General features: G+C 42.3%; 2 protein-coding genes and 2 long non-coding RNA genes across 5 annotated transcripts in view; 2 read left to right on the top strand and 2 right to left on the bottom strand.

Moving 5' to 3' along the window:
• Positions 1-9,708, bottom strand: part of LOC116589982 — a 10,248-nt gene extending 540 nt beyond the window's left edge. Inside the window, exons 1-2 of the long non-coding RNA XR_004285460.1 lie at positions 9,600-9,708; positions 1,951-2,025 (exon numbers count right to left, since the gene is read on the bottom strand). This is a non-coding gene — a long non-coding RNA (uncharacterized LOC116589982). The remainder of the gene's footprint in view (positions 1-1,950; positions 2,026-9,599) is intronic.
• A 112,495-nt stretch (positions 9,709-122,203) lies between these two features.
• RASGRP1 (RAS guanyl releasing protein 1) lies at positions 122,204-204,457 on the top strand. Of its 2 annotated transcripts, XM_032343240.1 has the most exons (17): positions 122,204-122,238; positions 126,726-126,910; positions 170,105-170,210; positions 175,690-175,752; positions 176,738-176,869; positions 179,025-179,178; positions 182,472-182,645; positions 183,735-183,851; positions 186,172-186,447; positions 187,970-188,050; positions 189,371-189,475; positions 190,231-190,340; positions 190,992-191,136; positions 191,868-191,904; positions 192,817-192,969; positions 194,372-194,757; positions 202,557-204,457. In XM_032343240.1, exons 1-17 carry the CDS (start codon positions 122,204-122,206, stop codon positions 202,689-202,691), a joined length of 2,394 nt encoding a protein of 797 aa, XP_032199131.1. In that variant the 3' UTR covers positions 202,692-204,457. The 2 variants fall into 2 exon arrangements, with proteins under 2 accessions (XP_032199131.1, XP_032199132.1); XM_032343241.1 differs by lacking the exon at positions 189,371-189,475 and having other exon boundaries at positions 202,557-202,691.
• On the top strand, positions 142,079-162,179 carry LOC116590880. Its single transcript, XR_004285780.1, has 3 exons — positions 142,079-142,797; positions 159,642-159,644; positions 162,145-162,179. It is a non-coding gene; the product is annotated as an uncharacterized LOC116590880 (long non-coding RNA).
• Positions 204,458-205,652: 1,195 nt separating the features above from the next.
• Positions 205,653-244,469, bottom strand: FAM98B (family with sequence similarity 98 member B). Its single transcript, XM_032343242.1, has 8 exons — positions 244,340-244,469; positions 237,275-237,420; positions 236,035-236,169; positions 228,602-228,780; positions 224,914-224,994; positions 224,229-224,345; positions 210,984-211,151; positions 205,653-208,717 (listed from the first exon to the last, which is right to left on the bottom strand). The coding sequence occupies exons 1-8, from the start codon at positions 244,408-244,410 to the stop codon at positions 208,307-208,309; spliced, it is 1,308 nt and encodes a 435-aa protein (XP_032199133.1). The 5' UTR covers positions 244,411-244,469; the 3' UTR covers positions 205,653-208,306.
• Positions 244,470-288,358: the final 43,889 nt, after the last annotated feature.

The following is a 288,358-nucleotide window of genomic DNA, read 5'->3' as shown; positions in this document are numbered from 1 at the left end:
AAAGGTAAACAATTTTTTACTACAAATGCTTGCTTATAGTTAACAGATTTTCTTTTAGGTAGACCATTTTTGAGTGAAGAAATAACCCGGTCTGTACATAATCCATGGCTACGTTCTTCCCATAACCTTTCCATATGAATTGTGAGTCCGTATCATTGTAATGTTGATGAAAGTCTGAATTCAGGAAGAGGTCCTGGAAGATGACCAAGGGGGGTGCACAAAGGCCTGTCAGAAATTTACAGAGTCTCCAAAGGCGAGACCCCTTCTGGCCCAAACACTGTGTGGATGCCTGGAGCATTAACTGTGGTGCTGGGCTGGAAGGCAAGGCCAGGAGCTGGAGGATACCTCTGATGTAATTGCGGCAAATTTCTCATGGCAAATCTGGAATGAATGAGTGAAGGCCTGCGCTAAGAGGGTGAGAGAAAGGAGGCACGTTTCCTTCAAAGTCCATGAAGCCCCTTCCCAAGAAAGGTCCACCTCTGTCCCCTTGTTGAAATTACTCTATGCCACGCTTCCCGCTTCACCCATTCTCCTGTCCCGATCAGAGCCCACGTGTCACAGTATTAGAGTTGACTGGATGATGTATGTCCCAGCTCCCAGTCCAACAGTCTGATGCCTCAGAGGACAGGTCTGCTCTCTCACCTTTGTGCGCCCAGACACATGTTGAACAGGACTTTGGAAAGCTCATCAATGTTGGTTGAATGTTGCAAAGAGGTCGATGACTCATTTAGTTAAGGGGCAAGAATGCGTTGGCCTGGCAGTGTTGATGAGAACAGGCACTTTGTTTTAAAAGACAGGAATCACAGTTCCTAATGATCAGATCCAAGGGAGATAACAGGTGGCTGTTAGGCCAATTTAATGTTAAAACCTGTTTAACTATTAGGGCCTGCTTAGCCAGAGCCACTCCATATTGCCTAGGTAGTCATATTGTTGTTTACATCCACAGACTTCATTCCGGGAATAAACGCCCCAGTAGTTCCTGGTATGGCTCCAGGTATTGATTCTGGGAGTAAACGCCTTAACAAGAGAAGCCACGTACCTTGGGTCTGCGGTTATGCCCTATAAAACCAGCCTGTGAGATCGGGAAGGGTCGCTCTCTTTGGAGGCGGCCCTGGCCTTTCAGTCTGACTTCTGATGCTTGGCATAGAATAAGGCTTTGCATAACTTTCACTTTGTCTCAGACTCGTTCCTTTGATAACGGACCCCAACAGTGGCCTTAGCAGAAGCTGTCGCCCGTGATAGTATCCTCAAGAACTTTCGGGCTAGGGCGCCTGGGTGGCTCAGTGGGTTAAGCCTCTGCCTTCGGCTCAGATCATGATCCCAGGTTCCTGGGATCGAGCCCCGCATCGGGCTCTCTGCTCTGTGGGGAGCCTGCTTCCTCCTCTCTCTCTCTCTCTGCCTGCCTCTCTGCCTACGTGTGATCTCTGTCTGTCAAATAAATAAATAAAATCTTTAAAAAAAAAAAATCTTTCGGGCTGTGCGTCATTAGCCATGACAGTGAGGAGCATGAACCCAGGACAGTCTCCTCAGAAACACTGTCTCATCTGGGCACGAGGCAGAGCAGGGATTATGAGTCTTGGGGAAACCTCTAGCTTCCCCACCATCCATCTGAAATCTCACAGCTCAACATACTGACAATGAAAGGAAGGTGTGTACATAGGTCAGGAAGGTCCCGGGGGCGGCCCTGGAAGAGACGTTAAATTAGAGAGTGGAAATCATGGGCTTTGAAAGCCAACGTGTTGTGACAGTCACAGGAGCTCTGTGGGTTCTGTTGAATCTTCTGCTAAAACCGTCTATGATTCTGCATTTCCTCATGCTGGTGGGGAAGATGGTAGGAGAGGGACGTCTTCTACTCCTGGGAAACCCACAGGGGCAAAACAGATCATGAGTTGTTATGACCAGAAATCCTATAGTTGTCTTCTTGTCAGTGAAAACATCGGAGTAACCTACCTGTGTACCACGAGGCAGTTTCACCGAATACCGTTTTCGTTTATTTTACTGTTTCTGTACAAAATCTCTGCCAAGCTAGAAGATAGAAGACATTTACTTTTGTAATGTAACATAATGTTGTGTAATCAACCGACAAACACGTACCCTGAGCACCTACTGTTTTTCCCCTATATGCTGGGAACCACAGCTTTGGAGACGGTCAGCTGATTCCTATCCCGGAGGGCCTTCATTTGTAACTAACGAGACACAGGTTTATGAAACTCTGAGTGAGTAAACACCACCGCACAGGTTTCAAGTGTGAGCTTATCAGAACAGGACAACATACAATAAAACAAACCTCTAAAGTCCTTACTCGTCAAAGATCATTTTAAGTCCCTACTGCAGAACGCTCTCATTTATTATAAATCCATCATATAGGTACATGCCACCCCCCCACATCAGGTAAAGTTGATGTATATATAATTGTAGATTTATACCAGATCTAAAACATGGAGAGGTAGCTCAGTTTATAAAATAAATATGCATTTTAAAGGATTTATTATGGCTCCTTTGAAATTGTGAGCGCAGAAGAAAAGAAAAAGGAAAAGAGAAACTGGGAGCTCCTGGGAGCGTTTGCAAGCAGGTTTTGCTAATTAAGAGCCCGGTCTCCAGAGCAAGACAGCTGGGTTGGATTGTGAGCTTGGCTGGTTTCTTGCCGTGTGGCTTTAAGCAAGGGATGCCACATCTCTGTACTTGAGTGTCTTCATTTGTAAAAAGGAAATAATAGAAGTGTGTCCCCCTGGGGGAGTTTCAAAGATTAAATTAGTTCATGTAAGTGAAAGCTCTTGGCACCGTGTCTCACACGCAACTGCCGCAGAAAGTGGGGCACAGGGCTCTCAGGACCAGGTGCATGGGAAGCATCTGGACCAGGTATCAAAGTTGGCACTAGGTAGACATTTATTTTCTCCAGAATCAGAGCATAGATGTTTATATCTCTTCTTTAAAAGCAAATTGAAATTATTTGAGGGATGCAAGAGGAAATCCCAAGCACTATTACTTAAATACTTTCCCCCTTTTATCTGTCTTTTTTAAAAAATATATTTTATTTACTTTTTCGAGATAGAGCAAGAGCAAGAGAGAGAGAGAGAGAGAGAGCACAAGTAGGGGGATCAGTAGGCATAGAGAAAAGCAGGCTCTCCACTGAACAGGAAGCCTGAAGCGGGGCTCGATCCCAGGACTCGGGGAGGATGACCTAGGCAGAAGGCAGATGCTCAACCTACTGAGCCACCCAGGTGCCCTACCCCTTTTATCTTGACCTTAAAGCAGAGCTACTTCCTCTTTGACATCAAATTGATGACAGGATCATGCCCCCCACTTCAGAGTCTATCCTAACCAGCTAGAAAGGGAGAGAAATTTCCAGGGAAACCATAGAAACCACATTTCTAATTAGATGCTTAACTTCTTTCCATCAAGAATGACAGACAATCTTCCTATCAGAAAGACAGATAGGTGGCTGGTAGATAATAAATTGTTCCTTAAAGTATTGATGTTGGATGATAAGTATATATAATTTCTATACATGGAGAAGCCATATTTTTTATCTTCCACATGTTAGCAGTAAACATTTGTTTGGAGAAAAAAAAAATGACCATAATAATCAATTCTTTTCACTGAATTGAGGCCAACTTTAAAACTAAATGTAAAGATAAATCTAGCAAAAACTCATGACAAATGAAGTACTGGTTTAGGGGAGCCTGGGTGGCTCAGTGGATTAAGCCTCTGCCTTCGGCTCAGGTCATGATCCCAGGGTCCTGGGAATCAAGCCCCAAATCAGGCTCTCTGCTCAGCAGGGACCCTGCTTCCCCCTTTCTCTATCTTCCTGCTTGTCTGCCTACTTGTGATCTCTGTTAAATAAATAAATAAAATCTTAAAAAAAAAAAAAGAAAGAAAGAAAGAAATACTTGTTTAAAGAATATTCGTATGCTTTGATTTTGTCCAGGCCTAGTGTAGTTCAAAATTCCTGGTCCAATTAAGACTAAGTGATTTCTCAGAACAGTGAATAGAGTTTAAAATATAATAATTTCATAGATTTTCTGGATATTGGTTCAACCCAATTTATTCTGGATTTTTATTTCAGTTCCTGATATAACTCTGTGTGTGTGTGTGTGTGTGTGTGTGTGTGTGTCTTACCCCAGCCAAGTTGTCCTTGAAAAATGGGTAGGGGTGAAGTGTTCCATCTTTATAAAATTTTGTATTTGGGTGTAATAAAAATATAGAGAAACCATGCAACACACAATGCAATGAATTTCTACAAAGGGAACACAGCTGTGTTATTAGCACCCAGATCAAGAAACAGAACTTGCCCACAACTAAGAAACCCATTTCCTGCCTCCTTCAGGTCATTATGCACTTTCCAAGAGTAACCTCTACTCTTGGAAACTATGTTTTCATAGTTTGACTACATAGTTTAGCATATTCATTGGTTATTGCTATATAACAAGCAACCACACAACTTCAGTGGCATACAAAATCAAGACTTCATGACAACTTGAATTGTAGAGGCAATTCTGTTCGTCGTGGCTGGGCTCTCCCCCATGTGTCAGGGTGGGGGACAGCTCTCCTCCAGGCAGCTAGCCAAGGCACAGCCATGGTGCTGGCAGAGGATAAAAGTATGGACAGCAGGGGCGCCTGGGTGGCTCAGTGGGTTAAGCCTCTGCCTTCTACTCAAGTCATGATCCCAGGGTCCTGGGATTGAGCTTCGTATCAGGCTATCTGATACGGGAGCCTGCTTCCTCCTCTCTCTCTGCCTGCCTCTCTGCCTACTTGTGGTCTCTGTCAGATAAATAAATAAAATCTTAAAAAAAAAAAATGGATAGCAATATGCAAACTTCCTATTTATCTCAGATAGGATCTGATGGACCCAGGATGAATATGGGGCTAATACAGTCAGCTGTGCAAGTGCAGGGTCAGCTCCTGTCTTTACTGAAAACTGATCATTTGTTAGTTATGATTTTTTTTTGCATTAAGTTTGATTTTTTAAAAATTACATTAAAGTCTTATTTTCCTCAACTACCGAGGTTTTTGGCAACCCCTTAAATTTTGTGCCAGGATAAATGCCTTACTTGTGTCATGTAGGGGGCTTGTAATGCAGTGAATTACCATTGGTTTGCGCCATTTTTGTATTAATGTGGGTGGTACAATATGTATTCTTTTGAATCTGGCTTCTTTCTGTAACATGCTTATGACGTGCATCCATACTGTCGTATGTAATTGTGTCTCATTCATTCTCATTGCTATATAGACTTCTATTGCACAAAGACCCCACAGTGTTGATGGGCATTTGAATGGTGACAGTTTAGAGCTATTATGAATCGTTTTGCTTTGAACAGGGTAATATTAATTTCTGTTAAGTACATATGTATTTTGGTTGGACACATACAGGAGAGTGGAATTGCTGGGTCAGAGGGTGTGTGATATATTAAACTTTAAGTAGATACTAACAGTTTTCCCGCAATTAATTCTTTCAGCTTTATTTTTTTAAAGAATTTATTTATTTATTTATTTATTTGAGAGAAAGAAAGAAAGAGGAAGAGTGAGGAGGAGAGGTAAAAACAGGCTCCACACAAGAAGGGAGCCTGCTGTGGGGCTTGATCCCAGGATTCTGGGATCATGAGCTAAGCCAAAAGCATGCGTTTAACTGACTGAACCTCCCAGGCACACCCTCCTTTAGCTTTATTAAAAGTCTTATCTGCTGGGGCGCCTGGGTGGCTCAGTGGGTTAAGCCTCTGCCTTCGGCTCAGGTCCTGATTCCAGGATCCTGGGATCAAGCCCTGTATGGGGCTCTCTGCTCAGCAGGGAGTCTGCTTCCCCCTCTCTCTCTCTCTGCCTGCCTCTCTGCCTACTTGCAACCTCTGTCTGTCAATTAAGTAAATAAGATCTTTTAAAAAAAAAAAATCTTGTCTGCCCACTTGTGATCTGTCTGTCAAATTAAAAAAACCTATAAATTAATTAATTTAAAAATAATTTTTTAATTTGAAAAATAATAAATAAATAAAAGATTTAAAATAAAAATATAAATAAATAAATAGGTCTTGATATCTGGTGGTAGAAGTCTTCTACCTTTTTTTTCTTGTTTTTCAAGATTGTCTTGGCTGTCCTTGGCCCTTTGTATTTCTAAATGAATCTTAGAAGTATCTTGTTTGTTTCTACAAAAGAAAAATAAACCTGGTAGTATTTTTATTGGATGCCCTTGGCATCTCCAGACTTACCTGGAAGGAAACTGTCATCTTTACAACATGCCCCCTGTATCTTCTTAAATTTCTCTCAATGTCTCATACCTTTTTGTATCTACTTTGAATAAAATAGGTAGTCAGTAAGTACCTAAAATAGGTGGTCACTAAATGCATTGTGGGCACAAGGCTTCAGACTGAATTATATTTGTCAGACACACTTCTAGTTTGCTGACACCTGACCTTGTCCTTGCTAACTTCTATCCCTAATGCCTGACCAAATCTAATCTTCCTTGATGACATCTACCCCCTTGATGAGGGGTATTTTATTGCTGTATAACATTAGCACATCCTCCTGTGGTCCCTACCGCATTCTCTAGCGAAGTTAAATCACCACAGTGTATTGTGATGAACTGCTCCATTAAACTTTTGAATGCTAACCACAGTCCACCCATATGTGTTGGATAATGAAACCAGCCGTTCCATTTTTTGTTCATTTGTTTGGTTTCAGTGGTTTGTCGGTTGGTTTGCTTGTTTTGTCTGTGTAGGACTTCATTTGGATTTAAGAGTTGTCAAAGGAAAAATGTAGTGTCCTACTTTGGCACTCTGGTATGCACCAATCTGATTTTTGCTTCACTATTCATCCTAAATTGAAAATACCCTTACACACTCAGTCTCCTCCCAATAAGGTTTTGATGCACATACATGGTTTGATCTGATTTATTTCACAGCTTCTAAGTTAGATGAAAAGAAAACCATCACTGAATTATTTTCAGGTACCATTAACAAAAGAGCTCCTAAAGGGGCGACCGGGTGGCTCAGAGGGTTAAGCTTCTGCCTTCAGCTCAGGTCATGTTCCCAGGGTCCTGGGATCAAGCCTCGAATTGGGCTCTCTGCTCAGCAAGGAGCCTGCTTCTCCCTCTCTCTGCCTGCTTCTCTACCTACTTGTGATCTCTGTCAAACAAATAAATAAAAAATATTTAAAGAGAGAGAGAGAGGTGAGCACACGCTCTCCTGAAAAGGCGGTCACACCTCCAATGACCACTAGGTGGCAGATTCACTCTCAGGACGATCAGCTTGACAATGGCAGGTGCTGTCATTTAAGAAGTCTGGGGAAGGCAGGATGAACCCTGGGGTGAAGCTAAGTAGGCCTCTCAGAGGCAAAATGAAGGTCCCAAATCAGCCCTGAAGAAAATGGAGTTATGGAAAGGAATGTTAGCAGATACTATTTTACTGAAATTTAGCAAAAATCTTAATTAACCATATCCAACAAATCAGTAAAAAAGGTATGTAGGACCAGAGACAGATGGTGTTGGAGGACAACAGATTCTCCTGTTGGCCCCCGACAACTGAAGCCCGGCCCCTTGGGGCAGGGCTGGGGGACAAAAGATGAGGCGGTGTTGCTGGCAGAATAGAGCCCCTGGTGACATTCTTGAATTCTTCTGGGAGGAAAGAGGTTTCCAGGCTTTGGACAACACTGGATGGGGCCTGCCCAAATGTTTTTGGTTGAAACTGCCCTCGACCACAGGGTTGTAGGAGTACTGGGCCAAAGTTTTGCTCTGCCTTTGAGAGGTGGGGTCAGAGCACATATGTTAATCACCTTTTTCATACAAGGAACTTTATGGATTTCATTTCACTTCATCCTCATAACTTTATGATTAGATAGCCTTATCTCCATTTTATAGATAAGATACCTGAGGTTCAAGGTAAGTATGTTCTCTAAAACCCACAAAGTAAGAGGTTGGGGGTTGAAACCCAGTACTCTGACTTTTGCCATACCTCGGGCTGATTCCCGAGGAATCTCTCCCCTGGGAATAAGGAGAGCATCTCCCTCCTTGACTTGCTGTGGGGAGAGAGAGATCATGCTCATGGGGAGCCTTGGTACAGTGTCCGGGACACAGTCTGCACTTGTTATACCGTGCTTCTGAGGCTCAGGGTCCCTCCCCACCAAATGTCCTCCTTTGTTGAACCCTGAGAAAAGACAGCAGCCTGGGGACGGGCCTCCCTGTTTTGTCCTAGCTGATCTCTCCTAAGAGTGACAACTCCACCAGCCAGAGGAGAATTTCTCCGGGGTCCTTGCGGCAGGGATTGCGCCAGGGAGCAGGGGCGGAAAGCATCGACTATCTTCTATCAGAACTCGATCTTCTGATGCCACAAATTCCTTCTGACCTAGAATAAGGCCTCTGAGGCCCGCAGGAAGCAAGTGCTGGGGTAAATGGAACCTGTGTGACCAAGAAGGTCACTGACACCTTGGATGGGCCCAAGGAGACCGAAGCCAAGAGCCCAGCTGTCCTGCTGATGACTTGGTTCTTAAAACACGACATCCACTCTTAAGCCTGTGGTGGGGTCTTAATTGTTGCACACAGAGAATCTGGGGAATCAAAGGAATTCTTCTTTATTCTCTCTTTGCTACCAACCCTCCAAAGACTGCTCAGAACAAGGGCACTCGAGTCTAGGCCACACTGGAGCTTCAGAGAGCGCTGTACCTGCTGCGAGTTAATCACCACTAGGGATTACAGTCTCAGGGAACAGGACTGGCTTCTTTGCGTGTCCCCCCACCCCCGCCCCTTCTCGGTGTGAGCTGTCAAAGAGACTAAGGAGAAGAAGCAGAGAGAAGTTTAGAAGGAGAGCTCATAAGAAGGGGCAGGTAGCTTCTGCACCGCCATCGCCATCACCGCCACCGATACCAACCCTCAGGCCTTTCCCACGTGGAGTGTTGGGGAGGAAGGAAATAGGCAAGTACTGCCGGAGATCCAAGGAGAGGGGACAGTGTCTGCTGTCACTCAGATGGCATTCCCTGAGTAGCAGCCTTCATAGATGCCTCTGCCACTGGGTCCTGGAGAGAAAGAAGGTGGGGAGTGAGCAAGGCACAGTCACGTGGGAGGGGCTGGAAACCACTTCCAGGCTTCCCCAACATCATGTGTTGTCATGGAGGAGGTCCACACATTTCCTTGGACCCAGTGTGGTCTGAAGACATTAGCTGGAATGTGACACAACTTGCCAGCCCCAGAAGGATGCTTGCCAGCCCCTCGGAGGAGAGAAGAGGGGTATGAGGGGTGGAGGCGGACTGCCTGCCTGGGGTGAGGGGCCTCCCCGAGCAGCAGAGATGATGGGAAGCAGTAGAGGGTCCTATGTGCTTCATGAAGAGGGCAGCCTTTAGCGACATCTGGCCAAGGGACCACCTGGGTGGGGATGCCAGTAGCAGATAGCAGCAAAGAAGTAAACCCACATGTACCAGGAAGCATAGAGCACCAGAAGGAAGGATGCCCTCCCTGCCCCTAGGACATGGCCAAGTAGGAAAAAGGACTTTACCACCAGCAGCCACCACAGAAATGAGGTGTGTTGGAGGCAAGAAAATTACATTCAGTTATAAAATACATTCTGCTTTGTAGCCATGTGTATTAGTATTCTGTGGTTCCCATAACAAATTACCATACTTACCCCAAATATGTTATGTTGCTGTGCCCGAGTTTTCGCGTCTGAGAGACCACCAAAGAGCCAAGCACCGAAGCAATCACATGAGGGTTTATTCGACAAGCTTAAGCTTGGGCCCAAGTATACCCAATGCAGTGGAGTAGGGATTTGGACCCCAAGCTTAGTTAAGGCAGGGGTATTTATGGGTTCCTGTTAATAGGGATTCCTGGAACCAAAGCAGGGTGGGTGTCTCTGGAACTAAAGCAGGGTGGGGCTTCTGGGAACCAAAACAGGGTGGGGGTTACAAAAGCAGGGTGGGGGAAAGTTCGGCCCTTGGGCATGGGGGTCTGAGATGGCTGCCAGAGCTAAGATGGCTGTAATTATGCTAAGGCTAAACCTGAGGTGGGATGACCTTGATTTTCTCGGCCTCCACAATGTCTCCGTCTTCATGCTGTAGGGTCAGGAGTCTCCCTGGACTAACATCAAGGCATCAGCAGGGCTCTGTTCCTTTGTGGAAACTCTCAGGGGGAAGCCATTTCTTTGCTCACTCAGCTATCAGCAGTTCTGTGAGGTTGTAGGACTGAGGTCCCCATTTCCTTGCTCAATGTGGACTGGACATGACCTTAGCTCTTAAGGGCTCTCTCTGGTCTTGGTTTGTAGCCCCTCACATCTCAGAACCATCAGCAAGGCATGAAATCCTCCTCATACTCCTAGCTCTCTGACTCTTCTTCCATAGTCATATTCATTTCTCCAACTGCCCCCTGGGGAAGGTGGTCTGCTTTTAAGGACATGCGATTAGAATGGACCTACCCAGATAACCCAGGATAACCTCTTCATTTCAAGGTCATAATGTTAATCCTACGCCCCAAATCCCTTTTGCCATGTGAAGTCACATATTCATAGGTTCTGGGAATTCGTACATGAACATCCTGGAGGGGTGGGCATTATTCTGTTGACCACACCATTATCTAGTCCACAAGTATTTATCTAGTGCCTTAAGGGGCCAGGGAGAGCGCCAGGTGCTGACTTAAGTGATAGGCGCTAATTCTAGGGAAGTTAGGCCACGGTAGAAGCCTAACTTGAGGCTTCACACTTGGGGCTGCACACGGAAACTTGTGTCTTCAGGCTCCTTCGTAGTTCTCCAAGGGGCGCCAATTGATAGAAAATGCAGTGTGGATTGTCCCCAAGCCCCACACACCCTACTAACCCCTTGACTGCTCTACCCTCATCCCTGAGTTATGCAGACTACAACCTGGTCTAGAAGTTGCTGGAGATCTCTGGAGAGGGTCCATCTAGTTCTGCTGGATCCAAGGTTCATCCTCAGCGGAGAGACAACAAAAGCAACATTGCAGAGAGGACTGGAGACAGATGCTTCGCCCCCTTTTACCCTGTTTTCTGACCTGGCTTCAGGCCCCTCCCCCTGCCCAAGGAGACCAGAGATGGAAACGCTCAGTGTCCTCTCGAGCCCCTTGTAACGTCACATTATAAAAGAGAGATGGTCAGAAAAAATGTTGATTTTTCTCACTCAACTAAAGACCTTTCTGGCTAAAGCTCCCTGACCTATATTTTGCAGCTCCCGAGCTCATGGAAGCCACCAGTCTGCTGGGTTTTTCTCAACCACAATCACAGTGAGTCAGCACAGAGTCCGCCCTCAGCCTGGAGGCTGCAGACCCAGCAGAGCCCCAGGGGGAGCCACCTCCCGATGGGCCTGTCCCCACTGTTCCTTCCAGTCCTGAGCCTCCCTGAGCTGACGGGCACCCGCCATACCTGATCAGCAACCCCTCTGGTTGGGTGTGTGCTTCCAAAGCCAGGGCACGGAGGGTGAAGGTGACAGATCACACAGAAATCATCAGCCCAGTCTGACAAGCACAGGCTAGCGTTTGGCCAGGAGCATCTCAGGCTCTGTGCTGGAGGCCAGACTTGAGATGGGAGGAAGTGGGGAGAGCATTTGACTGTCCTCGGCTCTAGAATCCGACTTCTGGTGGCAGGAACAGCTACCAAGAAGGAGGTGCTCAATATCCCCTCGTTTAAATGGCTCTTGGCCACTCACACTAAACAACCCCAAATGCCAGTGGGAGTTGTCACTTTCTTTTTCTACCGCCTAAAATGTGCTGTCAGGGGCACCTTGGAGGGTGAGGGGAGTATACCATCATGAACATAGCATCCTTTGGTCTAGCCTTCCTGTACCCCCTCTTTAGGACTAAGTCATTGTCAGCCACCCCGAGTGACACAAAACAAGTTGATAGCAAGGAGGAAACCTGTCAGAAACTATAAGCTCCATACAAGATCCCCTTAATATTTGGTCATAATAAAATAATCAAATCTGCAGTAAAAAGCAATCACCAGAAACACAAGTGTTTCTTGAAAGGTCTTGTACCAGATCCCACAAGCGGCTGTATTTCTGCTTATGGCAACAGTTTCTGCCACAGCAGTACGGAGGAGCTGCCTGAAGGGGGCGCTTGTGGGCGATGCTACCAGACCATCTCATCCGGCACTTTCAGCGTCTAGAAAGAAAAAAGTCAAGGCTGGTCTGTCTTTTCTTCCTGATAAAGTTAATTGCCTTAAGTTAACACACGGCATAAGACTTTGTGGCACAAAATCTTTATAACAAGATTATAAAAGGTATAATTTTGAGGCTTTGTCACACGCTGTGATGATCACACCGTAATAGGTATAAACGCTCTGAAGCACTCGCGCTAGGTGACAAGGGTGCCTGAGGGAAGAACAATGCCTGCATTCGCCTTCAGGCTCCGGAGAGAAGAGCTTTTTGGTCTGCAATTACTAATCTGCTATTCTCTACTTCAGAACACATCGACTTGACGCCTGCTATTTTCTCGGGCTCCAAACTTCTCCCCTGACAGAATCACATGCACATTCACATGAGTAAAAGATGCTTTTTACACTTTGATGGGTGTTGAAGCCACTGCCTGAAGGACTCAGATCCTCACATTGGGGTGACTTTTCCTAGCACTGGGGTTGTGAGCTTCGAAGTTCAAAACACAGGGTCATCTAGATGGTACCATACTGTAAGGCCACGGAGTGTGCGTTTTCTGCCCTATTTCCCAAGCCTGAATCGTCATGTGTATCCCAGTCATGTTCTCCCCACGGAAGCCCTGGGAAAGTGTGTCCTTGCTTCCATGAAGAGTACACTGCTTCTAGAACAGGAAATGCTAACTAACACTTTCTCTTGTATGACTTTGGCAGTAACGGACCTCCCACCTCCCTTGTTGGTTCCGCATCACCACCATCCCACACCCTAGTACTTTCCCACCTTGGGCTAAGACCAGCGTGGTGTCATGGCACGTTGCCCTACTTTTAGAAGGTCCCAAACTCTTGGGGCACCTGGGTGGCTCAGTTGGTTAAGCAGCTGCCTTCGGCTCGGGTCATGATCCCGGCGTCATGGGATCGAGTCCCACATCGGGCTCCTTGCTCCGCAGGGAGCCCGCTCGCGCTCTCTCTGACAAATAAATAAATAAAATCTTTAAAAAAAAAAAAAAAAGAAGGTCCCAAACTCTTAACTAGGGTTGCTCTGGTTCTTCGCTTCCTCCCTTGAAGATCAGGTCGGATCCTACCGAGGAGAGCTTTTTGGGGGAAGAAATTGAGTTGAAGAACTCTTTCTGATTCCTTATATCTTTAGGGATGCTGGACTGGGCTGAACTATGAGGGATAGAAAGGTAAGCAAGATGGAGACCAATAGAAATGGACCGCCGGTTGGCATTGCTCCAGCCTCACCCCTCCATAACTCCTAAAGCCGCAACTTCCTGTAAGAAGGAAGACCTTCCCCTCTGTCTTCTCCCCATCTTCCCAGCCTGTTGGCCTGGCCCAACTTTCTCTCTCCTGCCCCCTCGGTTTCTTTCATCCTCCCAGGTCAATCATCTTCCCAGGGTTGTCTCTCGAGGGAAGTGGTGGAAAATGAGAGAACTAGAAAGGCAGACTTGGGGAATGGTGGTGAACGGCCAGGGGCCGAGAACCCAGGTGGCCTTGGCTGAGGAATGCCTTTCCCCCCTCAGGCCTCAGTGCGTTCCCCTACTCCACATGCATGCTTTGAATAGAGAGGTGCCAACACGACGCCTAATATCTCTTCTTTATGACCAATACTTGTCACCCGGACTAACTGTAGGTCTTTGGAAAAGGCATCTTTCCAAAGTCTCATCCATAAGCAATTTCATAGCCATAGGGAAGGCTAGCACGACCTCTCACCTGTGCTAGAGCTTATGACATTTAAAATGTTCAATTGTCCTTATATTTGAAGGCCTCTGGTTTCTCCACAAATCTAGCCAAACCCAGGAGGTAAGCAAGTGCCCCAAATCTGCGCCTGCGGGTGCGCAAGAATCACTGGCTAGGGTTCCTGAGATCCTCACTCAAGGAAGTCTCAACGTATTCGTTCTTCCCAAATGTCCTTGCGTTGACCTGATGTTTATCAGACCCATTCACTCTGACCACATTGCTGGATTCCCTCCCAGCAAATGACCTTTAACAGCCCTCCACTCTGGGTGCTGTGCTTTTATATATCACCTCGGGTCACCACTACACGTCAGCACTGTCCTCCTTCCCGACTGACCACTGAGGAGCCCTGAGGTGCAAAGAAGGTTCGCAACGTCTCAAAAGTAAGTGACATGGTAAGTTAACCGTAGTGGACCAGGGGAGCATGACAAAAGAACAGTTAAACCAAAATAGAAGTCATAACTCCTGTTCAAGGAGCTCCGTGTGTTTAGTCCTGTGCCAGATGCCACAGAAACTTTCTCCCCTTGGGCCTCACCTCAGCTAGTCTGGAGATTACCTCAGAAACATGGGCAGCTTCTACCATCAAGGAGAGTGAATGTGTTTTTTAAAAGGCCTTGTCTTTTGACCATCTCCTCTGTCGTCTCTTGTTCAGACCAGCGAAGTTTCGATGCACTTTGAACAGACCCAGCACCCCCACTCCTTTCTCTCAGGCCCCTCATCCGGGTCATAACGGTAGTCATGTCTGGGATAACAACTGTGCTCCCTCACATTCACCTCAGAATCTCTAGGTGTACCCCCTGGGAATTGTTATTACCCACAGCTGGGAGATGAGTAAACCATTGCTCAGATGAGCTGAGTAATTTGTAGAGAGGCATTTGGCTTACAAAGGGAGGATTTGGGGCCTCAGGGAGAGAAGGGGCGTAAGGCCAATGTCCAGCTCCAGAGCAAACAAGGGAAGTGAGGGCATCAGAGGCAGAGGGAACCGTCTGGACAGGAGTGTGAGGAAGTGTCTCTGGTCGTGACTTGCAGAGAGGTGGGTGTGGTGGGCACATAGGGCAGGGAGAGGGGTGAAGAAATATGGCCTTGCAGTTAGCTGGTGAAGAAACTTGTATGTCATGCTGAAATGTGACTCTCTCCTGTGAGCCACAGATTTTTAAGCAGGTTTTAATGTGATCAGATCTACTTAGTATTAAGGCCATTGACAGGGGTGCCTGGATGGCTCAGTCGATTAAGTGTCTGCCTTCAGCTCAGGTCATGTTCTCAGGGTCCTGGGATCGAGCCCCATGTTGGGCTCCCTGGTCAACGGGGAATCTGCTTCTACCTCTCTCTCTCTCCCAAATAAATAAAATTTAAAAAAAGAGGGGCACCTGGGTGGCTCAGTGGGTTAAAGCCTCTGCCTTCAGCTTGGGTCATGATCCCAGGATCCTGGGATCGAGCCCCACATCGGGCTCTCTGCTCAGCGGGGAGTCGGCTTCCTCCTCTGTCTCTGCCTGCCTCTCTGCCTACTTGTGATCTCTGTCTGTCAAATGAATGAATAAAATCTTAAAAAAAAAAAAAGTTTGACCAGAATATTTCCAGATAATTTACTACTTTTGATTTATTCCATTAATGAACAGAACCCATGAGACAGGACAGCAGCACTATCCCCCTCCCCCCTCCCCCCACCATTGTACCAATAGAGAAACCAAGGCAGAGACACACTTACAATCCTGGACTGTCACTGACAGAGCAAAAGCTTATGCCCTCATCTTCCAATTCCTGGTCCTAAACCCTGTCCCTTACTGTGACCCTATGCTGACTCCAAGATCACTGCCATCCCCGGGCACACTTACCCTGTGCTAAAAAACACAACCACCCCCGAGCCGTATCCACCACCCTGCGGCCTTGTTCTGCGCCTGCTTCTGCAGCCTGGGCTCTGGGCACGCTCTCCCATTGTTCCGCAGAGAGGTTTCTACCACCCTCCATCTTTTCGTGTGCGTTGGTGCAAACATTCATTCACATAGCATGAAAGCGAGCTCTGAGCCCAGCGGACCTTTCTCACCTGAATTACCTTTTGCACTATCCCTGCCCAGGTCAGAGCAAACATGAACTGACCTTCAAAACACTGACTTTGAGCAAGTTTAAAGCATTTCGATGAAGAAGATACTAAACTCTGATTTGGTGTCTGAGTGATACCCTGTAACCCTGCAATGCTGGGTTTATCCTTTGAAGAATTCTAAGAACCTTCTTACAGGAAAGGGCGGCTCTGGGGCCTCTGGTAGATCTCTCTGGGTGCCTTCAAGCTCTGAGTTTTGAAGTGTGAATAAGGCCAAGAAAAGTGGTTGGTGGGGGAGGGGAAAGAGTGGGAGGACTGGCAATGAAGAGACAGAAGAACCAGCCTTAAAAAACCTAGGTTGGCCAAATACATCACTTCTGGGAACAGTGGGGTCCCTCCTTCACACGTGGCTATGTCTCTAGTTCCAGGCACTGCAGAATAAATAGGTTTTGATGATGTTGATTGTGGCTCTTTATCACTAACTAGGCAAGGAAGAATGGAGGGGTGCAGGAAAGGTGGCATCAAGGGACAAAATGAGTCACTAGGAACTCTAATGATGCCAAGCTCTAGGAGCTAGGATTCAGGGTGCAGGAAGGACAGAGTGAACACTGTATGGACCCGTCATGAAGGCCAGGACTCCGGGGACAGCAGGCCTAGAGTGGAGTCCTGGTCCCAGTCCTCCTAGTTACATGACTTCAGGCAAGTAGTAGAACATTTCTGAGCCCACTACTGCCCTCTGAAATAGGGGTCACAGCAACATCATAGCAACACAGAGTGCCTGTGAGAATTGAGGAATAAACCATCGTTTAGCACTCTTCCTACAGCCTGGCCCTACCAACTGCCCCAGAAATGTGAGTTTTTATTGATTAAAAATTCCAGGTTGTCCTCCTCAGTTCCAAAAAGGCTGCTGCCTCAGTGAGCTTTCTCTCATCGTTTTTCTTGATTGCTTCCAGAAATGGTATTGGCAAGGAATACGTATTTGTAATTCTCTATTCGTCAGCTTATTGCCCTTTGTTGCATTAGTTCTTCCCAAAGCAAAGCAAACTTCTCAGCCTGTTGTGGAGAGGGCTGAGGTTCCCTCTCCTGCTTTCTTTGTTGCTTAACTACGTTTTGTTTCATTTCTTGTATTCTGGGAAATGGTGTTTGCCTTAGGTTCCTCCTCCCCGGAGCCAGTAACAGGGCACCGCGTGGGGCCAGTAACAGGGCAGCGCATTTCCATCTCACTGAGTGCCTCCCTGGGCATCCCGGGGAGATAATGGATTCTGGAGAGCAAGGGGCCACTTACATGGAAGAGCCCAGAGTCTCTGGGTGCAAGATGACAGCGCAGAAATCTCGCTAATGCACTCCTTCCATTACTGTTCTCCAATTTGCCCTGCCTCCAACTCTTACCTCCAATTAAGCTTTGCTCTTTAAAACCCTCTGTCCGCCCCTGGGGTTATTAGCTTTCATCTGACACAGCAGAGCTGGCCCTGGCACTTCTCAGAAATCTCCAAGTTTGGAGCCAGATCATTGTTTGGAAACCTCCTGAACCTGTTCTTTACCTTGAATGTTTTCAGCTTTGACAGCAACCACTTCAACGTGGATTCTGAAAGATTGATGGACTGGCAGTGGGGGTGAGGGGGTGGGGGTATGGGAAGGGGAAGGTCGCTAATGTCATCTGTTTTCTGTCCCCGATGCTGAGGGTGGGCAGGCCAGAGTTCAGGTAGACCAATAAATCAGTTACGGGGAGATTTTTAAATTCTGTTTGGTATAAAATTGAAAGTCCTTTTGTCTCCTGACAACTATGAAAACCCAGGCTACCTCAGAAGCTCTGACACAAGTCACACTGGGAAAGGGGGAAGACTTGGGGGGTGGGGGAAGGCAGAAATGAGAGGACAATTACCCTATGACATGCAGACATTCTCACTCTAGGGTGTTTGTCTACTGAAATCTTGAAGCATCTCTCATTTTCAAACATTCTGTTCTACCTCCCCACAAACCCACTCGCACACCCCCCAAAACAATGGAAGTTTGAGAGCTTAGACACTACAGAATTTGAGACAGTGCTCTGCAATACATGGACATGACCACCAGATGGCATCAAAGGTCACAGTTCTGTTGGTGTACTTTATGCCTGAAGCCTTACTAAGGCATTAAGAATCCAGTAGTGGACCAAAAAAGAGAGTCCCAAGCCTTCAAAAGGTCCACGTCTAGCAAGATGACAGACACTAACCAAAATATTATAAATAATTAAATTACAATACTGGGAGGCAGTGTTCAGACTCGGGCTGGGAGCAGGCAGAGACAACAAAGCTTACCCCACAGTCTGTGGGCTTCTCCACATGCTCCAGCCACCTAACCATTAGGTGGGGCCCTGTGACTAGTGCGGGGCAATGGACTGTGAGGGGGAATCCCATGTGACACTTCAGAGCCAAAGCAGAGAAAAGTGAGTATGATTTCTCCACGCTTCTCTTTCCTTTGGCTGTAACAGCTAGTGACGTGACTGACCCCCATTAGCCCATATCCCTGAGTGACTGTGTGGAGCACAGCCATCACTAATCCTCATGCTCCATGACCTCCACGGCTCATGGAGGCTAGGTAGCAGACATCTTTATTGAATTAAGCCACAGGGATTTGGGCCTTAATTTGTTTCTGTGGCATAACCTCGTAAGTATGCTAGTCTAAGGCTTAACTTTCTAGCTACAGAGTTAGGCTAGGAATGAGTCTTTTAGCTCGGAGTGAGTGGGCCTTTGCACAAGAAGCAAGGACCTGGGAGAATGGAGAACACAAAAGCAAGCTCCATGGTCCCCGCCAGGCCTCCTAAGACCAATGGGAGGACAGGGAGTCTCCATAACCAAAGAAGCTAGCTAAGGTAACCATTTCCAGCAGGATACTGAGCACATGGTAACATACGAAGATGGTATGATTGTTCCAGCAGGTCTGGGTTTGGGCCAGGGGTAGGCAGAGTGCTAGGCGGCTCGTCTGGGCAGAGGTAGCTCATAGACTTGTCTCAGGCTAGCCACAGAGGCAGCCACAAAATCTCTAGCTGCAGCACACATGCATAGTCGAAGAGAATAGTCAGGTGTTTTCTGGCTGGGCTGGCCAGGCCCCAGTCACCCACAAGGCAGCTTCCTTTTGGGTTATATATATTTTTGGAACTTCTATTTTGATATGACTTCACACTAACACACAAAAATGAAAGAACGGTAGAAAGAACACCGACTTACCCTTTACCTAGATTCACTTAAAATAGGGTTTCGGGAAAGCAGTTATCTCTTTCATATCAAACATAGATTTCATGCTTAGCTCAAACTTCAATATTTAATTGAAGCTTCATAAGCCAGTTTTATATTTAATACTTGTAAAATATACAGGATATAGCCTTCATATACAAAGAGTTGTTTCAAATCCATAAGGAAAAAGTAACCCCTCCTAGAAAAACAGGCAAAGGCCCTAAGTAGCCAGTTGGTCCAAAGAAGTAGAATTGACAAATGAAGCTATGAAAAAAGTTAACATTTCTAGTTATTAAATAAATACAAAGCCAAAGCCTTATTTCCACTTGGCAGACTGGCAAAGCTTCACAAGAATGATCAGATCTGTGCTGGGGGAAACGGGAGTTCTCATACAATAGTGTGCTCTGAAAAGTTGGACCAGCATTCTGATGGGTCTTTCTGGCAACAAAATATTAAAAGATTTTGAAATGCACTTGCCCTTTTACATAGCACTTCTATTGTAGAAATTTATCTGAGGAAACTAGGCAAATAAATATCCTAGATTTCCCCCAGGTAGAAGGGCATTCATCACAACATTATTTATCAGAGAAAATAGCAAAAAGTGGAGACTTAGGTTAAATAAATTGTGGTGTTTCATACAAAGCACTAACACCGTCTACCTAGCACTTCCTAAATGCCAAGCTCTTATCTTAACACTCTACACATGGTAGCTCTTCTAATCTTCCCAAAAGACAGGTACTCCAATGCCATCAGCATCAGACTGAAGGACTCAGAGCCTCCCCAACTCATCCCACCCCTGCAAGCCGGTGCATACAGAGCTAACACGGCTGCCAGACAGTGTGGTTCCAGAGTCTTCCTTCTTGGACGAACCCCATCCAGCCTCTCCTTCAAGGAAGCCTTTCTCTGCAGCCACTAAAATGACAAAATTGATTTATAGTCACTGTCAGAGAAAACTGTCCATAAAATATCAATGAGAAACGTAGATTATAAAACATATAGAATGTGGAGACCCAGGCCTGCACCGTAAGGGGAGCCCAAACTTCAGGGAAGGTGAAAACCCCAATCAAGGGTGGATGTTGTGCCAGAGTCTGAAATTCGACTGGGGAAATTGAATCCTGACTCCTGAGATTAATTGTCTGGGTGGATTTCCTCCAAGCTCTCTAATTTCCAGATTCCTTTAAACCCTCAGAGCCTAAAGAAATGCTCCACCTCTCCCATGAAGAACTAGGACCTCTCCCTTGTTTAGAGACGATGCAGAGGCCTCTCCCTCTCCTCCTGATCCTGGGGTGGAGTTGCAGCTTACAGTAGCAGCAAATATCCTGCGCTAGACCTCCTAGCAGGTACCTGCGCGGGACTGGATCCTGAGGGTACTTGATCAAGGAGAGGACATAGCACTGAACAGAGGGACGTTTACTGAAGTACAGATTTTAACACCCTGGCAAGACCCCCCAGAAATGGGACATAATTGCTACCAGGCTGTTTCCTAGAAGGATGGACAAAGCAATGGCTCCTTATAAGGGACCACGACAGGTCAGAATTACATAGCAGATGCTGGAAGAAAGGATTGAAAGATTCAGACAGGTGGGTGTGCTGAGTAGATACTCTTCTCTGGGCTACCATCCCCACCCAGGGATTACATTCCACAGGAAAGCCATAAGTACACGAGCGGAGGGCAGGCCAGCATCCCTGAGAAGTACAGTGATGGCGCCCCTTTTTGACCAATCTTCAAATGGCAGGAATATGAGAAAAACTGTTGATGTTAGTTGTCATCTCAGAAAAATACAAACTAAGGGACGCCTGGGTGGCTCAGTCAGTTAAGCATCTACCTTCAGTTCAGGTCATGATCCCAGGGTCCTGGGATCAAGTCCCACATTGGGCTCCCTGTTCAACAGGGAGCCTGCTTCTCTCTCTCTGCCTGCCACTCCCCCTGCTTGTGCGTGCTCGCTCTCTCTCTTTCTGGCAAATAATAAATAAATTCTTTAAAAAGAAAAATACAAATTAAGATCACGGTGAGAAACCATTTCTGACCCACTAACATAGCTATTACAAAAAAGACTGATATTACCAAATGTTGGCCATAATGTGGACCATTTGATTTGGGGATCAAAAGTCAGTCTCATAATCCTCAGACAGTAGACCATGTGTAGTCAGAGCACATGATTGGGGCTAACACTGCCCACCCCCAGACCCAAAGTATGCAAAGTGTTCAGGTCGTGGGTACTTTCTTCCATGGCTTCCTTTTTCCATTTATTTAAAAAGTCTTTACTCTAATCATGAAGATATGTAACCTCTGAACACTTCATTTTTCTGAAAATATTTTGGTATATGACCTTCTGGACTTCTTTTCATGCTATACAAACCAATCAGTAACCTATTTTTTTAGACTTAATTTTTTTTTAAGATTTTATTTTTTTATTTGAGAGGGAGCACAAAGGAGATGGAGAAGCAGGTTCTCCACGGAGTAGGCTCGATCCCAGGACCCTGAGATCAGGACCTGAGCCGAAGGCAGATGCTTAACCCACTGAGCCACCCAGGCGCCCCTAGACTTTATTTTGGATTTACAGAAAACTTGAGAAAATATCACCGAAGCGTTCCCATATACCTCTCATTCAGTGTCTCCTATTATTAACCTCTAACACTAGCATGGCGCATTTGTTATAATTAATGAAGCAGTATTTGTACATTATTATTAACTGAAGTTCATGTTTTATTCAGGTCTTCTTAGTTTTTCCCTAATGGCTTTGCTCGGTTCCAGAATCCCATCCAGCGTACCACCCCACATTCAGTTGTCATGTCTTGACTGTGGCCGTCTCTTAGACTTCCCTTGGTTTTGATGACCTTGGCAGTTTTGAGGAGTACTGGGCAGATATATCCTAGGTGCTTCTCTGTAGAAATTTGTCTGACACTTTCTTCATGGTAAGACTGGAGTTTTGGGGCTTCCTTGGCTTCTTTGTATCCAATTTTGGATAACTTTGGAAACATTCCCAATGACTCACTGAAGAGAGCATTCTTTCTGCTGCTTTGGTGGGTTAAGCTAATGTGCAAATTCTGAGCATTGGAAATTGTAGAAGGAAAAGTCTCAGAATATCTGTTTTTTTAAAAAGACCTACTCTTTGCCCTGTAGTATCTATTAAAAAAAAAAAACTAGGCAATTTCCATTAGCTTTTATTTAATTCCCATTTGTGTGAAGGTACTGTTTGCCCCATGGTAAGAGCACATGTCTTATTTCAGCTCCATAGAGATATTGTGTGAATCACTTATAATCCTTACATTTTAAGAAAATACCAATGAGCAATTAGTTTTCATGAAGATAATTGGCATAAAAATATTACCTGTGCTTGGGGTTGTTGGTTTTTTTTTTTTTTTTTTCTCTTTCAATAGACAAGAGGAGGATCACATGGTGGAGGAGGCAAATTTACGCACATTTGATGGACTCACAATAGAAAAGCCAACAACTGCTCTTGACACACATTCGTGGCACTTTCCTTACCTTCTCAATACCTCAAGCTGCACAAGTGACAAGCGAATTCAAGGGGAAAGAAAGGTGGTTTTCCCATATGAGAAATATGTGTTTTCTTTATCTTGAAGTACAACTTACTGTAAAGCACACAGATCCGTGATGAGTTTAATGAGTTTTGACAACTGTACACCCACGAACCACTAACGCAAACAAAACAAGGAACCTTGCCAACACCCCGGAGAGTTCCTTTGTGCCCCTTTTCGGTGAAGTCACCCTTTCCCCTCTGGCCAGAGGAACCACTTTCTGATGTTCACCGCGGATCTCTTTGGCTTATTCTTGGACTCCACGTCCAAGGAATCCTACAGTCTGTAATCATTTGTGTCATCTTTCACTGAACGTCATCCTCTGGGGTCAATGAGCTGGAACAGCAGTTCCGTGCTGGGCTCAGGCAAGATCACAGCCCCTCGGCCTCTATGCTAGGGCAAGCCCGTCTGTAATACTTATTTGTCCAGGACAAGGGACGCTGACAGCCCAGGGTGTTTCCAGAAGAAGGGTCTGGAAGTCAGTGCGGAACAGCTGAGAGAACCCAGACCTAGACATTTAGACCCAAGAAAGAACAGAAAAGAGAATGAGGGGCAAGAAAGCGGCCACACAATATTAGAGGGCTGTCATCTGAAAGAGGAAATAGATTTTCTGCCTGTGGTTCCAGAATTAGAACCTGTGGGTGGAAATTACTGGGAGGCACTCTTCAGCTCTGTATAAAGAGGAACAACATTCAACAAGAGGTCATTGGGGTACCCCGAAGTGTCCTTTCCTTGAGTTTCTCATCACGGAGACTGTTCAAAAGGAAACTACTAGCCATATATCATGGACGCTATTAAGGAAATCCCCCATGAGGTGGGAGAGGACATCTTCCTATGACTTGTGGTGTTTTTATTCAGACAGAGCTGGGATCTCCCTACACTGTATTCTAGTTGGTCTGTGTGGTTTGGTATAGCGTGTATGGTACATTGACAACAAGTTCATGTGGGTTTCACTCTGAGTATTTCAGAATAAGCTGCAGCCATGAAAACTAAGCCCAAATATTCAGGACCCAGGGTGGATTTTTTGTTTTTATTCCCAAAGCATTCTCCACAAGAAAGAGTCCTTCCCCACCTTGGCCCCCAAAGATCCTGCTGGCTAGCTCCAAGCAGTAGGAGGTCTTCACCCCTCACAAACAGGAACATATCATCCACAAGGGCCAAGGTCACCAAAGGGTTTGCCTGAGCCTCCTTCAAGGTCCCCCTTGAAACTAAAAATAAAAACCAGAGCTCTGCAACTCTTTTGTGAGCTATGAGTTAGATAAATAGAGAGAGGAAGTAATGAGAAGAGAGGCATCATTTATAAGAAAAGGTGGCTGTCCTTCAGGTAGCCAAACGTCTCCTGAATCTGTCTACATCTGCACACCCCGTCCTCCTCCATCTTCCAGCGTGAAGTTACAGGAGGTCTCACCACCTGCCTTGGAGACCTGGATGCAGTCTCTATCCCAGGCAACTGTCCTCAGAAGAAAAAAATAAGCAGAGGAAATAACTGGGTCATTATCCAGCAGACCCAGAGCTGACCTCTTATCCCTGTCTACAGTCTCTTTCAATGAGCACCTTCTCTGTCCCCGTATCTTGTTCTTTGGGTGCTCCCTCTCCCACCTACTTTGAAGCTCCAGTCCATCAGTATCTCTACAATGCCTGGAACTGCCTCCCGCTTTTCCAAAGCCGTGGTCTCAGAGGAGCCAGCCAGTGAATCTCACCCCTTCCCTTCCTGACCCTACCTCCTGCAGTTTGTCAATGGCCAGGTGTGTCCCTGTGACCTCATTTTCTATATTGCCTTGGAAGCATGCCAAAATCTCTTTCAGAGATCCGTGATACTGACTCAACAAAAACCTCATTTACTTTTCAGTCTGGACAGTTGACAAATGTGATCTTTAGGAGCAATATTCCCTGAGACAACCCACTTCCAGTGCCTCATTCCAAGGAGGCTGGGTCAAAGGTGGCTCTCTCAGCCAAGACAGATTAGATTCTTGTACTGGCTCCTTCCTCCCACGACATTTGCAGGAGACTCTGCCCCAGCCACACCCCTCAGGGGAGCTAAGAGGCAGGAAAGGGCTAAATGAGGGTTCAGATGGTCATGCAAAATAGCTAAAGCAATCTGGGCTTTCCCAGGGCTTTTCAGATGGTCTCTGAGAGCAGAATCAGAGACCATCTGAGCACCCAGGGCAAGGGGCTTCTCCAGGGCCTCCCTGTTAATGAGAGCTAGAGCCAGAGCCCACATTTCCCAATGGGTGCATAACGTACCTTTGGCAAGGAGCCAAACAGGATCCGGAAATGGAACTGTATCGGCAGGAAGCGGGTATAAGACAAAAAGGGCTGGAATTGACTTGGTCTGTGACTACATGCGTCTGGCATTCTTTCCAAGTTTAACATCACCCCAAATACAACAAAAATTGTCTCAAATATTGGAAACCTGAAGCTTTGTGCCACATTGAAATCTACTCTTTAAAGTGAATGTTTATTTTACGTTATTTTGCTAGTTTGCCTGGGATAGAATCAAACAAAGTTAGAGGAGATTTTTCAAAGCACTTTGTGGCTCTTAACTGCTCTTGGAAACATCTGGGGCTTGTTTTTCACCTTTGAAGAAGATCTTACCTTGTAATTTTACATCTTCAGGCATCAAATACATTGACATGTTAGCTGGAGATAACAAGCATGAGAAAAACCATCCTGATTGAACGATACGTAGATGGAAACTTCTCCTCCCTGAGAATCTTTTCCATTAATTTTGAAATGCATTTGTAGAGCAGAAAGGCCCTGCCAGCATTGAGAGGAGCGTAGGCAAGAGAAGGGGAAACAACCACCACGTTTTATTGGTAAGGGAGACAGAGAGCTCTACAGTCATCCTTTGGGTGGGGTGAGTGGGCCCAGAACCTGGACTGGCCTAGCATATCCCACTGGGTCTTCAGCTGAGCTGTGACCCAGGCAGGAAGCACGAAGGAGGTGAGACCATCAGCTAATGACCCAACCAGCCATCTGTTAAAGCCAAATAGGTGCGCCCACTCTCCCATATCCCCTTCCCCAATAAGCATGCCGTACACCTCATGTCTCCAAGCTGTAGCCTGTTCTTTTATGATTTTCCCTTTCAAGCTGCCTTGGTGCTCTTTGTCACCTGATTTCACTTCTAAAAAACATGCTGTGGGAGATGAAGTGCCCAAAAGAAAATCTGCCCCAGCTCTGTGCCACCATCTCTCCCCTCTCCAGGTGGTTCTAGCTGCAAAAGCTCACATTTTGAGCTTACAGGTATGTTGGTATTCTGCCTTGAAGAGCTGCTTTGCTCCACATTCCCTCTATCCTTAGTGCTCCAGAAATGTCCACTCTCCCCTCAGAGGGATGCACCATGCCACCGCTCTCCAGCATAGGGCTATTTACTCTGTCTGCTGGCATCCTGCAAACATTATCACTTTGAAATCCCAGCCCTGAGAAGCATGGCCCCTTATCTAGACTTTAGGGAGAGAAAACCAGGACTTAGATTTCTCAATACAGAAACAGAATTCTAACTAAGTGTGTCTCCTAACATTGCCCATCCTACAATAATTTCTCCCTAAACTCGATCCACAATTTAAAAAAAAAAAAAAAAAAAAGCATTTTCTATCTTAAAAAATAAATATGCCATGGATTTATTTTTCAAGCAATGCAGTGACATTCTTGGCTGCCTATCCAAAAATCTCGACACCTTCCTAATAAAACCCCAACTTCACTTTCCATTCCGTGTTAGCTCACGTCTCTTAGGGAAGCACCACCCCCCCTCCTCAGGTCAGCGATGGGACAGACTGGAAGGAATAACCCAGTTCCTCTCGTTAGTGATTGGTTCACAAGTGGGCATGTGACCCAACTCTGGCTAATAAGACACGAGAAGAGCTGTGACGGGGATCTTCTGAAAACTGTCTTTCTCTTAAGAAAGAACCACAGATAGTGACTGTCTCACCCACTGAATGTGAACAAGGAACCAAGCAGCCACAGTTACTATGGGCAGCCTTCCTGCCGTAAGAAGAGGAGTTAGAACAAAGCCAGTACTGCAAATGTCACAGAAGAGGAACAAGAGTCATGACCTCAGTAAGGTACTGGATCAACCAACCCAAACGAGCTCCCATCTCAGGACTTCCTACTAAGAAGCAAACACGTTTTCATGCTACCTTAACAGATTGAAGTTTTTGGTTCTTCACAGCCGAAAGCAACTTTAACTGAAGCTGAGGTCTGTCACATCTCCTACACCACATGACTGCACACACCATTCGCATCTTGAATGATGGTCAAGAGACCCCACGTAGTCTTCAGTCAACAAACAGAAGTTGGGTTTGGAAGGTGGCAGGTTTCGTGAGGTGCATTAAAGAGGCTCCACTTTCTTTGTCATTGGGAGGTCATTGAGAGACTGAGTCAGTTCCCCCTTCTCTTGAGTCTGGGCTGTCCATGGGGACTTTTGAGCAACAAAACGCAGTGGAGTCATACTGGGTGACTTTCATCCTGGACCTTAAGAGATTTGCAGCTCCCAACATGCCACATGGGATACTGTCTCTCAGAGCCCAGCACACCCCCATCCCCCGCCACTGCCATGCTATGAAGAAGCCCGAGCCCGCCATAATGAGAGTGAGAGAGAGAGAGAGAGACCCCCTCTGGAGCAGCACTGAGGTGCCAGACATGAGGGAAAGCCTTTTCAAATACAGCCAAGTGAATCCCCTCAGACACCATATAGATCTAAAGAAACCCCCAGCTGAACCCTACCAAATTCATGACTCACAAATAAAGGGTTGTTGTTTTAAGCTGCTGAGTTGTGTGGTGGTTTGCTATACAGCCATAGATGACTGAAACGGGAGGAAAATAGAGAAGCTCTTTTTTCACAAACTTCAGTAATGGAAACAAAAGACTTTCTTCCAAACCCCTGTTTATCTAGAAACTTCATTAGTCGGGACACCTTTCCTCAAGTGCCTCAACCAATCCTGGTTCTCAGAATGCGTGACTTTATAGGAAGCTGTGTTTGCGCAGCATATGAATGTCTGTGAGGAAGGATGGTGCCATTCTACCCCCTCCTTCTCCCTCCTTCTCTACCATAAGCAGATCTTGGGTTCTTATCAAAGTTTTCAAAACACTGAAGAAAACATACAGGGGAATGTTCCACAACCAAGGGGAGCCCACGTTCTTGGCCTCACCAAGATGGCCTCTCCATCTTCACATGTACACATTACGTCCCCTGAGTGTGAGTTCTGATTGATTTCTAGTCACTGTGCTTGGCTTGGCAGGACAGCAATTGTTTGAGCGTCTGTCCCATAAAAAGTCAGAATTTGAATTAGCCACCCGTTTCTTTTTAAGCTGAGCTGACGTTTTGAGCTAAATTTATTTTAACTAGGGATTTATGACAGGACGGAATAGTTCTAATTAAATAAGTATTAGCCTCAAACAGTGTGAATAATGACCCATTGGAAGTTTCCCAGTCCCCTAATAGCTAATTAACAGCTCATAACTGGGTTCCCTTTGTGTCCCAAGGCAAGTGTGAAAAGGAGGCCTTGACTGATTAATGAGATGGGCTCAAACCAGATTAAAAATGAAAATTGGCTTTAAGGACTCCAGACCTGCAAATCCACTCCATGTGAAAAGATGGGATTATTTTTAAGGCATTCTGGGCAATCACTGTGGGAAAAGAAAGTACAGAGCCAAAGGCATTGATCTCTTAACACCCTCCCTGTGACCCCTTTCACAGCAGCCCGGAGGAAAGACAGCCTGCTCTGAGGAAAATGGCCTCATCCTTGTGAGGGCTATAGTGCTCTTCCTCTGTCGTGTTTGTATTTCAAATAAATATTAAGACAGACAGCAAATTAGAAGCCAATAAATACCAATTTCCGTCTCTGTGATTCTGTATTGTAATGTGTTAGAAACTCTTCCTCAGCCATAGCTGGGGACCGGCTCTTCATCATTAAGAGAGATTGTGCTTGGCTTTCCTGAGGCAATAGTAAGGCTGTACCATGTTGCCTCCCACACAACGCTTTCTCTGACACTTAGCAGAAAATGTTCTTGAATAGGCAATTGTGGACTCTGGAAAAATACTGCGGGTGTTTTTGGAAGCCCCTCTTGGATGGAGAGAACCACTTGGGGCCCTTCCCATAGTTGTGGTCACACCGGCTGAGCCCTAGACAGGCCCCTGCTTTGACTACCGCCCCCTAGAAACTTTAAAATTGTACATCGAGCCCACATCTATTCACCCCATAAAATTCCATTCAGGGCTTGGTAACTGCCTTCAGGTAAAGCGGGGAGGGCAAGCAAGGGTCTCCTGTATTACCATGAAGGGTCAACTTCTCTGTGAGCAGCTTGCCCCTGCTCACCGCCCCCCCCCCATTTAAACTGCGGATATGATCGAAGGGTGCACCAGAGCAAGGCCTCATTTGTAAGCGTGCTGAGCTGGGGTCACCACGGAGCAGCGGTGGGCCTTTGTCCCACAGCTAACCTGCAAAGAGGAGGTCACAAGAATAAGGCGGAGAAGAAACACCTTTCAGAGTTTATAAGTAAAGTTTATGATCCACCACATTCAGGAAATGGAATGCTTTCCACTAACCACAGATATCGCCACTGTTCAAAGACTTGGGATTATATAGAATTTAATTTAATCTGGATTTGATGATTTTAAAAAGGCATTGGAGGCTCTGTAGTACTTTCAATTCTTCAGAACAAACCTTATCAAAAGGTAAGAGCTAATTAATAGAGAGATTAAAAGCCTTTGTATGTCTATGCTACATCCCAGGAGATCCCTAATCTTCCAGGGTGTCCAGTACCCTCCCCCCGGCTCCACCCATCTTACCATGGCAAGGAGAGAACCACAGCAGGATTAGACAGTCGTTTGCCCTCTCCTCTGACCATATCCCCTCCAATCTGTGCCCCTCACTTTCATCTACCCAGAATGAAAAATGGATCAGGAATCAAGAACCATCCGGGGGCGCCTGGGTGGCTCAGGGAGTTAAAGCCTCTGCCGTCGGCTCAGGTCATGATCTCAGGGTCCTGGAATCGAACCTGGCATCAGACTCTCTGCTCTGCAGGGAGCCTGCTTCCTCCCCTCTCTCTCTGCCTGCCTCTCTGCCTACTTGTGATCTCTAACAAATAAATAAATAAAATCTTTTTTAAAAAAATTATTTAAAAAAAAGAGAGCCATCTGAACTTGTAATGGATGGACAGCACAAAAAAACAAGTCCACATCCAAAAAGCAATGTGTGGAAAATACCTGACCTTTATTTAATCTCTGCAAAGCTTAATGCCAGCCTATTTGGTTGACTGCCGAGGAAGGTGTTAACTCTCAAGAGATGGTAGAGACACTGGAAATCGGTTAATTAACACTCCCTCAAGGTGAACAGAAGTGCTCTCCTAGGCTGGAAAGAATCTCATTTTCTTCCCAAACTGTGACTTAGGACTGACACTTGAAATTGTCAACAGTGATTTGGGGGATGGGAATGTGTCTCTTTAGTTATTTTAATCAAGCAGCATGTACTGAGCACACTTTGGTGCAAAGCTCTGTCTGCGTGGACTTCTGTGGACAGACAAGAAATGACGACCGTGTCTGACCTCCGTTAGTTGATAGGGATAGGTAGTAAGTTAGGACCAGCATGCATCATAAAGGATATATTCAAGTCCGTACATAACAAGTAATATTAGTGTTGTGCATGCGCGGACTAAGAACGATTAAAGAATGGCCACCACTTACATTTGAGTTAAGGTCGAGGATGAGAACATTTTAAACAGTGTGTTGGAGGAAGTGGTGGGTGAGGATTAACAGCAGAGTGAGCCAGTAGACCCCATGGAGGGACTGGCCAGACAATTTTTTTTTTTTTAAGATTTTATTTATTTATTTATTTGACAGAGAGAGATCACAAGTAGGCAGAGAGGCAGGCAGAGAGAGAGGAGGAAGCAGGCTCCCTGCCGAGCAGAGAGCCCGATGCGGGACTCGATCCCAGGACCCTGAGATCATGACCTGAGCCGAAGGCAGCGGCTTAACCCACCGAGCCACCCAGGCGCCCTGGCCAGACAATTTGATAGAGTGGGGACATTTAAGAAGTCCATGGTTTTATAGAACATGAAATAAGAGGAAAAGTCACAGGGTTTAAGTCCCAAAAGTAAAAAAGAGAAGAACATAAAAATCAATAGCATTAGTAACCAAAATCGGAAAAGGCATAGGGAGTGAGGAGACAGTAGGAACCATCTGATCCTTACCCTTCATAGAGAGAAGAAACAAATACTGTCCAAAGTGAAGAAATCAGGAAATAAAACCACTAGCATATGATTTAGTTATCGAGGTAAGTACCAGGACAGCTAAAATTATCAATCATTATAAGAAGGGGACTAAATGAAGAAAGGAATCAAATAAAAATTGGTGGTTGTCGTTTTGGATTTGGCCGTACCAGCTCATGCCTCACTGCGTGTGGGTATTGTCTTGATGATGTATAACAGGCAGTGGTAGGCCCTGAGGTTCCAAGTACCTTTCATGTTTTTACCATCCCTATGATGACCTTCTCAGTACGCTAGGTACAGCTGGCAGGGGAAAAACAAAAACAACAAACTAACTCCTTCAAAAATCCATACTTAGTAAGAAAGAGAGAAGCTTCAGGTGTTCTTTGTTCTTTTTATATTATTCCTGCTAAACAAGTCCCAATATAGAGTGTCTCAAGATTGACCGTATATTTTGAAGCATTTACTCTCATTTACTCTTATTTCCCTTTGAAGGGGTCTTGCTTATGGCCCAATAGTAAAATCGAACACTCTTATCTAGAGCAAAGTCAGCAGCATTTCGGGGGGACTTGGAAATATGACCATTATAAAATCCTTTATCCCATGAAAACGCAAATCCAAAGTGAACCAGAACGTTCCATTTTCTGGATGTCTATAAAGAGTTGATCTGATGTTTGGTTTCTAGTCTTTTCCTTAGCTCCCTCCCATATTACATTCCCAGAATACAGAACAGAATAGAATTAAATAAACAGAATCAGAGCAGAACAGAATAAATAGAATCCTAGTATTTAGGAGTTAATCTCAAGGGTCATCTGGACTAGTTTCATCATTTTAAAAGTGAGAAAATTGAACAAACTAGTAAACCTTAACCTCTTTCAGGGGTTTTTGATACCTACGATTCTTTTCCACAGGCCCCTTTCCCCTCTACCCCAGTGAAATCCTAGGAGAAAAAGTTGCTAAGAACAGTCATAATTGCCTTCGCAAGAAAGAGGTGAGTCACGTACCAAAATTTCTCTCCCACCCATCACTTCTTGTGCACTTCATCTTAAAGCGTCACTTTTATTCTGTGAAGGAAAAACAGCCTTTGAGGGTCGGATATTCTTACTTCAGTCAGTGTGGAAAGGGGGAGGTGAAAAAGGAGCTCTCTGAAGATAATCACAATGAGAACAAAAGCTTTTCCAAATTATGCAATGCATTATAATTATGCCATAAAATTGCTCTTCAGCTGGAGGTGTCAATGGAGAGCGTTGCAATTTTAATAGTTTTGTTCTTGATGGGAATTCATGAACATTTGAAACGTTCGCATGTGTGCATACATATTCAGGCAAACCATGGGGCTATAAGCATTTGTCCAGAGCTCTGGCATCCATCTCAACGCCCACCCCCCACTAAAAATAGAAGAGAAAAAGCAAAAACCAAACCAAAACAAAAAACCAAACCAAAACCGAAACCAAAAAAAAAAAAAAAAAAAAACCCAAAACTAGATGTACGGGCCGACGTTGCTGTTATGGTGGGTTCCTTGAGGGGCGAGAAATATAGCTCTAAATTCAACACAGATCTCCAGGGCTTCCTAAAGCTATCTGATTTCAATTCATTTGCCCTAAGCTGTCTGTCCGCCCCCAGATAAAACCCACTGAGGAATAAACAGGTGAGTGGGTTCTGTAAGTGAATAGAAAAGAATGCTAGAAGCAAAGGGATCTATGAAGGAGAAAATGCAAAATATTGATGTTAGCTAAGTAGCTCTCTGAGCACAGCTCCATACTGGACACTTTGGGAAGTACAAGAAAGCAAAGATTTTTCTTATCCGTAGAATGGAGGAGATCGGTGATTTTAGCTACTGGCTCTTGCCATGCCCATTATAAGAGAGTCATGATTTATGAAGACACTACTTTGAAAGGTTGTTCTGAGTTTTAAATTTCTAAGATCTCCTCTTTTCTTCCTCCTTGCCTTAAGGTTTGACCGAATCAACGATTTGTTGTTGTTAATGTTTTCATTCTCATATATCAATGGTATCCAATCTGGCCTCACATTAGAGTTTCCTAGGGAAATCTTAAAAAAAAAAAAAAAAAAGTCTCCCTCCACCCAACTAATACCAATTATATCAGAATCTCTAAATCTGGGCATCGGTATTTAGAAAAGCTCCTTCAGGAGCACCTGGGTAGTTCAGTCATTAAGCATCTGCCTTTGACTCAGCTCATGATCCCAGGGTCTTGGGATCAAGCCCCACATCGGGCTCCCAGCTCAGTGGGAAGCCTGCTTCTCCCTCTGCTGTGTTCCCTCTCTTGCTGTCTCTCTCACTGTCAAATAAATAAAATCTTAAAAAAAAAAAGAAAGAAAGAAAAGAAAAGCTCCGTTAGTGTTTCTGATGTGCAGCCATGAGTGAGAACCCCTCCTAATATAGAGTGTAACAAGATTCTGTAGAAACTTCAGTTAAAATCAGTTTTGCCTATTGATTTAGTCAAATTGATTTAGTCAAAAGTTTGCCTATTGATTTAGTCAAAAGTTCTGTAAACAAGCCTTGTATGGGACATGAAATTAATGGTGCCTATTCCAAGACCTGTAGATGTCAGTGGATGAATCTAAGGTTCATAGAAAATTCCAGAATTTTCGGACTTCAAGTCTGGAGCCATTTTCTGTTATGGATAATGCACTCTGATTTGTCTCTAGCAAGCACTACCTTTCTACCCTATTATGTGGTTTTCTAAGACAGTCTCTTGTCAAAATCTTTCCCCAGCTGACTAAAAACTCTTTCCTTTCAGAATGGCCCTGGAACTCTTTGAAAAATAGACATGTTCTAGGCAGATATATCTGGTAATAGCTATAATGGATCTCTACCCACTGGCTCCATTTTAGAACAATTCAAATCAGCAATGCTTTGCTTCCAAAAGAGGGACAGAGCTCATGTAGTATGAGTTGCTGCCTTCAGTAGCATTTCTCTCTCCATTTTGACCCTGTAAACTGAGTCTACACTGAGTGTGGGGATGTAAGACTCTGAGATCAGGTAGGGACAGAGGACAAGGACAGTGCTAAAGACCAGGGGCAGCAACATGGAATGGTGGCCCTTGGATAGCATTCTGTGTGAGTGGCCATGGAAATCTGGGCTTTACGTAGTTATATTAGAATCATTCTTTGGAGTATCATATTTTTACATATATATTGCTAAACACATATGAGTATGTGTGTGTTACATACAATTATATATGTACATATATAGTATATATGTATACACATATATAATTTCTTGGAAAAATACATCAGGGTTCTTGGGTACACTCAACAGAAGCTAGTGCTAACTTAGAATAATAAATTTTTGGAAAGATATTGTGTATGTCAGAGAACTGACAGAAAGGATGAGATCCAGGCTCAGATAATACAAGGAAGGCATGCTGTCTATGGTCCTTTGCTGATGCTATCATTTCCAGACACTTGCTGTCACTGCTGGCCCCATTGCCATGGGACACTCACCATGATGTTTGCTGCTGAGCTTTGGGTTCTCCAGCGTGTCAGTATCCCCAGCTGTGCCATCAGGAGTGGGTGCCTTTGCTGAAGGCGCATCAGAGTTGGTAGCATTAATAGAAACACAAACAAAAGATTGTAAGTTCTTTGGACAAAAGGAACATACTACGTCCATCTCTTCCTTAAAACACTGCCTTGCATAAAACGGTGCTCTATAAATACTTGTGAATATTAAAAATGACAAGAAATTAACTAGCCTGACATGGCATGATATGAGATGACGTGGATGACATAGCATAAAATATACAGGCAACACATGATGAGAAGCAGACTGTTACTACTGAGTAGTCTCTGCGGGAGCATGTTAGTCTTACCTCTACAACTTAGGAGTTTCAGACGATGGATAATCGTTTACTCCATCTATGCCTTAATTTCTCCATGATAAAAGAAGCTGCCCCTTCTTGATAAAATGACCCTTGTTTCAGTACTAGGCAAGTTTTTTGAAAATACACGTGCCATACTTTACAATTCTGTGGATATGAATGATTTCCTACTAAAAAGTACAAATCAAAGATCCTCAAGCAGCCCTACCACCCACTTCATAGGCTCAACCCAGAGGGACATCGCCTGTCTTAGGAGAGTGTACATGCTAATAGCTTCCTGACTCAGTGATGCAATGGGGAATTCTTGGGGAAGGTGCTTAGCTAGGTTGATGTGGGCACCATGAAAGGAGAAGGGTGAATGACAACTGGGGCAATTTACAAGAAGCTTTATTTCCCAAGGTCTCTGGATACAGTTAACTCCTTTATACACGCTACAGGCCACACCTGGACTATAACATTCAACCTGATAACTTGACTTCTGCAGAAATCTAGCATTGAGGAGAAAATAATCTAGTATTATATTTAAAGGGCTACAAAAGTCATGAACTGGGACTCCATGTAGACAGGGAATATTTCTTATTTATCTCGGTATTTTTAAAGAAATGCTGCCAAACTAACCATCGAATAAAGAATCATGTACATACATAGTATGATATAGAGCCATTTCCTTAGCTCAAGCTGCCAGTATGCTGTGTAAGTGAGCACATGGGAATGGTGAAAGGAGGGTCTAATGGGTAAAGAATAAATGAGAAAACAAAGATCAAGGGAGCTCCCCTCTCCACTCTGACCCGTATCGTCCTCAATGCAGTCTAAAATGCCACTCTCTGCCACCACGGATATTCCTGTGCATTAAATCATTTCTAAGCACTGATTTAAAAAGAAACAATTTCCTCTTCATCCCACTTCTTCCCAGGAAGAAACTTAAGTACTGCCTATTGCCCAGGGTTATAAGAGCAGAAGAATGGAAAATATTTGCAGAAGATAAAAAAATGTGTTATGACGTCCTGCATTTGTATCATACCTTATACTTTTTTAAAATAGACTTGATTTTTGAGAACAGTTTTGGTGCACCACAAAATTGAAAAAGTACAGAGATACCCCACAAATCCCTCCCCCACACATGCACAGTCTCCCCATTTTTGGCATTCCCCACCCGACTGATACAGGTGTTACAATGGATGATTCTCACCCAAAGACTACGGTTTCCATTAGGGTTCAGTTTTGGTATATTACCTTTTATGGTTTTGGACCAATGTATACTTTTATACAAATGTGTATCTTACACTTTGTCAAAGTATGTTTACTATACCATTTCTGAACAATCCTCCAAACAAGCTAATGAAGTGAGTAGGAATTTTGTCTATGTTGAAATACAAGTGAAGTGACTTATCTGCCATGATGAGTAGAAAGAGGCAAGAGAAGACCCCATGTCACCATGGTGAGGGGTCTTTTAGCTGCTGTCAGTCACTGTCTATGGTGTTTATTGCACATAGTGATAAGGTTAGGTGAGTCTGCCCTCAGTCACAACACCAGATATGAAAGCACTCAGTTAGGCACCAATGCTGAGACTCAGGCCAAGAAGAGCTACTTATAAATAGATTACATAGAAAATGTGATTTCTGACTCACTATTTTCGGGAGGGAAGTTAAACAAAATGTAATTTCCCAGGTTGTTTTGTGGTTTTTTGGGTTTTGTTTTGTTTTGTTTTGTTTTGTTTTTCATAAACTGCCTCAGGTAAGATAATTCTGTACTCCAGAAAGAGCGAGAAGTAGTGGGGGAGAAGGGGAGATTGACAGAGTATAAGAATAGAGCATTCTAATTAAAAGCTATAAAGTGAAGATCTTGTAAGGCTTTTAAGGGGGAGTACCTTCCTTGAAAAAAGATATAAATTGAAGAATTCAGAGAGAAACAATAGACCTTGGTGTAGGGACTTGACTTGATTCTTGTGGTTTGTTCACATATATCACAGTAGAAATGCTAGCCTCTTGAATAATCTTAGAACCCTAGTTTCCCCTTGACTCAATCTTCATGAAAAAGGTGACACAGATAAAGAAGGAAAGAATTAGTGCAGGGTCACCAGTCCATCAGCAGAGATGGACAACATGGTCATCACAAACTCCAAGGAGTTACTAACAATTTGAGAAGTTAAAGAGAGGCAGGACACAGGAACAGAGGAATTCAAGCCAATGAGAAGTCAGGTGCTTTGGAATGTAGAGAGGGCCACGGTTCCCCAATAGGGGATGCATATACTGCAAGAGAGGGATGATCCTAGGATCTTCGCCTAGACCCTATGCCAGACAGTCATGGTAATGAGGGAAGAATGGAATTCTCACAAGGAGGAAGAGTTGACAGTGGCTGCTCTGCTTTCCAATAATTGTGACCAATGGACTTCTGTGTCCCTGCTTGAATGGATTTATCAACTGGTGAGTAAAGACTGGAAAATAGAATTCCCACCAAGTGAACAAATGCCATGAAATTTTCTTTTTGTTAATTTCCATGGGTTGAAAATAACTTTAGCACAAATTAACTATAAGAAGATGGCAGGGCTGACACTTGCATCTCTTCTGGTACAAGCTCTTCATCAGCTTCAATAGGAGATAAACTTAAGGATGATTTTTCAGATCTGGCCGGGTGTCAACAAATTTTTGAAATTATAAAAAAAGAAGTATTTGAAGTGTCAATTTACATCCAGTATCGTTAATTATGAGCCCTACCCCTAAAGGAATATTTCCCCTGGAGATATAAGTTGATGAGAACATGAAGACCTAACAATGAGCATAATATTTTAAAATATTGTTTATTTCATTTTTAGCTCATCTTTTAAAATTTCTCCCATTTCTGTTAAATGTTTTAGAGCAGTTGCATGTATATAGTTTAAAGAAAAAGTAAGTGGACCTTATCAGAAGATACATTCAGAAACACTCTATTGGTAGAGATGTGCAATCAGAAAAGCAAAGATCACTGGATTAATAGTGAAGTGGTGGAGGGACACTTGGGTGGCTCGGTCGGTTAAGCTGCTCACTGCCTTCACCTCAGGTCATGATCCCAGAGTTCTGGCATCGAGTCCCACAGTGGGCTCCTCGTCCAGCGAGGAGCCTGCTTCTCTCTCTGCCTCTGCCTGCCACTCTGCCTGCTTATGCTTGCTCTGACAAATAAATAAATAAAATCTTTAAAAAAAAAATAGTGAAGTGGTGGAAACTCAGGAGATAAATCATCTGGAGCCAAAGTCAGGGAGAGTTTCACAGAAATCAGATTTGAAGAATGGGGCCGCATATAGAAGTTAAGTCCAGAAAAGGGAAAAAAAGTGTCAACCGGGGCATAAAGAAAAGAACGTGAGGTAGAAGGTATGACGGATCAGGGGCTGATACTGCAGGGGAATGAAAGCACAATAGTTTGGTTTGGAACATACCTGCCTCCTATTAACAGGAAGTCAGAATAACTAGACTTTGAATTCCAGCCTCGCCCTACAATTCTCCCTCAACTCTGTCCTTCCATACCCTCCTATAAAGACAGCCCCACAGGGGCATCTGGGTGGCTCTCAGTTGGTTAGGTGGGGGGCTCTTGATTTTGGCTCAGGTCATGATCTCAGTGTGGTGAGATCCAGCCTTACTTGGGGCTCTAGCTCAGCACGGAGTCTGCCTAAGACTCTCTCTGCCCCTCTCCCTGTGCTCTCTCTGTCTAAAATAAATAAATAAATCTTAAAAAAAAAAAAAATAGCCCCAGAGATCTGTCTTGATCTCTAGGCTAGCTTTGCTGGGTGCCTGTTGGTTATCTCCTCAAATCTCTGGCTCCCCAAATTTCAGAAGTTCGAAAACCTTCATCAGCCTGAAAGAACCTCTGCACCAAACTTGATCTTCAAAAATCCTACCTCCTTACGTTTCAGTCAAGTAAAGAGATCAGTTGAACTGGTATCTATTTATGGTTCTAAAAGCTATATTTTACATCTTTTTTTAAAGAACTAAAAACAATTATTTATTCAACAAGTATTTAGTACTATGTGTCAGGCACTAATAAAGGCACCTAGGATACATCAGTGGAAAAGAACAGTGGCAAGAACATCTAAATTTAAGAAGATAAATAAACCTATAGGTAAAATGAAATGTCAAGTCCACTGATTAACTGATCTTTGAGAAATATTTATGACATATTTAGCAGCAACATTTTTTACTTTATAGGGACAATATGCTGGGGGTTTTGGTGTCAGACAGATGTGGGTTCAAATCCGAGCTCTATCACTAATAAGCTTATCCTTTTCAGACAAGTCACCTTAAGTCTGTTTTCTCAGCGGCAAAGTGGGCAAAAAACCCACAAAATCGGTTAAGCATCTGACTCTTGATTTCAGCTCAGGTCACAATCTCAAGGTTGCGAAATGGACCGCTCTGCCCATCATGGGCTCCAGCCCCGAGAGGGAGTCTGCTTAACCCCCACTCCCTCTTCCCCTGCCCTGCTCATGCTCTTTCTCTCTCTCAAATAAATAAATCTTTTTTAAAAATACAAAATTGAGCTATTGTAGGTTTCTATGAAATAAAATCTGTAAGGGCTTTATACATAGGTGGTGCTCAATAAATGCTAGTTTCTTTCTCTTTAATAAACACTCTCTTACTGATTTCACTAAGAAATGGTATGTACATGTGGATGCTGTAAAAATAAACCAAATTAAAAGGACAATTTGAGATGGGAGTGTTGAGGGAAGAAGGCCTACCCAACCACTGCTATCTCCTCTATGGAAGCTTTTCCACCTCCCAGTCAGAATTCATTTTCCTGGACTCACAGTATTGTTTTTAGACCACAGGGATTTGTCCTGTGGTGATCTCTGTGTCTCTACCTCTACACTTCTGGAAGACAGTGTCTTATGCTTCCTGTTCCCTTTAGCACCCAGTAGGGTGCCAACCACAAATGTAGGCCTGGTTGAATTCAGGTTGCAACTGAACACATCAGTGAAATATCCTGTTCACTCTACCCTAGTAAGACATTCTGTATCACTAGAAGAGAGAATTATGGGATGGACTCTGTATTAGTCAGCGTGGGTTGTCATAACAAAACACTAGAGACTTAAATATGGCTGTTCCTCTGTGTGTACAGAGAGTTCTTCCTCTTAGGACTACAGTAGTCCTACAGGATTAGGGCCCCACCCTTATAACCCCATTTGACCTTAATTATCTCTTTAAAGGCCCCATCTCCAGTTATAGCTACATTGGGGGTTAGGGCTTTGACATATGAATGGGGGGTGGAGGTGGTGGTAGAGAGAGACCATAAAATTAGGTCCAAAACTGGTCCCAAGCTTTATTTTTTTTGTCCACAAAGAGAAATGTTAATTAAATAGGAGAATTTTTTTGTCCTTGAACTCATGAAGCCCACATCTATCTCCATCTACTGAGACGTGAAGACAGAGCTAGAAATGAAGAAAAAGGAAGGAAATAATGAGGACCCGCCAATTATGCCAATATGTAAATTATGTCACCAAGATTAAAAAAAAAATCATTAATCAGGGAATTAGGAGTTCAGCACTAAATGCCAACCAGGCCAGTGACTTACAATGTACCAATCTCATGCAATGCATCTAACTCTTTTACCTGATTTTCTAATCTGTAAAATGAGGTTAAGACATCCTGCTGCACCATCAAAAGAAATGAAATCTTGCCATTTGCAACGACGTGGATGGAACAAGAGGGTATTATGCTGAGTGAAATAAGTCTATCAGAGAAAGACAATTATCATATGATCTCTCTCATATGAGGATTTGAGGGGCTTGGCTTGGGGGGTAGGGAAGTTAAAAATGAAACGAGATGGGATCAGGAGGAAGACAAACCATAAGAGACTCTTAATCTCACAAAACAAACTGAGGGTTGCTGGGGGGTGAGGGGTAAGGAGAGGGTGGTTGGGTTATGGACACTGGGGAGAGTATGTGATATGGTGAGTGCTGTGAAGTGTGTAAGCCTGACGATTCACAGACATGTACCTCTGGGGCAAATAATACATTATATGTTAATAAAAATAATTTTTTAAAAAAGACTTCCTGCTGCAAAGATGATGATTCTGTGATTCAAAAATAAACAAAGCAATATTTTCCATTTTAAATGACCTCCTTTCCCCTAATTAATGTCAGCACACTACCTTTGAAAATATATCTGAGCTTGGTTATTTTTTTATTGTTTAGTGCTTGGGAAGAATTTGCTCTCCAAACACAGGCAATGCCTTTGTGTTTACTTTTGCTTCTTGACCATATCTCGTATCTGAGCAGAAACTGTTGCTCTTGTCCCAGAGCAATTAAGAAGCTGAATCTCTGATTTCTTATCAGAGGTAAGAAAAAGAAAAAAAAAAAAAAACTGCTCCCTTGTCTCCTATTTGAACCTCCGCTGCCTGAAAATGTGTCTTTCTGGACCTTCCCCTCCACAGAGCTCAACATCGAGCTCCTATCCCTGGATATAATCTGAGTTTACTTCACAACAACAAGCCAAGGTCAAAAAAGATAGTCACAAGTCCTGTTCATCAAGTTGTCCACCTCTCTGCTTGACTTTTGGGTACATTGCAGAATTGCATTTCCTGGTGATTTTGGGATTGGGTGTAACCATGACACTGGTTCTAGCCAATGAGGGGAAGCAACTCACGTCAATTCTGGGTCCATCATTTAGTTGTGAGCCTGTTCAGAGCACTTTTCTCCTCAACTGTGGTGACCACCAGTGTTCCAGACAGCAATCGCTCTGCCAGATTAGATCAGGAGCCAGCCTGCAGAGCGTCTCCACATCCCTCCAAATCCCCCTTTCACCAGCCCAGGTTGGATGCATACCCAGCTTTTGCTGGGTAAAGCCACCAGCATTTAGTCTATCCTGACTAGTAAAGACAACTATGTTTCTGATCCTTTCCTACATTCTTAGAGTCACCTCAAGGACAGTCTCCACCTTGGACACCACAGTTCTACCTATGGTTGTTCAACCATACACAACTAAATTTCACAAGAGAAAATAAACTCTGAAGTTCAGGAAAAACATAGATTTTCATCTAATTCCATTTTCTGGATCCAAATTTAAAGTGCTACAAATTTAAAGTGCTTCTGTTCCATAATTTGAGGGCCCTTTTTCTAGACTTGCACTGTCCAACATGGTAGCCACTAGTCACGTGGGCTGTTGAGTACTTGAAATGTATGAGGAGCCAAATTTTCTATTTGAACTAATTTTAATTAACTCAACATTAAAATTAGTGTAAAATATCTCAAGCATTACTTATATTGGTTATGTGTTCATGGTAATATTTTGGATATATTGAGCTAAGTAAAAATACATTCATAAAATTAATTTTACCTACTTCTTCCTTCTTTAAATGTGGCCCCTAGATGATTTAAACTTGTATACGTAGCTCACATTGTATTTCTGTTGAATGGAGCTGTCTGGAACCTTATCTTTAGGGTTGCAGTTTCTTTATTCAAATCCTGATCTATCTTCCAGTCCCATGTAGACTATGCTGTCAACTCCCTTTAGTGTCTAGAGGAGCAAGTTTTTTCCTTAGAAAACCCTCCTTGGCTAGGGATTGAAAGGAGTATTTCCCCTGCTTCATCAAATCCTGAAGAGCTCCTCTCTAGGAATTCTACTGCGTGGTTCTCCTCTCTGAGGCTCAGAGGCCCTCTCAGTCCTGCAGATGGGCCCTTCCCCAGCTCTTCCTCCTTGGAAGGAAGGTTTCCTGTTTCCCTGTGTGTCCTTTTCTCAGAAGTACTGCCCAGATTATCCTGCTTAGACATTATTCCTATTTGCATGCTGACTCTATCACTCAGAGACATCAGGAGACATCGCCATAATCTTCTCCTGAAACAAGGAAATTACAGGCCCTTGTGTTTATTTGCGTTTTAACGATGGGCTTCTTGTGTTACGTGGGTGGGAAGAGTGCTTGTCAGTGTACCATCGGGTTTTAGAAAAGAGGGGCTTTTATTCCCACCTTCTTATGAAGAGATTTGACTTGATCTACTGTTTTCCTTAGATGGGTCTCAGAAAATAGAAATCTCTTGGATGCATTTCCCTCTGTCAGAATAGCTAGAGAGTAAGAAACTCCTCCTGGACAACCTTGACACTCAGTGACATCATTTTAACATCTGTCTACAGATTTCTCCTGAAGATTTCATGGTCTCTTGATCTTCACAGTGAGAATTTCAAGGATCCTGGATGGTTTAAAGTCAGGTCACTAGAGCACACTTCCAGAATCTGTCAGAACCTAGGGAGGAGCTAGCTTGTGAAGGCGTGAACCCCGCCCCTCTGTTGTGACCCTCAGATACTTATCTGGCCTTTGGTGCTTGGCCCCCTTTCAGAGCAGCCCCTCTGAATTTCAATTCGCTGACCCAGTCCCACATTCTTCAAAGATAGGTAGAAAGTTACTCCCACCATGGCCTATCACCTACCAAAGGCCCACTGGAGGTGGTTATCATTTCTGAAGCCTGCAAAGATCAAAGAGTTCTTCTAAGGTTGCTCGGACAGCCACAGAAAAACTGCACCCCCCTCCCCGACCTCACTTCCTGACCCCAAAACCCAGAGTCTAATCACCAAGCCAATAGTTTTAAGGTTGGGGTTTTGACAGCACAGAACGCCAGGCTGCAAGAAAGTGGCTCCCAGACAAGGGCAGAGGAGAATGCACAGGAGGGTTACTTACTTACTTGAAATCTGCTGGCCCTTCTCATCTGCATGCTGCTTTGCTTATATTTTCAGTCTGAGTACCTTCTCACTCCAGCCCTTGAAGTTACTTCGTTTCAGGGATTAAAGCCAGGGAGTTATCGATTTTATGAATTAATCAGCAGGACAAGTCTGAGTATACCCTGCACGGCTTCTTTTCCAGACGGAGGGTCCCAGAACACAGAGGCCAACACAGGGCAGAGTTTCAGATCCTATGCTTTGGGCCACCAAAATGTTGAATGTGAATAAGTGAATACTGAAATGGATGAATGTTTTTATGTTGAGAGTATCACCAAGCTTCTGACCTAAGCTCCTTGATGGAACTTCATACTATATAAACCTCAAGACCTGGAGGCTACAGCGAGCCAGCCGGCCGTAGCTGGATGGGTTCCATGGCCTGGGCCCTGGTCCTGGCATCTGCGCCAGTTTCACTCGGATCAAGGGTCCTTTGCCTTTCTGCACGGGAGTGTAGGAATACAGGTCACTTAATAGGGAGGGTTTATGCATGCTTTAAATGTGTTTAGGGCTGTAGACTGCTGTGTTTCGGGCTGTAGACTGCTGTGTTTCTGCGTACGCGTGTAGGTATCCATTCGTACGATTTTAGAGGCAGAAGATCCTCTCCCACACCATCTCCCATTCATGAATCTCAGATGCCTGCCATGCCCCACAGAGTCATTTGTCTTAAGGTTAAGAGTATTCCCGGAAGGAATGGCACATAAAAGCTCATTAATTATCTATAGCGTCGATGCCTCTGCAGTGTCTTTCTATACCGTAATGCGAATGCATTTTTATCACACCCTTTCTGAGAGCTACTTTGAGAGAAGAGAAGACATGTTCAAGGGACTTGGAGAAGTACTTCAGACGGAGACAGCTGGTGCTGCAAGTTCCCCTGGCAGTTCTCCGTGCTGGGCCCACTCTGGCAGCGGGGTGGGGGGGTGTGGGGGTGGGGGATGGAGAACTGGAGAGGCCAGGAGACAGAGGAGTAAGCGAACTGGGCAGGTGGGCAGGACCCCCAGTTCTGCTTTCTCTTTCTTGCCCTTCGCTTCAGCGTGCTTATAGCCAGAGCGTTGAGGCCAGACGGGGGAAGGTTATCTTTGTCACCTGGAAGGGAAGGAGGTGTGGTTTTAACTTCAGCTTCCTTTGCTTTCTGAGCAAAGTTCTCACAAGTGTTCACTTGCTCTGCCCCTTGGAGTTCAGTAGTTACTACCTGAGCCCATATATATTGCAGCAGAGAGAGGAAAAAACTATCCCTTTGAAGAGAAGGTGGGTGAAAGAGAAAGCCACATTAAACAACGAGCCGGTGTTAAATTTGGGCTTTGCTCCTATTTGTAAGAGGTTTAAAAATACCCTGGGCCATTTTCTGCTTTTGCACTTTTTTTTTAACCTAGCTACTTGCCCCATTTCCAAGCAGCCCCATGTAAAAGCACTTCCTTTGACTCTCTTACACCTGCCAGGAGCTTTGCTATCATTCTCTGAAGGTTCAGGGGCTCTAGAAACTCCTGTTGGAAGCTTGAAGACTCTGGCCCCAGCTAGTGAAGAAGGTCTAAATTCAAACATAACAAACAACAATAAAAAAGAACTCACCATCCTGCCCCACCCACTCGACACACACCCCAGGCAAACCAAACTAAACCCACACTCGAGGGGTGTGTCCCTTAAGGTGCTTATTCAAAAATAAGTTGATTTAATTGTTATTGTGTGAGAGTCGCTGTGTGCACTCCTGCGATGGTGGGGTGGGGGTGGGGGGTTGCAACTGTCACAAGAGTGCCTTGATTTGTTTCTGACAGCTGAGCAAGTTACTGGAGCCACGGAGCCCCTTGTGGGAAATAAAACCCTTCCGGCGTCCTAAGGGAATGAGTTCTTAAATACTGCACTCAAAACGAAAAAACAAATGGGAACAGATATCAGTAAAGAGTGGGTTAAATATAATATGGCATAACCATTAGTGGAAAACAGAACAGTTACAAGAAAAAAAAAAAAAAACCAGAATGAGGAAGCTCTCTGGGCACTGATATGGAACAATTACCAAGAGATGTTATTAAGTGATAAAAAGTAAGGTACAGAATAATGTGGATAGTCTGCTGCTATGATTTAGGGGGAAAAAAAAAAAGTCTCCTCTCGTTTTTCCACACATGGACTATCTAGGATCCACAAAGGAACTTACTCTATCCTGTCTCCCAGAACTCCAGAATGTCCATGCCCCAGATCCCCTCAGAGACTCATCCTCTGAGTGCTTACACTCTGCCAGGCCTTGTCTTGAGCAACTACAATCCAGAAATACTCAACATAACAAATCACACAGAAACACTCAGCAACAACAGCATGAACTCATTGTCCCTCTTATTTTATCTATAACTCCATCCACTGCCAGTCTTCCCCTGCCCCTCCAACATACTCATACTTAGGACTATTCTGAAGGAAATCACAGACATCATACCACTTTATCCACAAAGACTTCAGTATAAACTTCCAAAAACCTTAGGGACTAAGGTTTAAAATTAACCATAATGTCAGTGTTTTACCTCCAAAAATGAACAGTTCTTTAAAATCACCAAATATCCAGACCATGTTCCCTTTCATAAGATGACCAGGAAAATTTGAAGACTAGATTTGTACATAATTTTTATTGCTGTTCATTTTGATTCATCCAAATTAGGTTCTAAACAGAGTGCAGTAGCGTCCGTTTGATAGTGACCTTAGGGCTATTTTCATCTATATATGGTCTTTTAAAAAAAATGTATTTGTTGAATACACTGGTTTATTTGACCTTGGAGTCTCACCTTCTGGATTTGGCTGACTGTATTCTCACTGTTTTGTTTCAGTTTTGCCTATTCAACTTCCTATGTAAATTGATTATTGATCTAGAAGCTGAGTTCGATTCAGATTTAATCTTTTTACGAGAATACTTCACTTCTGTGCATCCACTGGCTGTCTCTGTCTTAGTGCTATTAGGAGCTATTGACGGTTGATACCTAGATCTATTACTTCAATTAGGAGTTGTAAAATAGTGCTATCCCGATTCTGTCGTTCTTCCTTATCAGCTGTAATACTCCTGTAAAGAAAAAAATTCTTCTCATTAACTACTTGCTTACCCTGAGAGGAGTTGTCACGTGAAAGGAAAGATAAATGCTTGACTTTCTCCTTCTACTGTGAATTATTCAGGGCACTGCATTGGTCCTTTGGCATCCCCCAAAGATGACCGATTAGCTTTAGTTGGCTCCTGAGAAAGTTTGACACAAGCCTAATAGTCTTTGATAACTTCCCTGCGACCTAATGTGACAAGATAGCTAGGTTCCTCTTGCCCGTTTTCTGCCTTTAGATCTGGAACATCCACTTCTCCAAAGAGCCCTGGTTCTTTTCACTGGAAAATGTCCTTTAGATGCCATAGTCTGGACACAGGGGTGTTTACTGCTATTGGGTTGAGAGAACCAGGCAAAAAGTATTTTTTTAATGTATCATAAATTCATACTCTTATTGTGAATTCAATTTTAGGATTACAAGTCTTTGCTTCTGTGATTGTGTATCCTTTCTTCTCTTACGTGGCAAATCTCAGTTTCTAATCTCTCTAACATAATCATTTATTTGTTTTATACTATAATATATGTAACCATTTCGGGAAACTGCCATTTCATGACAGACCATGCCATCATTAAGTTGTTTGTTTGTTGTTTTGGGGTTTTTTTGCAGTTGTTTTTATCCTCACACTAGGGCTATAATATAGTCACATAACAAGTTTAAATAACTTGTTTTTTATTTCAAGGAATTGCTTCTTTAATTTTGATTTAATTTTTTACCACTAGATAAGACATTTACATTGTACCAATGTTATATCTATGAAACAAAGTACATTCAGAAAAGTCTAACTTTGTCCCTATCCTCTTCAGCCTTCTCCTTCTTATTCCTTTAAGTAATTATTTTATGGTTCTTTAATTATGAGCAAGTATATGCACATATACTCGTATCACACTTTCTTAGATAAATGTTAGAATACTATTATACCTTGCCATCTAATTTTTTTTTTTTTACTAAATATCTTACTGAGCTGATAACTCTTAGCAGTATTTAGAGATTACCTTCCTGTTTATAACTGCATAGTATTCCACTGGAAGAGCTTTCCATTGTTTATTCAATATTTTCTAATCTTTTACTATTATAAAAAATTCTATAGTGTATAGTTATATATTAAAGGCTTTTTTTTTTTACTTTTCCAACATATTATTGGATAAATTCCCACAGGTTGGATTACTGAATCAAAGGGCAAATGCATATGTAATTTTACTGAATAAGTCCAATTCCCATCCATGGGATCTATACTATCTTGCATTCCCCTAGCAATGTATTAGATTGCCTCTTTCACCACAGCCTCACCAACAAAATATATTGTCAATCTTTTACATTTCTGTCAATCTGTTAGGTAAGAATATTGTATCCCAGTGAGGTTTTGTATGTATTTCTGTTATTAAAAGCAAGGCCTTAAACATTTTCATATGCTCAAAAACCATCTTCCTTTCTTTTTCTGCAAACTGTCTGAGATTTGGAGCACCATTCTTATTTTCCCAGGAACTTGCAGCCCTTCTTCCTGGAAGAGAAAAGCAGTGTGAAGATTACTAGTTAACATATACAAGCACTCTCCTTTTCACAGAAGGAAAATACATGTTCACACCTGCTAACACAGATACCTGGTCTTTGACCAGCACAAATCAATAAAGATCCCTGTACCTTTGCAAGTGGCTTCTCATGCAAAGTTTATCTAGGCACTTTCTAAGTTTCTTGTGGGAGTTTTATTTCTCTTTTGCACTCTGTGAATTCTTAGAACATTATCACATTCTCAGTAAACATTAGTGGCTGCTTATTTATTAATTTTACTTGTTCGGCTATCAAGAATCCAGTTTCAGCTGCCATGCTGCTCTTGCAAGCAGCAACAATGAGAGAAGCCAAGAAAATTATTCAAAATAAACATTTCCCATGCTTTACCCCCTTATCCCTCCCATCCCCCACTGCTGATAATAAATGTGTCTTTTTCTGCCTCAGAAAAATCTGTAGAATCTGGAAAGGGCAGTGAAAAGCTAAATGAATAATTATAAAACAAATTATACAGCCTGCCAAGAGTACAGGAGACCTAGGACAGAATATCAAATGCTGACTCTTTTTTAATAGGATGCTTGTTTAATTTGGGATATTACATATTCTACTTAGGGAAATGTGTTCCCTAAGCACTTTTCATCTTTGGCTATAAATGATATTCTTTTTCTTCCTGATGACTGTTTCTAACTTAGTAATTAATTTTTATTCCAGCAGACACTTATTCTCACATACAATTGAAGTAACTATTTAAAAAGAAACCCAAAATATAGATGTCTTCCTTAGATCCAGTTAATATTTAATAAGTGCCTACCAGATGCCTGGTACTTTCACAAACACTCTGATTAAATTTTCTCCTGGAGTAGTTGAGTTTTTTGTTTTTTTTTTTCAGTAAACATTTATTAAGCACCTACAGGTGCCAGTACCATGCCAAATGCTGGGGATATGTATCAGTTGGGATGGAGTTGCTCATATTATGATATCACACAAGCCCACATCATAGTGGTTTAAAAAAGAGAAAGTTTATTTTATATTCATAATAAATGTGCCCCATAGGTTGTCTAGGGATCTATCTGTTCACCATCTTCATCATCCTCACTCTGGGACTAGGTTGACAGAGCAGTCAGTACAAGTCTATTGCCAGTCAGCTAAGAGAAGCCAGAGTATTCTAGAAGGTTTCCCATTTACAATTCACTTTTCTGGCCCAGGACTTACACAAATCACTTTCACACATCAGTCATTGGCCAGAACCAGTCACATGACTCCAGAAGGAGCATAAGTACGATCCTACCATGAAGCAGAGAACTAGAGACAGTCAGTGACCAGCATTAAAGACGTTACAAGACAGACAACTAAAATGACATGGTTCTTGCTTTTGTTGGAGCAACCAATCCAGTTGGATAGACAGACATAAACAGAAATTTTCAAACACTGTGTGCTGAGTGCCAAGACTGAAGTCTGCAAAAGAGGCTATGGGGTCCAGGAGTAGGGTGCTGAGTTCAAGATGGGAGGTGTGGAGGGTAGCAGAGGCCTCTAGTGAAGGTAACACCCAAGTGAGTAGTGCACAGTAGCCAGCATCTAGCAAGTGAAGAGAGCAGGGAATGGGTTAGCGCTCTAGGTAGGTGGAATCAAGGCAGAGGAGAGAAACAGCTCAGTGTATGGGAAACAGGAAGCAGGGCATTAGTGCAACATTGCTGAGTGTATTGTGCTAGAACAGAAAGGGCAGAGGAGAAGACTAGCTATAGGCAGGAACCATGTCCTGCCATTGTAGGGAGCCTGAGCCTTAACCTGAAAGAAGGAGGCATAGAAATATTTTAAGCAGGAAAGTGCTGTGGTCACTGTGTCATCCTTTGGGACATACAGTCCAACGTTATCCCTGAAGTTCTTTGGAAATAAAAGAACAAGATGATACTTGGAGCAAAATTATGAAACCAACCCAAATTTGATTAAAGCTAAGAAATGGAAAGTTACCATAAGGAGACAGAATGTCTCAAGTCTTTGCAGACTAGAACCTCTATCAATCAATCTAAAGATACTTGGAAGTGGAAGGAATGGGGAAGTATTGTTTAGTCTTGAATACCTTAAAAATGACATTCACAAAGTCAAATGTAGACTCTGCCCATCCAGCTCTCTCCAGAGGAGAGACAAACTTTGCAAACGGACTTAGAGAATTTCCAATCACATTGCCAAGGTCAACCTAATTATGAGACGGCTGCCTCTGGTGTTATCAGAGCCTGATGCTGTTAAACAAAATCATTGTTTAAACAATTCTACTTAGTCCGATCCGGTATGCATTGAACAAACTTCCCTTAGGACTTTTATTCCAACATTATATAAGCCTGAGAAGGTGTCCAACACCAGGAATATTGAGGTCGCTGAATGCTTTTTTCACTGTGAATTGATTTACTATCAAATCAAAATTTTGAGTCTGAAAGATCTAGCTTCATTGTAGAATCACCAAGATAATGTCATTCTATAAAATACTATGAAAAAAAAGGCCTGTTACCACTTCTTCCTTGGTCAATAGCCTGACTTTGAGTTACCCGTGGACATAAATCTAATTCATCTGTAAATTTATTTTTTGTTCAATTTTTAAAATATGAAACATTTCAAATATACAAAAGTACAAAAATCATGTAACAGCTATCCACACACCTATGATCAGATTTAAACATCTTGATACTTTGCTATATTTGCTATTTTTTAGAAATAACAGAACCATTGTTCTGTTTTCAAATGACATAAACCTAGTATGTGATCCTTTTATAACTAGATTTTTTCCTTAACATTAGCTTCACGAGATGTACCCATTATCAATATATGAAAAAATAGTGCATTCCTTTTTTTTTTCCCAGATTTTATTCATTTGTTTGAGAAAGAGAGAGAGAACATGAGTGGTGAGAGGGGCAGAGGGATAGCCAGACTCTCCACTGAACACAGAGCCCAACATAGGGCTCAATCCCAGGACCCTGAGATCATGACCTGAGCTGAAGCCATTTGTGTAACCTACTGAGCCACCCAGGGACCCCACTGCATTCATTTTTTTTTTCCAGAATTTTCATTCGTTTATTTTTAAAATTCCAATATAATTAATGTACAGTGGTATCTTCGTTTCAGATGCACAATATAGTGAACAGAAACTGTTTTGAAACTAATTTGAAAAGATCTATTTACCCCTATTTTTATTGCAGCATTATTTACTTTAATCAAAATACGGAAACAACCCAAGTGTTCAACAACAGAGGAATGGATAAAGATGAGGTGTATATATACACAATACAATATTACTCAGTCATAAGAAAAGAATGAAATCTTGCCAATGTATATGGATCTAGAGGGTATAATGCTAAGTGAAATACTCAGAGAAAGATAAATACCATATAATTTCACTCATATCTGGAATTTAAGAATCAAAACAAATGAACAAAGACAAAAAGAGACAAAAAACACTCTTAAATATAAAGAACAAACTGGTGATTGCCAGAGAGGAGGTGGGTGGGGGATGGGTGAAATAGGTGAAGGGGAATAAGTGTACACTTACTGTGATGAGCACTTGGTGCATTCATTTTTAATTGTTTTATAGTGTTTCTCAACCCCAACTCACATTAGAATCTCTTAGGGAGCTTTAAAACGACTGATCCCCGAGATCCACCCCTAATCAATGCACTCCAAATAATCAACTTTTGTAAATGCTACAATTGCCCTTAAAATCAACATATATTTTCTAATTGATGGATATAGGGTTTTATAAAAGTCCATCAGATCTACTATACTAACTGTATTAGTCAGAATTCCTATGTCCTAACTTGTTTTTTATCTTCTTGAGTTATCAAATTCTAAGCAATATATGTGATAAAATTTCCTACTGTGTGATTGCTGATTTATCAGTTACTCTTTGGAGGTCATCAATTTAAGGTTTATATACTTTGACACTGTGTTGTAATACCTTTCTCAAAAATTGTTCTTTTTTAGAAATTGCTTTCAATAACCATCATTTATAATAATGTGTGTGTGTTGAGGGGGGTGTTTTTAAAGTCTGCTTTATTTGATATTAGGCTTTCTTGGTATTAGTGTTTTCATGGTGTCACTTTCACTGGTATTTTATTTTCAACTTTTTGTGACACTGTAGTTATGTACTTTGAAGCCATCATATATCTAGGTTATAGAATCGTGGGGTTTGTTTTTCTTGTAGTTGTTGTTGTTTTCTTCAAAGATTTTATTTATTTATTTGACAGACAGAGATCACAAGTAGGCAGAGAGGCCGGCAGAGAGAGAGGGGACGCAGACTCCCTGCTGAGCAGAGAGCCCGATGTCGAGCTGGATCCCAGGACTCTGGGATCATGACCTGAGCTGAAGGCAGAGGCTTAACCCACTGAGTCACCCAGGCGCCCCTGAATCGTGGGGGGTTTTACATATAATCTGAGCCTCTGTATTTGAACTTATGAATTTAGCCCATTTACATTATCACGATTCCTGATCTATTTGGCTGGGTCTATTTCTATAATTTTATATTATGCTTCCTGATGACCCATATCATTGCTACTTTTGCTTTTCCTAAATTCTTCTGGACTTATATATTTTCTACTTCCTCTTTGCTTTCTACTGTGTTTGAAGTTTTTTTAATTTCTATATTTTGAGAATTACTCTTAAAATTTTACATACATGATTAATCAACAAAATCTAAATTTAACCAATATTTCTAACTTCCCCAAACATGATAGAAGACACTAGAACTTTTAAGTCAGTAAACTCTCCTACATATCATCATTACCATCTACTTTAATTCCACCTTGAAATTACATCCCTACTGTAGTCATCATTTTTTTTGGTGCTGTTATTATTTATATCACTGCTTGACAATTTATCACTAAGTTTTACATCAGTTATTATGCATTTTGAATTCCTGGACCATGTGGGGAATATAAATTTGGATATCATGCCTATGCAAGGCATATGTCTGTAGTTTCATTTTCTCAGGTCAGAGTTTTTTTTTTTTTCACCAAGAACCATATAGAAACAGAAAAGTTTCCTTTTAGAGTAGATTTTTTTTTTTTCCTTTTTGTCCTTTCACTGAGATTACAGTCTCAGCCTCTGAATGTCTTGGCTTTTTCAGATAGATCAAGTTCACTCTCTGTACCATGTAAACTCTAGCTCATTTCACATGCACTAGTCCTACAAGCCCAAGGCCCTGGTTGCAGGAACCCATAATCTGCACCTCAAAGGCAGCCAATGTCCATTTCTAAGCTTACTGATCTGGTTTTCAATTCTCTCTTTATTTTTGGAATCTAGGGATTCCCCCCTCCCTTTTTTTTCTTATAGGCTCAGATATAAATTTCAAAGAATTTTTATTTTTTAATTTTTATTTCTTTAAAGATTTATTTATTTATTTATTTATTTGACACAGAGAGAGAGATCACAAGTAGGCAGAGGCAGGCAGAGAGAGGGGGAAGCAGGCTCCCTGCTGAGCAGAGAGCCCGATGCGGGACTCGATCCCAGGACCCTGAGATCATGACCTGAGCCGAAGGCAGCGGCTTAACCCACTGAGCCACCCAGGCGCCCCTCAAAGAATTTTTAAACATTTTATTTAGCTTTCCTCAGAATTTATAGTAGGAGAGTTTCGGGTTCTCTTGGTCTGCTCTTTTTCCAGAAGCCACAGATTTTCTACGTAGTTGTGCGTGTGTGTATTTATGTATACAGCCACATATTTGTACATGTTTTCTATGCATTTACATCTTATGTATTTTCTACATCCTCTATACACTTACATATGTATATATACATGCATGTATATATGTGTATATGTAAAACACATATGTAAATAACATATAGTATACGACATACCAATACAACTGCGACAATGACACATAAACTTCCACAATTGCAGAAGGTCAGATTTCTGTAAAAACTCCTTATTATGATATAATGATCTAGAATTGCTCATAGTGGTTTCCGCTTCTCTGATTGAACCTTGACTAATATCAAATTTGTTTTTGGGAGTGGTTTGGTTGGTTGTTTCTAAATGCTCTGGAAGACTTAGAGAAAGAAAATGATGAAATCAGGGCAAATTCCCAGCTCAAGATCTGCATAAGGGGCCCAAAATATGTGACTTCCCTAATAGAATCCTTTATCTCCTACAGCCCTAGGGCCAAGATTCCAAAAGCCACTCTTGCAGGTGGCTGAATTGTGATGCAAATTGACTTCCCTGTCACACAGATTCCCATATTAGAGTATTATTGGGCAGAGTGGGACCTTGAGTATCAGGATGGGGTTTTATGGGTATATTCCAATGAAGATGGGCAACTTGAACCCTTGAACTCTACTAAGCCTCCTTTGTCAGGAAAAGCAGCCCATCATTCCCTGTCTATGGAGGTTAGGGTCCTTTTGCGTGAAGAACCCCAGAGATATTTTGCCTTGCAGGGAGTTGCTGATCTTCCTTCAAACCAAATCCTACCACCTCTTACTGCTCTTATAATTAGACTCAAGTCCCAAAAGATCCAAGAGAGCAAGGTACAAAGCGTGAGTCATGAGGAGGTAGAACAAGTAAAAAAGAATTGAATGTTTTTGTCAGATTACATCAACAGAAATCTAGCAACCAACTCCTAGACTTGAGCCAGCTCACAGACCCAGAATCCCTTGAATAAAGAGGGGTCCCCTTGACCCCTTGAATAAGAACCCTGCCACATGCACAATTTATATTGTAAATCTTCCTATCTTTCCCCAAAGGTATCTATGGCCATTTATCAGTGCAACTATACACTGGAGAAGGAACACTAATCATACTTTTTAGGGATTAGTGGACATTCCCTAATTTCCTGGAGATCCAGAGCACCACTGTGTCCACTAGTCAGAATAAGATTTTATGGGAGACTGAGTAATGAACAAACAGTTTGACTCAAGTCTGTCTCACAGTAGTCACACTGGTTACCCTAACCTTTGAGAAAATCAACATTATATGTCCTTGAAATTTTTGTGGTTGGTTGTTACACAACCTTAGTGTGACATCAGGTAACTGATACAGTTGATTTAAGGAAATATAGGGTGGTTAAGTTCAAAGGGCCTGAGTTTTTAGATGTGATAAAGTGGCATTAGCCCTATTTACAAATAAAGAGACTGAGGGATAAGGGAAGGCAATTTACTTGTGTAAGGTCACAAAGGATAATATTAGAAAGTGTCCCATTATTATTCTCTGGTGTGATGACATGTAAAAATAAGGTGTCATTATATTGCAGAGAGGTTATCATACCCCATTTAACTAACAGACGTTTGCAAAGTAGGTGGTAGGATTTTAAAAATTCCTTTACATTTTGCAATAGGCTAACTACCATTTGGCCATCATGTTAATGGTTGCCCAACCCTATCTCAACTTCTTTGCTTAGTAACTCACAGAATGAGTTACAACTATAATACTACTAATTTTTTTTTAAGTTTGTTTATTTATTTGACAGACAGATCACAACTAGGCAGAGAGGCAGGCGGAGAGAGAGAGGGAAGCAGTCTCCCCACTGAGCAGAGAGCCCAGTGCGTACGTAGCTTGGTCCCAGGACCCTGGGATCATGACCCAAGCCGAAGGCAGAGGCTCAACCCACTGAGCCACCCAGGTGCCCCTGTAATACTACTAATTCACTTTATATGAAAACATCCTCCAAACTGAGTCACCTTTTTTGTTTAAGACAAAGTAGTAGGTCCAAGTGTAGCTGTCTGCTTTGGCAGGGTAAGAGGCCAGCTACAAGGTACGGTTTTCAAGAGCACAGGAAATCAATTTGTCCTAACTGAATTCCCCAATTGGATTCCCTAAGTACGTACTTGCTACTATGAATCACCCCTTGGGTTCTTATATTAAAAGGAGCTAGTAAAATTCAAATATTCCTTGAGAAGTGTAACATAAAATGTAGGTATGAAAGATTTTTCTGCTGCTCAGGTAGGTTGGGGGGAAGGGAACATATGTGGAGGAGAAAGGTCAGGTCCGGTGAGGTTGGTACAGGAGAAGCCCAAGCTGACGGGCAAGCACTATGCTTGGAGGCAGGCAGAACTCCAAGAAGCTCCTTAGGCTGGAGCAGGGAAATCAGAAGCAGTTTAATCTACTACTTCATTTGAAAGAGGCAGGTGCTTGCTTCTGGGAGTCGGAGTGGGATATGATCAATTTCAAGAAGCAGGAACAAAAGTGGCAAAATTTAAGAATAATTAATAGATTGGAAATTAGGAGACCTAACTTGTGTCAGGCTCCACCTTGATCCCAACCAAATAGCTGTATGACCTGGGGGAGTCACTTCACCTCTTTGCCCTCAATCCTCTTCCCCAAAGTGAGAGTCCTCAGGGAACCTTTCCTGTTTTCACATACCATAAAAAGTCCTCTGATAGAGCCCCTGGAGCTAGACAAAAACACAACAGAATTTTTTTTTTTTTTTTTTTTTTTTTTCCCGAGTAGACTCCACACCCCATGTGGGGCTTGAACTCACAACCCGGAGATCAAGAGTCACGCCAACCGAACCAGCCAGGCACCTGTGTTTTTTTGGTTTGTTGTTTTTTTTCTTTTTTAATCCACACAAGTCCTAAAGTCTAACTGCAGTTTGTGAGGACAAGTTTTGTGTTTAGTTCTCAGAACAACCACATTTTGGCACTGACAGACCCTGATTCCTTATCTTTGAGGCCAATGTGCCCGGGACTTATGGGGTCATTGCCATCACTGGTATCTGTGGCCCTTGTTGACTTAACGGCACTGTTTCCAAAAAAGATAACTGTGAAGCCATCTTCACTGTGATATTCAAGGTAACAGGTGGTTGTGGTTTCAGAATGGGTCTTTGTACTCAACCTCACACTTAACTCAAACTTCTCTTCAAGTCATATCAGTCTCCTGGATGCTAGAAGCTCTGAATCTTACTACCAGCTATAAAAGCTGCCACTGCAGATCATACCAAAAACACTGTTCTTGATGTCTTTAATCCCCAGCTTCAGAGTTCATTTAACAAAGAAGCCCACAGCAATCCATACTCCCCTCCCTTGGAGGAAAGGGCTATTCTGTTACACCCTCTAGCTGCTTGTCCAGTTATCAAAGGTCTTTGTAAATTCTTTGCAAATGCTGATTAATTCTCTCAACAGACCAAGAGGGAAATTTCTACAGTGAAATTTGACAAAACTGAGACATGGAGAGCGTGAACTGCCCTTCACAACATCACAAGTTGACCAAAGTGATATGATCCTGTCTCTCCTGGCTCTAAGTCTCCCACACTTGGAAATCCCTGATCCATTTACAGTTTTCTCAAATTCCATCTTCACTGTTAAGAATACGGACTTTGTAATTCTGCCAGACAGATGTGGACTACACCAATCTCATTCTATGACTACTTCACATTAATAAGTATCTATTGGGCTTTGTTGAGCGTACTCCCACGTGCAAAAAACACACCTCTGTTCCAACATGTAGGCATGATAATCACCCTTTGGCAATAACATGACTCCTCCCAGCTAATACGTTAAAGTAGAGACAAGGCCAGATGGATCCAAATTTTGCTGGCCCAACTTGTGACTTCAGAGTGAGGAGGAAAGTCTTCCAAACCTGTCCTACTTGTAATACTCATTTTAATTCATACCTCATGGTAGAAACTGAAAAGATTTCTCAAGAAGCCTTTGCTTTATTTCAACCACGTTTTCTATAGGCAACGTCTGAACATCATCTGAGAGTTCTTTTAGCAAAGAAACCCACAGCTAATCCATATTCCCCTAACTTTGGAGAAAACAGCTGGAGTGGGGTCAAAGAAAGAAAGAGAAATTATTCACGTCTATGCAAAGGGAATGTTTTCTTGAAAGCAGTGTGGGACACCCACTTTAGGCTAGTTGTACCCTGGTAGGCATTTGGACAATGGATTTGCCCAACATCGTGTGGAGTAACTCGAACTTTTCCCAAAGATCCAAGAGGAGGGAAGAACAAGAGCTGCCTGGAAATTTAATCAAATTAATCCAACTCTTCCTATCAGTGGGCTTCCTGGCTTAAGGCAGGTATAAGTCTGCAGTGGGAGACTTTCTCTCTTTATACATTCCCTTGGTAAACAGAGAAGTTGTTTCAGGAGATAAGCTCAAGTTTAAAGTGATCTTCTCCTTTCACTGTCCCTACCGGTGCCCTAATGCAGCCCTTACCACCTCTCATACGGGCTCTTACAAAGTTTCCTGCCTCGACTTTGGTCTGTAGTCTTGCCTTCCTTAACCCGTGCTCAGCACAGTCACCGAAGTGTTCTTCCAAAACTGAATTGTTCTGGAGGACCCACAGAATACAATCTGAACTCCGTAACTCGGTTCTCGAGGCTCTTCTCAAGGTAGCCATGACCTGAATTTCCGACCTCATCCATCATTCCCAATCTTCATGTGCCTTTTCTGCTGACATGTCTAAGGAGACAGCACCAATCATTTATTGCCACATTAATTCTGTGTCACAATCTCCCTAAACTTCGTGGCTTGAAACAGTAATTTGTTCTCAGGCTCCCAGGTTTGCAAATTGGTGGGAGTGGCTCTGTTAATGTGTGCCCTTTATGGGGCCCAGGCTCAAAGGGCATCAGCTACCAGAGCAGTAGCTGCCAGCTCCTCTTTATGGAGGAATATGGAAGCTCCCAGAAAGTTGGGCAGAAACATATGCTACATCTTAAGGCCTAGATGGTTAAGAACAGACATACTGTCATATTTGTCCACATTTCCTTAGCCAGAGCAAGTTACACGACCCAGTTTAATGTCAGTGGAGTAGGGAAATATATTCTACCTCTAGCGGGAGAAACTGCATTATTATATAGCAAAGGGCACTGATGCAAAAAAATGGGGGGGGCAAAGAATAAGGAATGAATATCTATTGCTGCATAATACATTTTCTTAAAACAGAAAATATTTATTATCTGGAAGCTTCTGTGGATCAGGAATCCAAAAGCAGCTTAGCTGGGTGGTTCTGGCTCGTTGTCTCTTAGGAGGTTCCAATCAAGCTGTCAGCCAGAGCTGCGGTTATCTGAGGCTCGATGGCTGACAGAGGCGCTCTCAAGCTCACCCCATGCTTGTGGGCAGACCTGATCTCCTCCATGTGAACTCCCAAGGCTGCCTGAGTGTCCCTGCTGAGTAAGCGACCCAAGAAGGAGAGAGCCCAAGACGGAGCCACTGAATGTGATCACCTCCATTCAGAAGTGATCTTTCATATTCTATCGATCCCCCAGACCAACCCTGGCAGAGTGTGAGAGGGGGGCTACATGAAGGCTTGGAAACCAGAAGGCAGGGATCACTGGGGGCCATCCAGAAGGTTGCCTGTCCCAGTTCTGACTTAAAAGATCTTATTTAGTTGTCCCTATAAGCTGCCATCCTCTTGCTACACCTCTCTTCTACAGGGTCTAAATTATTGTAGCAAGTCCGGGTAAAAAGCAGTTGCACAAAATTCTTTGTCAAATCCTGTTGGTTTTTACCAAAAATGGAAGCCATAAATAGCAATGTTTTTCATCTTTTGGCCTTTTTTTTTTTTTTTAACATATCTGTCCTCCTGTCCATGAGCTTATTTCACACTGGTACATCGTACCCATCACCACTCTTCTCCCTCCCCCCACCCCCAGCAAGCAGCTGAGCTCTGCAACAGCACTGTCTGTAAACCTTTCCTGTCTCCTGCACACCTGCGCCATCACCCTCCTACATCCTCACAGCACTTGGTACATCGTCTCTCGATTAAAAGTCCTTAGCCAAAATAAATAAATAAATAAAAATAAATAAATAAAATAAAAGCCCTTAGCTCACGGCGGAGTATTTGTATTCCTCTCATTCCTCTCCGTCTCCTTCATTAGACTGTGAGAGTGCCAAGGCCCGGTATTTGGTGTGACAGCAACTCAGGAAAAGTTTGGAGAAAGCTTGAGAGGGAGGGGAGGAGAAACGGAGAGAACTCAGGGCCAAATCCCCACAGGCTTTGCAGCCACGGGTTTCCTACCATCTGCTGGTTGATCTCCTCCTAGGTGCCAGACAGTGTTGGATGCTTTTATAGTCAGCCCTCATTATGACCTTGCAATAATCTAGCACGTCTAAGAGTTATTTGGGGAAGGATTTGGTATTCAAGCTCAGAAAAGTTAAATAATTTTCCACGGTGGTAAAACCAAGATTTTATTCTTGACTCTTGCATTCCAAACCCATGCTCTTCACACACTCCCCATGTCTCCCCCGACCTGCACCCCCCAACCCTCCCCGCCCATCCCCGCAGCCTCTGAGGGAAGAGCCCCATGATTTTGCTGTATTGAACCGTGAGTTCACTCCCTACTAGAACTAGTTCTCTCACTTAGTGATCTAGCTATGATAGTCCCTGGTAAACCATTCGTTAGGCTTTTCCTTGACTGATTGATTTTCCTCTCTTCCCTGGTGCCTTGATTGTGTTCCAAACCCTGGTAAAACCTTGAAGTTTCCTTTTCCCGTATGAGAGTGAGCTATATCTCGGGGAGAAGGCACATTACAGAGCAGCCTAGAGAAACCCCCGCAGGGCAGCAGAGCCCAGGCAACAGAGCCAGACAACAGAGCCCAGCTCCCCCACAAAGAATGGCATCTGGCTGCTCCCAGTGTCTCCCTGTAGATATCCATCATGGGGGGAGAGAGGAGGTAGGCAGAGAGCCCTATGGGCTTCGACATTTAAAGGTCACACCTCCCAGGATGTCATGAGGAAGAAAAATAATGGTATACATAAAAGCATTAAGAATTCTTTGAGAGAAAACAGCTATATAAACTCAAGGTTAGCATTAGCATGTCTTTGAAAATCACAGTTTGTGTTAACTTCTTCTTTTACCAGTTACACTGGTAACACATACAAAAATAAATATGCACATAAATATAACATTGTATTTTTTAAATTATAAATTAAATCATGTCACAGATATGCGAGTGAGGGTATGTTGCAGTCTTTTCTTCCTTCCTTTTTTTTTTTTTTCTCCTTTTTCTGGACTTCTCTTCCCCACATCCTCCCCATGAGGTGCTAAATCTAGTAGGAATCCTTCTGTGTCTTTTTCTCCATGGTGACATGCACACTAGTACATCTACTGAGAATGGGTCATGACTTATTGGACAATAATGGAAATTCTATTACACAAACTTTCTAACATCATGTATTTCTCAGTCAACAGTGTGTCACAAAAATCCCCCCAAGTCAAATTCTTTTTTTGAAAATGTTTAATTTTTTTTGAAGTTTTTATTTATTTGTTTGAAAAAGAGCAAGAGCATAAGAGATCACAGAGAGAGAGGGAGAAGCAGACTCCCCAAACAGGAAGCCTGATAGGACGGGACTCAATCCCAGGACCCTGATATGATGACCTGAGCCGAAGGCAGCCCAGCCGCTTACCCAACTGATCCACCCAGGAGTCCCTAAATTTTTCTTTTTAAAGTTGAGCAATATGTGATGGTGTGATGGGCCCATACTTTTTGTATTCTTTCCTTCTGAACTGGCCCTTACTTGTCTCCCAATTATTCTAGCCGTACAAACAAGGCTGCAGGAAGAGCTACAAGTAGAGCTTCATATTCCGTGTTTACTTCTGTGGAAAATATACCCAGAAAGGGGATTGCTGGCTCAGAGGAAATAGATATTTTGGCTCTGAGAGACTGTTCCCAGTCCGGTGAGATTAAAGAGATGGCTTTTTGTTACTGGTGCATTTCCCTGACTGAGAGTGAGCACCTCTTCCCACGTTTGTCACCATTTTTATTTTTCTGTAGTAAATTGCTTTTCCATTTCCTTTGCCATTTTGTAGTTGTTATTGTTGCTGTTGGATGATTTGTGTCTTATGGATTTATTTAGAAGAGCTCTTCAAATATTACAGAGAAAATCTTGCTCTGTCTTCTGCATTGGAGCTGTTATTCCATATTTATCATTTGTTTCTGGACATCACTCATGGTCTCTGAATTCACTGGTATTTTTGTATACATATGTATACATTTATATATTCTTTCATAGCATCTGCTTTTAGTTAAGAAAGTATCCTGTAGGCTCAATTATTCATGGGGTTTCTTAGGTTTTATTGCATTTTTTGTGGTGGGGTTTTTTTTTTTGGCATGTGCATCTTTAATCCATTTGAAATTTATTTGATTTTTGAACATGGTATAAGATCGAGTCTAATTTTATCTCTATCCAGATGAAGAAACAGTTGCACCAGCACCATTTACGTAAAAATTCATCATTTCCCCACTGTGTCACTTTTGAAGCATATTAATTCCTCACGTATATTTCAATTGTTTTCTGGTTTCCTTATTTGGTTAGGCTTGTCTCTTTCTCTATGCCTAAGACAACATCATATTTATACAATTACAAATTGTTCTGATATCTTGGAGTACAAATCCAACTCTAGAAAATCCTCCTTTTTAGTCTCATTTTTAAGCTATTTTTGGACATTCACTTTGCAATGTGATATTTAAGATTATTTTATCTGATTCCAAGGGAAAATCCATTGAGATTCTCATCAAAGCTTGATTTGATTTTTATATTAGGCTTAGGAAATTAGTATTTATAATTCTACATCTTCCTCTCCAAGAATAAAGTATGCCTTTGTAAATCTCTTATAATTGTTACTGCTACTGAGAATGGATTGTTTTCTGCATGTTTATTTTAGGTGCTTATGGTAATATGGGGAAAATCTCATGATTTGTATGTGCTTATCTTATACATAGCCACCTACACAATCCTTTTATTCCTCCTAGTATTTTTTTTTCCAGACACTAATTTTCCAAGAATACAACTGCAGATCCAGCAAGAGGGGTTATTTTCTCTTATTTTCCGAAGTTTATACAAACTATTTCATTTTTTAAAACACCATTGCGCTCACTAGAATCCCTAAGCCAATATTAAGTAATGATATTGATGATAAGCAATCCCATCTGGCTCCTGGTTTTTCCCGGAACAGTTTTAGCAAGGTTGGATCATTTTGGAGAATGACTTTGTCCCTCTCCAGGAGCTCACTCCCTAAATACTCTTCACTGGCTGAGAGCTGCCCAGGGATCTCCAGGAGACAGCCTGTTACTGCTTTCCTGTAGGTCCATCTAGAAGGGAGAGTTGGAAGAAGAGGTGAGCAGGGGGAGCACCAGGAGTGCTGGAAATCCTTCTCCCTCCACGGAGGAGGGGGTGCTTCATGGAGCATCACACTTGGAGCAAAAGTGGGCACAGAGGCCAGAACGCACAAAGCCATGTGTGCACTCGCAAGAAATTCTTCACCTGCCCCCAACCCAGGCGTTCCACTGCTCCCATTTATAAGATCATCGCTTACTGTCTATCAAACTCTCCTCCACTTGTCCCCAGCACAAACTTCTTGTTCCACACACCTGGGCATGGAAACCAACCCCCCCCCACCCCCACCAACCCCAACTCACTGCAGACTCCCTCGTCCCACCTCTGCTTCCCAGTGAGACCTACTGAGTGGGCTTCACGGGTCTCACTGCAGACACTTTACTACAAGCACGCATGCAAGCGTTATCTGTCTGCCCAGGCCGATCATCAACCATGGTAAAAGAACTGAATTCCTAGGACAGGGTTTCTCAACCTTGGCCCTATTGGTATTCCTTGTTATGTGGTGCTGTCCTGTGTGCTGTACAATGTTGAGCAGCATCCCCAGCCTCTTTAAATGGCAGTAACATCCCCATTTCCAGTAGTGACAATCAAAAATATCTCTAAACATTGCCACACACTCCCTTGTTGGGGGGAGGGTATGCAAAATCATCCCAGTTGAGAATCGCTGCCCCTAAGCTCCATGGCCTGAAGCACACCACCTAGAGTTGCCAGGGTAAGAAATAGCTCATTTGCAAATCATTGCCTATAAACTGAAGCATCTGCCCTTGTCACTTTCAATGTGAAACTTATCTGAAACTACGCTTCTTTCTTCTATTCAAAGAGCCTTAATACATATGGCTTGCCTCTCTTGACTGGCAGTCATCCAGGCCTCTGGTTGAAGGATAATGGCTCAGAGAACCTGAAAGTTAATTTTGTGCATGTCACAGTAGGGTCAGTTCCCATCAATGTTATCTATTTTTGGTTGCAAGAGTAGGATCACTTTTATTTAGCTTGCTGGTATATCACTCAGCATGAAGATACATGTCCTTCAGTTCCTATTGGCGATGCAATCAAATATGTGCAGCCTTCAGAATGGCAATTTTCAAAAGGAAATTAGCTTTCCCCAGAGCAGCTGGTGAGATCCCAGTAAAAAACCTCCAAACAAACTCTCCACTCTAGAAAGAAGTAGGAGCTATTTCTATGCAAAAACTGATTGTTAAGTGGGTAGGTCAAAAGAAAAAGCAAGGTGAGAAAAGTCAGCAAGGAAACTCCCCTTCACCCAGCATCTTGAAGTGAGGAACGGTAGGGCCATTCACCAAAATGGAAAGTCTGCGTCACTATTACTAACACAGAGATGATGTTTTGGGGCATTTTCAGCTTGTTGAAAATGTCAACTCATTTCTTTAGACAACAACCACAGACTCCATTTAAAACATACAAACTTGAAGACTTAGCCTTAAGACTCAGGAAACAAAGGGATTTCAACCAGGATCTTGGAAACATCAATCAGATGACAAGTATCCTAGCAACAGGGCTGCTGGTAACATGCTGTCTGCCAAGTGTGAGGTTCCCCACTCAGGCTCTTTGAGATAAGTCTCCATGTGCGCGTGAATGTAAAGTCCCTCAGCATTCTGAAAGGGGGTCGTGGCATGGCCGCTCTACTTTATGCTAAGGAAGATCAGGAAACTCTGACTTGTGCTTGGAGGAAGTCCAACTGGAGACTGGAGATAGGGTGGCAAGCAGCTCCGAAGGCAAGGAGATAGGGCCCTGAGCGCAGCCGTCCTGTGTGGGCTCTGCAAAGGCAGAGGTCAGTTCTTGAGGAAGTTGAGCTATGTGGTAGCTGCCCAGGGATGACAATCTCCTTCCCAATCAGCCTTCCAGAGCTGTGTATCCTGGCTTCGGCCATTCACGGCTCCTAACTCCGCTGGAATTTAGGACAAAGCTCAAGGCAAACAGCTGCCCTGGTTGATGGGGAAAGTGTGACTCTCGGTTCTCAGAGGATTGGGACAGAGCTTGCTCTCTTTTACCATACCACTGATCTGAGCGCCCAAGTCCTAGGATATATAGATGTTGTTAATCTTGACTGGGAACCAGCGAAATTTGTCTGGAAAGAGTAAGGAAGGAAATCTGTTTGGCTTTTCAGGCCATTGGGTCTCAGCTACTACTACACCAGAAGCCTCCACAGACAATATGTAAAAGAATGGGTGTGGCTGTTTCCAAATAAAACTTCACTGACAAAAATAGGGGTGGACCAGATTTGGCCCTCAGGCCCTCCTTTGCAAATTCCTGATCTTGAGGGAAAACATCAAAGTAACTAATTCTCCATCAGGAAAGGCCACACCTGCAGATCTCTCTCGTCTGTTAATACCTCTTCCGGACCCCTACGTCCCCTTCCTCCAACAATTATTTCCATTGCTGACAATAGTGTCTTCTCAGGATAGGTAATTAACCCACCACTCTCCACCTTAAAAACCTCTCATGGTATCTCAGGGCTTAGAGGGGAAAAAAATCAAAGTTCTTCAGTACAGCCTTCAAATCCCTCCACAACCCATGGTGCCTTTGCAAATGCATTCTGAGCTCCTTTGGTGGTGGCCAAGGTACCACTTCCCAAATATGCTGGGCAGCCACCATCTCCAGACTCCATCTAGACAGGTTCTCTGCCTTGGGCAACCATGCCCGCAGTCTCCACCAGTCAGGGACACCTTTGCTTTCTGCCCCCTCTGTGTGAATTGTGCTTGCATGGGCTCCCCATAGCATGAACAGTATCCCTCTCTTAAAACAGCATGCCTTAAATTAAAGTGATTTCCACTTGCTGGCCCCATTCAAGAAATCATGGGCTTCCTGATCATGCCTTGTCTATCTTGATATATACCACCGTATGTTCAAGTCCATCATGTGATCATTCACCCATTAACAGATATGTTTTGCATACCCACTGTGTGTTTTGTGATATTCTCAGTGCTGGGGAGACAGCCATCAACTAAACAGTGTTCCTGCCCGCAGGCTTAAATGGCAGTAGGGTAAGACAGATAGGAAGCAATCAAGCATGGAAGAAACCAACATGCAAGATGGTTTCAGATGGAAATAATCACCACTGAAGAAACCACACAGGGTAACTGCTTAGGAAGACTGAGAGTTTGGGTATGTACAAAACTTCTTTTGCTGCAGGGAACAGGAAGGCTCCCTGGAGGGCATGCTATTTGGACTGATACCCAGTTCAGGTATCAAAGGTAAATTGAATATGAATGATGAGAAACAACCATTTATGGCCCCACACAGAGGAAGCTCTGCACAGAGAAAGTATCTTTCAGTGTCCCTTAAATAAATGATCAATGAAAATAGACCTACAAGTAAATAAATTATAATACAGTTGTTAAAAAATTAGGTTGGCACATCTACATGCATATATGGGAAAAGATACCTAAGCATACTGTTAAGTAAACGTAAGAGCAACTTGCAGAAGTATGTAAAAGCTTTTAAAAATTGAAAATGAAGGCACCTCGGTGGCTCAGTTGGTTGTGTCTGCCTTCAGCTCAGGTCGTGAGCTGACTCTGGGGTCCTGAAATCAAGTCCCGCATAGGACTCCCTGCTCAAAGGGGAGTCTGCTTCTCTCCCTCTCCCTTGTCTGCATGCACACACTCTTTCTCTCTCTAATAAATCTTAAAAAAAAAAAGAAATTCAAAAAAATCTTATATATACACGTTAAATTTACAGAATTTCTAGAAGTATACACAAGTGAAAGTTAAGAGCAATAACTTCTAGGGATGACAATGAAAGGTTGTAATACATGTGTTTTCTATTTTATACCTGTATGCACAGTTGGAAATTTTTATAAGCATATATCCCTTCTATAATTGTATACACACAAAAAAATCAATTTATCATAGAAAAAAAATTTTCCTTCATGAAGCCTTCTTCAGTGTTTTCAGTCTTTAACTTATAGGTGAACTTTTTCCTGACATACTGGGAATAATTCTTCTCATTCTCTTTACCATTAATGATGTTTTTTTGCCCTCCCTTCCCATTCCCAACAGCGAGCATCCCTGCCCCTTCAATACCTTTCACACCCACACACAGCCACTCACTCTCACAGTGCATCAAGGGCCTCTTTTTTGAATATACCATTGTGTCTGGAAGCATTGATTGAGGTTCATTATTTTAAACAGGTGAGGGTTTCCAGATAAAGCACAGGACCCCCCCCAGTTAAGGTAATTTAAGATAAACAATGAATGATTTTTTAAAGGTATGTCCCAAATATTGCATACTAGAAAGGTACACTGAACAATTATTCTTTGTTTGTCTGAAATTCAAACTTGAGAGAGTATCCTGTATTTTTTATTTGCTAACTCCAGCAGCCATAAAACAGGCACATGCCCTAAACAAAAGATGATCAAACATTGAATGAAGGATATTAGATGTTGTCCATAAACACTCTCCACTGAGCCCGAATAACAGTGGTGCATTTTTTCTAAATCTTGACTCTCTCTGAACCTAGTTCCCATGGCTCCCTTTTCATTGCTTTCTCAAAAAAAACAAAACATAACAAAAAAAAAACCAAATCAATCACTCAATCTACACAGGCTAGGGCTTTATTGTGTACTATGATGTTTATTCTAATGACCTTCCTTGAGCCTGGTTTACGTCCATGCAGATTTAGAGAGTCCTCGTCCTTGTACAGATCCACATCCTTATGACAGCTCGTCCAACGCTACGTAGCCAGGACTTGGCTTTCCTTTGGGCCATGGAGCTAAGCCCTGATGGCACCCAAGAAACTTTTTTACATATTTCTGCCCTAGATAAATGAATGCAGCATCGGAAGCAATGGGACCCAGTCTATAATACGTTCTAGAGTTCCCCCAGGTGATTCTAAGGTGCAACCAGCCTGGTGAGCAATTGTCTTAGACTTAGACATCTGTCCCCCACCCTCAAGCTTTTAGTTCCAGAAGACAGTGCCTCCCAAATGTCTGGTGTACACAGAGAAGCTTGGGATGCTGTTAAAATACAGCCTCTGATTCCATAAATCTGGGATGAGGCCTGAGAGTCTGCATTTAATTATGAATGAAAGGGAGAAATCACAACTAACACCAAGGAAGTAGAAACAATCACCAGAAGTTATTATCAACAGTTATATGCCAATAAGCTTAGCAACCTAGATGAAATGGATGCATTCCTGGAAAACTATAAACTCCCAAAATTGAACCAGGAAGAAATCGACAACCTGAATAGACCGATATCTAGTAACAAGATTGAAGCAGTGATCAAAAACCTCTCAAAAAAACAAGAGCCCAGGACCTGATGGATTCCCTGGGGAATTCTACCAAACTTTCAAAGAAATAACACCTATTCTCCTGAAGCTGTTTCAAAAAACTGAAGGAGAAGGAAAACTTCCAGACTCTTTCTATGAAGCCAGAATTACCCTGATCCCCAAACCAGGCAAAGACCCTACCAAAAAGGAGAATTTCAGACCAATATCACTGATGAATATGGATGCTAAGATTCTCAATAAGATCCTAGCAAACAGGATCCAACAGCACATTAAAAAGATTATCCACCATGACCAGGTGGGATTCATCCCTGGGCTACAAGGATGGTTCAACATTCACAAATCAATCAATGTGATACAACAAATTAATATGAGAAGAGAGAAGAACCACAAGGTCCTCTCAATTGATGCAGAAAAAGCATTTGACAAAATCCAGCATCCGTTCCTGATTAAAACGCTTCAAAGTTTAGGGATAGAGGGAACATTCCTGAACCTCATCAAATCTATCTATAAAGACCCACAGCAAATATCATCCTCAATGGGAAAAAGCTTGCAGCCTTCCTGTTGAGATCAGGAACAAGACAAGGATGCCCACTTTCACCACTCTTGTTCAACATAGTATTAGAAGTCCTAGCAACAGCAATCAGACAACAAAGAGAAATAAAAGGTATCCAAATTGGCAATGAAGAAGTGAAACTCTCTCTATTCACAGATGACATGATTCTTTATATGGAAAACCCAAAAGACTCCACCCCTAAACTACTAGAACTCATACAGCAATTCAGCAACGTGGCAGGATACAAAGTCAATGTGCAGAAATCAGTGGCTTTCTCATACACTAACAATGAAAATACAGAAAGGGAAATTAGAGAATCGATTCCATTTACTATAGCACCAAGAACCATAAGATACCTGGGAATAAACCCAACCAAAGAGGTGAAGGATCTGTACTTGAGGAACTACAGAACACTCATGAAAGAAATTGAAGAAGACACAAAAAGATGGAAGACCATTCCATGCTCTTGGATCAGAAGAATAAACATTGTTAAAATGTCTATACTGCCTAGAGCAATCTATACTTTTAATGCCATTCCGATCAAAATTTTACCGGTATTCTTCAAAGAGCTGGAGCAAATAATCCAAAAATTTGTATGGAATCAGAAGAGACCCCAAATCACTAAGGAAATGTTGAAAAACAAAAATAAAACTGGGGGCATCACGTTACCTGATTTCAAGCTTTACTACAAAGCTGTGATCACCAAGACAGCATGGTACTGGCATAAAAACAGACACATAGACCAGTGGAACAGAGTAGAGAGCCCAGATATGGACTCTCAACTCTATGGTCAATTAATCTTTGACAAAACAGGAAAAAATATACAGTGGGAAAAAGACAGTCTCTTCAGTAAATGATGCTGGGAAAACTGGGCAGCTATATGTAGAATGAAACTCGACCATTCTCTTACACCGTACACAAAGATAAACTCGAAATGGATAAAAGACCTGAACGTGAGACAGGAATCCATCAGAATCCTAGAGGAGAACATAGGCAGTAATCTCTTCGATATCAGCCACAGCAACTTCTTTCAAGATATGTCTCCAAAGGCAAAGGAAACAAAAGCAAAAATAAACTTTTGGGACTTCATCAAAATCAAAAGCTTCTGCACAGCAAAGAAACAGTCAAAAAAACAAAGAGGCAACCCACGGAGTGGGAGAAGATATTTGCAAATAACAGTACAGACAAAGGTTGATATCCAGGATCTATAATGATCTCCTCAAACTCAACACACACAAAACAGGCAATCATATCAAAAAATGGGCAGAAGATGGGCGCCTGGGTGGCTCAGTGGGTTAAGCCGCTGCCTTCGGCTCGGGTCATGATCTCAGGGTCCTGGGATCGAGTCCCGCATCGGGCTCTCTGCTCAGCGGGGAGCCTGCTTTCCTCTCTCACTCTCTGCCTGCCTCTCTGCCTACTTGTGATCTCTCTCTGTCAAATAAATAAATAAAATCTTTAAAAAATATGGGCAGAAGATATGAACAGACACTTCTCCAATCAAGACATACAAATGGCTATCAGACACATGAAAAAATGTTCATCATCACTAGTCCTCAGGGAGATTCAAATTAAAACTACATTGAGATATCACCTTACACCAGTTAGAAAGGCCAAAATTAACAAGACAGGAAACAACATGTGTTGGAGGGGATGTGGAGAAAGGGGAACCCTCTTCCACTGTTGGTGGGAATGCAAGTTGGTGCACCCTCTTTGGAGAGCAGTGTGGAGATTCCTTAAGAAATTAAAAATAGAACTTCCCTATAACCCTGCAATTGCACTCCTGGGTATTTACCCCAAAGATACAGATGTCATGAAAAGAAGGGCCATCTGTACCCCAGTGTTTATAGCAGCAATGGCCACGGTCGCCAAACTATGGAAAGAACCAAGATGTCCTTCAACAGACGAATGGATAAGGAAAATGTGGTTCATATACACTATGGAGTATTATGCCTCATCAGAAAGGATGAATACCCCACTTTTGTAGCAACATGGACGGGACTGGAAGAGATTATGCTGAGTGAAATAAGTCAAGCAGAGAGAGTCAATTATCCTATGGTTTCACTTATTTGTGGAGCATAACAAATAGCATGGAAGACAAGGGGTGTTAGAGAGGAGAAGGGAGTTGGGGTAAATTGGAAGGGGAGGTGAATCATGAGAGACTGTGGACTCTGAAAAACAATCTGAGGGGTTTGAAGTGGTGGGGGGGTGGGAGGTTGGGGTACCAGGTGGTGGGTATTACAGAGGGCACGGATTGCATGGAGCACTGGGTGTGGTGAAAAAATAATGAATACTGTTATGCTGAAAATAAATTAATTAATTTTTAAAAAAAGATTTTATTTATTTCACAGAGACAGAGAGGGAACACAAGCAGGAGGAGTGGGAGAAAGAGAAGCAGGCTTCCTTCCCACTGAGCAGGGAGCCCAATGCAGGGCTCGATCCCAGGACCCTGGGACCATGACCTGAGCCGAAGGCAGACGCTTAAGGACTGAGCCACCCGGAAGGCCCAAGAGTCTGCATTTAGAACAAGCTATCAGGTGCTCTGCTACTGGTCCTTGGAGCACACTCTGAGGAGCAAGGCCCTTAAAAAAAAATGCAGGACAAAAACACCTTGAAACCAAAGGCATGGCCACTTTATCCTTTATAATTAGTATCAGAAGCAGAATAAATATTGTAATGAGAATGGAAATAAAAACGTTCTCTGTAGGGGCGTCTTGGTGGCTCAGTCAGTTAACCATCTGCCTCCCAGGGAGTCTGCTTCTACCTCTGGTCTTCACCCCTTCTCCTGTTCTCTCTCTCTCTCTCTCTCTCTCTCTCGCTCTCTCTCAAATAAATAAATAAAATCTTAAAAAGAAAAGAAAAGAAAACTTTCTTTGGATCCACAACGGTCCTAAGACGGGTACCATATGTGCGCTGCAGTTTCAAGTCGCAACTTCTCTGGATCCTATCTGTGGGAAGCTAATGAGAGAAGAACACTGGTTCGAGTTCCAGCACAGATTTCTCTCAGACGCAAACAGTCAGAAACTTCAGGCTAAAGCTTCCTGTCTCGGGGTCATGAAACCCCATAAGATCGGTCAGACTTAGCTGTGGAATGACTTCCCTCCCAAATACTTTCAGATAGGAGCGACAGCACCCTCCTTGCTGTGTGGAGCGGACAGGCGTGAGACGCAGGTGCTCCCCAGGCCAGTTATGTCCCCTCCCTTCTCCTGAGACCCCTCAGGTACTGCCATCAAAAGGGAATACAGATGCGCCCACAGATGAGATTACAGCTCCGATGTTTTGTTAGCCCAGTGCCTGGATCATCTGTCACGTTACATCTTCGCTAGCTATCGGCATGGGTCCCCCTCTATTTAGGAGTTAGATGGAAATGGGAGCTTTAACGTCCCTTGCATGGAGAAGCTGAACTGTCGCGTTCGGCCGAAGTCCTGCTGCCCTCAGCCCTCTGCTCTGGCTTTCAGTTGTAGCCCGAGTGAAGGACATCTGTGGGTGCCCACAAGAAACACGATAACAACGCCATCAGATCGGCACACACGAAGAAACCATATGACGCTTGAAAGCAAACAAAATCCAGCAGATTTTTCTCCCACGGCATGGAAAAGGAAGCTGGTCTTGTGACCAGGGCTCCTTCCTTTTAAGGCCACGGAAGAGAGAAGTGGGGACAGCTTGCATTACTCTGTGCGCCCTTTATAGGAGCAGAGCCTCACAGTGTGATGCTATTAGTGGGGTCTGCAAATGGCAGGGGAGAGGAGCCAGTGAAAAGAAAAGTGCCACAGCTTTTTAATATGGATGAGAAGCTGCCTGCTCTCTCCTAAGCTCCTGGGGAACAAGAGTGGCAAGGAATTCAGCCACATTTACAGGTAGCCTCTGGAATAAAGGGCAGACGGTAGAGGTGACGTTGTATAGAGCCACGTTGCAGTGGGAAGCCTACCAGTGTTGAGTCTGGCTTCTGGGAGACAATCCCTGATTTGTTTCGACAAAGAGACAACAAAAATGTAAAAATAGCAGATAACCCTTAAAGTGCCAGTGTCAGCCTCAAAGAACAGCTCCCAGAGATGAGGAGTGGGTGGACTTCCAGAGACACAGATTTGGATTCTAACTTTAGCCTGGACTTTCTGAAGTTGCTCAGCAGTACCAGGGGGGGAAAGATTTGGTGTGAAGGTGGCTAAGAATAGCAGCTCAAATCAGGCAGTGGAATTAGAGGAGTCTCGATCGGCCGCACGCCCCCCCCCTCTGCTTTCTCTCCCCTTCTCCCCAGCTCAGTGGGACAGGACCCTCCCTAACGCTGGAGAGCTGGAGTTCCAGGACAGAGCTGATACCCAGACCGGTGACAACAAAAGCTGACATTTGAGTGATTAGGACTGCAGGCCTTACGCTAAGCATTCCACATAGATTGATGCATTTAAAACTCACCCAAATACTAAGAGTATCACCACCTTGCACCCGGGGGTTGTTACTTCGAGATATCCAAACAGTCTTCCAAGGTCACAGAGCTGGTTAAGCGACAGAGCTGGAAAAAGAAAATGGAGTTCTGGGAAACAGGAAGAAAAATGGGAAGAAGCGGAAGATCAAAGACCTGGAGAAGCAAGAGGCAGACGCTCAAGTACAGAGCGGGCTGGGCGATGAGGAGATGCTTGTCCTCTGGCTCTGTGAGAAACGAAGAAGGGATTCTTACACTTCAGCAAGAATCAGGGTGTTAGGTTAGATCCAAACATCTGGGTTAGGAAAATCTGTGACGTAGGATTTATTATTGAGGGACAGCGAGAAGTCTGCTAAGTCAATTAAAAAACACACATGCACGGTGGTTTTGTGGTTCTCCAGGAACGATCCACAGAACATCAGATCTTGAAGACGTTAATAGGTATCACAAAACAGATCCAGGAACCACTGCGCTAATCAGAGCCAAACAAGTTTCCTGAAGGAACTCTAGGAGCTTTCTGTCAGCAAATCTATGTTGTGAATCTCTAGTGGTAGAATCTAGCAGGGAGTGTCTCCCAAATGTACTTGACCAGAACCTTTTCGGCAAACTAGTCTTTCCTCAAATACACATGGGTTTTCTACGACGATTTCATTTGGAACTATCTGGAGCCTGGGGACTAGCCTGCCCTTCTGAGAGCACTCCGTGTGCTGTGTCATCAGTATACACATGACTTAGGAGCTGCTGAGAAATACAGAATCTCGACCCCATTCTTTTTTTTTTTTTCCAAAGATTTTATTTATTTATTTGACAGAGAGAGATCACAAGTAGACAGAGAGGCAGGCAGAGAGAGAGGAGGAAGCAGGCTCCCTGCTGAGCAGAGAGCCCGATGCGGGACTTGATCCCAGGACCCTGAGATCATGACCCGAGCCGAAGGCAGCGGCTTAACCCACTGAGCCACCCAGGTGCCCCTTGACCCCATTCTTGACCTACAGAATCAGAAACTGCCTTTTAACAGTATGCCCTGATGATTTTTTTTTTTTTTTTGGCAGATTAAAGCTTGAGAATCTCAAAGTGTCTTCAGGCCTCGGGATTTGGTTGTATAAAATTTCATAGCAACAACAGCATGACATCAGCTGCCTGTGGCACAACAAACCAGCCCCAAATGTGCTGTCTTGAAATACTAATGCTTTATTTCTCGATGCTGTAGGTTGACTTGGCTCAGTCGGTAGGTTCTTCTGCTTCAGGGGACATGGGCTAGGGTCAGTCCCTAGGCTGAATTAATGGGCTGGACTGGAAGATTCAAGGTTTCACTCATATATTCCATGCCCCAGTGCTCCTCCCTGGGTTTCTCTACATGGATAGCATGGGCTTCCTCAAAGCACAGTGTTCTCAGGGTTTGGGACTTCTTCCATGGCAGCTGGCTTCCAGAAAGGAGGAAACAGACGTTCCCAATTCTAATAAGGATTGGGCTCAGAGGATCTAGAACATCACTCTGCTGCTTTCTATTTGTTAGTCAAAACAAATCACAAGCATGGTTAAATTCAAGGGAAGAGGAAATGGTTTGCACCTCTTGAGGGTTCAAGTGGCATGCCTACACAGGGAGGAAAGACATTGGTGGTGGCTGTCTTTGGAGACTATCATACTGCCCCTCTTGGGTAATATCAGATGCCATACATGAGCTGTCCCTAAACTCCAAGATCTTGAAAAGTGCTCTGGTGTAGGTCCTAGGTTAGCTCTTTCTCTGTAGTAACCAGGCACTTGGACTCATTTTACAAAAGGAAAGCTATGTCCCATCCATGAAGCATGTCAGTGCTGTGGGGATGGGGTAGTGGGCAGGTTGTCATCATTCACCAACCTACCCAAACTATTCTGGACCTACTATGTGCCAGGAACCTACATCTGGGAAACAGTCAATAAACTAGTAAACTGTTAAATAAGCATAGTAATTCTACAAAGTGATAAGGACTATGAAAAGAATAAAATAGGGTTATATAATTGTGAGGGTTTCCTAAGTTAATTTAAGAGGTTAAACAAGGTCATGGAGGAGATGTCAGTGAACTAAGATCCAAAGGATGAGATGAAGGAGCCATTCAAAAAGCTGAGGTCAGAGTGACTAAGGATGCAAGTGCAAAGGCCCTGAGGCAGGGGCACGCTCTACATGCTCAAGGGACAGAAAGAAAGCCATTGTGCCTGGACTGCAGTCAATAAGGGGGAGGTAGCCTGAGATGAGGTTGGGGGGCTGTGTGGGAGCCAGGACTTCATAGGGCTTTACAGGGCTGTGTAGACCAAAGAAGGAATCCAAGGACTGGACCAGGGCAAGAATAACAAGAAAATGGAAAACCACAGGACAGTTTAATACAGAAGGTGACACAATTTGATTTGCAATTTTATGTGAAGACTGGAGTACTGAAGGACCATGTGGAATATTCTTGGCCTCTCTATCCTGCTGCCAGGAAAAGGCAGTCAAATATCCTCACAGCCCCTGTGTCCACTCAAAGAAATACATCTTAATTTAGGCCTTCACAGAGTAGAATATTGCCCTGCATGTCTTTTTTCCTTTTATTGGGTTAAAGTAATGAGGATTAGGATAAAATTTTCCTACATATCCTTTTGCACCTAGAAATGTGGTTACTGTGGCATACTTCATTTCCTTCCTTAATCTTCCAGGGTCTTGACCTAAACCCAAATTGGTCAGAATGAGCAGAAGGCGAGAGTCATACCACAGTGAATTTGGGTAGCAGTTGATGACACCAGCTGACTAATATATTTATCTTTACTCATGTTTTGCATATTTCAGCAAGAGCATCTCCTCTAGTCTTCTGGGATTAAACAGAAAGAAGCTGCTAGACGATTCCTTTCTTCCAGTTTGAATCCAGAATGTCCACAGATGCCTTAGCTGATAACCCACCCCAATCCCATAGCTACTCCTGGGTTGTGACAGCACTAAGGGACAAAGTTTGCATTTACTGTTTCTAAGATCATACTTTTAAATCCTTTACAGTTGCAGCTTCTGATTTTGCACACCACAAGCATGACCTTACATGTTTAATTTTCTGAGATCACCCCAATTTTTATATACTATTCTCTGCAATAAAGGTGATTCATTTAATATATAACAAAACTGTGTGTGTGTGTGTGTGTGTCTGGATTTTCATGTAAGTCTCAAAATAGGAAACAACTGCTTGTCAAGCCCTCTCTCTAAATCTTGTTTCTAAAATGCCATCATCATCAGTAACCTCTGCCCCTGAGAATGTTGCAAGAAGTGTAACTTTGTACCTCACTGGCCCCTTCAAAAGAAAGCACTGGATGCATACTTGCTACCCGCCAGTCCAGTAAGAACTTAGTAAATAACCTTTGGTCACCATGAGCTAATTTCTTTCAACTCTGTTGGGTAAAAGTTATAACACATAGCCTAGGTAAACTACATGACAAGGAGACAGGCTAGGAGAACAGAAGATCTAGCAACATGTAATTCACTCCCACCTTCATTGGTTTCCCCAAAACCTCTTTTAAAGTTTACAGCTAAGGAGAACAGCATTTTGGGGTCTCAACCCTAATGACCACTTTTCTACAAATTGCTAAGAGACAAGGGACTCTGTTTCCCTAGTAGTTCATCAATAAAGGCAAAGAGTGACTTTCTCTTTCTTATTTCTCTGAGAGCTGGGAATAACAATCATGCTTTTTTGGGTGTGCATTATGTTCTAGAAGCTATTACTTACAAACTAAGGCAATGGAGTTGATGGTCAGCTGGGCTGAGAAGCAGAAGGAAGAGAGAAAAAGAGAAGGGAGGGAGAAGGATGGTTAAATAAGGAAGGAAGGGGGCACCTGGGTGCCTCAGTAGATTAAACCTCTGCCTTCGGCTCAGGTCATGATCCCAGGGTCCTGGGCTCTCGCTCAGTAGGGAGACTACTTCCCCCTTCCTGCCCCACCCCCCTACCTGCCTCTCTGCCTACTTGTGATCTCTCTCTCTCTCCCTCTGTCAAATAAATAAATAAATAAGCTTGAATAAATAAATAAATTAGTTAATAAGGAAAGAAGGAAGATGGAAGGAAGGAAGGAAGGAAGGAAGGAAGGAAGGAAGGAAGGAAGATAAGGAAACAGTGATGAGAGAAGATTAGAAGTGCTGAGATTAGAAGCACAAACTCATTTCTCCAAGCCTCTCTTAAATCATCAACAGACTAAGGCCAGGTGGCAGAGGTGGGATCAGAACGGGGCTCTTTGGATTCTCAAAGCTTTTCTTCCTCCAGCTTGACCTTATTACATTGTGATTTTGCAGCTCTGGAGAAACTGCCTCCAGGTTTAAGTGTGACACAGCACCTTGTGCTGGGTGGAACTCTAAATATTTAATGGCACAAACCTAGGTAGTGATGATAAGCTCCTACTATCAGTATTAGCATGAAGGTTACTGCAGGTTCCTAAGTAGTTTGCAAAAAGGGAAAGTCGATGACAAGGGCGGGGAGCCTTGTAAAGAGCTGTGGTTTGGTTCTCGTTTAGGATTCCTCTCACTTTCTGTGCTCTCATTCCATGGGCTTTTCTCCCTGCTGGCTGCTGTGTGGGGTGCAGGTGGTTGTCAGGAAGAGAGAGAAACATCTAAAAACAAATGGAAGCATGATCTTCAAGCAGTCAGGATTAACAAGACAGGCACGAACCTAACTAGCGGCAGCTCTTCGCTGAGGAGCTGGAATCCAAAACATGAGGGTCTCCGGAAAACACCTGACATTGAGCATTCTATGAATTTTTGGAAAATACATAAATAACATATCCCCATGCTCCATCTCTTGCAACACAATCCTGGGCACAGAGGAGAGGCTTGAACACACAAAAGGAGAAGCCAAAAGAAAGGGGGGTGGTGGTGAAAAAATAATAATGTGTTGGTTCCTCTCTTGCCTGCATGTTCATTTCAAATTACGTATCAGTTCTTGGATATTTCAACTACAATTTAATTGCTTTAAATTTAATTTGCTTTAAAAGCTAGGAATGTCCCTCCTGAAACTGTAATTGAAATGTCCAAGAACTGATACATAAGCACTCAGTGGGCAGCGGAAGGTACAGATCAGTCTGTAATGTGCAGAGCACCTGCAAAGTAACACACAGGTAGCACATTATGCCAAAGACAACAGAAGCAGGAGCTGCTCCACATCTCCCAAGGCAGAGAGATCTGAGGACCCTGGTGAGCATTAATGGACGTCCTGGACTCGGTGGAGAAGACGGGGAGCTAATAAGAGGATCCTTAATTCCAGGTGGAGTTGGGAGCAAAGCAAGCTCTGGCCTCCCTGCCTCGAGACTGTGGTCCCGACCCGGACCTGAGCAGGTGAAGCCCTTGGCGGTCTCTAACACCTTGACTCACCCGTGTGAAGGAGACGGGAGGCTTAGAAGGAGAAAAGGTGGGGAGTGACAATTTGTTTTTATATTGAGAAGCAAACATTCAGACCCAATTTGCAGTACATGGGATATCCAAAAACTCATTTCTGACCCCTTTAAAACCAGTGGGTTTTATCCAAGGGAGAACTTTATGAGGCAGGGATACAAATGTACCCCTTAGCACTTCCACCTCTAAGACCCTCTGTTCTCACTGTCTTCATGTCATCTCTTCTGAGATAGTAAGTTCCTTGAAGGCAGGACTCCGGTCTATTTCATCTCTGTATGTGTCAGTGCGGAGCACAGTGCTCTGAGAGAAGGCTCTGAGCACAGTGCTCAGAGAGAAGGCACTGATTGTCGGGCGGCTTCACATGGAGGAAGGCTGTTCCCATAGACTTTCCCCATTCGCTCCCTATTTTACTCCACAGCCAGATTAACCTTTGTGATATATGATTCTGAGTATGTCTATCTGTACTCAAAACTGTCCATGGTTCCCTAGAGCACACACTTTATCAAGTCCATGGTCATTGGCGGATGGGCACGTCCAGTCTACCACGCCAGCCATGTCTCACCTCTCTCCCTTTAAATGCTCTCTGCTTTCCACCCTCTGTCTGCACTGTTTCCTGATTCCCAAACACTCTCGATGCGCTTGAGTTCTGTCCCTTTACTCATGCCTTCCTTCTGCAGGGGAGATCTGGACACGTGGCTTTAAATCTCACCTCTATTAGTTCATTAGCTATGTGACCTATGGCACTTGGGGTTTTTTTTTGCTTTTTGTTTTTGCCTGGTGCGTCTCATTTACTTCTTTTTCTTTTTATGAGATTTTATTTATTTATTTGACAGAGAACACAAGCAGGCAGAGGAGCAGAGGGAGAGGGAGAAGCAGACTCCCCGCTGAGCAGAGAGCCAGATGCAGGGTTCCATCCCAGGACCCCGAGATCATGACCTGAGCTGAAAGCAGCCTCTTAACCAACTGAGCCAGTCTCATTTCCTCATCTTTAAAATTAGAAATCATAATATTAACCTCGCAGAGTTGTCGCAGAGAGAAATAAAAAATTAGGTCACATCCGTGAAAGCATCAGCTGTTGTCGGTGCCTGATAGATGTTTATCTCTCCTCTCTGGGTTCCTTCAAGTCTGAGCCCATGCCCGTAGTTAGAAGAGCCTCTCTCTGCACCGAACCTGAGTAAGTAGTTCTGGGAGATGTTCAGGCAGCAGTGAGGGGAGAATCTGTCTTCAGTTAGCCACAAGGGAGAAGGTGGCCAGTGGATGACACAGCCACATGTCCTCACATGCACAAACCAGGAGCTAGAAAACCCCAGCAGATTATCTGGCCAATCTCCTATTTCAGAGATAAGGAAACCAAAGTATAATGAGGAACCAGGGTTGGACTCCTCCCTTCTGCTCCTTGCTTTTCAACTGCTGGGGGAAAACAGCCAAAATTTACTGAACCGACCAGATGCCCAAGAATGCCTCAGGCCAAAAGCTAGAACTGGACTCATGGGCTGAAGAGCCTCCTCAGAAGTTTCTAGTTCATTGCCTTGTTCCAGACAGGCCCGCACCTACTACTCACTCGGCACTTACTGGGCTCCTACAAAATGTTAGTTCCACACCTCCAAGGAGAATAATAAAATATCTGAGATGGACATCATCCCGCCCCGACTCACACCCCAGCAAGGGAGGAGTCCCGTGTTCAGTAATTGCCACGCACTGTGGCAACTGTGTCCACCCTGCCACCGGCACACCAAAGGTACTGAGAGAAGCTCCCAGACAGAGCAGAAAAATCTTCACAAAAAAGAGAGATGAGTTGGGCCTTGAAGAAGATGCAGGTGAATGGTACAAGTGTTGGGATGGGCATTCTCACGCAGTCACTGATTTCACGGTGCCAAAAACTATAGTAGCATGTGTGGCAGGGGCAGCCACACACCTGTGTCTGCCGGGACAATCCAGCTCCATGAAAGACAGCCAAGGGCTGTCCCAGGCTGTGCCAGGCTCAGGGACATTCTTGAGCTAAATGCCAGTTACTGATATCATTCCTGATTTGTTTGTTTTACACAGATTACTTGCCAGGGTCCCTCATCACCTCCTTTATTACTGAAACTGAAGTGGGCCTTGATCAAATAAACTAGAACCTCAGATTTGGGAGTTTTTACCGAGGGAAAAAAAAAAAAAAAGAAAGCCAAAAGCAAATGAGAAGTCTCTTAAGTAAGAAGTAAGTGGGTAACTTCTCAAAAGAAAAAGGATCGGTGCACAATGAACTGGTTGGGTCCTCCAGGAAGCAGACTCCGAGACCAAGTTAGGGATCTGAGAGATTTGCCAGAGATAAGCCCCGTGAAAGGGAAAGAGGAGAAGAAGCAGGAGTGGGTAGGGAAAGGCCTCCGACTATGACAGAGGCCTGACCCCTATGAACGGTAAAGGGCAGAAAGGAGGGTGGGGTAAGAAGTCCAGGTGCCAGGACTGGTGGGAGAGATGAAACCCTGGGCTCCTGGGCCTCGGTGAGCTCGGTCTTGGCTAGGATGGCCTGGGCAGTGCTCGATCAGTCCCAAAGCTGGGCCGGATCCCCAGGGACCCTGCTGCTGACAGCGGGCCTCACCGCCAGCTCTTGCGGCAAGAAAGATCTCGGCAACAACACATCCCCAGGGCTGCCGCACACATGCGTCATCCTGGAAAAAAAGAAGTTAGAGGGGAATTGACTCTGCTGGTAGTTTGGAACTTGTTCTGATCTTAACATTAATCATAGGTTGTTTTTGTTGGTTAATTACCAGTGTCTGGCAGGGAACACTCAATCCCTAGCATTTGTGACTGACCTGGGTTGAGGGTAAAGCTTTGGTCCTGGAGTTCGTCCTTAGCTCCCTAGGAACCACATTCTTCACTTGAGCAAGCCACTCAGCTGTCCGATCACTAAAGGGAAGGAAGGGCAAGGCAACGCTGTCAGCCAGAGAGAGAAAACGAGGAATGAGCTACTAGACCTTAAGCACCAGGAGTACAGGATCCCATTAGTCTTTTCCCCCGTGATTGGCTCCTGCTGCTGGTATCTGGCACGGGGATGCCCTTACTCAATATAGGATGAAGGAAGGAATGACTGCTGAATGTCACCCACCACTCCCAGAGAAGACAGTTCTCTCTCGCATTTATCCTTCCCTGTGTTGAGCTTCTCAAACATACTCATTTTGTTTTCTGTTTCGTTTTTTTTACCTACCACACTACATCCATTGGGGTTAAGCGGTAGAGGACAGAATCCTTTCTAACTCATTTAGGCAGGAAGGGCTTTACTCCGGGTATTAAGCGGCTCCTAGACTCGTTGATCAGGCGGGAGAAACAGTAGGTCGAGCTCTGAGGATGCACTCCTGAGGCACGCTACAAACCCGACCCAGCCCAGCCTGGGCACTGCTTCTCTCTTCTACAACTGGGAAGCTACCTCTGCCAGCACTACACTGAGGCTGCAACAATAAGGAAGCTGCCGGATTCCGGAATCTTCCAGGGACACCAGCTCTGGATCAGCCACACCTGCCGGGATACCAGTGAACGTCCCACACTGCCTCTCACCACCCATGAAAGTCACAAAAGATGCTGGAAAGGCCACATGCCTCCATGTGCTTGTTGGTCCTCAGAAGCAGCAAAGGGTATGTGAGCGCCACTGGTGGGTCAAACTTGAATCACCTCAGGAAGCCAGGCTTCCAGGGACTTGAGAGAATGTCATGGTTTTGTTTGTTTAGTTCCAGCCTCTGCGGGAGAAAGGCAAACACTCTCCAAGTGGAGCTGAATGAATGGATGGGCCATTCCACCATAGCCCCCCATGAGGAAACCGCAAAGAAGGGCTCATTCTCTATCTTCTATCAGTTACATCCTGGGCGCCTGGGGGCCAATCCGAAGGTAGGGTTGCATCCTCACGTGTGGAAACATTGAAAACAACTCGCCTCATTTTGTAAGGGGACAGAAGAGCAGGAATCATTGTTAGCTGTTGTCCACAAAGGGACATCATCTATGGGCTTTGGCTCCCTGGACCCTCTACCCCATTCAGAATGTCATGTGGACCCTGATGTCACCCTGTAAGGCCAAATAGTTAACAATCCTAAATACTTCATAGCAACCCCAAACCACAACTTCTAGGTTTGACTTTCAGTGCTCGTATAACTTCTGTCTCTCCACATAGGGAGTTCTGGTATCATTGCCATAACCTTATTGTCATTACTCCGTAAGAACACCTGCTGCATGTCAAGTGCTGTTTATATGTGTAATAGGCGTGTTGAATAAGTATGACTCGTGATGTACTCAGAACTGTTTTTGTCTCCCAATGTCCCATTTTTTCAGTGGGTTAACCTCTTGAGTAGAAACCCTGGCAGGTGTTTGGGCTTTTTGGTTCACTTCTAGGTAATAGCATAGTACTGGAGTCACTTTAAGTCACAAGGACATTCCCATTTTGGTCCCAGTGATGTCTAAACCCGTGTAATGATCCAGAGGCTGAACTCAACTTAGTATTGAATCCTCTCTCCAAGGGCCAGCCTCAGGCTAGACACCTACAGTGGGGAAGGAGGCTTGACACTTCCGCTCTCCTCTTCTACCACAATCTTGTCCACTCCCTCACTGTCAGACCTAAAGGAGGAAGGGAGAGGGGAGAGAGGAGGGGATAGGACCATACTTACTTGACAATGGCTCTGTGCTCCCTGAGCCCGGCACATGGCTCAGGCTGGTGTCCCTGGGTAGGAGAACTCTTTCTCTTAAGAAGTGCTTTTCTAGTTCTTCTTGGGTCTCATCTGTCCTGTGGGCCCTTTTGACCTGGGCAATGCACTTCCATTCTTGGTGGCCTCTTCCAACTTCCTCATCCCCTGAGCATTGTGCAATGTGCCTCTGGCTCTTTACTGTAGGGTTTTTCCTGTCTCTTGAGATAGGACAGCAGTTCTTGCTGGATGCAACCCAAGCTGGCTCCACCTCATGTCTTTCCCAAGTAGCTTTTGTCTAGTCCACAGGAAATGCCTTCCTGCCCTGCACTGATCTTGATCTGACCAAGGGGCTGACAGACAGGAAGCATGTCCTCAGAGTTACTTCTGCAGAGGGTATGGAGGTGGTGGGCTTTGTTTTACATGGTCGTTGGCAGGTAATAACTCTTGTGTTGGTGCCTCAAACAAAACAGAGGCAGGAGTGGTCCCACTGTAACATTCTGTAATGCCTGCTGGCCAAACCCCTTCACAGAGGGTCCCTGACCCTCCCTTTAGACAGCGAGTTCCTCAGCAATAGGAATTGTGCATGTGTCATTCTCCCCCATTACTCTCCATCCCCTCCACATCCTTCAAGATCCAGCTCATTCTTTACTCCTTTGGTGAAGCATGAATTCTTTCTAACTGGCTAATGTTTCTCAGTCTTTCACATTTCTCAAGCTTTCACACGTCCCCTCTGTGTTTGCCTCCTCCGCGAAGTCCTGATCCACAGCATGCCCCCTCCAGCACAATTAACTCCCTCCTTAGAGCTCCCTTAGGACCCTTACACCAACCAATTATCATATTTTGTGTTGCTTTCTCCCCCAACTCTTTGCCTTAGATAGTAGCCTAGGAACTCTGCAGGACAGCACCCATGTCTTGACCTCTAAGTCAAATCATACCATATCCTACTTAGCTCATACCTCCAGCACGATCCTCAATGCAATCAATTTATGCATCCAACATGGGCTTATTGAGCCAACACTGAGGACACCATGGTGAACAAGACAGGTGAATCTTTGCCTTCATGGCACTTGAAGGAAACCAGGATCAATGGCGGCACCCCATAGAATCTCCCTCACTGAGGTCCTGGTCTGTGCTGGGCCGCTTGCAGGTGCAGCCCAGAAAATAGGCACAGTGAGATTCTCAACTACTGAACATGGAAGCCCAGCACACTTCTAAACAGCAGCCATAAATGCTGCTGGAGAGGTCTGACCTATTTCCCTGATGCGGATTCAACCCATTCAATGACACAATTTATTCAAAACAAGGCCTGTGAGTGACCTGAAAGTCTAATATTGGGGACTTTTTTTTACACTTCGTGAGAGAGCTTATGCTCCCCAGAGGGGTGTGGCCCTCCCCATGAGTCACCTGAGCGCACACCCCACCCAGGCTTCCCCAGCAAATGACACCAGTCTGTGCATGCAGAAAGGGAGGAAAAAATACACTCCCATAGCAAATGTCCTTGCCCTCACTTCTCATAAGAACGTATGGCTTATTGAGGTCCTAGGTTATGGGACTCCTGTTTTGTTGTATTTCTTTATGTGAGGTGGGGGAAGTACAATAACAATATGGCAGATCATGGGAGTAAAGAATATCTGAATCTGAATCTATAGAGCTAGGAAATTCTGTGCAGCAAACTCATTGACAGCAACAGTCTTCTCCTAGAGGGTGCCCTAAGGACAATAGGGCTTGGAAAGGACCTTCCATCCAAAACATATTTCTACCCTCACTCTTCACCACAAAGCAAGAAATTCCCACCATGAAACTCTGCCTGAGTTAAGATGTTTCTAGAAGCTCCATGTTTCGATAGCCATGAAGGGGAGTGGACATCAGAAACTCCAACGAGAGTAATTAACAATAGTTTCCCCGAGCCCTAAATATTTTGATTCATGGAGCTGTCAGAGCCCAAAACACTATAGGATTTTCTGTCACTTTTTCTATATTTTTATAGAATTTACTCTGCATAGGTTCTATTTGTCAAATGCCTGTGTTTTATCTCAAAGGATACAGGACTGGGGAGACCTAACAAGGGAAAAGTTGACAGACTATGTCCAAAGTTGGGGTAGACACAGAGAAGAGCAGTCCCAGGGAGGCAATGCCATTGGAGACCAGGCTGTGGAAGAAGGGAATCCCTCAGAAAGACAAATTCCACATCAGATCCATGCCCAGGCTGTTTGTTCCCGGGAGGAAGGGAGGCGTAGTCCTGGATTCAACACAGAGTTACGTATAGCAAAGGCACATGGCAACTTTTTCTTTTAAAATCTTTCGAGTTTCTTAGAAGTCTTCCTGGCTAGGACTCCTCTGTCCTGTATAAATTCTTGTAAAAGACAGTGTCGGTACCACAAAACCAAGTTGTGAGGGGCGCCTGGGTGGCTCAGTGGGTTAAGCCACTGCCTTCGGCTCAGGTCATGATCTCAGGGTCCTGGGATCGAGTCCCGCATCGGGCTCTCTGCTCAGCAGGGGGCCTGCTTCCCTCTCTCTCTCTCTGCCTGCTTCTCCATCTACCTGTGATTTCTCTCTGTCAAATAAATAAATAAATAAAATCTTTAAAAAAAAAAAAAAAAAACCAAGTTGTGAGTCAGCTGAGCTGCCAACTTCCTGGAGGCCATCACGGAGCATGAGGCTGGCTCAGATTGGACAGAACTGGCTATTCCAGGCATCTCAACTCAACTAACAGATCCAGAACTTCCTTGCAAAGATGAGGTGTCTCTTCAGCAACAACCATTGGTCTTCTCCTTGCATTTGGAGCTGGGTTTTGCTTTATAGCAGTGACAGTGGAGTCCAAGAATAGAAATGAGACATCTTCAGAGCTAACTAGAGGTTACCTAGCTTTGCTACCAGGAGCGGCAGGAGCACTGCTCTACCTACTTTAGAAGAGACTGCTTAAAAAAAAAAAAAAATTAAAAAATAGGCCAAGACGATGCTGAATCTGCAAATGTCCATGCAAATTTTTAGCCTGACACTCTGTCCTTGTGGCTCTCCCTGTTGGACATGCGACTCCTGTTTCATAGGTCTCCCTATCTCACCCTCCATCCTCTACCTGCCCCCCCCCCACAGGTCACAGTAAGCCCAAATTCCCTGCATTTGCTCCTCCTGTCCCCCTAGTCTGGAATGTTTCCCCTTTTTGTCTCTCTCTCTCTCCCTCACAGCCTCTGTGATCCAGTCTGATTTTCAACACTCTATCCAAGTATTGTTGAGAACCCCAGACTCCAGAAATTCTAACTATACTTGTGACCTCTAGGGGCAATTCCAAAGGGACAAAACAAAAACAAACAAAAAAACAAAAACAAAAACAAAAAGAAGTTTCTAAGGAGATTTTTAAATATTTACTATTGCCCTCCTCAGGCTGTCTGAATTTGAAATTTGGGAAGCTAGGCTAGAAAAATCTGTCTTTTGGTTTTGGTTTTGGTTTAGTTTGTTGTTTTTTTTTTAATGTTCATACAGGCCCTCATTTAAGAACCATTGGTCTGTAAAGAAACATGTCATACTTGACACATACTATTATATAATCTTTCAACTGTTTAGAGTTTGCTATTTTGTTTTTTCTACCAACCCATTAGCTCTTCTGGCCAGAGACAGGGCTATACACACACACACACACACACACACCCCAGTGTGGTATTAAGTGAAAAGAAAATAAATCATTCTTGCTGAACTGCCACCCTTGATGAAGAAAGAAAGAAATGGAATGGTGGGAGAGTAAATTATTTATATTGTCTTCCTTTTGCTATGATTCTATGAAGAACAAATCCTGCATGTGCCCTAGACCATTCTCTCAAGAACTAGTCTTAAAAGGGATGGGTTGTGGCCAATATCCAGGGCAGTGACACCACTGAATGCTGGTGAGGATGGAAATTAGCAGGAATTTTCATTCATTGCTGGTGGGAATACAAAATGGTGCAGCCACTTTGGAAGACACTTTGGCAGTTTCTTACAAAACCAAACATGCTCTTACCATACAATCCAATAATGACATGTCTTGGTATCTACTTGAGTGAGTTGAAAATTTATGTCCATACAAAAATCTGATCATGGATTTTTATATCAGCTCTATTCATAATCACCCAAACTTAAAAGCAACCAAAGTACCTTTCAGTAGGTGAATGGATAAATCAGCTGTGGTACATCCAGACAATGGAGTATTATGTCAGGCTAAAAAATGAGCTATGAAGCTGTGAAAAGACAGAGGACACTTAAATGCATATTACTAAGTGAAAGAAGCCAATCCAAAAAGGCTACCTACCATATGAGTATAACTTATGACATTCTGGAAAAGACAAAACCACAGAGACCATAAAAAGATCAGTGGTTGCCAGGGCTGGTGGAGAGGGAGGGATGAATGTATGGAGCAGAGGATATTTAGGGCAGTGAAATCACTCTATATGATATGATAATGGTGGATAAATGTCACTCTTAATTTGTCCAAACCGACAGAATATACATCACCAAGACTGAACCCTAATGTAAGCTATGGACTTTGGGTGGTAGGTCAATATATCTTTGTCAAGCTTTAACAAATGTGGTAACAAATGTACCATTTTGGGGGGATGTTGATAATAGAGAAGGCTCTGCATGTGTGCGGGGAGGGAATACATGAGAAATCCTTGTGCCTTCTGCTCAATTTTGCTGTGAACCTAAAACTGCTCTAAAAAATAAAGTCTATTTTTAAAAAGCGGGGGAGAGGGTAAGTTATCTCTGTACCATATGACAGCCCATGCATTCCCATCAAGTCTCACTCTAGTAAAAGGAGGGTTATGATAAGGATACAATGCTGGAATCTTATAGGAATGGAAATTAAGGAAAGTCAGACCTCAGGAGAACAGAAAAGCCACCAGAAATATTAATAATAATGCTAATAGCTACCATGTAGTGAGTGCTTATCCTGTGCCAGGCATTGTGCTAAGCAGTTCACCTGATAGCAATATTCCTACTTTACAGATAGGGAAATATTCCTACTTTACAGTAGGAAATATACAGTAGGAAATATTCCTACTTTACAGTAGGAAAAGACAATATTCCTACTTTACAGATAGAGTCCTAGACAAGTTAGGTAATTGGCCCACTTTCATAATTAACAGAGTCTAGATTCAAACCCCTGTCCATCGGACCCCAGAGTTGAAGTGTTTGTTTTTGTTGTTTTTTTTTTCTCCATTTCTTAGTATCCTATGGCTCTTTCTTTTCTCTGCCTTTCTCAGTTCAAGAGTTCCCTCTACTTCCTCATCTACTTACATATGACCCAAAATGGCTGCTGCCTCTTCTCCAAAGCTTTTAAAGAGACTCTTATCTCTAAGACTCCCCATTCATTTGAAAAAGTGTGACTGGCCAATGAATTGGTGGGCTTTGAGACAGGTATCCTTCAAGGATCCAATTAGCTATGGCTAGTCCAATCAGCTAAGGCTGATTGGCTCTTGGATGGATACCTGTTGGCTCACACCAGAGCTTCAGGTTGTCCAGGCAATTTGCCTGATGTGTCCACCATATTAGGACATCTCTTACTATCCTGGAAACCAGAACCCTGTAAATCTGGTCCTCACATGTAGAATCAAGTTAACAATGGTACACCCCCATGGTGTTATGAGATTTAAAGAAAATAATCTATGCCAGCTGCAGAGAACACTGCATAACACACAGTAGATGCTATGAATGGCATTATTATTCAAGCCCTACTACAGGTACTTCTGTGCTGGTCTTCCAGCATGCTACGCCCTTGACTTGCAAAGTAGTTTGTTTGCCGGACCCACCCCTTTCAAGAACATTTGTGTCAACAGTTGCCAAACTTAAATGTCCCTGGAAACAAATCCTTTTCTAGTGCGAGTTTGATAACACCCTTAAACAACGGTTTTTAAAAAAACAACAAAAAAAAAGAAACCAAAAATTCAACTGAGTACATTTGAAGATCTATGCTTTATTAAATGGTTGACTCCAGCAGCATACATACCTTCTAGGGGTTAGAAAGGCCCTCTGAGGAGTTGTACAAAGTGAAATGTTTATATAAGCGGAAGAAGATGGGGCAAGGAAGTTATTAGCAAAAGAAAAAGAAGAAAGATTGCTTCAGGCCAGTTCCTCTTGTGCGGAAAGGTAATGGCAGGGGTCTTCTTATACAGATTACCAAACTAGCACAGATCAGGAAATTTCAAATTGACGGTGTAAAGATCACATTGCTGGGAGACGTCTTGGTTTGCTGTAGTGGGGCAAATAACTCCATTCTGGACCCATTGTTTCTTCTTCCACACAACAAAGTTAGGTGATTCGCAGTCTGAAGATGTCCAGGGCTATTACTCTAAAATAATCTAAGTCAATGCTAGCCTTTTTCTTTGGAAAGGTAGTTAAAAAACCAGGTCCGTTTTGTTTTGTTTTGTTTTGTTTTAAAGTAGGCTCCATGCCCAGCCTGGAGCCCAACACAGGGCCCAAACTCATGACTTGGAGATCAAGAGGAGAGCTGCTATCAGGAGTACATGCTTGACCAACTGAGCTACCCAGGCGCCCCACAAAATGAGGTCTTATAGGAAGAAAACTCAGCTCACAGAAGTGATAGGCAGAAATGCCCTGCAAAATCTGCCCCCAGAAAGTCACGTTTCCCTCCACTGGTCCATTTAACAAGGAAACAATTCACTAATGACTGTGAGTAACAGGGGAAGAGGGCGATCAGACTGAGCTTGTCCAGACAACCAAAGTGATGTATGCACTTGCCCAACATCCCTAACAATGCCACCCCAGCAGTCTTGGGATTTTAAGTATTTCCCGATGATTGCTATGAATCTTAGCAGAGTTCTTCTACAATCAACTCAAGCAGTGCTTTACACAAAATAGGAGTTCAGACTCTCGTTCACTTGGTAAAGAGTAAATAAGGAACAAAGAGAAGTGGAGCTGCCATGAAGTCTCATCCAAATAAAGAAGATAAGGGATTTCCCAGCCCAGATAGCAGAATAACTACCAAGTTACATTGATGTTATTGCAGATTCCTCCTTTGATATTCCCAACTATTGCTTTGCAAGCAAAGGCCACAATTACTCTGTTTTAGGGATGATAGAATTGAGGCCCAGCAACTCACTACTACTTGCCACTGTTAGTAAAAAAAATATAAGACAGAACCCCAGTCCCTGACTTGTGTCAGATTCTCTGCCCCATGGTGGCTCTATAGTGTGCCCTGGTGAAAATAGTGGAAGGAAACTTCCAGATGGTGAAGTCTACTAACTGATTGAAAAATAGTCAGTCTCTCTCTCTCTCTTTTTTTTTTTAATTTGACAGAAAGAGAGAGATCACAAGTAGGCAGAGAGGCAGGCAGAGAGAGGAAGGGAAGCAGGCTCCCCACTGAGCAGAGAGCCCAATGTGGGGCTCGATCCAGGACCCTGAGATCATGACCTGAGCTGAAGGCAGAGGCTTAAACCACTGAGCCACCCAGGTGCCCCTAGTCAGTGTCTCTTAAAGTGTGCTCCTTAAATCACTAACGTGCCATGACACTTCAAGATTAAGCTTTGGGAATTACTGCTCACCAGATAATCTCCCTTGATGTATATGCCACCTCTGAGACTCCAAGCAAGCATCCTACCCCAAAGAAACATGTACAACATATTAACCCTGTATTCCTCAAACTCCTTTGACCATAAAATTCTGTGTGTGTGTGTTAATATCTCACGGAAAAATATTCTTTGGAAGATATTTTAGGTTATGTTAAAAACAATTATTGGGGGGGGGGTCGCCTGAGTGGCTCAGTGGGTTAAAGCCTCTGCCTTCTGCTCAAGTCATGAACTCAGAGTCCTGGGATCAAGTCCCGCATTGGACTCTTTGCTCAGCAGGGAGCCTGTTTCCTTCTCTCTCTCTCTCTCTGCCTGCCTCTGTACCTACTTGTGATCTCTGTCTCTGTCAAATAAATAAATAAAATCTTTAAAAAAAATTATTCAGGGATATAAGTAAATTAACTAAAAATTATGCCTCATTTCATTTCACCTAATTCCTAGTTTCTTAGGCCCTAAGTAATTTCTAGAAGTAACACTAATTGCAAGGAACATTTCTGGACATGTTAGGAAGTATGTAAGGAGAATGAAACTTTCAAAAATTGAAGTAAGCTTTAGGAGGGAAATTAATATAAAAATAGAGTTTCCAGCTCCAACCTCCTGGTGGTCTACAGAAAGTCCAGGGGTTTCTTCATTTTTCTTTGAAAGACCCTAGAGGACCCGCACCCAAGGACGCACTCACAGACCACTGGATGCAATAAGCAAGAGGATTTTATTCAGGCATGCTCGGACTCCCAGGGACACTTGACCACGAAATCCGCGAGGGATGGGTCAGTGTCTGAGAGCCCCGATCTGTTTCGGGAGTGACTTAATATAGAATTTTACAGTCCATTACATCAGAGCCCTCACTTTTCTAGCCAGTAATTTAAAAGCATTACAGCAAGGCCTACACACAGGTAGCCAATCCTTTAAAACCAACCATACATTCTGGCCAGTCACCGTTCAGGTAGTGTACAGTAGAGGGTACGTGTTGACTTGCACGTTTCTAACCTTTATCTGTATACGTGCTGAACCGCACGTCTCCAGCTAGCGTACTTGCTGAACCGTATGTCTCCGGCCTTGGTACGGGAGACAACTCTTATCAATTTTACTTAGTAGTAGGGGAAATTCTTAACAGGGGAAGGGTATAACTTTATTTGATTACACAGCAAGCGAGGGTTTAAGCAATTTTTCATTTCTTAGCAAAGCATTAGAAGCATTATTATACAGAAGCCAGAAACAGCTGGGTTAAACACAGATTTTTGCTATTCGTTATCCTGTTATGCTGCTTGCTGACTCCCTTATCTATGGTCAGCTGGCCACAGTTTCTTAGTTAGCATAAGCTGGTTATAAAAAGAATGTTAAAACATATAGGCTATACTATAGTTCTGACCTGGGGTCCTTCATCTTCTCTACCTGCAAAGTTTTCATGTATCTACAGCTATGTCAGTGGTGTGGGGAGTAAGATATTTCCCCTTCTCTTTCTCATCTTGTGGCTTTCTCCACAAAGAGAACTTTCTCTAATTTGGAGGGAGAAAACTTTGGCTTCTCGGAGACTAGCCTCGTATACGTAAAGTAGAAAGGTCACCCTGTGGTTGACGCGAACAATGACTGGCAGCATTAAGGAAAAGGGGACTGAAACTTACGTGCCTTTCAAAAACCTTTCTCAAGAGTCAATTAACCAACCAACTGAAATCCACTGCACAAACAGAGCGAGACCTTTCATTATCAAACTACTTTCCATGACCTTCTCATCAGTGCCTGCATGTTTTCTTCTTCATAATTAATGCTCCGAGACCAGATTTGTCTTTCCAGCCATTGATTTAACACAGCTTCACTGTGGACACTTTGTAAGCTAACCATGTACAGGATGTCTTTTAATAAGCCAAGAAAGAAATAACCCTCCAAACCAACGATAGATCAATCACACTATTGTTTCAGGCAAGGGCCGATGAAAGGAATAAAGTCCAAATTTAGCTGACGCAAGGCTTTCTCATGTCTAAGGTTTCTTCTTCATCATCAGGACAGTTCTCTCAGGAGACAGTCTTGAGGCTTAGGACCACATGCCCCAGAGGTCAGGCCCTCCTCCAGCCTGCAGGCTGTGGGCATCACTTCCTCAGTGGCCTCAGGCCTCTCTCCACAAACAGTGGGTTTCTCAAGAGTGGTGATGGGTTAGCACCTTCCTGAGTGCTCTCTGGGAGACAGGTGGGGGCCCACAGCTACCACCTCCATCTGCCCCACCTCCACTATCTCCCAACACCCCGAAGGAGAGCTTTCCCAGTGAGACTGTGTGCTTCCTCATAGCTCCCCTCTGGGAGCTTGGGCCCTGGAGCAGAGACCATCCTGCTTCATCATTTGGTCAGAACGGGATGGCCAACGCGGAGCACTTCAGAGTCCTGCTTCTGGGAAGGCCAGGGTGCTTCTCTCTCTTTGCTTTCCCTTTTGCTCTGAGCAGGAGCAAGTTAACTCTCTAGGCGTTACAGAGCGAAGCATTCTTCCTGGAGGATTTTAACCACGCAGGGCAGAAGAAAGCACGCCTACTCATGATTCCCCTTCTTAGCAGCTTGTGAGGTCTTTTGTGCTATTTATATCACTCTACCTAGGTGAGAAGTGGTGCTTTTCTTAAAGGTGAGGAACGACACCTTTAAATAATAAAATCAAACACGTGTGAAATGCACATAAGTACTTGATAAATGTTCCTGCTTACACTGTATAAATAAAATCCATATTAATAAACTCACAGAACAACGCTATGAGATAGTTACTGTTATATCCATTTTACAGATTGGAAAACCGAGGAAGGGGAAGGGAAAGTTAAATCCCCTGTCCAGCCAGTACAGTGAGTGGGAAAGCTGGTGTTTACTTTTTCCTTCCCAGACTCTCTGTCCTGGTGTTCTCACTGCAAGGCGTTAGTCCCTCTAGAAAAGGTTCTCTCTCCCTCTCCTTCTTTCTCTCTCTCTCTCTCTCTCTCTCTCTCCTCACACACACACACACACACACACACACACACGTACACACACTGTTAAAGAAAATAGGCTTATTCAAGACTATTGCAGTAGGAGTATTGCCATGGGGCAGGATCCGCAACTCCAGATACAACAAGGACATGTGGAAATTGAGAGCCAAAGAGCAGAGTGAGGGGTCAGTGGGTGAAACGTTACTAAGAGGAGACATCAAGGCTAGGGGGATTCTTGCTAAACTGGCTCATAGGCCCAAGACAGGACAAGGACTGACTGGGAGGCCTAGCTGAGAGGAACCTGACTAAAGTTTGGTTAAGGAGACAGTCTTTATCAATATACGTACACACACACACACACACACACACACCACACAAATACTAGGTTTGCCCTCTGGCAGTTCCTCTAGTGTTCTTCCTCTTCTAAAACTTGGAGTCACATTAGTAATCAGAAAACTTGAGTTCTAAATGTTGCCTCCCTTGCTTTCCATCTTTACCCATGAACCCTCAGGATAAGTAAGGATACACGGAGCAAGCATTCCCCTCTTCACAGGACTCCCAGAGAACGTACTTCCTGGGTGGTGGAGAAAGGCAAGAGAGAAGTCATCTGGGATGCCCGCCATCAGCACGAGGTCTGACCAGGCCCAGTCAGGCAGAGTTCTCGGCGGGGGGCGGCAGGAAGCAAGAAGGTAAAGCAAGTCTGTTGCCCTGCACAGCTTTTTAGGAGAACCTAATGCTCATTTGAGCTGATTTTCAGCTACAGAACAATGTTGCCAGAGGGGATAGTAGTGCTGTGAAGTATTTCCTGTCATGATCTCAGACAAAGGCCATCTAGCCCCCTGCAGACTGAAGCATACAGTCCGGTCAAGGAAAAAAAAAAAAATGAGGAAAAAACTTGGAAATGGCCCAGATGATTTTATCTGCATTCAATGGAATGCTACATATTGTCTGGAGGACCCTTCCAGGGTGGTCAGGTTCATTGGAGGTCTCTGCCTTTCTTGGTCTTCAATGATTGTACAATTTTACCTTTTTAACTTGTGGAGAACTGAGATTTGATGAAAATGATTTCTGTCCATGAAAAGCAAACGAATTTGGCCCCATGAAATTACGATTGATTTCCACCCTGTGGTGCAGGCTGTTTTTGCATCTATGAGCAAGTGAAAATCAGCATTTCTGGTTGTCCATGTAAATGACCGTCTTGAGCTTTGCCTTTGACGTAATTTTAACATCTTCTTAGCCTCTCAATATCTGTGAGTTAAATAAAACCTTTGACGTGTGTTCATTCTATATTTGTGTGGGAGTGTCATGCTTGTACTTTTAAAACAATTTCCCCCTGGGGCACCTGGGTGGCTTAGTTGAATAAGCATCTGACTTCGGCTCAGGTCATGATCCCAGAGCCTGGGATCAAGCCCCACATGGGCCTCCCTGCTCAGAGGAGAGCCTGCTTCTCCTTCCCCTTCTGCCTGCCACTCAGCCTACTTGTGCTCTCTATCTCTTTGTCAAATAAATAAACAAAATCTTTAAAAAATAAAATCACTCTTTAATAGGAGAGAGTCCACAATGTGATAGCCAACCATAAAATCCTTTCTCACTCCTCTGTTCTCAGCCGTGACCCTAAAATTAGACTAGATGTCAGATCACATTGCTTCTCCAGAGGACTCAGCTTTAAAAGTAAGTAAATGAAGATTTCAAAGGTTCCTTGCATGGGGACTAGGACCTCAGCAGCCATGTTTAATTCGTGGGTGAAGATGGCCTGGCCCCCAGGCTGGCAGGAAAGTACCAATGAGAAGCATCTGGCCAAAGAAAGGATGGGAGGGGTGTGTCTGCAAGAATGCCTCATGTACGCTAGCCCTACACCAGAGGAGCTTGGACAAAATCATCTTAAAGAGGGGGATGGCCAAAGCAGGGGTGCAGAGAGCAGGAGAGAGTTCTAACTCACATAACTGAAGTGATTTGAGAATTGGCGATTCGTTAGCTGATCGAGTCTCACTTGTCTATTTTTGCTTTTGTGGCTTGTTCTTTTGGTATCACATCCACAGAATCAGTGCCAGGAGCAGCGGGATATTATTCAGCCTCAGGAGGAAATCCAGCCATATGCAACAACTCTGATGAGCCTGGAGGACTCTGGGCAAAGCAGAGGAAGCCAGTGTTTAGAAGGATAAATGCTGCATGACTCCACTTAAATGAGGTATTTAAAATAGTCAGACTCACAGAAACTGAGAGTAAAACGCTGGTTGCCAGGACAGGGGGGAGGGAGGGGAAATGGGGTTGCCGTTCAATGGGTATAAAGTTTCAGTGACACAGATGAAGAAGTTTCAGAGATGGTTTTTGTACAACATTGTCTATAAATAACAATATCATATGGTAGATTTTAAAAATTTTGTTTTGTTGAGAGGGTAGATCTTGTTGGGGAGCCAGAATGTCCTGTCCCCTTCAAGGTCCTTCTAGCTGGACTAAGACTCAAAGTAACATGAGATAGATTCATAGGAGAAAATCAAATGTAATACCGTGTGTATGGGAAATCCACATGGACATGGAAATTCCCAAGACAGTCAGGTAAAATAAGATATATATGTCATCCTGAACTAAGGAGAGGCGGGGAGGGGTCTGCAGTTCACAAGGCAATGAGAAGAGCAGATGTTGGGTAATTAGGTGTCGTCTGACCATACAGATGGGTCACTCAGGTAAAATTTATCTGTGGTAACAATCATGATTCTGGAAAAGACCTCCAATTTATATGTTTCCATATTGTTAAGGAAGGGCCAACATTTCTCTGGAGCTGCAGGGTCTTGATTGCCTTCAGCCCAGAATAATCTACATGCCACAGCGGCCATTCTGGGGGTAGCCTGCCCTCAGCCCTTACAATGTCATGTTACCCCAACAAAGAAAGGAGAAAGGAAAGAAGTAACGCAGAAAGGAAGGAGAGAAGGAGAGAGAGAGGAAGGAAGGGAAAAAAAAACAGATAAGAAACTTGAAAAAGAAAAGAATTGGAGGGTCTTTAAAATTTCAACTTTTCTCTGCAATGGCTATAATGATATAATAATCAGGGTACGCACCAACATCCATTCTATGCCCTCAAGTTTTGAGCTCCTTTAATTCTACTTTTACCTGAGGAAAAAGGCTCAGAGGTAGTGAAGTGAACTGTGAGTAATCCACCACCATTGCCCAATCCCATGACAAAAGCAGACCAGAACCACCACCACCACCACCACCACCACCACCACCACCACAAGGAGCCTGGTGTCATTAAACAATGAGCAGAAAGGAAGCCGAAGAATCAGCTGTTTCCAATCACGGTCCAAAGACTTATCTGCATCAGAATGGTCTGGAAAGCGTATTAGAAATGCAGAATCCCATTCTTCATTCCTATTCTCCAATGCAGAATCCCATTCTCCAATCCCAAATCTCCATTCCTAAATATGCTGAACCCGTTGATGATTTGTATGTACTTGAAAGTTTATTTTTTTTTAATTTTTAAAAGATTTTTTTTTAAAGACTTTATTTATTTATTTGACAGAGATCACAAGTAGACAGAGGCAGGCAGAGACCGAGAAAGGAGGAAGCAGGCTCCCTGCTAAGCAGGGAGCCCGATGCGAGGCTCAATCCCAGGACTCTGGGATCATGACCTGAGCTGAAGGCAGAGGGTTCAACCCCTCTGAGCCACCCAGGAGCCCCGAAAATTTTTAAAAGATTTTATTTATTTATTTGACACAGAAAGAAAAAGCGCAAGAAGGGGGAGCAACAGGCAGAGGGAGAGGGAGAAGCAGGCTCTCTGCAAAGCAGGGAGCCAGATGCAGGACTCGATCCCAGGGCTCTGGGATCATGACCTGAGCTGAAGGCAGATGCTTAACAACTGAACCACCCAGGCATCCCTGTACTGAAACTTTAATTCAGACAGCAAACATCAAAAAGAGGGGAATGTGTTGCTGACCCTCTGAATACCTTAAAAACCAGCCAGAGCAGAGCCAGAACTGGGCTCCAGCTAACACTCCATACAACCATGCCCTGCTGCCTCTCGGGCACAGTGAAGGTGGAGAAATGAAACTAGATTGATAAAAGTGTTTTGCTGTTCACCATCTGTTTACCATTTTCAAACCATCTGTTCCTTCCTATGAATTATTTTGGCTATTAAGGACTAGGGAGTGGTGATTAGAGCTGCATTCCTGACCTAGAATACCAAGATTTATTCTTTTTTATTTAAATTCAATTAGTACATCATTAGTTTTTGGTGTAATGTTCAATGACTCATTAGTTGCCTATAACACCCAGTGCTCATCACAACACGTGCCTTCGTTCGTAATATCCATCACCAGATTACCCTATCCCCCCACCTCAGTTTGTTTCCTGGGGTCAAGAGTCTTTCATGGTTTGTCTCCCTCTCTGATTACTTCCCATTCAGTTTTCCCCCACTTCCCTTCCCCCCCTTCCCTCTGGGCTATTTCTTATATTCCACATGTGAGTGAAACTATATGATAACTGTCTTTCTCTGATTGACTTATTTCACTTAGCACAAAACCCTCCAGTTCCATCCATGTCCATGGGTGGTAGGTTAGAATACCAAGATTGAAACTTTGATTTCACCAGTGGGGCGCTGGGTCATGGAGTCGGTTAAGCATCTGACTGTTGGTTTCAGTTCAGGTCCTGATCTCCAGGTTGTGAGATCAAGCCCCGCGGTGAGCTCCACACAGAGCATGGAGTCTGCTTGAGATTCTCTCTGCCTATGCCTATACCTCCCACCTGTGTGGGCACTCCCTCTCTCTAATAAATAAATAAATCTTAAAAAAAAAAATTCTGACTTTGCCACTTCTGAGCTTTGAAACCCTGGGTAAGTCATTTAACCTCCCTATGCCTCGGTTTTCTCATGCATAATTATAGTATTTCTCCTATTGTTATTGTAAGAAGGATACTAATTAATACAAGTTGTGGCAGTTGAAGTAACACAGGTTATGTGAATTCAAATAAGAATGCAGGCAAAGAGCTTCAAGAAAGCCTGGTATGCAATAAGTGCTCAGTGCTCACTGAATAATCACCCCTTTTATGATTATTTGTTTCTCTCCTACAATTAAGATAGAAGGAGTGTTGAACAATTAATTTGGCTATCATGGGTTGATACGGAGAGGCAACAATCCAGCTATATTCTGAGCCCACTGACTTAAACTCCTTCGTTTGGAGTCGAGGTCACTGACCTTGAAGTCTGCCCAGGTACAGGTTCAGTGAGGACTGGGCTTGGCTGGCACAGACTGAATGAGGTAAGGACATAAAGGGGACCCAATCATGCCTCTGTGACTTTGAGCTATGTCCTTGTTGGTGACTTTTCCCTTGGTTGGCATCCAGTAGGATTAAAGACATGCTTTAATATCCCACCCCCTGACAAAAGTCAGAGAGCATCTATTAAGACAGAGCAGGGCACCTCGGGTAAGAACAGTTTGAGACATCCACCTCCCAAGGGGACTGGATCTTGTTCTTACATACCTCACCCCAAAAGCTCTCCTTCCGGAACCTGGGAAAGAGGACTTTCTCAGGGCGGAGACAAATGTTGAGATCAATTCTGCACAACTGCTGCAGAAAAGAAAATGAGCCTCTTCTTGGGCACTTACAGCATGAATCTTGTCCTTTAAAAAAAAAAAAAAAGGTGCTATCAGGAAGTGGCAATTACCAAACCCAATTACCAAACCCAAGTTTGTCGTGGAAATAAAGAGCGAGCATGACTATGATAGAGCTGAGTGTGTTGCAGTATGCCCTAGAAATGAGAATCACTTCAGATCGGTGTTCCTCTTGCTTTCAGGAGAACCCAGGAGACTCAGCACACACCCGGGGTTGGAAAGCCACGAAAACTGCAGGAGCATGGTGTGTCACCGTGTTCAGTGTCGCAGAACCCCTTGATGACCCAGAGGCAACACAGACTGCATCGTCTGTCTCGACGTGCACGAGTCTCCCGATGTGCGGCCTGCTCAGTAAACAGTGGGCTTTGTCCCATGACACCCCGGGCACTAGAGGCCACAGGGCACGTGTGAGCGCCACTCTGCGCGGTCACCTGCTGTCTGCCTGGCTGGGAGCAAATACTGCAAATCTCACTGGAGTTCCATTTCCTCATCCGGAGGACAGAGAGCCAAATACTTGTGTATATTAGTTAGGATGCTTTCTTTGGGCATCAGTTCCCCCAAGAAGCATGACCTGAGCACTTTGATAACGAGGGAAGCCCCATCTCATGTCACGCAAGTGCGTAGCTATGGCAGGAGCCGGGGCCTGCCTCAGCTTTGCTCGGCTCTGGCCTCTTCCCTCTGTTCTGGCTTCCGTTCCAGCTCTAGAAATTCCAGGCAAACGTCCAGACACCACAAGGTCCACAGCAAGGAAGAGGGATGTCTCTTTCTAAGTACCTTTCTTTCGTCAGCGAGGACAGCCGGAGCTTCACTGGCACCTCACCGGCTGGAACAGGGTCACATGACCACCTGCAAACCAGGCACAGGTGATGGGTGCCACGACCGGTTCCTTCAGCACTCACCCCTGGCCGGAGGGCTAAACCACCTTTTCCAAGGGCACAGTGGTAGAAAGACAAACCTAAACAACAGCCAGACTTCCCAGACAAGGAGAAAGCGGGAGCCGGCTCGGGCTGTTGGTAACCGACCGTGTTTGCCATGACACCCTATTAAATTCTTACCATGAATAGATGAGATTGTGGATGAAAATGGCCACTCAGTGCCTGGAAAGTGAGAAGAATGAAATAGCAGCTGATATTTTTGAGGACTACAAATGTGCCAGCACTTTACGTGAATTCCCTGTCGGGTGAGGTAGGCACCACTAGTATGCCCATTTTACAGATGAGGAGACTGGAGCGCAGCTGAGTTAACTGACTTGACCCAACAGATTCTGCATTTAGACTCAGGCAGTCTGACTTCACAGTCCTGCTCTCATGCCTACATTCTCTAAGATCTCCTGCACTGGAATGGTAGTCAAACTCATCACCCCATCTCTTTCCTAAGCTCAAGAACTATGTAAATTTTGAATTCAATGAGATTCACACACATGAAAAACTTACAGTACAGCAGCTAATGACAATCTCGGTGGTATAATAGAGGAAAGAAGTAACCAACCAACGTGCTGAGCACAGGGAATACAGTAGAGGGTGATGCCATCAGTCGGGAAAGCAACAGGGTCTGGGCCTTGTGGCAGTGGAGGAGGGACGCAGTGGAGAGCATGCCAGACTGGGGTAGCAGCTTGTAGTTCTCAGCAGTAAAAAGCTACACTTGGGGCAGCTGGGTGGCTCAGTATGTTAAGCATCGGCCTTTGGCTCAGGTCATGGGGTCCTGGGATCAAGCCCTGCATCGGGCTCCCTGCTCAGCGGGGAGCCTCCTTCTCCCTTTCACTCTCCCTCCCTCCTCTCTCTCAAATACATAAATAAAATCTTTAGAAAAAAACAAACAAACAAACCCTACTGTTATATGACTTGGACCAAGGGAAATGGCTTTGGGATCCACTTGAAGGAGTGGGGAAGCAGAGTGAGACTCCAGCTACCGTTGACTTCAGGAGAAACTTTGAAGGCTGTTTTATTCACGAAACCCTGGGCTCGTGAATCACATTCCAGAGGACTTCCTGAACCTTACAGCTTTTGTGCAAGGGAAACCAAATCCCATCAGTAAACCCAAGAGTTTTCCCAATGTTCTCGTAACTCATGTCAGTGTAGAGTGTTGTAAACTTCCAAGACAAGTTTGACATGGGTGGACAAGACCTGGAATGTCCCCTACCCCCATACCCCATCATGGTACGATCTCCGATAGATGTGAGCTGGATGAAAACAGGTGTGCAAGTTCAAACTCAAGGTAAATATGCACATATCCTCATCTCCCCAGGGATTATATCCCATGCCTGCCATTTGGGGGCCTGTGTGTTCTGAATGACTGGAGATTTGGACCCAGGCCTCACATTCTTATGAAGAGTACCTTGGGTTTCCCCCTCAGAGAGGGCTCTACAGTGTCAAACACTAGATGCTCTTTCCCAGAGGAATCTGACTTGAGGCAGAGGATTTTTCTTTATGTTACACCTTTCCCTATAGTACCAAGTTTCATACCAAGAAAGCATCTCCAAGGACATGTTCATGGCAGGGTTTCAGGGTTTCCGTTCTCAAGGTGATGTGTTTGAATCAAATCTCTATGTCTAGATCCTGTTTGGAGTTTTGTCTATTATCAGGTCTTGTTTATCATCTTTTACTTTATTTGTTCTTTTTTTAATAAGATTTTATTTATTTATTTGACAGAGCGAGAGATCACAAGTAGTCAGAGAAGCAGGCAGGGGTTGGGGGGAAGCAGGCTCCCTGCTGAGCAGAGAGCCTGATGTGGGGGCTCGATGCCAGAACCCTGAGACCATGACCTGAGCCCAGGCAGAGACTTAACCCACTGAGCCACCCAGGTGCCCACTTTATTTGTTCTTAAAATTACTTCCCAAATTCCTCTGCAATCTGATATTTAGGCAACAGGTACCTCTCTAGGTTAGCAAAAATAGATCCAAGTTGGAGAAGGTTGGTCTTTGATGTCAGAGTTGAAGTTCAGATTTGCAGCGTTATCGCTCACCACTGGGTACCTCTGGGGCCAGGACCGAAGTTGTGAAGAAAAGACCCCACCCTGATCCCTGCAAGATGGCACAGTGTTCCCTCCAGGCAGGGTGAACCAAGTTAAGGGAGACATGGATGATTGTTTGGCACATAGTTGGTGTTTTGAATGTTAGTTTCTTCCTCCCTTTCTCTGCTTTTCCCTTTAGGGGGAGGGAGGGATGTTCAAATGTAGTAAAAACAGAAGAGGGCTCAGGTAGTTTGCAGGATGCTGGATTGTGCTACTGAGTTGCCATGTGCCTTGGGACAAAACCTTTACCTTCTCCAGTTCCATGTCTCTCATCTGCAAAAATAGGAGGTTGGGTTTGATAATCCTGAGGTCACCCTTATATCTCAAATTATATTTCTATTCTATACGATCTACATTCCCCGAGTTCTGAGTCACAGGAATTTCCCCAATTTGTCTGTCACATCCAGGCTCCCCAGTCATCTCCCTCCAGCAGGTGTGGCCTGCGGGACCCCTCCGGCTTCTGGCCTGTTGTGCATTGGCTGCCATCTAAGATGAACGAGTACCTACGGACCATCTCTTAGTGGAGGGAGGGGTCTGGCGGGGACCCAGCGACAGTGATCTCAGCATGGTCTAGACTCCTGGCAGTTCAATCAAAGCACTTGATAGCAGAGATGTCAGTGGAAAGGAATGTGAGGTCACCTTGCCCTGTGGTTTGCAGACTGTGTGTCTCAGATACCTGAAGTTTCGGTGGGGAGGCAGGAACAGATGGGCCCAACTTCACTCTGCCACAGTGCCTGTGTGCTCACCTCTGATTGATTTACTTCCCAGTTGCTGCAGAAGTTTCTGCTGGCAGAGTCTATCAGCTGGAAAGAAAAGAAAAGAGCTTGAAAGCCACCAATTTCATCTCATCCTTTCCCTTTGCAGGTAAGAAAACTGTACTTCATACTTCAAAAGCCTCAGAATGATTCCTGTACAACCAGCAAGTCTACTTTCAGGTAAGTTATCCCGTGGAAGTAACTGTGGGTTTGTGAAAGCTTCAAGAATGTTCATCCTACTATGGTTTAAAATGGAAAGTAGTTGTTAAACAAATATTGGTACATCTCCAAACACGGAATATGGGCAAGTCCCATATATCATAGAAGGAAATTACTTACATGGAAAAGGTATTCATGATATATTGCTAACTGGAACACACACATGCACACATGTTCAGCCTCTGACATCTCCATTTGTGTCATAAGAGAACTTTCTGGAAGCCTCTAAATAGGGCATCAGTGTGCCTGTGATCATCTAGTTGACCTGTGGGATGCACCTGTCCCTTCTCTCATCTACCAGCTCTCTCTCATGCATGATCTCTACCGCTGGCAGCAAAAGCATGAGCATGTCCATACCACACTGTCCTATCCAGCTGCCCCCATTCTACCATCCCCAGTGCATAGGACATCTGTTGGATCCTCGATAAAAAAGGTATCTCTGAGCCACATTTTCTCCGGATCCCAAAGCAGGCCTGCATGTGCCCAGAGGCACAGAGACTTTTTCAAATCCATATCTCATTGTGGTTGCCTCTCAGCAGGTCTCAAGCCTAGTACCTAAGCCAGACCTAGAGTAGACCTCCAGAACCTTCCATTCTCCCCCTTCTCCCTTTTCTTTTCTCTCTTACCACCAAATAAATTAAAATCTCACCATTCCAGGGCGTTTGGGTGGCTCAATGGGTTGAGCCTCTGCCTTCGGCTCGGGTCATGATCTCAGGGTCCCGGGATCGAGCCCCGCATTGGGCTCTCTGCTCATCAGGGAGTCTGCTTCCCCCTCTCTCTCTGCCTGCCTCTCTGCCTACTTGTGATCTCTGTCAAATAAATAAATAAAATCTTTTTAAAAAAATCTCACTATTCCTCCTATTATAACAATAACCATTTGCATGTACATAAGCGCAGACAAACAACAGAATGTGGGTTTTTTTGTATATTTATTTATTTGTCAGAGACAGAGAAGGCAGAGGGAGAAGCAGGCACCCTGCTGAGCAAGGACCCCGATGTGAGACTCGATCCCAGGACCCTGGGATCATGACCTGAGCTGAAGCCAGACGCTTAACAAACTGAGCCACCCAGGTATCCCCATCAGAATGTGTTTTGAGGATGGGAAGGTGATAGACTAGATAGAATGGTGGATCCCCCAAATTGTCCATGACCTAATCCCTGGAATCTGCTACCTAATTCTGTCAGTCTGCTACCTTATATGGCAAAGGAGATTTTGCAGGTGGACATGAGAGATCTCGAGAAGGGGAGATTATCTTGGTAGGTGCAGTGTGGTCGCAAGGGTCCTCATAAAATGAGGCAAGAGGGACAAAGTCAGAAAAAGGTGATGTGGCAGTGGAAGTAAGATCAAGGTGCTGAGCTGTGAAGGTGAAAGAAATGACCACAAGCCAAGGAGCACCAGCAGCTTCCAGAAGCTGGGAAGGATTTGCCCCTGGATCCTCCAGAAGGAACATGTCAACATGTGATTTTAGCCCATAAGACTCAATTCAGACCATGACCTGCTCATGGTGAGGTTGTAAATTTGGGTCAATTTACGTCACTAAATTTGGAGTGACTGTTACAGCAGCAATAGGAAATGAATAGCAGACCTTCAAGAAAATGGCTGTCATGCCAGGAACAGCCAAACTATCCTATTGTCTATGGTCAGGGCAGAGTAAGAAATTTTTCTTCTTATCTATATTTCATATATTTGCTAAAATGATCATACTTAATTTTTGTAATAAAAAAATGAAAAGTTGTTGTCTTCAAAACAGACGTCTGAGGACTCATTGCCTGACTGTCCTGGCAGGGAGCTGGCCCCAGGGTCAGGCGTCAGCCCTGTGGGGAGGGGAAAGGAAAACTTAAAGGATGATCCCCCATACAGTCTGGACCATCTCTAACACCTCTGGATCTACCCAGGCAACAATGTCCAGGAACTCTTGAGAGATGGCTGAAACAGCACTCCAGGGCACCTAGCTTCCCCCAAAATGAACTGAGAGGATGAATTTAGAAGTGAGCAAGCACAGGAAGGAGAAGGAAAAAGACGGAGAAAAAAAAAATCCACTAGGGAAAAAAAGAAACATTAAAATATGACATGAAAATAAATTCTCAGACACTTTACGAATCTATGTGAAGGAGATAGAGCAGAAGTCAACCCACCAGCCAGACCGAGCAAATGCATGATGTGGAGGGAGGTTTGCAGGACCTTCTTTCAGCAGATTCTTTGGTGTTCCTCTCATCAGGGCATCCATCCAGGCCTCCCAAGAAACAGCCCTTCCTGCAGGTTTTTCCTAGTCTTTTCTTTCTCACCAAAATATATCTGTTATATTCTAAAGACAACTGTCAAACATTTAAGTCAATGTCATAGAGCAGAAAGGAACAAGGTATATTCTAGAACTGGTTCTGTCCAATAGAAATGCACTGCTAACCACATAAGTCATTTTTAATCTGCTGGTGGTCACATTTGAGAAATCAATAGCTGAAACCAATTTTTATAACATATTTTATTTAACTCAGTATAGCCAAAATATTATTGCAACATGTTATCAACATTAAAATCATACTAATGAGATATTTTATGTTCTGTATTTTATACTAAGACTTCAGAACTTGATGTATGTTTTGGACTTAAAGTATGGGTCTCAGGGGCATCTAGCTGGCTCAGTTGGTACAGCAACTCTTGATCTGAGGGTTGTGAGTTCAGGCCCCACATTGGGTGTAGAGATGACTTGAAAAAACTTTTTTTAGATAAAATACTCCTCAATTTGGACTAGCCACATTTTAACTGCTTACTACCTATATCTGGCTAATACCTACTGTACTCTAAATACAGTTCTCAATTAAAAGAAATTAATGTGACATGACCAAAGTCAGTAAGTGATTCTAATCTGGATCCTAGTTCTAGAGAAAAGAGCTATAAAAGACATTCTTAGAGGAACTGAGAACGTTTGAATAAGAACTGGACAACTGGGGAAAAAAGAGACTATAGACGAGTTATTAGTTATTATTATAGAATTATTGTTGTTATAAATGAAAATTATGGGTATGTAGGAGAAACTTCTTATACTTATGGGATTTAAGCTGATGTATTTAGGGGTAAAGTATCATGATATCTACAAATTATTTTTAGTTTTTATTTGTTTATTTTTAAAGATTTTATTTATTTATTTCAAAGAGAGAGCAGAGAAAGAAAGCACAATTTGGCGGGGGGGGGGGGATGCACAGCCAGAGGCAGAGGAAGAAGCAGACTTCCCACTGAGCAGGCAGCCTGATGTGGGTCTCCATTCCAGGACCCTGCGATCATGACCTGAGCCCAAGGGAGATGCTTAACTGACTGAGCCACCCAGGCGCCACTACAAATTATTTTTTAAAAGAAAGCAAGGCAAATAGGGCAAACTGTTAATAGATGTTAAGACTAGATGGAAGGTAGATGGATGTTCCACACACTCTTCTTTCAACATCTATGTCTGAAATTCATAATAGAAACTTGGAAAAAACACATCCACACTCATCTGCTCTAGACCGTATTCTAAATAGAGACTGTTTATCTGTTGAAGGCCGTTAGTCCACTGAACTAATTGTGCTAAAATATTTTTAAAGGTAGAATATTTCATAAAGGAAGCAACCTGGTTAGTAGTGAAAAACACTAAAGATAAAGACCAAAGATCAAGATGCCGGTTTTAGATTTACCATTTACTCTCTAACTTGAGTAGCCATATTTTGGAAGACTTCAATTCAGACATGTAGCCATATGTCTTTAGCTCTTTTGATAGGAATTCCAGGCCTTGGAGCCAATGAGAGAGGAAGCTACTTTTTTTTGGAGGAAGCCCAATGATATCACTTTGTTATGTGTTAGCTTGGCTCAAAATGCTGGCATCCTGGAAAGAGAAAAGTTCTCTGAAACCTCTGTCCCCAGCCACATGCTCCAGAGCTATGGCAACAGAGCCCCTGCCTTGCCCAGGTGGCTCACCTTTGCTCCACCAGCAGGAGATGGGTGGGCAGCCTGGCTTAACTGAGAGCTGGAAGGGGCTATGAAACTATGAAATGCCAAATAACATCTGGAAGTAGAACTATCCAAATAATGTGGGAAGGGGTCATCGCTATGGACAAAGAACCCTAGACAGTCACAAAAATAATCTGTTTTGGCATAATGTCCTTTGTGCTCAGAGCACTATAGTGGATATAAGATAAAGACAGGAATGTGGTGTCCACATCTGTCATTTTAAATCAATCTTAGAACTGTGATCACCAAGACAGCATGGTATTGGCACAAAAACAGACACAGAGACCAATGAAACAGAATAGAGACTCAACTCTATGGTCAACTAATATTTGACAAATCAGGAAAAAATATCCAATAGAAAAAGAACAGTATCTTCAATAAGTGGTGTTGGGAAAATTGGACAGCTCATACAGAAGAATGAAACTGGACCATTCCTTTATACCACACACAAAGATAAACTCAGAATGGGTGAAAGACCTCAAGTGAGAAAGGAATCCATCAAAATCCTAGAGGAGAACATAGGCACTAACCTCTTCGACACCGGCCACAGTAGCTTCTTTCAAGACACGCCTCCAAAGGCAAGTGAAACAAAAGCAAAAATGAACTTTTGGGACTTCATCAAGATGAAAAGCTTTTGCACAGCAAAGAATACAGTCAACAAAACTGTTGAGGCAAGCCACAAAGTGGGAGAAGATATTTGCAAGTAACTTATAAATTAAGGGCTGATATCCAAAATCTATAAAGAACTTCTCAAACTCAACACCCAAGAAGCAAATAACCCCATCAAAAAATGGGCAGAAGACATGAATAGACACTTCTTCAAAGAAGACATACAAGTCACTAACAGACACGTGAGAAAATGCTCAACATCACTAGCCCTCGGGGAAATACAAATCAAAACCACAATGAGATACCACCTTATACCAGTCAGAATGGCAAAAATTAACAAAATATGAACCAACAAATGTTGGTGAGATTGTGGAGAAAGGGGAAACCCTCTTACACTGTTGGTGGGAATGAAAGCTGGTACAGCTACTCTGGAAAACAGTATGGAGTTTCCTCAAGATGTTAAGAATAGAGCTACCCTTCAGCCCAGCAATTGCACTACCCCCAAAGTAAATACCCCCAAAGATACAGATGTAGTGAAAAGAAGGGTCATACATACCCCATGTGCATAGTGGCAATGGCCACAATCTCCAAACTGTGTAAAGAGCCAAGATGCCCTTCAACAGAAGAATGGATAAAGAAGATGTGGTCCATATACACAATGGAATATTCCTCAGCCATCAGAAAGGATGAATACTCACCATTTGCATCAACATGGATGGAACTGGAGGGGATTATGCTAAGTGAGGTAAGTCAGGCAGAAAAAGACAATTATCAGATGGTTTCACTCATATGTGGAACATTAGCAATAGCACGGAGGACCATAGGGTCAGGGAGGGAAATCTGAAAGGGGAGAAATCAGAGAGGAAGAGGAACCATGAGAGACTATGGACTGCAGGAAACAAAGAAGACAAGAGAGGGAGGTTTCAGAAGAGAAGGAGGTGGGGGGGGGGGATAAGAGGGTGATGGGTGTTAAGGAGGGCACATGCCGTGATGATCACTGGGTGTTGTACATGATTAATGAGTCATTGAACACTACATTAAAAACTAATGAAGCACTATACAGTGGCTAACTGAACATAATAAAAAAAAATAAATTTTTAAAAAATCAGCCTCAGAGGAATGAGGCAATTTGCCAGCATCAAAGAAAGGAGGAAAAATAAGAAAGATTCTACTAACTAGGAAAAAAGCTCCTGAAGGAGTTTTGCATGTCTTTGTTCTCCCTAAAAACTGGTCGAATTGGATTTTCTTCCTCATTGCTAGAGTCAGGAATATAATACAGGCCTCTTACTCTAAGCCACAAACCTCAAAACTCATTATTATCCCCAAACATAAACCCTATGCAAATGTAGAAATAACTATCTATCTCAGAAGTTCTTTTCTTGTGGGTTCCCATTTTATTCTGTCAAAGATCTTAATACTTCTGATGAAGTTATATGGACCTCCAACTTCCCTCTCTGTTTTTTGATGCTGCAAAGTCTCTCTTTTACTTAACTAATTCCAAGATGATTTCTTTCCTCTTTTCTGTAGGTAACCTCAAATGCCCTTACTCTCTTCCCTGGGTCTGCTCCCTTACGATCCTTCAGCACTAAACGTCTGTTATCACAGCACACACATCTGCATGGGTGCACATACACACACACACATACATCCCTGAACAGACTCATGCATTTGAAGACCACACTCAAAAACCAGAGCTTGAGACTGCCCTCAGAAATCATGATTCAGTCAGTCCCTCCAAACCTTACAACATTATGACACCTAGTTAAACTTCTCAAGTTTGGACCAAATGATGTAAAGAAGACCAATGCCGTGTATATATATTTTTAAGTCTCATCTATAGAACATCTTTAAGGATATGGAGTTTGTATTATTTTTATTTTTTAACTTCACAGGACATAATAATTGAAAATTCTTTTAGAATGTTGCTCAGTCTACTTTGTTCAATTTCTCTGTAATTAGTAGCCACAACCTTTAAAAAAGTATTTGGATCTTCAAAGAGTTTTCTTCTTAGCAGTGAGCCCTTTGTTCTTACAATCATATACTTAGGCTTAATAAACAGTTTCTTCATATAAATTTTTTTTTTAAATAGTATAAGCTTCATCTCCTACCCTGGAATGACTAATCTCAAAAAAGATTGAGTCTGGACTAATGGTGTTTAACTATACCACGTCACTAACTGAAGAGCATGGAGTTCAGTCAAGATTACGTGAGATGGAAGTTATCACAGGTGCTGTTAACTACAGCATTGCTGGGAAGACCAAGATTTCAGGAGTGACCTGTCTAGTGTACAAAGCAAAGAAACGAAGAACTGAACTAGCAACCTAACGCTGTTGACTTAAACGCTGTGGGAAACTCTATAAAACTCAATATCAAATCAAATCAAATCAAAATCAAAATCAATATCAATAAACTCTTTGGGAACTAGTTTAACAGTGTCTTGGCTGGTGCAGCTTTAGAGGAGAGGGAAGAGAAGTAAACGTCTGCGGCCATCTAGCCCCTCCGGAAATTCCTCAGATTTCTGATCAATGTTCTTAGGGAATTTTTTTTCCCGCAGCAAAACAAGCTATGAAATTCCACAGACTTTTGACATTTATGTCCATGATAGGAATGTGTGCTTTCAGTTTATACATACAAGTCCCCATGAGAAAACAAAAATGACACATTCAAGGTCAATACTAAAATTGCTCTTAGCCATTGAGCTGAGTGCTTGCTTCCATAAACTGTGAGAGCAGGTGCAGCGCATAGCAAGGACTACAGCAGGGATGGTTCCCAGGAATATACACAATCTTGATATGCTGTTTTACTTTTTATTACATGGATTTCTGTCTTTTTACATGAAACAAAAACGCAGCAGAGGAGGAGCATATAAAAACAAAATTGTGTGATGGAGATCAATTATGAAGGCTAATCAAACTTTTCAAATAGTACCTGCTAGAAACCAGAAATGAGATCAATGAAGGCAAAGACCAATGCTTTACCATGTGACTTGATCTTTTGAAGAAAGACTCAATATTGTTTTGGGTTCAGGAGGCCAAGTTAGACTTTGAGGGCAGGGTGCAATTCTCAAGTTTTTAATGAGTCACCCTGCAGCCCAAGGCAAGTCACTTATCTCTGTGCCTTGGGAAGGACTCTTTTGAGTAATAAAGACACAAAAGGGAAAGTCGTCTGTGGACCAAGAGGCACCACCCATCTACTGAAATCCCAGGAAAAATTCAGGAGGGTTTGGGCTTCCCCACCCTTCAGCCCTGAAAGTCTAGAACTGTTCTGTGTTAGACAGTCTCCAGTCATGAAGACTGAGTCTAGCATGTTTTCAGAGAACTCCCATAACCCTAAATCTCCCCCAACAGACCAGTGCATCTTTAAATGTCCATAGGGTCTTTGGAGGTCTAAAAGTGCTGGGCCCAGCCATGCCAAGAACAGGATTCACCTCCTAAGGTCAGTGTTACAGTTGGTAAGACCCTCGTGAGTCCTCCAGATCAGCACTGGCTCTGGATCAGAGTTAGACCTCCCTAAGAAACAACTAGACTTCAATAGCTTTCAAAAGGAGTAAAAATAATAAATAAATAAATAAATAAATAAATAAATAAAAATAAAGGGAAGAAGAAACCTGGTAAACTGGCAACAATTTCCCTGAGTTCTGTTCTCTTTTGGAATGATTCTGTTTGGTTTGATACGTGCTTGTAAGTATAGCCATGGCCTCATGAAACACTGGATGAGAATAAATGCAGAAAATACAGGAAAGGGTTATCTATTTCCTCCTCTTCCAGATCAAATTTATGCAAGGCAATGAGCACTTGCCCTCTGTAAGTGACGGCTGACCTGCCAATCCAAGTCCGCTTGGCTTCCAGGGAGCACAGTTCCATGAACTTTCTCCCTACAAAATGAGCAGCCTGGTTCAGTGAGGGATGAAACCCTGAATACCAGGGACCCAAAGATTGTTTCAGACCATCTCTTGAAAGCCTAATTGTCTTTAGCTTTTGCCCTATTCATGTCATGCAACAAAGACTTACCAGTGAGGTAAAGCTGCACCTGCCTTGACCCTGTGAGTCAGAAGTCACCCTCGACTCTCAGAAGCCTTTTGGAGGTTTGGGGTATAGGACCTTAGTAAAGATTTAGCATAAAATATAAGAAGACTATTGTCCATCTCAGGCAGTTCAACCCCCTGTCTCTAAGTGACAAGGGCAACAACCTAAGTCTGAGTAGAGGGAAAACCTTTCCCCAGAGGTTGAAGTAGCATGGGATATAGTTGAGTTATTTTTCAGGAACCTGGACACAACATGATTCTTTATAGCAAAAGCTAGAAAGTAGGTGGGCCATCCTATTGGTTGCACCTCCGTCCTTCCTTCCACTATGTTGGCTCATATAATCATCATTAGGGATCCAGGGTAAACTGAAAATGCAGAGAAAAAAGTAAAAAGCATTCTACATGATCCTAGGATCTGGGCCTTCCTTACGTCTAGCCCCTGTTGTAGGTTCTGTGCTATAGGCATCCTGAGCAGCTGATCACCTGTGTCTTCCTTCGTGTTCTCCAGTGTTTGCAAGAACAGGATTTGGTATCTACTCTCGGGGCTGGCAGAGATGCCAGACATTGCATTAAGTAGAACATAAAATGAAAAGTAGTCCTCAAAGGTCCTAAAAGAGTGAAAGGAAAAGCAAGGCACTAATAGAATAATAGCAAGAAAAGGCAGTTTGTATGTCACCTCTGAGTCTTCTAGAGAAGTCGAGGATGTGGAAGAAAAGCCACACCGCTGAGACAGGACATTTCTGGCATGCGATTTGCTCTGAGTTGAGAGCAAGGCAAGTGAGGGACTCTTCTTCTTCAGGACTGGGTCTGTATCAGAAGCTGTGAGTGGGCTGGGTATGGCAATCAAGTAGGAAAACGCTGAGAACACTGGGTTTCTGGGACGTTCCAGGAAAGGATGGTCTGGACTGGGCACTTGAGGAACTGGACAAAATAATCCAAAACCCAGAAAAGTCAAAATCAGTCTTCACTCCTAATTTACCAGGCTAGGACAAATATCTGTATTTATATTTCACACTGGTTGAGAGTAGGTTTTAATGTTGGAATGCAATTCCATTAACAGCTCAGTTGGGAGAACTTAAAAAAGAAAGTGTGATGACAGCTAAAACTCTTTTCACATAAATAAACAAATCAAATCTCTGGGGTTGTAGCAAGAAAGCCCTAAGGAATAATGCTTGAATCACTTGATCTAATAATCTCTCATTTCTTAAAGAGAAGATCAAAGGCCCCCCCCCCAAAAAAAAAGAATCATGGAGAACGGACTGTAGTGGGAACCATGTATTGGCTCAATCTGGGAACCATTCACATGTATAGACACACACACTCTAGAGCTATGATACCTGTCACCACACTGTCACCTGTCACAGTGAGAACTGATATATAAAGGTAACCACCATATTTGTAGCACATTGAAAATCTTAGACTTTCCTTTTTCAAATAACTTACATTGAAACCTTGGGGTAGGGCCCAAAGAAGGCTTAAATCAGTGGCTTTCTGTCCCCACACCAATGGCCAAATCTTTTTAGGGACAGTTCTAGCCTGAGCTGGGTCAGGGAGTGGCTGTAACAGACCAAAATTTTGATCCCTGTGATGCTCGAGTTTATAACTTGTGGTTGGTAAGACAGATGAAAGATAGCATCAACATCCCAACACTGGGATCCTCAACAATATGGTTAGCATGGTTGCCTACCCAGAATTTCATAATGAGTAATTGCCAACAAACTCAACTGTTTTGGGGTGCAAAATCTAATTGCGAGTGGACAATGTAGCACATAAACTCCAGAATCATATTGACTTGAAACCCAGACTCAACTTCCACTAGCAATGCATCCCTGGGTGCATCACACTACCTTTCTGAGCCTTAAATCCCCATTTATAAAATGGGGACAACAAAGGTAAATCACAAAGATTTTTTTTGTGAGGTTGAAATAAAATAATGTTTATTTATTTCTTGGCACAATGAGTGACGTGTGGGAAGTACTCACTATTTTGGCTCATATAATCATCATTAGGGATTCAGGGTAAACTGAAAATGCAGAGAAAAAAGTAAAAAGCATTCTACATGATCCTAGGATCTAGATCAGTGTAGCTTGACATGGAAGTTGGCCCTTTTCTGTCTGCTTGTTGTTTTGTCACCTACCAATTGTGCCCAAGGGTAGAGCCTACTTTCTGCAGTACCTTGGGGGCTGGCAGGCCCTTTCTGGCTGGGCCTCAGGTACATTAGCCCCAAGTTCAAGTCTCACACGGAAGCAATAGGTACTTAAAGGTATAGGACAAGCATTGCTTAATCCCTAAGGCAGCTGGTCAGTAAGTACTACTGTTTTGGTCCCTCTAGGCTGGACCCTCTGACCTTGAATGACCCTTCAGAGCCCCTAGTTTAACCTCTCCTCTCCAGGCGAGCCTTGGCTTTCCATCCCATCTCTCATCTTACTGTTCTCCAGGTAATCTTTCCTGTGCCTCCCTCTTACATGTCCAAAAGGGACAGAGGGAGCTCCTCCTAAAGCTCACTTTGTCCCTTATTTTATGCCAACATTTTTCAACACCTAGAAGCCACTGACTTGCCGGGCCCCAAGAAAAAACACCCTGTCTTTCATGAAGACAGCCTAACTCCCAGGGCCGGCGAATCCAGGAGGTACAATGCCTAGAGCCCACTGTTTAGGCCCATGAAATTGTTTTAATTTAATTTCTTTCAAAATTAGAAGAGAAAAAAATTGATGAGTGAATACATAATAATAAATTCATCCTGGACGATATTCATCTTTATGATAACATAATCATAAAATATATTTTTAAAGATTTTATTTATTCATCTGAGAGAGAGAGACAGAGAGAGCACAAGCAGGGGGAGAGGCAGAGGGAGAAGGAGAGAGCAGACTTCCCGCTGAGTGGGGAGCCCAGTGTGGGCTGGGATTATGACCTGAGCTGAAGGCAGACGCTTAACTGACTGAGCCACCAGGAGTCCCCATAAAATACATTTTTATGGAGGAAGGGGCCCACAAATATCAAAATATGGCCCCTACTATGGGGAAGCCCTGAGGCAAACTCAACTACCATCCATCCCCACCTCTTCCTCAACCCATTACCTCCCTCTGGCTGGAACAGGCCAAAGTCACAACAACTCGGATTTTTAGGAGACTAGACAACTGCCAACATTGATTATATACAACTTGTCTCTTTCCATCATAAGTCTAACCCAGATTCTTCACCCTATCGCCTCCCACCCAAATACAAACTTATGACATCAAAGCAGTAACACTCCAGCAGGATCACACCTGCCTGGGCCAAATTAAGGTCCAGCATGTGGTAACCTTTCTCAAGGAGCAAAGTCTCACTTCTGGAACACTTGAAAGATCACACCTAAGTGGGCACTGACTGGATTTATCACAACATATGGCAGTGCTTTTCACTGATTAACTTAAAAACAACTCAGCTGAACAGCCAGTTTACTTGCTTGGTTGGCAGTGAGGCTCTATCCATACTTATGAAGCCACAACACAGACTTCTCAGGCTACAGGCTTTGTTCAAAGGATCCCCAGTTTGATGCAAGGTGCGGGGGGAAAAAAGGCAATATAAAACAAAAAAGACAGTTTTCTTTTACAGTAAATTTTGGCGATCATTCGGACGCATGCTGAGAAATTACTTTGACAAAAAGGTTTGAGTCAGTTGCCAATTAGGCATGGAGGCCGATCAATGTCAATCAATATTTGCAGCAAATTGAAGCTTTGGCCTTTGTTTTTTAGTCAATGCATTTCTAATTGGCATGATGTTCTCTTGGGTGTCACTCTGTTATTCGTGAAACACAACACAGTTACCCACAAGGTCAAAGAAACACCCTTCTTAGGGGGGCCCGTAGAATCTCACTTCCTACTTCCAAAACCAGAGGAATACAGAAGCCTGTTACAGGATTACAAACGATCAGACTGAACGAAAAGACACTCCCCACATGGTGGGGTAGTTGGAGACTGACCTTTGGCACAGAGCAGTGGGATTGGGTGTTCGAACCCCACCTACTGCTTGTAAATTGGGCGTGAAATAAGTTACTTTAGTATTTCCTAAACAGGAGGGAAGAATGGTCCCTTTTTAAAGGGAAAAAATTTTTCTTTTAGATTCTTAACTATGTGTCTGTAGACTATCCCAGTTTGAAAAGCACTCACCCCATTAGTTTACAATGATTTTCTCCACTGCTCATATGCAAATACATCTATTAATATTCAGGAGTTTTAGTCTCTATACCATACTTATTACAGTACCTTTTTGAGTGCATATTAAACAGTTTTTGTACCCAGAAAACCACATCCTTTGACGGGTCCAAACCATTTGAATCTTTCTATGAACGGTTTTTTTCCCCCAGCTTTTACCCATGTGTTTGTACATGTTAAATTATTGAGTAGCATTAATGTGGGTATGGTGCTGGGTGCACAATTGGAGTTTTTAAAGATATTGGTTGCATTACAAAACTAGCTTTAGCATTTAAGTTATTGCCCTTGGGTTTGCAATGCCAGCCACTTGAAAAGGAGCCCAGTGTTGGATTTTAATTAACTGGGTCCTTTTTCAACAGTTCATTTCAAGCACCCAAAGGCAGACTTGAGGAGTGGTGTTAATTGAATCACATCCAAAGTGGAGGGGATTTAAAGAGCTCATGGGGAACTCTTCAAGGTGTGAACCCTCTCAGATTCTGCCAAGGCAATACGATTAAGTCAGACTTGAAAACCTTATTTATGCATTGGCAGGGGTGGGGGGGGGAAGCAGAGTCAGTCCTTGAGTGTCGCAGTTCAGCAAAGCGCATGTTCCTTCTCCTTGCTTCCCCACCTTCCTTTTCTCTGAAAGACTTTCCCCTCCTCAGTCTCCACCCCTGCCCTCCCCACCGGGCCTCTTCTCTCCCCTCCCCCACCCTCTCTTCTCTTCCCCCCATTCTCCCCTTTGCTCTCTGTTCTGCTCACTGTTCATCTTACCTTTTGCATATTAACCCAGACCTCACTTCCTCTGAGAAGCTGGCTCCCCATCAGTCAAGAGCTATGGTACTGTCCCTTCGGTGTGATCTCTTAGTCCTTAACTAGTTTCTCAAAACTTTGAATGCCCACAACTTGGCACAGAATCATCACTCCAAACAGTATGTCCTCAGCGGTTACTGCATGCTAGCCGTAGACCGTGCCATATCATTCTTAGCAAGGTCCCATGAGGTAGGCTTTGCTTGCGTCCATTTTTACAGACATGAAAACTGAGGCTTAGAAAAGATACCTTGCTCGCGGTCACATTATCAGGAAGCATGAGGGCTGAAATCCAATATCAGTTGAACTCCAAATCTCCTGCTTTTAACTACTGTGCCATTCTGCCTCCCAAATAGTTGTGAAAAGCATATTGTTTGACTTTCTCTCTCTCTCTTTCTCTCTTTCTTTTTTTTTTTTTTAAGATTTTATTTATCTATTTGACAGAGATCACAAGTAGGCAGAAAGGCAGGCAGAGAGAGAGGAGGAAGCAGGCCCCCTGCTCTGATGTGAGACTCTATCCCAGGACCCTGGGATCATGACCTGAGCCGAAGGCAGAGTCTTAACCCACTGAGCCACCCAGGCACCCGTCTGTCTTTCTTTCTTTCTTTCTCTCTCTCTCTCTCTCTCTCTCTTCCTTCCTTCCTTTTTTTCTTTCTTTCTTTCTTAATGAATTTGAGCAAAATAGATTCACTGGTAACTCACCTTTACTGGCCCCAGACTCTGGTTTTTCAAAGCCATGCGGGTCAGAATCAGAAAGTAAGCTCTCTGCCAGAACGATTCAAAATAGGATCTATTTATTGAGTAGATGCTTGCACATGATACAAAAATAAAAGTTATGAAAGGAGAAACAATGAACTTGAAGATGCCAGCCCCCCCATGCGCAGAGCCAACCAGTTCCCTTTTCCAGAGGTATTCATCAAGATCTATTGTTATCATGACAGGTAGACTTGGGAGCTATAGTTCATAAACTATGATCCCAACCCTGTCCTGGATCAATCTCGTGGGTCCTGACCAGAATTCATTTCTTAATGTCATTCAAAAAATATATATTTGAAAGGATTGTGTTTCACAGAACTTGTGTTTCAGTCTCACGTGTAGTGTTAATGTACACCTGAGTCACAGAGTGTAAAACATGTAATTTCGTACTTCTCATCATGAGGTAATATTCAAATCGGTTGGAAAGCCACTGGCCTGGGGGACCTAGGAGTTGGAAACTATGAAGGCCACTTCCACAGAGAACCTTCCATCCTTCCCTTTCATGAGTCACTTTGAAACTCAGCAACCTGAGTGACCCCATTAAAGCAGAAGTTCCATCCTGTTCCTCCTCTGTTCAAAACCCCCTTCAAGGGGTGCCCATCTGAGGAGAGTAAAAGCCAGTGGGGATTTGTTTGTTTGTTGTGTTAGAAGCCAAAAAAAAAAAAAAAATCCAAAATAAAAAATATCGGTTGTGTGATATAAATAAATCTGACTGTGGGGGAAGGGCTTCACAGAGCCAGGGAGCATCCTTCAAAGCAGCAGAAATTAAGAATGGATATTTGCAATTAAGGTCTGTATCTGGGATGAGACATCTTAAAATATAATTCTAGGACATTCATAAAGTATCCCTTGGAGAATTCTGGGGGTGCCTCGAGGGGACGGAATACTGTCCAGAACAGCTGGCCCATAACCAGAGAGGCTCCCGGGAGGCACGCTGCTGCATGCATGAGAGGACACACAAGGAGAAAGAAACCAGCAGGATTTCCACCATAAGCCCTCAGCTTACAGGCACGGAGCAAAATGGCACTGCTTCTTATGTGGACAAGCCCTCTAGCCTTGGTCCAAGGTGAGCAGCAGCAGGAAGTTACCATGTTCAGTGTGCTGTTGCTCGGGACAGCCAACATAGCCGCAAAATAATGAGGCCAGTTCTCTGTGTCTCAGAAACAGGAGCAGCACTCAGCAGGAGAGCAAAGGATGGTTCCACGTTGGCTCCTTCCTTTCCCTCTCCATCTCTCGTCACTCTCCTCCGGAACTCTGTGCCCCTAAATGTAGCAGCTGCCTCCCCACAGGTCCATGTGGGGGCTTCAACTGGGACACTTCATGGGGTCTTCATCACGGGGGGCTAACCTGACTCTGAAGTGGTAGGTAGCTCCTGGAAATCGAGAGTGTAAAACCGTGGTGTCTTTGTTCATTTGTTGACTTGATTCCTGTCTGCCTGATAGATATGTAAGCTTCTGTGAACTAGGATCTTGTCTATCTTGTTCTCTACCCGATGCTCAGTGCCAAGGACAGCATCTGACACTAAGTAGGCAACCAGTGAATATATATCTGAAATGGAAGAATAGATGTTAAGCATCAGAGTAGAAGCAATGGCCTCCGATAGGTTCTCCAAGCACAAGCAGGCAGTTGGGTTTGCACCCCTCTGCACTGGGGAGGTAGCCCTGTATGTGTTCTCTGGGGTGACTTGTCAGTTTGACAGGCTTTGGGTAAAACTGTGCCTTTGTGTGTTTACCAGGTGAAAGGAAGGAAGTGCAGAAGCAAAAGCACCGAGTCGTGCGAGGGCACTGGGCACAGCTATAGCAAGAGTGCTGCGATGCAACCTAAGAGGTCAGGTGCCTGGGAGGGCACAGCCAGAGGCTAGGCTGCACAGATGAGGTCCTGTTTTGAAGGGGCACAATGTTGACAAGTTCACACTTTATTCTGTAGGCAACGGGGTTCCTTGGCAGTTTGGAAGCAGAGAAATGACACGATCAGGTAATTCTGAAAGTGAAATGAAAGCAGGATCAGAGAAGAGGATGTCCTGTAATTAGGGAAGCCAATTATAAGTCTATGACACATGTCCAGATTCAGAGATAATGGGGGCCAAGACCACCATGTGGCCGGAGAGATGGCAAGGAAGCCTTTTGGGACAATCAAAGGAGGTGACCAGTTGGAAACGTGGGTGTGGATATTAGATATTGAAGTCGAATATTCAGACGGAGAGTCATATGGGTCCTGGAAGTCATGGAAGAAAATAAAAACACCTAATCTGAGTAATGTATAATTTAGAAAATCTGATGAAAGCGGGTGTTTTATGTTCCAGAAGCTTCACAGATACCCACCAAAATGCCAAGTAAAAGGTCCATGGACATCAGTTAAGATGTCCTGATTGAAAAGAGGAAGAATGACAGAGTCCCAAGGAGTGAGCTCACCCAAGAAGCAGGCAGAGGAAGACAATGGTCCCCAAACCTTCTCAACTACTACAGAGACACTGACTACTGCCCATCAGAGAGGTAGGAGAAGCAGAAGAGAGAACAAGAGAAAAGGAGAACTTTGTTCTTGAGGTCAGAGGTGCCTCAGACAACACCAGGAAGACTAACCACATGGCAGAAGATGAAGAAAGAGATAGAGCCGACTTCTGATTTTTTTAGGTGTTTGGAAAAGACAAATCGCTTAAGTAGGAATAGTTAGAAAGCCTCATCAAAGAGCTCAGGGTGGGCCCAGACACAGAGTTAGATGCATGCAGAATGCAGGGCTCTCAGGAACCCAGAGAGAAAGATGCTTTCCAGGCAGAAGTTGGCCTCTTTCTTTAGAAAAACTCAACAAAACTCAATTACTGAATGAATAACGAACAATTTCTATACTTACATACAGAATGGACTCAGATGTACAGGTGTCTGCAACTGCTTACCTGTGTGTTCAGTATTGTGCATATATACCAAATAGCCTAGTTATCTGTATATGTAGAGATGAACACATTCTTTCATATAATTTTGCATTTACATAAGGGTATGTTCATCCATTTCACATATATACATATGCATGTACAGTATAGTCTAGAAGTGCTATAATTTAATGTCTATTAAATATGCATGGGCCCCTTCTATATATATGGCTGTGTCTAGAACTTGGTTCAATTACCCAAAGTTCATGAGAATTCTCTGGAGAAATTTCTTAGTGGTCTTACTATTAAGAAGAGTTGATGTTCTCTTGAACAATTTTTTTTTTGATCTTGCATGTGACAGAAAATGAATTTTATACAAAGCTCCCTTTTGAACATGACTGCTAGAAATCTGGGAGACAAATTTTGGTCCCACTTGTAACCAAGTGCATTGGACTCTAGGTGCGTTTTTTAAAAAATGACTCACTTCTGGCTCCATTTTATAAGATTTATTTTTCACTTTATTTCACACACTTTTTTGGTAAGTTGTGTACCTTTGTAAGTTACCTTTGCAAGTTTCTTTTTCTAGAAGGTGGCATATAAACATGAAGACGTATAAGAATGAAGTCACAGAGGGAGACTTTAAGGTCCAGAACATTATGGCTGGGAAGACACCTATTATTGTGGCCAGAATTAAGGCATGTGACAGTGATAAGGGGTGTGTTATTAAGTGTTATTAGGACAGCCCAGCAGCGATTACAGGGAGTCAGACAGATCTCAGCCCAGGTCACATTTCTCTCTGCTGTTTACTGGTTGTGTGACAGGAGGCATGTTATTCTCTAAACCGTCCTTTTCCCATCTCGAAAATAGTGACCTCTCCGGATTTGGGGGGATGGGTTCAGTGAGGCAACTTATAGAAGGTCCTTCAGCACAATGCACTCCGTCAGTCAGCTACTGCTATCATCGCTGTGTTTGGGCCAAGCAGAGCTAGGGCACCATTCCTGGCCCTGCCTGCTGTCAGAAAGTTCTTCCCACCGCTCCCCGCATCTCCCACACCCACAGACGCCAGGCAGCTGTCTCCCGCCAGATACGGATCACACCTCCGGCGCGCACCTCCACACCCGCCGCCTCCCGCAGGGTGCAGGGCGCCAATCTCCAGCTAAAGTCCTGCAAATTGCTACTACGAAGGCGCGGAAGGCGCGGGCCGGGGCAGAGCCACACCTGGGAGTTGGCTCCTTACCCCGCCCCTGGCGGTGCTCGGATAGATACAGGGGGCCCTGCGAAGGGGCCAGGGGTCCCGGCGAAGCGGGACTGAAGTGCGGGGGCGGGGGGGGATCCTCCTCCCCAGAGCCGCTCCGCGAAGCCCTAGCCTTCGGACTCACGCCTCCTCCGCGGCGTCCCCCGGAGCCTCCCCAATCGTTCTCCCCTTCGGACTTCAGCCTGGGGCCGGGAGCGGCGGGCGGCGCGGTGGGGCGCTCGCGAGTGATGGGGGCGGGTTTCGGAGAGCAGCCGAAGAGCGCCACACGGCTCCTCCGCCGATAGCATCAGCGCGCGTGTCAGGTGGTTGGTGCGGGCGAGAGTGCGCGCGCGCGGGAGGGCGAGAGGGCGCGCTCCCAGAAACTTTGTGCCTGCGGGTGCGCCTCGGGCGGGCTCTCCGGCTCCGAGCGCGGCAGGTGGGCGGCCGGGGCGGAGGGGCCCCGCGGGCGGCGGCGACGGCGGTGGCGGCGATGCGCCGCGCCCCGCCGAGCCCGTCCCGGCGCGCTAGGTGAGGTGGCCGCGGGAGCGCCGGCCGTGGCCATGGGCACCCTGGGCAAGGCGAGAGAGGCCCCGAGGTGAGTAGGGGTCCGGGCCGTCGGCGGCGCCAGCTTCCTTTTTGGGGGCGGGCGGCCCCCTGAGCCCTCTCGGGGAGGGGGTGGGAAGTGGGAGGACAACGAGGGCGCCTCCTTCTACGGGAAGTTGCTGACCCGAGGTGCGAGCGGCGGCAGGCCGGTGGCTCGGCTCAAGTTCAGGCGGGGCGGCGCGCGGGGCAAATGGGGCAGGGAGCTGGGTGGTGCGCGCCGCGAGCTCCGGAGTTGCACCGGAGTTGCACCCTCCCCCGCCCCCCGCCTCCCCCGGCTCCTCGGTGTCCGGCACCTGGGTCTCTCGTTTGCGGACTTTACGCAAAATCCGCACCTGCTACGGGCGCGGGGCTCGGGTCTCGGGCAGCGCCACCTGGCGGCCTCTTCCGGCTCCCAGCGAACCCCAGGCAGGGCCCGGAAAGGCCGGCGGCAGCCCTCCCAAACACACAGCTTTCTGGGTGGAAACTGTACCCCCTTTCTTCCCAACTGCAATTCAAGAGAGATGTCTTATGAGGATCTTGAAGATGAAGGAAGGGTGATAGTGCTAGTCTCTTGGCAGGAGAAAACGGCCTGGAGGGGCCAGGCAACTTGGAGCGTGTCCCCCTAGAGCAGGGAGGGCCTGACCGCAGCTTAGGAGTGGTGCTCTGCCCAGCACCCTCCACGTGGACTCCGGTGTGACAGCGCTGTGCCCAGCCCACACAGACAGGCCCAGGAGCGGCAGGAAGGGTTAACCTTCTGGACTTTATGCAGCCAAAGGCTCTTGGCCCTCTCTGCACTCCCGCTACAGGGAGGGGGAGCAGGGGGGTAGGGGCCTTGTTGCCCCAAGGGTACAGCAGGGCACCTTCAGCTAGTTTGGGGGGGGGTGGGCCTTGGTAAATTACATTGCGTCTGTACTGTAGGGGCTGAGGGAGAGGACAGGACTGGAAAGAGTCCTCACCAGAAGCCAATTAAAGCCACCTTCTACTGCAGAAAAAGTTGGGGAAATCTGTGTTCTCTTCCTCCATTTCATCCCTTCCTCATCTTGGCTAGATTTCATAAAAAGTTCAGCCCGAAAGTGTGTGTGCCCTCCAGGGAGGCACCTGTGCCTGGAGAGGATTTGACCTGAACCATTTAGGAGTTTTGACAGCCTCTTGTGGCAAACCCCACTGGGCCTTGGCCACTCCTGGTCCCAGAAAACACAAGTTTATCTGTTTCTCTCTCAGCTTTTTTTTTTTTTTTTTTTTTTTTTTTAATTTACATGGGAACATTTGGCTCCAGTCCTTTAAAAATACGCTTTGGAGATTTAGACTATTCTTTCTGTGGATTGTTTGATACCCTTAGATATGCCTGTAATGGAACATTTTATGCATCCTTACCTACAGCCATTTCATCAGAAGAGAACGGGGTTTGCAGGTTTGACAGGAAGCAGCTGGTCAGGAGACTGCCAGCAAAAAGAGCAGACTTTCCTAGTTTATGGCGCAGATAACACCATTTTCCCAGACCTCTCTGGTTTCAGTTGGTTTTTAGTAGCCTCTCTTCTCTGTCGTGTCTCGGGCCCAGAGCCTCTGAGTCTGCCTGGCCTCAATACTCCTAGACTAGGTCTCTCACTTTCCCTTCCCCCCACCCTGAATACTCCCTTCACACTCCTTCTTTCTGCTTGAATCTCCCCTGGTCCCTCTTATGTTCCTGTAAATGCATCCACCTCTGAGAATTACCTTGGGAACCAAAGTGGTTTCCCCTCCTGCTGACATTAGGAGACGTGACTAGAATTAGAGCCAGGGGCAGTTTTCAGAGTCCTTGGTGGTGGTCGATACCACCAACCGAGAGACAAAATGGAATTTCCCCTGGATGCAACAGTTGAGAGACTGGAGTTAACACCTGGGAGCCCCAGAGGCAAAAGCCGGATGTGGAGACCCAGCCTCCAGTAGCAGTTGCCTCCTCTTGGGGGGCTGAGGAGAAGTAATGGGGGTGGCCTAAGAGAAAAGGACTCCTCTTGAGAAGGACTCTATGTCATCTTTCCCCGTTTTGCCTTGGGTGGAGGTCTTTATGGTAAACAGGCAGCAGTGAAGGCAGAACCTGACCATTTCCTTTGGGCACTCAGCTCCAGGTTTAGAGAGTTGTCAGTACTTTCAGGAAGGGAAGGGAACCTGACTGCGGAGCAAGGCCTGGGGGCACAGGAGGCCTGGCTTCTACCAGCTTCTGCACCAGCAGCCAGTGGCACTGGCTTTTGGAACCTGGACCTCCCCATATAGAAATGACTATGAAGAGTCTGCCTAGCTCTGGTGTCTGAGGACTGTTCCAGAGGCCTGCAGGAAGAATAAGACCTGAGATCCAGCCTTTAGGGTAGCAGCATTGCTTTTGGAGGATTTTTTTTGTCTTGAATTTTCCAGCCCTTCTGTGACCGTCTACTTGCAGATTCTTGTGTAGCGAAGGGCACATGCTTCCAAGCACAGTACATATTTATTAAATAAAACCAGAGAGGCCCCAGGTACAGAGCCCAGATGTAGCACGGGTTGAGTTGTACAACCTTGACTATGTCCTTTAGCGGCTTTGAGAATCAGTTTCAACTTCATGAAATGGAGATAAGATCTTTCTGGGGTATCAGCTTTGAAAACCATTTAAATCCCCAGTGCAGTGCTTGCCATATCATAGGTACTCAATTGATTATGTTCATTATTTTCTCTTGTTTTCAGATACTGATCTGATCCTGGGGTTATCACAGGGCCTAGATAAAAATCAGTAATGGTCAGACATCAGATCCAGTAGCACCAACTTGATCTTTCAGCAATCATTTCCTTGGGTTAGTATATTCTCAGAAGCCAGTAGCTGAAGCAATTTCCGTGGCCTCACCCCAGGTCAAAAGCAGAGTCCTGTGGGCACTGCTAGTCAGCATCCTGGAGCTAGTTTGAAACAGAGCTCAAAGGGCATGGTTTTTTCTTCCACTAGTATAGCTGTGGACTGAGAGTGGCCCAGAGTTTAGTACACGACCTCTTAGCTGGATTCCCGAAATCCACATGTGCCCCAGCATTTTATTTTGATCTGAGCATTTCGGCTCCTTCTGGATGATATTCAGTCTTCTTGGAGCTGCTCCCTGCACCACTCCACCTGGAACTGGTTCTCTCCTCTAAGAACATCACACTTCTCAGGCTTGACACCCACAGGACACTTAAGATTTATAGGGTTGTCTTTTCATGGACTAGGTTTGATTCTCCAACTAGATTTTTGAATTAAGGAACTCCTCGTTCACCTTTATACGACAACAGCAACAACTAACATAATGAGTAAGTTTTCCAGTTTACAGAGACCCCTCCCGGAGACTCTTCCACTGTGGTCCCCTGCCCCTCTGGCCTATCACAGTGTCTCACTTATAGAATAAGCACTTATTAGTTGATGCCATTACATGTTTATCAAAATATAGAGTGAGTAGCTGAAGTTATGGATCTGAGGTACATATTTTTTCGTCTCCTCTTTGTTAGTAAACTATGAAATAACCAAAACCACGGAATTAATTATATGTTTGAAAAAGTTACTAGCAACAACACCCATCACTATTGAAAAGATTATAGATATGTATCTGCGAGTGTGTCTAAATGGGAAGGAAAGTAAAATGCTTAGTTAACTTTCATATACCCTTTTTCAAACAACTTGACTTGTTCTCATGAGGTCATGACAAAAGATAAAGCTAAGTGAGAGTGGGTGAGGGTACCCTGTTGGACTCCTAAGCCATTTCCAGATCCAGACTTCTCCTTTTACATTCAGTTCTGGAGGAAAGCTCCCTTTAGCTCTGTGGGTTTTTTTGGTTTTCGGGTTTTTTTGTTTTTTGTTTTTTTTTAATCAGTAAGGACTTAATAGAATATTTAGTGGTAAGAAATGACTCAATGATTGCCTGTATTATCAGAAATGAAAAACAGAACAAATCCAAGATTTGTAAGAAAGGCAGGATTAGCTTTAAATCTAACCACCACCACCATAATCCTCTGCAGGCGGGTCCTTAGTCTTTGACTTCTCCCCCAAAGGCCAGAGGTATTTCTGGGGGCCCCTGGCCTTTCTGCAGCATCTCTGGTATTTCTAAAGTTGAATTAAGTTAGCCGAAGACGAGACCGAATTAAGAAATTCTTCAGAACCAAGTCAGCGGGACTCCCCGCTAAAATCAATTATGGCTAGGCGCAAAGGATTGTCAAGACGGTCTCGCCTCAGCATCTCCCCTTTGGGAGCTGCAGCCAGCAGGCCAAAGCAGTTGCAGCCCACGACGAAGGGCCCCGGTTGCAGCCCTGAAATCTCACCTCCTTACTCACTGGGGAGTTATCTCTTTAACAGCCAACCAGTCCCGTTGGGTGCTTTTGCCAAGTGGGAGGGGTATGTCTTCTATCAGCCCAGCTCTCAGGATTAATTGTCTTATCTCGACTCCTTTCCTGTCCTATCTGCCTTCAGTTCTTGGAGCTGCCGGGTAGTCTGTCCCCCGGCTACTTGGCTCGCTCTCACTGCCTCCTCTTTTTCCCCAGGAAACCTTCTCATGGCTGCAGAGCTGCCACAAAAGCCAGACTAGAGGCGAAGCCAGCCGGCAGCCCCGTCCCCTCCCACCGCATCCCGGCCCAGATCACCCAGTTCCGAATGATGGTGTCTCTGGGACATTTAGCCAAAGGAGCCAGCCTGGACGAGCTCATCGACAGCTGCATTCAGTCATTCGGTGAGTTGGCTAACTGCCCACATGCATAAAAATCTCTGTATTACTTTGTCCTTCCCTAAAAAGTTGCTTTGTAGAAGAGCAACCTAGATTGTATTTGGGCTTTAAAAATATCTTCTGAGCCTTTGAAATGGTGGAGACCGTGCACTGTGCTGCTGGCACGTGACTGTGTGGGTGTAATAGGTCGTGATGAGAGGTGTGATTTCAAGTGAGAAAAGTTACTGAGGAGAGTTTACATTTCCATTTCTCTTAGGATGGAGGTTTTTCTCGTGATGAGAAATCTCATAAAATGCTACTGTGCCTCCGGTGCTGGGACATTTTTCTGCCCTGGTGTTCTTAGGGCACGCAAAGCCTCGGCCGTGAGCAAACACTGTCAGCAAAGAGGAATTTGAAAGCCTTTAGGTCATGGGGACAGTCAAGTTTCATAATTCCCCTTACAATCGGAGGGTGATTTTGATGGGTTAGGGAAGGACAGGGTGAAGCCAGAATGGTGTGACTGGAAGATTCTGGTCAGTAAGTGTTGTGATTGAAGGTCAAGGATCTGGGGAAGAAGCAGACAGACACACGTTCACTGTGAATGGTCTAGAACACTGCACGCCGTCATTACCATCCTCAGCATGAAGGGTGCACCACTTCGTGTAGCTCACGAGCAATTATCTGCAAAGATGCCCATTTAAAAAAAAAATTTTATAAGCACTGTCTCTTTTGGGATTGTTATTTGTGAAATAGTGATGGGAAAGTACTAAGTATGGGCTCTGCTCCAAAAAAGGTATGCTTACCATTGATGGGAAATTCATAGATTTCCAGATCACTGTCCCCTCTCCGTGCCCCCTTTGTATCTGTCTCTCCCACCCTGAAGGGGACGTGGACATGTGGCTCAGCTCCCAAGTGCCTTCCCAGCCCAGGCCCTCATGGAGCCTCCTGGGGATGCAGGGGAGGTGTGACCAGATCCCAGGCAGCAAGACATGGAGAGTGCATGTGGGTTAGAATTCAGAGCTAGGGACATGTTGGCTGCTTGGTCAGACCTTATTTATAGAATTAGGGAAGATACAACATTTTAGGGATACTCTTTCAGTATACTCTACTACAACATTGAGTAGTTTTGATGATTTCAACCTTGATTTAAAGCACTGCTTCTCAAATGTTCCTGCAGAATCACATGGAGGTGTTATTTTTTTAATAAATTGCTGGGGCCTACCCCCAAAGTTTCTGCTCTGGTGGGTCTGGGGTGGCACCCAAGAATTTGCACTTCTAACAAGTTCCCTGGTGATGCTGGTATAGCTGATCCAAGAACCCACTGAGAAGCACTGCTTTATTGTTGTAGAGTTTTCTTTTTTTTAAACTTGGAAAAGAGGGAACATTTTTATTATAACTGGTTTAGTCTTAAATTTTAATTAACTTCCTATTTATGCTCTAATCTTTCAGTAAGGAATGACTTTGGGAGCAGGGTGAGTGGTTTTCTCTCTCTCTCTCTCTCTCTCTCTTTTTTTTTTTTAAGATTTTATTTATTTATTTGAGAGAGAGACAGTGAGAGAGCATGAGCAAGGAGAAGGTCAGAGAGAGAAGCAGACTCCCCATGGAGCTGGGAGCCCAATGCGGGACTCGATCCCGGGACTCCAGGAACATGACCTGAGCCGAAGGCAGTTGTCCAACCAACTGAGCCACCCAAGCATCCCTGGTTTTCTCTTTTTAAATAGCTTTAGAAAATACACAGGCAAGGCAGGGAGCCAGCAGTCAGGAGACTGGTGGGCACATGGCTGTGAGCAGTGTTGTTCCTCGTGTACTTTACTTTCAGCTCCTCAGTGGAATGAACTGCAAAGCTCCTTACAGGGTCTTGGGAGTCATAGGTCTATCTGTTGTAGGGCACTGTGAACTGTTTCAGGAATAAGGATTTTTCTTCTTTCTCCATTTCATTGTTGAGAAAATAGGGACCAGGGATGGAGAAATAGTATTTATCATGCTAACTTTCTTCCTCGTGTGCCAATTTGGCAACTGCTGGCTGAGTTCAAGTCTCTTTTCCTAACCTTCCAATAATCATGACATCAGCCTGAGAAATCCAGGACCAATTCTGAAGTCCTTCCCAGAAAGAATCAAGCCTAATCCACCCCTCACCCCACAACAAATCCTACAAGGGTGAAAGATACATTGTTTTCTGGAATATGTTAAACTGAGAAAAAAGTATCTTAACATCCAAAAGCTTTAAAAATCCCATTGAGTCCAGTAGTCTTTCATCCACACTCAGGAAGCATTGATTAAGCCGCCGCTCCCCACCCCTTGCGTCTGACACAGGCTGGGCAGTGCATGAGGGGAATTACAGGGACCAGACAGACCCCTGTCCCTTTATTAGAGCTTCGAAGACCTGGGGGATGCACTGTTCAGGAAAAAATAGATACATGAGGCAAGACAACGATCAGCTAAGGAATGCAGGAAGATGAATTCTTCATACACAGAGAGTTTGAGGAAATTCACCTCATGGGTGAGGGCACAGTGTGGAGAACAGCCACTGTTCTCACAGCTCCCTGGCCATGGGACTGCATCAGGAAAGTCTGATCTCAAGGCTTTGCAGAGTACGTACTACAGGGTTTTGTGCGGCAGAAATTTATATGAAATAGGTGAAAAAGAAAAGCCACAGCTTGTCTGGAGGGACTTGGAGACACAGCGTGATTTTTGAGGGCTGTGTTGTCCCGGCCCTCTGTAGTGGGGGAGGGGAGCGGATCGTGAACTACAGAGGGGAGCCGAGCTGGGGATGGATGGCTAGCAGCCCTTGACAAAGAACAATCCAGGGCAAAAAGCCTGCTTGTGCTTCTGCAGGTCTCCTCAGAGGTGATCTGAAAATAGTGCAGGGCCGGCTTCGTGTTTCTCTTGAACCTTATCTTACTGGTTATTTTCTCAGGTTTGTACCGAAAAGTTTTGCTGTAGCATAAAGCAAATCTAGCCTAGCTTTTTGTTAATGAGTTTAGATGCCTTCTCATTTTAAAACCAGTGAAAAGAGAGGGAAATAGTACAGAAATGAGGCAAAACTTTTGTTTTTTGGTAATCTCGCACTTAAGACTCTGGCTTTGGCTACTCCCACCAACTTGGGGGGAAAAAAAGCCTGTTTTGAACTTAAAGAGTAATTACTTAATTTACTTTGCCCTGCTTTCTCAACCTCATCTTCATGCAGGTGCTTTGAGGAGGATTAGATTAGCTAGGTCTGTGCTGTCCAGTATGGTAGCCACTGGCCAGATGAGGCTATTCACATATATACTTCAGTTAATTACATCTAAATCACATGTAAAATGTAGTTCCTCTCAACATTTCCCAGTAAGCCTCACTAGCCATAGTTCAAGTGCTCAATAGCCAGGAGTGGTAACTACTGCTGGACGGAGTAAATCGAAACTATTTCCATCATGGCAGAAGGTTTGCTGGACAGTGTTACATGAGGTAGATGGTTGACTTGGAGGGGAAGAGCAACAGAGAGACCTCCTGGAAACTGTGGGATCTACATTTTCCTAGCATCTCTAAATAATAGTCTGAGAACTGTCTAAGGCGTCATGGACATTTGGATCTAGCATCTTTACTGACGCCTCTCTAGTACTCTTAACCATTAATTACCACCCACACTGTTCTCAGAGGAGGGACTTGCTATAGTGCTTTAAAGGATGGCTGGCCGGCACATCCAGACTAAGGGTATTCTTGAAGGTCTCCAGCGAGCCTCCCATTGTCACAGACAAGGTCACAGACCTGTGATGAGAAACTCAGAGCCTTGAGTCATAGTTCACTGCTACAGCCATGAGACAAGCCACTCCCACCTTTGGTAGTAATCAGAGGTCATGCTTTACCTTCTTGGCATATTATTGCTCGTTAATCTACTCTTCAGCTGAGCATAATGAGGCAAATCATCACAACCTGGTACATTTATGTCAAACATATGTGACTCACACCATCTGTTTCAGGGGTAGAAAAGACCTATGAGATCATCTGGTTTTTAATGTTTTCACTTTTTAAGAGGACTGCCAGCATTTGGGGCCAAACGGAAGGCTTCCCATGTCCAAATTCACAGAACTCTTCCCTTGCTGCCTTCTGAATGCAAGACAGATTTCAACTGCATCAGAAAGAAAACTGCAAACATGTCCCAGAAAGGGACCCCCAGCAAGGAGCCCTCCTGCTCCCAGGTGGGGTGTGGGAGGATGTTCAGCCTCTTTGTCGTACCTGTCAGTGTGAAGGGAAATGCAGCTTAGCTAATATCTTATATTTATAGAGTGTGGTTTAATTTTTCTTGGAGTTCCATATGTATTGGTTTTCTTTTAAACTCAAAACCACTCTGAAATTGACAGGTCAGGTGGTATTGTCTCCATTGGACAAATGAGAAAATAAATTGAGTCTCTGAGGATTGTGGCAATTTGCCTCATGCCCCCAGGTCCAGAGAGAAAACATGCTGCCTGTGTGCTTTTTCCTCCGTCCCCACCAGCCACTTGCGACCTGAGCTGGGGTGCGCTCAGACCCTTTTCCTAGGGAGGCCTCCCTTCGTACAGGGGACACAGAATAGGCCTGAACCCTGTACCCACATTCTGCAGGTCTGGAGTCCTCCGGGTGAGAAATTAAACTCCATTCAATATGAGAAATACTCATTAGACTCCCTGTGTATATGTCCCCCTGAAACTCTATCTTGAACAAAGTGTTAATTAAAATCACCATACGCATTGCACTAGTGCTATACAAAGACCTCCTAAGCTAATAGGGATATTTTCTGCCATGGAACACTTAAGTGTTGAAAGCATTTTGTAGATCTCAACTTAGTAAGGGCAAAAACTGTTAAAAATCAGAGCCAAAGAACGCAGACACACGTGTGTTGGGACCACACACAGTTCCCTCTGTGGCAGAGGGAAGGCGAGGTATTCCTCACCACTCTGCAACTTACAGTCTGCGTGCCAAAGTGAGCTGCCCAGAGGCAGCAAGGACACATGACCAGAAGCCCAGGGCCATGACCTTGAGGGGTACTCCACCCAAGAACGGGCAGCTCCAAGAAACAAAGCCAAGTGCTAAAAAGGGGCTCATTAGGGAGATTCAAATTAAAACCACATTGAGATACCACCTTACACCAGTTAGAAAGGCCAAAATTAGCAAGACAGGAAACAACGTGTGTTGGAGAGGATGTGGAGAAAGGGGAACCCTCTTCCACTGTTGGTGGGAATGCAAGTTGGTGCAGCCACTTTGGAGAACAGTGTGGAGATTCCTCAAGAAATTAAAAATAGAGCTTCCCTATGACCTTGCAATTGCACTACTGGGTATTTACTCCAAAGATACAGATGTAGTGAAAAGAAGGGCCATCTGTACCCCAATGTTTATAGCAGCAGTGGCCACGGTTGCCAAACTGTGGAAAGAACCAAGATGCCCTTCAACGGACGAATGGATAAGGAAGATGTGGTCCATATACACTGTGGAGTATTATGCCTCCATCAGAAAGGATGAATACCCAACTTTTGTAGCAACATGGATGGGACTGGAAGAGATTATGCTGAGTGAAATAAGTCAAGCAGAGAGAGTCAATTATCCTATGGTTTCACTTATTTGTGGAGCATAACAAATAACATGGAGAAGGGAGTTGAGGGAAATTGGAAGGGGAGGTGAACCATGAGAGACTGTGGACACTGAAAAACCACCTGAGGGTTTTGAAGGGACGGGGGGGGTGGGAGGTTGGGGGAACCAGGTGGTGGGTATTGGGGAGGGCATATATTGCATGAGCACTGGGTGTGGTGCAAAAACAATGAATACTGCTATGCTGAAAAGAAATTAAAAAAAAAAAAGTGTGGGGGCTCAAAGCCCTGTCTGTTATGGATGACAGGTCCTTTGTGAGGAAGACCAGAGCTAACCCAGTAGCCTCCTCAGTGGGACCCTCAGTTGCTGGGGTGTCACTTTTGAGAATGGTCCTTGGGACACCCTGTTGTAAGGCGTCGAGGCCTCAGAGAAGCTGCCAGTCATGACTGTTGTTAACCCTTTGAAGCGCATTAGCGTTCTGTGACCAAGATGCTATTGATTCCCAGGAGTGCCTCTGCTGCATCTTCGATGGGCTGGCAGCACCCAGTGCCCCAGCCTGACGTGTCTGCCCTCTCTCAGGTGTGAGGTACAGTAATTGCAAGGCTCGAGAAAGGAGGAGGTGGGAGGTCCCCTTCACTCTCATCTGTGCTCTCCTCTGTGGTGGTGTCCGTGGCAGCCCTCCCTCTGTGATAGAAAAATGTCAGTGCATAAGGTTCACAGTGTCTCAGGAATCCTGAGCACATTAAATCGGTGAGTCCATCCAGAGAGATAAGGGTTACTGCTGAGAGACTGACAGACAGTAGCTGAACACTTAACTGTGGGCTGTGTGGGGTGCTGGGCCTTTATCTGAGCTGGGCCTGTGAATCTTCACAGCGACCCTATGAGGTGGGTATTATTTTGCTTTATTAATTACTAGAGTGTTGAAGCTTGGGGTTGTTACATAGCCTGTGGAAAGTGGCCCACCTCATTAGTGGGAGAGCTGCCAGCATCTGAACTCTGGTTGGCTTATCTCTGAGGCTCTTGTTCTTTCTACTCTACTAGAGGTTCTCCAACTTGAACTTGAGCAGTAATTGTTTGGGGGAGGGAGGGTTTCATTCAAATTCTTGAAGGTCACCTCCAGAGATTTTTCATTCACTGCACAGTCACTGTGGTTTGGTGTTTTTTTTTTTGTTGTTTGTTTGTTTTTTTAAGATTTTATTTATTTATTTGATAGAGAGATCACAAGTAGGCAGAGAGGCAGGCAGAGAGCCGGATGTGGGTCTGGATCCCTGGACCCTGAGATCATGACCCCAGCTGAAGGCAGAGGCTTAACCCACTGAGCCACCCAGGCGCCCCAGTCACTAAGTGTATTTGAGGAAGGTGACCTATGAATTGATTTGGAGAAATCTTGTTTTCTAGCACATTTGTTGGCCCTTCCCAGGTGTGCAGACTCCCTTCAAAACTTCCGCCCGTTAGTCGTTTGACCGTGGAAATTAACAACATGGGTGTCTGTTACAACTACACTTTCATTCTTTGCACTCCAAGGCAATATTCCTTGCCTTCATTTCCTCCTGTCAGCCACACTCAGACCAGTTAACTGGGGTGCTTTAGGGCCTTGCTCCTTATTGTGTGTGTGTTCCCCAGAGGTCGGAGGCCTGGAAGTAGTGGCAATGCTGGGAAGCAGGAGAGGTGCTTCATCTAAGTACTTCCCAGAAGTGCCACTTTTCTGAGGCATCTGGGTGGCTTGGTCGGGTAAGCATCTGCTTTCAGCTCAGCTCATGATCCCAGGATTCTGGGATTAAGTCCCTCATTGGGCTCCCTGCTCAGTGGGGAGCGTGCTTCTCCCTCTACCTGCAGCTGCTCCTGCTTATACTCTCTCTCTTTCTGACAAATAAATAAATAAATAATATTTCTTAAAAAGTGCCACTTTTCCAACAGATTTTTTTTAAGGCCACATGTTGACATGAAGATTATTAAGTCCATGGTAGTAACACAGTAGGAAATGGTGTGAAAGCAAACACACTGTCCTCAGCAGTTGGCTGAAACAGTCCCAATGGCAGAGGCCTCTGGAGGGCCCACCCCCAGGCCCTCTTCTGCCTGGAGCAGTTCCAGCTGCTGGACTGTGAGCCTTGGTCTGCAGGTAGTTTGGGCTACCTCCCAGTTAGGGAAAGACCACAAGCGGGCGCAGGGCCAGCCAGCCTCACAGGCACCACAGTCAATTCTGCACTGGAGCAGTCCCGAAAGTCTTAACCTGCAAAAGCAATGCTGTATTTTCTGAAGTTTTTAAGCCAGTTGTTAGACACAACCTCCATTAAAAATTAAAGCGTGTCAGCTTACAATTATATTAAAAATGAAGGCAAGAAGTCCCTAGACTCACCATTTCCTAATGTACGACCACATTTTACTCTTCTCTGTGCTCTTGAGGTTTTGCCTGTTGTATCCGCACAGTGTGGATGCCATGGGGGGGGGGGGGCTCTGTTCACACCATGGAAATAGACAAATGCTACTCCTGATGAACACACCCCCCCCCAACCAAGAGGCATTGTTAACCCTTTCCCAGCCCACCACCTCCTCCCAGCTGCAGAGGATTCTTAGCAAAGTGTCTGTGGGAAGGAGAGCTGAAAACTGGAAAGGTTACTTTGTATCACCTAAGTAGGAGAAGTAATTATTTGTCATCTTTTGTCTTCTTTCCTGTAAGTATCCTATAAAACAACTTCACAAAGGAACAATTTACCTTAGAGATAAGGAAATGAAACATCAGTGAAGTTGCAGATTTATCTTAAAGCCACAGTGGAACTTAAAAACTCAGGGGGTCTCATTCTGGAGTTGAAGCTATCTGAGTTTTTTTGTTTTGTTTTGTTTTGTTTTTAACTTTACATCCTCTAAAAATTCTCCGTCATTAAACTATCCCTTATTTTTGGCCAACCCAGTCTCAGTTTTTTGACCTCTGTTCTAAATGCGTTATATGCTGTCTCTCTTTCTGATTGCATCTATGCAATCATTTGCCTCCATTTCCCGCTATGTGGTAACAGGTACTACTGAGATATATGTGTATATCTCTATCCAAGCTTCTGTTGAGTATGTTTTCATAAGTTTGTTTGCTAACTGTATTTCCAACTGTGTGGACTGTTCATATCCTTTACCTATTTATCACTCGCTATTTAATATTCTCTTTATTAGAGGTTTGCGAAAGCTTTTTATATGATAAAGCTCTTAACTCTTTGAATGCCATTTGCTATGGACATTTCCCGCACCTCCAACCCATTTCCATTTTTTATGTCAGTTTTAGGATTTTAATGTTTAGAAATTTCACATTTTTTTGTTGTTCCTCATTTTTTTAATCTTTTCCTTTCCGTATTACAAAGTTTTAGTGAATGTTGCATTGTCATTTAATCAAAGTTTTGAACAAAATAAATCCATTGTATGATAATAGTTCCATATACTAGTCTTGCAGGTGATCAGTGAAAGTTTGTCGGTAGGTTTTTGCTGAGGGGAAAAAAAGAGAAGCCTCCAGTTTTGTTTCTGAGACTGTCATTGGCTTAAAACTAGGGAGCTTGGACAGTCACTTTGTAATTCAGAGCCTCAGTTTCCCCTTACTATGGTGGTGTTGAAGTGATTTCTGGTATTGACAGTGTCTGGGGGAGGTTGTCATGTGTTCTTGATCATGATATTGACTGTAAATTTGAAGAAAGTCCTTTACCTATTTATGTATTTAAAGAACGTACTTTTGATCTCTTTGAAGTACCCTCACCGTGGAGATGTACATAACCAGCCAAATCTAAATCCATTTCTTCTAAGTTATTAATATAGAGTGAGTCTGTTCTTATTTTTTTTACTGCAATAAAAGTACACAGCATCCAATTTGCCACTTACATAGACTTTTACAATATTATTTAGTAATAGTTAACTCCTGAGTATTTACTGTGAACAACATGGTGTTTGTATTAATACACCTTAGACATATATTGTCACTTAATCTGCACCGTTTGATCAGTTCTTAGGTTTACAAAGCTCTAACTGTAACTCAGCCCTCATGTTTACTTTTTAAATTTTAATAACTTTAAAACTTATTTAAGCTCACTGTAGAAAATTTAGAAAACACAGTGTAGCAAAAAGAAGAAAATTGTAGTCATCCATTCTACCACCAAGAGCAAGATAAGCCTTACTAACATTGTTTGGTGTATCTCTCTGGATTCTCTTCTACACATGTTTTTCACATGTGCGATAATCATGGTAACTTTTCCGTGGTAAAGTCACTGTAACTAACTCTTTGTTTTCTACCATTCACATTTTAAACGGTTACAATCTTATAGTCAGTATTAGTATTTGTAGAGCTGTGCTCGCACACAGAGTTGCTGTTCAAACCTAAAATGGATTTTTAAGGAATGATTTCAGCACAGTCCCTTCAAATGTGGGATATAAAAGTGAGGGTTGTCTGGCAACTAAAATGGGTCTAATGAGGAATGAATGGCATTACAAGAAGAGTAGCTACTCATTTCTTTTTACTGCTGAGTGCTAATTATGATAACCATGGCTGACCATAGTTGTAATAAAACAAGGGAACAGGGGCACCTAGGTGGCTCAGTGGGTTAAGCCTCTGCCTTCGGCTCAGGTCATGGTCTCAGAGTCCTGGGATCGAGCCCTGCTGAGCAGAGAGCCTGCTTCCCCCACCTCTCTCTGCCTGCATGTGATCTCTCTCGCTCTCTGTCAAATAAATAAGTAAAATCTTAAAAAAAAAAAAAAAACACCAAAACAAGGAAACAAAAATACTTCCATTAACTCAAAATTCAATATGTGTTTGTTTTATTTTAATGTGTAGAGAAAGTCAGGTGGCTTTTCTTGAAAAGAAGCTTTACTTTCAGAAACAATGAGAAAATCTGTATTTATTAATAAACTTTCTGAAGGAATCTTAAGACATAGAAACTGGGAAAGATACATAGAAGAAACAAAGATGCTACAATTTGGTTCATCTCTGTTCTGCAGAGGGAAAGAGGTGGTGGGTGGTGGTGTGGCAGGCCATGTTGAGTACTTTGGTTTTTTCCAGAGAACAGTCAAAGGCCTTGGGGAGATTGCAGAGGTATTTCCAAAATCTTCAAGCTGCTGGGACGGAGCTTGGATTGAGGACACCAGTGATTCACTGAAGTGGACAAAAGAAGTGGAAACCAGAGGCACTGTTCTTGGCAGGGGAGGGAGAAGCAGAGATGACTGGTTTTACAGTGAAGGAGAGCATGGACTAACCAAAGTAGGCAGGTGCTCCGAGATGAAGTCATCGGGGAATTTCTGGGGTAGAGGAGCAACGATAGTCAGGTCTGGCTTTCCTTCACTGTTCTCTCTGAACCCCTTCCGGGACTTGTTTTTGTCATCTTGTGAACAACCCCATTTTAAGAGGGCACCAAGGGCATTGAAGAGGCCAAGAAATGTTCTAGTTTTAGCATTTATGGTTCCATTGTGTTAGAATGGGGTACAGCCTACAGAGCATCCTTAAAAACCGAGGAGCAGTTAATCATTCTGGAGGCTTTGGTGTAGTTATTCAATGCCAGAGGATTTTTTCAGTTCATCAGCATCATGGGCTCCAGATTTACTCCATCCAGAACTGCTCTGGTGGTTTCACCATTTACTTCTACTCCCAGGTAGTTGAGGTCACACAGTTTCTAATGTGTTGCTTCCCAGAACACGGCTGGAGTACCCATGCTGCCAGCTGCCTGGCTCTTCCGTTTTTGCCAAGGAGAAGCAGGGCGCTTGGTCTCAGAGAGTGACCCTGGGGTTCAACTGTCTGGTTCTGCTTTAAGCCCCAAAGAAAGAGCTCCCCACACTTACTATGCCTGTGGTTCCCCAATCCTCTCTGTCCCCAGTGGCTTTGAGTGCTGTTACCTGCCCAGCAACCACCAATGTCTACTTGAGATGGACTTAGCCTTAGTTAACTAAGAAAGTGTGCCCTCAAAATCCCAGGAAAGGTGGAGGAGGACCCTCTCGACTAAAGAGACTTACGGGACACTTCAGTCATAGTGAATATTTTCAAATAAATAAAGAAATATTCACTATTTTTAAAAGAAAAAATAGTGAATATTTTTTCTAAAAACTGTGTGTATGTATACATACACACATAAACTCCTATTACATTAGTATTAATTATTTGTATTTGGGAATTGGTATGCTGACTGGGTATTCCATGATATTAAGGAATTAATATTCATTTTGTTTTAGGCATTTTAATGTATATTTTTCTTAAGAATCCTTATTTTTAAAAGTATATACTGAAGTACTTACTGATGACATTCTATGTTTGGGATTTGTTTTAAAATAATACGAGACAGAGAAGTGAGTGTGGTACACAGGGACCAAAATTGGCAATGTGCTGATCATTGCTGAAGCTGGGTTAAGTCCATAAATGCTCTCTACGTTGCTTTGCCCACTGGGGTATTTACAGGTTTTCATAAGATATTGGGACGCCCGGCTGGGTTAGTCCAAAGAGCATGCAACTCTTGATCTCAGGGTTGTGAGTTTGAGCCCCGTGCTGGGTGCAGAGATTACTTAAAAATAAAATCTTTTTTAAAAATCAAAAATAGTAATTTTCCATAAGATCTTAAAAAGTGCTGGGACGCCTGGGTGGCTCAGTTTGTTGAGCAGCTGCCTTCGGCTCAGGTCATGATCCCGGCGTCCTGGGATCGAGTCCCGCATCGGGCTCCTTGCTCAGCAGGGAGCCTGCTTCTCCCTCTGCCTCTGCCTGCCATTCTGTCTGCCTGTGCTCGCTCTCTTTCCCTCTCTCTGACAAATAAATAAAATCTTTAAAAAAAAAAAAGTGTCCTCAAAGCTAAGAAAAATAGATTATTAAGAACTACAGAAAATTCAAAGGAATGTTTTTTTCTAACTTTCTTGGATGATGAAATAGAATATTATGCATATGTTAAAGAGTGAGGCAAAGAGTAAAGAATAAGAATGGGAGGGATGCCTGGGTGGCTCAGTCATTAGGCATTTGCCTTTGGCTCAGGTCCTGGGGTCATGATCCCAGCATCCTGGGATGGAGCCCTGCATCTGACTCCCTACTCTGCGGGAAGCCCATTTCTCCCTCTCCCACCCTACTCCCCCTGCTTGTGTTCCCTCTCTGGCTATCTCTTCCTCTCTGTCAGATAAATAAAATCTTAAAAAAAAAAAAAAGAATGGGCTACTTTGGTTCCATACCAAAGAAATAATTTATTCATGTCCTACACTTGATTTTCCACATCACATTCAGCCCATTCCCTATTCAACATAGAGATGTTGAATATCTGGTATCCAGAAAGACAAACAAAACTGAAATCTTTAATCTTCAATCTCACCATCAGAGGTGGGAGTTGGAGTTAAGTAAGTGAGAGAATGTAATACTCTCTTCCCCACCCCACCTCACTTCACACACACCCAGGTTTGATCTGGAAAATGCCATGCTTGTGGCATAGCCTGATTTCAGGGGGCAGTGAGCAGATTACAGAGGGGGCCATGGGAGACCACATAGCGCTTCCGTGGTCTTTGGAATCTACTCCTGACTCAACCATTTACCAAATAATTTGGCAAGTTATTTTACTATAATTTTTTTCATCTATAAAATGGATGATAATGGGGAAAAATTGTGAAGGTTTTAGTTTGGTTGGAAAATAAATATGGTTGCCTTATAGAATGCATTTACATAAAATATTATCAAAGTGCCATTACATAGTAGATACTCAAAAATAGTAGTAATCATTATTACTGTAGATTTGAATGTTAGTGTATCATTCCCTCAGAGTAATGCAAACTGCCTAGGGATCCAAAACCACATTATACAGATATAAGTTGGAGATACCTGGCTGGAATGACTGCGTCATTTAATTTAAGCTATTTAACATATATTGAGTAAATAAGACCCCAAAAAGTAATTCTCTTATCTTTCAAAATACTAGGTCAATGACAGAAATCCAGCATGAGCTATCTCATGGAATTTATTAGAAGGAATACAGACATGTCCTGTAACTAGAGTGCGGGATGGGTGTAGGATGCCTGGGCAGGCCTTGGGAACATCTGAAATCAGAGACTAGGCCAGCATCAGGTGACACTGGCACTTCTCTCTGTCTCTCTGCCTTCGTTCCTCCCCTCTTCTCTCTCAGACTTGCTTCTCTCTGCTTCTCAGTTCATCATTCTCTTTCACTGAAGATTTGTTTTCCTTCATGGGCAGGAAATACAGTACTAACGGCTGCAAATCTTGGATCTCTTATCAATAATGATTTTGTGTCCCCACCCCCCCACCAAGTTCAGTGAAAATAATTGCCAGGGAAGAACTTAGTGGTTGAAATTGAGGCGGGTGGCTACTGTTTGAACCAATGAACTGTGGTCACAAGGATGGAGTAATTTAAGAATGGAGCGTTCCTGACTAAAATCACATGAGTGAAGTTGGGGAAGTAATGTTTCCCAAAGGAAGCCTGCTATTCTGGGCACACACAACAGTATCTGCCTGTTGCACCCAAAAAATCTGATCGAACACTAGACTAGAGAGTGTTATTAAATCCAGGCTTACTCCCTGAGTCTCGGGATAGGAATGGAATGCTAGGAGAGGACAGAGGAGATAGACAGTTAAGACATGATACAGAAATGTAGAAGTAGAGCCTGTGAGGATAAAAGGTGGCAGCAGCTAAAAAGAGGACAGACAGATAAGGGGCTGTGTCTCTTTTCTTTGTCTTCATAGTGCTAAGCACGTTTGTCCCAGTACTGTTAAGCATAGAAGAGTCAGAATGAGTTATTTACTTCCAAGACGACAGCAAAAGAGTACATTGGATTTATATTTCAGCAAAGAACTGCAGCTTCCCATTTCTAAAGGTATTAAACATCAAAATAAGAACTTCTAGTTTGGGCCATAATGAAATATTGGGTATTGGAATTCTCTTTTTTCTATAAAAACTGGATAAGAGATGTGAAGCAAGTACTTTGGGGTATTAGAGAACATTATTAGGTATTAGAGACGTGTGGTGGTGAATAAAATCAAAAGATAAGAGGTAAACTCAAAATTCATCTTGGCTCTCTGCCTGGGGGCACTTTACAAATTGTGGTACAGGGAACCAGAGCCCAGAGAGGAGCGTCTCGCCTGATGCAGGGAACAGACTTTATGGTTCTGGGGTGGTTGGCACTGGAGGAGTTGCGCCCTGGCGAGGAAATATCTCCTTTAGTCTTTGGCTCAATACTAAACTGTATATGAATATGATGGAAATCCGTGATACGGAAATCTGTGAGTCAGAGGAAGTTTCATGGTTGGGAAATATTACAGTTCCAACCAACCAAAACGGAAAGATAGAGCACCCTGGACAATCAGTTGAAACAAAAAAAAATTTTTTTTTTTTTGGCAGAGAGAGATCACAAGTAGGCAGAGAGGCAGGCAGAGGGGGAGGGGGAAGCAGGTTCCCTGCTCATCAAGCAGAGAGCATGATGCTGGGCTCCATCCCAGGACCCTGGGATCATGACCTGAGCTGAAGGCAGACGCTTAACCCACTGAGCCACCCAGGCGCTCTGAAACATAAAAAATATTTTAACAGGGGTGCCTGAGTGGCTCAGTTGGCTAAGACTCTGCCTTCGGCTCAGGTCATAATCCCAGGGTTGTGGCATTGAGTCCCTTGTCGGGCTCCCTGCTCAGCAGGGAATCTGCTTCTCCCTCTCCCCCTCCCTGCCCCTTGTTCTTGCTCCCTCTCTTTCAAATAAATAAATGAAAACTTTAAAAATAAAAAATAAGGGCAACGTAGGCATTGAGGTACTCTAGCCCTGGAGTAAGAGCTAACAAAGCCTAAATCTAAGCCTTGACAGGGTCGATTTAAGACTCCCATCATTAAATGTCTCTGTAAAGAAACATGATCCAAATCCTCAGTATTGTATCCACCGTGCCCAGCGTGTAATATAAAATTACCAGACCTTTAAATAAGCCAGAAAATGTGACCCATAATCAGAAGAAAAAGTTTAATAGAAATGAACTCTAAGTTGATGCAAATGTTGGAACTAGTATTTAAGGAATTACAGACGCTATTAGAAATATGTTGAAGGATTTAAAATAATGTGAACAGATGGGTAACCTTAACAGAGAAATAGAAACAATTAGAAGAACCAAATGGAAATTCTAGATGTGAAAAGAAATGCCAAAAGGAAAAATCCACTCAATGAGCTTAATACTGTATTGGACACCGAAAAAACAAAGATCTGAATTTGAAGGCAAGTCACTATCTCAGAGAGAAAAGAGTGAAAGTTAAAAAAAACAAAAACTAGAGTTTCAGGTGACACAACTAGAGCTGATAGGGGGATGAAAGGACCTGGGACCGCGAAAACAACCCGAAAAAGAAGAATAAAGATGGAAATTTTACAGTGCCTTATTTCAAGATTAACTTTAAAGCTATAAAAATCAAGACTGTGTTAAGGACAGACAAACATAGCCATGGAACAGGAGAGTGAATTAAGGGCACCTGGGTGGCTCAGTCGGTTAAGTGTCTGCCTTCAGCTCAAGTCATGGTCCCAAGATCCTGGGGACGAGTCTTGCATCGGGCTCCTTGCTCAGCAGGGAGCCTGCTTCTCCCTCTGCCTGCCACTCCTGCTGCTTGTGCTCTCTCTTGCTCTCTGACAAATAAATAAAATCTTATAAAAAGAGTGAATTCAGAAATCCACATATATGGGCAACTAACTGATCATCAGCAAAAGCACCAAAGCACGTCCATAGAAAAGGCATGTCCCTTCAACAAATGGGAACAACAAACTGATATCCATGAAAAAAAAACAAAAAACTGATACCTACATTTGGTACCATACATGAAAAATAATTTGACATGAGCTTGGGACTTGAATATAAAGTTAAAACAATAAGGCTTCTAAAAGGAAATTAAAAGAATACTTTTGTAAACTTGGGGTAGGTATTTTTTTAGACAAAATGCAAAGGACTTACTCTAAATGATGTATGTAGTAAGTTGGACTTCATAAAAATAAAAGACTTAGGCTCATTGAAGGAAACCATGAAAGAAAGAAATGAACAAACCTCAAAATTGGAGAGAAATGCTTGGCAATACTTGTCTTACAAGAACTTTTATTATATAAAAGTATATCATTTTATATACTTTTATGTATTAAGTATATATTTATAAATATATATTTCATACATATATTTTGGATTTTTATGTCATAAAATATAAAATATATTATATTATAATATATGATTATATAGCATATATTTATATTTATTAAATATATATATTTATATATACTTTTGTATATTTGGTATATAATTTTATATACCAAATAGAAAAGAACCATTGCAACCAAATAAGAAAGACGACTATAATGACATGGAAGAACTAGTTGAACTCCCACCTCACAAAGGAAGACCTTTGCAAATAAACATGTAAAACATCCTCAGCATCACTAGAAAATATGAATTATAACCCCGAGTTACCACGCTACACCCACTGGAAAGACTAACGACACCTGGAGACCACCAAGAGCAACTGGTGAGGTGGTGGAGCATCTGAAAGGGTCATAAAATGACAGAATCACCTTGAAAAACTGTTTAGCAGTTTTTTATAAAGTTAAAGGTGCATCTACCCTATGGCCCCTCAAGTCCACTCCTTGGTATTGATGCAAGAGGAAGGAAAACTGATATCCCCAATCTGACCTATACAACAATGTCCGCAGCAGCTTTAGACCTAAAAATCCCACACTTGGAAGCAACCCAGATTATTGTTCAACATCAAAAAGAATAAGAAAAATATGTTACTTATTCAACAAAAAACCTACCCATCAATAAAAAGGAATGGAGCACTGATAGAGTTGACACGGGCTAACCTCTAAAACATTTTGCTTCATTAGCACAAATAATAAAAAATACATACTGTAGGATTCCAATCATATGAAGTTCTGAAACAGGCAAAACTAATCTGGGATTTGAAAAAATGAGGGTGGTGCCTTCATGGTGGCTGGGGTCAGAGGAGCTGACTGGGAAGATTAGGGAATTTGCTGGGTCATAGAAATATGCTAGATCTTGAGAGAAGTCTGGGATACATGGGTGTATCTGTTACATTTGTATCTGTCAGAAGACATTGAACTATACAGTGAGATACATGCCTTTCACTGTACTTCAGTTAAAGTAGAAAAAGTGCCTGGGGGAAAAAAATAAAACAACCCAGCAACACCCAAACAGGCTATAAGAAAACTGTAGTATTTCCTTCTATAGGAACTTTGAGGGGAGAGGTCCTTTTAACAATCCATGAGCCTATAGTAGAACTTGTTAGGAGGCAGACCGAGACCTTTCAAGACCGCAGTAGATGACCAGTGAAAATGACTGACTTTGGGTTCACCTTTGGTTTAATCCTCTGTGGTCGTGTGTGATCTGATATCTGAGGGCCCAGATCTGAGGATGAAATGTCTAGTAAATCAAAAACCAGAGGTCCTTTGCAAGGACTCACTGGGCAGGGGTAGGGAGATAAATAAGACCCTGTGGGAGAGGACATCTCTGTTTAATCTGCCAACTGGCTGCTAACGAAATGCCCTTCAGAAAACCTAGGAACTAAAGAGTTCAGGGAACTCAAGAAATCTGGCATTTCAAGCCAGATTTCTTGAAAGTGGATTCAGAAGACCACACCAGTCTACAGGAGGGGTTCCCTGAACTATACCAGGAAACTCCACACATTTTGTTTTAATCATTCTTTTGAGTTTGTTCCAATTATTTTGCCAGAGTTGCTGAAATACTATAACTAGTGTTCAGTCCCCCTGTGAGTCCTCTCAGGCAGAAGTGTTGTTAGTGGTAAGAAGCCCAAGAGTTGGGTGGTGAGAAAGAGAAGTATTTTATTATCCTGGATAAAATTCCCCAGTTTAAACAAAGGAGACCAGCGTCATCCCTGGGGTTGAGATTTTGGTGTCCTTTCATTAATGCCTGGAAGGTGATAGACCCCCAGTGAACACTTCCTAGGATACCAGGAGCAGAGGGGAAGAAGACTGCCCACCCACCACCATAGACACCACTGAAGAGAAGGTCCCGTGAAGGCCCCAGGGGAACGGACATCTTTGTTTTGGAGAGTATGAAGGGCCCTCCTCTCTGGCTTCAGGGATAAAATGTCACCTCAGCATATGCCTGTGCAGGCCCTATCCAGAGGTGAGCTTTGCTAGTTACAGTGGGAAACTCTGCGCCCAGATTTGTTACCTTTGATGGTGGGCCTCCGGCTCACCCCAGATTGATATCTAGTGTGCTACTGATTGTGCTTTATAAATTAGAACTAACTCAGCCCCACTGGAAATGGGTAATGTTGGTACCAAGTCACCTCTTTAAGTACTTCCCTTGTGTCTAGCCCTGAAGACAACTGAAGGGCCACTGATTTCTGAAACCGCAGGTGTCCTCATGGGGTCCCTCAGTAGCTTGTAGACCTACCCCAGGGCAGGGAATGAGCTAAATGGTTTCAATTCGCCTTCTCAAACCTGATTGGTCATCAGATCTCTGAAGAGATGGGGGGGAATGTGGTGGGGAGAGAGAGAGACCGTGAGCGCAAGCAGGGAGGGGCGAGAGAATCCTAAGTGGGCTTCACGCTCAGCACAGAGCCCAGTGTGGGGCTCGATCTTACCACCATGAGATGACCTGAGCCAAAATCAAGAGTCAGACGCTTACCAACTGAGCCACTCAGGCACCCCAAAGAGATTTTTAAAAGTATAAATTCTGTGCCCCGTCCATGGATATCTTGATGTTGGCAGACCTTAGATGAGGAGCCTATTTGGGGGGAGGTTATCCGTTTTATTCTGTTTATGTTTAAGCTACCCAGGAGGTTTCAAAAAGTTCATCAGGTTTCATATATTCATTTGCTCTGGATAAGCCTAAAGGTCTTCATTCTAATAGAGAAAACCACTGATTTCCCCACCTCCTGCCTGAAACTCTCCATTAACATTAAGGCCTCCTCACTAAAAAAAGGGATTTGCCCACCAAAGCCCCCAATTTTACCCTAAATTGCAAACTTTTCTTCATTATGTTATCTCCCTTAAGGATGACTGTTATTATGCAAATATGAGTTGAAGAATATTGAAGTCTCCAACACCTTTTAACGTAGGTACATCTTTCCTATGGTTTCCATAAGTCACTCAGTGTGCAGAGACATGGAAAGGAAAGGGAGAAAACACACCAAGTGGGGAAAGCATCGAAGTGTTTACCTCCTTCGTGCTCAGCCCTAGACCTGTCTGGACTGGCGAAAGGGTGTCATGTTCCGTAAGTCACGAGCGTGGCTTGGGCAGCTGTGCCAGGTGGTCCTTAAGAGGGAGCAAAGATGAAGTGATGATGTCTACCTTCCTGTGATAAAACTCAGCCAAGCAGGTGAAGCGAAAGCCAACTGAGAGCCCCCTCCTTGCCAACTTCTTATACATTGGGGGGAAGGGGTCTGAATTTTTTTGGCAGTGACTGTTCTGGGGACCGCCAAAGTCTTTTCTCTCTTGTAATCATGGTTGGCTTCCACCTGGTTCCTTAGCTTCTAAGCAGGCAGGGAAGCACGTGGACAGGGAAGGAGGAAGGAGGTTGGGAGTCACAGTGCTGATGCCAGCAAAGTGAGCTAGGAGGAATAGTGACTACACATAACCGTGCTGCTCCAGTAGCAAAATCAGCTGAGCTCAGCAAAAAACAGGGTTTCATGCTACGCCGACGTTACTTGCTGTAACAGCAAGGGCACGTGTGTACATGCGTGTGCGCGCAAACACACACACACACACACACACACACACACACACACACACACTTTCTAGGCTTCCCTGGGTGGCTGTGTCTCCTCCTCGGGGGCTCTGCGGTTAGAGGAGACTATGCAAGTGGAGATGAAAATAAGTTCAAGGTACTTTAGAAATGATCTACCTTGGAAAGAGCCCTTAAGGCCAAGGTTGTGAGGTACAATAGCCTGGCAATTGGGACAGAATGTGAGTTGAGAGGACACTGTTTTTCTCCTTCTGCAGACCATCTCCCTGGCAGAATTTCAAGGTAAAGGTCAGGGTAAGGGCAGCTCCCCAACTCAGTGTGTGCAACCCTGAGGGACATTTCCACATTTCTCTCCCTGCCTCACCAGAGCTTTCTGTTTCAACCAAACTGGACTTCACATCTTTTCCCAGATCTATTCGGACCTCTCTCGTCTCCGGCAAAATGTTTCTTCCACAACCCAGAATATGCTCACCTCCATCTTCATCTGTCAAAATCTCAGCCCTCTTGGAGGCCCAATCTCAAGGCCCATCTCAGAGGCCAGAAGTTCATGAAGATGAAGAGGTTGTTTCTAGTCAAACCTGGCTTTCCCTCTCCACACTGTCTTACTGTTTTGTTCACACCAACCCCCCTGGCTCTTACTGTATTCTGTACCGTATTATAGCTGGTCGTTTCTGGATACTTTCTGGGACAGGATCCTGGTTATCTCTGCAAGCCCACCCCCCCAACCCCCCCCCAATACCTAGCACAGCACTCTTGAAACAGAGAACCCCCAACTGACGATGAGAACATCCAAGTCTGAAACTCCACCTCTGCTCTTCGGTGCTGGTGTTATCCATGGGCCGGTTGTCTATCCGGGAGTGATACCCAAAATATTTACCCGCTGTGGCACAGGCCCTCATCAGCATGAAGCAGATGCCAGTTGGGCAGACTCAACATCCGCCCTCTTGTGCCATTCTCTTCTTTAAGGTGGATACAGCCCCTCCCCACCTCCCAAGGGGATGGTGATGGTCAAGTGAGATTATGCACCTGAAAGTATGTTGTAAAGTGAGAAGTGTTACGCAAATGTAAGTCAGGGTTGTTGAGTGGGATTTCTGGGCTGTATGTGTGGGGTTGGTTACTCTGCCCTTAGCATTTCCATCTGCTTTGCTCAGAGCAGGATCCCAGGAGCTGACTGGGGAGTTGTTGGTCAGTTGAATAGGACACAGAAATTAGAGAAATCTTGGAATCAACCTTTTGGAGCCTACAGAAACTCAGGATATCAACTCTTTGAAGCATCTCCCTTTAACTTTCAGCTCTGAATATTTAAATTTTCAGTAAATAAGTTTTGGAAGACCTAATCAAAATCAAAAGAAAATGCTTTTTGAACATTAATTTAAAGCTTTTCTCACTGAAGCTTTTGTTATAATTAGTTTTTATTGGAGTGTAGTTGACATACAATATTACATTAGTTTTAGGTGTACTACGTAGTGATTTGACATCTATATACATTACAAAATGATCACAGGTCCAGTTACTGTCTGTCATCATAAAAGTGATTACAGTATGATTAACTATATTCTCTATGCTGTACTTTGCATCCCTGTGATTTATTTTATAACTAGAAGATTATACCTCTTAACCCTTTTTACTTGTTTCACTCATCCCTCTCACCACCCCCATCTGCAGCCTCGAGTTTGTTCTCAGTATTTATGAGTCTATTTCTGGGTTTTTTTTGCTTGTTCCTTTGTTTTGGGGGTTTTTTGTTTTCATTTCTACGTATAAGTGAAGTCATAACATACTTGTTTTTCTCTGGCTTATTCCACTTAGCATATACACCCTCTAGTTCTATCCATATTGTGGCAAATGGCAAGATACATTCTTTTTTTTCTTAAATATTTTATTTATTTATTTGACAGAGACAGAGATCACAAGTAGGCAGAGAGGCAAGCAGAGAGAGGGGGACGCAGGCTCCCTGCCAAGCAGAGAGCCTGATGCAGGGCTCCATCCCAGGGCCTTGGGATCATGACCTGAGCTGAAGGCAGAGGCTTAACCCACTGAGCCACCCAGGCGCCCCAAGATGCATTCCTTTTTCTGGCTGAGAAATATTCCACTGTGTATGTACACCACATCTTCTTTATCTATTCATCTATCGATAAGTGGACAAGTAGGTTGCTTCCATACATTGCCTACTGTAAATAATGCTGCAGTGAAGACACGGTTGAATATATCTTTTTTTTTTTAAGATTTTATTTATTTATTTGACAGAGAGAAATCACAAGTAGACAGAGAGGCAGGCAGAGAGAGAGAGAGAGGGAAGCAGGCTCCCTGCTGAGCAGAGAGCCCGATGCGGGACTCGATCCCAGGACCCTGAGATCATAACCTGAGCCGAAGGCAGTGGCTTAATCCACTGAGCCACCCAGGTGCCCTGAATATATCTTTTTGAAGTACTGTTTTTTTTTCTTCAGATAAATACCAGAAGTGGAATTGCTAGATCTTATGGTATTTCTATTTTTAATTTTTCAAGGAACCTCCATACTGTTTTGTACAGTGGCTGCACCAGTTTGAGTTCCCACCAATAGGGCATGAGTGTTCCCTTTGCTCTACAGACTCCATGAGGAGTTGCATGCTAAGCCAACTGAGCCACCCAGGTGCCCCTTCTTATCTTTCTGACAATGTCCATTCTGACAGGGGTGAGTCATGATTTTGATTAACGTTTCCCTGACGAAGAGTGATGTTGAGCATATTGTCACGTGTTCGTAGCCCATCTGTATGTCTTCTTTGGAAAAATATCTATTCATGTCCTCTGCCCCTGTTTTAATCAGAATTTTTGGGAGGTGTTAAATTGTATGAGCATTTTATATATTTTGGATATTAACACCTTGTCAGGTATATCATTTTCAAATATTTTCTTCTATTCATTAGGTTGCCTTTTTGTTTTGAGGATGGTTTCCTTTGCTGTGCAAAAGTTTTTTGGTCTAATATAGTCCCAAATATTTATTTTTGCTTTTGTTGCCCTTGCCCTTTTTGGATAGTTGCTTTTTGGATAGTTGCTTAAACTGATGTCCAAGAGTTTACTGCCTCTGTTTTCTTTTGGGAGTTGTAGGGTGTTAGATCTTACATTTAGGTCTTCAATCCATTTTGAGTTGATTTTGATGTATGGTGTCAGAAAGTGGTCCAGGTTCATTCTCATGCATATAGCTGTCCAGTTTTCCCAGCACCATTTATTGAAGAGTGTTTCTTTTCTCCAGTGTAAGTTCTTGCCTCCTTTGTCATAAATTAATTTACCATATAAGTGTGGTTTATTTCTGGGTTCTCTATTCTGTTCCTTTGCTCTAGGTGTCTGTTTCTGTGCCACTGTCATAATGTTTTGATAACAATAGCTTTGTAGTGTATCTTGAAATCTGGGGTTGTGATACCTCCAACTTTGTTCTTCTTTCTCAAGATTTCTTGACTGTTTGGGATCTTCTGTGGTTCCATACAAAATTTAGAATGATTTGTTCTAGTTCTTTGAAATATGTCATTGGGTGTGCCTGGGTGGCTCAGTGGGTTGGGCCGCTGCCTTCGGCTCGGGTTATGATCCCAGGGTCCTGGGATTGAGTCCCGCATCGGGCTCTCTGCTCAGCAGGGAGCCTGCTTCCCCCTCTCTCTCTGCCTGCCTCTCTACCTACTTGTGATCTCTCTCTGTCAAATAAACAAATTAAAAAAAATATATGTCATTGGTGTTTTTATAGGGATTGCATTGAATCCGTGGATTCCTTTGCGTGGTGTGGACATTTGAATGATACTGTTTCTTCCAATCCTTGAACATGGTGTATCTTTCCATTTATTTGTGTCATCCTCACTTTCTTTCATCATTGTCTTACAGTTTTCAGACTGCAGCTCTTCCATCTCCTCCATTAAATTTATTCCTGATATTTCTTTTTTGATGCAGTCGTAAAGGAGATTGTTTTCTTAATTTCTTTCTGATAGTTTGTTATTAGTATATAGAAACATAATAGATTCCTGAATATTATACTGTAACCTGAATCTTTACTGAATCCATGTATTAATTGTAATAGTTGTTAATTAATTCATGTCATTAATTGTAACAGCTTTTTAGTTCAGAGTTTAGGGTTTTCTATATATGGTATCATGTCATCTGCATATAGTGACAGTTTTATTTCTCTTTACCAATTTGGATGCCTTTTCTTTGTCTTGTCTGATTACTGCAGCAAGGACTTCTAGTACTATGTGGAATAAAAGTTGTGAGGGGGCGCATCCTTCTCTTATTTCTGGTCTTAGAGAAAGTCTTTCAGCTTTTCACTTTTTTTTTTTTTTAAAGATTTTATTTATTTAATTGACTGAGAGAGAGACCACAAGCAGGCAGAGAGGCAGGCAGAGAGAGAGGGGAGGAAGCAGGCTGATGCGGGGCTCGATCCCATGACCCTGAGATCATCTGAGCCGAAGGCAGAGGCTCTACTCCACTGAGCCACACAGGCGCCCCTTCACTGTTGTTTTGATGTTTGCTGTGGGTTTGTCATATATGGCCTTTATTACGTTGCAGTATGTTCCCTCTATACCCATGTTGTTCAGAGTTTTTAATCACAAATAGATATTAAATTTTGTGAAATGTTTTTTCTGCATATATTGAGATAAGGTTTTTATCATTTATTTTGCTAATATGATACTGCACATTGATTTGTAGATATTGAACCATCCTTGAAAACTGGAGTAGATCACACTTGATTGTGGTATAGGGTCTTTTTAATGTATTGTTAAATTTAGTTAATATTTTGTTGAGTATTTCTGCGTATATCTTTATCAGAGGTATTGGCCTATGATGTTCTTTTTTGTATTGTCTTTGTTTAGGTTTGGCATCAGGGTGATGCTGGTCTCATAGGATGAGTTTGCAAGTATTCCTTCTTCCTTCAGTTTTTTAGAGTAATTTGAGAAGGATAGGTATTAGCTCTTCTTTGAATGTTTGGTAGAATCCCCTGTGAAGTCATCTAGTCCTGACTCTTTTTTTGTTGGGCGTTTTTTGATACTGGCTTCATTTCATTACTAGTAAGCACTCGATTCAGGTTTTTTATTTCTTCCTGATGCAGTCTTGGAAGAGTATATGTTTCTGGGAATTTATACCTTCTAGGTTGTCCAATTATTTGGCATATAATCATTGATAGTATTGTTTTATGATCTTTCAGATTTCTGTGGTGTCAATTATAACTTCTCACTTTTTAAATTTGAGCCCTCGCTCCTTCCTACCCCTGCCGCCGCTGCTGCTTTTCCTCCTCCTCCTCCTCCTTCTCTCTCTCTCTCTTTCAATCTAGCTAAAGGTTTTTCAGTTTTACCTTTATGATGAACCAGCTCTTAATTTCATTAATCTTTTATATTGTTTTGTTTACATTCTCTGTTTCATTTATTTCTGCTCTGATTTTTTGTTATTTCCTTTTCTGCTAACTTTGGTCCTTGTTCTTCTTCTTCTCTTGCCTTTAAGTGTAAGGTTAGATTGTTTGAGACTTTTCTTGTTTCTTGAGATAGGCCTGTATCATGATAAACTTCCCTCTTAGAACTGCTGTTTCTCTGTCTCATGGATTTTGGAACATCGTGTTTTCATTTTTATTTGTCTCAAGGTGGTTTTTTGTCTTTTTTTTTTTTTTTTTTTACTGATGCCTTGGTTGTTTTGTAGCATGTTGTTTAGTCCCCTGTGTTAATTTTTTCCTGTTTTCTTCTTCATTTTTTCTTGATTTCTAGTTTCATGCTGTTGTGGTTGGGAAAGATTCATGGTATGATTTCAGTCTTCTTATATTTATTGAAACTTGTTTTGTGGCCTAATGTGATCTTCCTGGAGCATGTTCTATGTGCAGGTGAAAAAGAATGTGTGTTCTGCTGTCTTTGGATGAGATGTTCTGTGTCTGTCTATTAAGTCCATGTGGTCAAATGTGTCATCTAAGGCCTCTGTTTCTTTACTGGTTTTTCTGTCTGGATGATCTATCCATTGATGTAAATGGGGTGTCAGTTTCTCCCTTTACATCTGTTAATATATGCATTATACACCTATGTGCTCCCATGTTGGGCGCATAGGTACTTATAGTTGTTGTGTCCTGTTGTTGGATTGATCCCTTTATCTTTATGGAATGCCCTTTCTTTGTCTCTTGCTATAGCCTTTGCTTTAAAGTCTCTTTTGTCTTATCTAATTATCGCTACACCAGCTTTCTTTTTGTTCCCATTTTTGTGGAATATCTTTTTCCATCCCCTCATTTTCAGTTTCTCTGTGTCTTTAGATCTGCAGTGAGTCTCTTGTGGGCAGCATGTAGATGAGTCTTATTTTTCTAATCCATTTAGTTACCCTGTATCTTTTGGTTGAAACATTTAGACCAAGTGCATTTCAAGTAACTGTTGATATATATGTACTTGTATCTTGTTAATTTTTTTTCTGGTTGTTTTTGTAGTTCATCTCCATTCCTTTCTTCTTGGTCTCTTCCCTTATAGTTTGATGACTTTCTTTAATGTTATTTTTAGATTCCTTATTATCTTTCTTTCTTTTTTATTTTTGGTATATCTATTTTGGGTTTTTGGTTTGTGGTTACCCTGAAGTTCGTATATAACAAACACCCTATGTGCATAGCACATAGTTCAAACACATTCTAAAAGCACTATATTTTTATCTCTCCTTCCCCAAATGTTATATGTATTTGATATCATATTTTGCATTTTTATTTTGTGTATCACATAACCAATTATTGTAGTTACTGTTTTAACATTTAGCTTTATAAGTGGTTGATCCACTACCTTTAGTATGTTTGCTTTTACCAGTGATATTTTTTCTTTTATTATCTTGTTTATGGCCTTACTTTTCTTCTTAAAGAGCTTTCTTTAACATTACTTATAAAACCAGTTTAGTGGTGATGAGCTACTTTAGCTTTTGTTTGTCTGGGAAATTGTCTCCTGCAGTTTTTAATAGATAGCCTTGCTGGGTAGAGTATTCTTGGTTGTAGTTTTTTTTTCCCTAGCACTTTGAATATATCATGAGACTCCCTTCTGCACTGCAAAATTTCTGCTTAAAAAAAAAAAAATCACCTGATAGTTTTATGGATGTTCTTCCCTTGTATGTAACTAGTTGCCTTTCTTTTGCTGCTTTTAAGATTCTCTCTTTATCTTTATCTTTTGACATTAATTATTATGTGTGTTGATGTGAACCTCCTTGTGTTTATCTTGTTTGGGGCTTTCTGAAGTTCCTAGCCTATATCTCTATTTCCTTTTCTAAGTTAAAGAAGTTTTCAGCTATTATTTTTTTCAAATAAGCTTTTTGCCTCTTTCTCTCTCTCTTTTCTTTCTGGGACTTCTATAATACAAATGTTACTACACTTGATGTTGTCCGAAAGGTCCCATAACCTATCCTTATTTTTCTTTCAGTTTGGGTGATTTCCACTGCTCTGTCTTCCAGATCACTGATCTGTTCTTCTGCATCCTCTAATCTGCTTTTGATTTCCTCTAGGGTATTATTGGTTCCATCTTATATTTTCTCTTTCTTGAAGTTCTTACCATAATAAGAGGAGTTCAGTAAGCATCTTTATGACCATTACTATTTTTTTTTTAATGGAAGTCCTGCTTTTTTTTTTTTTTTTTTTTTAAGATTTTACTCATTTGAGAGAGAGAGAGAATGAGAGAAAGTGAGCATGACAGGGGGAAGGTCAGCACGATAAGCAGACCCCTGCTGAGCAGGGAGTCCAATGCGGGACTCAATCCTGGGACTCCAAGATCATGATCCAAGCGAAAGGCAGTTGCTCAAGCAACTGAACTACCCAGGTGCCCAGTGACCATTACTTTGAACACTTGATCAGAATTATTGCTTTTCTCCATTCTTTTAGTTATTTTTTCTGAGTTTTTGTCTTGTTCTTTCATTTGGAACATATCTGTCTCCTCATTTTATTGAACTCTCTGTGTTTGTTTCTATGTATTGGATAGGTTAGCTCTGTCTCCTAGTCTTGAAGGACTGGGCCTATGTAGAAGGGGCCAGTCCTGGCTAAGGCCAATTGCTGGGTGTGATGTGACAGGAGCCATTTTGAGAGGGCACTGTCTCAGCCAAGGCTGCCTTCCAGGTGTAGTAGGGCAAGAGCCCCTTTGGAGGGGTGTCTGCCAACATAGGTGAGTTGAGTGGTGCAGGTCTGCAGGGTAACACTGGAGTTAGGTGAGCAATGCTAACAAGGTAGACAGTGTCTGAACTAGTACCCAGTGTTGGGCCAGTTAGGCAGAAGCGGGGGCGGGGGGAGGAAATGTGGTGCCTGCAAGTATGTCATTCCCAGAGAAACTTCCTGTAGATCCCTGCCTCTCCAGCACATGCCTGAAAACCAGTAAATCTCCCTCACATATGGCCCAGACACTTTCTCATCTTCCATCTCTGTGCTGGGTCTTGGAGCAAGTAAGATTATATGTGGGCCCTTTAAGAGTGGAGTCTTGATTTCCTATAGCTCTCAAGTTTTTTCAGTGGTAAGCCCTGGTGATTTTCAAAGCCAAACTTTCTAGTGGCTGTTCTTCCTAGTGCTGGTCCCCAGGGTGGGGTGTATCCGATGTGACTTGAGCCCCTCACTCCTCAGGGAGGATATCAGTGCCTGTGATAGCCCTCTCACTGTGCATCTCTGCCACACTGGGGGTATAGGTCGTACCCAGACTGCATCTCTGCCCCACCTACCTTTCTTGATATGACTTTTTCTTGATATTGTTAGCTGTAAAAGAGCTGTTCTGCTCCAGGTCATTTTCAGAGAGAGTTGTTCTACATGTAATTGTAGCCTCACCTCTGGGAGGAGGTGAGCTCAGGATCCTCCTACTCTGCCATCTTGATTGGGTTTCTCACTGGAGGACATATTGTTCTCTTGCACAATGACCTTAAAGTTAAGGATTCTTAAAGCTATTATTGTCACCGCGTCAAGGGGCTGCTCTGTCTAGGTCTGTAAATGGAATTAAACACCAGTGACATTAACGCAGATTGAAAGAACAGTCTAAATCTTAGTTTGTGCTTTGTCCTTAAGTTTCTCGATTCTTTTTACCCTTTTTTTTTTTTTTAAAACTATGTTAATTTCCTCAGCATCACCTCCCTACATCCTCTCATATTTCCAAGTCCTGGGACTAGAAATCCCTAGCTATTTCTTTCTTTGAAAGGCATTTTACTCTTTCCTCATAGTAAGTGTGCATGTACTGTTCCATGTCATCAGTGCTAGTCAATGACTGTTCTTCTATACTGTGATTTTGGGGGAGAAAGTGGCCCCAGTGTAACGGGTACAGGAGGGCTCTAGAGACTGTAGGAAACCAATAGAAAGGAAACCAACCCTTTTCCTTATCCTTTGGAGGATTCCCATTTAAAAGATAATGCAGACCCATCATAGACTGAAAACCCTGGAGTCAAAAGGATAACCAGAACAGTAGTTCCCCCTCATCCCATGTCCTTGCTTGGGGACCACGATTGAGTGGTTTTACCCCTCTTGAGTGTTTCTCCATGTGTGAAACAGAGACACGGGTAGCACGCAGAGCCAAGGCGATAGAGCAGATGTCACACGGCATCGCCTGCATCTGGCACGCAGAGGTTCAGTCCCTGGCGGTGGTTGTTGATGTCAGGCTTCTCGTTTACCAGGGAAGCTGGCTCCCGCAGCCATCAGGAGCTGAGGGGAAGTGATCTTCCCAGCTCTCAGGATGAACAGCCATGGCTGTGGGGGAAAGGGCAGAGCTTAAGTCAAAAGACCAGAATTCAAGTCCCAATATTATTACCCCTCGGCTGGATGACTCGAGGTTGATCCCATCACCTTACTGTCCATTTCCACACTATAAAATAATTAAACTAATACCCGTCCCCCGGATTTGTGGTGAGGCTCAAATGAGCTAGCGTGCAAGGAGGCCATAGTTGGCAAGAGGGCACCGGTAAATGCACCTGCATGGTACCTCCGCAACAGAGCGAGGGTTTCATGTGCCTACGTGACAACTGTCAGGCAGCCCAGGTTTTCAGGACCCACAAGTCAACCAGATGTCACATGGTTTGGACTCAGTTCAGGACCTCGTTCTCCCCAAAAGATATCAAAGCTCTTTCCTTATCTCAACCGATCTCCTGATTATTGCTCTCTTCTGGGCTGCTGGGGGCAAGATATTGCCAAGCTCTCATTATGCAAATGAGCAAGCTGAGGCTCAGAAATGAGCTACCTCAGGCCCCTTCAGCCTGGGTTCAAACTCCAGGTCTGCCACTTCCTACCTGGACTCAGGGAAGTTAGACCCTTTCTGCCTCAGTGTCTTTATCTGTCAGATGACAATAATACCACCTTTTGCATAGAGTTAATACACGTAAGGCCTCTCTCATACACAGGAAGCATTTCGTGTATGTTAACGAGAAGATAAAGACAGCATCAGGCTAACTTTTGAATATAGTTCATTTCCTCTAATCAGATGCTGCCTTTACTCCAGCAGCACCAAATAGCCCTCCTGGCTCACCCAGCTTCCAGTTGGTACCAACATTGTGAGTTTCAGTGTTGGATCTGGGCTATTTCTGTGAGATACTGACAAGCACTGGTTCGTGAGTTGGGGTGCGTTGGAACATTCTTATTTCGCTCTTGGCTCCTGAGTAGAGGGAGGCTGATGCTCTCCTTCAGACTGGAAGAGAGTCCTGTCTGGATAGCAGGGTCATCTAGGTGTGTGGGTCTGTTAGAACCAGAACTGTTTCCCAGGTCCTCATGCAGACCTCTCTCTAGCACCTCACCAAACTCTAAGCTGTCCTCCTGTCTTGAGGGTCTGAGGGGCAGGGGCACTTCAAACCTAGGATGGTGAGGAAGTTTGGAAAGCCTCCCAGTTAACTCTGCCATGGAATGGGACTACCCTTGAGAGGAAGCCAAGTCCAGCATCATTGGCCTGGGCAGCGTGACATCCTGCCGTGGACAGCCCCTCAGAGTCGTGATGACAGCATTTCATGAAGAATCATAGTTCCAGCTGGAGTAGCTGAAGACCAGCAGAAGCAAAAAGAAAAACAAAATGGTGTTCCAGATCCAGCAAGAGAAATAAGAACAGTTCACTGATAGTTGTAATGCCTCACAGGCCACTAGGCCCTTTTTTGTCCTTTATCAAACATAATCTAATCCTAACTACAACCAAGGAAGGCGACGGGAGACTTTCAGGGTAACTTCTATCCGAGGATGAAAGAGTTCGCCGAGTTACCTTTGCCATACAGGGTGAGGTGACCATGGTTTCATACAGGACTGTTCATGGCAGAGAATTTTAAGCTGAGAACTGTGTCCTTGGAGAACGACCACACTCGGTGTACTGCTGTTCATGTCATCACAGACCGGTTACTTCATCCCCATCGTGTCCCGGAACAAGGGGCCCAAGGCAAGTAGGTCTGTTAGGATCGAGTCACACATTGAGAAAAACTTTTTGAAGAAGGTTCATCGTGGGGCTGCCCAGTCCGTCTCAGGGAGGCCTCATGTTATTTCACTGTGTGGTATGTGGGAAGTTCCCCAAGTTGCCCCTCAGTACCTCTTCAGCCTGTCAACGAACATGCAAAAGAGGCCCCAAATTTAACAGACAAGAATGAAGCGATAGGAAGGCGCTCCAGTGAGCTGGAGTAGAGTGCTGCCCCAGATTTTCCTGCCTGTTGTGTTGGCACTGTCTCTCTTTCATTGGGTCCACCCCCCCTTGCTGGCCTCTCTCCCGGCCACCTGCTGGCAGCCGTGTGTGTCCTCTAGGGAGCTGGGACAGGCCTCTGCCGGGCGGATTCCTGTGGTGCTGTGCTGGGGAATGATCGCTGTGGGAGCCAAGTAGGCTCTGCTGACGGCAGCTCACCCAAGAATCAAGTGGTGGCCCAACTCCCCAGGCAGACAATCCAGTTGTTCCCCGGGGAATAGAGCCAGAGAAGCGGCCGCGCATGGCGTTCAGTGGATGCTACCTTCTGAGAGTCAGATCACTGGGCCTGCCTGGCACCGGTCACAGCTTTCCCTCCCCTGGCCTGTTAGTGACAGCCCAACTCCCGCCTCAGCTGTGTCTCATTTGCAGAACTGAAGAGGACAGCTTCTCTCACGACTTGTCAGCCCCCGATTCTTCAGACGTGACAGGCCCAGACTGAGGCAGCGGTCCCCAAGGAAGGCCGCTGTCTTGCTCAGCAGAGACAACACAGCTAAAAGCTCTTTTTCACGTTAGGCAGTCCGTGCACTTGGTTAGACATTTATAGATTGCAGTCACTCATCCAAAAAATCTGGGTCATCTTTTACATAGAGCTTCACGCGTCGGAAGGACAGCCATGCCCAGGGTTGGGCCAAGGGAGCAGAGAGAGAGCACCTGCTGCGCCAGAGGGGGGAGGTGGGCCAAGCCGGGAGGGCTGGGAGCTCCCGGGGGCCTTAGCATTTCCACCCACACAGCCACTGGCTCCGCAGGCATTCTGGGTTCTGGCTGTCCTAGCTAAATGGTGCCAGTAATAGCTGCTTTGTGTGGATGTCATGAAAAGTGGTAGGTTTAAGTGTTAGGATCTCCAGGGTGATTTTTAGAGAATGTACCCTAACTGCAGTGAGAGAGCTGGTCTGTACAGGGACAGGGCTTCTTGGGGAGAGAAAGAGAAGTGGGCCTGTGGGTAAGGGGGTTTGCCTTGTACTGTGGAGGGCTGAAAGGCAGGGCTCTTCCCAGTATAGCCAGTCTTCACCCATTCGCATACTCCTTGAGGAGACACTTGTGCCAAGGAAGAGCCCTGAGCAGGGGTCAGAAAGCCATTCCTGCCCAGGAGCCTCCACTCACCAGCCCTGTGACCATGGCCAAGGCATGACACCTTGTTTCTTCATCTTTAACATTGAGCCCACGGCCCCGGCCACAGCACAGGGTTGTGAAACTCCCACGTTCAACACGAGTGATTCTGTTCGTGGAACCTAAGTGCAGTAAAAACCAAGTATTGCTATTGGGCGTTGTCATCTGCGGAGGCCAGCGCAGTTCTCTGTCCGCTGGCTTCAGGAATGGTTTGCTCATGTGCACATTGTGTGTGTGTGTGTGTGAGCGCATGAAGTGTCTAGGTGCTGTGCCACTTGAAAATGCCTGCCCCTCCTCATACCCCCACCCTGCCCCAACAGGATGGAGAGTAGATAGAATGAAGGGAGGAGGCACAGGGGCTTTTCCCCACTAAGTGTCTTCCTGGGACAGGAGACAAGGGAGGTCTGATGGCACCAAATCCCCTTTATGATAGAGGCTGATAAGCCAGGTTTTCACCTTCTCTCGGTCCCTGTCCCAGCGGTTGGGTGGGAGTAGGGAGAAGAGGTGAGCCTGGCCAGCCTCTTCCCCACTTGGGGAGAACTCTGCCTCTAGAGGCCTATTGGTCAAGTTTGCAGGTGCAGGTCATGGTTAAATTGAGGCTTATGTGTTGTCCATGTCGTGGTGTCCCCCAGCCACTGCAAATAAATAATTAAAGCCAGTTGTCACCGAGATCCTCAGAGCCCCCAGACGCCCTGCTGGGCCACGGGTTAGCAGATACTCTGCCAACATCTTCACGCTCCCATGGCCGGCCCCACACCTTTGGCCTGGCTGTGATGGGCCAGGTTATCCCAAAGGGAATAAGGCCGAGGCTGGATTTACAGAGAACTGGGAGTGTCCCTCTTCCCAAATTCTCACCTTACATTAAAATTTTTGTCCCTGGTTTAGAGCATGAACCACAGGCAAATTGCTGTTGTAGCTCCTGAGCAGCTTCACCCTGGACATCCTTCTCCACCAGCGGAGCTTCTGGGTCTGGATTAACTGTTCCTTCCATCACTAGCCAAGGTCCAGAGGGAGACGAGGATGGGGGTGAACATGGGTTCAGGAGCACCTGGTAGGAAGGAACACCGCTCCTGGATAAGACCACCCTTTTCAACCTCGGGTGGGCTGCCAAGCCCTGCACCCGCCCACCCCCTCCCCAGCGTGCTGGCTTGGGGGCCCAAGGACCAAAAGCAAGACCAAGGTGGTACCCGACACATGTTCTCAGCTGTGCAGGCGGTTGGGAGTTGTGGGAGTTCAGGGTACAGAGCACCCTCTTCTCTCTTCCCGTGGACGTCCTGCCCTGGTGGCAGCTGTTAGTGCTAAAAAGCAAAAGAACTCTTGATGTATCCTTCAGCTTGCTGATTTATGTATCCTCTCCAAACGGGATTTCTATTGTTGCTGTCAACTAGATTTTGTTTCTTTAGAACATTTATCCGGTGTTACGCATTCACGATTCTCTGTGTGTCTGTCAACTTCTCCCTGGATCCTGTCTTCTCATTTCTGGAGACACTGACCTCCACTCATGATTTCTGCTCTGCTTGAGGCTCTAGATCCACTTCTGCCCCCCATGCTTTTGACCCTAGAGTTCCCATTACCATTTTTTCTGGTCCCTGGTTTTGACACAACTGCTGTTTGGTGCTGTACCCCCAAGACCGACAGCTTGCCTGCTCGCGGTATGCCTATTTCACATCTTCTGCCTGTACACTCAAAATTCTCCACATATCAAGAGATGTCCCTGGAAACCAAAACAAAGGAGAAGCAAAGACTGTGTTCTGCAGTTTCTCTGGTGTTGGTCGTATTTTATGTGCATTCTGCTGCAAGTCATTCATGCCTCATGCCCGGACAGACATTCGCTGTGGGAAAGCCATCCCCATCTCTCGTCAGCAAGAAGCGGTACCTGGAATGCAGCGGATTGCTAGTTTGCTCTCATAGGATTCCAATCATTAGGGAGCAGTTCATTGCTGTCAGAGGCAAATAACTTATTTAAGATAAAGCCACAGAAAGGAAGAAGAGAGTGTGCAGACCCGTTGAGGGGCAAAGGGCTGAACCAGATGACCTCTTGAATCTCCAAGTTCTGAGTCACTTCTCCACAGACACCAAGATGCTTCCTGAGCCATCATGACTCTATAGGGTCTCTCCCTCCTCCGAAATTTGCCATTCTTCTGTGTGCTCGCTCTTAACATTTACTGCCTGGTAGATTATGTCTTGGGTGTGCGTCTTACTCCCTAAGTAGATTGCAGGCTTCTTAATGAGGAGGGGTTTCCGTAGCTCTCCTCAGCTCTCCTTTAAGACCTAAGACAGTGCCTCCCCCAGAGTAGATTAGTCACCAGTAGAGGTTAATTGCATCAAAAAATGTTTTTAGGGCACCTGGGTGGCTCAGTTGGTTAAGCAACCGCCTTTGGCTCAGGTCATGGTCCCGGAGTCCCGGGATCGAGTCCCACATCAGGCTCCCACCTCCATGGGGAGTCTGCTTCTCCCCCTGACCTTCTCGCCTCTCATGTTCTCTCTCACTGTCTCTCAAATAAATAAATAAAAATATTTTTTAAAAAATGGTTTTAGTTGAAATGGAATGAAAAGCCACTACATAGAATAGTTGGGGAGCCATATCCTTTCCCTGGAAAGGTACAAGTAAATACTAGATAGCCGCTTGCTTTCCTGAGTTAGAAGGTTGAGGTAGAAAATGTCAAATGTCTTTTCCACCCCGAGATTTTGTGATTCCATAAAGTGTAGCTATTGTTGCCACGGAGCCCAATTTTCCTAATGGAAAATGGTTTTTTTTTCTTTCTTCTTCTTCTTCTTCTTCTTCTTTTTTTTTTTTTTTTTTTTTGTTCATAGATAAATGACTGTCTAGAAGCCACGTGGCTTTTCTTTTTGCTTTATGGACCAAATGGTCCACAGGTTTGATGGATCCTTAACTAATATACTTCCCCAACAGCATATATTACTCCCCAGGTCTAGTGATAGAGTATAGAAGATTGACATTTTGTAACCCGCTGAGGTTTCAGCCCCCTAAAGAAATCTCCCCTGAAGTGTGAGAAGCAGATGGTACTGAGAAAATATGCACACTTTCTTATGCATTGCACATTTTACTTATTAGAATTTTTAGTATGATACCCTGCATTTTGAAAAGCCTAAAGATGCAAACAAAATGAAATTATTCATTGAAATATTTAAATCCGCTTACAGCGATTATATAGAAATATCAAAATTAAATCCTGCAGTCTGGAAGGTAAATTCCCCTTGACCACCCACTTAGAAATCTGACTTTCAAAGGGAGGCTCTTCTTCTCAAAAAAGAAGCGCTTGTTCGTGAGATGAAGTCAAGAAGGGAAGGCGCCCTTGATGCGGTCGCACAGAGGCTGAACATCACGCTGGGGAGGGACTGCGGCCAGAACGAGGGCAAGGGAACGTGCCGGATTCCTCCTGGCTGGAAAGGAGAGGCAAGAAGCGAGTCTGAGTGTAGGTGCAGACATGCTCCTTCCCTCACCCCATTCCTGCCTCGCTTTGCTGAGTGAGTCACCCACTCCTGGCCTTACCATTTGCCAGCCTTCACGCCCACAGAGAGCCTGTGACGACGCCCCAGTGGGGGAACATTGTGGAACTCTGGAAGAGGGGGTGCAGGGTAACAGCGGAGAGCAAATATGGTTTGGCATCTTAGGCACAACACCCTTCTTATCTTAAGGGCAACTTTAATGATCAGTGTGTATCAGCCAAAGCATCCAAAAGTTTTTCAGAAATCATCAAGAGAATAAAAACTCTTCTTCCTGGCATGCATTGCTTCCAATCCAGCAGCCCAGCAGCATGTCTTAGACTCAGCCCTGAGCACTGGAAGAGATCTTGAAACTGGTCTTCTTCAGCCCCCTCTTCGCACTTGAATTCCCTCTCCTAACTGATGGCCGCGTGACAGGCAGCTGCGTCTCGTGGAGAGAGCTGGAGTTCTGGAATCAGACAGACCTGGAGCCAGATCTGGATCCTCGCTCTTTGTCTCTTTGACCTAGAACACATTACCTCATCTTTCTATACTTTGATTTCCTCAGCTCGCAGTGTGGGGCCACACCAACATTGCTCAGTTATTTTAAGAATGAGAGATGACACATTAAGGAGCTTAGCGCAGCCCCTGGGATTAATAGGACTTCAGTGGGTAATGGCTCTGCGGTTGTGGGTGCAGCCTCCCCATGAGCACCTCCGTGGTGAGAGCGCTCCCGTTGTTGGCAGTCCTGGTGGTTAGAAGTTTCTGCCCCGTGTGGTGCTCAGTCCTCTCTCCTCCTCCGCCTCCCTGGTTCTGCCCCCTGGTTTCTCTCAGCCTCCCCCACAGAACAAATCTAAACCCTCTCCCATAGATGGTACTGCGGACATGTGAAGATAGTCCTAAGAGCTCTCCTCAGTTTACTCTGGAATAAACCTGTTTAGTTCCTCAAATCCTTCCACATGTCACTGGTTTTGATCTCACCCAGGACACTTCTAAGTCCTTTTCCCTAACACATGAGCATCCATGGAAAGATGCCAGGCAGCCACAGAGAATGGTGGAGATAGCAAGCCTGCGCGTATTGAAAAAGCCCGTCACTGTGTCTACGGTTCCCCTGAATGGTCTAATGCATACCCCACAAAGATCTTCATTTTCCCTGCTTTTTACCATAGTATCCTGGAATATGACCCTACTACCTCGGTGAGGAAAGGAGCATTATAGAAACCATGTTGTCAGATGCTGAATTGGAAAATTTAGCCACCCACTATGGGGCACCTGGGTGGCTGAGTCAGTAAAGCATCTACCTTTGGCTCACATCATGATCCTGGGGTCCTGGGATCGAACCCCATATCAGGCTCCCTGCTCAGCAGGGAGTCTGCTTCTCCCTCTGCCCCTCACACCTTTCCCCCCCTCACCTTGCTTTCTTGTACTCTCTCATTCATTCTCTCTCTCTCAAATAAATAAAATCTTAAAAAATGAAAAGTTAGCTTCCTCATAATTGTGATAGATTTGATGACGTTGTTACACCTGTCCCCCATTTTTCACCTTCTGTGTGTCAGTGATGTTCTTCATGTGACTTTAAAGTTCCCACTCTTTTGCGGGGATTCAGCAGTATGACTTGCTTTGGCCGGCAGAACGAGGCAGACGTGACAGCATGCCACTCCCAAGCCTAAGCTTAGGAGGCCTTCGTATTTCCAGTCGCCCTTTCATGCCCTGCCATCACCATGAAAGAACAGAGCTCAACCAGCCAGCTGGTCCTGGTCGGGGGCGGGGTGGGGTGGTGGTCATGTAACAGAGGCCCCCAGCAAAACCCAGCCTTTCTCAGCTGACCCGCCAGCCAGTTCACTCGAGAAAAAAATAATTGAGTGCTGTTTTAAGTCACTGAGGTTTGGGGTGGTTTGTTATGTGGAATTTCCGTGGCAAGATCTCACTGTTATAGAAATTGGGCCAGAAGACAGGGCGCAGCGCTAACCAGTTCCAGGCGATTTCTGCACCAACACCTGTGCAGTGAGCATTTTCCCCACAAGCATTTTTGCTGCATAACTAATCAGGTGAAAAACAATTTGGCCATGAAAGATAAAAATCTCTCTCTCACACATACACACACACACACACACACACACAGGGATATTCATTTAAAAGGACATGAGAAAACATGAAAACTGAATAACAAAATTAAAACAACTTTATTGCACAATACAAAACATTTGAGTGCCCTTAACATGTGCCATGGCAGTACTGTGCAGATAACTGAGTGTTTCTGTGTGCTGTAGCAAAGCAGTCTTTAAAGTCTTTCATACTATAGCTTTTTTTTTTTTTTTTCTTATGGATTTATCTCCTTGCTAAAACATCCTCCATCAGGGATGCCTGGGTGGCTTAGTTGGTTAAGCGTCTGCCTTCTGTTCAGGTCATGATCTCAGGGTCGTGGGCTCAAGTCCCACATTGGGCTGTCTGCTCAGCGGAGAGCCTGCTTCTCCCTCTCCCACTCCCCCTGCTTGTGTTCCCCCTCTCTGTGTCTCTGTCAAATAAATAAAATAATCTTTAAAAAAATAATAAAATAAAATATCCTCTGTCATTAAGAGAGGTACCAGTTTCCAAATACCAGGAGGCATATTGTACCTGAGCTCCAGACCGCATGGTGAAACCCTTCTCCACTCCTGTTTGTTCTTGGCACATTGTCCTGTGTCTGCTGACGGACATTCCAAGTTCTGTGGGAAACGTGGGCTCAAAACTCAGTACCACTGTATAGACCATTGTGAGGGCTGAGCATCGCCTATAAAAATGGGGAGCACAGCAGCATGGAAAGATGAAGCCACACTGTCAACTGGGGTTTTTTTGTTTTTGTTTTTTACCTTTTACAGCAAAATTGCCTTAGTTTTGCCTGTTACTTATGTGATGAAAAAGCTTGTGGCAAAGATGCTTATAATGAGAAACACCTGACATGATATCCACTGTGCCTCACTAAGCTGAGAAGAATTCATAAAAGATTAATGAAATGAGGGCCCCTGGGTGGCTCAGTCAGTTAAGCGTCTGCCTTCTACACAGGTCATGGTCTTGGGGTCCAGCCCTGCATCGGGTTCCCTGCTCAGCAGGGAGTCGTCTTCTCCCTCTCCCTCTGTCCCTCGCTGTTGCTAATGTGCTCACACACACTCTCTCTCTCCCCCAAATACAATTTTTTTTAAAACCTTAAAAAAAAAATGAACAAAACTATAACCATTCTAACTGAATACTTCATAACAATGATACGTCATGTTGTAACCTCGAGGGTTTTTTGGTAAACTTCAGCCAAGAAGAAAAGAAATACATATATTATTTCATCAGTGAAATAGGTAATGACAAAAGCAAAAGCAAATCCAATATCCAAAGATAGATATCCTAAGAAAAGGGTTGTGATACAGTTCACTCATTTACTCAACAAATGTTTATTGAATACCTGCCCTGTGTGCTCCCTGTTCTAGGCCCTGGAAACAAGGCTGTGGGAGAAACAGGGCCGGGGCATCACACAGCTTGTATTCTAGGGGAGACTCAGAAAATAAAAATTGAAAAGATAACTTCTAATCCTGGTAAGTGCTACGAAGACTCTCAGGCAGGATAATGGCTACGTCAGCAGTTTAAGGAAGACCTCTCGGAGGCTGTGACATCGAGGCTGAGACCGGAATGACGTGAAAGGCCAAGGGAAGAAAGGCCACGCTGCAGGAAATATCAAACGCAAGTCTGTGTGTTAGGAAGAAACTTGGAGGCTCTGAGGTAGAAACAGAGGTATTTCCCCTCTGAAGAGGAGCGATGTGTTATGAAACGTGGGAGAGGTTAGAAGGGGCCAGAACTCCACTGGCCACAGTAAGGAGTTTGTGTTTCATTACAAGTGGAGTGGAATCTGTTAAAGGGTATGAACCCCATGACCTGACCTACGGGCTGCCTCTTGGCTTCTGTGTGGAGGATGGACAAGAGAGGAAGCGGGGGGTCATTTGGGTTCGTGCCTCATGGTGCTGGTTACAACTAGTCTGTGCAGTGGCAAGGATGGGGAGAAATGGACCGGCCTGAGGCTCATTTTGGAAGTAGAATCAAGACCCGCTGATGGACTGGATGTGAGGGCAACTGAGAAATGAAGGAGGACTTCTAGGTTTTCCGTGTGGGTAACTGAGGACGGTTGGTGGTGCCATTTCCCGAGATGAGGAAGAATGGAGGAGCGCTGGACTGGGGGGAGAGAGAGGTCAGGAGCTTTGGTGGGGTGAGTTAGGTTGGAAATTAACTCTGCGTTGCTTTGCCAAGGAGGGTGTTGGACATGTTAATTTGGTACTCAGACTAAAGATGGAAGTTGGGCAGTCATCAGCAAATAGATGGCGTTTTCACCGAAGAACTAGATGAGTTCACCCTAGAAAAGAAAGTTAAATTTTTTAATTTAAAATTTAAGAAGTTTCAAATTTTTAAAACTGTTTTTAAAAGGAAGTAGGAGGGCTAAGCCACAGAGCATGGTGACATTTAAATGCTCAGCAGAGGAAGAGGAGACAGAAGAAGAGTGTGAGAGAGAAGCTGAGACAGTGTGATGTTATGGAAGCCAAGAGAAGAAAGTGTTCCAGGAAGGAGGATTGTCAACTTGGGTTGGGTTGGGTTGAACGCAACCTGAATCATGAAGTCAGACGAAGCCAGTGAAAGAAACTTATTAGATTTGGCAATGTGGAGCTGGTTGGTGGCCTTGAAAATAAACTGTTCACTGGGATAACAGAGGTAGAAGTTAAAATGGTATGGTTGAAAATGTAATAGAAGGTGGGAAATTGATCTGGAGAAATGAAGTCCTGGAGCTGGTGAGAGCCTACGGCTTTGTTACATTGTGTTTTTTATTTTTATTTTTTTAATGATTTTTATTTTTTTTAATTTTTCTTATTTTTTTTTAAAGATTTTGTTTATTTATCAGAGAGAGAGAGAGAGATCACAAGTAGACAGAGAGGCAGGCAGAGAAAGAGGGGGAATCAGGCTCCCTGATGAGCAGAGAGCCTGATGTGGGGTTCGATCCCGTGACCCTGAAATCATGACCTGAGCTGAAGGCAGAGGCTTAACCCGCTGAGCCACCCAGGCACCCCATGTTCCACTGTGTTTAATGGTATGGGTGAGGAAAGCAGGAGAGAGAGAGGGAAGTGGATGCCGCAGGAGAGAATGTGGACAGAGGCAGTATCGGCATCCTCGAGAAAGAAGGAGACTATGTGCCTAGTGGAAGCCACGGCCTCAGAATGGCCTCCCGGGGAAACAGGGGAGGGCAAGCAGGGGGAGGAACAGCACGCACAGAAATCGGTGGATTCGGTGAGGGGAAGGTGAGTGATCTGGCCCCTCGATGCGCAGTTTCTCCATGAACTGTGACTTTCGGTCATCATCTCGGGTGAGCCAGGACTTCCGAATCCGGAGCCCAAGTACACGGTGCCCTTCATTTATAGTCCGGTGCCCTTGGAAAGAGTGAAAACGACAGCCTCTTTTGCATAATGTGTTTTAAAGAGCTTTGAAGTGCTACAGCAGATCACATCCATTCTCTCCTTTGATGCTTTGAATCATCCAAGTTCCCCTCCGAGGATCGAGTTCACACGGCTTGGTTGAAGGAGAAGCACTGGAGTGAAGGAACCACATACAGAGATGGGGGTGGAATTAAGGGATGCTGGACCCAGACTGTCACCAAGTGGATGTCATTGTCCCTCCCCCGTGGGCCAGGGGTCCGTGGGGATCCGCAGGGTTAGATCCTGGAGAGAGCTGGTGTCATGAACGATAGGCCGTTCACTGAAGAGACCTAGAGCTGCTGTCAGGGAAGTGATACCAAAGCAGAGAGGGCACAAGAGAGAAGTACTGGGACGCCTCTCTCCTCCTGCCCCTTGCTGATGCTTCCCCAGGGCTGAGCCCACCTGGAAGCTGGCTGGCAAGGTGAAGCAATCCGTGCAACACAGCCCCTAACACTTCATGGTCTAAGTGTTGAAAAGATTTTGGAAACCACTGCAAAGGGAATCTGTATACCCAATGCCCGTGTATAGAATGCATCTGACCATTTGGTACCTGCTGGGATTAGGAAAACGTAGCTAAGTGTGATCTTTGAAATGAACCCAGCCATCATCTCCAAATGTCACGTTTGCCTCTAGTCTTCCTCCTTTATTTTCATCCGGAGGCATTTTGCCCATAAAACTAGGAAAGCTTAGATTTCCCTCAATGGCAGGAATCCCTTCCAGGGCCGTGAGAGAGCCCTAGAAATGTATTCCTATGGTCACCTGTTCTTGTAAATTTTTCAAAGTTCAGGTGTTTAAATGTAATCTCTCTTTTTTTTTTTTTAAGATTTTATTTATTTGCTTGACAGACAGAGATCACAAGAAGGCAGAGAGGCAGGCAGAGAGAGAGGAGGAAGCAGGCTCCCCGCTGCATAGAGAGCCTGATGCGGGGGCTCGATCCCAGGACCCTGAGATCATGACCTGAGCTGAAGGCAGAGGCTTTAACCCACTGAGCCACCCAGGTGCCCCTAACTATAATCTCTTTAAAACTACATATTTTTCACTCTGACTCTGGAAAGGACTCCCCCACCCACCACCTTATATGTGCTTTGGACTGCATAAAACTTGAATGTGTTTCTGCTTTCAGCAGAGACTCGAGTGTATGGTGCAATGTTTATCCCTTTCCCAAGATCTTACCATCTTTCTGGTGGGGTGGTTAATGCAGCAGGGGGGTAAGAAGCAAAGAAGGGGGTTTCATGGTGCTCAAGGCAGGGGGAGAAGGCAGTAGAGCGAGTGGCGTGGCCCCCACTCCAGCCCTCTACCTTCCGGTAACGGAGGTTGTCAGCAGGGGACTCCTTTCTCTCAGGGGCCATGCTCAGATGCCGCTTTTTGTGTTTTCAGATGCGGATGGAAATCTGTGTCGGAGTAACCAGCTCTTGCAAGTCATGCTGACCATGCACCGAATTATCATTTCCTCTGCTGAACTGCTCCAGAAGGTCATCACCCTATATCCTTCAGCACAGTGACGGGCAATCCCCCAGTGGGATTCATTCAGAAGTACCTCGAAGTTTGAAACTTGCTTTCGTTCTGAGTGGTTTGGAACCACTCAGAGTGGTCAGTGGGTTCACATGTCCTTTCGGAGGTACGGGGGTTGTGCGTGGGGGTGTCGACACGTGTGTGTGTGTGAGCTCCACAGGCGCACACCTGTGCGTCACTGCAGCTGGGCGGGGCAGTATCGTCCGTGCTGACGGCTCGGGCAAGACGTCCAAGAAATCACTGGCCTTCAGTATGTCTGGCGAGTAAAAGTCCCTTTCCCGTAGGTTAGCCAAGATTCCTGTTCGTCCTGTGCAGGTTGACATGGGTGCGGCCACGACTGCAGTGATGAGCTGGCTGTCCTGTCCCATTCCGCCCCCTTTCCCCGGGCTCTGAAGAAGGGTCTGTGACACCACAGCATCTGACGCGGCCCCTGGTGCTTTTATGCTTCAGGCAGAGGCGCTGGCTGGGGGCCAAGCAAACCCTGCTGGATTTTAACCTTCCTACGGGGTGTGAATCCAGTGGGATGGAGAAGGAGCCTGCCCTCTCCCTCTCGCCCCAGGGGATGCTGTAAGCCGCGGCCCTGGAGGAAGGACTGCAGGTGGGGGGAGACCTTGGAGCACCTGCAGCCCGTGCCCTTGGCATTGAGTCACGCCTGGTGGCTCTTCTCATTCTCTGCCCCTCCCCTGGCCCCTTTCTTTTCACCTCATGGCACACAGAAAAATAAAAGTCACCGGAAGAGACTGAGTCCTTCTCTAAACCTACTTACAAATCTTCACTTGTTGTATCAAAGGATTCCAAGGGTGGAGTGTTGGCAGAGGTCTGTGTAGTAAGAGCTGCAGGTAATAAGTGGGTGTCTGGTCTGCAGAGAATTTTCAAGCCGTTATAAGGCTGACTCAGAGGCGGTTGATTTCTGTTAACTCCATGTACCAGCGGTTCTAAACAGTGTCAGTGGTTAAAACCTCCTCAGTGAGAAACTTGTTGCTCTGAGGACTGAATTGTGCCCCGTGACTGCCTCCAGACCCTGCGCAGACCCCGCTCCCTTCCGCGCCCCGCAGGGTCTGACCCTTCACCTGTGTCCCCTCTTCTCCACTTTGACCTCTGCCCCTTCAATGATACCTGCCCGTCAATCTAAAACACATTCAGGTCTCCCCAGCCTAGGAACTAATTCTCCACCCTGCCCTCCCTCCCCTGTTAGGGTTAGAAATTTGATGCACAAACCTCCTAAAATAGTCTGCATCACTATCTCCCGTCTCTGGACTCGCACTCACTCCTTCCCTCAGCTGGGGCCCCACCCCGGCACTCAGACTTTCCTCTCATGTCACCACTAGCCTTCTGGTGGCTCAGCCCCTTGGCTCTCTCCTGTCCCTATTGACTCTGGGCTTTGTGGACACCCCTCCACCTCTCCAGGGCCTCCCCTTCTTGGGCGGCCAGTCCTTTGGCCTCCCATCTAGCCCCTCCTCTGAGCCCCTCTCAAACAGGGGGACAGCGTCCTGGTGTCCTTCTCACTCTCCCTCCTTCCCGGGTGATTTCCCACCAGGATTTCCACCTCTGTCCCTCTGTGCTGTGGCCTTTCAAGTCTGTGTTTCTTGTGTTGTTTTTTTTTTAATTAAGTTCAATTAACTTAATTGAACTTAGTATATGATTAGTACATGACTGAACACATAGTACATGATTAGTTTTTGGTATCGTGTCCAGGGATCCATCAGTTGCATAGCACACCCAGTGCTCATCAGATCCCGTGCCCTCCTTAATGCCCATCACCTGGTTACCCCATCCCCCCACGCCGTCCCTTCTGCAACCCTCAGTTTGTCTCAAGTCTGTTTTTCTTTAGCCCAGACCGCTTTATAAAAAATACTTGGACTAGTTTGTGCTGCAGACACTTCTGTCTTAATAAGCCCAAAACTTAATTCATTTTCTCATCTTCATCCCCGATTACTACCTATTAATTCTGCTTTGACAACTGCATTTTCATTTTCAATTTCAGTTTGTGGTGTCCCTGCCCATCCACTTAGCCAAACCAGAAACCTCAGAGGCGCCCTTGACTCCTCCCCTCTTTCACCTCCTACAGAGTCCATTACTCAATCCCTGGGCTTCTACCCCAGAAATGACTCTTAGCTGCTTTCTTCTCTCCGTCTCCCTGCCGCGGCCTTAGTGTGGGCTTCTGTCTTCTCTCCCAGGCCCCTCTCTGTCCGGACTGCCGTTCTCACCAGTGTGCTGCCCTCCCCACCTCCCACCCAGGGAAGTCATTACCCACCTCTGAAGTCACTTTCCTGAGAAGCAGATCATGAAGGCCATTGCTTCAGAGCCTCTGCAGACAGCAGGGGGATGCCCAGCTCTCTCTGCAGCTCTCTCCGAGGGCCTGTCTCCCCCACATTGAACTTCTTCGTGCACCAGATGGAACGGGTCCTCTTACAATTCCTGTGCCTGGAATAGCTCTTCCTCCCTCACTGCCTAGCAGACTCTTTCCAGACCCCTCTGTAAAGTCTTTCCTGACACTGTCAGCCTTCCACACACCTCTCCCTTCTGAAAACACGTGTAGTGAGCTTAGACAGTGCTTTGAAAATCTAATTCCTTTGCCTTTCGTTTTGTATTGCCTAAGTGAGTGTCTCTCACATCTCTAGTCTGGATGTAATCTGCTTTGAAAAGCTTTTCATCTTCGATTGCAGAAAGTGCCAAGTATTTTTATTCTGTTAGCTAAATACATTGATCGACCCAGACTTCAGTCTGTAAGGTTTGCAGTGTGCTGCGTGCTCTGGTCTCTATAGATGACTATTTCAGGTACGCCACAGCAACTTTGTGTCTAGCTGTTGTAGTTTGAGTTCTGTTCATATTGTAGAAAGTTACAAAGGTACTAAAAATTTAATTACAAGTTACCTTAAGAAAAAAATGTAAATATATTTTTAACATAGATTTAAAAATCCAACGCTGTAACTTACCTGTTTACGTGTCTCCCACAGTAGTCTGTCTGTCTGGCCCCGCATCAGGAACTAGGGCTTATTTATATTTATTTCTCTAGAACTTAGCTCAAAGGCCATCTCACACTAGTACATAATAAATGTTGCCTGACTATGGGAGCAAAACATTGGATACGCTTTCTGTATTGGGACTTTTAGGTGAGAAATTTAGGCTTTGTTCTGGGGCGGGGGGCAAGATTCTAAGAAGGGAATATGAAGTGAGACTGCCTGTCACTGAAACCCGGGTTAAACACTGACAGCAGAACAATTTTTTCTTCATGCTTAAGGTCTCTGTTTTCTGACCTGGAAGTAATAGAATTATTAGTTAAGTAAGCTCATGGTTTCCTGATGCTTCCTGGTTTTTCATAATTAAAAAGATTTTAAAACATGCTATGAATGGCTCAAATGCCTTTAAAGTACAGTCAGAACCATACAGTCAGAATACTGGCTGTGGAGAGAAGGAAGATGTGTGGAGCCTGAATCTTCCAGCAAACAGTGACATGAACCCCTGCGAGGCAGATGCCGGAGCCTCTGATACCGGCCTACATGTGCTGGGCGTTTGCTTCAGCGCCCCAAGTGAGAAAGCGGGCGCCTGGCCTCACTTTAGGTCTCCCTTTGTTGTAGCTTAGGGGCTCTGATGAGGGGCGTGCTCTGCCCTCCTGCCCAGCGTTCTGCAGGGCCCTGCGCAAGGAGCGCTCCATGCACTGAGCCATTCACTCGGGCCCTGCCCACAGGCTCAGCGAGCCCGGAGCCGCTGAGCCTGTGGGCAGGGCCCGCACTCAGCTGCTGCTGCCGCCTCTGCGGCCCAGCACCGCAGGGATGGACGTTGGCAGGGAGCCACCAGATAAAAGCTCTGTGGTAAACGGCACTGTGTTGATTTATAGATCTACTTGGCTGTTATAAAAGAGAAGTGCGTTTTCTGTCCCTTCTTCATGAAAAAAGGAAGAATAAAATGTCAACAAGCGCATCAAATAATAAAAACACAGAATCTGGGCCATATTTATCTAGAAGGTGCCCTGTGCTTGGAGCTCTTTGTGTTGAAGGCACGCACTTCCTCAGCGATATGGACTAAAGACATGTAAAGTCCTTGTTTTCACTTTTAGCTTTTATGCCCAAAGAAAGGCAGGCGTCAGGCAGAGCCTTTTATTTCATCCGGTTTGCCAGTTGCCTGGACTTGTTTATTTTCTGTGTTGCTGTGCATGTGAGTTTTTGTGTTTTGTTTTGATGCTTTTGAGGATAGATATTATGGGCATTAAATCTATTAAAATTTAGTTTTTAAATTAAAGTGATTTTATTAAAAGTACAAATTTTACAGCCCTACCTCTTCTTTAGGCCGGCTTCAAGTTTAGTTTGCAAATACAATTCTTTCTATTATATCTAGCATGTTTCTCCAAGCATTTTTAAGGGGCCTTGAAAAATGTTTGGTTAATTTGAATAATGCTAATGAACTAAATACTTCCAATGGTTGTAAACTACAGTTATGAATTTTACATTTTGGATGATTTTTAAATACTTCAGATGCCTTCCTGAATTCTAAATAGTTTTTTATAACTATTAAAGTTATAGACAGATAACATCATCTTTGAAGTTCCAAAATTTCAATTTAAAACCACAAGTCTAAAGCACTTAATTATATATTCTAAAGGGAAGTTTCGAGACTTTCATTCCAGTATGCTCTTAAACGTTACAGGGATATAAAATCCCCAAATGCTCAGATTCCTTCCTAATCAAAAAGCACAGATCCTAAGATGTGAACTTTGACTTGGCTATGTTTACCTCTGCATTTTCCCAGGTTTTTAAAATACACATGCCCCCCCTGAAGGAAGACCATTCCAACCCGTTATCTGAGCTCTCTGCTAGCCCGCTCACTGGACTCCTGGAAGGGGCCCTGCAGGAATTCACTGGACTCCGTACCGCAGTTCTGATGGCACAGTGTTTAGAAGGGAGAATGGGTACAGCCTCACAGCGCACATGGTGCACATAGCCTGTTTCCTCAGTCTAGTGACCAGAGATGGTAGACCCACCCCGGGTACCACCGGACTGGATTTTGCAATTCTTTGGCTTGTAAAATGAATGAAATACCCTCTCCACAGATCTCTAAAGAGTTCAACACAATGTGATCTTACTGTTCTTTCATACTCTTAGGATGGCCACGTTCTCATGGAATATTCTGAGTGCCACAGACCCGTAAACGTGATCTTGGATTGCATTTTCGATTATTCACATAGCTTTGTCTCACTTGCCATCACTTCCCAGGTCTATCTGCTGACTTCCTCTAGGCATAGATTATCATTTTTCACATTACTGCTCTTAATTATCATGACAGGAGAGCTGAATATTTATTCATTCCTCTTCTAATTCACTGTACAAATTGTTTATCTGTTCTTCAAAACATAAGAAAATATTGGCACGGGGTGTTTTAGCAAATCCTTCCAAAGATGAGATGTTGTTTGGTTTCTATGACAAAAACTTTTATTTCCCTTAACTATAGCCTACATATAAGGATGCCTTGGCGAAGAATTCCCCAGGGCTTTGCCTGAAGATCTGCTATTTTGTAAGGTAATGTTTCTGTGCACAGTTGGGACTTGCGGAGTAGGGTGAAATGAAAGCCTGAAGCATGGGATTCTTGTTCTTTCCTCATGCTCCCCACCTTTCCCGCGCCATCTATAGAACAGCTCTGGACGGACTGGAAATGGCAGTGCAGCCTACTGGAGATTCCTTACTGGAACATGGTTTTGGCTCATGTACTTGAGCTTAATACTTGATACCAACATTTTATTCAGTCTTAAAGCATTTTTGTATCAGATGGCGTAGGGAGAGATACAGAGATAAGGAAGGACCTCCTCGTCCTTTCGTTTTTATTCCTAATTATTAAAATAACACAGCTTATATTAGAGCATTTTGAAAATTCAGTAAAGAGTCTGACTATAGTAATAGTTATCCATATCCCACTACCTACTTTGGAATATTTCCTTTGTCAGTTTTCTAAGCAGTTTTATTTTTCTTTTTTAACATAGTTGAGATCAAAAGACATTTTCGTATCCTATATTTTTCACTTAATTTTATATCCTAGGAATCTTCTTTAGTCATTAAAAGCTTTTTTGTGGACATTATTTTTCATGGTAATATATTGTAAGATATGAGAAAGTGTGATTTACAGATTGACTCCCCCATCTTTGGACATTTGGTTTGTCTATAACCATACTCCTTGTAATTATCTCTGATGCACATGATTGTGCCTAAATCTTTGCCATGGCTTTTTCTGCTGTGCTGTGCCTATCCTGTCAAAGCATATGGTGTGTGGAGGGGCAGAGGACTCTCAGCAGGTGGTTTTCTTCCATCCCCCACACCATCACCCCACCCCCTTATATTCTGTATATAGAATTTACATTCCATATTCCCAGGCACATAGAAGGACAAAGCAGCCTCTTTTTCTGATTCCTCTTTGTGGGAAGAACCCACCGAAAAGCACGAGTCCTTGGCTTCAGTTTTGGATTGTTGTGGTTGTTGTTGTTTTAACTGCCCCCCCCCCCCCCGCCCATAGGTACTGGATAACAGAATTCTGGATCATGTTTAAAATGGATGCCAGCTTGACAAACACTATGGAAGAGTTTCAGGAACTGGTGAAGGCTAGTGGTGAGGAGTTACACTGCCGCCTGATCGATACAACTCAAATGTGAGTGTCAAGGTTTTGACTCTTCTTTCCAGACCCCCTTACATGTCTCTTGGGCTGCTCAGACAGGCTCAGATTGTAACCCCAAAGGCAAAAGACTGATGTTTAACAGAAAAGCAGAGAAGCTCCCCCCAACCCCACACCTTGTCTTTCCACCTTCTCCATTCCTTGTTAACATATCTTCATTCTCTTGGTCTCTCAGATTTACAGTCTTTGAGTCACCTTCCATGCACGTTTGTCCTTTGACTGCATGCCTAGCCTTCTACCATAGTTGCTTGTACATTTATATCATCTTTTCCTGTCTCACTGTCATAGCTCAAAGCCTTTTCATTATTGTATGAGGTATCAGCATAATCTATGAGCTCCAGAGCTTTCAACCTAAGAACAAAACACCCCCTAGAAAGTCAATACATAAGCTCGAATGGGTCTGTAAATACCCCCCACCCGCCCTGTGATAAAGCTGTGAGTGACTAATATCAAAGAGTGGGTAAAAAAAAAAGTCCCAGTGAAGAAGAAATCAGGTAGCGAGATAGTGACTAAAATGTATCCAGATCATGAGAAACTGAAAGTACCACCCCTAGAAGCTTCCTTGGCAGCTACAGCCTGGGGGAAGGGACTGCTGAGAAATGGATTGAGTGGTGGGTTTCTAATCTATGGGGATGTCTACAAGAGACACTTAGGACTTGCAGAGATGGGAAGGTTCACGGGAATAGTTCAGATTATTCCTTGGATTTCTTATCTATGATATTGGTGCCCTGGGCCTTTCCTAATTTTGAGAGAGAATGGTCACAGCTAAAAGTTTTTTGCAACATGACTGCTTTATTTTGCAATGCTAGAGATCCCTAGGACATAGAATTCTAGGATTGAAGCATATCCTAGAGATCATGTCATGCAACATCCGGGAAACCAAAGGCTTGGCAAGGTCGTCTGGGGTCACACAGCGGCAGAGCAGAAGCTGGACTCAGGCAGCCCTCCGTGCACTGAGCCACAGCCCCACAGAAATGACTTCAGAATCACACTGAATTGTCCTGGGTACCGCTCTGTGGATGCCAGTTTGGATCCCCTGTACTTCTCTGCTTAGAATTTGCAACTTGAAAGATAAAAGAAAATTTCAAAGTAACAGTGTTCTTATTTTAAAGCTGTAGAACCTGGGGCACGGGGCAGTTCTCAGACCCCGATCTCCTTGTCCTAGGGTGTCCCTAGCTGACTGTCGTCTCCCAAGATTTTCCGTGGTATATTCTTAAGGAAGCAGTCAGTGGGATATTGTCCGACCAAATATACCAAATATACTTGAGAAATAATGAGTTCATCTTCCCTTTGTTTTCCCATGTTTTCCCTGTAACATGTTATAACATATACAGGCTACAGAATTTGTAACCTTTCCCAAACTCACTTGACCACAGAACCCTTTGTCAAGGGACAAGTTTCTCATCAATACCAGTTTGGGAAACAGATCTGTACCCTGCTACCTCTCAAAATGCTGTTTCCTTTTGCTTCCTTAGTGAAGGAAATTGAAACTAAGAAACACATGGGTCATGTGTTTTTAAGAAAATGTGGGGGCAGAGGGCACTCTAGAGTTAGCTAGCCTTCCTCGGTCATTTCCTCCGCTGGGAAAATTTGAGGAAAGTGCCCCAAGTCTGCCCAGAGTGATGACATGTTCCTACACGATTCCCTGCATCATGGCTTCTCATCTCTCTGGTTTTCTGTGCTCTCCTGGCATGAAAGCTGCCCTACCACCTTGAGATAGAGTCCCCATCACCCTCCTAAGAAAGAAGGAACCCACAGAAGGCAGGGAGAGAGCAGAGATGCCAGGTGCTAGACAAAGGAGAGCAAGGACCAAAGGCCAGAAACTGTGACCCGTGCCTGAGACTGTTTTTCCCATGGCCTTAAAGTAAAAACATTTTACCCAAGTCTCACGATGTGTTCAGAAGGTTCACTGAAAACCAGCAAGGCTTTCCTACTTGGTGCCATAGGACCAAAAAAAAAAAAAAAGTGATTGGGGGAAACCATTTAATGCTTTGTTTGGGCCGAGGAAAGTTAGCTAATTAATGGTGCTTTGTATCTCCTTGTGGGAAATGTGCATGAATTTACTTGAATTAAAAAAGTAATTTTGATTTACTTTTCCCCATCTTCTCCCTTTCATGTTTACTTACAAAAGCAATGCCCGTGACTGGTCCCGGAAACTGACTCAAAGGATAAAATCAAATACCAGCAAGAAACGTAAAGTTTCCCTGCTCTTTGACCATCTGGAACCAGAGGAGCTGTCAGAGCACCTCACCTACCTGGAGTTCAAGTCTTTCCGGAGGATATCCGTATGTATTTAAGGAGCAGAAGAACTTCCCTGGGTTATTTCAGAAAATGAGAGAAATTCAGTGGCCCGTCTACCCTGGATCTCCCCTTAGGGATGGTCGACTTTCTCATCAGACTTAGTGCAGTCTGGAAAATGAGTACACTAGAATTTTCTTTGTAGCTGGGCTGTGCTCTCCTCCCATCCTCCGTGCCACCCCACCACTCACGTGCCAGTACTGTGGGCACATGGGACACCCTGCACACAGACACACACACGTGTGCATACAGCATACACACCCTCACACAGACACACCTTACCCTCATAACCATTAAGCTTCCAGATTTTTTTTTTTAATTTTCCTTATAAAAAAAAAATAGGGATATGACTTCTCAGAGTTTTATTGGAAGAGGCTTTGAATGGCTCAGGGAAATCCTAAAATAAAGTAGATGCTAATGGTCTAGCCAAGAATATACCTAAGTTCTTGAAGTAGTGCCGACCGGGCCCAGCAATCACCCATGATTCTAGATCTAAACCAGGCTGCCCCAAACCTTGCTCCTTAAAACTCTGTATGTGATACCCAAAAGAACTTGTCAACATGTCAGATCAACAGACCCCCACTGGCCAGTGGGCTTACCTGAGAAGTGACACCCTTAGCCCACTCAGGGCCCACCCCTCCCAGAGGTACATACAAGCTTCAGCTTTATCTAAAAATCTCTAAAATCTCTAAAAATCTCTAAAAATCGAGCGTAGCTAGCTGTTGGATGTGTTTCTTGGAATGAGCTGGGTTCCCCAGTTGAGGGGATGGGTGCTGCTCAGAAAGGGGCCTAAACAAAGTCACTCAGCTCATCGCAGTCAGAGCTGAGGCTGGAGTCATATGCCTCCTGATCACTCAGCTCCAGTCTGTATGTGGAAGAAGGACAAACCAGTTTCAGAGTTTATCTTTTCTCCCGTGATGTTGACGTCGTCCTGTTTCTCACAGTGGTCGGGCTCTTTGACATTGACCCCCCCTACCCCCAGCTCCCATGTGGAAACAAGCCACCAAGCGTTAATCCCCACCAGCACTCCAGGGTTCCCCCACTTCCCCCCCCCCCAACACGGTACTCCCAAACAAAACCACAGGCCCCTATTAGGAAGCTCCACCCGGGGAGTTTCCATCTGGCAGTGCTGCTCCCGTCACAGGGTAGGACACTGAAAAGAGCCCTTGAGCACACAGCGGTGAGCCATGTGGGGGCCCAGCAGGCAGGGCGGCTCCTGCAGCCTCCAGGAGGCTCAGCTCCGCAAAAGCGGGAGTGAGGATCCCGGAGCACTAGGACTAGGCACTAGTGCTCCCCCACCGGTGGAGGCCGTGCTCCATTTGCCAATGAAAACGTCCATTTGAACTTTCTTCTGGGCGGCATCATCCCCTCCTAGGAGAGGATTTGGGTGGGTGGGTGGGGGATTTTTTCATTTTCCTACACGGTTCTAAACAGTTTCCCCAAATATGTTCCTTCAGTGTAGTTGGAGGGAAATTTCTGTCTGCTGTGAACAGAGTGACATTTTATATTTTCTGCTAATTATAGGCCTTATTATAGTACTGATTCTAAAAACTAAGTGGTTTTGATGTTTTATTTACAGTGGGAGGGGTATATCCATGTATTCACTGGAGAAAGTCATGGGAGCTTTCCCTCGGAACCAGGAAGATTGCTTACGTGTCCTTCTTGAGTCATTTTTGCTCATATTTTTCCACCCAGCAGCAATCACTGGCTCCCTCATGTCTGATTTCAAAGGGGGCGGGTGGTTCAGAAGCAGAGAGCTTGAAAGAGCTGAGAAACCGCACCAAAAGCTCCCTCCCCCCCATCAGATGGCTCCTCCCGCTTGCTTGTACCACTTGAACAGGGGATCATCAGGGAGAGGGATGAGGTGGCTGTAATCCGTGCTTAGCCAGTGACCTGCCCAGACAGCTCCCCTTTCACAGGAGCTGACCATGGCCAGCCCTGGTCAGAGTCATTGTCCAGTTGGAAAACTCTGGTCACTACACAATAGCTAACCACACGGCCTTTGCTCCAGCTGGTGAGTCAAAGGGAATCCAAACAGGTTTGTTGTCACTTGAGGTTGATTATCCTGTCAGTGCCACCTCACATGTGCAGCACTCTGAAAAGTGCTTTCAGACATTGTTATGTTCATAACAGTTCCGTGACTTAGGGCAGAATTTATGATCCCACTTTCAAGAAAACAGGTGCGGGTACACGGGGTGGGGGGAGAGCGAGAGAGGGGAGATTTTTTCCCTTTAACTTCAGCGGCAGAACTCAAACTAGTATAGATAGATATTCCTCAATGTACGATGGGTTTATTGGGCCATAAACCCATTGTAGGTTGAAAATATCACAAGTTGAAGACGCTTTAACACTTCCAACCTGCCAGCATCATACACAGCTCAGCCTAGCCCACCTTCAGTGCGCTCAGAACACTAACATTAGGGGCACCTGGGTGACTCAGTGGGTTAAGCCTCTGCCTTTGGCTCAGGTCATGATCTCGAGGTCCTCAGATCAAGACCCACGTCGAGCTCTGCTCAGCGGGAAGCCTGCTTCCCCCCCCACCCCGCCTGCCTCTCTGCCTACTTGTGATCTTGTGTGTCAAATAAATAAATCTTAAAAAAAAATTAGTGTACAGTTGGGCAGAATCATCTGTTGAAAAGCCTATCTGTAATAAAATGTTGAGTATCTCCTATGATTTACTAATACTGTACTGAAAGTGAAAAAGTTTATAGGAGTACAGGATGGTTGTAGGCATATCAGTTGTTTATCCTTGTGATCACATGGCTGCCTGGGAGCCACAGCTCGCTGCCCGGCATCACGAGTTTTGCACTGCATATGGCTAGTCTGGGAAAAGATCCAGATTCAAAATTCAAAGTATGGTTTCTTACAAATGCATATGGCTTTTGCAACATTGTACAATTTAAAAATCCCGAAAAAAAAAATCCTAAGTCAAACCATTCTAGTCAGAGACTGTCTATACTGAGATTTCTCTTCTATATTGTATTCCGTAGAAGGGCCAGTATCATTATTGACTGAGAATACAGTATTTGGATTAACTAGTGTGTGGACACATCCACTTGGGCCTGATGGCTTTTGATGTAGAGAAACCATGCTTTGGGTAGCATAAGAAAGATTTCCTTCCCACCATTCTCATCAGCCAAGTGGAAGACTTGCAAGAGGGGGGCCACAAAGTCCTCAGCCCCATAGCATCAACTGAACCGTCCGCAGAGCAGAAGTGTTGTGCCTCTCGGATCTCCCAGATGACCAGAGGGCCAGTCCTGATGGGTTTCTTTTTCCCTAGTTCTCCGACTATCAGAATTACCTCGTGAATAGCTGTGTGAAGGAGAATCCCACCATGGAGCGGTCCATTGCCCTGTGTAACGGCATCTCCCAGTGGGTACAACTGATGGTTCTCAGCCGCCCCACCCCGCAGCTCCGGGCAGAAGTCTTCATCAAGTTCATCCAGGTGGCTCAGGTCAGTGACTAGATTAAGAATTTGACCCCTATGAGGCAAAGCCTCCCCCCCCCCCCCCCGCCAGCCAGTCTGTCTGTTAGAGCTGCTTTCCCCTCCCAAACCACAGTGGAATTTATATGATGTCAACTGTCCCAGATTTAGATAAGGTGACATTTCTATTTCCCACATAAGAACAATATGGTGAGGACCATGCTGATTATCTCAGGGGTTGGGATACACTTTTACATCTGTTTAGATCTTTAAAAAAATATTTTTACTATTTTTTAATTTAAAGTAATCTCTACCCCCAATGTGGGACTCAAACTCACTACCCCAAGATCAAGTCACACGCTCTTCTGACTGAGCCAGCCAGGTGTCCCAAGTTTCTGTTTAGATCCTTTAACATATTCAGAAGATGCTTCCCAGCCCACATTGTTTCCCCAAATCTGGCCCACATGGCAAAGGCAGTCTCCCAGGTCTTAACGGGCCTGGACCACCTCAGTTGTCTTAGCCCTTTGAGCCCATATTGTGTTGAATGGCTGCGTTTAACGTATGAACATGGCAGAGTTTAAGCATCCAATGAGAGGAAAACAAATTCTAGCTCCTCTCTCCCAGTGACTGTCCTGCATAGGCACTGGCATGACATAAGAGAATAAGACAAAGTCTCTGTCCTTAAAAATAAAAGTCTGGTTATTTGAGATGAAGAATATAGAATATTATTACCTCTAGATGGTCAAGACCAATGTTTCTCAAAGTTTGGTACATGGGCCACTTGCTCTGTTATTAACTGAGGATTTAACCTAAGTTCAGCCCCACATATCAGGAATCAGAATAGCTGCACTGAGATCCAGAAATCGGCGTTAAGCAAGTATGCTGGGTGGTTCTTAGAAACAGTGACGTAGAGGATGGCCCGCGGAACTAGTGCAACAAAGGAAGGAGATGTGCCACCTTGCTAGATACGGTCTGAAGTTAAGCCTACAGGGGAAAATAGAAAACCCCAACACCTGACTGCTAGGCTTTGACCAGTATTAGGAAGACTAGCAGTGCAGAGCGGAGAGGTGTGTAACTGACATGTGCATTAACTACGTTCATCTCTTTTCTGTGTCACAGAAGCTCCACCAGCTACAGAACTTCAATACGCTGATGGCTGTGATAGGTGGACTCTGTCACAGCTCAATCTCCAGGCTCAAGGAGACAAGTTCGCATGTCCCGCACGAAATCAATAAGGTCAGTGTCACTGCTTCCTTCCCCCAGGCCCTCTTAGCAGCCTTCCCAGGACCAGCCTCAACACTTATTAAGAGGCAACCAGAAGGCATTTCCAAACCATATCACCCTTTGTTAACTAACTAGGCAAAATACTGGAGAGGCAAACCCCCGCAAAAACCCACAGGATGGGAATATCCCAGGTCTGAGAGTGACTGTAATTCAGTCTGACCTCAGTGTCACTGCACGTGTCCCTGTGGGTCAGTTGAAAAAATGTGTGCCTCTCTCTGGTACGCCCACAAATATTCAGAGTCATGGTCTTTAATATCAACTCCCTTGATCCCGCAACTTGTTCCAAAATGGTTTCCTAAAAGAGTGGTTGGGTGGACCGTAGTTCAGTTTGTATGTAAGTGACACATGAGAAACTTACCTCTCCAGATCTCTTGGAGAATGACATTCCAGACAGTTGAATTTTCCCAGAGTTGAAAACGAGCTTTTCAGGTGCCATTTTGTACTGGTGTTTTATTGAGGAATATTTCTCTTAAATGCCTTATGCACTTTTCTCAGTTCTTTAGATTTTACAGAATAGGCTTTAGTCTTTTATAACATAGGGCTGTTATTATGAATACAAACCACTAAGATACACTGAAGATAGAAATGCAGTTATGTATGGTATGGATTAGCTAACAGCTCTGCTCTTTGAGCATTTTCATCTCACATGAGGACCTACCAGCCCTCCCTTACTAATCATAAGGTATGGAAGGGGCTCCCATGACGACAGACTAGCAGCAAAAATGAGATAGTTCTGCTCCCTTTGGGAGGTGAAATAAACTACTAATCATAACCCCCTAGGTCCCCCACCTGCCCTCCTGTGCTGCACAGAGGCTCCTCTTTGGGAGACATGTCTGTGTACCATTGTCCTGTCATTCCCAGCTGTTCAGCCTACTCTTGGGAAGTCTCGGATTCATCATCCCCTGCTCTCACCATCCTGAGTTCTGGGGATGCTTCCCTACCATCCCCCTTCCAGGTCCCTACTAGTTCTGGTGAAACTTAGTGGAACCTTCAAAAATACTGTCCATGTCTCAGAAGTGACCGAGGGAGACAGTTCTGGAGATGAACATGCCCTCGCGTCACCTCACTGGCAAGATGGAGCCTGCTCTCTCCAGCGTGGTGCCCCCACAGCAGTGCTTCCGTGTCTGAAGCTCCTTGACCATCAGGGCAGTCTGCACAGCCCATTAGTGAGGCCAGAAGCAAAGCAAGAACCTCCTTCTCCTCTAGTAGTTTATTTCACCTCCCAAAGGGAGCAGAACTATCTCATTTTTGCTGCTAGTCTGTCGTCATGGGAGCCGCTTCCACACTTCACGCTCACGGGCACTGTTTGCTGAGAGGTAAATGGGAAGGAGGCTCTTGCCCACTCACAGTGATTGAGGGGAGCTCACTCCAAGCCTCAAATCTGTCACTGAAGAGAAATGGTACTTGTTAGGCCACAAGAATTTCCAGCAGCATTTAGAAGTTATTTTGTGCTCTAACATGATCGGTGGACAGTCTTGGCCTCCCCATCTTTGCATCTGAGGAAGCTGTTCGTCTTGCATGAGGACTGGGGTTCTGCGAACTGCTTGCTCACTTGAACCAGGCATGTTTGTGGAGCACCCGGAGCTGGCTACTCCCTATACATGCTCGTGAGCAGCCGTGCCCCTTTCAGGGCTGGGGCAGGGCGTGGGCTCTCGGGAAGAGCTCCCTAGGCCTTCTGCCTGGTCTTCCTGCATGCCCTCTGCTGGGAATAGGTCTCCGGTGCAGGGTTTCAGTCTGTGAATGGAGTAGCATGGGCTTCCTCTGACTTAGGCCCATCTGAGAATCCCGGAGATAAAGCCCGCAGAGCATGTGTGGACCGCTGAAACCCCACAGCTTCCCCCCTGTCTGCAGTAGTCAGCACTTCCAACGGCATACTTCACTTGTGTCTCTGGAAGCATGCAGAAGATACTAGGGAGGGAACAGCATGGCTCGGGGATAGAGATCAGAGGGACATTTACTACGTACTATATATTCTTGTGCCTTTTTAGTTTCCATCTCAGGTTTGTATTTTTAAAAAACTAGCATAAAATGGTAAGACTGCACTTAAAATTTTTCAGTTACATAGTATAATCAAGTAAAGCATACCTTGTGTTTGTAGATGCACTCTGACACTTGAAAGAAACCAGAGTTTTAACTTGGGAGTCACAGTCTGCAGGTGAATCAGGTCCTGCCCCATTCAGGATGGGGTGAAATCATGGGAGGAGTTGAGAGTATTGCAGACAACAGACGCTGCCTGGTGGGTACCTGTGACTGGGTGTCTTCTATTTTGTAGGTTCTGGGTGAGATGACCGAGCTGCTGTCCTCCTGTAGAAACTATGACAACTACCGGCGAGCCTATGGGGAGTGCACCCAATTTAAGATCCCCATTCTGGGGGTGCACCTCAAGGATCTCATCTCTCTGTACGAAGCCATGCCCGACTATCTGGAAGATGGGAAGGTCAACGTTCACAAGCTGCTGGCCCTTTACAATCATATCAGTGAACTGGTCCAGCTGCAAGAGGTGGCCCCACCCTTGGAGGCCAACAAGGACTTGGTGCACCTGCTGACGGTGAGGTTCCCATAGGAGGCAGATACTAAGGATGAGCTGTATGCCACCCACCACTCCCTGCAGCCTCACAGATACTAGCTCAGTTAATAAAAACTCTCGGAAATAGATACTATGATGGTCACCATTTTATGGATAGGGATACTGAGGCACAAAGGTTTAATTGGTCAGGGTACCCCACATGATTAAGCAGCAGAACCTGGATTCAGACCCAAGTAGTGGAACTCCAGAGGCTGTGCTTATGAACAGTATGCCCTTAGGACTTCTAAAACTGTTTCCCACCCCTCTGCAAAAGCAATCAACTCTCTGGGAGGAGCCGATAGCAAATTAGGACCTAGGCTTTGTAAGAGATGGAGTACACATATTCTCATTTAAAAAAGAGTAAGGCAGTGAGGAAAAAATAAAAAAGGAGGCATTCAAGGCAAGAATAAGTGAACATTTATGGTACAGGGACCAGGATTTGCGCTTTGGGTCCACAGTGAGATCAGATGAGGTCCCTTCCAGACCCACAATTCTGTAGTTCACCAGCTGTGCGACTATGGGCATGTAATTCTAAATCTGTTACCTTTTCTGTAAATCAGAGATCAGTCTCTGGGATAACTTGTAACTTCTTTCAGTTCTAAAATTACACAATTCTTAATCTGCACTTTCATAGAGTGGCATAATTATTAGAACCTCTTCTGCCCTTACAGGATAATTCCAAGAGCTCCACGGTTCACATCCTAGCCCTTTTGGCAGTTGGCCAGGTGACCATGGCAGGTCTTGGCCATAGACGTCACCTGTGAAGATATACCGATCTTAACTTTTTTGAATCACAAAATCACATGATGAAAACTGTTAACATTCTTCCCAGAAAAATATACATGAGTTCTAGACCTCTTGAAGTCATCCACAGGCTCTAGGTTAAGATTATTATTATTTTTTAAAGATCATTTATTTGTTTATTTGACAGAGAGAGAGATCACAAGTAGACAGAGAGGCAGGCAGAGAGAGGGAAAGAGAGGAGGAAACAGGCTCCCCGCTGAGCAGAGAGCCCGATGCAAGACTCGATCCCAGGACCCTGAGATCATGACCTGAGCCAAAGGCAGAGGCTTAACCCACTGAGCCACCCAGGCACCCAAGAATAAGATTATTTTTAAGAACTCTCCCTTCTAGATTTTATGGTGTTAAGATACATGAAACTGATTAACTCTTAATATCATTTAATACCTGTTATCACTTAAACTGGGTCCGGCTGTAGAGAACAAGTGAGGTGGGACCATCTGACCAGATAGAGCCTTTTGCCTAAGCTCTAAAGGCTTAGATATTATATTTTAAAAGAGGACATCTTGATATTTCCCCACAATTTAAAAACATTTTAACAAGGAGCTAATGCTAGCCCAATACAGTAGTGTTACACCCCCCCAAACTTTGTGACTTGTAAAAACAAGCTATTAGAATGGCCTAGAAGAGTAAAGAAACACATCAGCCATGGGACAGACAAACGGCATCCTAGCAAGTAACTGTGTTCTGCTTTGACCTGCAGCTGTCTTTAGATCTCTACTATACTGAAGATGAAATCTATGAGCTTTCCTATGCTCGGGAACCAAGGAACCACAAAGCCCCAGTGAGTTGTGCATTTTTACGCTAAGATTACTGCATGTAACACGTACTTTACAAGCTGCTCATCGAGACCATCATCTTAAGGAACATATTTATCCAGTTTAATAAGTATTAGGTTTCCACTACGTGCCCAACCTTGTGCTAGGAACAGAGCTTCAACATATGATTCAGTAGTTCCTGACCATAGTGAGCCTGTCGTCTGCCTGAAGGGATGAGACAGATATGGGAACGGTAAACGCACATGTGCCCTAAGCACATCCCAGTGAGTGGCTGGTGATTTACCAAATAGAGAAGGGAGAGTCGTTGGCCATAGTGACCTCTCCTTCCTATTTATTATAGAGTACCCCGGATCAGTTGTTTCTTTTCTCTGATTTGTTGATAAGCATATACATCCCAACTAGGAATGACCAATCATCCTATATTCATCTGGGTCAGAAAGAGCAGTCTGCTGGGGCCTTTGACCTCTTGTGCGGAGGAGTCCTCATAACCGCAGTCCAGGCGCTGCCTGGTAGGACCCTTACAGGTTGTCTGGCCTGCCTCTCCTCCAGGCAGGTGAGAATTTCAGCCTTCTTTCCGAAGGATGGGTATCCACCACCCCACCCTCCAGTCTCCTGCGAAGCTTCTCAGCCCCCAACCATGTGGTACTCAAGCAGGGAGGTACCCGTGCATAAGTAATCCAGTTTCTCTGTTCAGGTGGCCAGATTTCATTGCCTCTACACAGAAAAATCACATTCTAGCTCCTACTGTAATGAAAGCTCTTCACTGAAAATAGTTGGCAGTTTGTTTTCAGGGCGTTAGAGGGCATTTCACTGGAAAGGGTACATTCTCCGATGTTTGGTAAAGATTTTTATAGGGGCAAGTCTCATGTTAAGAATGGATTCCATCGCAGCTTGTCCAGGTCTTAGACCTCTCCTTCTGTCATCCTGCCTTTGTTTCAGCTATTTTTCTCCTCATCTACGTCTGTTAGTAAGTAGAGAACAGAGAGAAAATTTAAAGGAGCCATTGTACTTTTGCTGATAGCTCTGACAAAAGGTTTAATGCAGAGGGAATGGAGAATTTTGAGTTACCTCAAAATTGTCAATGTCAAATAGACATATATTTGAATATATATGAGGGGCACTTAGTCAGCTGTGAAGCACACTTGTATTGGCCACAATGACAGCTGGGAGATTTCAATTCCATGTGGGCTTTCAGCAGCTTGCCCCTGTGCCCTGCACAGAGTGGGCAATTGTCCGCAGTGCGGCCATGAGGTAGTGGGAAAGGAAGGAGCTGTACGTTGTACTACATTCTAGTCATGGGGATTTCTCTGAATATTTCATTTCAGCCACTAACACCCTCAAAACCACCAGTAGTAGTGGACTGGGCCTCTGGAGTATCTCCCAAACCGGACCCAAAGACCATAAGCAAACACGTACAGAGGATGGTGGATGTAAGTACAGCTATGTCTCAGCAGACAAAGCAAGGCACAGCCTGGCTTAGCTTTATGGGGGGCAGGGGAGGCACACCCACAATGGCAGAAACACAAAGGTGGGAAACCTGAAACCTGTTCCTAAGGAGCACAGGGAGCTGCTTCTCATACTGTGCCTGCAGGACAGCTCACAGGTTACATTTTGCAAACACACTCGGGCCTCATGTTGGGGGGAGGTGTGCTGTCTCTTGAAGACCTAGTTAGGAGGGCATATATTTAAAGGCTGGCAGTTGATTTGTGAGACAGAGAGGCATTAGAAAAGGTTTGAGTAAGGATAATAAGGAGAATCTCATACTGAAAATTTGGGGCCTCTCTATTGTCTTCACTAATCCTGTTGAGGAGGGAGTACATCCTTTTGGGTCTCTATATTCATCCTTGTGGACCAATCCTGGGTAGTAACAGAAAAGTGAGAGCCACAGAACCACGAGCAGTGGAGGACTAAGGGGGAAGGAGCACTTCCACTGGGCTCTTGGCAGCAGCACTGGAAGAGGGGCAGAGCAGAGGGAGAGCAGCCCCTGTAAGCTCCCAGCCCCCGCAGACACGGGCCCAGGGCAGACCTGCCACGTGCCCCAGTGCTTCTCTGCGGTTTTGGGATCACGTCTCCTCGTTCTCTCATTCAGGCTGAGGAGAGGCTTTTGTCAGATATTCCAGCCCCAGAGAGAAATGAATGGTTTTGCTTTGGTAATCACCAAAGAAACTCCTTTTTTCCCCCACAGTCTGTCTTCAAGAACTATGATCATGACCAGGATGGATATATTTCTCAGGAAGAGTTTGAAAAGATTGCTGCCAGTTTTCCCTTTTCCTTCTGTGTGATGGACAAAGATAGGTGAGCGTTTGTGAACGGGAACAGGAGGCTCCTGGTGCTGAGGAGCGAGCACCACACGAATGGCTGTCTGGTGTTGGTTCGGACCACCAAAGACCATGAAAAATAAAAGTGTTTTAAATGCGTCAGAATTGAAGGTTTCAAAAATCTGTCAGTTAAGGAATAGTCAACTATAAATTAAGAAAACCTTTAGTGTTCCTTCTTGCTTGATCCACAGATTAAGAGAAACAATTATTTAATACTGTGCCCATTACTTTTCGGAAGGTTACACAAGCTCTATATTGGATCTCTGTATAAGATCAAAGGATGGCTGGTGGGCTCCAGTTATGTGTCAGGTACGGTCTAAAGTCAGAAACCACAGCATAAGGCACTTCTCTCCCTTACAGTTTCCATGTCTTTTTTGAGTGTTCAAATTGGCTAGGAAAACTTACTTTAGCCAAGGAACATCTCTGTAGAAATGACTCTTGCCATCTTATCTCCTAATGACGTGCTATCTACGCATCCCTACGGAAAAGCAGGGCTCATGGAGACAATCCCCAGTACTACGTACTATACCTACCAAAGAAGGGTAAAAACAGAGATGAGTTTCTAAGGCTAGAAGCCACTCTCATTACCCCAGACCCCACTTACACCTTGTCTGTCCCTTGCTGGCAGGGAAGGCCTCATCAGCAGAGACGAAATCACAGCCTACTTCATGAGGGCCAGCTCAATCTATTCCAAACTGGGCCTGGGCTTTCCTCACAACTTTCAAGAGACCACCTACCTGAAACCTACTTTCTGTGACAACTGTGCTGGATTTGTAAGTAGTTGTTTGAATGCTTGAGGCTGAACTGGGGGTGGGGTATGAGACAATTTAAATGATTAAGCCAGGCAGAGACCTTACCACCCTTATCAACCATCCCAGCTTAGAGCCTAAGCAAACACCTGGAATAAGCTCATTCTCAAATGCATGGCTTTTACTTGAACTCCTCTACCATTTCTCCCAAACTGATTTCTTCCTTTGGTCCACGGGCCTGGGACAAATGGTAAGAAATGTTGAACTGCGGATATATTTTTTAAAGTAATTATAGTCATATTTTGTTGGTATTGTAAGAGAAAAGAAGTATGAGACATCCCTGCCCACTCCCCTTCAAAAGGAACTGCTTTAAGAAGTCATGTGGCTCTGCTCCTCTCTGACCTCCCACCCTGGATCTCCCAGTCCATGACCCCAGGATTCTGCATGCTTGTTCTTGGTTTGGAGTCCTGAGAAAGTGGTTAGTTCTTTGACTCATCTACTTCAGGCCTCAGGAAGGCCTCTTAAGTCCATGCTAGTGAGTTCTTGAGAATTTTTTACTTTGATCAGCACAAACTCTTCCTATTTGCAATTTAAGGTCAGGAGAGTTAAGATGGGGAAGATAAAGGAGATTTCCTTCCCACCTGAGGAAGAGAACACAATGAGGGAAAATAAAGAATGGATGCCACTGTGTAGCCTCATACTGGACAGATGAATGGTCGCCGGTACACTCTAACCATATCTTGTCTGTCTCATAGCTCTGGGGAGTGATCAAACAAGGATATCGATGTAAAGGTAAGGCTCAGTTTTGTCTACTGTGTTGTTTTCCCTGGTCTCAGAGGCTCTCCTAATAAAGCATTTTTTACCAGAGGAGTTGTCCACTGAATCCACAACTTCTCAGCACAGCTCCCAGCCTCATTCCCGAACTGGTTTCCCTAGAGCACCCACTGAAAGTGACTGCCACCACAGAGAAGAGGAATGGCTGAGCGACCAGTTATGAAGCTCCCCGACCCTTGCACGGTCCTCTCTCTGTGTGGGCTGTCCTGGAAACAGGGATGGTGGGTCTCCAAAGAAAGGCACTTTGGGAAAAGAAGTTATTTACCAAAGGCCGTCGTCAGCTTTTCTCTCTCTCTCTTTTTTAAGATTTCATTTATTTATTTGACAGAAAGAGGGCGATTACAAGCAGGCAGAGAGACAGACAGAGAGAGTGGGAAGCAGGCTTCCCGCCGAGCGGGGAACCTGATGCGGGACTCGATCCCAGGACCCTGGGACCATGACCTGAGCCGAAGGCAGAGGCTTTATTTAACCCACTGAGCCACCCAGGTGCCCCTCAGCTTTTCTCTTATCAGTAGATTCCTCTGGACCTAACTGTCCTTCCTTATAACTAGAAAAATTCAGGAGTGAAGGAGAGGAGATTTTTATGGCGAGGAAGAAAGAGTAAGATGTAAGAGCTACGAGCCTCCAGGGGGTCTCTGTAAAGTAGGCAGTGTATGTAGGATGACTAAGAAACCACTTCTCTCCAAGATAGTGGGTGCTGCTTCTGATTCTGAGACTCATGATGAGAAGACTACTAGGTGCATAAGGAGTAGGAGGTGGCAACTCCAGACTAGGACAGGCGTGTGTGACAGGACAGCACTGCACAAACATGGTTTTGAGAGTCTGGAGAAGAAAGCGAAAGACTTCCTGACCAGAATGTCTTGTCCACAGACTGCGGGATGAACTGCCACAAACAATGCAAAGATCTGGTGGTGTTTGAATGCAAGAAGCGAGCCAAGAACCCAGCAGCCCCCACAGAGAACAGCCCTGGTGGAGGACCAACATCTAGCCTTTACCCACTGGGAGCCAAAGACCTGCTCCATGGTAAGTAGGCACAGAGAACACTTATCTTGGAAAATGAAGTGGGAAGGATAAAGTTTTTGGGGAGCAAAGATTACCTCTGTCCTTCTCCCTCTTAGTAAAAACCACCGCAGATACATTTCAAGAATTACATATCACTTTTGGTGACCACAGTTCTGTCACATAAAATACAAATGTGGCAGAGAGCAGCACAAAAGTCAGGTTGTAAAATGGGAAATTAAAAAAAAAGAAAAAAATCACCCTAACACTCCCCCAAAATATAGGGTTGTTATTTTAGGGTAAATAATTTAAATATTCTGATACTTGAAACAGTATAATTACAATTTTGAGCTTTACTTGGGTAAATACTTCAAGTCAATTTATGTTCCCCTGCGGAAAAATTAAGTACGATCCTTATAAGGTTTCTAGTATTAAAACTACTGGTTTAAATTATAACTGTCATTTGGACAACTTTTTGTTGTCCAGAAGCCATTTTGATTACACCAATCCAGTATCTTGGCTATAAAGTTTAGTAATGAAAAATATGTAACATTTTAATAGAAATGCATGTTTCTTAAAAAACACTTTGTTTCATTTTCCCCAATCCTGGAAGGTAACCTTTTTATCCTCATTAAATGAAAAAGGCTAAACAGAATCTAAAATCTATTTATAAATGTGTTCCAAACAGCCCAGAATTACTGTTGAGTCTTCGTAAAACAATAAATTTAGATGATCAGTAGTCTACCTTACAGCCTACCAATCATCTCAAATATATCCACTCTTTACTTTTCCAAGAAATTATTCCTAATGGTCAATATTCAGGCTGGGTCCTGGGCAAGGGTGCTGGGCAAGGGTGCTGGTTGAAAGAAGAAAACCAGAATGATTCTCTCTCCTTTTACCAATTAGTATCATACTAAGGGTAATACATTTTAAGACATATTTCCACAAAGCTGGAACTTTAACTCTCACAGTTAAGCCACGTCGACTGTACAAATAGATCCCAAAGAAAATTCGTACCAGCTCCTGGAGGCCACCTGCATGAGGACCAAAATTTGAATGCTGAGAGCTACCACATTCCAATGTCCACAGCAAACCTGCATGGACCATTTCTCTCTAGAGCACTGAAGCAGGGCCTCACTTCAGCTAATCTACAGAAACCAAAATCTTCTAGGCAACCTTTGTGCATATAGAAAAATGTCCTGTCCTCAAAGTAGATGTAGCCTGGCACCAGTGGCCGTGGCTTCACCAGCAAAAGCCCCTGGACTTCAGGCCCCTTCACTCCCTGAAGAGGGTGCCTGAAAAGGAATCCACTTTGGACCCATGGAACTCCTATAGCAACAAAAAGGGTCTCAGTTGAAAGTAATAGGTCAATCCTGAGTCTGCTTTTCTGAGATAGAGTACTAATACGTCATGTATCTTTCTACAGCTCCTGAGGAAGGACCTTTCACATTCCCTAATGGGGAGACTGTGGAACACAGTGAGGAAAGTAAAGATCGGACCATCATGCTCATGGGAGTGTCCTCACAGAAGATTTCTGTTCGGCTAAAGAGAACTGTTGCCCACAAGGCCACCCAGACAGAATCACTGCCTTGGCTTGGCACTGAGGCCCCCTCCAGTTCCTTTAGGCTGTCCTCTCCAAGGAAGACAGCCCAGGATACTCTCTATGTGCTTCCAAGTCCCACATCTCCATGCCCCAGCCCCGTCTTGATCAGAAAGCGGGCTTTCGTCAAGTGGGAAAACAAAGAATCCCTCATAAAGTCAAAGGAGGATCTCCGTCATCTCAGACCTCCAACCTACCAAGAGCTGGAACAGGTATCTTCCTTTTCTTTTCTTTTAGACTCAGAGAAGTGGGGTTAAACCAGGGAAGAATATGTAAGCTAAAAATTCCAACCAGGTTGTATACTAGGCTCCCTACTGCCCTTTGAAAGTGTTGGTGCCGGGACGCAAAGTCTGTTCAAAGTAGATGCTTTGAGGAATAAACTAGTTTCTACTGATCAGCTTTACGGTGCTGACACCACACCCTTTTTTTCTAAATGAAACTCAAACACATCGAAGAATGTGCAAATCTTCTATATGCATTAGACAGTATCTGGCAAGTGCATATAAACAGCTGTATATAATCTATAAACAACTATAGAAGCTGCTTTTTCTTCTGTGCAGCTTACAATGTCCTAATTATAAGGGGCCCCATAAAGGCATTATAAAAAAGTTTATCAAGAAAAGAAGAAGAACACAAATTTGGGAATATGGCTCCAAGGTTAGAGAAAAGGGCATAATGAAAGAGGAGGACAGGAAAGGGGACAATAGGCAGTTGCCCAAATAATTCTGTAGGGAAAATTACTAATGTACTTTTTGTTTGGCGTACAGGGCTCTTGGTGAGTCCTGGCTCAGATGGTTTCCTACCAATGATAGGGAAGCTCAGATCCACTTCATCATAGATTTTTCTAAAATGTCAAGGTTAACAGTGTGTTAGCAGTACAAACAGAAAACCAACAACCACCTAGCTAGGATTCGTTAAATAATTCAACATACTACATAGTGAAATTGCCCAAAATGGCCTCAGAATTCCCTGCGTTTTTCTTAGTGTTGTACCTTCCCCGTCAGACTCCTAGAAACTGAAATACAGAAATAGTTGAAGAAACAAGTGAGATAATACATGTGAAACTCTTGGTTTGGTGCCTGGAACAAAGAACATAATAGTAGGAGGAACATAGGAAAAAAGAACAAATTTTCTTGATGAAAGGTATTCTCTGGCTCAGAGTGTGTGTTTTTGGTTTTTTTTTTTTTTTTTTTAAAGACCTGCTTTAAGAAGTCAATCAGAAGGTGACAAAATGTGGATTACACAAAGCCCTTTCTCTTCAGGTGTAGAAACTGCCAAAGGCAACTTATAAGAACTCATCTTGGGGACACAGATTTGTGATTCTAATCTCAGAGATACTGTGCCTGGCTTAGTCCTCTGTAAAATACAAGGCCAGGAGTCCATGCTCTCTATGGTTTGCTCCAGATCTTGAATAATTACTCTGTTATCATGGAACGCATTTACCTAGCACATAGCAATCCAGATAATTTCCATTAAGAAACAACTCATATTACCCAGAAACTGCTTACCACTGCAGGGAGGGAGTAATCAATATGGTATAATGTAAGAACACCAGATTCATAGACGGGAGACATCATCATGGCAAGGGGAGTTGTATCTTTTTACTCTCCCCTTTTATTTACAACAAACTGGTTATTCATAACCAAAAAAAGTGACCTCATGGAACACGCAGGGGATCTATACCTGCCTGTGCCCAGAAACGAGGGGGGAGCCTGCTCCACCCTATCTTGTCATGATCAGGCAAGAGCAACCCTGGAAAGTGTAAACCAGGTCAGACATGCTGGAAAGATACACAAGCTTGGGAGGTCCCACCAGCTGGAGCACCATGGGAGTGGAGCCAGACCACGTAGAGTTCGGGGGCAGACGCCGAGGAGAATCTTAGGACTCAGCCTCCCTCCCCAGGATGACACTGCAATGCACTGGCTTCCTCCCTCACAGAGGACAGGGAAAGCAAAAGTGGTGAGTGACTGCCCCCCTGACAGCACAGGCTACAGCTGGAGGGACCCATTTCTCTCCAGCAGCAAAAGGATTATATACAGCTGTTTATATGCACTTGCCAGATACTGTCTAATGCATAAGGAGGGACGTCCAGGACTGCGGGAAGGAAGGGAAAGAAGCAGATACAAGAATAACAAAAGGCAAAAGGAACACATCCTTCCTCTCCCCACTGCCCCCCACCTTGGGGTTTCAGGTTTGCCCATGGACCTCTGGGAGTACCCCCACTTGAGGATCCCCCTATCATGCTATGGGCAGCCCTCCACCTCTGCCACCAGCACTCTAGACACCAGCTTTTTTAATGCACACTCCCAAGTGCAGCACCAGAGCCAGCTAAGGTAAAAAGAAACCCAAAACTTAGCTATATTATGTGGCCACCCTATGAAAACTGAAAGAACTTTAACTGTCAGTCTCTTGAATGGTAACAAAGTAAACAACTTAGAGAGGTATATGCTACTTCAAATACGATGGCAGAGGCACATTTCATGGGACACTATGGAAACTCACGTATCACAGAAAAGAATTTCAGCAACCAAACTCAAAGGCATGGAATATTGGGGTCTAACTGATAAATTCAAAATAGCTGTTATGAAGAGATTCAACAAGCTACAAGAAACACTCAGGTAATTCAGTGAACTAAGGAATAAAATTAATGAACAGAAGGAGTTCTTTGTCAAAAAGACTGAAATTTTTAAAGAACCAAATTCTAGAGCTGAAGAATTCAATGAGATAAAGAATGTACTAGAAAGTTTAGGAAATAAGGCCGATCAAGGAAAGAACTAGCAACTTAGAAATGACTGTGAAGAGGCAAAAAAAACCAAAGGATTTTAAAAAAGTGAAGAAACCCTATAAGAGCTATCATTATGATGGAAAAAATATAGAAGGAAAAAGGAGCAGAAAGCATATTTAGAGAAATAATAGCTTAGAATTTCCCAAACCTGGAGAAGAAATTGGAGCATACACAAGTCCAAGAAACTAATGGACCACCCAGTTATTGTTACTTTTAAAGATTTTATTTGAGCGAAAGAACGAGAAAGAGCATGAATGGTGCAGAAGGGCAGAGGGACAAACAGGTTCCCTAAGGAGCAGGGAGCCCAAAGCACGGTTCAACCCCAGGGACCCTGGGATCATGATCTGAGCTGAAAGCAGATGCTCAACCGACTGAGCCACCCAGGTGCCACCCGATTATAATGCAATTGTCAAAAGCCAATGAGAAAGGATCTTAAAAATTGGGGAAAAAAAGGAAAACTATGAAGGAACCCCATTAGCTCTCAGCAGGTTTCTCAGCAGAAATTCTATAGGCCATGAGAGAGTGAAATGACAAAGTATTAAAACTGCCAGCTCAGAGTACGTCATCCAATAGTCACCTTTCAGATATGAATGTGAAATAAAGGCTTTCTCAGACAAAAACTGAAAGCGCTCACCACTGCTAGACCTGCCTTGCATGAAATGCTGAAAGTAGTTCTTCAAGCTGAAATGAAAACATGCTAAATAGTGACATAAAAGCTAATGAAAGTACACAATACATCAGCAATGATAAGAAACAAGCAGAATCAGAAAGCTAGCTATATTAGAATGCGGTGTTCAACCTCTTAATTGTAGGAGAAAGGCCTTAGGAAAGGAACATTAAAAGGTAACTATAGCTACTATAATTTCTCAATGAATTCACAGCATAAAAAGATAAATTATAATGTCAAAAATATAAAAGGGGGGGCGCCTGGGTGGCTCAGTGGGTTAAAGCCTCTGCCTTCAGCTCAGGTCATGATCCCAGGGTCCTGGGATAGAGCCCCGCATCAGGCTCTCTGCTCAGCGGGGAGCCTCCCCCCGCCCCTGCCTGCCTCTCTGCCTACTTGTGATCTCTGTCAAATAAATAAAATCTTTAAATATATATATATATATAATATATATATAATATTTATATATAAATATTATATATATGGGAAGGAATAATATTTATAATAATAATATAAATAAATATAATGTAATATAAATATAATAATATTTTTTTATATATATATGGGAAGGAATAAAAGAGTGGAGACAGCACTTTATCTTTGGTCACCTATAAAGTTTCAAGATAAAAAGGACTATTTTAATTATGAGATGTTTTACATGTAAGCCGCATGATAATCACAAAGCAAAAAGAATGAAATCTTGCCATTTGCAATGAAGTAGATGGCACTTGAAGATACTATGCTAAGCAAAGTCAGTCAGAAAAAGACAAATACCATATGATTTCACTCCTACGTGGAATTTAAGGAAAACAGAGAGGGAGGCAAACCATTAGAGACCCTTAACTATAGGAGACAAACGGATAGTTGTTGGAGGCAAGGAGGGTTGAAGTGAGTGAGTGATGGGCCTTGAGAGCACTGGATGTAAGGAGCACTGGGTCTTGTATGCAACTGATGAATCACTAAATTCTACCTCTAAAACTAATAATACAATATATGTTAGTTAAATTGAAGTAAAAATTTTTAGGAGGCTCAACTCACTATGGAAAATCACACTTTAGAAGGGTAAGCAGAAACAGAGGGAAAAGGAGATATAAAACAACCAGAAGGCAAGTAAGATGAATAAGATGGCAGTGGTATGTCCTTACATAACAGTAATCATGCTTTAAAAAAAAAAAGGATTGGTTTCACCAGTCAAAAGGCACAGAGCGGCTGGATGGATTAAAAAAAGACCAATTCTGTGCTGCCACAGGAAACTCATTTCGACTCTCAAGACACACACTGGCTCAAAGTAAAGGGATGGAAGAGGATATTCCATGCAAATAGAAGTCCAAAGAAAATGGAGCATAGCCATACTTAAGTCAAACAGATTTAAAGCCACAAATGTTAACAAGAGACAAACAAGGTCTTTATATAATGGTAAAAGGCTCGATACATCAACATATTACATCAGCAAGATATAACAGTTGTAACATATATGCAACCAACATTGGGCTTCACTGGTGCAATCTACCAAACAGTCAAAGAAGAATTAACGCCAATCCTTCTCAAACTCTTCCAAAAAATTGAGGAGGGAACACTTCCAAGATATACAATATATAATGAGGGAACCTCATTATATACCATGACCAAGTATGATTTATCCCCTGGATGCAAGCATAAACAAATATACACAACTCAATGAATGTAATACATCACATTAGTAAAACAAAAGAAAAATCACATGATCATCACAATAGAGGCAGAAAAGGCATTTGACAAAATACAACACCTTTTTTTTTTTTTAAAAGATTTTATTTATTTGACAGAGAGATCACAAGGGCAGAGAGGCAGGCAGAAAGAGAGAGGAAGGGAAGCAGACTCCCTGCCAAGCAGAGAGCCCGATGCGGGGCTCGATCCCAGGACCCTGAGATCATGACCTGAGCCTAAGGAAGAGGCTTAACCCACTGAGCCACCCAGGTGCCCCAAATACAACACCCTTTCAAAATAAAAAAACAAAAAAACATTGGATATAGAAGGAACATACTTCCACATAATAAGGGCCCGAAATGACAAACCCATAGCTAATAATATACTTAGTGGGAAAAAAGTTAAAACTTTTTCTCAAGATCAGAAACTAGACTTAAGGAGGCTTACTCTCATCACTCTTACTCAACACATTACTAGAAATCTTAGCTAGAGTGATTAAGCAAGACAAAGAAACAGCATCCAAATCAGGAAAGAAGTGTAAGTATCTACAGATGATGAGTCTGCATATATAAAATTGCCAAAACCACCAAAACACTGTTTGAACCAATCAAAAATTTAGGTATAGCTGCAGGCTACCAAATCAACATACAGAAATCAGCTGCATTTCTACACACTAAGGATGAAATATCTGAAAAAGAAATAGAACAATCCTATTCACAATAGCACCAAAAGCAATGAAATACTGGGAATGTATCTGACCAAAGAAGTGAAAGAAACAAATGAAAAGGTATCTCATGTTCATGACCCAAAGAATTGTTAAAATGTCCATACTTCCCAAGGCCATCTACAGATTTAATGCAATCTATTAAAATACCAATGGCATTCTTTTATAGAAACAGGAAAAAAGCAACCCTAAAATCTGTGTGGAACCACAAAAGAACACAGGTAAAGATATCAGACTTCCTGATTTCAAAGTATACTCAAAGCTATGGTAATAAAATCAGTATGGTACTCAGACAAAAACACAAAGGCCAAAGGAAGAATAGAGAGTGCAGAATCACACCTTGCTTATACAGTGAGATAATATAAGGGTACCAAGGGCACCCAAGGTGGAACGGATAGTCTCTTCAACCAAGAGACTAAATCAAACTTAAAAGTTTTTGCACAGCAAAAGAATTAACACAATAAAAAAGAAATATACAGAATAGGAGAAGATTTTTGCAAACCATAAACCGGATTAAGGGTTATAACCAAATTATGTAAAGAATTCATACAACTTAATGGCAACAAAATCTGATTTTAAAATGGACAGAAGAGTAAAGAGACATTTTTCTAACGAACACATACAAATGGCCAACAGGTATATAAAAAAGATGCTCGGTACCGCTAATCAAGGAAATGCAAATCAAAACACAATGAGCTATCAACTCACACGTGTTAGAATCGTTAGCATCAAGAAAACAAGAGAGCAAATGCTTGCTAGGATGTGCTGAAAAGGGAAACCCTATGCCCTGTTGGTGAAAATGCAAACTGGTGCAGCCACTATGGGACACAGCATGGAGTGTGTAGCAGAACTATCATATTATCCAGCAGTTCCACTTCTGGGTAATTAGCTGAAGAACATAAAAATACTAACTCAAAAAGATACCCTCCCATGTTCACTGCAGCATTACTTACAATAGCCAAAATAAGGAAACAACCCAAGTGTCTATACCTCATCAATGAATGGACAACAAAAATGTATATATACACACACATATACACAATGGAGTATCATTCAGCCATGAGAAGGGAATTTGCAACAACATGGATGGACCTCAAACACATTATGCTAAGTGACACAAGGCAGAGCAAGACACGTACTGTATGACATCACTTATATATGGAATTTTAAAAAGCCAAACTTACAAAAACAGATTAAAATGGTAGTTACAGGGCACCTGGGTGGCTCAGTTGGTTAAGTGTCTGCCGTCAGCTCAAGTCACGATCCCCAAATCCTGGGATGGAGTCCTGCTTCACCCTCTGTCTCTGCCCTTTCCCCCAGTTTGTGTTCTCTCTCGCTCATTCTCTTTCTCTCAAATAAAACCTTTAAAAAATGAAAATAAAAAATAAAGTGGTAGTTACCAGGGAAAGGACAGGAAGTACAGACGTTGTTTAACGGTACCAACTTACAAGTGGTAAATAAGCCTGAAAGATATGATGCATGGTACAATGAATGTAGATAATACTGAATTATCATCCTCAAAGCTGCTGAGTCCAGAACTTAAATTAAAAAGGATAATATAACAATGAAAGGTATTGATTGTCTTTATAATGGCAGTATTACAACATACCACAGTAACATGCTGTACATCTTAAATTTATACTATGTCACAGGTTAGACATAATTCAGTTTAAAAACCGCAATAGCCTGGAAGTCAACTGCTCAGAAAATTAGATAATTAAATCCCAGTTTAGGGGGTAGGATAAAATTCTTTATCAAAGGAGTCCATTAGTTTTCAGTGATTTGTGGGGGGGGGGGGGACTGAAGACTCAAAGAACTGTAATATTTGTGACAGTATTCTGAGTCACTGTTTTCATACCTCAGAACTGAGGTCTCTCGCTATACAGCATTCAAAGGTTTTATATCCCCCTCTTATGGTTTATTCTGCCTGCTAGCCATCTTTGATATGATAACAAAAACTGCTGTTTGCACATGCTCACTTGATATTTAACTTGTTATTTTCTATTCAGAGCAAAATAAATGTCTTGAAAATAGTTTTTAATTCTCAGCCACAGTGAACAGAAAATGCCAATCAAGTGTAGTACTTCCAATATTGCAAATGATTTGCTATTCATTGCTGCTTTATTAACATACCTCATCTCCTTCCCTTTAGGAAATAAATACCCTGAAAGCAGATAATGATGCTCTAAAGATCCAACTGAAATATGCACAGAAGAAAATAGAAACCCTCCAACTTGCAAGCAAAAATCATGTCTTAGCTCAAATGGATCACAGTGACTGTTCTTAGCCCGGAAACTGAAGGATCACAATGTGTAGAGGAATGTATCAGAGATCTCTTAAGTAAAATGAGTAACACAAACACCTGGGGAACCTTAGATCAACCAGTTATATAAAAAGGGTACTTTAAAACAGAAAAGCAAGTTACCCTTTTTTTACTTAGAAGACTCCTAATGAGTGAAACTGTCTTCAGTCAGTGAATCAATGGGTAGGAAAGCTGAAGAATGCAGAATTTTTGCCATTCACACCATAAACATTTTTTTCCCCCTGGGACTAATACCAATAGCTTGATAAATACATGACCAAGATTTCTGACAAGGTTTTTTCTCCTATGTGGCCTGTGTAGCTACTACTACTTCCTCAGAACTAAAATCCCTGGAAAATCAATTTGCTTCCTTCTGTGGGTTTTCTTTGAACTGAAGGATTTATTTTGTTCCATCCAAAGCTTGCTTACAATGGGAAGATACTCACGTTCCCAAAAGAGATTCACTTCCTCTGTATTTCAGCATTCTTTTCAAATCTGGTTCCCACTTCACTACCTCAGATATCTAATCAATTAGCCTTCTACCATTCCTTCCTCACTAGGCTCATACTCACATGAGGATATCTCACAGTTTTAGTCTCACAGTCATAAGTAGGCAAACTAAAAACCTGGAAACATAGCTAATACCACCTAATACATGACTGACCAGGTAGCTATTTTTACTGCCAACATGGTATTTGTCCTTGTATATCTACACTGGATAGAATTAGGAATTTATGGCTTTTTGAAAGAGTCCGTTTAACTTTTCATGTGCCATCTTTATCTTTTTTTCTTTGAAGTAACTACTTTGAACTGATTTTGTGCTGTACTGTCTTCACTATTAATATTATTTAGAAATAAGCTAGTTGGATGAGAGGCTTCAATAAGACCTGAGAGCGTGTATATGTGTATATATTATGTGTATATAATATCAAGCATGCATGTGACTTGGAATTTTGTTTCTTCCTTTATAAAATATGGAAATGAATTAAACAACTTTGTCATTTACCCAAATCCACAAATATAAAGTTAGCTTGTTACAGGATACATAAATTGCTCACAATGTAAAATGTACTGTTAAGCAAAATTACAATTAAGAGTCCTATGAGTTTTTTTATTAATGAAGGTTAAGGATAAACGGGCTCAGTTAGTTGTCTGGACAACTGTTTACAAACTGCCGATCTATAAAATTTATCACACTCTTGATTTCTCTAAAAAGTTCATATAATCATTTTCTTTTTAAGCGGAACTTACCTTCCATACTTGGAAAACTTGGTACCAAGCCGACTTGAAATTCATATGCAAGCTGACCAACTGCCAAGAACATAATCTCAACAATTAAAAGGTTGAAACCTAAAGCCAGCAACACCAAATCTTATTCAGAATACAAAGTATATATACAGTGTAACTTCCTTGGAGGAGTCAGATCATTTGAGAAGTTTCTTTGATGAAAGACCAGTTTCCATTTGCATACTTCCTTGTACTGAGCTTTAGTGACAAAACTAGTGAGTAGCTTTCAGTTAGTGTTTTAAAGAATTACTTTACACACAAATTTACCCTTTCCTAATTCCAAACTCAGAAATCCCCATAGCAGGCTGCTTAGGTCCATCACCTGGTATACAAGTTAAGATGTACTTTGTCCATATAAGTAGCAAATGTGAATTTATGATAATCTCTAAAATTCATGTTCTTCATTATTATTCTTTTCCTCTGATACAGACCAAAGGTGGTACAGCACAATTTCTTTATAAACAGAGACATGTGACACAAATTTTTTCATTCTCCTTACCCTCCATCCAAAATACAGACTTAAGGTTAATTCCTGTGTACATAATCTATAATTCTAGAATTCCAAAGGTCAGAGCTCCCTTAATCAGTTAAATTAATACGGCTAGAGGGTCTCAAGCACTCCAAGAATTTACCACTGAAATGGATAGAAAGCAATAGTTTTATCACAACTTTTTGCAGTCCAGCAAGGGCAAAAGACGAATAGCGTGTAAGTTAATATTTGCACTAGCTACATGGGATTAGTAGTATCTACAGAAATAATCTGGAAAAAAATGGTCAAGCCTAGGATACACATTTTTCTGTCTTATACGGACTGGACTTGAAATAAGTTTGTGCTATATTTATCCATCAAAACAAGGACAAATCTTGTTTTGTCAACAGCAACATCACTTCTCATTTTCTTTGGTAACTGACTTGCCTTTTTACTGACCATTTGTGAATTTCTGTCTAAGGATTATAATATAAAAGAAATGCAAGGAAAAAACAAGTGTACAGATTGTAAAGGGTTTTTTTTAATACATAATGTAAGCTTTCTTTGTGTAATATTTATATGATAAAAGACATTAGGATCCCTACCAAATAGCTGTCTTGTGTTTCTTCTAGTTCATGAATATGTAGAAGCTTCTCTGGAATTTTTACTAAAATCCAAGCTGACACCACTTCCCTATTCTATTAACCAAACTGGGTTTTCCTGGAAGGAAAAGCAAAGCAACTAATTATTCATTTAAGTTATTCTAAACCTTCTTATAACATGAAGTAACAGTATAGAAATTTTCAACCTTTTCCTTTCTTACTGCATAAGGACTTACAGCAATCTCCAAATATTAAGCCTATAAATACTTAAGAATGGAGACAAATGTAAGGTTGTCTTTCTGTGGCTTTCGTCTTTAATTCAACAGTTCTAAGAAAACTAGCAAGTTTAGAACTTTGAAGTTGTACGTGAAATTGGTTCACTGAAATACAGTTCAGTCCAGTGTAGACCACCCAGAGCAATTCATTTGTGTTCATGACTACTTAGAGTGATTAAGAGGTAGCTATGACTTCCTCTTAATCCCAGCCAACTTTTGTTAAACCTGACCAATGAGGAGTGGGGGTAAATTCAATCATTCAAATTCCACTATGGAATGCATTCTGGTACATTCAGATGTGGGTGTATTTATCATTTTGGCAATTCCTAACACTTCATACAAATTAAGTCACACTGACAACCTGACACTGAAGGAGAGAGTAAACTGCCTCCTTTCTTCCATCTCCAGATTCCATCCCAAATTAATCTATCCTGTGCTCCTTATAAGGTATAATCTCATTGCTCAGAAGATTCCCTGGTCACAAATCTTTTTTGGGTCATCATACCTTCTCTTGACATAAATATAGGTAACTAAGCATTCTTGTTTGAAAGGTTTTTTTCTCTTTAGTGAACCAAGGTTTCCCTGATCTACAGAACACAAGGCCATAGGTTCAAAGAAAACACCTGGTCCCTTCTTCTACTGAGAGCTATGTGTAAAATGGATGGGGACACATATTCTTTATAAGGTCCAGGTAAGAGGTTAGTTACTTTAATCCAGAATTTCTCAGTTAAGTCATGTCTGTAGGTGCTATTAAGATACCAAAGGCTAGACTAAGGCAGGGAGGAAAAAAGGGGAGGGGGGGATGAATGAGGTAATAGGGGAAAAATGAAACTGAGATCTAGGCAAAAAGGAATGAAGAGGAGGCCCATAAAAAGATTTAGATTGTAGGAAACTGTAAAGTACCATTCATCATACTCTGCATTTGTACTGCAGTCAATTTATAAAACATTTTCACATTATGGCTGTTGATATCAAAGCCCCAAACTGCCTACTGCTAGTCTAATACTGCTCAGCACACTCTTCTACAAAACAAATTCTTCTTAAAAAAGAATATCATGAAAATCCTACCTTCCAGGGAAGAATAAGATATTAGGGTCTAGATCACCCTGTTTTTTATTTGAGTGAAGTTTATAGGAATATGTAAATAGGAGTGGTTCCAGCTCCAAAAGGATTCCAGGAATGATAAATCAGGTAAGATTTACAGTGAGTATAGTGGGTAACTCAACAGCACTCCTATGAAGTTACAAGGAAATCTTACAAAAATGGATAAATTAATGTTTCTGCCATTGTTTACCACAAACCTTTAGTGATGAAAGCAGTTGTAAACCCCTTCTGTATCAGCAACTATACTCCAGTAGTCTTTGATTACATACTTTTAAAAATTATTTATTTTTCAGAGTTCATAGCTATTGAAAAGAATCCTTTTTTCCCAACTATCACAAATTAAATTAAGTATCTTCATTAAATATAAACACATTTTTAAAATCTACTTTACAAATAATCTAAAGTTTGTTTTCCTATCCTGAACAAATTCCTTTAAAGAGTTAGCTTGAAAAATACACGGCAAAGACTGTAGTATATACACAATATCTAAAGTTTTAACATAATTTTAGATTTCACTACAGGGTTTACTTTATAAAGCAAAACAAAACAACAACAATGAAACTGCCAAATTTCTATCTGTTGAGTTTGCTAGATCACAAAAAGTTGTTATGCACAGGTCAACCAAGAGCCCACACTGGGATACACATTTTACAGTGGGAATGAAAAAGTGTGTGTAACTATCTTATCTAACTCTCTATACTAAGAGAAAAATGTGTTACTTGGCCCACTTCACAACAAGCCCTCAATAAATGGTACTTGTACTCAAGTCTTTATGAAACGATCTGAGAAGAGTGCAAGTGTCACCATTCCTCATTTGACAAATGAGGACAAATCAATCCTTGAGAACTATGGTCATTTCAGCCCACAGTACCCCCTGGGTTAGTGCCATGATTCAAATTCACAACTCTTGATCTCCAAACCTGCTCCAACCACCAAAATACATGTAACCATTCCCTGACTCTGTTTCCCAAATTGAGCTTATGAATCAGAATTTCCAAGGGATGCCAAGATCCTACCTCTGATGGACTGACACTGGCAATTACTGCCCTAATCTTGAACAATGTAGCTCAGCCTGCTTTTAATATTCAAACACCTAAGGTGATGGCACAAATAATGAAGAGACGGGTTTATATGAAGAATATTTTTTACACCACCATGTAAAATTATTACTTGTCCTCATCCCTTTAGAGTAATTCTGACCTCAGTCTTTAACTTGTTTCTTAAACAAAATCACAGATTTCAAATCCACCTGGAAAATAAATCAAATATGCATAGCAAAAAGCAGGCTTAAGCTTCAGTTAATGGACCTTTAACAGAAACCCTGGTCAGAGGAATTGCTGCCTATAAAAGAACAAACAAGTCATGACAGCTATCTATTGAACACAACTATTAGATCTGTCCCGTTCCCTATTTCATAAAGTATAATAATCAAATACAAAACACAGCCACAGGAATACAGATGAGGCAATAGTCTATATTCCTTTCCATTACAAGTTGGGTAATTTATGTTTCAAACCTGAATAAAATACAGGTAACAATCTAAATTCAATCATGACAATAAAATACTTTCCATTTTCCAAGTATGATGGTAATAAATATTTACATTTTTAAAAATAATTTTTGCTCATTTTTTGTTTTTTAAAAAGACATGCTCAGGGGTACACAGAATATGGAAAAATCATCACTCTAAGAGATCAAATGGTAGTATAAAACAATACTCTTACAGATTAACCCAATTCAAGAATGGTATAGGGAATCTAACATGGTGTTTACTTCAAAAATGACATTCAAGTATGTTATCTACAACACTATAGCTAATGTCTCTGCCAAGAAGTAAGCACTGCTATCTAATTTTGGTAGATTTTAATATCTTCTATATCCACCGCCACCTCCTCCATATGGATCTCCATAACCTCTTCCACCATAGCCCCCTCTTCCACCATAGCCCCCTCCTCTTCCACCATAATCTCCCCTCCCCCCATAATCTCCTCTGCCTTGGAAACCTCCTCCTCTACCACCCCCTCCCCCGCTTCCTCCCCACCCTCCTCCTCCACCACCTCCTCCTCCACCACCTCCCCAACCTCCCCCACCTCCCCCACCTCCCCAACCACCTCTTCCACCCCCACCACCTCCTCGACCACCCCCACCACCTCCGCCACCCCAACCACCCCTTCCGCCGCCATCTTGTCTCTTTTGCCAAGGGGGCATTTCAGGGGGTGGTGGTTCAATTTCATTTGGCCGTCCTCCTCTGTCAGGCACCCTTCCCATCAACACCTGTGTGAAGAAACACTGTCTTTCAGTTTCTAATATTTTAGAACTTACAATTTATATAAAGGATTCAAGTGATACTGAACTTATTGTTCTAATAAAGAAACAGAAACCAAATATTTAAGGACATGAAAGCATCAGACATGCAGCATGAATTAATACTGAAAATAGAAATGTAATGTATCACAAATTCCTCACAGTGTGGACTACTTTTAAACAAGCCAGGGAAGGGAAGCCTGGGTGGCTCAAGTCGATTAAGCATCTGCCTTCGGCTCAGGCCATGATCCCAGGGTGCTGGGATTGATTCCATATCGGCCTCCTTGTTCAGTGAGGAGCCTGCTTCTCCCTCTGCCTGCTGCTCCCCCTCTTGTGCTTTCTCTGACAAATAAAATTTTTTTAAAAATTAAAAAAAAATCTGGGGAATATTGCTGAAACTTAAGGGCTTGTTAATTTTCTCTTGCTCAAATTTGTTTCCATATTCTGTAACAAATGCAGTACCCACCATAATAAAACATTTTTAGCAAAATAATTTCAATATACATAAATTATATACCCTATATTCATTAACCTTGTATCTATTTATACACAACTCTAGACTTTCCACTGCCATTCATTTGGTCATGGATTATCCAATAAAAAACTCTACTCCTAAACACATGTTATTTTAAAAGTATTACGTATATATGGTAACATGTGAATTTAATGAGATGTTAGAGATGAGTATGACTATAATCCAAGGTATCCCTCTAAAGATACAGGGATTCTCAATGAACTATTCCTTTCTTATCAAACTTAAGCTCACTAATTTTCAATGATGATACTAGATACTATATATTATCATAGAGAAAATAAAGTCTCGATAGGCTCTTTTAACCATGCTTCACAATACTTGAAGGATAAGCCAGGAAGAGTTTGATTTTAAGGCCCCAGCCTTCTGTAGAAAGGGGCTACTTTATATGTCCATAAATACAGACTGACAGTGCTAACAAAGAAAGCTAGGAGACTAGCTTCCTGCTCGTCTCTTTCAGGAAAGAAGGTAAAACAGTAACTGCCTCAACCAAAATGACCTACAAATCGGTTTGATTCTACTTCCATTGATCCTCTAATCAAAACCATGTTTTAGTAATTTATGTCATAAATTAAAGACAAAAAGTACAACATCCTTACTGTGGGGCAATGTTGGAAGAATGCAAACATTCTCTTCAAGTCACCAATAATATGTCCTAATTACCAAATGCAAAAAAAACAGCTTTTCTTGGTGGTTATTTTTATTGGTCTCTCCACAAAACAAAGGTGCTATGTTGGTGACCACATGGGGACACTGCTCCAAGAACTGATAAAACTGCCTTCAAATAGACTACAAATTATAAACTTGGAAAAGAGATGGGCAATGTCACTTAAAGTAGAACTCTTAATCCCATCAGACTAGATCATAACCTGATAGAAGATACTAAGTAACATATTTAAAGACAGAACAGTTTCAAAAGGCAGAGGAGGCTGATCTAAAATAGAAGAGGAAGGAACAAACACTGGTGACTAACTTAGCAATAATCAACAAGTCGACTTTATATACCAACACCCCAATAGCAAGATATACTTTATCAAGTACACTTTTTTTGCTGAGTAACAATGTTTCAAAATTGCCCAAATCCCTTCTTTTTGCTCTAAATACATAAAGTGCTCTAAATACAGAGCACATGCCAATCAAACTGACAAATCTAGATTATTGCCATCGCTGCTGTTGTAAAAAATTCAATCTCTTTGAGCCTGTTTTAAAGCAATGCTGGAGAAATAGATTTATACTCTTCATCAGAAAATGGAACCTCCAAAAGATTCACTAACCTACCCAAGGTCTATGTAAATGACAGAACTGGAATATGAATCCAGACCTATAGGTCTCCAAAGCATGTACTCTTCCTTTACACCAAGGATATAAGGAACCTGTCAGTACCTGAAACAACTACTGCAGATTTTTACTGACAAAAAATAAATACATTCTTGAAAAGAAGGCAAATAATTCCTCCTAAAGTTACTGATAAAATCAATTCTTAATTACTCTAATTCAAATAAAACTGTGGTTCGATTTATGAACATGGAGATTCAAATGAACATGCACAAGCAAAACATAACTAAGCCTGGATGAACTGAAATAATTTTGCCACTTTCTGTTCTAGAAGTTTACCAGGGTGTAAGAGAAAAATGGATTGAAATCAGTAAAAACATCAAATGAAGATATAAATTCATTCTCCACCATACTGAAAGAAAAACCAACCTTATTAATGGCACATGCCGTCTTCTCTCGGCTGGAGCCACTACTTGTTCTAATGATCTTGGACAGATCTTCACGAGCAGCAAGCAGATGTGCCAGTGTAATCGTTGTCTTGGGTGATAAAGCATAACGCTTAGGCTGGTAAATTCTTGCTATGTCATCTGTTTTTACCTAAATAACCAAAGAAAGAGGAAAAAAGAGCCAAAGAACATTACAATAAAAGAACAATGGCAATCATCACCTTCAGAAAGAAGAAAGAATAAAGAGATAACGCAAGAAGAAACAGAAAAGAATAAAACATTTAAATCTCATCATTTGTATGAAAAAACAGACCAACAGATGCCAAATAATATATAATTACCAATAGCAAGTCATTAAAAAATAACACACAAAAAAGATTCCATCAATACTAGCTAACAAAAAAATACTTAAAAATAGCTTTAACCAAAAACACATATAGGACGTTTAAGAAGGAAACATTAGCAAGGCTTTTAAAAACAAAAAGAAAACTTGAATCCACCGTTAAGAATATAGCTTACAATTTACAAATAAAAGTTACATGCATTAATATTCCTAGTAGTAGTTAATACAGGAAAAAATGTTTAAAATAAGAAATTATGGCATCATTATATGATAAAATATAATGCAGTCATAAACAAGATACTGAAAGGAAGTACTGCTACATTCAGTAACAATGGATAAACCTTGAAAGCATTGTGCTAAGCTATCAGACATAAAATGCCACATACTGTATGATTCCACTTACATGAACTGTCAGAATAGGTAATCAAGAAAGAAGCAGATCACAGTGGTAGCTGTCAGGGGAGGGAGACAGGGAGTATTGGGAATGACTGCTAATGAGTACATGTTTCTTTTTAGGGTGATGGAAATGTTTTGGAATTAGACAATAGTAATGGTTACCAAAATACAGTGAATTTACCAAAAACCACCCAATTGTGCACTTTAAGATGGCAAGTTTTATTGCAAAAAAATTAAAAATTAATTTTTTAAAAGAGTTTCTATTTATTTGAGAGAGAGAGAGACAGTGAGAGAGCACACGCACAAGTGGAGGAGAGGCAGGCAGAGGAAGAGGGAAAAGCAGGCTCCCAGCTGAGCAGGGAGCTGGACATGGGACTCGATCTCAGGACCCCAGGATCATGACCTGAGCCAAAGTCGACGCTTAACTGACTGAGCCACCCAGGCGCTTCCTAAAAATTAACTTTAAAAAGAATATTAAAACCTTTAGAGGTATGGGACAATGATCAGAATACAGTGGAAAAAAAGTAAACTATATAATTATACTCAGTCTTATCTCAACACTAGCAAAATAATGAAGAAATCAGACTAATAAACATATATAATCTTTCCAAAGGGCAATTCTAGAGTATGCACCAAAACATTAAAATTTATACATACTGTTTCATCAAGAAATTCCATTTTAAGAATACATCATGGACATGAACAAAAATTTAACTGCTGAGCATATCATTAGAGGGTCAGACAAAATTAAAGAAAACCTCAGTATCAATACAGTATACTTATATGATAAAATATTCTACAAAGAGTTTGAACGCTGTAGAACAATATTTTATGAGTCATTCAACAATCTCAGACACATGAAATGGGGTGAAATGACAACGATATATTAAATTTAACAAGAAAACTCGTGTATAATTGCATATATTCATATAATTAATTGGAAAGGATCAACTGAGAGGACAAAACTGACCTAAAATAGCCTAAGAAGAAGAATTTTGAGAAATCATCCAGACTAAGGAATAAAGAACAAAAAAGACAATTTTGACCTAAACATGATGAAAAAAAGACCAAGATGAGAAGATAATTATCAAGGTATTGCCGAAAGGCATATTTTCTCAAAGTCTCCAACTTTAAGACTAAGAAAGAGTCAACACGTCTACAATGTTTTAAATGGTGTTGGAATGAACTGTCCCTCTTAATTTTAAAACAACATACCAAAACTCATTTTGGATTTCTGGGTAAATTTAAGGACAATAGTGAAAACATCCTAAGTTAGCATGTTGAGACACCTTTAATCCACTACATTTCGCAATTTTTCTTATATTCTCAAATTCCTTTTTCCCATTAAAATTCTATCAGGTTAAGGGGTACCTGGGTGGCTCCGCCACTTAAATGCCTGCCTTTGGCTCAGGTCATGATCTCAGTCCTGGGATCAAGGTCTGTATCAGGCTCCCAGCTCAGCAAGGAGTCTGCTTCTCCCTCTGCCTCTGCTCTTCCATCCCACCCACACTCAGTCACGGGCACACTCTCTCTCAAATAAATAATCTTTAAAAAAAGAAAATTCTATCATATTAAACTGGAGAACCAAATACATAAAGCAACTCCAGTTAAAGTTACCAGAAATGAATAAAATTGGTATCTCCCAAACATCTGAACTTTATTCCATTTCTTGAGGTCCCCAATCATGTCATCTACTTCTTTGTTAACTCACAGCTCTTAGAGTATCTTAGAGTATCTGGGTATCTTGCATACAACAGTCACTCCAGTGACAAGGACACACACACACACACACACACACACACACACACATTTCTGGAATTTATCCTGGTGCACATGGAGAACACAAACAGGCTTACCCCATCTGAGAAGCTGATTAGGTATTATGGATACAGAGATCTTCCAAAAATGTTCTATACCTGATCATATAGGATACTGAAATGCTCATCCAGAACCAGGTACATCATAATGCCTGACACATATGAGGTGCTGAATAAATGTTTATTGAGAGAAAAGACATGAATGACAGTCTACAACTCTGCCTTATAGATATTCGATTACCATGATAAAATTTTTTTCTCAGAGGAGGGTTCAGACAGTGGCATAGAGGATCCCGAAACTCACATCCTCCCCTGGTCAAAACAAATACACAGATACACAGATACATGAAAAGTAAGTCCCTCAGAAAAAGCTCTGAAAACTGAATAAATAGAGCCTCCACAAAGAGGAACTAAGAGGCAGCATCAAGAGAAGTAGGAGTGGCGGAGACCTCCTTTCACCAAGGGGAAAAAAACCCCAAAAAACCCACACCAGGCACAGCCATCCACAGTTGGGAAAGAATCTCAAAAACATGGAATGTCTCCCTGAGGAGTGAAGGGTTAGAGCTCAACAGAGGCACTCCAAGAATTATATCTGACACAAGAGAAATAAGTCCCCCAAAGTTAGACTTTGGAAACAGAGATTACAACCAGGAAAACCACTAAGCTACACAGAAGAGAAAATCTGTTCTTAAAGGGCTCACTGAACCCAGAACCCAAAGATAAAACACAGGTTGGAAAAGAACCCAGAGCATGGGTAAACGTGTCCACTCTCTAGTCCTGGGGGTGCCTGGCAGGCACAGAGAGGCAAGCAACTGTTGAGATATACTCTAGGGATGGAAACACTGTTATGTGACAGTTTTGAGATCACATTCTACTTTGCTAGTGTTGATGCTTGCAGGCACCATCTTGGAACTCTCAATCTAACGTGCTAATGCTGGCAGTGCTCCACTGAGAGCCTCATTCACAGGCAGAGTCCCATAAATAATGGAGTCCCATACACAGCTCACACAGACAATGCCCCTTGAGCAGGTGGCACTGGTGATCGGGAGGAAGTGCACTTCTGGACTACACAAAGCCACAAAGTCCTTTAAGACTGGGAGAGACAGCCAATTTGCCTAATACATACAGAGAGAGTCAGACAAAATGAGGAAACAGAGAAATACATTCCATATGAAATAAAAAACAAAACCCAGTAAAAGATCTTAATGAAACAGAAGTTATCTATCTGAAACAATTCAAAGTAATGGGCATAAAGATGCTCATCAACTCAGGAGAAAAACAGGTGAAGCGAGAATTTCAACAGTATAAGACTGTACCAATCACAGCTGAAACACTCAATAAATGAAATAAAGAAGATAGGAGGGAATCAAATGCATATTAAATGAGAAGAACAGAGAGTGACCTGGAAGATAAGGTAGTGGAAATCACCTGCTCACAACACAAAAAGCAAAAAGAATTTTTATAAAATGAGGATTGTTTAAGGGAACTCCAAGGCATCAAATGTACCAATATTTGCATTATAGGGGTCCCAGAAGGAGAAAAGAGAAAAAAGAGAGGCAAAAACTTATTTGAAACAATAATGGCTGTAAACTTCCCTAACCTGGGAACGAAAGGGACATCCAGGTCCAAGAAGCAATACGAGTCCCAAACAAAGAGATCCATACCACAACATATAAGTAAAATATCAAAAGCTAAAGATAAGGAGAGAACTTTAAAGACAAGAGAAAAAACAACTAGTTATATACAAGGAAACTCCCATAAGTATATTCATAAGTATATTAGCTGATTTTTTTCAGCAAAATTCTGGCAGACCAGAAAGGAGTGACATGATCTCTTTGATGTGCTGAAAGGAAAACTTAAAACCAAGAATATCCAGCAGGGTTATCATTCAGAATTAGCAGGGAGGTAAGAATTTCCCATACAAACTAAAGCTAACAGAGTTCATCAACACTACACAGATCTTATAAGAAATGTTAAAAGGATTCTTTAAGCAGAAATGAAAAGCCATGACTAGAAATAATATATAAAAGAAAAAAATCTCACTGGTAAAGGCAATTATATAATTAAGGTAGTGGATCAACCATTTATAAAGCTAGTATGAAGGCTAAAAGACAAAAGTAGTAAAATCAACTATAACTACAGTAATTTGTTAAGGATACATAAAATAAAGTGATATACTGTATGATGCCAAAAACATACAATGTTGGTGGGGATGGGAAATAAACAATGTAGTGCTTTTAGTATGCATTCATCAACTCATTCCACGTGACCATCAACTTAAAACAGACCATTATACACATAGGTTGTTATATATAAAATTCATGGTAACCAAAACCAAAACCTACGATACACAAAAAATAAAGCAAAGAGAAGCTAAACATAAGACTACAGAAGGGCATCAAACTACAAGGAAAGAGAGCAAGGCAAGAAGAAAAGACAGTGAAGAACTACAAAAATAACTGGAAAACAATTAACATAATGGCAATTCTGGCAAAAATGGCAATACACATATCAATAATACTTAAAATGTTAATAAAATAAACTCCAGTCAAAACACACAGGATGGCTGAACAGATAAAAGAAAAAGATCCAGGGCGCCTGGGTGGCTCAGTGGGTTAAGCCGCTGCCTTCGGCTCAGGTCATGATCCCAGAGTCCTGGGATCGAGTCCTGCATCGGGCTCTCTGCTCAGCAGGGAGCCTGCTTCCCTCTCTCTCTCTGCCTGCCTCTCTGTCTACTTGTAATCTCTGTCTGTCAAATAAACAAATAAAAAAAAAAAAAAAGAACAAGATCCATTTATATGCTGCCTATAAGAGACTTACTTCAGATCTAAAGATACACAGGGACTAAAAATAATGGAATAAAAAAAGGTATTACATTCAAATGGAAAAGGAAAGAAAACTGGACACCCACACTTGTATCAGACAAAACAGACTTTAAAACAAAGAACAGGGACACCTGGTTGGCTCAGCCAGGTAAGCATCTGCCTTCAGCTCAGGTCATGATCATGGGATCCTGGGACTGAGCCCCAAATCAGGCTCCCTGCTCAGCAAGGAGCCTGCTTTTCCCTCTGCTGCTCTCTCTCTCTCAAATACATAAATAAAAAATCTTAAAAACAAAGACCATAATGAAAGATACACCGGGGTATTACATAACAAAGAGGGGGGATACCCAACAACAGGACATAACATTTATAAATATTTATGAACCCAACACAGGAGCACCTAGATATATAAAGCAAATTAACAGACATAAAAGAAGAAGTTGAGAGCAATACAGTAATAGTGGGGACTTCAACATCTCACTTACAACTATGAATAGATCATCCAAACAGAAAAATCAACAAGGAAACACTGGCCTTAAAAAACACATTAAACCAAATGGACTTAAAAAATATACATAGAACATTCCATACAAAATCAGAATACATATTCTTTTCAAAGGTATGTGGAACATTCCTCAGGATAGAACAGACGTTAAGTCACAAAACAAGTATCAATAAATTTAAGACTGAAATCATACCATTCATCTCTTCTAGCCACAACTGCACCAAACTAGAAATCAATTACAAGAAGAAAACTGGAAAAAACAAAATGTGGAAACCAAGCAACATGTATTAAACAACCAAAGAGTCAATGAAGAAATCATAGAGAAAATTTTAAAATACTGAGATGATGAAAATGGAAACATTCCAAAATCTATGGGATGCAAAAAAGCTGTTCTGAGAGGGAAGCCCATGGCAATACAGGCTTACCTGAAAAAAGAAAAGAAAACTCAAATATGCTACACCTAAAGGAACTAGAAAAAGAACAACAACAAAGCCCAAAGCCAGCAGAAGAAAGGAAATAATATAGATCACAACAGAAATAAATGCACTACAGACTTAAAAAAAAAAAAAAAAGAAAGAAAGAAACAATGAATTGATTGATTCTCTGAAGATAAACAAAATTGACAAACCTTTAGTCAGACTCATCCAGGAAAAAAAGAAAGAGCCCAAATGGAATTAGAAATGAAAGAGAAGTTATAATCAATAGTACCAAAATACAAAGTGTCATAACAGACTATTATTGAACAATTATATGCCAATAAATTGGACAACTTAAAGAAACTAATAAACTCCCAGAAATGTACAATCTTCCAAGACTGAACCATGAAGAAACAGAAAATATGAATACACTGATTATTAGCAATGAAATTCAATCAGTCATCAAAAAACTCCCAACAAAAAAAAAGTCCAGGACCAGAGAGTGTCACAGTTAAGTTCTACCAAACACTTAAAGAAGAACTAATATCCTTCTCCAACTATTCCTTAAAATTGAAGAGGATGGAATGCTTCCATACTCCTTTTTAAAGGCCACCGTTCACCTGAAACCAGACAAGGACACTAACAAAAATAAATTACAGGCCAATATCCCCGATAAACATAGAATCAAGTCCTCAACAGATGATTCGCAAAAGGAATTCAACAATACATTAAAAATACGTAATCAAGGGGGATTTATTCTACAGATACAAGTTGGTTTAACATCTGCAAATCAAATGTGATATACCACATTAGTGACATGAAGGATAAAAATCGTATGATCTGGGGTGCCTGGGTGGCTCAGTCATTAAGTGTCTGCCTTCGGCTTGGGTCATGATCCTGGAGTCCTGGGATTGAGCCCAGCATCGGGCTCCCTGCTCCGCAGGGGGCCTGCTTCTCCCTCTCCCACTCCCCCTGCTTGTGTTCCTGCTCTTGCTCTCTCTGTCAAATAAATAAATAAAACCTTTTTTAAAAAAAAAATTGTATGATTTATCATCTCAATAGATGCAGAAAAAATATCTAACAAAATTCAGCATTTATTAATGATAAAAACTCTCAACAAAATGGGTAATGTACTTCAACATAATAAAAGCCATATATGACAAACCCACTGTAAACATCACACTCAACAGTGAAAAGCTCCAAAGTTTTTTCTCTAGGATCAGGAACAGAACAAGGATGCCTAATTCTTGCTACTGTTACTCAACATTGTACTAGACGTGCTAGCCACAGGTATTAGGCAAGGGGAATAAAAAGCCATCCAAACTGAAAGTAAGAAGCAAAACTGTCATTATGTGTAGATGACAGGAGATTGCATATAGAAAACCCTAAGGACTACAACAAAAAACCTATTAAAACTAATAAATGAATTCAGTAAAGTTGCAGGATACACAATTTATACACAGAAATCTGTTGTGTTTCTATATACTAATAACTATCTGAAAGAGTCAATAAGAAAATAATTCCATTTATAACTGCATAAAAACAAAACAAAACCTAGGAATAAATTTACTAAGGAATGAAAAGATCTGTACAATGAAAATTATAAGACAATGATGAAAGAAACTGAAGACAATATAAATAAATGGAAAGACATACATACTCAAGGATTAGAAGAATTAGTATTGTTAAAATGTCCATACTATTCAATACGTACACAATGGAATATTATGCAGCCATCAAAAGAAAGGAACTCTTGCCATCTGCAATGACATGGATGGAACTAGAGGGTATTACACTGAGCAAAATAAGTCAGAGAAAGACAATTATCATATGATCTCTCTGATATGAGGAATCTGAGAGGTAGGGCAGGGAGTTGTGGGGGGTAGGGAAGGGAAAAATGAAGCAAGATGGGATCAGGAGGGAGACGAACCATAAGAGAATCCTAATCTCACAAAACAAACTGAGGGTTGCTTGGGGGTGAGGGTGGGGGTAGGGATAGGGCGGCTGGGTTATGGCCATTGGGGAGGGTATGTGCTATGCTGAGTGCTGTGAAATGTGTAAGCCTGACGATTAACAGACCTGTACCCCTGCGGCAAATAATACATTATATGTTAATAAAAATAATTTTTTTAAAATGTCCACACTACTCAAAGCAATCTAGAGATTCAATGCAATCTCTATAAAAACACCAATGGCATTTTTCACAGAACCAGACTACTACTACTAAAATAATACTAAAATTCATATGCAACCAGAAAAGATACCAAATAGCAAAAGCAATTGTGAGAAAGAACAAAGCTGGACATATCACACTCCCTGATTATAAACTATACACAAGCTATAGAAATCAAAACGGTATGGTACTAGCACAAAAACCAGACAAATAGATCACCGTAGCATAGTAGAAAGACCAAAAATAAACCCATGCTTATATGGTCAATTAACATACAACAACAGAGCAAGAATATACAATGGGGAAAGGACAGTCTCTTCAATAAATGGTGCTAGGAAAACTGGACAGCTACATGCATAAGAATGAACCTGGACTCCCTTCCTACATCATCCATAAAAATAAACTCAAAATGGATTAAAGATCTAAAATAAGAACTGAACCTATAAAATTCCTAAAAGAAAACAGTAAGCTCTTTGGGATCAGTTTTAGCAGGTTTTTTTGTTTGTTTGTTTTTTAATCTGTCTCCTCAGGGAGAGACAGTAAAAGCAAAAAAAATAAAATAAGCAAATGAGACAATATTAAATAAGAAAGCTTATGCACAGCAAGGAAAACCAATAAAACTAAACAGCAACCTAGTGAATATGAGATGTTAATATATAATGATGTTACCAATAAAGGTTTAACATCCAAAAAATGTTAGACATAAAGATATAAAGTATTCATACAACTCATTATCAAAAAAACTTAGATTAAAAAATGGGCAGAAGACCTGAAAGACATACAGACAGCCAAGAGACACATGAAAATATGCTCAACATCACTCATCATCAGGGAAATACAAATCACTACCATGAGATATCACCTCACACCTGTCAGAATAGCTATTATCAAAACACAAGAAACAAAAAGTGTTGGCAAGCATATGGAGAAAAGGGAACCCCCATGTACTATTGGTCAAAACATGAATTGTGTAGGCACTGTGGAAAACAGTATTCAGGGTCCTTAAAAAATTTAAAATAGGACTGATCCAGCAATACCACTTCTGGGTACTTACCCAAAGAAAACAAAAACACTAATTTGAAAAGATTATGCACTCCTCCTATGGTCATTGTAGCATTATTTACAACAGCTAAGATATGGAAGCAACCTAACATCTCAGTGGACACTGACAGATTAATGGATACAAAAGATGTGTGGAGGCTGTCTGTGTGTGTGTGTATATATATATACACACACACATATACACGAATAACGGATTATTATTCAGCTATATAAAAGAAAGAAGTCTTGTCATTGTCATGTATAATGCTAAGTGAATTAAGCCACTCCAAGAGAAACACACTATGATTTCACTTACATGAAATATATATAACACATATGTGAAATCACATAAATGTGAAATCACATGTATCTGTGATTTCACATATATGAAATCTAAAAAGCAAACACACAGAGTTTTTCAGTGTCTTGCTCTTAAATAGGAACAACCAAGAACTGTCCTGCATTTGAAGAAAACTACCATAAGAAAGAAACTAAGAGGGGCACCTGGGTTGCTAAATGGGTTAAAGCCTCTGCCTTCAGCTCAGGTCGTGGTCCCAGGGTCCTGGGATCGAGCCCCGAATCGGGCTCTCTACTCAACAGGGAGCCTGCTTCCCCCTCTCTCTCTGCCTGCCTCTCTGCCTACTTGTGATCTCTGCCTGTCAAATCTTTAAAAAAAAGAAAGAAAGAAACTAAGAAAAACGAACAAAAAATTACTCTGGAGGAAACAGGTAATTTTAGACAAAAACTTTTTAAAAATTTTTCATCTTGGGATGCCTGGGTGGCTCAGTCGTTAAGCATCTCCCTTCAGCACAGGTCATGATCCCACGGTCCTGGGATCGAGCCCCGCGGGAAGCCTGCTTCTCCCTCTCCCACTCCCACTCCGCTTATGTTACCTCTCTCACTGTCTCTCTGTCAAATAAATAAATAAAATCTGTAAATAAGTAAATAAATAACATTTTCATCTTTAAGAAGATAATACATCCATAAAACGAATAAAAAATATGAAAAAAGGAAAACTCAAGAACCAAAAAGACTCGCTGGAAATTAAACAAAAATGGCAGAAACAAAAATTCAATGCTAAGGGGCACCTGGGTGGCTCAGTGGGTTGAGCCTTTGTCTTTGGCTCAGGTCATGATCTTGGGTTCCTGGGATCAAGACCCACATGGACTCTCTGCTCAGCGGAGCCTGCTTCCATTCCTCTCTCTCTGCCTGCCTCTCTGCCTACTTAGGATCTCTGTCTGTCAAATAAAAAAATAAAATCTTTAAAAAAGAAAATTCAATGCTAAGAACAAAATAAAATTGAGTACATTTCTAAGAAAGTGCATCAAAAAAGGAAAAGAGATGGAAAATGAGAGAAAAAAATAAAGCAATTCAAGTGAATCTGATGTCCAAAATCTGACTAAGAAGATTTTCAGAAAGAGAAAACAAAGAAAACAAAAGGGAAGAAATTAATGAAGAAATATATAAAGGCTAATAAGCGTCTACATGTTCAAAGGTCCACAGTATTTAGCAGAATATAGAAAAAGACCCATACGAACGCTTACTATGAAAATTCAGAACTCCAAGTCTAGAGAAAAGAGCCCAAGAGCTTCCAAAGAAAAATAAAAAGTCATCCAAAAGGACATAGGATGACATCAGGTTTCTCACCAGCAGCACCAAACACTAGGAAACAATGAAGGGATGCCTTTAGTATTCCTAGGGGAAAATATTTTCAACCTAGATGTTTAAATTTACTCACACTATCAATCAAATGTGACAGATGGATAAACATTTTCAGAATGCAAGGATTCAGAAAAATCACCACCTACGCACCTTTTGTTATAAGTTATATATGGACTTACTATAGGAAAATGAGAGAATAAACAATGACAAAGGTGGCCACAGCAACCAGGAATTAGTGGAGTACCAAGGATAGCCATGCAAAAAGCCCATGATTGCAACAGGATAATACTGTATTTTGGGAGGGAAAGTATACAGAAAATGGAGAACTCATTAGAATATTTGATTTTTAAAAGTATATTCAGAAAGAAAAGGAGCAGCAGCATATAATAAAGAAACACAGGGGCTCCTGGGTGGCTCAGTGGGTTAAAGCCTCTGCCTTCAGCTCAGTCATGATTCCAGGGTTTTGGGATCGAGCCCCGCATCAGGCTCTCTTCTCAGTGGGGAGCCTGCTTCCACCACCCCTCCCCCCACCCCCCCCACCCCGCCTCTCTGTCTGCCTCTGCCTACTTATAATCTCTGTTTGTCAAATAAGTGGATGGAATCTTTAAGAGAAAAAAAAATACAATGCAAGAAAAAACAAAATCCAGTAGAAGGAAGATGACACCCAAAGATGTCCATATCCTAATCCCTGGAACCTGTGAATATGTTACTTTGCAGACATAGATGTCATTAACTCAAGGATTTCCAGATGGAGAGATTATCCTACATTATCCAGGTGGGTCCACTATAATCATAGGAATACTTAAAAGAGAGAAACAAAAGGTGATGTGACAAAAGAAGCAGAGAGAGAGAATGGAAGATCTCACACTACTGGTTTTGAAGATAAGAGGATGAAGTCAAGAGAAAGGTACACAGGTGGCATTTGGGAGCTAGGAAATACAAAGTAAACAGATTCTCCCCTGAAGCATCTGGGAGGAATGCTAACTTAACCTTGCTGAAGTTAACCTGGTTATCACCTTCATTTTAGGACTTCTGATGTCCAGAACTATAAGAGAATTAAAGTTTATTATTTAAGCCACTAAGTGTATGCTGATTTGTTACAGCAGCCATAGGAAACCAGTACAAGACACCACATGGAGACAGAGATCACATAAGAACCAAGAAGATAACAAATGCACCCTAGCACTCAACAGAAGCCAGATATATGAGACAACCACCTTGAATATTTCAGCCTACTCCAAGCACCAGCTTAACAAAGCTCTGTAAGTGACCCCAGCTGATACAACGTGGGGCAGAGGAACTGCCAAGTCAATACAAAAAATGTAATAATAATGATGATGATGTTATGATGATAAGAGTCACCAGATTTACCCTCCTACCTCAAACAACTAGCAAAGTGGACAACCTACACAAAGCAATAATTTTCAGACTCTGGACATCGAGGAGCACAAAACAGTAATCAAACAGGAGAAGCAAATGTGGAGAGCCCTATAAATGTCCCAGCTAACTGTTTGGAGAGTTTCTAAAATATGATGCAGAGTGGAGCAGAGCGCCCAGATGAAGCCTGGGTACAGATTAACGGCATAAAATGGGAGTGATGGGAGACAGCATTCCAGGACTATGTGAATATATTCATTATCTGCCCTCCAATGTCCTCTTCAACTAGAACACAGTTCACAGCCTTAGACACTTTTAAGAAGACTTGTTCTGGTATCTGTACTACCTATACTTATTCCAATATTCTGCTTTCTTGACCAGTTGCTCATTCTATGTCACTGTCTCATATAATGTCCTTTTCTTTATGAGTATCATTGCATAAATCACATCTAGGAGTTTAAAATATATGTGAGAGATTTGGAGAGAAATTAAGATATCTGCAGACAGAATTTACAAAAGACTAGGATCATTATATAAGACCAGCAGTTGGCCTGGGCATGTGCTTCAGACAGAATGGTCAGTGCAAATGTGGCAAGTTATACAATAAGAGACAAGAAAGCCTGAAAAGCTGTCACAGAGTACCACCTACAGGACACAAATGGGAAAACAGTCTTACCTTTGCTCTATCAGACCAACCAAAGGACTGCACAGTCACATCTAACCGTTTCATTAGCATCCTCCGGCGACACTCATATTCACAAGAAAGCGCATCATTGATTCTTTCCAGTTGTTCCTAAAGAATTCAGAAAAAAAATCATAAACTTTACACTCTTTCTGGCATAGCCCAGAAAGAAAATTGAAAAATTGTACTCAATATGTCCTACTGATTCAAAAGATACTGTACTTGGTGACTACTTTCTGTTCCCATGAGACTTTATGGTAAAATTGTTTACATAATAAAGAGTATCTGATAGAACATTTATGATATCAGAAGATAGTAAACATAAGAATTAAACTCTTACATTGGGAGACTTTACCTCACCTTCAAGCATGTTAAGTAAAATATCTACTTGTTAAGTGGTCAACCAATAAAGAAAGAAAATACCCCAAATTTCTACCTTGTTGACTCTGAGCTACTAACCTTTTCAAATAACAATTATGCTAACATACTGGATGCTATACATACTCTTGGCCAAGCATTATTAAAACTAATTTACAATCTGACTGAAGAAATGTTATGACCTATTACTCTAGGATATCAATTCTCCAAAATAATAAACACATGCTACCTACTGTAAAATTAGGTGTCCAATAATAAAATTAAGCCATGTTCACTACTCTAATAAAGGGAGGGAATTTACCGCTTGTTGCAGATTTAAGTCAATTTTCAGCAGTGGTTTTCCCACATGATTTTTCTGGACTTTTGAGAGTATATCTTTCACCTAAAAGTAAATATAGAAGATAGTGAAAATGTATATCTCCAATTTAAAACAATCTTATTCCTTCTTAAAATGTTGTTTTGAATGCCAAAAAATAAGTGAAATGTTAAAGTGAAGTAACTGAAATTCCCCTTCACATACCAAGAAAGAATATCACAATGCAGATTATCTTTTACAAAGATGCATTAATTATATTAATTCAAACCACAGCACAGTTCTCTTCCAGAGTAAGAAATAATATACACAGATGACTAGAGAAGCAGTTGCTGAAAGGTTATACTATGAGAATCTGTATGGTCTTATGTGAAATAATTTTCAGAATTTCTTCTTGAAATGGCACATTCTTATGCACACTCTTACACATGGTACAATTCTAAGTATTCTGGTTTCACAGTTCAGCAAGACAACCTAGGAGAGCAATCCCTCCAAATTATAGTGACCACATATACACTTGGTTACTTTTACAAAGAAACACTTTTATTTTAGTGAACAAAACATCAGACATTTGTTTTTACGATAGCAAATCACCCATCCCATAATAATAATTTATCCCTAAGAAAATGACTGAAAAATAAAGCCTAAGTTGGGCTCATGCTCCTATCTTAAGTAACTTTATCTAAAGAAAAATTTCAAAACCAAATGGTCTATCTTCGGTTTCTTAGTTATAAGGTAACTAGGGAAAATAATCAAGAGATTTTTGAGGAATATGAAGCTTATTTAATGTTAGGGGCACTCTTCAGAAAAAGAGTTAAAAATTTTGAACACAAAATTAGTTCAGAAACATGGTGATGATGGCAAGTGACTGTAAATGGGCATAAGGTTTTTTTGAGGGTGATGGAAATGTTCTAAAATTCTATTCAGATGATGGTTGTGCCTCTAAATACACTAAACATAACTTAAAAATACTAAAATTGACCTACTTTAAATGAGTAGATTTGATATGTAAACTGTATCTTCAGAAAGCTATTTTTTTAAAAATTAGCTTAGAAAGAACTTCTGCAAATGAGGAGCTTCAAAGCTTAAGCTTTCTTAGCCTCACAGCAAATATGCCTGTACAATGGTCCAATTCTTACATATTATTAAGAATTATTTTTTTTTAAGATTTTGTTTATTTATTTATTTATGTATTTATTTATTTAATTGACAAGGGGGAGAGAGAGACAGTGAGAGAAAGAACACAAGCAGGGGGACTGGGAGAGGGAGAAGCAGGCTTCCCGCTGAGCAGGGAACCTGATGTGGGGCTCGATCCCAGGATCCTGGGATCATGAACTAAGCCAAAGGCAGATGCTTAATGACTGAGTCAGCCAGGCACCCCAAGAATTATTTTCTTAAGATAGTCAATTTCTGTAGATTTCCCAAATATTGTATATAACTCCAACTTCAATCATTCCATGTATTACTAAAAGTATGATTTGTAACTCCTCACTCATGTAGGATTCTGAATGCATACTTACAACGTCTTATACATAATCACATTCAGCTCCACTTTCAGGATTTCAACACCGGACAACAGTTTTAGTAAGTTTCAGAATTAAACCCAAATAGAGAGGGAGTTAAGAGCACAGACTCCAGAAGCTGCCTGTGTTCAAACCTCAGGTCTACCACTACTGCTCAGAAACACACTTGTCCCATTTATTAAATCTTTCCTCATATGGCTATTGCAGAGAATAATAGTAACTACCTCATTATCTATAATGTGAGAAATAAGTGAGTTATTATATATAAACATTTAGAACAGTAAATGCTGTAGGTCTGTCATTATATTACTATAATTACATTAGATTCACATCTGAGCAGCTTCAAGTTAGAAAATAATAATTTTCTTTCCCGATGGTGACAAAGAGTATTCTGGACACATCACATGTATAATAAGGAAATTTTTGCTTTTGATAGGAACCGAATGGAGAAAAAAGTCTTTTCAAGTAAATATTTGGCCACAATGGCCAAGTAACAACTACCTTAAAATAAACCTGCCAGCATCTGAACACAGGTATTATAGCCTACTTCAAGTAGGGAAACAAAAGGTTTGGGGTATTTTTAATACTAACTGAGACCCATAAAAGGGAAAAGCCTCTTTGGGATCAACATGTAGAGGTATGGGAAGATTAGAAAGAGCCTAGAAATTTGTCTCAATCTGAAATTATCCTAGACATTTTAGCCAATTCCGTATCATTCTTAATCCAGATGAAAAGAGAAAATAAACACTGAAGAGTAACTTGTTAATTCCAAAACAATGTTTTTGAGTGATTCACAGTGTTATTCTTTGGTCTGCAGTTTTCACAAAAAGAAAAAAAATGTTTTTAAAATGGGGTTTTCGGGGCACCTGGGTGGCTCAGTGGGTTAAGCCGCTGCCTTCAGCTCAGGTCATGATCTCAGGGTCCTGGGATCGAGTCCCGCATCGGGCTCCTGCTCGGCAGGCAGCCTGCTTCTCTCTCTCTCTCTCTCTCTCTCTCTCTCTGCCTGCCTCTCTGCCTACTTGTAATCTCTCTCTGTCAAATAAATAAAAAAAAAATCTTTAAAAAAAAATAAAAATAAAAAAAAAATAAATAAATAAAATAAATAAATAAAATGGGGTTTTCATCTTAATGATACCAAAATTATCTTACGTTCAAAGAAGACAAATCTATTTTTTCAGTTCAAAAATTATCAAAGCAAAGCTATTTTATTCACGGATTTGGTATAACAGTGAGTCTAAAACTGGAGTTTACCTAGTACCTATTCTTGAGAGTGCAAGTGTTCTTTTCCTTTAAAATAAATCCTATATTATTCCCCTAGAGGACTCCTAGAAACTAGGCTGGAATTTGGTGTGCAAGAGTAGCATTCTCTCTAATATGTGGCTCAACAGGGAAGAAGGGCAGGTAGTTTAATAACTGAAAAGAAATTTTCAAATAGTTTAAGGTATACAGTTTGTGGTTGTTTTTAACTATATCAGGTAACTCATCCACTCATTCTCTATAAAACAAACACTTACTAAACACCTATCCACCAGAAACTGCTTGCTCACTGCGAAAGACAACCATGTTACAATTCTGCATCAGTATTTTTTTAAATGTAGTTTGCCTTTGACTTTGGAGGATTACTCTACTTCTTTCATTATACTACAACACAACTTTATTTAGGAAAGGGATCCTTTAACTTGCAAAGTGATTTCTAGCACAGAAAACTCTGGAAAGGCCTAAGGGCCCTCACTCATTAAGATCTGATTCCTGGGGCACCTGGGTGGCTCAGTGAGTTAAAGCCTCTGCCTTCCGCTCAGATCATGATCTCAGGGTCCTGGGATCGAGCCCCACATAGGGCTCTCTGCTCAGCAGGGAGCCCGTTTCCTCCTCCTCTCTCTCTCTCTCTCTCTGCCTGCCTCTCTGCCTACTTGCGATCTCTGTCAAATACATAAAATCTTTAAAAAAAAAAAAACCTGATTCCTGAATATTAGCTATAGGTAAATTAAATCACATGCATATTAATTCAAAACCCAAGATTTGGTTTACAGGAACATACACTTCTCCAGAAATAGAATGTATCTTAAAGGAAATATTTTCATTTTTAATTCAACATTTACATGTTAGCATTTAATTCCATTTTTGGGAAATGAAAAATAAAACAAATACAGTACCTTTGATTCCACTTGGTTTAGCATAAGCGGAATGTCAGAAGTTGCTGACTTGGGTACACCAAGAGTATCACAGATAGCTTGAACTTCCTGATAAATTTCACTGTTTTTATCTAACTGAGAATTTTTATGTTTCTTGTTCTGCAGTATCTGTAAAGCTTGAAGCTCTGTACTTAAAAATACTGTAATGAAAAAAGGGAAAAACATAATGTTAAAATATACAAGAAACACTTAAAAATCCCGTTTCTAGGTATATATACAAAAGAACTGAAATCAACATCTCAAAGAGATTTACACTGCCATGTCCTCTGCAGTACTGTTCACAACTGCCAAGAGAAGGAAACAACCTAAGTGCCCTTCAGTAGATGAATAAAGAAAATGTAGTATAATACACAAAATGGAATATTCAGCCTTAAAAAAAGGAAATCCAGCCACTTGTGAACACATGGATGAACCTGGAGGACAGTACGTGAAGTGAAATAAGCCAAACACAGAAGGACAAATATAATGTGTTATCACTTTTATCAGGAACCTAACACAGTCCAACTCATAAAGCAGAGAATAGAATGGTGGTTGCCAGGGGCTGGGGCAGGGAGGAAACTGGAAGTTATCAAACAAATTTTTACGAAACAGGTGATCTGTTTTAATAAGGTTTTAAACTCAGAGGGACCATGGCACAGTAGTCATAAGCAAAGTCTGATATATTTTGGTCAGTGATCTCAGGGACTTGAGGTCAAGCCCCGAGTAAGACTCCCTGCTAAGTCTGCTTCTCCCCCTCCTCCTCTCCCTTTGCCCCTCTTTCTGCATTCCCTTTCTCTCTCTCTGAAAATAAATTAAATCTTTAAAAAATATTTGCTAAGGGGTAGATCATTACGTTAAGTGTTCTTATCACAAAAACAAATATAAAGAGGGCAGGAGGAAACTTTTTAAAAAAGAGATCATGCCTACTGCAGAATTGAAAGTCAAGTAGGAGAGACCCACCAGTAAATCAATAATGTAAAAATGTAGAATGTGTAAAACTAAAAGTATGCTCTCTCATATGCACAGAGTGCTCAACTCAGGGGAGAATGCACAGCTTTAACTGATCTATAAGCTGACAGAGCAATCTGAATAACGACTGGCCTTCAGCATAGACCACCCCAGGCTGTTCATAAGTTCCTTTACCATCATTTCATTTACTCCTTTCAATAGCCATATAAAAGAAAATTACTCAATACTCTTATACATGGTTACAGTTTTGTTTTAAATTAACTTTCACTGTAGTAGTCAAAATACCGGATTGGTTTTTGTTTAAAATTATATACACACTACAAACACTCTCCACAACCCCAGCTGAGAACTATCTGAGAAAACTAAAGTACAGACATACCTGATTTTTTTTTTTTTTTAAGATTTTATTTATTTATTTGACAGAGAGAAATCACAAGTAGATGGAGAGGCAGGCAGAGAGAGAGAGAGAGGGAAGCAGGCTCCCTGCCGAGCAGAGAGGCCGATGCGGGACTCGATCCCAGGACCCTGAGATCATGACCTGAGCCGACGGCAGCGGCTTAATCCACTGAGCCACCCAGGCGCCCCCAGACATACCTGATTTAATTGCATTTCACTTAACTACACTTCACAGACAATTCCATTTTTTACAGATTGGAAGGTCTGTGGCAAGCCTGTGTCGAGCAAGTCTATCAGTGCCATTTTCCCAACATTTGCTCACATCCTGTCTGCGTGTCACATTTTGGTAATTCTTGAAGGGGATTAAAAGAGCTATTCCAGGGAACACACAAATAAGAAAGTGAAACAGCCTTACTGCAGATATGGAGAAAGTCTGAGTGGTCTGAGTAAAAGACCAGACCAGCCACATCATTCCTTAAACCAATCTAATCCAGGGCAAGGCTCTACCTCTCTTCAATTCTATGAAAGCTAACAAAGTTGAGGAATCTGCAGAAGGAAAGTTTGAAGCTAGCAGAGGTTGGTTCATGAGGTTTAAGAAGCTGTCTCCACAGCATGAAAGTACAAGGTGAAGCAACAAGTGTGATACAGAAGTTGTAGCAAGTTATCCAGAAGAGCCAGCTAAGTAATGAAGGTGGCTATACTGAACAACAGATTTCCAGTGCAGATTAAACACCCTAATTACTATTGGAAGATGAGGCCATCCAAGACTTCTTACAGAGACAAACCAATGCCTAGCTTCCAAGCTTTAAAGGGCAGGCTGACCTCTTGTTAGGGGCTAATGCAGGTGGGGACTTCAAGTTGAAGCTAATGTTCATTCACCATTGTAAAAATCCTGGGGCCCTTAAAAATTCTGCTACACTACATCTACTCTGCATGTGCTCTGTAAATGGAACAACAAAGCGTGGGTGACAGCATGATTTACTGACTATTTTAAACCCACTGCTAAGACCCACTACTCAGAAAAAAAGATTCCTTTCAAAACAGAACTGCTCATTGACAACGCACCCAAGGGCTCTCACGGAACTCTACAATGAGATTAATGTTGCTTTCGTGCCTGCCAACACAATAGCCATTCTGCAGCCCATGGATCAAGGAGTAATTTTTATTTTCAAGTCTTATTATCTGAGAAATATAATCCCTAAGACTATCACTGCCATAGATCAGGAATCCTCTGGTGGATCTGGGCAAAGTCAATTGAAATCCCTCTGAAGAGAATTCACCATTCTAGATGCCATTAAGAACATCCATGATTCATGGGTAGAGATCAAAATACTAACAGAATTTGGAAGAAGCTGACTCCAACCCTTGTGGATGCCTTCGAGGGGTCTAAGACTTCAGTAGAGGAAGTAACTGCAGATGTGGTGGGAATAGCAAGAGAACTAGAAGTAGAGCTGAAGATGTGACCAAATTGCTACAGTCTCATGCCAAACTCAACAGATGAGGAGTTGCTTTTTATGGATAAGAAAATGGTTTCTTGAGATGGAACCTACTCATTGTGAAATATTGTGAAGACTGTTGAAATGACAACAAAGGATTTATAATATTCCATCAACTTAGTTGATAAAGCAGCAATAGGGTTTGGGGGGATAAACTGCAGTTTTGAAAGAAGTGCTCCTGTAGGTGAAATGCTATCAAACAGCATCACATGCTACAGAGAAATTGTTTATAAGAGTTGAATGATGTGGCAAACTTCACTGCTGTCTTATTTTAAACAACTGCCACAGCCAACTAACCTATAGCAACCACCACCCTGAACAGCCAGCAGCCATTAGGAGAGGCAGGGCCATCTACCAGCAAAAGATTACAACCTACTAAAAGCTCAATGACCAGGGCACCTGGATGGCTCAGTGGGTTGGGGCTCTGCCTTTGGCTCAGGTCATGATCTCAGGGTCCTGGGATCGAGCCCCGCATCGGGCTCTCTGCTCAGCAGAGAGCCTGTCTTCCCCCCTCTCTCTGCCTGCCTGTGACCTCTTCGTCAAATAAATAAATAAAATCTTTAAAAATAATAAAAAATAAGTTAAAAATGAAAGCTCAATGACACCTAGTATTTTTTAGCAATAAGGCATTTTTAATTAAGCTGTGTACATTTTTTATTTTTATTTATTTTTTTTTAAAGATTTTATTTATTTATTTGACAGAGAGAGATCACAGGTAGGTAGAGAGGCTGGCAGAGAGAGAGAGAGAGAGAGAGAAGCAGGCTCCCCGCCGAGCAGAGAGCCCGATGTGGGACTCGATCCCAGGATCCTGAGATCATGACCTGAGCCGAAGGCAGCGGCTTAACCCACTGAGCCACCCAGGCGCCCCAGCTGTGTACATTTTTTAGACATAATGCTATTATTACACACTTAATAAACTATAGTATATTGAAAATATGACTTTTTTATGCACTAGAAAACCAAAAAATTCATTTGACTTGCTTCACTGTGATACTCACTTTATTGTAGTGGTCTGGAAATCAACTCACAGTATTCTCTGAGATACGCCTGTGGAGGTGCCAGGGTCCCACCCTCAAAGATTCTGAACCAGCAGATCTGAAGCAGGAATTGAGCTACTATATGCTATGAGACCTAAGGTAATTCTCATGTGCAGGCAGGATTGAGAGTCACTGACTTAAAGACTTTTCCACAAAGTTTACACGTGACAGTCAAAAGACCCCACAAAAAGTTAAGACCAGTATGTATCAAGCCGTGTTTATGAGGATTATGCCAAAGTCCTTCTGATTTCAAAACTTCATTTAAACAGATCACCAGTTCTTCAAAAATCTGTATTTTGGACAGAACCTAAGCCAGTCTGCCTTTGTTCTGGGAAACGTGTTCCACGTAATTCTACAAACAAAAAAGAGTTCAGTCTAATATTTAAAGTGCTAATCCAGTCAGACGGCGAACAATATAATAAAAAGTCTTCTTCCCGCCCCAGATCTTCTGATTTCCCCTCCCTAGAGGCAATCAATATTAATTTCCTGGGTATCTTTTTAGGCATATGTGTATGTATATGGAGAATGCACATCTACCATCTACACACTTTTCTTTTATACAAATAAGAGCATACTGCACATTTCTGTATATTTTTTTAATTTACCAATACAGCAGAAATCAGTCCATATCAGTACATTTGATCTATTTTCATTCTAATGGCTATATAATGGTATCACTGGAAGGATATACCGTTTCTTTTTTTTTTTTTTTTCTTTTCTTTCTTTTTTTTTTTTTTTTTTTAAATTTGACACACAGAGAGAGAGAGAGATCACAAGTAGGCAGAGAGGCAGGCGGGGGGGGGGGGGGGGGGGGGGGGGGAGAACAGGCTCTCCACCAAGCAGAGAGCCCAACTCGGGACTCGATCCCAAGACCCCAAGATCACAACCTGAGCTGAAGGCAGAGGCCCAACCCACTGAGCCACCCAGTCGCCCAGGATATACCATTTCTATTTAACTACACGAAAAATGCCATAATAAACATCATTTTTATATATCTTTGTACACTTAGGGAAACAGGAATGTATTCCTAGTCATGGAATTTCCAAGTCAAAAGGTAGGTGAAAAAAAAAAAAGGTAGGTGAATTTTAAAGTGATACTGAGAATTTGTCCTTCTAAAAGGTTATACAGTTATTCTCCCACATTTTCATGCCTATCATATATGAGAATGCTTATTCCCGCCTAATACGATGACTTTTTTTTTGGTATTTACTCGCCTATTCAGTGAAAAATGGTATCCTGCCATTTTACTTTTGTAACTCCTTAACTCTGAGAAATACTGTTTCATCTTTTCATGTTCAGAAGCAATTTTTTTTTGAAGATTTTATTTATGTACTTGACAGAGAGAAATCAGAAGTAGGCAGAGCAGCAAGCGGGGTGGGGGGAGCAGGCTCCCTGCTGAGCAGAGAGCCCCATGAGGGGGCTCAATCCCAGGACCCTGAGATCATGACCCAAGCCAAAGGCAGACGCTTAACCCACTGAGCCACCCAGGCGCCCCTCAGAAGCAATTTTTAAAAAACTTTTTTCTGTAGAGTGCCAGTTCATGTCTTTTGTAATTTACATATTTTTCCACTGAGTTTTTATCTTTTTCTTCTTGATTTATAAAAGCTCTTCACATAGTAAGGACCTTTTTATCTTTTACATGTTGCAAACACACCAAAGAAAAATATGAAGAGGCTTATTAGTCAGTATGTTCTAAAGACAGTCAAACTCAAGATGGAAGAGATGGTGGTAAGACTGTGAACTTGTATATCTCTGAGGCAAAATATGACAATATATCTAAGTAAAAGTAACAAATATGAATGAGCAAATTAAAAAATATGAACAAATTAAAAACAGAAAAGAATCTAAATACCATTATGTAAAAATGTTATGCCCATAGCATAGAATGTTATGTAGCCAATTTATTTTTTCCAAAAAAAATTTTAAGTGATGAAAAAATGCTCATAACACATTAAATGAAAAGAAGAAAGAGAAGGAACTGTATCTATGATAGACTCCAATCTTATTTAAATGTATGTGTGTAAAGGAAAAGAGCTGGAAAAGAAAATATACCAAGAAGTTATTAATGATTCTCTCTGGGGAGTGAGATTATCAATGACTTTTTTTCCTTAAAATTCTTTCTACTTTTTAAGATTTCTAGGATGATTATATAATTTTTAACATATAAAATTTCCATTCTATTTTCAAGCACATAGCAGCATCAAATACATTCACACTGTTGTGCAACCATCACCACCATCCAACTCCAGAACATTTTTATCTTCCAACAAATACTATACCCATTTAACACTAATTCCCTGTTTTGCCCCACCTTGCAGGCATGCATTTTCATAATCAGAAAAAGCTATACCAATTTCTCTTCCATCTCCTCTTCACTTTTACTTGTACCATAAATCTGTATTGCTATTATTGCTCAGATTTTTAACAGATAATGCAAAAAGGGAAACACAATTGAGTACACAGTTCTCACTGACTGAAAGAGCATAAAAGTTCCTCTAGGCCATTGTTTCTTAGCTTCCTTTCTGTCCCAATATATCTAAGGGTTACTGTACAACCTACAATTATTAACAATGGTTCATTAAATCAGTGACTCATACTAAATGGAAGATGGGGAAACAGTGCAAGAGATGGGGCAAAGGGCACATAATTTTTATCCCCCCAACACACACAAGGTAATTCAAATGTCGACACTACTATCAGTACCACTCAACATTTATGATTTCTGCACCAATGAAACAAACATTACTAACACTAGAGCCTATTAGGAATATACCACATGGATCACTTTATAAATGGTGAAACCCAAAATAATAGAAATCTTCAGTAATAGGGATGCTAGAAAAATTCTTTCAAATGGCCACTGTGTAACTTTCAAAACAACATGAAATTCAACTTAATTAAAAAAAAAAAATTTTAAGGACCCCAATAGAAATAGACATATTATTTATGGAAACTATCTGCATGTAGGGTAATCAATACTCCAAACTCACCCCTGAAAAAATTACGCCACCACTCACTAGAATTCATATGTCCAGAGAACACAATTTTTTAAAAACCAGATACAACCCTCGTGCCTAGAGCAGTTTCTAGTACAGTAATTGGTGATCAATAAGTATTTTTGAACTGTCATTCAATATCTATCACTACAAACAACATGAAATAATCTACTTAGCTGCCTAGTTTCAGAGAGTTTTAAGAATAAATAGGATTCTAAACGACCAACTTTAATCATTTAGTCATGCATGCTCAGAGATGAATTACATGAAAGAAAAATAACTAAAATAATGTATAAATCACAAACAGGGCATTCTATATTGGCCAAATCAATCGTAAGTAGTTGAAATCTTTGCACTTTAGAATTTATACCACATTTATATAAGTATCTCTAAGTCAGCTTCAGATTAAAACCTTTCTAACAAAATTTCTAAAGCTTCACTAATGAAATTTCATAAATACTGAAAATAACAAAAACCACAAAAAACAAATGAATTTAAATGTTCAAAGAAAGGTAACTTACATAAAAGCTTCAAACAGTCATCCTTCTTTTTTAAACGGTCCTTAATATCTCCTGATATGAGTACAGAATATGGGCATGCCATTTCTTTTAAAAACCCACTTATCTCAAGCTGGAAGCTTTCTATATCATCTCTCCCTTTAAAGAAGAAAAATCATAAAACACTTAATAAATATTTACAATCTAATCTGACACTGTAAAATCTACCTCCAAATGATTTCAATTTTACATTCAATTATAAATTTTCAACTTTAAATTAAATCCTTACACATGTGACCCCAATGCTCAGGTAATCAAACAACTTCAACAGAAAGTAACACTTAAATTTAAGAACTTAAGTATCTAATCATGAGATATATACTTTTGTACTTCAATCCCTGATGAGTATTTTCCAACAAACTTTCCACAAAAGCAGATAAACTGGGAATATTTTATGTCAGTAACTAAAATATTAAAAACATTACTATGGCTATAATTATTAATTGGCTTCAGAGCAAATGATCTATTTCTACTGTATTTCTACAGACTCAGATAACAAATGCAATCATTTAATTAAGCCTCATTGCTTATCTTTCTTTCACAATCTAATTATGTAGAAATTTATGCCACATGTTTTAAATTCAGCTAATTTTACTTTGCTACTTTGAATTCTATTGGATGTGGCAAGAAAAGAAAATTTTAAAGTAAAGATAGCTTCAGAAGGGAAGACTATTTTGTACCCCATCAAATGCTCAATCATAAAAAATTTTTCATTTTAGTTCTCTCATTGAAATTCTACAAATTGAAGACCCACAAGGACTCCATTTACCAAGACAGTAAATGAATTAAACTTTTTTGAGGTAGCACAGTTTTTTTATGGTATTCTTATGTAAATTCATGTCCTGAGTTACAGGCTTGCTAATGCAACTCAAATTACTTTAATGAAACAAAAACAAAACCTTAATTTAAAATAAGCAGTATTCAAAAAGTAAACTGTTTAAATAATCAAATTCAGACTCTACTTTTTCTAAAGAATACTAAGGTTAAGACTGTAAACAGTTATTGTTTATAATCTTATATAAATTTAAGAGCCAACTTTGAATTAATATATAATTTAATCTAAGTATATTTAATATTATATACTGTAGTCCTTCATAATATTAATGCTTTTTCTTTGTAGAGGAACCACAGGCAAAACTATAAATCATAAGCTATCATTTCACTCTACTATTATACAAAAGTAAATAAAACACAATGACAATACCAGCTGACGTGATACTTTCTTCCAAGTTGCACAATGATTTTATTTGAGCGCCTAACCAAACACAGAGCTCTGAAAATTCAGGTGAAGACAGTCCACCCTCTGCTGCCTTGGTAAGGGCTTGCTCTTCTAACAGTGGTCCCTTATACCTAGAAAGGAAGACATAAAAGGTTTAAAAAACAAAAAAACTTGGTAGTAATCTATACCAAGGCCTGCTCCCTATTTTTGTAAATAAAGTTTTAGCAGAACATCGCCAATAAAGATATCCATTCACAGACTGTCTCTGGCTGCTTTCACAATGCAACTCCAGAGTTGTTAATATGGTCAGCAAAGCCTGTGATTTTTATTATTGGGTCTGTTATAGACATAGTTTGCCATTTTCTGCCCTATTTAACTGACATCTGGCTTTTTTCCCTTTATTTTATCATTCCTTAGTAAAATTATCAACCAATTTTAACATAAATATTACAACTAACACAAAGTCAAATAGAACAGAATCTAATAACCACATACTACTAACAAAACCTAGAAAAAAGAAAATTTAGTGAAAAAAGAATACATGCAAATTTTAAATTAAAAAATTAAAGCTGAGGGGCACCTGAGTGGCTCAGTCAGTTAAGCATCTGCCTTAGGCTCAGGTCATGATCCCAGAGTCTTGGGATCAAGTATAGCATCAGGTTCCTCATTCAGCAGGGAGCCTGCTTCTCCCTCTGCCTGCTACTCCCCCTGCTTGTGTGCGCTCTCTCTCTGACAAATAAAGAAAATCTTACAAAAAAAAAAAAAATTCCTTTCCATGTGATGATGAAACTACCTACTCAATATACTGATAAACATTTCTTTCATTTTGCTTTCAACTCAGCAACTTGTTGTCTCTCTGTTTTGACTTCATTTTATTTAATTTAGCTTTATAATTATGTAAAACATTTACATTGTTACAAAGTATAATTTACAAAACAAGGTACATTCAAATTAAGCTTTCAATCTTTTTTTTTCTTTAATTTTTTAATGTTTTTTATAAGTAGCTTGCAATCATAATGTTGTTCCCTCTACTCTGTTCTCCCCCACCCCCACAGGTAACTATATTTATTAGTTTGGGGTTGTCATTCTGTTTTTAAATATAAACATATACATACTTCTTTTTTTAGGTAAAGGTAGTCTACTATACACTCTTCTATTCCTTGCTTTAAAAAATACACACACATACATTTACATATACAGCCAATCCCTGAACAACAGAGGGGTGAGGGGTATCAATCCCCATGTAGTTGCCAATCTGCATATAACTTTTGACTCCTGAAACCCTTACCTACTACTACCCTACAGCTGACTGGAACTTTACTGATTACATAAACAGCCAATTAACACATACTTTGTATACGTGCTATATATACTTCTTTCGTATAACAGCCAATTAACACATACTTTGTATACATACTATATACTTTCTTTGTACGGTAAAGAAAACCATCCATTGTTTCACAGTGTACACAGCTTACTGAAAAAGGTCCACATACAAATGGAGCCACATGGTTCAAATTCATATTGTCAACTATACTAGAGAACAGCAGAGACACTACTCAATTACTTTTTAAAAATTTTTATTTATTTTATTTTTTATTTATTGGACAGAGAGAGAGAGAGAGATCACAAGCAGGCAGAGCAGCAGGCAGAGAGAAAGGGGGAGGCAGACTCCCTGCTAAGCAGAGAGTCAGATGCAGATGCAGGATCATGACCTGAGCTGAAGGCAGAGGCTTAACCCACTGAGCCACCCGGGTGCCTCACTACTCAATTATTTTATAGGTGTACAGTACTCCAATGTCTGGAGTATTTGGGTTATTTGCAGTGTTTTGCTCTTCCAAAAAAACTGGCAACTTTTTGGCAGGTTATACCTGGGATAGATTTCTAGAGGTAAGACTGATGGGTCAAAAGGTAAATGAATATGTAGCTTTGCTAGATATTATTAAATACTCCTCTACGGTGATTGTACCATCAGGTGTAAGAGTACCCATTCCTCCGTAACTCACCAAAGTTGCCAAACATTTAGATTTTTGACCATCTGGTATCTCAGTAGAGTTTTAATTTACATTTCTCTTAAGAGCAAGGCCATACGTCTTTTCATATATTTAAAGACAATTTGCATTTCTTTTTCTCTGAATTCTCTGGTCATAGCTCATGAAGGGTGAGTATTTTCAAATCCTCATTTGGCAGGTAAGAAATTAAGGCTTAATGAGGTTAAGATACCTGCCTTAAGTAGCAAGCTAGGCACAGTAACAGGCATGCACAAATAGAGATACAGCCATAGATACTGATAATTACATTTATTTGTAATTCACTTGGTCTTCAGAGCAATGCTGTGAAGTCGGCATGATCTTAATGCTGTAGGATCAGAAGATAATAGCTAGGTGATGACACTAGGATTTAAATCTAGAGTTGAACCCAAACACTCCATATGAACTCAAACTTCTGTCTATGCTAATAAGGAAAGTTAATGAAATAACTTGGCCAGTTGACACAGCCAAGTAGAGAGCTGGGACTAGACCACTGTCTCTGCTCCTACAGGCAAGACTGGTTCTTCTATACATTATCTTTCCTCCATATCTCACAGTGCCTCTTACTGAGATTTAATAGTAAACATCTTCTTTCCCCCTACTTACTTTCATCTCTACAGTAAAGAAATAATCATAAACTCTTGAATAAATTTAATGAGTTCTTATCATTGGTGAGGTTATTTTTAACTTAAATGCCGATTATAAAATTCAATAAAATTTTTCAACTCACCAAAAAATACTGAATTTAGAAGGGGAAAAACCCCTACAAATCTTAAGGCCTCAAGCTCACCAAATCAGGTAAAAATAAAAAGAAGAAAAAATGCATTTAACAAAACCAAACATCTAATAATAATCACAATTATATGGTAACTAACACCAAAAACTGATTTTACACTAGGCCAGTGTTGTGTGCTTTATGTATATCACCTCACTTAACTGCCATATCTAATAAGATAGGGATTATGTTCTTAGTTCATTCAAGGTATTTTTATTTAAGTAGGAAAGTGCTACTCTTATTCCAAACACTGGGGACACCTCCCCTAGGCCTAGACTCCCCCAGAGCCACCTATTTGGGAAATAGAGTTGCTTCGAGCTCTGGTGATCCAATCTTCAATCCATTAGGGCCACTAGCAAACCCCCACAAAGACACAGGCGATGACTAATTTACTTTCTCTTTTCCATTTCCATCAGCCAACATATAAAATAGGAGACCCTTTCCTTCCCTCTGTCATTTGTATGCACTACTGGCTTGCCTCTGATCCAGCTCTCCACTTACTGACCCAAACTCTTCCAATGTGTTTCATCTACAAACAACTGTTCAAGATTGATAGTCAGAAAGATTATCCCTACCACCTCTAGCTTTGGTGATTTTACTTTCTGAAAGTTCTTAAAAGACAGATGGTAGGGTTTTTGCCCTCCTTGCTTCCCAAAACAATATCCATATTATTGGTCCCACACCATCTTATAAATACCTCCTTCTCTCTTTAGGCGCAGGCCAGTCAGACTTGCCATTCTCCCTTTTGTGGTTTTCACCTATTAATCGCTTGGACACTCCCCAAAATTCCTTGTGCTGTTTTTCTCTCCAATCCCATTTCTGCTATTTGCCTGTATGCATACCCTATGCAATATCCTGAGCTCTCAATTCCTGGAATTCATCTTTTCAGACCTTTGCCATGAGATGTCAATGAGGCACCCCTTAGACCTTGCCATCACCGGAAAAACTACTCCACCCCCGAAATCACTAAATCAAACCGGTCACTCCCTGACCACAACCTACTATTCTTTTAGCTTGCTCTTTTGACCACTCACCTTCATCTCTCCTTGGATCTCATTTCTACCTCCATTCCACTGGTCACTCCATATTCTCTGTATTTCCTACCTCCCTGCTATCTTCATTTTCTTCCCTTTCCAAATTAGATTCCAAGGTGTATCACTTCATTTTGGGTCTCAATACTTACTGAAGAAATGAATCCCTGATACCATCATCCCCTTCAGCTCTTTCTTTTTTTTAAGATTTATTTATTTATTTATTTGACAGAGAGATCACAAGTAGACAGAGAGGCAGGCAGAGAGAGAGAGAAACAGGCTCCCTGCTGAGCAGAGAGCCCGATGTGGGGCTCGATCCCAGGACCCCGAGATATGACCTGAGCCGAAGGCAGCGGCTTAACCCACTGAGCCACCCAGGCGCCCCCCCTTCAGCTCTTATATCCAATCAATCACTAAGTTCTACAGTGCGCACTTTTTTCCATATCCACCTCCGCTGAGCAGTCATCACTTCTTGCCCTGACTACTAAATACTCCACCTCCACCTTATTGAAGTAACTTTTAAAACGAGATATCTGATCTCTCCCTTTTTTATTTAAAATCCTTCAAACACGCCCCACTGCTGTTAAAACAAAGAACAAAATCCACAACACAGCCTAAAAATTGCTTCGTGCCTTCATCCTCCCCTAACTTTTCAATCAGATCTTCCACTATGTTGGCCATTGCTCTCTGCTCTCCAGGTGCATGGGCCTCCTTCCAGTTATTCTAATACAGCAAGTTCCTTTCCACTTCAAGAGCTTTCATCTTTTGTTCCCAATTTAAGAACACCCTTGTCCTCTTTTCCTATGAATCTCACCTAGTTTACTCCTGTCCGCCTCCTGTCATGTCATGTCACCCTGCTCTTTTCCTTTAAAGAGCTTATTAAGGTTTATAGTATTTGTGTGATCACATCCGTTTTTCCACTGGACTGTAAGCTCCACGGGGACAGAGATCAATTCTGTTCTGAAGTTTTCAACATACAGTTGTATTCAATAAGTAACTGAAATAAACTTCCTTCCATAATGCTGATTCGAAACTAAGATGTGAAGATTTTTTAAAATATGCATGCCGTACTGTACCCCTTAAGATCATGATCCAGTCAATATCGTACAGAACAGACTGGAACCTTTTATTTCACAAGCTCCATACATGATTCTGATACACAACCAGGGCTGAGATCCCCTCTACAAAATCATAGATGGTCAGAACTAAAAAAAGACTTCTGAAATCATGTGCTTTAGCCTCCTCCTCTCAGATGAGGAAATAAAGTTATCTCCACCCAGTTTTCACGTGTATCACTGAACTCTTTCACATACATTTTCCCTTTTAACTCCTCCCTTTAATTTCCAATTTTACCTTATAAAGTAAAGAACTTTCACTAACAGGCTAAATGTCCAGTCACAACAGAAAATGCATTATTCACAAACTAAATGGGTATTTTACAATAGTGTTCAAATACAACACATATTGTAAGTAAATACCACTTTCCACATTTCATTATCATTGTAAGAAAAATCAACTTCAAAATATTGTCCTCAGCTATTCCAGGAAAAATCAATTCTAAAGTATGCAAACTGTTTTAATTTCCATATAGAATAATCTGAAACTAATTTTCCTTGGTAAAAGTCAAGATTATAGCAAAGTTCATTTTTCAAAATGCCTACAAAAGAAACAAATTCGGCACACTTGGGTGGCATAGTTGGTTAAGCATCTGACTCTTGGTTTTGACTCAGGTTCTGATCTAGGGGTCATGAGATTGAGCCCCTCATGAGGATCTGTGCTCAGGGTATTGTCAGGGTATTCTGTCTGAAACTATTTGGGGTCTACTCACTTCTAGTAAGTATTTTAACTTGTTTTGCTTACCTCCTTAAGCAAGTCAGGTGAAAATTTCCAAGAGATTTTACAGAATAAAAATGCCCCTTAAGTGATCACTGGTTCAGTTCTTTCAGTTGACAAACATTTATCCTGGACCTATCTACTAAGTGCAAGGCTTTGTTACATCACAAAGTAGATAATCCTGGGGTCTACAAGAAGCAACTGATAGAAGAGGCAAGTGGAGTTTTAGAAAAAAATAAAGGGGGGGTGGGGTGGGGTTTTCAAACTTCACTACAGAACCGTAAAGTGCAAAGGCACAGCCTTCCCCATTCAAGAAATTCCAGCATTTGGCAAGGCAAACTACTGTGCAGATGGCTCCAATCTCTTTAAGTAAGGTGTATTTTTTGATCCTAAACGATCTGTCCCTATGTCTATCTCTATGCACTCTCTTCTTTGAACTTCTCTTCATTTACCCATTTATTCAACCGCTCTTTATTCTCCCAGACCACACTGGAGGAGGTTGCTGGAACAAGACAGATAAAGGCACCTGATTTCCTGGAGTGTGGGGGATGGGCGGGGGGGGTGGCAGTACCAGAGAGGCTAAATAAACACACAGGACAAGATAGTTTGGGATGACAACAGAGAAAGGGAGACTACTTTGCATGCACTGATCCCAGTGCTTCGAAGTATTTATTTAACATCATTCCAGGAGTTCTCACGGCACTTAGCATTCTGAATTGTAAATTCCGGTAGACTCTTTGTAGCCCTCAACAACTATGGGAGCTACTGGTAATCTGCAAACTGTCTCTTTCCTCTGCCTAGCACATAAATATGCATTAATTAATGCCTATTAATGCCACAGTAATATGCAATTAACGAACGGATGAAACGGTTGAATGAATGGACCCACAATTAACTTGGACACTTGCTCCGGTCAAGGAAGCAAGAGGTTCGCTCCCCAGCCCTAATTAAGCCACAGGTTGTACCTGGCCGGAGACAACAGCCCCCAGCCACAGTCGGGGTTCCAGCACCCCACAGCCCGAGGCGGGACAACTACGTCAACACAAATAGCACCCGTGGGGCAGGGACACGCTCCTCAGACCGGCTGGTGCGAGCCCTGCTGCTCCACGCCAACGCCGCAGCTCGCGGCTACGGAGTTTCGAGGCCAGGAGTTTGGAAGAGGGGGCCACGCGCCCCAGCTCTCCGGCCCTGCTCCACCCCCCAAACGGATTTCCCTCCCGCCTCCCTCTTAACTCCGTCGGCGCCGGCGGGAGCGCGGCGGGGAAGGAGGCCTCCACCGAGATGCCGGAGCCCAGCGGAGGCCCACGGGCAGGAGACCACAGCAGCCAGGCGGAGGGAGAGCTTACGTTTTCAGGGGAAGGGCGTCCCCGGGAATACTCACCCCAGCGCCTCCAGGGTATCCAGAACGTCCCCCTCCATCGTAGGTTCGGGACCCAACTCCGGCCCTCTCATGGTCCTTCGGCCCAAAGCCGTTCGGCGCTCTAAGAAGCCCGCCGGAAACCTGCGTCACGGCGCCAAGGTTCCGGGTGGAGTCTGAGTCGGGACTGGCTAGGAGCGCCTCCGACTGGGGGCGTAACCGTTCCGGCCGTTCCGCGGGCGGTGAGGGAAGCCGCTTGAGAGGACAGTGAGACGGGTTTAAGATAACAGGAAATTCTAGTCATAAAAAGGTTTCTTTGTGCTGGGTCTCTTGTGTGTGTTGAACGCAATCCTAGCAAACACCGTGATTCTACCCAAGTTGTTCTCAACCTACCAGGCTCCGGATCTCTCTTTGAATAACGAAAGTCCCAAAATGGAATCGTTCGTTATCTTGGGCTAAAATTGGTACAGAAGGCCATACAGAGACACTTATTTTTAAATCAGTGTGCACAGCAATGCTCCAACTTAAGAATAAAGGAAAAGGAATGTATGACAATATTGTTGGGCTGTGCAACGGGGATCGGCGGGGTGACGGGGTGCTTCGGTCTGGGTGGAATCCTCTTAAACGCACACGCAGACAGGGTGTGGTAGAGCTGACCCAGTCTGCGCGAGCGCTGTGGGAGACAGATACCGGGGGCAGAGTAGGGTGGTTGATGTGATTTTCCAAAATTGTGACTAACTCTCCATAAAGTTCCAAACAAAACAATGTTCCTTCTGTGTGAATTCAGACTCTCTAAGTCATGCAAAATAAATAAATAAATAAATAAATAAATAATCGTTCATATGTAAGAGAGTCCGGATTTAAGGTAAAACCGTTACTAACAGTTTTATCACTGGGCACCTGGGTGGCTCAGTCGGTGAGGGGTGGGACTCTTGATTTGGACTCAGGTCATGATCTCAGGGTCTTGAGATCCCAACTTGTGTGGGGCTGTGTGCTGGGGCATGGAGCTTGCTTTAGATTCTCTCTACCTGTCTCTCTGCCCCCCTTTCCTCTCTCTCCCCCTCTCTAAAACAAAACAAAACAAAAACCAGTTATATCACCTACATGAATACCCAGTGGGTCTTCGGAGAGTTGTGTAGACACATAACCATTGGCCCTTGTAACGACGTACTGTCCCCTCCCTTGCGGAAGATAGCATCCCTTGATCCAGTTCAAGTAATGCCCTCACCTCTCTATTATTGCTACAGATAAAAAGCTTACCCATAAAACTGTAAAATTCTAAATTTGAACCCATTTCAGTAATGACTACCATATAACCCAGGCTTTAAATATAAAATTATTTGCAGTTTAATGTATCTGAATTTATCCCTAAACCAAAGAGAGAATGTATGTTTTGAATGATTGTTGCCTCCTTCAAACAGGTGCAGAGTCATAAAAAGCATTATTTTTAGTAACCTTGGTTAAAAAAAAGTCTCTACAAGGGACGCCTGGGTGGTTCAGTCCGTTAAGTTACTGCCTTCGGCTCAGGCCATGATCCCAGGGTCCACAGAGAGTCTGCTTCTCTCTCGGCCTCTGCCTGCCACTCTGCCTGCTTGTGTGTGCTCTCTCTCTCTCTCTCTCTCTCTCTGTCTCTAACAAATAAGTAAATAAAATCTTAAAAAAAAAAGTCTCTACAAATATCAAATAGAAATGAGGTGACTGTTCTTTATTAACGTTGATATCGAGTGTTCTGCAATTTTTACTAACTGAAGCACAGAAAAAAAGAAAAATTAAAAATACAAGGAAAAAAAAAAGCATGACAGGTACGTGGGAAAGAAAAAAGGCCAGATGCTAGAAGAGATTCTAGACTCGTTCTTTTTTTTTTTTTTAAGAAAAGAGATAGCATTAAATGTAAATATTAGAAATTTTAAAAAGACTGAAAATTAATTATCTAAATGTGAATCCAGATAAGCTGAAAAACAAAGCAAATTAAATCCCAGAAAAACAAATAGAAATAATAAAGAGACATCAATAACAGACATCATTGAAATGGGAGAAAAGAGAACCTGGATGGCTCAGTCTGTTAAACATCTGCCTTTGGCTCAGCTCATGATCCCGGAGTCCTGGGATCAAGTCCCACATCAGGCTCTCTCCCTCTGCCTCTCTCTTTCTCTCTGTCTCTCATAAATAAATAAATAAAAATAAAAGGGAGAAAATTAAGTCAAATTTTCATCTTTTTTATAAAAACTAATAATAACAAACCTTCGGTCAAGTTGATCAAGAAAATAAAAGATGACACAAATAATCAATATCCAAAATGAAAAAGAGGACATTAGACAGTTAATAAGAGGATGTTAGGAAAAACTTTATGCAATAAATTTGAAAATTTAGATGAAACTGACAAATTCCTTGAGAGACAATTTTGACAGAAATAAGGAAAAACTTAAATATGAATAATTTCATATCTATTAAAGAAATCAAGTTATTAATTAAAATTCACCCATGAAGAACACTTTCAAGCCAGGATTGCTTTCCTGATGAATGTCTCCAAACATTTAAGAAAGAAAGAACATCCATCTTATACAAACTTTTCCATAGATTAGAAGAACATAGAGCATTTTGCAATGTTTTTTATGAGGACAAAATTACCTTAACACAGATGTCGTAAGGACATCACTAAAAAGAAAACCTGAGGAGACTGGGTGGCTCTGTCAATTAAGCAACCCACAAACTTTGATTTTGGCTCAGGCCATGAGACTGAGCCCTGCATCAGATTTTCTTTTTCTCCCCTTCCTTCTGCCCTTCCCCCAACTCTGTGGGCTCACTTGAGCTCTCTCTCAAGTAAATAAATCTTTGAACAGATGTTTAATTTACAGAAATCCATTGAGCTATACACATAATAATTCTTTACTTATCTCTATGTATGTTCCACCTTAACTTTTAAGTTACTTTTAAAAATAATTTTCTATACCTAAAAATGGTTAAAATGGCAAATTTCATGTTATATATATTTTGCAAAAAAAAAAAATTAATGTAAAGTGCTTGCAACAGTGTCCAGTATATAGTAAGCACTTCATAAATGGTATCAACAATCTTTGCCTGGGTCTCATAAAAAGCTGAGTTTGAGGCAAAAATCTTAGGCAATAAGACCTAGAAATTCAATCCTAGAAAATTCAATCCTAGAAAGCAGAACCAATGGGAGAAGGGAGTGGGACAGGAAAGGAAAACCAATATATGAAGTGTATTACCAAGGTGGCCACGGCTTAGAACAACAATTGGTTTGCTATCTCTTTACTGATGTCTGATGAAGTGAACATATTTCTCAGACATCTCTCTGGGTGAGGAAGGAAGAATTAAGAGCTAGCTCCTGTCTCCATCTGTCAAAATTCCTCCATGTGGAGGAGAACTCCCTCACACTTCCAGGTTACTTGTATACCTCAGCAGCTCCACGTAGTCCCTAGGGCAGGAAATACCAGGTATGTGGCACAGCCATAACTTTGAAATACATCCACAAGCCCACAGTCTGGGGGAGCAAGGAAAGCAGAAGCAACTGCGGTCTCCCCAACCACTGAAAAGCACAAGCTATGGCTAGGGGCCACTCTGGCCAGAAACCAATGCATGTGCAGGAGCTCTAGATGCTGCATCAATGAAAGCCTGTCACTTCAGCCCTTGCTTCATTCAGAGCCAACTTGTACCCTCTTATATCCGAGGCTAAATCCCTCCCTCCTTTTCTGACAGGAGAGATATAAGATAACTGTGGTGGTGGACACTGTAACCTCCTCTAAAGACTTTAAAATGGTTAGCAAACCAAGCTGGAGTCCTTGATGGTACAGCTGGTCAAGCTGTGATGGATACCCACCATCCTGGTCCTCCGTACTGGTTTCCTTCACTCTTGGAGGTGTGGGTGCATTTCTCTTCATCTAGGTTGGCAGCCATGTTTGCTGAAATTCACCATCTGTAGTCATAAAAGGGAAAAGAGCAACAAGAGACAGTCCAGTAAAGATCCTGTGTTTCAGATAAATTCCTGCCTCTGCTGTGGAGCAGCAACCTGAGCTGCTCATGGTGAATATCTGGCAATAAAGTTGTTTTGTTGTTGTTGTTGTTTTTCAATAAAATGATAGAAGTTTAAAGTGAAGATACAGAAAAGCTCTCAAAAGTGAGGGGGTCCTGATAGTGCTGTGACAAGGTTGCCAACAAGGGCCTTCGTGGTTGGTCAACCAGCTAACTAGGGAACTTAAATCCTTGATGTTTTTGTTTTTGTTTTTTTTAAGACTTTATTTATTTATTTGACAGAGTGAGACAGTGAGAGAGGGAACACAAGCAGGGGGAGTGGGAGACAGAGAAGCAGGCTCCACACCAATGCCCATTTGGGACTCAGTCCCAGGACCTGAGATCTTGACCTGAGGGGAAGGACTGAGGCACCCAGGGACCTCACTAGGAATTTAAATCCTTTTAACATATCTATTGTTAACACCTTCGATGGCTTACTTCCTTTGTAAAGGCTGGTTATTCTTTGTTGGTCACAGTACCAATAAAGACACCCCCCCACACACAACCCAACTCACACAATCCACCCCGAAGGCCTAGGGCAGGGTGGTCCAATTTGTCCCCTGATTTCTGGTTTCCACACACCTCCACATTTTGGGGACTTCTATGAGCCTGATCACTTAGCTCCCTACCTATCTCTCCCTATCTAGCACCCCACCCCCACTCCCATCCCTCATTCATTACCCCCCTGGAATAGTAACCCTAACTGCCATTAGGGAATAGAACTATGACCGCTGTGCCTGCTTCCTACTGAAGTAGGGTGGCACTCTGTGTGGCAGTTAGAATCTAACCAAGGGTCAGTCCAGGGGCTTATAGTAAAGCTCCACGGGATCATGATGGGCAGCAAACATACATGCTTAGCAGATGCAAAAGGATGAACATGAAAGGGGAACCCTCTTACACTGCTGGTGGGAATGCAAGCTGGTGCAGCCGCTCTGGAAAACAGTTTGAAGATTCCTCAAAATATTACACAGCCATCAGAAAATGAAATGTAGATGTGAATGGAACTAAGGGATATTATGCTAAGCAAAATAAGTCAGAGAAAGATAATTATCATTGATCTCACTGATATGTAGAATTTAAGAAAAAATGACAGAGAATCATAAGGGAAGAGAGGAAAAAATGAAATGAGACCAAACCAGAGAGGGAGACAAACCATAACAGACTCTTAATCTCAGGAAACAAACTGAGGGTTGCAGGGGATCGGGGGATGGGGTGGCTGGGTGAGAGACATTGGGGAGGGTATGTGCTATGGTGAGTGCTGTGAATTGTGTAAGACTGATGAATCACACTGGGGCACCTGGGTGGCTCAGTGGGTTAAAGTCTCTGCCTTCAGCTCAGGTCATGGTCTCAGGGTCTTGGGATCGAGCCCTGCATCGGGCTCTCTGCTCAGTGGGGAGCCTGCTTCCTCCTCTCTCTCTCTCTCTGCCTGCCTCTCCGCCTACTTGTAATCTCTGTCTCTCAAATAAATAAATAAAATCTTAAAAAAAAAAAAAGACTGATGAATCACAGACCTATTACCTCTGAAACAAATAATACATTATATGTTAATTAATTGATTTTAAATTTCAAAAATGCTCAGTTGCATTTGTCTTGGCAAGATAACTGTATCACTGCTACTTAACAAATTGCCCCCAAACTTGGTGCCTTAAAGACAACAATACTCATGTATTATCTGTCACAGTTTCTATGGGTCAGGAATTTGGGAGTGGCCTAGCTGAGTGGTCTGGTTGAGGGTCACTCATGAGATCTTTGTCAAGACATCAGCCAGGGCCACAGCTATCCGAAAGCTTGGGTGGGGCAGAAGAATGCACGTCTGTGGTGGATCTCTCCTGTGGCTGGCAATTTCGTGCTGGCTGTAGGTAGGTGGTCTTGGTCCTTCCCCATGGGGGCCTCTTGCAAGGTTACTTGGATATTCTCACATCGTGACAACTAACCTCCCCAGAGTGGACCATCCAAGAGAGAGCAAATGGAGATGGTACTATTTTTTAAATGATCTAGCCTTGAAGTCCCAAATTATGACTTCTGCCACATTCTGTTGTTTCAAGGAAGTCTCTACCTATGGCCCACATGTAATTGACTGAGGCTTAGACTCTCCACCTTTCCAAGGAATTGTGTCAAAGAATTTGTGGACATACTTTAAAACCAGCCCGTAACCAAAGAACAAATTAATGGATAAGAGGATGAGGAAAAATTTGATGTAGTGGCTCTACATAAGTTTTAGGATAGAGAAGGAAAAATAACTCTGCAGTAGTTTAAGAGCAATGTAATAAAGAATGAAACAGCAGATTCATGTCGGGAGAGATACTTAATCTCAACATGGATGCAGAGATGTTGTTTTCCTGAAAGAAAGGGAGTTTTGTCAGCTGCTTGGGAATATTCCTTAAAGTCCCTGTCCTGAGGTAGAATAACCACAATTGGCCCCAATCATAGCCATTAACCTGGGAAATGAATGAGGGACAAGCCTTCACATCTATTAAGAGGAACAGTGAGAGAGAGAGTCAGTATCTCCTTTGCTGGGGGTGGCCTGTGTCTCCCCCAGCAACCTGCGTTTATTTGGAAGAGGCCTATGTAGACAATTATGTCAGGAAGGAGTTTACTAGCCAACACGTTTGGGTAAATGCATTCTGCAAGAGGCTTTTATGTCAGGGTCCTGATTTAGAACCCTGAGAGCCTGGATAGACCTAGGGTACCTCGTCTATCTGCCCTGTTTCCTGCAGGAGAGACCTGATCCCACTGTGGCCATGCAGTGAGTGTTAGAGGAGCTCAATCCTTTCCTCAACTTGCAATCCAGTTTTTTCCCAGTGGGTTAAAAGGCACCCCTAGGGAGAGTCCTTGGGAACTAAAGAGACCATGCCTTGCTGCAAAGGCCACACCTTCTTTTACCCTGTGTTGAAGACCCTGTCATGTTTAACCAACCCATGGAAAACACTAGAAAGTTTTATAAAGGGAAATTATCCAATTTTGCAGTACGCAATCCAGAGGAGTCCCCACGGAGAATGGTTAGTTTCCCATCTTGCGATCCCGATAGGCGTTACTCTGGACCTGTTACAGAGAGGGGACTATGAAGGCATCCCTACATAGTAGCTCTCCCCTGGGAACCAAGGCATCTTGTGGTTTCCTACCCAAGGTGAAAAAATGGTCTAACATCTTAGGTTGAGCAGGGCCCAGGCCCCAAGGGAGTAGCCACACTTACCCATGCGTCACTTGATCCTCCTTTTCTCCTCTAGATTTCACACACCACCCCCCACCCCGCCCCCGCATCCCCTCCCTGCCAAATCTGGCCCAATCATAAAGGCTAAGCAGGACTGAAAGCTTAAACTTTGATTCAATTATGTTGCCTCACCTTACCCCTGGGCGCTTTTTCTGTCCATATACCTGAGGTCCCATTTACAAGCACGGCCCTGTTGACGAGTACAGACATCACAATTTAGCATTGTCATAATTGCACATTTTTATCGTTAGAACAAGAAAGCCTCAATTATATGACCCATTAAAGTCCCAGCTGCTAATGCAACCAATCGAGGAAATGGCTAGGAGTTTGTAATTCCCTCCTTAATGCCCAAAGTATTCCAAGGGCAGTATGCGCAGGAAATCTTCAGCTCCCTCCAACTTGACATATAAAGAGAGAGCTCTAATCCTATGTGCCAATAACTTGGGTTTTGATCCCTGGCCCTGACTGAACCTAAACTGTACCTAACAGAAAAATGTATGTCTTAGCAGGCAGCAAAAATGAGGCAAAGATTCCCCTAACCTAAGTTCTCACAAAAGACATCTTCAATGTAAAAAACCTTCAACCTATATACGCAACGCCCTTCCTGAAATGAATCTGTGATTAAACAGGCATAGTGATCACGGGAGACTAGAAAGGGCCCACTATAGGCAGTCCCTGAGGTAGAAGAAAGCCATTTAAGAAAAGCCAATGAACAGAAAGCAGAACTGGGTAAGGTTAGGCCAACATTCCCTTCTTTTGGGGAGGGGGGCTTGACCAAACCTTTGTCCAGAAGCTCGTCAACTGAAACTTAAAAACCACCGGCTACACTATTCCCCTTTAACTGACCCACAAGTGCCTGGTTTTGCTGTTTATGAGAAGAGGTCATCTAAGGGAGAAATGTCTCCCTGGAAAGAAAAGGAAAAAGTCCACTTTTACTCACCCTTTGGTGGAAGTGATCCTGGATCTCAGCACCAAAATGAAGCAAGAGAGCTAGATTCTAGTGGGAGAATAAATCTCGCAGACAACGGAGTGTGAGTAAAGCGATAGAAAAGTTAATTAAGTGAAGACACAGAAAAAGGCCTCTAGAGTGAAAGAGGTCCCAACAGGGTTGCCCTAATGTAACTATTCTTTGCCTCCAAGTTCACAGGCGTGAGAAGCCCAAATTTGAATGAGTTAGCTGTTACTAACTCAGTCAACAGCCTCCCACCCTGGGAGCCAGGGTCTCTAAGAGCCTACAGTTGAGGAAACACTAAGCAAAAACACCAAAAGTATCTTTGGGAGTGATGGGCAGGGGGCCAATCCTACTTTCTCCCCTTAGTCCCTAAGCCCAAGTACTCTAACTAATGGATACAGCACTACAGATTAGCTGTTGGTTCAACCCCATATACGTTTTACTGGAAATCAGCACCTCAGCCTCCAGGATGTTGAGCCTAAGCTCAGGAGTGCTCAATAGATCACTTTGCCATTCTCTCAGGACATCTGCTTCTTGTAAGGTACAGGGTAGGTAGCACCTACAAATACTTCCATGTTTCACCAACTGTCTCACCATCTCTGCCATAAAACATGCCTCTTATCAAGGCAGTCTTGTCATCAGTGGGACATTCTGTGAACCCTCAGTTGGCGATGCAATCAGAGAAATAGAGCAAAAAAGGCAAGCCCCGATCCAGAATCACAACCCTTTCCAAAATAGAAGATAACCAACCTTCTACCAGGCAGCCAGCTATTACCTCTCAGGAGAAAGCCCTAGTCAGGTCTCTGCTGGCAGCATGTTCACCTTCAGCAGGGCGGTAATGCACTGCAATCTGTGTGCTCCCCTGGCCTGCCCCATGTCCCTCTTCCATCATCCTTGCTTCCCCAGGGTTAGATGGACCAACAAAATGTTAGGACTTTCACCTCAAACTCTTTTTTTAAGGAATCCAAGCTCAGAGAATTGATAGCATATAGTGTTTACTATGTACTGACACTTTAAAACACTTTACCTGATGTACTCGTTTTTTTTAAAGATTATATTTATTTATTGGAGAGGGAGAGAGAGAGAGAGAGCAGGAGCAGAGTGAGGGGCAGAGGGAGAAGCAGAATCCTGCCTGAGCAGGGAACCCAACAGGGAGCTTGATCCTGAGACTCTGGGATCATGACCAGAGCCGAAGACAGATGCTTAACCAACTGAGCCACCCAGGTACCCCATGATTTATTCATTTTTAAAGGAATTTAAAACAAAACATATATGTGAATGAATATGGAATTCATCAGACTTAATGACAGGAAACTCAGGTTTTTGGGTGAAACAAGCAGCAAACGGTCCAGAGAGAAATCCTAGGAGGCATATAAAATCTGTGAAAAACAAGTACGTGGCCTAATACACCATGCCGGATTTGACTTGCAAACCTCTCCAAGCTCATCTCCACAGCATTCACTACACTGGTCCCTGATGAGTTTCTCTGTTGAACTGTGTCCTCATTCCTAGAGAGGGTTCAGTAACAATTTGTGGAATGAATGGAATGGAATAGAATACCACAGTATCCAGAGATACACTGTTTTTGATTCTGTGAATATTCTAAAATTTCTGGCCTTGGTATCACCTATTATCAGAAGATATTAACTTCTCTGGCAATTCCTAGATCACATTCAGATGAATTTTATCCCAAAGACATCAGTAGTACCCTAGGACATGATTAGACAGCTACTGATGGGTTTGATCAGAGAGAGGAAATGAAAGTCCCTGTACTCAGGACTGATTATATCATGTTCCAGTCCCGGTACAAAATGAAAAAGCTAAAAAATTATTAAGAATTTCAAGAAAGCCAACAGCAGAGTATTAAACCAAGCATGGAGCTCGGGTAAGAGCAGGTTCAGTGCAACTGCACAGGTCATGCCCTTTAAGCTGGCCTCCTTGTACCCATCAGAAGTCCAAAAGTAGTGTATGAATTCCAACCTTGAAACACGAAGGCTTTACAGCAAAAACTGCCCCCCCTTTTTTTGCATCAACCCAGGGAACTTATCTGACTGATCTTAGCACAGACTGATATATTCAGAAAAATGATCTATGTTCAAACTTATCTTCTGGACCAAGGAAACTACCTCTGCCTTACTAGTTGTCAAGAACAGGTGGGTTCTCCTAGACTGTATGTATAGAAAATCCAAGGAGAGTTTCTACAAAGCATCATACAAACTAGAGAAAACAACAGTAGCCATGAACTCTCCTTGATACCAGCTCTGTAGGCTCCTTACCTACAGAAAGAAGACTTTAAGAAAGTAGAAATGTGAGACTATACTCTTGACCAGTATCTACCTACCATGCAAAGAATTTGAGGTGGATTTGAAGTATATCTACATAAAGAGGTCTACACAGGGGCTCCAAGAATCTCTTGAGGGATATTTGAAAGCAATGCAAATATAAAATTTATTTGGACACTTGCTATCCTGGAAATTAGGTGAGGGGGGAACATATTTGGAAAACACACTGGCATTTGAAATAAGATCTTGAATTTGCATGCTAGAACCTAGGATTTGAGATGGATGCCGGACTTGAACTAACCAGATGTCTGGAGGTGGGAAGTTCTTCTTGTTCCATGACATCACTTGTGATTATTTTCCAGTGCAACTCAAGTCAGACCTTCAATGTGGCACCTGGAACTTGGTACAACCAATGGCTTTGCAAGTGGAGGTAGCAGGTTCCTCCTTGCACCTAAGACTGAATATTCTATTTTAAATTATAGTATCTTTATTTGTAGTGGAAGGTTCTTTGCCCAAGCTGGGGAAGAGGTATTATTGTGAATCCCAGAGGGGGCAAAAGGTGGTTCCCCATTAACACAATGTTATGTCTATTACTGGTTTCCAGTTATGGAACGAATGAGTTATGGGAATAAAAGATACAGCATAGGTAATGTAGTCAATGATTCAATAGTAGTAGTGTATGGTGACTGATTGTAGCTACGCTTGTGGTAGTCAGCATAATGTACAGAGATGATGAATCACTATGTTGTATACCTGAAACTAATGTAATATTGTGTGTCAGTTATACTCAAAAACATTTTTAATGTGATGTATGCTAGTCCGGGTAAACTAATAACCTCAAAATCTCAGTGATAGTCATAGTCCAGTGAAGCATTTGGTGGGAGGGTATGGCATATTACATTTCCAAGGATGGTCATGACAATGTCACCAATAAATACCATATTCTCTTTGGCAAAGTATATTTGCCACTCCCCCATCAAAAGTAGAGTTTACTTCTCCATTGAATCAAGGCAGGCCTGGTGGCTATCTCAATCAATAAAATATGGTGGAGGGCCATGTGAGTGACTCATTTGGTTATGTGTCTGCTTTCCACTCAGGTCATGATCCTGGAGTGCTAGGATTGAGCCCCACATTGGGCTCTCTGTTCAGCAGGGAGTCTGCTTCTCCTTCTGCCCCTCACCCTGCTCATACTCTGTCTCTCTCTCTCAAGTAAATAAATAAAATCTTTTAAAAATATATGGCAGAAATGATGTTGTGCCACTCTAGGTAAAGTCCTTAAATTGTCCGCTACTTCCTGCCTTTTAAAACGTACACTTCCAAGATGCTTCCTTTTGGAACACAGGCAATAGGCTAAGAGAATCTTGAGCCACATAGAGAACCACATGTAGGCACTCCATCTGCATACCAAGCAGTTAGCCAAGCTCAACTATCAATGTGAGTGGACCTTCTAGGTCACCCATCTCAGTTGATCCATAGGATGACTGTAGTCTCAGCCAAGAATTGTCTACAATTGCATAAGAGATCTCAAATAGGAACCAGGTAAACCCAGCCAATGGACAGAATCATTATAAATAATATGTTTTGAGGTGGTTTGCTATTCAGCAATAGATAACCAAAATGATGATTTTCTATATAGTAATTCAGAGACCTAGGATCCTTATTGTAACTCTGCTATTTGGACACATAGCAACCAAAGTCAGTATAGAAAGGAAAAATGAGAGAACGGCAGATTATATGAAGAGTTTCATGGTAAAGCCTAGAGGAAAACACTATCTGCTTACATTGCACAGATTAAAACTCAGTCACACTCACATTATCCCAGCCTCTATGGAGGGAAGCTGGAAAAAATAGTCTTCCTGTGTACCTAGAAGGAAAAAATAAGTGGTTGGTAAAGCCATTCCATTTTTTCTACCACAGTTTTCTTTCAAAAGACTTATCTCCCCAATTAGAAATATCTGGCAGAAAGGATCTGACTGAATCCCCTTGATTCCACTTGCTGGCTAAACATAACTCTCTCATTACTGGCTCTTTCCTGAAAGTTTTATTTTTTATAACATCATGGATTGTAATATTGGCCTTTGCTATTATCAGCCTCCATATATCAGAATTCTGTTGTTTAGAAACATACTTATTTACAACAAAATAAAAACAAATCAGCAACAAAAATTCAACTCAGATTAGCTAAAGTAATAATGGTTTGGGTACTTGAAAAGTCTGAGTTTAAACCTTACAGGTAGATTAGTCGGAGCTCCAGCTCTCATTATCCATTTCTGTATGAATCCCTGTGCTTCAGCTCCATGGCTGGCTTCATTTTCGGGATGACTCCCTTTACGGTCAGTGGGAACCAAGGCCACATGCTTCTTCATTTGTACTTAAAGGCAAAGAAAGAATTGCTTCCCACAACCTTTGGGGGATGGGGACTAGAAGTTCATCTAAATGGGCTCCCTCCAATCACTCAGGTACACTGGAAAGGGTTGCTTACCTCCCTGACATCCATTCCCCATTCAAGTTTCCCGATAGAACTTCAACTTAGACATGCACACCTTCTCCATGTAACCATATACTTTCAAGTAAGCTGGTCTCATCCTCAGTCCAGAGGCAGGATCACTTGGTCTAATATTACCCCCATCTTCTTTGTGAGAGTAACAGTGTGATATAATCTTCATCAGTATGAAATAAGGGGTGGGGAGGTCAATCCAATAAAAATGTATTATGTTTGTAAATATTTTTGAAGCCATAATAGGATCACCTAAATGTATAAACAAATATTAACAGACCAAAAGGGAGAAAAAGGTAGAAGAATTTAACACTCCACTTTTGTCAATGGATAAGTCTTCTAACAAAAAAAATCAATAAGGAAACATTGGCCTTAATTGGTAATTAGACCAGAGGGTCTTAACAGACATATACAAAATATTTCATCCAAAAACAACAAATACACATACTTTTCAAACACAACTGGAATATTCTCTAGGATAGATTACATGTTAGACCATAAAGCAAGTCTCAATAAATTTAAAAAGACAGAAATCATATCAAGTATCTTTTCCAGCCACAACAACATGAAACTAGAAACCAATTACATGAAGAAAACTGGAAAACTTGCAAATATATGGAGATTGAAAAGCATGCTAGTGAGCAACCAATGGGTCAAAGAAGAAATCAAAAGAGAAATCAAAAATACCTTAAGACAAATAAAAATGGAAATGATACATACCAAAACTTGTGGGATGCAGCAAAAGCAGTTCAAAGAGGGAAGCAAAAGCAGTTTAAAGAGGGAAGTTCATTGCAATAAATGGAGGTGGGAAGTTCTGCTTATTCCATGACACCACCTGTGATTATTTCCCAGGGCAACTCAAGCCATTAAAAAACAAGAAGTTCCTCAAATAAAGGCCATCTGTAGAAAACAAAACAAAACAATAGCAGGCATTATATTTAATGGTGAAAGCCTAAATTCTTCCCTGAATACCTAAGACTGGGAACAAAGCATATCTACTCTCACCACTTTTATTCAACATTATGCAGAAGGTTCTAGAAATGCAATAATGCAAGAAAAAGGAAATGCATATTGGAAAAAAGAAGTGTTCATCTATGGAGAAAATCCAATGGAATATACAAAAAAAAATCTATGAGAACTAATAAATGAGTTTAGCAGGGTTGCCAGATAAAGTCAACATATAAAAGTCAATTATTGCTTCTCAAGCTCTTCCAAAAACTAGAAGAAGAAATACTTCCAAATTCATTTTATGAGGCCAGCATTGCTCTGATACCAAAACCAAAAAAAGACACTACAAAAAAAAAAAAAAAAAAAAAGAAGAAAGAAAGAAAATTAAAGGTCAATTTCCTTGATGACCATAGATGCAAATATTCTCAAAAGAATTGTTGGCAAACCAAATTCAACCATATTAAAAGGATTATACACCACAATCACATGGGATTTATTCCAGGGATGCTTATATGGTTCACTGTGATACATATATTATCAAAATGAAGAATAAAAATAATATGATAATCTCAGGAGATGCTTTTGCCTTTGACAAACTTCAACATTCATTTATGATACAAAAATCTTAACAAAGTGGGTATGGGGTTCCTGGATGCTTCAGTGGTGACCACTTCAGTGGTCAGTGGTGCATGTGACTCTTGATCTTGGGTTATAAATTTGAGCCCCATGATGGGTGTAGAGATTATATATAAAAACAAACAAACAAACAAACAAACAAAAAAAACAAAGAACAAAGTGGGTGAAGAGGAAATGTACCCAAACATAATAAAAACCATATGTGACAAGCCCACAGCTAACATGGTGCTCAAGGGTAAAATGCTGGAGAATGTTGTTCCATGTGAGCCAGAGAAGAATGTGTATTCTGTTGCTTTGAAATGGTGTGTTCTGAATATATCTTTGATGTCCATCTGGTCCAGTGTGTCATTTAAGGTCTTCATTTCCTTGTTGATCTTTTGCTTGGATGATCCGTTCATTTCAGTGACGGGAGTGTTAAAGTCCTCTACTATTATTGTAATATTGTCAATGTGTTTCTTTGATTTTGTTATCAATTGGTTTATATAGTTGGCTGCTCCCATGTTAAGAGCATAGATATTTAAAATTGTTAGATCTTGGGGCGCCCAGGTGGCTCAGTGGGATAAAGCCTCTGCCTTCAGCTCAGGTCATGATCTCAGGGTCCTGGGATCAAGCCCTGCATCGGGCTCTCTGCTTGGCAGGGAACCTGCTTCCACCTCTCTCTCTCTGCCTGCCTCTCTGCCTACTTGTGATCTCTGTCAAATAAATAAATAAAAATCTTAAAAAAAAAAATAAGAGGCACCTGGGTGGCTCAGTAGGATAAGTCTCTGCCTTCAGCTCAGGCCATGATCTCAGGGTCATGGGATCGAGTCCACATCAGGCTCTCTGCTCAGCAGGGAGCCTGCTTCCTCCTCTCTCTCCCTGCCTCTCTGCCTACTTGTGATCTGTCTCTGTCAAAGAAATAAATAAAATCTTAAAATAAATAAATAAAAATAAAAATAAAATTATTAGATCTTCTTGTTGGACAAACACTTTGAGTATGATATAGTGTCCTTCCTCATCTCTTATTATAATCTTTGGCTTAAAATCTAATTGATCTGATATAAGGATTGCCACCCCCAGCTTTCTTTCAATGTCCATTAGCATGGTAAATTGTTTTCCAACCCTTCACTTTAAATCTGGAGGTGTCTTTGGGTCTAAAATGAGTTTCTTGTAGACAGCATATTGATGGGTTTTGTTTTTTATCCATTCTGATAACCTGTGTCTTTTGATTGGGGCATTTAGCCCATTTACATTCAGGGTAACTATTGAAAGATATGAATTTAGTGCCATTGTATTGCCTGCAAGGTGACTGTTACTGTATATTTTCTCTGTTCCTTTCAGGTCTACTACTTTTAGGCTCTCTCTTTGCTTAGAGGACCCCTTTCAATATTTCCTGTAGAGCTGATTTTGTGTTCACAAATTCTTTTAGTTTTTGTTTGTCCTGGGAGCTTTTTAATCTCTCCTATTTTTAATGATCAAAACTCTTCAGAGTGTAGGGATAGAGGGTACATACCTCAATATCATCAAAGCCATCTATGAAAAACCCACCGCGAATATCATTCTCAATGGAGAAAAACTGAGAGCTTTTCCGCTAAGGTCAGGAACACAGCAGGGATGTCCATTATCACCACTGCTATTCAACATAGCACTAGAAGGCCTAGCCTCAGCAATCAGACAACAAAAAGAAATTAAAGGCATCCAAATCAGCAAAGAAGAAGTCAAACTATCACAAACTATCACTCTTTGCAGATGATATGATACTATATGTGGAAAACCCAAAAGACTCCACTCCAAATCTGCTAGAACTTGTACAAGAATTCAGTAAAGTGTCAGGATATAAAATCAATGCACAGAAATCAGCTGCATTTCTTTCTACCAACATCAAGGGTAAAACGCTGAAAGCTACTTTTTTCTAAGAGCAGGAAAAAGACGAGAAAGCCAGCTCTCAGGCTCCCATCCCATTTAACCTGGTGGGCAATCTCAGAAAGGATTAGTGACTTCACAAAGTGTTTCCTGCCCATGGAGGTGGGCTACCACTGCCCTCCAACACACCTGTAAGAGTCTGAGCCAGGCCTCTCAGCCCGCCATACCGGGGGCCAGCCCTGCACATGGCCTGGCATTAGCAGACCCTGGGACAGCCCCACCCACCAGAACACCTGGAGCAGCCACAGCCCAGCCACAATAGGAGGACATTTGCAGCCCACACAGAGGACACAACTGGAGTGCCTAACTCTGGTTAGGGTGACCGAGAGGGATTACATGTCTGGCTGCATAGTACCCCTTTAACATACGCCCATTCTAAGACTGGGAGACATAGATTATCTACTTAATTAGAGAAGACTCAGAGAAAATGAAGAGACTGAGGAATATGTTCCAAGTGAAAGAATAAGATAAACCTGATAAAAAGACCTAAGAGAAATGGAAATAAAACAATCTACCCGATGAAGATCCTCACCAAACTTGGGCGAATATTTGAACACAGTGAGAACTTCAATAAAGGATAGAAAACACAAAAAAGGACCAATCAGAGCTAAAGAATATGGTAACTGAAATGAAAAATATACTGGAAGGGATCAAAAGTAGAGTAGAGGATGCAGGAGAACAGATCAGGGACCGGTAAGATAGGAGAGTGGGCATCACGAAGATGAATCAAAAGAAGAAAGAATGTTTTAAAAATCAGGGCTGGTTAAGGGTCTTCTGGGACAATCTCAAGCATACTAACATTTGTATTATAGAAGTCCCAGAAGGAGAAGAGAGAGAGGAAGGGGCAGAAAACTTCTATTAAGAAATAATAGCTAAAAACTTCCATAACCTGGGCAAAGAAATAGACTTCCAGGTCCAGAAAACACAGAGAGCCCTAAACAAGATGAACTCAAAGAGATTCACACCGTAACACATTATAATTAACATGTCAAAAATGAGGGATGCCTAGCTGGCTCAGTTGGTTAAGTCTGATTCTTGATTTCTGCTCAGGTCGTGATTGCAGGGTTGTGAGTTCCAGACCTGTGTTGGGCTTCATGCTGGGTGTGGAGCCTGCTTAAGATTCTCTCTCTCTCTCCCTCTGACCGCTCCTCAAAACATGTCAAAAGTTAAACATAAGGGGCGCCTGGGTGGCTCAGTGGGTTAAGTCTCTGCCTTCGGCTCAGGTCATGATCCCAGGGTCCTGGGATGGAGCCCCGCATCGGGCTCTCTGCTCAGCAGGGAACCTGCTTCCCCCTCTCTCTCTGCCTGCCTCTCTGCCTATTTGTGAACTCTGTCAAGTAAATAAATAAAATCTTAAAAAAAATTTAAACATAAATAGAGCATATTAAAGGCAACAAGAGAAAAGTAACTAGATACATACAAGGGAAAGAAACTCCATTAGGTTATCAGCCGATTTTTCAGCAGAAACTTCACTGGCCTGAACAAAATGGCACGATATATTCAAAGTGCTGAAAGGACAAAAACCTACAACCAAGAATGTTTTCCTCAGTAAGATGATCATTCAGAATTGAAGAAGAAATAGTTCCCAGAGAAATAAAATTAAAGGGATTAATCACCACCAAATATCAAAGGCCACAACTAGAAGACAATTAAGAAAGAAAAAATACCTCACTAGTAAAAGCAAACAGATAGTAATGGCAGTGGATCAAACACTTCTAAATCTAGTATGAAAAGTGAAGGCAAAAGTATTTACAATAATTACTTATGGGATACCCAAAATAAAAAGATGTAAAATAGGACATCAAAAACAAAAATGGGGGAGGGGGTATGAAAATATATTGCTTTTAGGTTTCAGTTGAGCTTAAGCAACCATCAACTTAAAACAAACTGCTATACGTAGAGAGGGAAAACAAACAGGGGGAGTGGGAGAGGAAGAAGCAGGTTCCCCGCTGAGCAGGGAGCCCACTGCAGGCCTCAATCCCAGGACCCTGGGATCATGACTTGAACAGAAGGCAGAGGCTTTAACCCACTGAGCCACCCAGGCACCACTATACATAGGGTGTTTATATGAACTTCATGGTAGTCACAAAGCAAAAACTAATAACAGACATACAAAAGTAAAGAAAAAGGAATCCAAACATAACACTAAAGGTGTCAAATCACAAGGGAAGAAGACAAAAGAAGAATGAAACAGAGAAAAAAATACAAAAACAACCAGAAAACAACAAATGGGTCTAAGTACATACCTATCAATAGTTACTTTAAATGTAAGTGGACCTAATGCTTCTATCAAAACACACAAGGTCACTAGGTGGAGTTAAGACGATAGAGAAGTCAGGGACCCTAAGTGTGTCTGGTCCTTCTGATACAGCTAGATATTATCAAATCATTCTGAACACCTGAAAAAAATCAATCAAACATCTGATAAATGAAACATTGCAATTCTACAAATAGAAGAGCGACCACTTTTTGGAAGGTAGGAAGTGTGGAGACTTGAATCCAAGGTGCTATATCTCAGGATACGGGGTTGGGGAGGGACCGTACTTACGGAGACTACCGCAAAGTATTTTAAGTAGCAGAGTACAAAATTGGAACTTCTAGAAGTCTACCACAGTGGGGGAGGTCCCTGGCTTAAAGGTATTTAGGTGGCAAAGTGGGGCAGAGTCCCAGGTGGGGCAGTGTGGTCTCAGGATTCCTGGGGTCACAAGAAGAACGGGAGTGCCCGAGTGAGGGAGAGTTTCCTGGCACAAGAGTGGGGAAGTTGGTTGAAAACTGAGTCTTGGTGCTGGCTTTCTGCTTGGTGTTGCCATAAACTGCGAATTGTTACACGCTCCTGTGACCACTTTCTTGGCAGGGGGCCAGCAGAAGGTAGAAATGTGAGGAGAGTCCCCCTCATTCCCCCAGAAGGAAGAACATGGGTCTGCACCACAGGAGTGGGTAAAATTTGGAGTTTTGAAACTCAGTCATGTGCCTGAGATAAAAACACTTGGTCATAGGCCAGGTGAACAGACTTCTGACAGAAACCAGGGAGACAGGAGAGATTGACTGCTTTTCTGTGAGGGCTCACTGAAGAGTGGGAGGGGGCATGAACTTTCAACTCCTGGGCTAGAGATCAGGGTGCAACCATAGTCATCCTGCCCCAGGGTGCTGAAAGCCTTCAGGGGGCAAAACAGGGCCATACAGTGGAATCCGGAGCCACTTACACTGAGTCCAGACCCTGGCAAAGGAGGTGCATTTCCACAAGTGCAAGGGCACCTGAGAATCAGCACAACAGGACCCTCCGGCAGAAGACCAGTAGGAACCAGTGGCTAGCACCAAGTTTACTGATCACAGAGTCTACAAGGCTTCAGCTCTTGGGGAAAACCGTATATAGCGTTTGTTGTTTTTTGTTTGTTTGTTTTTATTCTTTAGTCTTTTAGTATTACTGCCATGATATTTTCAACGTGCAAAAGGGGAAAAATATGCAGCCAAGAACACTTTATCCAGCAAGGCTGTCATTCAAAATAGGAAACATAAAGCATTTCCAGCAAAAACAAAAGCTAAAGGAATTTCTGAACACTAAACCAGCCCTGCAAGAAATACTGAAGCGGATCCTTTGAGGGAAGAGCAAGCCCAAAGTAACAAAGGCCAGAAAGGAACAGAGACAATCTACAGGAACAGCAAACTTACAGGTAAAACAATGGCACTAAATTCATACCTTCCAATAATTACTTTGAATTTAAATGGACTAAATGCTACAATCAAAAGACATAGGGTATCTGAATGGATTAAAAAAATAATAATAATAACAAAATCCATCAACATGCTGCTTACAAGAGACTCACTTTAGCCCCAATGAGACTTCCAGATTGAAAGTGAGGGGGTGGAGAACCATTTATCATGCCAAAGGACATCAAAAGAAAGCAAGAGTTGCCATCCTTACATCAGACAAACTATATTTTCTTTATTTTTTGACGTATTTTTAAAAATTTATTTATGAGAGAGAGAGGGTGACAGAGAGCATGAGTGGGGTTGGGGCAGGGAGTAGGACAAACAGACTCCCCACTGAACAGGGACTGCCAATGTGGCGCTCAATCCCAGGACTCCAAACCATGATCTGTGCCAAAGCAGACACTTAACTTACTGAGGCACCCAGGAGCCCTAAACTAGATTTTAAATCAAAGACTGTAATAAGAGATGAAGGAGGACACGTATCATAATTAAAGGGTCTAGCCACAAGAAGATCAAACAACTGTAAATATTTATGACCCCAACATGAGAGCAACCAATTAATTACAAATTTATTTATTCAATAACAAATTATTACAAATTAAAAATTATTAATTTAATTAATAAAAAAATTAAAGAAACTCATCTATAATAATACGATAATAGGGATGTTAACACCCAATTCACAGCAATCGACAGGTCATCTAAACAGAAGATCAACAAGGAAACAAGTGCTTTGAATGACACACTGGACCAGATGGACTTAATAGATATATTCAGAGTATTTCATTCTAAAGCATTCGGTAGTGCACATGGAACATTCTACAGTATAGATCACATACTGGGTCACAAATCAGGTCTCAACTGGTACAAACAGATTGAGATTATCCTATGCATATTTTCAGACCACAGTGCTTTCAAACTTGGTGTCAACCATAAGAAAAATATTGGAAGGACCACAAATACATGGAAGTTAAAGAGCATCCTACTAAAAAACGAATGGGAAATTTAAAAATTTAAAAAATACATGGAAGCAAATGAAAATGAAAACAAAGTTCAGAACCTTTGGGATGCAGCAAAGGCAGTCTTAAGAGGAAATTATATTGCAATACAGGCCTTTCTCAAGAAACAAGAAAAGTCTCAAATATACAACCTAACCTTACACTAGCTGGAAAAAGAATAGCAAATAAAGCCTAAATCCAGCAGGATGGAAGAAATAATAAATATTAGAGCAGAAATAAATGATCTAGAAATCAAAACAATAGTAAAACAGATCAATGAAACTAGGAGCTATTTCTTTGAAAGAATTAATAAAATTGATAACCTTCCAGCCAGACTTCTGAAAAAAAGAATGGACCCAAATAAATAAAATCATGAATAAAAGAGGAGAGATCACAATCAACACTAAAGAAATACAAATAATTAAAAGAGAATAATATTATATGTCAACAACATTGTATCCCAACAATTACATGCCAACAAATTAGGCAATCTGGGCAAAATGGATGCATTCCTAGAATCACATAAGCTACCAAAACTGAAATAGGAAGGAATAGAAAACCTGAACAGGCCCATAACCAGCAAAGAAATTGAAGCAGTAATCAAAAATCTCCCAAAAAACAAGGGTGGAGGGCTGGATGGCCTCCCAGGGGATTTCTACCAAACATTTAAAGAAGAATTAATCCCTATTCTTCTGAAACCGTTTCAAAAAATAGAATTGTAAAGACAACCTCCCAACTCATTCTATGAGGCCAACATTACCTTGGTCTAAAAACCAGACAAAGACCCACCCTAAAGGAGAATTATAGACCAGTATCCTTGATGAACATGGTCGTAAAAATTCTCACCAAAATACTAGCCAATAGGACCCAACAGTACATTAAAAGGAATTTTTACCAGGACCAAGAGGGATTTATTCCTGGCCTACAAGCGTAGTTCAATATCTGCAAATCAATCAATATAGTACATCATATAAATTAAAAAGGTCTAGAAACACAATCCTCTCAATAGATGCAGACAAAGCATATGACAAAATACAGCATTCTTCCTTTATAAAAACTTTCCACCATGTAGTGATAGAGAAAACATACCTTAATATCATAAAAGCCATATATGAAAGAGCCACAGCGAATACCATCTTTTATAGGGAAAAACTGAGAGACTTTCCCCTAAAGTGAGGAACACAATAAGGATGTCCACTCTCACCCCTGTTGTTCAACAAGTCCTAGCCTCAGCAATAAGACAACAAAAAGAAATAAAGGCACCCAAATCAGCAAAGAAGAATTAACACTGTCACTCTTCACAGACAACATCATACCCTAGAAGAAAACCCAAAAGACTCCACTAAAAAATTACAACTGATACAGGAATTCATCAAAGTCACAGGATATAAAATTAATGTACAGAAAAGTCTGTTGCATTTCTATACACTAACAGTGAGGCAGGAGAGAGAAATCAAGGAATTGATCTCATTTACATTTGCACCCCAAACCATAAGACACCTAGGAATAAACCTAACCAAAGACATAAGGGAATGATACTCTGAAAACTATACAACACTCATGAAAGAAATTGAGGGAGACACAAAGAAATGGAAAAGCATTCCATGCTCATGGATTGGAAGAACAAATATTGTTAAAATGTCCATGTTACCCAAAGCAATCTACACAGACAATGCAATCCCTATCAAAATACCATCAGCATTTTTCAGAGTTGGAACAAACAATCATTAAATTTGTATGGAACAAGAAAAGAACTTAAATAGTCAAAGTGATGCTAAAAAAGAAAACCAAAGCTGGAGTCATCACAATGCTGAACTTCAAGCTCTATTACAAAGCTGGAATCATCAAGACAGTATGGTACTGGCACAAAAACAGACACACAGATCAATGGAACAGATTAGAGAACCTGGAAATGGACCCTCATCTCTATGGTCAGCTAATCTTTGACAAAGGAGAAAAGACTATCCAATGGAAAAAGTCTTTTCAACAAACAGTGTTGGGAAAATTAGATAGCCACATGCAGGAGAATGAAACTGGACCACTTTCTTACATCATACACAAAAAATAAACTCAAAACGGATGAAAGACCTAAATGTGAGACAGGAATCTATCAAAATCCTAGAGTAGAACACAGACAGCAACTTCTGTGATCTCAGTCACAGCAACTCCTTGCAAGATACATTTCCAAAAGCAAGAGAAACACAAACAAAAATAAACTATTGGGACTTCATCAATATAAAAAGCTTCTGCAAGCAAATTAAGTAGTAAACAAAACTAAAAGGCAATCTCTGGAATGCGAGAAGATTCTTGCAAATGTCTTATCAGATAAAGATGTCATATCTACTATTCAAAAATCTGTAAAGAACTTAATAAACTCAACACCCAAAAACCAAAAACTCCAGTCAAGAAATGGGCAGAAGACATGAACAGACATTTCTGTAAAGATGACCTGCAAATGGCCAACAGACACATGAGAAAATGCTTAACATCACTTGGCATCAGGGAAATACAAATCAAAACCACAGTGGGATACCTAACCTCACAGTGATCAGAATGGCTAAAATTAACAACACAGGAAACAACAGATGTTGGCAAGGATGCAGAGAAAGGGGAACCCTCATACTTTTGGTGGGAATGCAAACTGGTGTAACCACTCTGGAGAACACAGTATGAAAGTTCCTTAAAAAGTTAAAATTAGAGCTACCCTTCAGCAATTGCATTACGCAGTATCCAAAGGATACAAATATAGTGATTCCAAGGAGCAAATGTTTATAGCAGCAATGTGCACAATAGGCAAACTATAGAAAGAACTCCCAAGTCCAGGGATAGATGAATGGATAAAGAAGATGTGGTAAATGATGGAATATTACTCAACCATCAGAAAGAACAAAATCTTACCATTTGCAACAACATGGATGGAACTGGAGGGTATTATGTTAAGTGAAGTAAGTCAGCCAGAGAAAGAAAAATACCATATGATTCACTCATATGTGGATTTAAGAAACAAAACAGATGGACATAGGGGAAAGGAAAAACTGACGAAAGAAACTGAGGGTTGCTAGAGGGGCAATGGATGGGCTGAAGGGGTAACTGGGCAATGGGCATGAAGGAGAGCTCTTGATCTAATGAGCGCTGCTTGCTGTATGCAACTGATGAATCACTAAATTCTACCCATGAAATTAATAACACAGCATCTGTTAAATTGAATTCAAAAAAAATTTTTCAAAAATAGGGTAGCTAAATGGATAAAAATAAAAAGACCCATCTATATGTTGCCTACAAGAGACTCACATCAGACTGAAAGACACACAAACGTAAAGTAAAAGGATGGCACTAATACTACACTGTATCTTAACTAAGTAAAATTTAAATAAAAACTAAAAAAGTAAGAGGATGGGAAAATATTACATGCAAATGGAAATGAAAAGAAAATGTTATCAATATTTATATGGACAAAATAGACTTTAAAATAGAGACAGTAAAAAGGTAATAAAGAGATTAATCCAACAGGTGCATATAACAATTGTACATGTCTAGGTACCCAACATAAGAGCATCTAGATATGTAATACAAATATTAACACTAGGGGAGAACTTGAAAGTAATAACGGAATGGTAGGAGACTTAATGCTCCACATACATCAATGAATAGATCATCCAGACACAAAATCAATCATGAAAAAGTGACCTTAAGTAACACCTTAGACCAGATGGACTTAACAGATATATACAGAACATTCCATTCAAAAGAAGCACAGTATACATTCTTTTCAAGTGCACATGAAACATTTTCCAGGATAGATCATGTTAGGTCACAAAATATGTCTTGATAAATTTAAGAAGATAGAAATCATATCAAGCATTTTTTCTGACCACGGCAGTATGAAACCAGAAATCAATTATAAGAAAAAGGTGGAAAAACCCACAAACACATGGAGGACAAACAACATGCTAATAAACAACCAAGGAGTCGAATGTAGAAATCAAAGAAGACATCAAAAAATACCTTGAGACAAATAAAAATGGAAACACAATTCCCAAGCCTATGGGATGCAGCAAAATCAGTTCCGAGAGAGATGGTTATAGCAATACAGGCTTATCTCAAGAAATAAAAGTCTCAAGTAAACAATCTTTTTTATCTTTTTTTTCTTTTTTTAAAAGATTTTATGTATTCATCAGAGAGTGAGAGTGAGTGAGAGAGAGAGAGAGAGAGCGAGAGCATGCGCACAAGCAAGGAGAGAGGTAGGCGGAGGGAGAAGCCCCCTGCCCTGCCCTGCTGAGCAAGGAGCCGGATGAGGGACTTGATCCCAGGACATTGGGATCATCAACTGAAGCAAAGGCAGGCACTTAACTAACTGAGCCACCCAGGCATCCTCAAGTAAACAATCTACCCTCACGTGAAATATAATAGAAAAAGAAGAAGAAGAACAACAACAACAACAACAAAAATAAAATTAGTAGAAGGAAGGACAAAATAAAGATTAGAGCAGAAATAAACGAAATACAGAGTAAAAAAATCGGAAAGATCAATGAAACTAGGAATTGGTTCTTTGAAAAGATAAACAAAATTGATAAAGCTTTAGCCAGACTCATCAAAAAAAGAGAGAAAGGGTCCAAGTAAGTAAAGTAAGTAAAATCAGAACTGAAAGAGAAGTTAGAAGCAGCCCCACAGAAATAAATATTGTAAGAGACTACTATGAACAATTATATACCAACAAATTGGACAACCCAGGAGACATGGATAAATTCCTAGAAACATAGTCTTCCAAAATTAAATCAGAAAGAAATAAAAAATCTGAACAGACCGATTACAAGTAATGAAATTGAATCAGTAATCAAACACTCCTAACCAACAAAAGTTCAGGATTGTAGAGCTTCACCGATGAATTCTTTTTTTCTTTTTTTCAAGATTTTTAAAATTTATTTAACAGAGAGAGATCACAAGTAGGCAGAGAGGCAGGCAGAGAGAGAGGGGGAAGCAGGGTCCCTGCTGAGCAGAGAGCCCAGTGTGGGGCTCGATCCCAGGACCCTGAGATCATGACCTGAGCTGAAAGCAGAGGCTTAAACCACTGAGCCACCCAGGTGCCCCTTCACTGGTGAATTCTACAAAACATTTAAAAGAAGAGTTAATACCAATCCCTTTGAAACTATTTAAAAAAAAAAAATTAAAGGGGAAGAAACGTTTTCAAATTCATTCCACAAGGCCAGCATTATCCTGAAACGAAAACCAAACAAAGGCACCACAAAAAGAGAATATTACAGGCTAATTTCCCTGAAAAACATAGAGGGAGATATCCCCAACAAAATATTATCAATACATTAAAGCGACAATACATTAGAACGATCATATACCATGATGAAGTGGGATGCAAGGGTGTTTCAATAACCACTAATCAATCAACATGATACTCTGTGTTACAAAAATGAATGTTAAAATTCGTATGATCATCTCAGTAGATACAGAAAAATGACAAAACTCAAAACTCTCACAAAGTGTTTGTAATGGAAACAACCTCAACATAGTGAAGGCTATAGATTACAAACCCACAACTCACATCATATTCAATGATGAAAAGCTGAGAGCTTTTCCTCTAGAATCAGAAACAAGACAAGGATGCCACTCTTCACACTTTTATTCAAAATAGTATTGAAAATCCTAGCTAGAAGAATCAAACAAGAAAAAGAAGTAAAATCCATTCAAACTGACAAGGAAGAAGCACAACTGTCACTATGGGCAGGTGACATGATATTAAAGACTCCACCAAAAAACTATTAGAATGAAGTTGTAGGACATGAAATTAACATACAGAAATTGGTTCTATTTCTATACACCACAATGAACTATCAGAAAGAAATATTAACAGTTCTATTTACAATTGCTCAAAAGAATAAAATACCTAGAAATAACTTTAATCAAGGATGCAGGAAAAAAAAAAAAACTATTTCCCGAACACTATAAGGTAATGATGAAAGAAATAAAAGATGACACAAATAAATTAAAAGATATACCATGTTTATGCACTGGAAAAATTAATGTTAAAATATCCACACTACTCCAAGCAGTCTGCAGATTCAATGCAATCCCTACCAAAATTCCATTGACCTTTTTCACAGATATAGAATAATCATCCCCAAATCTGTATGGAACCAAAAAAGACCCCAAATAGCAAAAGAAATCATGAAAAAGAACAAAGCTGGACATATCATGCTCCATGATTTTTTTTTAAAGATTTATTTATTCAAGACAGGGAGGGGAAGGGCAGAGGGAAAGAGAATCTTAAACAGACTCTGCGGAGAGCACAGATCCCAAGGCAGGGCTCTATCTCATGACCCTGAGATCACCACCTGAGCTGAAACCAAGAGCCTAACTGACTGCGCCACCCAGACCCCTCATGCTCCATGATTTTAAACTGTATAGAAAGTTATAGTGATTCAAGTAGTATTGTACTAGCAGAAAAACAAGACACACAGATTGATAGGACATAATGGTCCAGAAATAAGCCCACACCTACACGGTCATTTATCTTATGACAAAGGAGGAGGCAAGAATATAAAATGGAGGAAAAAACAGTCTCTTTAATAAATGGCTCTGGAAAAATTAGATGCCTCTATGCACAAGAATGAACCTGGACCACTTTCTTACACTGTATATAAAAGTAAACCCAAAAAATGGATTCGAGACCTAAATGTAAGACCTGAAAACAATAAACTCCTAAAAGAAATATAAGCAAAACAGGCTTTGACATTGGTCTTAGCTAAATTTTTTTCTGGATCTGTATCCTCACCAAAGGGCAACAAAAGCAAAAACAAAAACAAAAACAAAAACAAAAACAAAAAAAAGTAGGCCTATATCAAACTAAAAATCTTTGCACAGTGAAAGAAATCATCAATAAAATGAAAAGGCAATGTACTGAATAGGAGAAGGTATTTGCAAATGAGATATCTGATAAGGGGTTAATATCTAAAACATATAAAGAACTCACACAACTCAATGCCAGCAAAAAACACAATTCAATTTAAAAATGGGCACAGACTCTGAATAGATCCTTTTCTCCCCCAAAGAAAACATATAGATGGCAAACAGGCATGTGAAAAGATACTCAAGATTACGAATCACCATGGAAATAAAAATCCAAACTATAATGAGATAACACCTTACACCTACTAAAATGGCTTTATTAAAAAGATAAGAGACAAAAAGTGTTGGCAAAGATGTAGAGAAAAGAGAATCCTTGTGCACTGTTAGTGGGAATGTCAATTGGTGCAGCCACTGTGGAAAATAGGGTGGGTGTTCCTTAAAATTAAAAAATTAAAAATAGAACTACTATGTGATCCAGCAAGTCCAATTCTGGGTATTTATCCAAAGGAAATAAAACTAACTAAAAAAATATCTCCACTCCCCTGTTCACTGCAGCATTATTTATAATAGTGAAGACATGAAAACAACTTAATGGTAGTTTAAAGTTTCAATTTCTGATTCTTTCTTGTTATAGACATAGAATTGATTTAAAAATTGTTTTTATTGACATATAACATATTAGCTTCAGGTGTACAACAATGATCACATATATGAAATATATATATATGAAAACTCATATATATATGAAATTTCATATATATTTCATATATATATGTATATATATATGAAAATAGTTACCAGAATGAGTCTGATTAACTTCCTTCACTGAACATATTTACAACTTTTTTCTTGTGGTGACAACTTTTAAGATTTACTCTCTCAGCAACTTTCAAGTATGCAACACAATATTAACTATAGTCACCATGTTGTACATATCTCCAGGATTATTTATTTTATATTTGGAAGTTTTTACCTTTAGACCACCTTCACCTATTTTGCTCACCACTCCCCATCCCTACCTCTGGCAACCATCAGTATATTCTCTTTATCTGTGTGTTCATTAAAAAAAATTAAATTGGGGCACCTGGGTGGCTCAGTGGGTTAAAACCTCTGCCTTCAGCTCAGGTCATGATCTCAGGGTCCTGGGATCGAGCCCCGCATTGGGCTCTCTGCTCAGCAGGGAGCCTGCTTACCTTCCTCTCTCTGCCTGCCTTTCTGCCTACCTGTGATCTCTGACTGTCAAGTAAATAAATAAAATCTTTAAAAAAATTAAACTGCCTCTATTTGCAGATCATGATTTTATAGGAAGAAAAATCCTACCCTCAACCAAAAAACTGTTAAAACTAATCAACAAATTCAATAAAGTTGCAGGAAACAATAACTATATACAAAAATATGTTGCATTTCTATACACTAATAATATACTGTCAAAAAATTAAGAAAACAATCTCATTTACAGTTGCTTCAAAAATAATAAAATACCAAGGAATAGATTTCACCAAGGAAGTTTCTACTCTGAAAACTGTAAGACACTGAAGAAAAAAAAAAATTCAAAGAAGACACAAATAAATGAAAAGATATTCTGTATTCATAGATTGGAAGAATATTGTTAAATGTCAACCACCACCAAAAGCCATCTATAGGTTCAACGCAAACTCTATCAAGATTCCAATGGTTGGGGCGCGTGGGTGGCTCAGTGGGTTAAAGCCTCTGCCTTCCGCTCGGGTCATGATCCCAGGGTCCTGGGATCAAGCCCCGCATTGGGCTCTCTGCTCAGCAGGGAGCCTTCTCCCCCCACCCCATCTCTACCTGCCTCTGCCTACTTATGATCTCTCTCTGTCAAATAAATAAATAAAATCTTAAAAAAAAAAAAAAAGATTCCAATGGTATTCTTTTTACAAATATAGGAAAAGTACTCCTAAAAGGTATAGAACCATAAAAGACTCTGATATATAGTGATTTTTTGGAAATCATGTCAAAAACCAAGCGACAAAATCAAAATTAAACAAGTGGGACTACATCAAACTGCAAAGCTTCTGCACAGCAAAAGACACCATCAACAAAATGAAAAGAATAGGAAAAAATCATTTGTGAACCATATATCTGATAAGAAGTTAGTATCTAAAATATATAAAGAACTCATACCACTCAATAGAAAAATCCTATAAAAATGTGCAAAGAACCTGGGATGCCTGGGTGGCTCAGTGGATTAAGCCTCTGCCTTCTGCTCAGGTCATGATCTCAGGGTCCTGGGATAGAGCACCACATTGGGCTCTCTGCTCAGGGAGCCTGCTTCCCCCCACCTCTCTTCTTGTCTGTCTGCCTACTTGTGATCTCTGTCAAATAAATAAATAAAATATTTATAAAAAATAAAATAAGTAAAAATGTGCAAAGAACTTGAATAGACATTTTTCTAAAGTAGATATATAAATGACCAACAGATACATGAAAAATGTTCAGCATCACTAGTCATTAGGGAAATGCAAATTTAAAACACAATGGAATATCTCCTGCCTGTTATAATGGCCATCATTAAAAATACAAGAGACTGTGAGTTGGGGCGCCTGGGTGGCTCAGTGGGTTAAAGCCTTTGCCTTAGGCTCTGGTCATGGTCTCAGGATCCTGGGATTGAGCCCCGCATCGGGCTCTCTGCTCAGCAGGGAGCCTGCTTCCTCCTCTCTCTCTGCCTACTTGTGATCTCTCTCTCTCTCTCTGTGTCAAATAAACAAATAGAATCTTTAAAATTTAAAAAAAAAAACACAAGAGATAACAAATGCTGGCATGGATGTGGAGTGCACTGTTGGTGGGATTATAAACTGGTACAGCCACAGTGGAAAATAGTATGGGAGTTCCCCAAAATTTTAAATAGAACTACTATATGTTCCAGTAATTCCACTTCTGCGAATACACCTGAAGAAAGTGAAAATACTAACTTGAGAAAGTATCTGTAGGCCTGTGTTCATGGCAGCATCATTTAGATTAACCAAGATGTGGAAACAACCTAAGTGTCCCTCAATGCATCATGGATAAAGAAGCTGTGGTGGTATATTTGTGTGTGTGTCTGCACATGTTTATGAAATATAATGGAGTATTACTCCACCATAAAAAAAATGAGGAAATCCTACCATTTGGAACAACGTGGATTGACCTTGAAAGTATTTTGTTGAGTAAAATAAGTCAGAGAAACATACCATATGATCTCCCTTGTATGTGGAATAAGGAAGAAAGAAAGGAAGGAAGGAAGGAAGGAAGGAAAGAAGGAACCACAAAACCCTTGCCAGAGGAGAGGGTTGGAAAGGGGGAACTTGAGGAAGGTGGTCAAAAGGTACAAATTTCCAGTTATAAAATAAATAACCAGAAATATAGTGTACAGCAGGATGACTATCATTTTCACTGTTGTAGGATACATACGAAAGCTGTTAAGAGTAGATCCTAAGAGTTCCCATCACAAGGAGAATTTGTTTTTCTTTTCTTTTTAATGTATCTATATAATATGATAAGTGTACATTAGACCTATTGCAATTATTTTACAATATATAAAAATCAAACCATCATGTTGTATATATTGAACTTACACAGTGATATAAGTCAATTATTTTTCAATAAAACTTGGGGGATCAGAACATAGTTGAAGAATTAACACTACTTTATTTCAGGATTTTTCACAAAGATACAATAATTAAGACAGTGTGGTATTATAAAGATAGACAGATATATCAATAACACAGAACAGACTGTACATGAATAAACCTACACACATATACACCTTTGTGTTTTGACTAAGGTACAAAGCCAATTCAGTGGAGAAAGGATAGGTTATTTTTACAAATAGTGCTGGAAAAACTTAAATATTCTTGGCCAAAGAAAAAATAACTTTGATTTATAACTTCCACTGTATACAAAATTTAACTTCAAATGGATCAGAGACCTAAATGCAAATCCTTAATGGTAGAAAATTTCTAGGAGAAAACCTAAGAGAAAATTTTCATGACCTTGGCAAAGATTTCAGAGATATGACACCAAACGGACAGTCCAGAAAAGGAAAAACTGATAAATTGTACTTCATGAAAATGAAAACTTTTCCTTTTCAAAATACACCACTAAGAGAATAAAAAGCATGCCACATACCTGGGGAAAATATTTATAGATCATACATCTAATACAGATCTTATATCCAGGAAATATAAATAATTCAACAACAAAAAAAAAAAGAAAGCAACTCATCTTTCAAAATGGGCAAAAGATGGATTACTCCTCAACCATAAAAAGAAAGAAAGAAAGAAAAAGAGAAAAGAAAAAAAAGAAAGAAATCTTGCCATTTGCAACAAGGTGGGTGGAACTACAGTGTATTATGCTAAGTGAAAAAGTCAATTAGAGAAAGACAAGTACCGTATGATTTCCCTCATCTGTGGAATTTAAGAAGCAAATAGAATATCATAGCAGAAGAGAGGAAAAAGCAAAACCAGATGAAACCAGAGAGGGAGACAAAAGTTAAGAGACTTTAATCACAGGAAACAAACTGAAGGTTGGTGGGGGGGGCGGCGGGGAGAGATGGGGTAACTGGGTGATGGACATTAAGGAGGGCACGTCATGTAATGAGCACTGGGCATTATATAAGACTGGTGAACCACTGACCTCTACCTCTGAAACCAAATACATTATATCTTAGTTAGTTGAATTTAAATTTGAGAGGTAGGGTGGAGGGTTTGGGGGGTAGGAAAGGAGAAAATGAAACAAGATGGGATCAGGAGGAAGACAAACCATAAGAAACTCTTAATCTCACAAACAAACTGAGGGTTGCTGGGGGCAGGGGGTTAGGGAGAGGGTGCTTGGGTTATGGACATTGGAGAGGGTATGTGACATGAGTGCTGTGAAATGCGTAAGCCTGACGATTCATAGACCTGTACTCCTGGGGCAAATAATACATTGTATGTTATTATATATATTATATAATACATAATATGTATAAAAAATGGAAAATAAAATAAAATCCAGAGGAAAAGAAGTATAAAACTGAAAGTAATAGAAATAAATGCTCAGGGGCACCTGGGGGGCTCAGTGGGTTAAGCCTTCAGCTCAGGTCGTGATCCCAGGGTCCTGGGATTGAACCCCGCATCAAGTTCTCTGCTCAGCAGGGAGCCTGCTTCCCTCTGTCTCTCTGCCGCCTCTCTGCCTACTTGTGATGTCTCTCTGTCAAATAAATAAATAAAATCTTTAAAAAAAAGAAAGAAAGAAATGCCCAGGAACAGAAAAGTGATTACAGGGCCTGTGATATTATGAATATGATGGAATAATTATGTAACCATGAAAAAAATGAAGACTATGAGAAAACATTAAAAGTCATATTTGAATTAATGTTAAAAAATAAAAAAAGGAAAATGGGCAAAAGATAACACAGGGAGTAACTTCTTTGACATCAGCTGTACCATCTCTTTTCTATCTATGTACCCTGAGAAAGAGAAACAAAAGCTAAAGTAAACTACTGAGACTACATCAGAATAAAAAGCTTCCGTACAGGGGTGCCTGGGTGGCTCAGTGGGTTAAAGCCTCTGCCTTCAGCTCAGGTCATGATCTCATGATCTTGGGGTCCTGGGATCGAGCCCCACATCGGGCTTTCTGCTCAGCGAGGAGACTGCTTCCTCCTTCTCTCTCTCTCTGCCTGCCTCTCTGCCTGCTTGTGATTTCTGTCTGTCAAATAAATAAATAAAATATTGAAGGAAAAAAAAAGCTTCTGTACAGCAAAGGAAATAATCAAAACTATAAGGCAACCTATAAAATGGGAGAAGATATTTGCAAATGGCATAACCAATAAAGTTTTAGTATCCAAAATATATTTTAAAATGTCAACACCCAAAAAACAAAATAATCTGATTAGAAATAGGCAGAAGCCATCAGACATTTTTCTAACAAAGACATAGAGTTTGCCAACACACAGTTGAAAGGATGCTCAACATCACAGAGCATCAGGGAAATGCAAATTAAAACTACAATGAGATATCACTTCACACTTGTCAGAATGTCTAAAATCAACAACACAAAAAAACAACCAAAGTTGGTGAGGGTATGGAGAAAGGGGAACACTTCTGTTCTGTTGGTGAGAGTGCAAACTGGTGCAGCCACTATGGAAAACAGTATGGAGTTTCCTTAAAAAGTTAAAAATAGGACTAAACTATAATCCAGCAACCACACTACCAAAGAATTAAAAAAAAAACTGATTCAAAGGGGTACATGCATCTGTGTGTTCATAGCAGCATTATTTACAGTAGTGAAGAAATGTAAACAGCCCAAGTGTCCATCAATAGAGAAATGGAAATGTTTCATGGAAGTGTTGAATCACTTCCAATATTATATACCTGAAACTAATGTAACACTGTACATTAACTGTAATTAAAATAAAAATTTTAAGATGTCATATATATCTCTGTATCTATGATATTACATATATATTATATAATATATATATAATATAATGGCATATTGTTCCACCATAAAAAAGAATGAAATCTTGCTATTCACAATGACATGGATGGAGCTAGAAATTAAAATATTAAGCGATATAAATCAGCCAGAGAAAGACAAATACCATATGACTTCACTTATATGTGGAATTTAAGAAGCAAGTGAGCAAAAAGAGAGAAACCAAAAGAAACAGACCCTTAACTACAGAGAAGGGAGTGATGATTACCAGAGGGGAGGTGGGACGGGGGATGGGTTGGTTAAACAGATGGGGATTAAGGAGGACTCTTATTGTGATGAGCACATGAAGTGTTGAATCACTATATTGTATACCTGAAACTAATATAACACTGATTTAACTAACTGGAATTAAAACAAAAACTTATGAAAAATGGGCAAAGGGCACCTGGGTGGCTCAGTTAGATAAGTGTTTGACCCTTGATTTTGGTTCAGGTCATGATCTCAGTGATGTGAGACTGAGCCCTCAGTCAGGCTCCTCACTCAGCACTCTGTCTGCTTGAGATTCTCTCTTTCCCTCTGCCTCTGCCTCCCCTTTCCCTGCTCCCATGTTCATGCGCACCACCCCCCTCTCAAAATAAATAAAATCTCTTTAAAAAATGGGCAAAAGGTTTGAACAGTTACCTCACCAAAGACAGTATGTGGATGGCACATAAGTACGTAAAATTAGGTTCGGTATCTTTGTCATAAATACAAATTAAAATAACAGTAAGAGAACCCTCTGGATTTTGAGGGTGGCTAATATTTACAAGGCTGATCATGGCAAACCACTATGGAAAACAAACTGAGAGTTACTGGAGGGGGAGGTGGGCAGATGGGGTTACTGGGCGATGGGCATTAAAGATGGCATGTGATATAACGAGCAATGGGTGTTACATGCAGCTAATGAATCACTACATTCTACTGCTGAAACCAATAATACACTATGTTAACTACACTGAATTTAAACAAACAAAAGACTGATCATACCAAATGTGGGCAGGATGTGGAGCAACTAGAACTCTCCCATACCACCAGTAGGAATGTGAAGTTGTGCGATCACTTTGGACTACAGTTTGGTGGCTTCTTAAAATGTTAAACATACACCTACCATCTGAGCCTCCATTCCACAACCAGACATTCACGCACTAGAAAGGCAAACATAGGTACAGCCAATGTTTGTAATGTTGACAACATTGTTTGTAATCGCCCCCAAATGGAAAGAATTCAAATGTCAATCCACAGTTGAATAGAAAGAATAAACAAATCATGATACTCCCGTAAAATAAAACACTACTCAGCATAAAGAAAGAAACCTCGGATACATGCAACGGTATGGATGAATCTCAAAATTATTACAATGAAAGAAGCCAGACAAAAAAAAAGGAATACATAGAGTACGACTCCACTTATATAAAGTTCTAGAAAATGCCAAATAATCTAGACTGACAGAAAGCTTATCAGTAGTGGCCTAGAGCCTGGTATGGGTGTCAGGGTGGGGAGAGGTGGAGGATTACAGAGGAACACAAAGAAACACTTCCTTGTGGTGATGGTTTCACGTAGGTGTAGATATGTCAATGTTGATTAAGTTGTATACTTTACGTATATGCCATGTATTATGTCAACTACACTTTAATGAAGCTATATTTACAAATCAATTTAGGTGATACAGGCAGGGCAGCCATCATGGCCCTCTTTGCGCACCTATGAGTTTCACAGGAGGGGACAGTCGCCCCATTGGCTAAGCCTGGGGCGGACTTCATCATTCTTAACGCAGCTCCTGTTCTGAGCTCTGTCTGTGAGAGCAAACAAAGGTGAGGGATGGAGGAAGAAAAGCTACCTGTGTAAGATGGTATTGAAATATTGTGAATTCTAGCTTACAACCTTTATATTTAAAGAAAATGATCAAGTCAGCTAAATACCTTGCTCTTCCTTATACTGACCATTTTAGCCTAGAACATCCTTAGGATTCTGTGCTGCAAGAAGCAAATCTCCATCCAAACTGGCTTAAGTTATAATAAGAATGTGTTGGCTAAAGTAAATTTAAGAGTCCAAGGTTTGGGGAAGGAGTTGAACCAGAGACTTGATACTGTTATAAAGGCCTTGGCTCTATTTCTCTGCTTTGAAGTCTCTGATGTGGGCTTTGTCTCCAGCTTCTTTTACGGCCTCTTTACATCACAAAGGAGGGTTTCTTCTGGGGATGCTCTCAGAAAGGGAAAGTGCCTGTGAAAGGGAATTTTCAGCCATATCCTCTTGCTTCTCATTGGCCCAGTCTGCGTCCTATCCCCATTCTGGTACTAATCCCTGAGGCTGGACAGAAAGTTTGTGCAGATTGATTTAAGCCTACTAGGCACAATCCCAGAAACTGAGGGTAGGGTTAGCTTCTTCTGAGCACATGGCTGTGTGGACATAGAAAGGGAAGACCCAAATAACAAGGGAGCCCTTCCTGAGAGGAAGGAGAATGAGTGCTGGGCAACCCAAAGAGCAAAGATTCACCTGATGCTATATTTACTTTTATTCCCCTAAATTATAGTGCAAATATAGGATATATATATATATATATATATATATATATATATATATATATATATATTCATACATGAAGGCAAGCATTACATAAGTAAATATCATGTAGATAATTGTATGTTTTCCCCCATCTGTATTGAGATGTGACATACAGTGACATGCAAGTTTAAGGTATATAATGTGTTGATTTAATCCACTTAGATATTGCAAAGTAATTATGACTACAACATCAGGAAACACCTGTATCATATCACCTAAATACTATTTTTCCTTGTGGTAAGAACATTTAATATTTATTCTCCTGGAAAATTTCAAGTATGTAACAGTATTATTAACTATACTGACTATGCTGTACTTTAGATCTCCAGAACTTATTCGCCTTATAATGGGAAGTTGGTCGTTTTTGACCAATATTTTTCTCACCCCACCCCCCCGCCCACTCTGGTAACCATCATTCTAGTCTGTGTTCTATGTGTTAGGCTTTTTAAGATTCGGTATATAGGTGATACCATACAGTATTTGTCTTTGACTTACTTCACTTAGCATAATGCTTTCAAGGTCCATTCATTTTGTGACAAATGACAGGATGTCTTTCTCAAAGCTGAATAATATTGGAATATAGATGTATGCACACACATACACACATGCAGCCCACACCCTCTTTATCCATGCAGCTGTTGGTGTCCACTTTGGTTATTTCTATATTTTGGCATATATTATTTTCATATTTTACACATGTTGTAAATAATGCTGCAATGAACATGGTAGTGTAGATACCTATTCAAGATCCTGCTTTCAGGGCGCCTGGGTGGCTCAGTGGGTTAAAGCCTCTGCCTTCAGCTCAGGTCATGATCCCAGCATCCTGGGATCGAGCCCTGCCTCGGGCTCTCTGCTCAGCAGGGAGCCTGCTTCCTCCTCTCTCTCTGCCTACCTCTCTGCCTACTTGTGATCTCTGTCTGTCAAATGAATAAATAAAATCTTTAGAAAAAAAAAAAAAGATCCTGCTTTCACTTCCTTTGGGTAAATATCTGGAAGTGGGATTCCTGGATCATAGAAACAGTACTATTTTAAAGGTTAAAAAATTTCACCATATTCTTTTATTGAGATTCGATATAAAACATTGTATTAGTTTAAGGTGTACAACAATCATTTATATATAGATCATGAAATGATTACCACAATAAGTTTAATTACCATCCACTACAAAACAGTTACAACAGTTACTTTTTTTCTTGTGTAAAGAAAAATGCAAAATCAGATATATAATTTATTAACATTGGATTGGTTTTTAGTTTCAATAGTTTATAATGAGGAGGAAGCACATCATGTTCATGATCATGAAATATATAAAGTATTTGCAAAAGGCTTGGTATTTTAACCCACATAATTTGTTCTGGTTTCAGATCTCAATATTGTCTTTTATAGAGGATGGTATTCTTCCCTGTGTTGGTTCAACTTCAGAAAATCTTCATAGGCAATGAACTGCCATTCCACTAGGAACTTTCATGAATTGTGATGCCTATCTTGTGAGAAATACTAACAAGTAATTTAAAAAGGAAAGCAATTTCAGAAATGTTATATCTGGTAATACTGTTTTCCCAGAAGGAAATAATTTTATCTTTGTAAAAACAAAAGTCTGTCATTTCTTCCTCTACAAAACTGCTTAGGCTTATGCTTAGAATTCAAAAGCCTTACTTGCTTCCAAAAGTTTTGGATGGAGAGCAATAAAAGTTCCTTTAACACTAAAATAGATTCTCCCAGTAAAACACTCCCCTAAAAAGTTCACCAAATATTCCTTTTTTAAGAAATTTACTAACATTATATATACTTAGACTACTAGGATCAATCTCATTTGTCTCTGCTGGAATCTAGTTACTGTTCTTTTTTTTCTTGTATAATCAGAGTCCAAACCACTTATTAACTGGTTCCATCTTTGAATAATCTTCTCCCACTGTCCAGAGATTCACATTCTCAGAGCTACTGGTACGTAAGCACTTTTCTCTTTAGTATTTTTCTAACAACAAAGATAGACTTATTTTCCCTAAACTCTATCCCATTGCTCAATTTAAAAAGACATTGCAGCAGCTCACGATGGAAGCCAATGCCATAACTCAAGTTGCTCTATGGGACAGAACTCGATTTTTCAGTCCTCAGCTAAAGTTAGTATGAATTAAATTAAACTCTTTGAAAGAACACTTTTCTCAGTAAATTCAGTTTTAGTTGAATGTAAATGTAAAAATATCCAAACTGTGGTCTGTATTTCCCCAAAGATTCATGGGTTCCAGAAGGAAATCCTGGATTGACACCACTACACCACTGTAATTTACATGGCATATTTAACTATGTATTTAACATGATAGAAATAAACAGGATACATACAAAGACAGAGGGTGGAGGGGTGGGGTGAATGGGTGGGAAATAATTATCTTAGTCCTTAAGTGTGACCATTTTAAAACATGCCCACAAATTCTTTGACATCTGTACCACCAAGCGGTAGAAGCTATAGCTTCCCTTTGAATGTGGGAGGACATGTGACTGATAGACCCATAGAGTACACTGGAAAGTACGCTGTGCTATACTCTAAGCTAGGCCATCAAAGGCAACACATTTCATGACTTGACTTTTTGAGACACTGACCTTTAGCGCTCTCATCTGTCATGTAGAAAATCTGAGGCCATCATGGTAAAAGGAAGAAGAACCCACCTGAAGAAGCATTCTGGCCTAGAGCCTCAGCAGATGTCCCAGCATATGGCTAGCATCAACTGCCAGACATGTGAATGACAAAACCTCTAGCTGATACTTGTTCCCCAGAATCCTTACTCTTAGCTTTTGGGTCATCTCAGTTGAGGCTCCAAATATTGTGAACAAAGATAAGCCATCCACATTGCATTCCTTCTTAATTCTTGACCAATAGAATCCATAAAGATGATGAAATAGTTACTTTAAGCTGCTAAGTTGATTTGATAAGCAGAATAGATAACTTGAACTTACTGGTAAAGGAAAAACTTCTAGAAGAAAGATAATCAAACAGATAAGATCTATATTGGGTTGCCAGTAGTCACTGTCTTGGTCTGCGATATTCCCTTTTCATTTGACCTTTAACACCTACCTTTCCACATTCCTGTATACATTAGGTTTTTGTGTTGAAAATTAGTTATATGGAATTGGGACCGGTAGGACAATATAATCTTGGCTTTTGCTAGATGTGAGGGGGAAATGCCCTTGGTGATACAAGTTAAAAGCATTCAGATCCATGTGGAGAATTTCCAGTAAAAATGGATAGGTGCTGTGTGACATAAGAAGTCAAAATCCCACAAGAAAATATCATCAGAAAACATCCTCTAAGAACTAATTAAGGGTAAATATTATACATATAGACTCGTTCCTCCCATGTCTGTTAAAATTTAATTAATTAGAGACAACAAAGCACGAACTTTTATCTGACAAAATCAGATGTACTGATTTGCAATGAGGGTGTGCACTATAGAAGAACATGTTCGTCAAGATTCTCCAGAAAAACAGAATAGGATTTCTATGTAGATATATATAAGAGAAGATTTACTGCAGGAATTGGCTTACAGTTGTGGAGGCTGAAACATCCTCCAGTCTGCTACCTGTTAATTAGAGAACCAGGAAAGCCAGTGGTATAATTCAGTCTGAAACTGATCATCCAAGAACAGGACCTCGGATGTCCAAAGAGCAGGAGAAGGTGATGTCCCACTTCAAGAAAAGAGAGAGAGAGAGAATTGGCCCTTCTTCTGCTTTTTTTTATTCTATTTGGGTCCCCAGTGGATTGGATGATGCCTGCCCACAGTGGTGAAGAAGGATCTTCTTTATCATTCCATTCTACTGAATCAAATGCTTATCTCTTCTGGAAATACCCTCACAGATATATGCAGAGATGATGATTTGTCAGCTATCTGGGCACCCTTAGCCCAGTCAAGCTGACTAATAAAATGAACCATTACAGGAACCGTGACGTGACACTCAGCAAGAAGGAAACATCTTATGGAAAGTGTGGATCCCACTGAAGGATTGTGAGGCTGGTCTAGGAAGCGGCCATCATTTCTGGATTGGTTGCCGTTTCTGAGGTGGGATTAGAAGAAATGTGGATTGCCAAGGGTTTCGGTGCTGTCATGAGGTGTCCCCTGCTACATGAGTGTAGTAAAGCAGGTCCTAGCAGTAAGAAAACAGTGGTCAAAGAGCACATCACCATGCTGTTGGAAAACAGCTGTTCTCTGAGATGGCTCATTGTAAGACCACTTCACCCTGGAGTTGCCAAAGGTCCTTTTATCTACATGTGGAAAGAACTTGTCCAAAGAGGAAATCAACCAACATGCACTAAAATCAGAGTTGGGACACACTGGAATCCCTAAATTCAGCTGCATCTGAAATCTCTCTTTTGAATTCCCCATCACAGAAGCCAATACTTACTTGTTTTTGTTTAAGCTACTCCTTAAGAGCTACTCCTGACTAATATAACCTTGATAACATTTCCTAAGAGTCTACGAATCAGACTGATCTCTAGACACTCTTTCACCTGACCCCAGAGAGAATCTTGCAGTCTGTGTATGTGCATGAACATGTGTGCATGCGTACGTGCATAGACAAGGCTGCATTCTGCAATGCTTTGTTTTGGTGTAGGAGAGCTATCATTACAATCCACATACTCTTGACATTTACATGAGGTTATATTTCTAGGTAACCAATAACTAAGCATCTGATAGTCAACAGATTCTGTCAATTGAGTACACATTTTGTACAAGATACTAAACTATACCTTGGGGAGAAATGAATAATGATCCAGTATCATCCAGGTCTTCAAAGATATAGTTACCTACAAATTCTTAGTCAAAGCCAAAAGTCATGTGGGCAGTGAGCCTAAATACTACTTCAGTGGGACCAAAGACCATTACAGATTGGCAGAGCCAGAGGGAACTCCCCATCAAGAACAGGGTGGCATCTGGGCTTTACTGAAGGTAAGATTTAAACATGGGTGAGAAAGAAGATATTTTGGAAGAGATCCAGATGAAGAGGTGTAAAAACAATTATGGAAAGAATGACTAGAACAGTTTGGGCCAGGAAAAGAGCTCCTAATGGGAGAGGAATGAAACATAGGTTTGGAAATATAAGTTCAGATCTGTCTGTGGAGACTGAATAACAGAAAAAAGATAAAGGTCTTATTTGGAAGGAACTGGCAAGCCATTGTAGATTTCTGATGAGAGTACTATAAAAACAAAAACAGGTGTTTAGAAAAATGTAATTGGCAATTTGAAGTTCTTGATTGGGGAAGAAAATGGAGAATACTGGATCCTGTTACTATTGTCGATATATAAGGTGATGAAGTTGTGGATGCGCCTTGGAGCTGAAGGAAGGCAAGAGTAGGGACAGCCAAGTACTTACTGAAATGGGGGAAGAGGTGATCTTGCCACTGATAGATTAGAAGAGATAGGAAGAAGGAAGAATCATAGATGAAGTAGCACCATTTTTCTAAACTAAAGAGTGCTTGGGGATTATCTAACCTAGACCCATTTTGCAGGTGAGCTGTCAGCTCCAGAGCAGCCGAATGACTTTCCCAAAGTCACACATGTGACACTGGTCACTACCAGAGCTGAGGAGCTGCCATAAAACCCATAAAGCCTATCCTCCTAGCTCCAAGGTCTTCCGGGTGAAGATGCGGTCATCAGGACGTCAGAGGATAGAGTAGTGGAGGAGGCTGGAAAGACCACAGAGCAGAGTGGATAGTAATTACTGACAAATTAGAAGGAGAAGAGATAATAACAGCCCAGGGAGAAGAGGCTGCAGGAAGTCGTATTGCTCTATGCTTCCCCCTAATTTGTTTCTAACACAAAGCCATCAAGATACTAGGGGGTGGAGTTTCTACTGGAAGTTAAGGGGTTTTGAGTATTGGACAACTGATAGGACGGGGCCTTCTGAGAGATTTCTGCAAAGGGAAGACATTTAGAAGCTCTCCTGGAGAGAGTGAAGCCCGAGGAGGGGCATTTAGAGGAGGCTGCCCAGTTTGAACCATCACCTTTCCTTCTAGTTCGTCCTGCTTGGTTCACCAGGAAAGATCAAGAGTTAAAAACATCCAGACTGGTAGGCACCATGCCAGAGAATAAGGACCATGTCTAGGGCATCAAGGGCTTTATGTCCCAAGAAAGAAGAAAGGAGGAAAGTGGGGGTAGTAGGGGCCTCTCTAGCAGGCAGCCTCCTGACTTCCTGGTTCTGATTCCTGAGAGCAAAAAGAGTGGAGAGGTCAACAGAAACCGGGACTCTCCAGTGCGAAAGACAGATGGAGAGTAAGAAATGAAGTGCAGCTTTGTAAATGCCCCCCTCATAGCCCCGGGGGTTCCTTTCCAGTCCTCTTTCAGCCAGGTGGCAGATGAAGCTCCTCTCGTCCCTCTACTTCCCCCCTTGCCACCAAACGGAGTAATTCCAGGTTACCTGCTTGCTGTTCTCCCTTTTACAAACCAAGCTAAACCTTTGTTTCTTTGAACAAAGATTTCTAACATTTTTGAGGAGCACTACTGCAAGGCAGCATTCCACCTGCATTTTGGATCCCAGTTTCTCAGTGTTATTTGATGAAAAAATGTGAAAACACTGAGACTTGACTTACTTCACCTGTCCTAACCCAGAAGCAGGGAGGTTTGCTACTTAGTGTCACCTGGAGAACTTTCTACACAAACACATAGCCAAGCTCCAGCCTCAGAGATCCCAAGTCAATAAAAGAGATGGGGCCTATGAATCCATAGGTTTTTAAAATTCTTCAGATGATCTAACAAAGGCTGAGGTTTAAAAACAATGATTGTGGGACGCCTGGGTGGCTCAGTGGGTTGAAGCTTCAGCTCGGGTTTTGATCCCAGGGTCCTGGGATTGAGCCCCGCATCCGGCTCTCTGCTCAGCAGGGAGCCTGCTTCTCCCTCTCTCTCTGCCTGCCTCTGCCTACTTGTGATCTCTGTCAAATAAGTAAATAAAATCTAAAGAAAAAAAATGAACAAAAATAAATAAAAACAGCGATTGTACTAAATATTTACAAA

This window comes from Mustela erminea, chromosome 5, assembly GCF_009829155.1.
Source record: "Mustela erminea isolate mMusErm1 chromosome 5, mMusErm1.Pri, whole genome shotgun sequence".
Taxonomy (NCBI): Eukaryota; Metazoa; Chordata; class Mammalia; order Carnivora; family Mustelidae; genus Mustela; species Mustela erminea.
This window is presented reverse-complemented; position numbering and strand designations above follow the sequence as displayed.

Excerpts from the sequence above, each read along its gene's own strand:
- RASGRP1 (XM_032343240.1), top strand. The coding sequence starts at position 122,204 with ATGGGCACCCTGGGCAAGGCGAGAGAGGCCCCGAG. Across the intron at positions 126,911-170,104 it reads CAGCTGCATTCAGTCATTCG|ATGCGGATGGAAATCTGTGT; the intron begins GTGAGTTGGCTA and ends TTGTGTTTTCAG. Across the intron at positions 179,179-182,471 it reads AGTCTTTCCGGAGGATATCC|TTCTCCGACTATCAGAATTA; the intron begins GTATGTATTTAA and ends CTTTTTCCCTAG.
- FAM98B (XM_032343242.1), bottom strand. The coding sequence starts at position 244,410 with ATGAGAGGGCCGGAGTTGGGTCCCGAACCTACGATGGAGGGGGACGTT. Across the intron at positions 228,781-236,034 it reads TGACTGTTTGAAGCTTTTAT|TATTTTTAAGTACAGAGCTT; the intron begins GTAAGTTACCTT and ends TTTTCATTACAG. Across the intron at positions 211,152-224,228 it reads GTTGGTCTGATAGAGCAAAG|GTAAAAACAGATGACATAGC; the intron begins GTAAGACTGTTT and ends TTGGTTATTTAG.